This window comes from Poeciliopsis prolifica, unplaced genomic scaffold (assembly GCF_027474105.1).
Source record: "Poeciliopsis prolifica strain line A6 unplaced genomic scaffold, Auburn_PproV2 SCAFFOLD003, whole genome shotgun sequence".
Taxonomy (NCBI): domain Eukaryota; kingdom Metazoa; phylum Chordata; class Actinopteri; order Cyprinodontiformes; family Poeciliidae; genus Poeciliopsis; species Poeciliopsis prolifica.
In genome coordinates, this window is record NW_026562378.1 from 1197398 (window position 1) to 1437500 (window position 240103).

At 40.7% G+C, this 240103-nt stretch overlaps 7 protein-coding genes across 14 annotated transcripts; 2 read left to right on the forward strand and 5 right to left on the reverse strand.

Moving 5' to 3' along the window:
* Positions 1-7956: 7956 nt before the first annotated feature.
* Positions 7957-21929, reverse strand: cdc42 (cell division cycle 42). 3 transcript variants are annotated; one of them, XM_055023982.1, is made up of 6 exons: positions 21827-21929; positions 15877-16017; positions 15530-15602; positions 15188-15297; positions 13706-13903; positions 7957-9456 (listed from the first exon to the last, which is right to left on the reverse strand). In XM_055023982.1, exons 2-6 carry the CDS (start codon positions 15979-15981, stop codon positions 9367-9369), a joined length of 576 nt encoding a protein of 191 aa, XP_054879957.1. In that variant the 5' UTR covers positions 15982-16017; positions 21827-21929; the 3' UTR covers positions 7957-9366. The 3 variants fall into 3 exon arrangements, with proteins under 3 accessions (XP_054879957.1, XP_054879940.1, XP_054879948.1); XM_055023965.1 differs by having other exon boundaries at positions 21789-21877; XM_055023973.1 differs by lacking the exon at positions 7957-9456 and adding an exon at positions 9463-12587 and having other exon boundaries at positions 21789-21877.
* Positions 21930-22215: 286 nt separating this feature from the next.
* On the reverse strand, positions 22216-25444 carry snrpe (small nuclear ribonucleoprotein polypeptide E). The gene is made up of 5 exons (XM_055023996.1): positions 25268-25444; positions 23839-23865; positions 23688-23750; positions 23376-23454; positions 22216-22419 (listed from the first exon to the last, which is right to left on the reverse strand). The coding sequence occupies exons 1-5, from the start codon at positions 25319-25321 to the stop codon at positions 22364-22366; spliced, it is 279 nt and encodes a 92-aa protein (XP_054879971.1). The 5' UTR covers positions 25322-25444; the 3' UTR covers positions 22216-22363.
* A 50620-nt stretch (positions 25445-76064) lies between these two features.
* LOC129354415 (transcription factor SOX-13-like) lies at positions 76065-103640 on the forward strand. The gene is given in 16 exon segments (XM_055023889.1): positions 76065-76138; positions 77242-77339; positions 85664-85865; positions 85996-86098; positions 87798-87884; positions 89115-89287; positions 89744-89812; positions 89995-90109; positions 92440-92516; positions 93033-93189; positions 94786-94904; positions 97666-97759; positions 98297-98467; positions 99405-99621; positions 100537-100627; positions 100629-103640. Coding segments are annotated over 14 exon segments (1998 nt in total). The 5' UTR covers positions 76065-76138; positions 77242-77339; position 85664; the 3' UTR covers positions 100953-103640.
* A 526-nt stretch (positions 103641-104166) lies between these two features.
* etnk2 (ethanolamine kinase 2) lies at positions 104167-116029 on the reverse strand. Its single transcript, XM_055023922.1, has 9 exons — positions 115583-116029; positions 111242-111379; positions 111048-111169; positions 110826-110966; positions 108385-108527; positions 108012-108095; positions 107765-107925; positions 107606-107679; positions 104167-106804 (listed from the first exon to the last, which is right to left on the reverse strand). The coding sequence occupies exons 1-9, from the start codon at positions 116012-116014 to the stop codon at positions 106732-106734; spliced, it is 1368 nt and encodes a 455-aa protein (XP_054879897.1). The 5' UTR covers positions 116015-116029; the 3' UTR covers positions 104167-106731.
* Positions 116030-127297: 11268 nt separating this feature from the next.
* Positions 127298-132335, forward strand: si:ch211-112f3.4 (EF-hand and coiled-coil domain-containing protein 1). Its single transcript, XM_055023900.1, is given in 10 exon segments — positions 127298-128073; positions 128832-129258; positions 129333-129467; positions 130011-130069; positions 130157-130298; positions 130369-130522; positions 130948-131040; positions 131739-131808; positions 131890-131978; positions 131980-132335. Coding segments are annotated over 10 exon segments (1878 nt in total). The 5' UTR covers positions 127298-127463; the 3' UTR covers positions 132079-132335.
* A 1069-nt stretch (positions 132336-133404) lies between these two features.
* slc41a1 (solute carrier family 41 member 1) lies at positions 133405-164921 on the reverse strand. Of its 4 annotated transcripts, XM_055023916.1 has the most exons (12): positions 164666-164921; positions 160527-160568; positions 159449-159791; positions 153376-153483; positions 147505-147576; positions 145432-145576; positions 144527-144673; positions 142364-142511; positions 142193-142272; positions 141954-142088; positions 139600-139748; positions 133405-138479 (listed from the first exon to the last, which is right to left on the reverse strand). In XM_055023916.1, the coding sequence occupies exons 3-12, from the start codon at positions 159776-159778 to the stop codon at positions 138294-138296; spliced, it is 1500 nt and encodes a 499-aa protein (XP_054879891.1). In that variant the 5' UTR covers positions 159779-159791; positions 160527-160568; positions 164666-164921; the 3' UTR covers positions 133405-138293. The 4 variants fall into 4 exon arrangements, with proteins under 4 accessions (XP_054879891.1, XP_054879888.1, XP_054879880.1 ...); XM_055023913.1 differs by lacking the exon at positions 160527-160568; XM_055023905.1 differs by having other exon boundaries at positions 159449-160568.
* A 10162-nt stretch (positions 164922-175083) lies between these two features.
* Positions 175084-217889, reverse strand: klhdc8a (kelch domain containing 8A). Of its 3 annotated transcripts, XM_055023931.1 has the most exons (10): positions 217480-217889; positions 211770-211824; positions 201215-201404; positions 194168-194483; positions 193120-193330; positions 190993-191157; positions 190680-190898; positions 180966-181067; positions 180123-180271; positions 175084-177957 (listed from the first exon to the last, which is right to left on the reverse strand). In XM_055023931.1, exons 4-10 carry the CDS (start codon positions 194330-194332, stop codon positions 177904-177906), a joined length of 1065 nt encoding a protein of 354 aa, XP_054879906.1. In that variant the 5' UTR covers positions 194333-194483; positions 201215-201404; positions 211770-211824; positions 217480-217889; the 3' UTR covers positions 175084-177903. The 3 variants fall into 3 exon arrangements, with proteins under 3 accessions (XP_054879906.1, XP_054879921.1, XP_054879912.1); XM_055023946.1 differs by lacking the exon at positions 201215-201404; XM_055023937.1 differs by lacking the exons at positions 211770-211824; positions 217480-217889 and adding an exon at positions 205127-205530.
* Positions 217890-240103: the final 22214 nt, after the last annotated feature.

Consider the following 240103-nt stretch of genomic DNA (forward strand, 5'->3'; position numbering starts at 1 on the left):
CATTTCCCGTGTCTTCAGCTGTATTATTATGTGACCACAGTTTGCTTTGTGCAGCATTTTGAGTGTGTGTGTGTGTGTGTGTGCTGCATCACCCCGAGGTATTTCCCTGCACCCTGTGACACCTATAAACATTATTTATGTGCCGTATACAGTATCAGCACAGACAGTATATCAATAGGAGATGGATGTGTTTTCTGCGGCACTGGGACTGCAGCTGTCTGGGTCTGGGAAGAACCGAACTGGCCTCTTGGGTTTCAGAGACCACTTGACTGAGGCAGAGCGGGGGGCTTTGAGGGGAGAGCAGAACACTGGGCTAGATCACGGATTACAGTGAAATGCGGACCACATGGCACAAACTTTGTTCCTCTTTCTGTCCTATTAATATCATACTGCCCCCCAGCTCTCCCCACTCTGGCCTTCTTGTTCTTTCTCTTTCAATATCTTTGACTTACAGTGGTTCCAGTTGGATTCCCCCTCTGCAAAGAGTGCAACTCCAGCCATTTGTGGTTTTGGGATTGCTGGGATCTGTCCTTCATTAAACCACTGCCATGGCCTGGGTGCAGTGGGTGGCGGGGAGCTACGCTGATTGGGAATGTCTGCTGGCTTATGTGTCCATACGCTCCCTCTGTGAGATGTGCAGGCGTACAGTCAGTCAGGGAATTCTCATGCGGATTGTGGTTTGTGCCTGAGACAAGAGACTGGCAGTCAGGCTCTGCTGCTATGTGTCTATGTGTGAGTTAATAAAGTGCAAATAAAACAAATGGTTGTGGTTTTCAAAACTGCTCAAATGTTCCATCGTGTCATTGTTTTGGTGTGACGTATCAAGAGAGGCAGTACCTTCCCTCCCTTACCTGTTACTGTGCAGTGTGGTAGATAAAAAATGCTACAGTGACAGAAGGACCCACACATTGTACCCACAAGTCTGAACTGGAACATGGCATCTTGATAGGCAAGTGCAGTGCAAAGCTGACCCAACGTTTTGAGACCAACAAAAAGAAAATACATGGGCAGTGTTTACTAAAGTGTGAGAGAAAGACATTTCTTTTGCTTATGGGAATGACCCGTATGAGACATAGAATGGAAACATGTTCGACTGTATGGGCAAGCTGCCGCTGATCTCCTACTGTGACACTTTACTACTTAGTGGACACAAAGAGTCTGTACACCATCGAGGAGCTTCACGGCCTGAAATCCATGGACGTGTGGAATCAGTGCTTCAAAGGCTTTGTAAAGGACTTACAAACTCTTCATGTGAATAACAAAGTTCTGGTGACTGTCAGAGTAAGTACATGTGGTAACATACACCTCTAGCTATATGTCTATCTAAACTTGCAGATAAAAGACACATTAGCTAAGCTAATTGTGCTAGTTCAGCAGAAAGTACTCCATTAAATATCACTTGATATTTATCTTAATATTGCACAGAAGTGAGCAGAGTACTCAAAAATTATAATCTACTTAATTGTTTATAAGTCAAATAGGAATAAGGCACAAACTAGTTCTAAGCATGTGACTTGTTTATTGTTATCATAGCAAATGCTTACCAAGATGGCTGCCAGTTACAAAGTTCCCAGAAGTGTGACGTCACATGAGAAATATGTATTCCACTGAAATATTCTTTGTTACAGAACAGATGGAGCATCATTAGACAACAGTTAATGATGTGAAACATTTCTGCTGTTCCAGGTCCAAAATCATGCAGGACAGATGAATGGGTGAATCTCAGTTGCTTTCAGGTGTGTTTGTGCATTGTTGTGTATTTTGATGTTGTAAAAAATGTTTGTAAAGCTTAAAGTCAATACTAAAAGTTGATTTGATAAAATGTGTCTAAAAGTAAGATCAAAAGGTTAAAGGAGGAAGGCCTTCTAAGAAATGCTAAGATTTTTTCATTAATTTTGATGTGCTGTATTTGAATAAAAAGCTAACTAAAAATCAATTATATATTTTTTTTCAATACAAATACTGGGAAATTGAAATTAAAAATTGACTGATGCCCCCTGAATATGAGCAACTAAATTCTTTAGTTGAATTAAAATTATTTCAATTCAGCTAACGAAAAAATAAATCTGACAGGAATATCAATCATATTGAGCCTAACTGTACATAGTCAGTCCAGAATGTTCCGGGTCCCAGTGGGATGTATATGTGACCGGAGCCTCAATCCTCACAGTCTCTCTAATGCTGAGCTACCTTAAAATATCAAATATTATCAAACATGTTTTCATCATGCATTGCAGCACTGATTATTTTTCTGTACTTTTTCATCAGTGAGTAAAGTTATAATCTAACTGGACATTCATCTTGAAGCTGATTTAACTGCTTGATACTCCAGTTTGCAGACGTCCCAGAGCCGTCTCTGTGTCTGGGCCGGTGTGTGTAGTGAGTCTGTAGGGTTGGCCATGTGGGTTGCCTGGATATTAATGCCAGTCACCCAGAGAACCCAGGAGAAGGCCGGCTTTAGCTCAGAGCCTGGCCCTCCCAGCGCTCTCCCAAACTCCCAGATCTCTCCAGCATACTTCTCATATTAAAAGAAAACAAGTTACACAAATGAGACAGATGGTTCTTGTTTGTGATGACTGTTGCGATTCTTTCCCTTTTAGCCTCCCACACACACACACACACACACACACACACACACACACACACACACACACACACACACACACACACACACACACACACACACACACACACACACACACACACACACACACCACCTTCTACTCCCGCTCATCTCTTGTGTCTTCACTGTTTTTTGCTTCGTTGTGTAAGACGCAGCGCGGCCGTTCGATTCAGCCAGATGAACCCACAGTATGACGTCACATGAGCACACCACACTTTATTGAATCTCTGCGTTTTTTTTTTATCTTGACATCTAAAATGGTGGTTAAACCGAAACTCTGCACAAAGATAATAATTCATCCTCTCACACTGAAGCTTTCTTTTTTGTGATAAATCACATTCATAGGCCTACGACTTAAGCCTCAGTGCATTTAGTTCCCTTGCACATACAAAGTTTTTTAAGTTGTGTTTATGTTTAATAAAGTCTGTTGAGATTTTAAGTGATAAAGATGGAAGTGGTAGATAAATATGAAGCTGGCATTTCTGTTTAGCTGTTTACTCTGATACAGTTACATTAAATACAGTAATATTTATTTTCTTCAAAAGCATTGTCATTGGTAAGCATTGTCCAGCGATGCATAATTCAGTCTCATTAACTGAATTAATGAGACTGAATTAATTCAGTCTCGTACATAGCAAAGTCTCAGTGATAAAGTATTGAGACATTAATTAATGCGTGCAAATGACCTTTTGTCACTCTTCAGAAAGTGACTCACTCCGCCATGAAGGATGTCAAATGAATGGAAAGCTGGTCAGTGAACAGACAATTAGCCACTGTGGCTTTCATTCAGTCATTGTCACTGTAGTCATTAGGTGAACAAACGGACACGGATGCAAACCAAACTTGATGTCCCCTGAATATCAGACGGCGATGATAGCATGGTGAAGAACCAGCTGCTCACAAATTTGCAGCAAACACTTTTTACAAGGTATGAAGATTAATGTTCATCTACTTCATACAATGGGATAAAATATTGCATTATGGCAAAGGTACATGTTTAATCATTAGTAACGATGGAGGAAATGTCCTACCAGCATGTAGCCTATCACCTAAGAAAAAGCTGGTTAACATCAAACTTTGGAACGTTTTTAATTCTGCTTTGACGTAAGGAGAAACTCTGTTTATGACATAGTGGAAGAAATCATGCGGTACATATTCAGGCAAAGTCAACAATTTGATTAAATCAGAAGGAAGAAGATCTGGATCGCTTTTGTAAACACTGCTGAAGATGAGACCCAACCAGGTGAGCTGCTGCTGCAGACAAATTAGCTTGACTGGAATTAGTAAAAGTCGTGGTAATGCTGGCAAGAACAACTTTCAGGTTTGTTTGAATGGGAAGCACAGGATGAAAACTGCTCAATAATTGGACGCGTGGACAACAGACTGAACAGCTTCCTTCACTTTCTCCACTGCCACTGTTGTGGCCTTTTATGTTAATTCTTTTTTTCAAAAACAGTCGGAAGTGCGTGCAAATCGAATCACCTGTTACTACCCACGGTCTGAGTTGGAACTTTTTGGTTTTTGGAACATAAAAGGCCGTGATAGCCACTTAAAGCTACAGGCCAACTACAATATGAAAACAGCATAGAAAGTCGTCATCTCAGCTCACGACTTCTCCTTCCGTGTGCTGATTGGTCGAATTTCTCCTGGACAAATACGACTCAGTGAGAGAAATTCCAGACAGAGCAATGAAGGGAGATGAGAACTGAGCCAGGCTGCGTAGGAAGGTGACGGCCAGAAGAAGAATAGAGAAAAAACTGGATCCAACAGAGCTTCATTCTACATCTGGTAAAGTGCCTACAGAGGTTGCAAAAGTGAAATGAACCCAACTCCCGAGCACAGAACCACCATGACACCAGTGTTTTAGTGCTTGTTCACCTCTCAGCCGTTACCTTGTTAAACATTAAAAGCTTTTTGTTATGGTGATAACAACAACACAATCCACAGTAAAATAAAGGAGATCTAAAAGCTCCGGCAGCTTTTTTTAATGCTGCCAACTGCAGTGCGTCCCACAACTATTACATTACCACTAAAGGCTGTTCCCAACAACTGTATCTGTGCAGCTTTAGAGCATTTCTGATACATCTGAATTCCAAACACTCATTCGATGCCTTTCAGACAACAGTTTATACAAGCGTGGACAGATCAGATAAGAATGGATCGGGGAGAGGGAAGGAGGGAGGATTTAGGTGAAGAGAAAGTGACAACTCCTCTCACCCACACACTCAACCCCAGATGGTAGATCTTGCTGCTGATGGGGGCTTTGGCTGCCGTAGCTGCGGTTCTGCATGCTGGTATGGAGGAGAACGATGTGCTTCCCTCTCCACAGATGCATGTTTTCTGTGCAAGCATGCGTCTGTCAGCAACTGAGCTGCCAGAAACTTTCCCTTAACACCTGGACCAGGCTGAGGTTAGACCGTGTGTGTGTGTTACATGTATCAGTGAGGCAACAGCAACCTTCCGTGTCAAAATAAATGTTCCAGCGACCGACTTTAACCTGGTGGGATGGCCACCTGGCTGCCAGGTACTTTCTCCAATCACAGAGCCCGATTACTGACCTGAATACATCAGGAAGCTCTTTCTCGGCCTTGGATCCTACTGATCCAAAGATACTGAGGGTATCTTCTGTGCTAGACCAGTCAGGAGTAGCTCATAAATGTGAGATAGGGGAAAAATGTTTTATAAAATTAAAGCGTAGATTCTGTGTTAGACTGTCCATAGTGAAAACCGCTTTTCACCTGTTGTTCTCTGTTCCTGCTGATGTACAAGATCACTACGGGACTGTGACCTTCATGCTTCATTTTAGGGATTGTATGTTAAGGCTTCCACAGACTCTGTGCACAACTTTCCACCTGGGATGTTTTTTCACTCTGCAGGTGACCTCGATGCAGATTGAAAAGTAAAAATTTTACGTCTGGTGACAGTAAAGGTCACCGCACACTCAGCCGCACGTCCTGGCATACTCAATGCAAGTCGATTTTTATGACGCTGCATGCGTACTTGTTGTACAGTAAGCTGCTTGGCAGAAAACTGTGTTCAGGTAATCGGTACACCTCTCAACCATCCACCGATAGCACAGGGTCAGGGGTCAGAGAGGACGGCGCTTCACATAATGCCACTTTATTCCTAAACTATTAATGAAAGGTGAGGTTTAAAAAAAGAAAACAATGGTTAAACCTCCAATCCACTGACTTAACATCTTCTTTAAAACCACATTGTGTTCTGGGAGGAGGTAAAAAAAAAAAAAACATTGTGAAGCATCGTAGCTCGGCAAGTGGCGTCTCTCAGTTTTAGCCAGAAATACAGATTTATTTCCATGGTTACATAGACAAAAACACACAGAAGACCTCACATTGTAAACAGCTGAGCTGTCTGACCGGTGATTTACTGCCCAGCTCAGATAAAAAGTTAAAATCCTCAGCCTGCCTTTCATCACAAACTCAGTATCTGTGCAAATCATCATAAAATTGTCTCTTAAAAGAGGGTGTAGCACCCGAACCCTCAGCTACCTGCCAGCACAGTGTGTGTGTGTGAATTCAAACTGCGATCAAATGACTCTAAAGAACAGAAAGAAAACCAAAAAAACATTTACACTCATTCGTCAAACTCGATGAAGATCGACAGAGGCCAGGTGGCGTTGCTCTGCGGCCGAACGCAGAAGCATCTGTGTATGAGCACTAATATTTCAGCAAAGAGGAATGGCCTTCGTTCACGCTGTGCCATAATTAATGGCTGTCAGCGGCTCTTTAGTGGAAGGAGGCGCTGACAGACAGCACTCCAGAAACGCAGGGAATGCGTGAACGCCTCACAGGGGTGGATGAGGGAGCCGAGGGAGCCTCCCAGCTGGGCGAAACGGGTCACTGAGGCTGAGATGGGTCCAGGCCTCAGTGATATGGATCCAAGGACATCTATATAAAATGCAGGGGGGTGATCTTTATCTCTCAGCGTTACATCACAAACTGCTGTTTCTGTTCAAACAACCCATGAGGGCAAAAGACTGGAACGGTTGGACAAAAGGCCCGACGTTTTCTTTGTTTTAACGCCTCACCTGTCAGTAACAAATCCCTATGATCACATTGTATCATTATTAAACAATTCATTTGCATTTTAATGCATAATAAAATTAGAATTTGATTCGGTAGAAAAATAGAACTCAGTATTTAGTACAACTCTGTTTCTACCTTCAAGTGTCTGATGACGAGTTCAGATGTAATTAGAACAGATAATGATGGGAGGATAGAAGAGCTATGTGGCAGGAATGCATCACGTTTTTTGGCAACCATAATTAAGCTCTAGTCATAGGAGGATTTTGTTTAGTTTACAAATTTGTGTAATATATTTAGCATGAGGTGAGACGATGACTGAACTCTTGATAGACTGGATGTTTCAGAGGTCCATTGTCCTGCATGTTTTAGATGTTTCCCCACAGCTGAACAAGAGGATTGCATCCTCTCTGATGCAACCATTTGCATCAAGGAAGATGCAAATGATTGCATCAATTGAGGGGGGGAACAGCAGGGAAACTCTGAAAACATGCAGGACACACAACTAATAGTTGTCCTGTTAACATATTCTAACACTGCATGCAGCTTCTTTCCAGCCCCCGTAAAACATCCTTGACAACATTTGTAGTGAATTGGCAGGATAAAAATAAAGTTGGACAGACTAAGTCAGCCTTTTTTGATTTTGCTTTTAACATCATGTTGCACAAAGTATTTGATTCCTTTTTCTGTTTTTGTCACATTTACACAATTCAAATGACAAAAACAATAGCAATTACAAAATGCAATGTCAATTTGATTGAGGTGGTTAACTTGGTCAAGTTGGAGCTTTGAATGTCTGCATTATGGCCCAACCTGCCACTGTGTTGTTAGTGATTAGTACTGATTCTATGAAGCACTAAGAAACTGACTTCTCATACTAAATGTGTTACAAAACAAATTAAACCTTTATCTGTTAAAATCGGTTTCTCTTCTGTAGCAAAATGAAAACTTAGTGGGCACTGCCACCTTCTGGATGACATCAGCATGACAGGCTCATCAAAGCTGTAAGGAAGTCAGAAATAAAGGTATTGCTTACATCAATTATATATATATATATATATATATATATATATATATATATATATATATATATATATATAATTACACCTTTGACAAGGTTCAATCTCTGTAGAGCAGATTTAACATGATCGTAAATGTTCTAGAAATAACTTCTAGGACAGTAATGTGGTCCAGAAGCAAATAGTTCCTGACTCACGACAAATCTTTTTTTTTTAAAACTAATTTTCTTTCATGGATCCTCAACACAAAAGAAAGACAAGGGACCCATAGTAAAGGCAATTAAGGTATAAGTTTAATATTTCTGAAAAGAATGCATATACAAAGAACAAACTTTAGACAAAGCATTTGGTTCTGCACCAAAAACAACAACGGGTTATAATAATTATACTGACTTGGGCTGGAGATCAACCCAACTCTAATCCACCAGTAAAAAAGAAAAAAACAAAACAAAAGAAACCAGTCAGTCATTTAGGATCTTTTCCAAACAGTCACTCTGGCCAAGCTAAGCTCAGACGTTTTCTTGGTAAAACTGGGAGGTGAGAGTTCAGATGAGTTCCAACCCCTAAATGTGAAAGGAGTGAAAGTAACCTTTTTATATATTTATATATAATAATAATAATAACAATCATAAAAAAACAACACAAACAGAAATAACGAAGAAAAAAAGGTTTTGGTAAAAACACCTGGAGCCTACATCAACGTTGTGTGCCAGCTTACATTATAATTACATCTGTTAAACCTATCATATAGAACAGAGACCAAGGCTCAGCTACACACACCACCACCACACAGTTTGAATGGGCTAAAACACACACCTCATATATGAAGACTACAAGGAAGGCACCAAACTCTGACTCGGCAAAGAAATCTGGTGATCAGCTGTCTAAAACGCAACGCTCCGTTCATCAGGACGTCTGCTGCAGCACTTCAAAGTGTGTGGCGGTGATGATGTTCTAACGGCGTCCTGCCTTATCCTCCCTTGGTCCCTGGCGACGCATGAACAACACACCACTTGTTCTGCTAACACTGTTTAAAAGTTCTCTGCTTCTACAAAAAAAAAAAAGAAAAAAGAAAGAAAAGGCTGATTCCTGTAGAGCCGTTGGTGCTGGACGCCTTCGGCTCTTTGAGGGAAACGAGCCTCGTTCCAAAGGGACCAACAAATCAGCCCTGTGTGACTCCGGCCGATTCAGCGGCCACAGTTAAACATCCTCTAGTGGTTAGGCGTGTGTCCATTTGGAACGGGAGTTAAATATCCGGTGTTACTGAAGAGCAACGGGGTTTGGAGGAGGTTGGCAAATCAAATCAAAAGAAAAACAACACTACGTGTCTAGCGGTAGAGCTGAGAAAGAACAGAGGTGGTCAGATGATGACCACACTCACCGGTGGAGGTGGGGCAGTATGCTGACTCACATCTGACAGAATGAGTTCTGAGTGTGTGTGTGTGTGAGACTGGTTTCTGGCCAGTATAGCTTCATGTTGTGTGTGAAACTTGGAATTATTGCAGAGAATGGTTGGAAACCTGGTGGGCTGCTTTGGAGGACGACGATGCCAATCAGCCTCAGCAGAGCCAGGGAACACATGTAGGTATTTGGGGAGGATGTTGTACAGGTGTATGTGAGATGCATGTCTTTGTGTGCATGTGTGTGTGTGTGTGTGTGCTTTGAGAAAAGTAGGGACCTCTCATAAGAGCACACATTTGCGTTTCTTCTTAGGCTCTGGGGGCTCCAGTGCAGCCAATATCGCCTCATCAAACACATTCTTTAGGCCTTTCTGTGAACACAAACACACACAGGGGGTAAAGGAGCAGCACACACACACAGATGAAACTAAACAGAAAATATTAAACAGCAAAGCCGTGTCAAACTTCCTTTATAGTGCACGAGTCTTCACATACCTGCTGCTTATTTTACCACAAACGTTGAGATTTTAAGTGATAGACCAACATAAAGCAGAATGTTGATGTTGGCATGCAAAGAAAGTTCTGTCCAAATACTTGTTACTGTGTAGCAGGAATGCAAACACATAATAAAATGCAATGTTATTGCAATTAGTTAATTTATTGTTGAATGCGACATCGTCAATAATTAGTCACCGGTCAGTCAAGTGTCACTATTTAATAGTATTGCAATAAAGAAATGCCAGGACAATGATTTAAAAAGGACTCAGCACCACCAAGAGTGTTCAAAGAGTCCAGATGGGATCTGGTTCTCGTCAGAATGCTAGAAACACAATCAAAAAGTGTTTCAATGAAGTATGGGACACAACATTTTAGAATATATATACATATGGCTCAACTTGAATTTCAGGTATGCCTATGCATGGTTTGATTTTCTATTTTTAGCATTCAGATTTTTTTCTAATTAGAAATGATTTATGTCAGATGGACACATATTGCAGATTTGTGAATTAAATTGAATCAAAATCATCTTGTGACGTCAGATAAACATTTATGCCTTCTATGAAACACTGTGTGTGTGTGTGTGTGTGTGTGTGTGTGTGTGTGTGTGTGTGTGTGTGTGTGTGTGTGTGTGTGTGTGTGTGTGTGTGTGTGTGTGTGTGTGTGTGTGTGTGTGTGTGTGTGTGTGTGTGAAGGGAAAATAGGAGGCTGCTGCCATGTGGAAGTTGGTTGGCAGCGTTCAGGTGGATGAAGCTAAATATTCCAGAAGAAAAGCTGACAGAAGCATCAGCAGACTCCCTGTAAGACCACCCGAAACATTCAGCTGGAGCTGAAATGAAATGCTTGAGACCAAAGTCTATTTATTCATTAGAATAGCCCTGTCCAGGTCCAGTCAGAAATCATATTCAGAATCTGAGGAAACACTGGAAAACTTGAGTTGGCATCATTTTCAGTTGAGACAAATAAAGAGCTGTAGCTATAACCTGTACTCTGTCCCAGTTTGGTAAAATACAACTCACAACCATACTCTACTCTGATGGTCCATCACATAAAATCCTAATAAATGCATTTAAGTTTGTGGTTGTAATGGTATAAAAAGTTTTAAAGAATAATAATAATAATAAACAGGGGTTGCATATACTTTTGCAAGACACTAACTGAGCAAATGCAGGAAGTTTGGGGAAAAAGCAAAGAAAAATAATACAGACAGTTGCAAATCATTTGATCAACTCAGAAGTGTGGGAGAGGCGTGCTGATCTGACTGCTGCTAGGATCAGAGACAGTGAGACAAGCAAGTGGAGGAAACAGAATAACTCCTGAATCAGTGCAACAGGCTGAACAACTGAAAATACGACATTTAAAGAAAAAAAAGTGTTTTGTGTAGAAACAGTAGTGCTGAGCTTAGTGTGTGTTTGATCAGAAGCTCAGGCCTGTGAGGTTTGATCACCCAGAAAGAGCCAGAAAGAAGCTCCAGAGAACAAGTTCATTTATCCAAAATACTTTTCAATCTGCACACAACACTATCAGAAAACTAAGTGCTGAGTTTTCATGTTCTGTTCATGAAACCTTCATGTTCTTCATGTTCTGTTCATGAAACCTTCATGTTCTTCATGTTCTGTTCATGAAACCTTTAGGCTGAAACTGCAATATTGTGTTTTTGTGAAGCTTGGACATGTGGACATATTTTAGTTGATTATATTTCTCTTCCTGAACTACAAAAAAAGTGAAGGCAACATTCAAAACTTCTTTTTCCAGCCTTCCCATTTAATCAATAATATTAGGAAAAGATTTCCTAAACGATTCCAAGATTTCCAAATCCAGCTTGTTTCATAAGAGAGATTCAAAGTTTAGAAACGTTCCTGTTATCTGCTTAATGTCTGCATTCTCTCTGGAAGCCTGAGTGAACCACAGATAATTAAACTTCCTTACAGCAACACGCTTGCTTCGGTTTCATTATGAACATGTCACTGGCTATGTTTCCATCCAACTGTCAAGGAAATTTTGACCCAAGTTTTGAAATGCCGCAAAGAAAGAAAAAGATCATCTGAATTAGGTTTCTGTTTCTATTTATTTACGAATTTGGAGCGAACAAATCGAAACGTAAAGTTAAGTCACATGTTGACGTTCAAACAGGAAGTAGAAACTAGAATGGATCACACATCAGAAAAAATGCAGAGGTTTTCAGGAACGTGTTATCAGGTAAGTAGGACTTGTTCTGTTATGTCAGCTGGTTTTGGCGATGTAGAGAAAGAAACATTTCTAATGAGTCGAAGAGGAAACAGTTCATCGGTCAGGTGAGGTTTGCTACATCAGAACATTTCCTGTATATATCTCTTCATCTCCACTTCAGTGCATTAACTCTAATACTAACTTTTCAGAACAGCCAAAAACCACCTTAAGGGAGCAAGAAAACATTTTTTGCGGAATTGTGGAAGTTATTTAAAATTTTAACATTTAACCAATACTTTCAAATGCCTGAAAATGTTAAAACAGTATTGATGGAAATTTACTGATGGTGGAAAAAGTTAACGTAAGGTCTTCTTTTGCCAGCAACAACCTTCACACAAGAGTTTTGCTGTTGCTGTGACCTCTGAGTTCAGAACCGTCCCATCGCCAGCTGACTTCTCAGAACAACTCGGTTAGAAACAGAAAGCGTTGCTTCCTGTTCCATTCTGAGCCAACAAGTCGTCCTTCTGACCTTAATTAGAACCAACTGATGTAAAAGCTCAAGCTAACAAACAAGGAAAGGACCAACGTCAGCTCAACATGCCGACGAACAAACATTAACAACGCTGCACCATCTGAGAAAACATGATGAACAATGGAAGAGAGAGAAGGCGGGATGAGGAATGTAGAGAGGAGGTAACTAACGGCAACCAGAAGAGGAAGAGACGAGAGCCGTTGCCCAGAGAGATTAAAACACACAGCACTTCCTCTTTCTCTGAGTCTCAGGTGGCTCTAGGGCAGCTAGGATAGCTTCATCAAAAACATTCTTCAGTCCTCGCTACAATGACAGAAGAGGACAGAAAATAATTGTTAGTAACCAGGGCAACAGGATGGATGAGAGGATGAGAGGAACATGGCAGAGTGAGGAGGGAAGTGAATGAAAACAGTGGGAGGAAAGCTGTTGGGTCAGATGGAGAAGATGGAGGATCACATGCAGCTGGGTGAGGGCTGAGATTAGCAACAGGAAACAGGAAGTGACATTAGCAGCCATGTAAGCATTATGTCAAATAGAGGAGGAAGGAAGGAGTGGAGCACAGAGGTGGAGGCTACGCCTTGGCTTCATCAACACTATTGTTCTCTGGCCGTGTGAGGTCATGTGTGTTCCCTTCCTTCTGGAGTCCTGCAGTCCGGCCGGGACAGAGACAGCTCTCTGGACCTGCTGAATGTCCAATGAGGACACGCCTTATGATGTGTCCACTCTGCTGTACAGATCACTTCTAGAATAAACCAGTATTTCTGCCTCCCTGTTAGTGACATGTGATAACAAGAGAAACTAAGCAGTCAGAAAAGCAAAGATGTATTCAGAGGGGTCTTTATTTTTCTCACAACAAACAACCAAATTTAACTCTAGGTGTTTTAAAATTTGAAGCCATTTCTCCCACTAGGACTGGGCTTTGGCTGTATTTACCCAGAATGCCTTGTGCGGTAGTCCACTTCCAGCTTTTGGAGCAGTCTCCTACATGCTTAGCGTTCACATATGCATTCAAACCAGAGTTCGCGTTTTTTGTTCTGCATCAGATATCGATGCGGCCCTCAACAAATAATTTGGACTTTCTAAATTCAAGTTTTTTGACTTGCAGCCAAAATAGCAAACGTAATCTTTCCTCTTTCATCCATTTGTTCTCTGAGATTTTTTATTATTATTTTTAAATAGTTATGAGGCTGAAACTATACATTATTGATTTGTTGTCCAGCCCTACTTAATGAGGTCAGCATTTGACCTTTGTACCCTGGCATGCAGAACAAACCCATCCACTACAGCATGCAGCAGGCGGGGTGTGGGAGTGAACATGCTCCTCTTTCCTCCACTTTCTTTCTTCTTGCCTTTGATATTTCAGCTCAGCCAATCTAGCAGTGTGTGACGGTACATCAAGTGTGTTTCTGTGTAGAGGTTACCTGTGTGAGAGCTGAGCACTCCACATATTTAACTGCCTTGAGGTCTCTTGCCAGCTTCTCTGCCGTCTCTGGGGTGATGGGCTTCTGCTTGTTCTTGGCCAGCTTCTCTATAGTGGACGGGTCGTCCCTCAAGTCGATCTGCGTCCCGACTAGGAGGAAGGGCGTCTTTGGACAGTGGTGGGTAATTTCAGGAACCCACTGTGGAAACACACTCAGTGTTAACACAACAAGAAGCAAGGTTCTACAGCAAGACAATGATGACATATTGACACAAAGTGTTTATACTGTAGTTGTTGCTGAAAGGTGTCCAAAACATGATCTACTGTTTCTGACAAATGGTGGGATCAACTCCACCCATTCAACAATGGAAACCCCCTGTATTGCCCTCCGTCAGGGTGGGCAATACAGACTTTAAAGTCTTATCACGATACTTAGTAGTACAGTGATGATGTGTATGACTTATAACTAACTTAAAACTAACTATTCCAACAAAACAGACAGTTTTGGAGGAGTAAATAATAACTGGAATTTATGTGACAATGATTAATCAAAATTCTTAAAATAAGAAATTCAACACGTTAAATGTCCACACCTGCCATTGCATGTTGATTTATTTTCTTACTAATGAAGAAACTTTGTTGGAAAATAGGAACAAATAATAACACTCAAATTTCACCAATTATTCAATTTGTCTTTTATATTCCACTGGGTCTGGTTCTGATCCATGCTTGGGCCATTTGACTCTGATGACATATGACAGCAACCAAACTCAATTAATCACAAGCAGCCTCTAGCAAATATTAATTGGAGATATGTAACCAAAGTTTACATATCTGTGTACAGAAAATATAGATGGTAAATCTAAACTCTTGGTCGTCAAAGATGTCATGAAACATCCCGAAAATGCTTATGAATCATCTCATATTAAATATTAACCCATAGTAGATATTTTTTTGTCAACTCTACAAATGTGGGTGAACCGAATGCAGTGTCCTGGACACTGCACCATCTGAGAATACACTGATCTTTAAAAACCCTAATATGCCGATTCTGATTTTGGTCTATATCACTTTTTTCTGTCTGAAAAGTTGCTAAATATAGTAACAAAATTGCTGAGAATACACCTGAAAATGTATTCCAAACATTAAGTCTATATATATATATATATATATATATATATATATATATATATATATATATATATATATATATATATATATATATATATTATATATATATATATATATATAGTGGCTACAACAGATCCCAGGAACAACATCAGACATCTCAGTCCAGAAATGTGCAGTCCTTGGAACAGCCAAGATACTGCGCAGAACCCTCAAGCTCCCAGGCCTCTGGTAGAGGACCCGAGCTCAGAGGATAAGAACCACCCGCGGTGGGTGAGAAGGGAATTATTATATAAATTATATATATATATATATATATATATATATATATATATATTTAGATAGAAATAGTTACCTTTTCTTTGACATTTTCAAAGGAGGAAGGGGACACGACTGAAAAACAGACGAGGAAGACATCTGTCTGGGGATAACTCAAAGGACGTAACCTGTCGTAGTCTTCTTGACCTGCAACCAAAAAAAATAAACACATCCACTCACACTGGTAAAACTCATCAAACTAGACATTTACACAAGTCTGCTTGTGGATTTGTGGATGAGCTTTGAAAAAGCCCCTTTCCATTTTAAGCAGGTTTATTTATCTGGACTGCACGCTCAAATGTGATTCCCATTTGGTGGCTTCATATGTCATTTATTTCACATTAGAAAATGAAACACCGAGGCAAAACCAAAGTCATACCTGCTGTGTCAAACAATCCCAAAGTATAGGGTTCCCCACCGATCATTACAGTTACAGCATAATTGTCAAACACCTGGAACACACAAAATAAATCCTCGTTAGGCTCAATAAGACATTCAACTTGATATGGTTTGCTGATTCTATAAATAGAAGCTAAATATAAATATATACACCTGTTTGCACTTTTATATCACAATGAATGCAGATCTCAGTTAGAGATTTCTAAATCACACCTCAATAAAATACATTAATGTTTGGCACCAAAAAGATCAAGAAAACAACTTGGAAGAGGTCAGTAGTAACAAAGTGATTCCAGTGTTGCCTGGTGTGTCTGTTGGCATACATACCGTAGGTACATATTCGGAGGGAAACTTGTTTGTAGTGTAGGAGATGAGCAGGCAGGTTTTACCCACAGCACCGTCACCGACTACAACACACTTGATGGTCTGCATAGCTGTGGTTTACAGTCTATTCTACTCATTCAAGACCTGCAGAGAAAATCAGAAATCTTTAGATCAGACTGGATTAAAAAAAAAAAAAAGTTTTTGTTTTTTTGGAACTCAGAAATTTAACACAAAATCCAACAAAGTTGAAGTTTGTGTTCTAAAAGATACAAACTCCAACTCATATTGATCTCTCATGTATCACTTTGTATCTCCATTTGAATTGAATATAGATTTAAAATTAAAATTACTTCACCATCCAGTAATTCAATATCTTTTAATCCACTTAGAATTCTATTTAAAATTAAAGTACAGTGATTAACAAATTAACATTTAAATAAAAAGGAATAAAGCTTCAAACTAAGACCTTGTACACATATACACAATGTTTTTCCCAGGAACTTGGCCTAAAGAGTGGAGGGGTCGTTTTTAGAGGTGTACAGATTGATCAGCCAATTTCCTTCATTTTAGAAGATTGATAAATCGGTCGATGCTTACAAGTGAAACTGATCCTATCTACCAATCTTTTATACCACCATAAGGCTCTGAGAGAGGCCTACCTTTCACAATGGTCAGCTTACTGTTGCCAACTTTGCAACTTTTTTGCTATATTTAGTGCAGAAACAAGCAGGCCGAACTCCATCAGACTGGTGATCAGAAAACTGCAATCGGTGCACCCCAACTTTCTTTTACAAACACCAATAATAATAGTTACTCCTCCTGTTACTTGCATGAGAGCAAGCTGCTGCCATTAAAACAAAACTTTTAACCCTCCAGCAGTAATAAGCAACAGCTGCTGGCAAATGTTTTTTACTCTGTGCCTTTGGTGAAGTCGCACTAACCTCATTTGCGCTTTTACAAGGTTTTTTTGTACGGTTTCATAAAGTAATGGACTGACTGCTTCCCTGCTGTCCAATCATGACATTTGCCGTGTTCCTTCTGAGTGTTCCATTAAAATCGCAAGCGCTTAAAAAAAAACCGCAGATATAATGCCTCGCAACTGTCTTTCTTTGAAACGCCAAAAAGCAAAAAATAAATAAATTTCTTTCCCCACACGTCTTCTCCACAACATAATGCAGAACTGGATTGCTTCATAAGTGCAAAACATACAAACCATAAAATGAGCAGCTTTTACTTCTGAATTATCATTCAATAAATATCAGATAATGGAAACCGTTTTACTCCAGGTTCCATTATCCTGTTTTAACAGCTAGCAACAAAAACAGAAAGAAAAAAAAAATCCCTGCCCACATTTTGAGTCAGTTCAGATATGCTGAAACCTAAATGCAGGTCTGGCATCTGCTCCAATGTCTCAATGCAGCGACTGTGAAACAGCAAGATGGAAGCCAACTAAGCCTTATATAATCACTCGGTCAAAGGATCATTCGGTAGCGAACCACAGAATCTCTGTTTCTGCTTTACAAATTACAGCATGTCACCATTAAGCCGCAGCAGAGCTGAGCTCCACTGCAGCACTACGTGGGGGCAGGGAGCCACCCCAGAGCTTATCTGTCTCATGTTAGGACAACAAAAGTTTCAATACATATGTTTTCTAAGTTACATGCTGCAGGTTTAAGCAGATGTTCAATGTGAGAGTTCGCTGTCTGGTGGAGGTTGTACGTGAAACTGAACTGAACAGTATCGCATGGCAGCGGTCCAACAGCAAGAGCCCTATTATTTTAATTGTTTTTCGGGTTATTTGCACACTGGGCCTCTGCAGACTGCAAAGTACGAGATGCGGGTGATCGTTTTTTTGTGATCAGTAATGAGAGACAGTGTTCGCCGATCATGGTTGGTGGCTAATTGATCGGCATGCCTGTATGTGACAGAATAGCTTTCTACTTTATTTTTCTATTTTGATAATCTCACAGCAGCCCACACATGCTGTACTCACCAGCACATATTAATACATGAGCAACTTTTTAATGTGATGGAAAAAAGTCACATGGTAATGTGTATCCATTTATTCTTGGTACTGATAAACTAAGTTCAGCTATGAGGCTTTGCTTCAATAGATCCTCTGTGAATTCAAGCAAGAATATTAGCAGCTTATTCATAGATTTCTATTCATCTTAGGTGAGATCTTCTATTGACTAAGGCTCCATAGTGGGCTAATTGTCAGCCTTAATGCATGAAAACAGTGCATGCACATGGGGAACACTGAGTGGCATGCACTCAGTGTTCCCACTCAGTGATCCCCATACTCCATCTTTGGAGTATCCCTTCAGACTCCAAAGATGTTTATGTTGGCTTAATCAGTCAAAATATTGGTCTCTATTATATTTAATTTGTGAAAAAATGCTTTTTTTATTTTCCAGCTAGGGAAAGACATATTCACATCTAATTTTAATCAGACGAGCCTGCACCAGACAGTACTTTTTATGCTTGCTATGCTGATACAGTATTCTTACTGTAGGACAGGTTTTCCTCTATTCCTGTTGTGTAGTATTACACTAATACCAAGCAAAACCAACTAATTTATATCAAAGTAGACATTAGCCAGTTTTCTACAAGTAAAATTTAAATTCAGAATGTCTATGTGTGCACCATAAATTACAGCAAAACTAAATGTAGAAAATGCTTTGATTCAAAGAAAATGTAATCATGTTTTGCATATAAAAATACCTAAGACATTTCCATTAGTGAGTTTAATCACTGACCAGTGGTCATTGTGATCTGCTTTCCAATGACCAGGCACTACAAGTCACCTTAACACCAGAGGTGTGCCGATCGATTGGCCACAAATCATAAATGGTCAATTTCCGTGAAAAAGAGTATGATCAGTGATCGCCAATCACTGTCTCTTATTGCCGATCTCACAAACCAATCAAATATATCTGACTTCGCAGTCTGCCTGTGCACCTTATCTCCTCTTTCCTTCACACTGTGCAAGCATGCGGCAACAAATGTTAAACAATGTAGTGAAAAACTTTTAATGCTCAGCATCAATTTGTGTGTTGCGACAGAAAATTACCTTGTTGGTGAAGTATGTCCAAATGTATCAACATAACGAGTCTAATATGACATTTTAAAAACAAAGCACTTGACGTAGTTTAGCTACATCAAGGCTCAATGCAGGAAGAAAAATAAAAAGCAGCGCACAACTACCAACATTCACCCAGAAGAAAGTGATGGTCAGAAAGCAAAACAAATAACCAAAAAATTATTTAAAATTAAAAGAGCTACCGGTTACCGGTGTAAGACGCTGGTTCTGCTCTGACTCTTGGTCCACTGGTAGTAGATAATATAATACTTCACAGACGTAGCGCCGTTCAACCTACTGACAGTGAAACTCTTCCACCGAACGTCTGCTTAAAGCTGCAACATGTAACTTAAAACAACAACAAAAAAACTGGTTCAACATATTAAACATTTTGCCATGTCCTGACATGAGATAATTTATGAACAAACAAAAAATAACCAAGCTCCTCTGTCTCTTCCAGACAATCTGCAGAGCTACTCAGCTCAGTCAGAAACAACCAACCAGAACCAGCATTAATCAGCTAGCCAAGCTCTCAGAAAGTTTTGATTTAGTAACTAGGATTGTTTATTTTGATAGGCAGCTTTATTTGAGTCATGTATAATTTATGGTACAAAAAGCCTTAGTGTTAAATATTATTTTACTGTTTGTAGGTTTTTCATTTCTCTTTTTTACTGAATAGCTGTTGTATTGTGCCTGCAAATATTTTGCATGTTTATGTCTAATGCAAAAATTAGCAGCTAATTCATGTGATTTGCAATGATCACGTGGATTCGATTACGTGAAATCGGCCCTCATAGATGATCGGAATCAGCAGCAAAAAACCTGATCGGAGCATCCCTCCGATCAGGATTTTTTGACTCTAAATATGTCAACATTTTGCCTTTACTGAGTGACAGAAACCCAATTCTCTGGTTTTAGTGTCAAAGTGGTATTTCAAATGAAGTCAGAAAAAATACAGGAGCATAAAAACTTTTTAAAAGAAACCTGTTTTCTAAGGAGACTTTCTAGTCATTTATTCAGACTCTTGGTTAACCTGGCTAAGCAAAGCATGGAATCCATCGTGTTATGGAACATGACGGATTCATAAATGTTGGCAGCCTTAGAAAAAAATCTCAGAGTTAAGCTATGCTTTTACATTCTCCTTAGAAAACAATCAGACGGCCGTTGAAAAGCTAACCACACTGATCGCTCATATATTCTAAAGCCAGTTAAGAATGTGAACTCAAAATAATCTGTTTATATTTCAAACATAAAGAATGTCTATTTCACAACAGTGTAACGATGCCTGTGCTGATATATTTGATGGCTAATCACGTCTGGAAAGCTAGGGGAAAAAAACTATTTTGAATTCTATTTCATGTCTTATAATATAGATCATAAAGGGAGAATGTAACAGTTTACAAAGACAAACCTCAGAATCTGGCCTCAAAACTCTTATATAAAATACATTTTAAAACACAACAGACAATGTACAAGTGTCCCTCAGACACTTTTAAAGTATACCCCTAAAAAAAGTTGTATTTCATAAGACAGGTGAAATAGGATTTGACCCAAACAGTAGCAACTAAACTATCATCACAACTCAGTACTCAGCAAAAATGGGTTCTCAGTCATCTGATTTCTACGAATCTAAAACCACAACTCTAAAGAATAAATGTGCCTTTGGCATCAACAAAAACACCAGCAGCTCTAGGAAAGAAAACTATCATCTAGTCTCCATTTCCAAACAGAACCGTTATCTGACGTGTTCTCCGTGAGGCAAGTATTGAGGAAAAAATCTCAAAATCCGCCACACTCTAAATATGTCAAACTGTTCTAAAGCAGGCAAAGCCGATGGCAGTGGCTGACAGAGGGTGGCTGCAGTTGTAAACGCTTTTAGACTTAATCCTAGCATTGGTGTTAGTAGGCCAGTAGGCATTTTTAGGGCAGGCCTGTTAAACAGCGGGAAGGTTCATTCTGACATAGCAGTATTTCCCCAATACATGAAACTGAGAAAGAAAACCTGCCATAATATAAAAGCACGTCCGAGATTATAATAAAAATACGAAAAGCATCGTGTCGTAATTTGTACTTAAAAGGCAATCTGCTTTTTGTTCGATCAAAAAGCAGACTGCTGAACTAAAAATACGCAGTTTCATCGACTGCAATCGTAGCATTCAAAACGCCGCTTCACTTCTTATTCTAAATGCACCAGCATCAACTTCAAGAGGTTATATACGCCAACAACAGAATTTTAACATCTGGCCTGAAGTTCCAACGATGAAAGGACCTTAAGCTGGCAGCTACTAGCCTCAGCTGTTACACTCCGACCACATCCCGGCCTCTGTGGCCTATTTCCTGCCGGTTCTTTAAATCGCCATCTCGCGATGTATTTTCATATGAACAACAAGGAATGGTTGGTAACTTTCGGGTATCGAAATGTTAACCATTTTTCATGTTGGACCGTATCTTGTTTAAATATAAACATACGACTAAGGTTTGTTTTACCTCCGTAACCATCTCACCCATAGCTAACAACTAGAAAAGTATTGCTTTATTTTAAGCCAAGACACTAATACCTGTATAGCCTAAATGACAATATGTTATACAGTAAATAACTTGGAAGAACGAAAAGGATGACTTTACATTCCGGTCTAATAAAGTAGTCTGCCTACTTGCTTTGCTAGCTGACTGCTGTCCACCCGTTAGCTTGTAGGCTAACAAGTGCACCTAACTCTAGCGGATGCTGTTTCTGAATTGCAATAATTAGCAGCCATATTCCCGTTATAACAAACACCACATGCTACATAACGCCGGTTCACTAAAAAGACAACGAAAAATATTAAAAACATACCTTAATCACTATATGTGGGTATTTTTAATTTTTCGTACCGTATTCTCTATTTGGGTCTCAACACCGGGCGTTGGCAGCTCCACACTAAGGGCTTCCCAGTCAGTAAAGCAGGGACACGTCGAGTACGTACTGACTTTTTACGTCATTCCGTTCATTCATTTGAATAAGACAGCAAGAACAACATTTTCCCAACAAATGTTGCAGGGATGTGCCCGAAGAAGTGAGCGAATGTAAAATTAATGAAAAAATATATAAACACATATATAAAAAAATGTTTTTGTATATTTGTATTACGATTTGGTCATTAAACGATTAACCATTTGGCAAATAGCTTTAATTTCTGATACCATGACACAACTGCATTTAACTAAAAATCATTGCTCATTCAACTCAATGACCTATATGTGAGAAATCACAGATGTACAAATCTAGGAAAAAGAAAATTTTATTTTCAAAATGGGACCATGTGGTTGAAAGAAACAATTACAATATTCATGCCATACAAACAAAACAGAGACCATAAAAAAAGGAAAACATAATTCTAGAAAAGTCTAGAACTGTAGACACCTCCTCTTCTAGTTGGACACGCTCTGCAGCAGCGTAATGTTGTCTCCTTTCAACATGACCCTCCCTGGAAGACAAGGCAACAAATAAGGATTTAGAAAAGCCACATGGAGACAGATCAGATGCAAAATAGAAAACAAATAGTCTGTTTACTTTTTATGCACACTATGAAGAGCAGACATTGCCAAATGCTGCTATAGCCCAGATGTGCTAAGGAACACTAAAGCAAGTCTTCTGCCTGAGGCTTAGACTTTATAATAGTCTCTAGAGCTGCACATTTTAAATGTTAAATATATTTTTAGTAGTATTCTGAGTGACATATCTTCAAGACCATCACTGTTAATTGTCATTTACTGTTTTATATTATTAATTTCTGTTGCATGCTGTGCTGGGACAAACAAATCTCCCCACCCCATTCAGGGATCAATAAAATATTAACATGTGAATGAAAGTGGACGAGACAGCAGTTCAAAAGCAGGAAGAGGATTATAGAACAGGGCATTCTAGGTAAATACAACTGAAGCAAACATGAGTCTAATGCCAGCAGGAGAAATGGCTTGTGATCTTTATCTAAAACAAAAGCGAAATTCTACAACCGCCAAAATCCAACAGCACTCCATTTTGTTTTTACATTTTGTGAAGAAGGAAGTTATGCTCGGTGTCTTCTCTAGAAGTTTTTGTGTTGTTTCCTTCTGTGGTTCTTGGTAGATTTGGTTTTTTAAACAATTTGGTTGGCTCGACTGAGTGCTGTGTGGCAGAGAACCACAGCAGCTGAAAATGTAACAAATGCTGCCATTTTTGTCCCCAATCAAACCAAATCTTCCAGACTATCAGGTGTGAAAACACACCAAAGGGAAAAAGTTCAAGTGACAGGAATGTTTAGCAAAATGCTGTAGATCTATAATAGAGTTCCTCTTTCCCATTCTATGGCTACTCCTTATATTAATGTATGATATAAAAGCATTGAAAGGGACATCTATCACTACTAGGCTGATCCAGGTTTGGGTCTTTAAGTCATATTACCCAGTGGCTTTCTGTTCTTGGTCTTCATGTGGATTTCCTCAGCATCATCCAGAACCAGGTTCATGTACTCATCAAAGCCCTGAAATCAAACCAGGGACAAAGTTTAGCAGGGATTTAGCATTGCATAAAATCTATAATGTTACATCTGTTCTAAACAGTTATTATTAATTCTGTTTTTTAATAGGGTTCCAAGAATTGTGAAACTAACATCTAAACTTGCAGGTTTTTTTTTACTATGCTTGGTTATTATTGGTTAAAACTTATAAAAACATTTTACAAGTTGAATTTTGATAGAAATATTGAAGAACTTACAATAATGCATCCCTCTATCCGCATGTTGACCTGCTCATACAGCCACACCTGGATTCTGGAACGCTGGGAATGAGAGGGAAAACTGAATCAGGCTCTCTCAATCTCAAGTTTAATCTACTTGGGATTAAAAGAGATAGTGGGAACTACTTACATTCTGCAGGTATCTAAAAATGAGGTTCTGAAACATTAAGTCAAGGTAAGCAGACTGAAATTTATAGTATGTTTTTAGTCCAACTGAAAGAAAACTAGTTTTGTTGGTTCCAGTAGATAAAGCTATTGTCACACGGCTGCTTACAGCCTGCAACATGTTCCAGTTTCATCCATATTACACATGAGATGGCACGTTACTATGGATACAGCAGGCCATAAATCTAATTTATTATGGGCTGTCAGTTATTTACTTTAAACAGCCCCCTCACCCCCCCCCCCCAACCATTTAATTCACCTTTAATTTAATTTATTAGGGACAGTGGACATTAATTAACAATCAATACATCTGTACAGATTGTAAATGAGCCAGATTATAGCATAATTGCTCATTTTCATCTGTAGTCCCAAGACAGGAAGAACTTTAAAAGAACAGCTCAACTTTACATTTATTGCTTACTGCCACACATTCAAACAGAGACAAAAAATAGACATAGAGTTTTTTTCTGAAGTCTGGATGTTTGATGATTTTTATAATCGGAATTGGAGAAGCTTATTTAAGCTTGTTGGCTCCAATTGGAATACTCTTTTTCAACTAACATCAGGGGTGTCCAAACTTTTTGGGACAAAATTGTTCTGACAATTAAAAAATTAAATAAAAAGTCATTTTTTTTATTTTTTTGTTTTTACAGAATATGTGTTATTCACTGTAGATCTAAAACTTTAAAAGGATTTAGCAAATTTGCAGTTATAGAAGGCATCTAGTGTTTAGTTTTCTTTGGATTTATTTAACAGATTTACTTCCAGTAATAAGATCAGGAATGTGTCACTTTCTCCCTGATATTAAGTAAAGATTAAAAAATTCAAAACCAGTTCATTCAGGAGCAGCAAAATTGACTTTATAGTACAACTTTCTGGATTAATCTGGTTATACTTATTATAAAACCATGGCAATAAAAAGACTCATTTGATGTTCTACTTAACATTTTCCACTGTATGAAAATTGTACCAGTAATAATTGTAGCTTGATTACAAACAAATTAGCACCAGTACTAATTTGCATCATTTTTGAATTACATTCTCAAGTACTCCCGTTCAATGTAGAACGGGAATACTGTATTGTAAATCATCTGTTTTCTTATTGACTTTCCTGCTAAATTATGACTTTTATGAGATGCTTGAAAGCCATGCTAACTTTACCGCGGCAATGTCTTTCCCATTGTTGGGCTGTAAATTTGTCATTCAGTATCAGCTAGAAACAAACTTAGAAACGTTGTACCTGCCCGTAACACTCAATCCGAGAAGATTATTTTAAAAATGTACCAAAATACAAATTTACTAGCCAACAAGAACGTAGCTAAAAAGTAGCCTAGCAGCTAAGCCATCTTAGCACCTCATTGAACGGTGTACTGTCGGTATGTTCAAAAGGATACAATTGGCTGCACCATAACCTTCTGGACCTTCTGTCCTTGTCCTCTGTACGCCATTTCTCCAACAAAAAACCAACGAGATGAAAGCGTTAAAAAAAAAACAGCCCCTTTCTGGGTTCAGAGCGCCTTAACGTTCCACTCACGTTGCAAATCTGCTACAATGGCGCGTTTGCTTCCGCCTTCCGCGCCTGTATGAACGGATAGTGAAGTGAAACAGCGCCTCCAGAGGACGGAGGTCATAAATGTAGAAACTTTCTCATAATTTTTGGGAATATAGTGGCTTGAAATAACGTACAATAAACAAAAAACAAAGTCAATTACAATTTATCTTAGTCACCTGAAAGGTCTATTTTAGGCAAGACTTTTATGTTTCAAAAAAAAAAAAAAATATATATATATATATATATATATATATATATATATATATATTATATATATATTATATAATATATATATATATATATATATATATATATATATATTATATATATATATATATATATATATATACAGAATATATATATAACTTGTGAGTTAAAAATATTTAACTCACAAGTTAAATATTTCATCCCATTTATATTTGGAGTTATTTTTAACTCCAAATATAAATGGAGTTATATTTCATCACATTTATATTTGGAGTTATTTTGGTTCTTTATCTGTCTAGATGTCCTCTGCTTTGCTCCCCACTGCCTTTTAAGAAAACTTTAGGTGAAATATAAGTGAAGTTCCTTTTCAGAACATTAAAATATTTTCTATTTCTGAGTAATATGCAGTTACGATATACAATTTCGTCACAGCTTTTCACCTTTTTCACATTTTGCTGTTTCAGCCTTATTTGAAATTGTCTTAAATTAATTTCTTTCTGCAAAATTCCCCACACCATTTATAATAATATGGAAAAAGATTTTGAGTTTAATAGTATACTAAGAAGAAATTATTTAACTGTCTCGTGACATGCTAACAACTCAATCTTTCAGGCAGCTGAGAAGTTAATACACAATTAACTGAATGAAACTATGAGCTGTTGACTAGAACCACCTCATTTGAAACCTATAATGTATTTTTACAACTAATTTTAAATACTAAAAGAGGAGTTGTTCCTTCCATCCAATAATGTTTTTGTATGATTATTTCATATGTTTTGAAGTAACTGTCAAAACACTTTGAAAGCATCAGAAAGACCAGAGAGTCGTTCATAAACATTTTATTTTTATATAAAGTACTAGGAAAAAAATCCTCCTACTTCAATGCAAATTAATATGAAGTTCTCGTTTCTTCTTTAGTGAAAGTAATGACATACTTTTTCCACCAGAGGGCGGTATTCGAAAAGTAATCTATTTACCCCAGGCTCGCAATCACGAGCTGACTCCACAGAACTGTTGTTGAGTTGGATTGTTCCGTAATATCTTTGTTTGAACACAAATTAATACATGAATAGTTTTTTTTCCCCACTGCTTTACCTGCATAGATCGAGAGCGACTCTCTTATTGCTAAATTCAAGTCCTTTAAATCTTTAGGCTTTACAAACTCATGAGCTTTAATTATTGCTGGGCTTCTGGACCATTAGAATTACAGCTAAATTGTCAAATGTTAAACATTTCTATCACTACAATAATAAGCATTGCAATAACAGAAAACAAAGAAACTGTTGAAAAGAAAATTAAATGCCATAAATATTTCATTGGACCATACAACTATAACTTGTATATGCAGTACTTCTTCTGTGTGTGTGTGTATATATATATATATAAAAATAAAAAAAAATTCCCTTCTCACCCACCGCGGTGGTTCTTATCCTCTGAGCTCGGGTCCTCTACCAGAGGCCTGGGAGCTTGAGGGTTCTGCGCAGTATCTTGGCTGTGCCAAGGACTGCACATTTCTGGACTGAGATGTCTGATGTTGTTCCTGGGATCTGTTGTAGCCACTGCTCCAGTTTGGGGGTTACTGCCCCGAGGGCCCCGATGAACACAGGCACCACTGTGGTCTTCACCTTCCAGGCCCTCTCCAGTTCTTCCCTGAGGCCCTGGTATTTCTCCAGTTTCTCGTGCTCCTTTTTCCTGATGTTGCAATCACTTGGTATTGCTACATCTACCACAACGGCTTTCCTCTGATTTTTATCCACTACGACAATGTCTGGTTGGTTCGCCATTACCATTTTGTCTGTCTGGATCTGGAAGTCCCACAGGATCTTAGCTCTGGTGTTCTCTACCACCTTTGGGGGTGTTTCCCACTTTGATCTCGGGGTTTCCAGTCCATATTCTGCACAGATGTTTCTGTACACAATGCCTGCCACTTGGTTATGTCGCTCCATGTACGCTTTCCCTGCCAGTATCTTGCACCCTGCTGTGATGTGCTGGACTGTCTCAGGGGCCTCCTTGCACAACCTACACCTTGGGTCTTGTCTGGTGTGGTAGATCTGGGCCTCTATTGCTCTGGTGTTTAGGGCCTGTTCCTGGGCAGCCAGGATGAGGGCCTCTGTGCTGTCCTTGAGTCCAGCTTTTTCCAGCCATTGGTAGGATTTACTGATATCAGCCACTTGGGTTATTTGCTGGTGGTACATCCCATGTAGGGGCTTGTCCTCCCATGATGGTATCTCTGGCACCTCAACCTCCGTTCCCTGTTGTCTGAGACATTCACTGAGCACATTGTCTGTTGAGGCTTTGTCCCTGATGTATTTATGGATCTTAGTTGTTTCGTCCTGGACAGTGGTTCTCACACTCACTAGTCCTCTGCCTCCGTCCTTGCGGCTCGTGTACAGTCTCAGGGTGCTGGATTTGGATGGAACCCTCCATGCATGGTTAGTAGCTTTCTAGTCTTAATATCTGTGGCTTTTATCTCCTCCTTTGGCCAGCTAATTATTCCAGCAGGGTATCTGATTACTGGCAGGGCATAGCTGTTTATCGCACTGATTTTGTTCTTGCCATTGAGCTGGCTTCTCAGGACTTGCCTTATTCGTTGGAGGTATTTAGCTGTGGCTCCTTTCCTTGTGGCCTCATCGAGGTTGCCATTTGCTTGTGGTATACCTAGGTACTTGTAACTGTCCTCTATGTCTGCTATTGTTCCTTGTGGGAGTGAGACTCCTTCTGTGCGGATCACCTTCCCCCTCTTTGTGATCAGCCGACCACATTCTCTAGTCCGAATGACATCCCAATGTCAGTGCTGTAGATCCTGGTGGTGTGGATCAGTGAGTCGATGTCTCGCTCACTCTTGGCATACAGCTTGATGTCATCCATGTAGAGGAGGTGACTGATGTTGGCCCCATTTTTGAGTCGGTATCCGTAGCCAGTCTTGTTGATAATTTGGCTGAGGGGGTTCAGGCCTATGCAGAACAGTAGCGGGGACAGAGCATCTCCTTGGTATATGCCACATTTGATGGACACTTGTGCAAGTGGTTTGCAGTTGGCTTCAAGGGTGGTTTTCCACAGCTTCATCGAGTTTGCAATGAAGGCTCTCAGAATCCTGTTGATGTTATACATCTGTAGGCATTCAATGATCCAAGTATGCGGCATTGAGTCATAGGCTTTCTTGTAATCGATCCAAGCCATGCACAGGTTGGTGTGTCGGGTTTTGCAGTCTCGGGCAACTGTGCGGTCTATGAGGAGTTGGTGTTTGGCTCCTCTGGTATTTACACCGATACCCTTCTGTGCCGTGCTCATGTGTTTATCCATGTGTTTGCTTATCTTGGCCGCTATGATGCCTGACATGAGCTTCCAGGTTGTGGAGAGGCAGGTTATATATATATATATATATATATATATATATATATATATATATATATATATATATATATATATATATATATATATATATATATATATATATATATTTTTTTTTTTTTTTTTCAAATTTTTTTTTTTTTGCTTAAATCTGCAATATTGGCATTGTTATATATGTAGATACTTACAAATTCATTTGAACATTTTATATCCAAATAGACTACCATAATATATATGATTTTATTATGCTTTAATAATAAAAGTATTGTGTCCTCTACACTGTTACTTGAGCATGTTCACATTGTGTCACAATATACCCATAATTGCAATATTCATTCCATCATTATATGGAAAGAAACCGATGCATCATTTTCAAAAGACTATTCTAAATATAGACTTGAAAAGTTTGGCTTGTATTTTTATTCAGTCTGTCTATTGGTTTGTCTAAAAACCCACCGGCTTGGACTTGCCTTTGATTAACAATTATTGAAACGTTAATCAACAAATTTGTGTATTTGCTTGATGGTGGCATTTGACAAAATGTAGTGTTGGTCGCTTGTTTCAAAACCGGTCACTGCATTATGGCTTTATCATGTGCAGCACTTTGAACTGTCCTGTTGCTACACAAATAAACTTGACTTGACTCAGCTAAGAGGTATGCTACTTTCAGAATAAAAGAGAAGAAAAATGGAAAACTTATTGCCATTCTGGATCTCTAAGACATTCAGATGAATTGAAATAAAAATGAATAAATAAAAAAACACAGAGACTGGCCTCTAGATGAAGCTCTGACTGCCACATCCTGGACAACAGCAATTTATTCACCGAAATCGTAATTCGTTCTTTCACTGACAGAAATTGTTACATTTCTCATAATCGTATTTTAAAACTATGAGAAATAAATGTCTTCCATCTGTTGTACATCTTACATCTCACATTTTATGTTTTCCTTTGATAAGCTAAGTTGTTAAGTTTTTTGTCTCTAAACCAAGATTAAAGAGCCACCTGTTCAGAGCTGCTTTTGAACCACAATAAGTGGAACATATCTTGATGTGCACTGATCATTGAAATACATTGTATGTTATTAGTTTTCACAACTGTTGACTATATATATGGTGTGCTAATGATGGATTTTTTTCAAAATGTTTTCACGATGTAGAACACTTTGAACTGTGGTGTTCCTGAAATGAGCTATACAATAATAATAAAAAGATTAAACTTGATTGATTGAAAAACAAATACATTCAGTTCTAAGAAGTCACCACAACCAAACATCTACCAACCCCAAGAAGAAAGTCTTGTGTTGCCAGAACACATCATGACAACCAACCTGAGTGTCTCCATAGTTGGACAAGACGTTCCCTGTTATATTTAGAGACAGTTTTATATAAAACAGCACTGGCAATTTCTCTGTTGTGAACAATATCTCTGTAATATGATGAGCTGAGTCAGGGAGAGCAGCCTTGAGTGTGCAGTTAACAATAGTATTAATAACACACAGCCCAGGCTCGCCCCACACAGAAGGGAAAGTGTGATGGAAATTAGCAGCCGAGGAAAGACAAGAGCCCGCAAGTGGGGGGAAAGAAAAGATGCAAGGAGCCTCGATTGCGCAGGCAGAGGTGTCACCTTTCAGGGTAGGGAACGCCTCGGCCGCGTCTTAAAATGGCTGGGCCGCCACGGCGGGCCGCAGCTTCTCCCGTCAGGCATCGCTGTCAAGTGCCACATGCTTTGTGTCTGTACTGTGAACGCAGGAATGGATGGCCGACTCTCAATGCCACATACCAGCTGACATTCTCAAGGAAGGCTGAGGGAAGTGAGACTGTGCAGATACCGGCTGGCTAGAATAGAGAGTTCCCATAGTCGAAATAGCACTGACGGAGGCTAGTGTTGTGATGCACAATGTCTCAAGCTGCTGTTGTACGCACATGGAAGACCAGTCACTCAGTTTATCTAGTAATAAGCTGAGTAAATGTAAAATACAGTTCTCAAGTCATTTTGTTTATCAATTAGAAAAAGCCATCAAAACCAATATGGAACTACAGAGAAATGTAATGTCCAGGGATTACTGACACACCCAAACAATCATGAAATTCCTGGGACACACCGCAGAAGCACAAAAAGTCACCAAACATTCTTGTCTGGTTTCTTAGTACAACTGAAATGAGACAAAACTAACTTACAAGTAACTTTTCAGCAAGATATGGGAGCTTGTTTTAAGTCAACGATGCTGGAATATTTATAAAAATGTAATAGTTACATTGGCAGATTTTTTTCACTCACAAAGGTGCAAAACGTCTCGTTTTCTGTCTTTGTAGCTTGTTTTGAGATGGATGACTTTTAGCACTGCAGGCTGTCTGGCAACATGAAGTAGGCTAAAAGTACAAAACACAAGGATGCAGAGGTGATGCCGGGGTACACAGGCCTCAGTTCTCGACCTGGCCTGTTGACCACATGTCTTCGCCGTCTCTCACAATCGTAACTTCACTTTTCAGGAAAGGCCAGTAGAGCCAGAAAATCCTTTAAAAACACAACAACATATGTCCAAAATGAGTTCAGATGAGACATGAAATCACTGACTTCAATATGTGTGGAAAGGGTTACGGAGCCATTGTTAAACCTTTTGAAGTTCAGCAGATTACAGTGACAGTCATTATCTAAAATTTGAGAAAATATGGTAAAAAAAAAAAAAAAAAACCCTTGTCATATGTTTCATTTCGTCCAGAGTGTTGCTGGAGACATGGACGCTGACACGGTTTTAAACAAGTGGATCTGATTTTAACCAACAGCCGGCGTATGTATGAGATGTGACAAATCCATCTTCTCTCATTTCCACGCCTGTCCTACGTAAACCTCGGTCAGGACTAACCTTGGCTTTGGCTAGGACTTTGACTGGCTTTGAATGGTTCAGTCAACTTCTGCTGACTTCTGCTGAGAATCTGTGGGGAGGAAAGTGATGTCTACTGATGTTCTCCCTGTAATCTGATAGAGTTTAATCATTTTTGCAGTGCAGAATGGATGAAATGTCGGGTTGCTGCTGCTGGAACTCAAAGAGGTAAATCCAGAAGGTGTGTCAGGCTTTTCAGATTTCTATTTGTAAAAACATTCAAAAACTGTGAATCATTCTTCTGTCATGTCACAATGTTTTTCAATTTTGTGTATGATGCACACTCCCAAATAGAATACTCAAAGGTTTGTAATTGTAAAAGAGACCAAATGTGAATTAATTGGAGGGGTATAAATATAAATATATATATTTATATTTTTTTTTTTGCCAGGCACTTTGTAAAGCCTGAAAGTGAGGCATGCTATAAATAGGAACATCGCCCACACGCACATACCCAAACAGGATGCCATGCCACCTATTAATCCATCTTTTCTCATTTCCACGCCTGTCCTTCCTACCTTCTCTTTCCTCGTCTGGTTCGGCCAAAAGGAACTGCCCTGGTTAGATCGACCTCCTCTCTACATCACATCCTGTTCCTGTCGGTGGCAATTGTTCTGAGGAGAAAGGAAGGCAGACGGGATGAGGAAGGGGGGCAGGAGGGCTTATGGTTGGTGATGGTTCTTTGTTCCCCCTCCATTGCTCACCTGCCCCCCCCCAGCCCACCCCCCCACTCCACCTGAGAAGCTTGACCTCTGCAGCCTTGGCAGAGCGTTTCCTTTCCTATTCAGTGAGGAATATTCTCTGCAGACTTGGACCACGGGTCCAGCTAACATGACTGAAAAGAACTGAGATTTACAACACATTTGCAAGTTTTAATGATAATTTTTAAAAAATAACGTAGCATCTATTTACAACACAAAATGTAGCAAATGGAATTTTAAAGGAAATAATTCTTTAAACAATACATGACATGTATTTTCACTTCTCCTGTACTCATTGGGTTACAATTCAAATCAATGCTAACCATAAGAGAGTCACATATACACTGTAAAACATTTGTAGCTGATTTAACTTGAAAATGAAGCTTCACATCCTGCCATGAAAATGCAATTAAGTCAATTAGAAAATTATTTTGCTTTTAACTCAGAAATTAAAGTTCATAAGTGAGCTGCCCTCACCCAGTTGAACAAGAATTTATTTCTGTATTATTGTCACTCACGTATTTATGAAGTTAAAATAAATACTTATTTTAAGTTCATAGAATTTAAATTCTGGACTAAACTTGAATGAGAAAAGCAGATGAGAATGCATTTTATGAAACATAATCCTGATATCTGCTCAAACATTCATTTTGAACAGACTTTAAATAATATGAGAAGACATTTATTTCAAGTGTTATCAGCTGGTAGTTGCATTAAATAGAACATTAGAACATGTTGCTAACACACAAGAGGCAAGTCAGTGCACCGGTAGCACACTTCCAGCTCACTCCGGACACAGAAACATGCCACTAAGCATCCTGGGTAAAAACTCTCACTCCTACATCTTTCTTCTGTCAGTGTGTTTTAAGTGCTTATTCAACTCTTGGAGATACAAGACCTTGTAGGTTTGGATGTTTTATAAACTGCATTCTGTGTTTTCTTGTCTTTGAGTGATATTGAAACTGGTTTGGTGTTCTGAGACGCTGAAGTGTGACAAGCATGCAAAAAAGAAGAAATCAGGAAGAAAGCAAACTCTTTTTCACACCACTGTATGCAATAAGTCAATCTAAGATTCATTTTCTGAAATGAGTGATGAAGACTTTGAACTTTTTCACGTTTTGCTAATTTTTGGGACCCTGGCTGTTGCCTCCAACACCTTTCAAATTGGATTCCTCTGGTAGAATTTCAACTCAGCCAGAAGGGGAAGTTGAGAACAATTTTCTGCTCTGTTTTAGGATTGTAGTCTGCAATGTAAGCGGAGGAAGTGAGGAAAACTGTGCAGTTTGTGTTGACGAGGTTCCAAATGTTGAATTAACATCAACAGTTGGGCACCTCTCTCCTCGCAGCGGAGACGGTTGTTTACAGTGCAGGTAACTTCTGTTAGCTTCATAGAATAGAAGCTAACATATATCACTGTCAAATGGTAATGGGTAAAACTGAAAATCTCAACTGAGTCCTCCATGAAGCAACTGTTGCCCAACAGCTGAGAGTCCAGACCTCCTGGACGAAGCGAAGCGTAGAACACGGCTACCAAAACCGACAATTCCTCCACAAAACATCCCAATGATTTTCAGATTACTATCATCAACGGTAAACATGTAGCAAAACTGCTTTAAGATTACATTAAGAGAACACTCCTGATCTGAAAGGCACAGTTTCACCTGCACAAAATGCTGCAGATTTCCTATCATTAATATCTTTCTGAGTAACCAGGCAGCGATACTGAGTCAGAACCCACAGGTTGTTTCAACCTGCATGAGGAGGTTCTGCGTGCACAGTGTGATACTTGTGGTTTTTGTTTGTTTTTTCTTTCATTTTCCATGCTATCACACACAGACATCTCAACTACCTCCACCAAAAACATAATTACTGACATATTTATTCTCTTCATTCAGTGTGCACAATCAGTGAGTTTCTGTTCAGGGTGGAGAGAACAGGTATTGTGTAAGGTGCACAGTTTCAAACACGCCAAATGCAGCAAAGTCCGTTGTTTTCTTTCTTTCTTTCTATCTTTCTTTCTTTCTATCTATCTTTTTTCTTTCTTTCTTTCTTTCTTTCTTTCTTTCTTTTTTTCTTTCTTTGTTTCTTTCTTTCTTTCTTTCTTTCTTTCTTTCTTTCTTTCTTTTTACCTTTTGAGTCCAAAACTGACCAAGACACAAACTTTCTGGATGTCTGATAAAATGATGAATTCTTCTTTAATATACTTCAGCCATTTTCTACTGTAGAAAGAGAAAATCCAGGTTATGGTTTGAGGTAAATGTGTAAATACAAAGTCAAAAACCATCTGTTGTAACCTGGTAACTGATCTTTTCATATTCACAATTTGATTGAATTTTAATGTTTGTTTAATTTTTTTTTTATACAGTGAGGGAACTTGGTAAAAGTGTGATTGTTGCAGAACAAAAACAGAAAATCTGGAAGCAGAAAGTCAGTATCTCTTATTTACTAGTTTTTGTGTTTTTCCCGCCTGAAATGTTTCAGTAGTAACAGCAGATTATTTGAAATGGGAGCTTTTGCTGCGTGGTTGACCTAAATCACCTAACTTTGTATTAGAGGTGTGTGTGATACTGCATATTTTGGTATCAATTCGATACCAATACATATATAATAATTGTAATCATTTCAATACTAATATATTTTTAAAAAGTTGTGTATGTCATCAAATTTCTGACCTCTAGGTGCTTTTTTTGTTTGTTTTTCCTTTGAATTATTTTGTTGAAACTATGACAAAATTCTGAAAAACTTTATAAGTGTCTGCAAAATACTTTAGCGACATAACAACATTGATTTGTGTGCACTTTTCTTAAAGAAACAAAGTGCAAAAAATTATAATTTAAGAGTCGGTTAAGAAACAACGACCCAAAAAATAAGACTAAGTTTGAAGATTCCATCTTTCAGATTCTGGAGTTCAGACTGCAACAGCACCTTCAGTCTTGTGTATAAGGGACGGATTCTGTATTTAAACATTAAAAGCAACAGCACTGCTCTGTTTGTGTCAGGTATCGACGTCTGCCAGCAGATTATCAGACTGGTCCCACAGACACAGGAGAGCAAGAGAGAGACAGAGAGACAGAGAGAGAGAGAGAGAGAGAGAGAGAGAGGGAGGAAAGAAGTGTGTCTCCAACTTTTTCACACTTGCTCTGTTAAACAATTCATTCATCGGCCAGCCTCGGACCTGCTCGCGCAGCGCCTTATCTTGTTTGAACAGCACCGTCAAGATGCACAATGCATTTATTTTCCCTCCAATTAACACGGTGAATAATACGCGGCAACGATAAGCGACTTTTGTTTCAGATGGTGTTTATGAAACCGGGGAAATGTGGAGGCATTTTTCATTGTGAGCTTGTTTGGCTGCAACACAGGGGACCTGATGAGCATGACGGCCAAAGCTGCTCCAGAGGTAGCAGGGGTCAGCGAACAGAGCCAGTGTGAGGTTAGGAAGAGGTGGTGGTGGGGGATGTGTCAGACACTCACCAAAAGATAAGCCTCAGACCTTAATCATCTGCTGGAATCTTTCATGAATGCGTCATTTGGACACCTCTGCCAAACTTGTTTGGAAAAGTTAAAAGGAAGGCAGAATTTTAAAGCTTTCTACATACACTGGACCCATAGAATCAAAAGAAAAGCTGCCACAGTTTTACTCCACATAATCAAAACAGTTGAGAGTTCAATGAATAACTAGCAATATTAGCTTAGTGAGGCAGAAATAAGTCAGAAGTCAGAAATAAGAAATGTGTTTATGTAAGCAATAAACATGACATTTGTTTGTTGATGTTTGTCAATGTTCCATGTAATGCTAATCAAAGAGATTCTGTGTTTCGCCTGTTTTGCCGTTTGCTGGAAGTTTGTTCCAGGTTTGTGGTGCATTGAAGTTCTGACAGGCAGAACGTTGTTGGGAAGAAATCGACACTGAAGGAGGAACGTAATTTATTTTTAATTTCTTCTAAATTCTCCTGGTTGAGCCATAGTGTTCTTTTTTCTGTTTTTTTTTTATTTAATAGTTTATTCCAGTTTTTTTTATTTTCATAATTCATTAGTTATTTGATTCTATCACTTTGCTCACTTTTCCCATTTTGACTTTGCAGGTTGCTAGCTCAGCAGCTGAGCTGGCAACATGAAACTAACCTTCAGGTATGTTGCTTTTTGACTGTATTTTAATTGTAAGGTGAAACAACCATGCTAACAAGATCCCACTCTCTGGAAAGAAGTTGTTTTGCAGAACAGTAGCTGGTTGGCTAATGATTCCTGATCATCAGATTGTGCCCTGACTTGTTTGTTTGACTATAAGACATTATAACTTTATGAATAATTCTGGAGAGGAGGGTAGAGTAGTCAAAATATTATGCTCAAGTAAGAGCAGCCCTATTTGATATTTTCACTCAACTAAAAATAAAAAGTACCTCTCCACGAAACTATTTAATTGAGAGTAAAAACACAAATTGTAGAAAAGCGCTACTCAAGTTCAGATTAAGTGATCAGATCATCTGATTTAATATGATGGAATTAGACAGTTTTGTGCAAATTCTATTTTTAAAGACAAAATAATAATAATAATAATAATAATAATAATAATAATAATAATAAATTCAAGCAGAAGAAAACATTTTCCATGTCATTTTTTTCCTATATAAAATTTTTGATAACAATATTCACAGTATGTAATATGTTTTGAAATATGGTAAAGTACTACATATCTACTGTTGATACCCAAATGGCACAAACGGCTCAGCAGATAGAAAACAGAACAAATACAGCTTGATTATAAACAGGAAGTCTCACTTTGACATAAACTTGAGGTGTGTGTCTGTCACTGGTGCATTTTTGGCTTAAAGCATGTTTGTTTTTCATAAAGTAAAGTTCCACACAGTGGGTACAATAACCACAAATCTTACCGTATAAGAGGAGCAATATTTAGTACTAATATCACTCAGCTAAAAGGAAAAAGCACAGTGCAGTGAAGCTACTCCAAAAGGTATATTCTTTCCTAAAAGTTATTCAAGTAAATGAAACCATATTGATACAGAAAATAAATGTTGTGGATTTCTCTAACATTCTGAGATCTTACTGGATTTTGCTGACAGGAACAGTTCAAATCCATCTTAGTCTTATTCAGATGCATTTTGCCACACACGTGGGACAGAAATGTTTAATGTCTCATCATAGTTTAATCTTCATGATTAAACTATGACATTGATGGTACACCTGCAACAGGTGCAGGAGGACAGTGTAGTTGCATTGTGATTGGAGGAATAGTATAACAGTGAGTGGTAGCCATTTTTAGACATGTTAGGTAGCATTACCAACTTTAGCAGCACTTGAGAAAGATGGGGTGGGGGTCTGATTCTGGAGCCTGGGGGGCCATGTGCTGAAATTACCCATCAGTTGTCAGATTTTGGAAACAATTTGAACATTAGAGCGGCCACAGACTGTTAATAGGACGCCCTCACACTGGACAGCTGCAGGATGCAAGCAGATGGCTTCCACTGAACTCTGTCAGGTTAGCAGAATGCTAATGCTGTTCAGAGGTAACACGTAGTGCACTGGGAAATAGATGCATGAAGTGCATTCAGAAAATTCACAAATTTGCAACCCTTAGACATAAATATAATAAATGATGTGGTGTAAACTGAATTTACAGTATTAATAGTGCAGTTTGACGTTTAAATGTTGTGGGTGAAGAACCGAACATGGCAAACTGAAAGGTGGAAGAAAATTTTAGTCTCTGATGTTTGAAATTTGACAAAGAGAGGAAGCAGAAAGTCACTTTTCCTCTTCATTGTTTTTTTATTGCTCTTTTTCTCTTCTTTTAGCAATTTGAAGCACAACTTAAACCTGCTTACAATCCAGCAGCATCAATAATAAACGTTTTGCCCAGTCTACCTATTTTTGTTTTATTGTGAGTTAATATTTCCAGTTTGTTCAACGCGCTGAAGAGGAGAGCAACATAGTAGAGTTTATGATCGCTAACTTCAGTTGCCTTTAATGACTGTGTCTTTGATTAATGCACTGAAGAATACATATACTGCTGTTCTAATGGAATGATAAGCCACTTCTAAAAGTATTCATGTCTTCTTTTTGTCCATTTAATTACCATACATTAGCAAAAGCTTTCAGTTTTTTTATTAAAAGAAAATGTTTTCAACCAGATTGAGTTCAACATTTGTAAGTATGGATGGATGGATGGATGGATGGATGGATGGATGGATGGATGTGGATGGATGGTCCATTGCCGATAAATGTTTGAACTCATCCTGATGCACAATTCAGATTTATTTTACTAAAATTCAGTTTGCGTTGCGTTGTTGCTCATACTGACCGCGATCAGATTTCTATTTTAGCGGTTTACTAAAGCGACCTGCATGCGCAGAAGAGGAGCGTAGGCATCACATAGCAGCGCTCTGTTTACGAAAGTAATAAGGGAACGATGTTGAAATTATTTATCAATGGACGCCAGCAGTATTGTCACAAGATCATAACAAGATGAAGGAAGCTAAAAAAAATCTAAACAACTAAGATTAGCAGCAATTAGCAAACATTTGCTGAGTTCATTACAGGAGCTACTTCTCAGAGCAACGCTGGTAAAAAGCTGTTCAAGGGTTAACAGAGGAGCCATGTTGTGATGACCTCCTGACAGTAGCGTGTTAGCATGATGACGAGTTTCTTAAAGAGACAGAGGCCATTTTCAAGGTGGTAAATTAAAACGTACATTTTAATTTAAGTCATATTTATTTATTTTATAACAACTGAAGTTAGCATACTTGATTACCTGAAATGGCACAGTGTAGCTGGAAAACACGTGATGCTGCCCCTTTAATAGTTTTATTTTTGTGTAAGCCTGACCTGTCACTCTACAGATGTTTCAGCTGTGGCACAGTAAATGATATTCTATTCTATTCTGCTTGTGCAGTTTTCACCTCATGTTTACTGAGTTGGTGCCTGCTTTATTTAACTCCATTTTGTTATTTTGGCATCATTACAGGTCCATTCATTGCCTCAAAAGAAATCTTTGGAGAATTAAAATCTTCTTTTGGGGATTTTTTGCTTCGTTCTCTTGTCTCGTTTTGGTCGCCTGCAATCCACACGCTCAAATGTTAGAAACACACACAGCTTGTTGTTTGGGTCTCCTGAGAAAAAAAGGAAAAAAACACAAATATTGCCATGGCCACAATGAACACACATTCCAATTTTGTAATTTTTTTTTCACTGTTCATCAGAATTCTGCCCTCCGGTTCTGGTATTCCTCAGGGCGAAAAGCTTACAGAGCCGCAGAACCTTTGATGAGCGCCGGCTTATTAACTGGTAGTGAAGTAGTTTGGGAATAATTAGGATTGCCTGGGGAAAGTTTTTCAATGACTGTGACATTTGAGGTTTGACTTGTTCAGACACGACAACAGCTAAAAAAGTTCTAACACTTTTTTGAAGAGTGAGCCACCAGAATCTGCTACTGTTCATAACCCTGATGTTGCACATGATAAACTGCTGCAGTGGGTGTGCTTCTTCATGCCTTCCCAAAACCTCCTAAACTTAGAAGTTAACACATTCACCGCCATGGTGACTCTGGAGGAGCTGCAGAGAGCCACAGCTTTGGTAGGACTAATCTGACGATTCATGTTTACTGCATGTGGAGAAAGGTGCTGTGATAAGATCAGGTGCTCTACATGTGTGTGAGAACGCTGCAAAGTTGATCTCATTTCATCCATTTTATTTGATGGAGAGGAACATTATGTATTAATGAACATTTTGTAAATGTACCTGATGATGGCCCAGACTGACTTCCATTGTCTGTTCCTCTGCCAGATGGAACCGGCTCAATAACTTCAAATTATTAAAAGTGAAAAAAATATAAATAAATTTAAAAAATGAAAAACGTCCATGGAAATAAACCCCAACAACATCAAAAATAAAATGTGTCACGTAGCAGGTAGAGGATAAATGACATTTTAGGCTTTTAGCTCACAATTCTGCAATTTTTTCAGTGGGTCACCAAACAAATTGTCAAAAAGGCCAGTAAAAATTTAAGAGGAGCACAAAAAAAAAAGCTCAAAATAAAACAAACACACACAAAAAAAGCTAAACTAAATAATTATTTTACTTTATGAATTATGTACAGCTCTGGAAAAATTAAGAGACCACTTAAAATGATCAGTTTTAAGTGACAAAAATAGGGATATAAAAACCTGGCACACACACACTCACGCACACACACACCCACCCTATGTTACTCATAGTCACACTCTGAAGTAGTTTTACTGACTATGCTCACAAATTTGGGCGGATGCAGGCCATCCCTTCTGCTACTTTTTAAATGGATTAAAGGTTTGACCTCTAATAATTTACAGCTAACCCCGCCCACTCTTGACCCCTTAAATAAAGGAAATATAAGGCAATCTGATGAAAGTTAATATGTCTGAGTGCACTGACAGTCAACTCTCCTGAAGGCCCTGGTGATTCTGCTCAAAGAAACGCACACACACACACACACACACACACACACACACACACACACACACACACACACACACACACACCACACACACACACACACACACACACACACATACACACACACACACACACACACACACACCACACACACACACACACACATACACACACACACACACACATACACACACACACACACAGCTTGACTTTTAATATGTTTACACAATGGCATGTGGCCAAACAGTTCAGTACCTCCTGCACCATGCGGCTGCCCCTTTCAGAGTTTTGCACCAGAAAGTTGCAAAAATGATTCTATTGAGATTTGTATTTTTAAAAATGTTTTAACTTTATGGGTCAAAGTGTAGAGTCCACCTTATAACAGCTAACCCCTTGACTGATTGTCCCTTTCTAGTAATTTTACACACCATGAGCAACAAAATTTCACTTTTTAGACAAAAAAAAAACAACAACATCAATGTCAAAGAGAAAACTGATTTTCACAAAATAACCACAAAATAAAAATGCAAGATGTTGTACAAGATCTGTTAAAACATCAGGATATTTCTCGTTGAAGTGACGACGATCCACTTGGTGACGTTGTCGTCCAAGATGCCCCAAATGCTCTTACATCGTTTGTTCAGCAGCATTCTGGGTTCCAACAGAGTGACAAACAAGACACAACCTACATGTAAGCACTGCAAGTTGTTCAGCCGATGAAGGAGGCAGAAAGCATCGCCATAACAACCGCTGTCTGGAGGTCTAGGGTTACGCGGAGCTGCATCACAGTCACAACACACGCTATCAATAGCAACTGGGAAATGTTGCACTGCAGACCATGCATAGCTGAAGCACCGTCCTAAAGTCTGAAGAGATAAAACAAAATCTGGAGAAGAAAGTCGTCAGTTTGTTGCAAAATCCATAAAAATGCAAAATAAAATAAATAACCTTTTTCTGCAGCATAAATTAGATCTCTGAAGTTTGCCAAACTGTCTAAACTCTGCCAGGCTGTGCAGGGACTGGCTCCAAACAACCTTTTTCAAGTTCAGTCACAGTTTATCTGTGGCATTGAAGACTGGGCTTTGACTGGGCCACTCAAGACATCCACCTTGTCTTCAAATCATTTCTGTAGTTTCTGCAGGACGGTTCATGTTGTCGTCTTGTTAAATAATAAATGTTCTCTGAAGCTGTAACTCTCCTGCAGATGGAAATAATTGTCCTCTGGGATTCCTTGATATTTTGCTGCTTTCATTTTATTTTTCTACCTTTACAAGCCTTTCAGGGCACAATTTTACATCTATTGCTTTCGGCAGCAATGCTTTAGTGAATGAATGGGGTTGAAAGCAAGGCCTGTTTAGTAGAGGTGAGTTGCAGTTGAAGGAAAATGCGTAAAGCTCATATTCCTCCTCTACCACTGGACAGTAATTACACTGTTGTTGGGTTTAAGGTTCAGCATAGACATGGTAATGCTAACTAAAAAAAGGGTTGCAGTTTGGCAATGTCAGTGGATCAAGTGAACAAAGCCATTTGGTCCCCGTTGGCCATGCTTCCTAAAACGGAGCAATTAAAGTCAGAGCAAGACTAATGTTGAAAATATTTTATTGCTAGCAAAGATGTCACCCTGCTCAGCACTTCTCTCATGGGGGTCAGGTGTTTACAGTGCATGTTCCGTAAGCTGCATAGCGTAGCTTCCCTCATGAGTCGATCTGGTGCATCACCTGGACGTCATGTCCAGACAGCTGAACCTTGTTCCAAGGCCAAGGAAAGCTCACCTTTTAGTCCTCAGTGAAATCAGAATGTTGCCCCATCATTATCAATGGGACTCAATATGAATTTAGAGATGCTAATTCTATTATCAATTTCAGCAGGAGGAAATCCTGCATCATGGATCGAACTGGTCATAGATGCGCTCTGGACAGTGAGATGCATCGAGTTCAGTGAACAGGTCAGAAATATACTCAAATATATCTCGGCCGTCTTTAGTTCATCAGTATTGTTTTGTTTGTTTGGGTTTTTTTGCCTCCGCAATGTACTTTGTGCACAAAGTTGAAAATGTCTTTGCACCAAGTGGTGAAGTGTAGTCTGTCCAAATAACAGATGCCTTTCTGATTTTTCAGTCAGTTTTTAAAAAACGTTCAATATATAATTGAAGAAAATAGATATGCCCTGCTTATTAACAGTGGAAGAACTGATGGCGCTGTAGAAAACTTGGGACAACATGCAGTTTATCATAGATAAGAAATCCCGAAGTTAAAAGATGGAAACTATTCGTATTGAATGACCCCTGATCCAAAGTAAAGTACGATCTGCTGTCTGTGTGTTTATCGTGATTAAAAAAGAGACTGAATGGCTGAAACTGTCTGTCTGATCTCCTGCAGAAATTATCTGACCATAAATTGCCCAAGAAGAGATGGTGTGTGATTGAGGCGGCGAAGTGGTTTCCCTCCACTGCCTGGACAGAAGCCAAGGCGAGATAGTTCAGGGCAATTCAAAGTGCTATGCGTGATCAGAAGAACATGAAACAACAAACTAGATAAAACATGACATGGCAGTGGCAAAGTAAGGGAAAACCATGACACGTAGAAGGTTCTTGATGTTCTAGTTGTAATTATAAACAACTCTCAGCCAATGGGTTTTTAGCCTATTCAAAGAGATTCAGTATTTCACTACTTTTAGATTTTCCTGGAAGTTTATTCAAGATCAGAGGAGCATAAAAAGAGCTTCTCCATGTTTGGTTCTGATTGTAGAGATGCAGAGCAAACCAGAACCAGAACCAGAACCAGAAGACCTGAGACACCAAAACAACATACAAAAGGTCTTCAGCGCATTTTGATATTAAACCATCTAGTGATTTATAAACTAACAACAGTATTTTAAAGTCTATTCTCTGAGATACCAGTGGAGGGACTGTAGAACTGACCGTCCCACCGGATCTTCTCCACTGCTCATCAGAACTACTTTATAATTAGGATAAAGCAATTTACATACTATTTATTTCATTATGTTTCTCTTTATTTTTTGCTTAGAGCATGCTATCAGTGAATCACTGATAGCCAAGGCTATCAGTGATTCAGACTTTATCTCATTAAGTGGTTTGAGCACTGATAGCGTTAGCTCGCTGTTTTCCTTTCTCTGCTCTCACTACCCATAAAACATGTCTGAATGTTACAAACGTGGCTTTTGTCTCTGTTATCCTAGCTGCTAATGCTAGCGCTCCATAGTTTTGCCAATGCTAGGTGGTTGCCAGCGCCATTTCTCATTTGTATGAGTGGTACTGAAAGGAAACATGGCCGCTTCATAGAGCAGCAGCTGCAATTTCCTGTGTTAGCCGCCGATGTGACATCACTGCACTGTGTGTCCGTGCTCTATCTGGGCCGTAGAAGAAAAATACACGTTTTTCTAGTCTGTCACTCTATTCAGGAATTCAGTGTGATGGCTAGTTAAGATTAAAAATCACATATCCACAATGTTACTGATTTCTAACTTAGAAAGTGATTTAGCTAAAATGACATTTTTACCTAAATGTTATTTAGGTGTTAAAAACTGGTTGTAATTCTTTGTTGGCTCTCAGAGCTAATTTGGCCTCATTGTCATCTTTTCCACAAAACAAAACCTTGGTTCTTAGACACACACTGAGCTGTAATATCCCTGCATTATGATGTCAACAGTTATCTATGTTTTTATTTAGCATTTTATTAAATTATTATTATTTTTTAGTTTATCAGTTTTCTTTCCTTTTCACTTAGAATGTTACAGACCTGATGAGTTTTTTTGTTCTGAAGATATCAGTCATTGCTCTGGTGTTTGACAAAATAAGCAACATTTTCAATTCAAAAAACCTTTTAGCTGATATTAGCATTGGGGATGTGTGTGCTGCTGCTACATGTTTAGCATTGAGATGCTATTTTTGGCTTGAATAGCATCACTGATAGGCTAACTCCTTTTAGTACAAATTGAACACAACAATAGTCTTTTCCAGCGTCCAATCAGATTTGTTTTTGAATCAAAAACTGAAATGAAGTAGGCCTAGAGAAACGACTTTGTCATCCATCGCTGTTTTGCGGATGTTGCCTGTGAATCAGATTTAAGGGTGTACTAGAAATACACAAATACAAAGGTTCCAATTTTTTATTTTTGCATGTAAAAAGGAAGATGTGATTAATTGCGTCAAAATCGACGTAATTACCACATTGAATTCTCCGGCGTACAAAACATGCAGCACGAGGGCCTTGTTTCATTTTCCCAGAATCGAGAGCTGCATCGGGATCAAACCGGGCTCCCTCCTCTGTGATGCTCACAAGGGCTTTATTTCATCTCAGAGAGCTATTCTATCTCACTTCCTGTTTTTATCTCCTCATGAAACTGACACCTGCTCTTTCTCTCTCTCTCTCTCCATCTTTAACACACACAGAAACACACACAAAGGGCCACATTGGCAGCATATCCAAATGAAGTGCCTAATTGTAGCAAACAAAGGGTCTGCAGGGGAGTGAAAGGAGAAGCAGAACAAAAAAACAAATAAGTAATGAAATTATAACAATACGAGGAGAAGGGGTGATGGAGAGGGGGGGAGAAGAGAGGGGAAAGAAAGAGAATCGGGTTGCCACAATGGTGAGGAACAATCGTGCCGCGTCAATGGAAAAAGAGAGGTGGTGGTGGGGGGAGAGGGCTATCTGGACAATAGAGCCGGTGACAGGAGCACAATGGCTGCAGTGTTTTCAATTAGACATTATCTCATAGACAGAGTGGCAGGTCTCATTGTGCAAGGGGGCTATTTCAGGGCTGCCTTTGTGTGGGGTAGTGCCATACCCCCCCACTCCACCTACCACACCGCACACACCTCTCCTCCATCCCAAACTCCCTCGCTCCAGCAGAGGCCCCGTTATCTCCGGTTTGAGTGCGTCCATGGACAGAGAGCGGCTCTTTCATTCGGCCCGCCGTCGGAGGGCAAAGTTTGGCCGGCTTTGTAAAGAGACGGAGAGAATGATGAAACAAAAAGAACCGCCAGAGGCTGATGGGCAAACGCTCAATGATAAGAACATCTGACCCATCCTGGTTCAGCGGTGATGTTGGGGCCTTGCCAAGCAGAGCCAGCTCCAGAGTCAGCTCCGAAACTAACACCCCCCACACACACACATCGGCCCCCAGAGAGACGTTTCCGTAGAATGTCGTTGCACATCACTATCGGCTTCATCGGGTTATTGTGGTCTCCATATCTTTATAGGGTAGTGTTTGCGAAGAGCAGCTCTCTCGCCTTCGGCATGCTTCCGCAGCGTTGTTTTGCTGCCTTCAGCGGATGAGGGAGGGGGTCGGAAAAAAAAAGGGTGTTGCGGTGTGCCTCGCTTCTCAGAAATAATGCGAACTTCGCTTATCGGATGGTAAAGATCTGCAATGTGTTGACATATTAAGGAGTGAAAAAAAAAAGAGAGAAAACGGTTGTTTCGACAAGTCCCATTCAGCATCTCCCGTGCGGTCAGCCACAATTTGGCATATGTGTGTGCTTGTATTTTTTTTGCAAGTTTGTAAAAGCACACATAAGCAGATGTGTGCTATCACTGTGATATTAGTGTCAGCCAAGCAGAATAATCTTATGAGGTTTTTTCCACTGTTGCTGTTTATCTCAGTGTTGTCTGTCAGGGCCCCCACCGTCCTCTCTGCTGTTGGTGTTGGTGCTGGATGTCAGCGGGTCACACTGCTGCAGAAACACATAATCTTAAGTGAAATGCTTGAATCTTAATATGTTTCCCCAGTAAATAACCGAATTGCACCAAACGACGCCACGCAACACTCCCCCCCCCCCCCTTCGAGTGTTTTCTTTAGCAGATTTACCAAATCTACCAAGTCAGACTCAAAAGATGACTTTTATGGACTTTTAAAATGTTCTTTTTTGAAGAAGACTAAAAACTACCTTCTTACCCCTTCAGCACCAGCTCTTAAAAATAACATGTATCAATACAATAAGAACTTCTCATTCTATCAAATCTCACAAAAGAAAAATCAAAATTCTAAGGTTCTCAATATGTGGACAGGCGCTAGGGACTGACATCAAAATATGACATCAACAGGATGTCATATTCCTCAAGGTAATAACAAAATTTTTTTTCGTTTTTTCCCCTTACATATCGTCACCTTCCTTAAATAATGGACTACATCATTTTTGCCTAAAGTGATTTTGGCAAATAAAAAGATACATTTTTCTCGACAAAAGATGATTCATGCAAAATATTTAAATAAATAAATAAAATAGACTTTTAATTTTAGTAAAGTGACAATATATTTCAGAAACAAATCTGAAAGTAGAAAACCCAACACTAAACCAATTTTAAAAATCTCTGTTTTAATATACAAATAAATAGCTCAGAATATTGTGACTAGAATAATTTAAAGGACGAGTTGCTAAAGGACAAAAGAGCGAGGATCATTCCAACTCGGTTTTAAATCGACTAAACCAGTACGTATCCTTTAATAAGCATCGTGTTTTAGAAGAATGAATAATATTTTAAACACACTTCATAAATATCTCCATATAAATTCTCAAAAGAAGACACTTTCATTTGAAGAATGTAAAGTTTGTCATTCTTTTCTGCTCAACAATGTGTTTGTTTCTAATTTTAAGTTGATGATCGTAACCATATGCCTCATCAGCTGGGACTGTTCAGTCCACTCTTAAATGCACTAAAGGTGAAGTTAACGTTTGGATTTATGCTGCTGGGTTAAGACGGTAGTTTTGTTGGTTTTCCAGGTTTTAAAATTGCTTGTGTGTCATCCCAGGCGACTCCTGATCTAGATTAATACAGCCAGCGTCTCCCACTAGCTCTTCTTTAGATTTGTAGTGCTGAGCAACCAGCAAACTTTTTAAAAATGTCCTCTTGTGATAGTTTAACTGTTTATTATGGCCTAATATAGAGTGGCATCTGAACAGTTTGAGCTGTTTTAAACTCACCACTGAGAATCTCTTTACCTCCCCACAAACTCACTGCCATCTGACAACCGTATGTACTCCAGGTGAGAGAGCCAACACAGAACATCGACTCAAAACACCGTCATTCAGAACGGCATGCTAACTTTACTCATCAGCAGTAGAAGCTGTTATCATCCTAGCGGCGCTTTGTTGTCGATGTTTTCATGTCCACATTCTGAACAAGGTGATGTGTTGTAGCCTGGTTCACCGTTCAGTCCAACAGGTTCATCCGGAGAGCGGCTGAAGAGAAGAGCTGCTTCGGTATCTGCACATGCACAGGCTTTCAGTGTCAGTGCACTCTATCAGGTAGCTCCTGAATATCACCCCGGACTCAGTTTGAGTAGTTCACTATGTGTGTGCGCCTAATGGAGCGCAGAGTGTTGGCAGCTGGGCAGAGCAGTCAGCAGTTCTCAGATACAGAAGATATCTATCTAATGGCGCAGTGGAGATGGCAGCCCAGTGACCTGATTCCAATCTTTACCATTAGAGTATAACAACCTCAGAAGTGAGGGGCAAACTGGGACACAGGAAGACCATGTGGGCAGTTGACTGCAGTTGAGGTTGGGCTTGTTATGACATGCTCCATGTAGATTATGTTGGGTTACCAAGCCCACAGCAACCGTCACTGCGGACAGGGGTTTGTCCTGGTGAACTTATTTTTTAAAAGTCATTCGACTGAAAAGCATTTTGTTGCTTTTATAAACTTTATACCATTCTAAATAGGTCATTAATCACACTTCCTGTCCTATTTCATTTATTAAGTCAACATAATGGAAACTCAGTTTTCTTTGCTCCTGCAAGGTTGTAAAAAAGGGGACAATTATATTGCACTAATAAGATAGGTGTTATACTTCAAATAATACTAGATGTTGAGAAAATAACTTCATTTTTTCTGTCTTATTAAAATTCTACCTGAGGAAAAGACTGAACCTCTCGAGTCTTATCGGGGACATGGTGGAGAGGTTTTTTTTTTCATCCTGTGTAAGCTTTTATTTTCTCCACGTTTGCCACAAAACACAGTTTAAAAACACGCCTGGCCCCGACTGACTCTTAGATGTGAATACGTTGCCTCTGTGAAAACCTGGCTGGTGTTCCGGATGGACCAATCACCTCACACATTGACAGCTGGACGTCTTTTCCAACTCGCCTTCAACCTGAGGAGAAATAAGCATGGATGGTGGACTGTGGTTGGGTAATGGCTCCCATTGTGGAGGGACACTGGTGAGAATGCAAGCTGTTACTCTGATACCCTTCAATAAAGTCAACCCCAACCCGTTGCGTTCAGAAGTCAACTAATTAGTCAATAGCTTATAAATAATCTAAAGGAGGGCTAATAGTATGTTTTATTATTGTTATGCTTTTTGTGATGTGTTCTGAAATTCAGTTCCAATAAGCTGAACCGTAAGCTGGGAGGAAGTTGCACAGGAATCCTAAAGCATTCGGCTGATGCATGGCAGCACGCGGCATCTATGGTCTACATAACCGTAGACAAAGCTCATCTTCAAAGATATCTCCAGCTGTCTTTGAAGGTTGAAGGTGAAGTTATCATTATTATTTATCTCACTTGTAATGTTAAAATTGAACGATGGATGAAATACAAATTAAAAGTTGCAGTATTATGTATTTTCCATGCACATAGTGGCATTTTAGAGCATAATCAAGTAACTATGTTATCTTATGTGACAAAATGTTCAATATATTAAATATGACTGAAAAGAAATTTGACATTGTAAATTAATGCCTGATTTAATGGAGTAACATTATAACATAATGCAAAGCTCAAAAAAGTCCATTTCTCATCATGTTGATATGTCAGATTTGTTCCCACACATTTTAATCTGTATTTACTCTGTAAGAAACATTTTTTTAGAAATTGTATATAAAGGTTCTACAAATTATAATATGTTTCAAATGTATAATACATCAAACTTAAGTATATAGTCATGTTCTTCAAGGTAGAATATGATTTCTGATGACGCTCATAAATCAGATTAAAACTATGTTTTGAAAATTAACAAGTTGACAGCAGCGATTAAATGTGCATTACATTTTTGTATTTAAAAAAAATAATTTTATGGACCTAATGCAGTATTGTCATTTTAAAAGTCATGTTTTTATTCGCCATCATAATTAAGAGAAAAAAGTTTTCACACATCCATCTGTGTGTAATTAATCTATGTAATATGGTTCACTTTGTGGTAAAGTCATAAATAAATACAGTTATAATTTGTCAAATGCGTTGAATTGAAAATTCAACGCATTTGTGCTGAGTCAAATGATGATGTTTCTTTCTTTTCATTTGGAATGAGAAATAAAAATGCTTGAGCTTGTGATATTATCCAATGTCGCACATCAAAGTTACCCCCACTTCATAAATGATTCGGTCCAACATGCAATGGAATAATAAACCAGTTACAGCAGGAGTGCTTGTTGGAACCAGTTTGATACTGGAGGTTTGGAGGATTGTGCTGTAACAGTTTGGTGGGAGCACTTTTCAGCATCTCCATAAAATTATTGGCCGCGACTATCGCTTAGCTTTTATCTCCTAACAATGGATCTCTAATGGTACAGCTGTTGTTTCAGAAACATGAGCTGTGCCGCTGCCCGTGCAGAGAGAATGCAACATGATTTGAACAAAGCTTCGAAGTGTTTTGTTGTCGCTGGCAGGCTGAAGGTAGTCATTCAGTAAAACACGGCTTCTCTCCATTGTTCACCTTCTGTGGCAGAAACAATGAGACGGGCTTTGTAGGAAAAAAGGTGCCACAACTGTTTCAGTTTGGAAAACAGTAATTTCTACTTGGATTATTATTTTGTTCTCAAATCGCTGACAAAACCTCACAATGACATCTGAAAGAACCCGCTTCTACCAAAAAATAAATAAATAAGAGGAAGAAAAAAAAAAACTACACCGATACCAGCAAAAAGGAAAAAGTTACAAGTCCACAACATATCTACAAACTTTATCTTACGTTGAAGCGGAGCTTTGTCACAATGCACAACCTGTTGTTATCTGGCAGAAAAGAGAGTGGAGAGAGGAGAGGAAGACATGCAGAAGGGAAACCCAACCGAACCGTGTCGATTCGGTGCACCTCCTCTACAAAGATATATATCAATACTTTTAAATGACACCTAAAATAAAACAAGCTTTGTGGTGTGCTGGTGCCAATCTCCAGCAGTCACTGGGCAAAAGGCGGGCTGCATTGTAGATAAACCTCCACGCAAACCGGGTTGGTTTCCTGCTTTTTTCCTCCTCCAGAAGGATAAAGTCATACGACTCAAAGTGCAGCCCGTCATATTTTGTGAGAATGTCATGAAGGTAACAGTGCATAGGTTACATCTCTTTCTTTTTCATTTCAAAACAGAATAAGTTCCTGGTGTGCTGGAGAGGTGTGCAGATGACTCTGATCTTCCACCAGTTGAGTCTGATCTTCCACAAACCCTCGTCTCCACAGCAACACGTCAGCAGGTCGTTAAAAGGATCCTTTCCGCTGGAAAGTCTTCCTCTAACTGGTTAATGTGCGGTTCGGTTCTACCCCAGAGGTGAGCGGATCTGTTCCTCACTGCTGTGGGCAGGACGGCAGCTGTGGTCAACTCTCCGCTGATGTTTGCAGGAAAACTCAGTAATGGAGAACCTCAAGGTTTCATTTGTCTTCTTTGCTGCCCGTTTTTAAAATAACTGTCATTTTCCTCCAAAGCTTATCGCATGTGTTCCTGGAGCTGGTTGTGATCAAGCTCAGAATTATGCTCCTCCATACTGAGCAGCTCCACGGCTAACATTTAATTGTACTCCAGTTCGTTAGCCCAGAAGGTCCGGTTGCTTGTGATTGTGCAAACATATAGAAATATTGTTTGACATTTGCTGTGAGGGAATTACAGGCCAATCAACAAATGTGGTCAGCTGTCACTCAAATTGCTTCTGCGAAGTTCTTGGCTCACGACGGCTTGTACTAATCGAGAAATAGGTACGGGATTCTGACCGCACTGGTTATGCGCGCTCTAGCAGAAAAGCGCCTTAAGTTTCACAGTGAATCATTTAAAACTTTCAAAGTGAAACTAGAATCTACATAGCTTAAGCTGTGTACAGATCTTTGGTGTTAGACAACACCTGCACTCTGCTGCAGACACTCTCCCTTGATACCTGGCTCTCCTCACAACACTCATGACTGTGGACAACAGAAAACCCCCAAGAATTACAAATTCCGAATTAGGGTGCATTCCCACCAGCCCTGTTTAGTTCACTTTAATTGTACTCTAGTTCATTAGCCTAAAAGGTCCGGTTTGCTCAGATTGCTTGTGATTGCACAAACAAACTGATGCAGACCAGCAACTTAGGTCTCTGTTTGGTCAAAGTGAACTCTGGTGGGGTTTGAATGCATATGTGAATTCCAAAGGGTTTGAAGGGGACCACTCAAAAAGCAGGAAGCTGACTGTAGCGCAGGGTATTCTGGGCAAATACATCCAAAGCAGATGTGCAAGTCTAACGCTAGCGTAAGAAATGGTTTGTGGTCTTTTACCAAAGGCAAATCTGTCACCACTCCATTTGGTTTGCATGTCATGAATAATGAAGTTGTGTTCAATGTCTTCTTCTGAAGTTTTAGTGCTTCCTTTAGCGGTTGTTGGTGCAGCGCCCTCACAGGCGACAGGGGGTGAATGAGTTTTACAAATGGTTTGGATCCTTTGTTCACTGCTGAGAGCGAACGGCATCAGCCGAAAATGGAATAAATGTTTCAATTCTAGTCCCTAATCAAACAGAGTCTACCAGACTATTGGGTCTGAAAACACTCCTAAGGACTTCTCTTTGTTCAGAAGTTTAATAAAACACTTAAACTGCCTCTGAGTATTGGTCACTTGCTCGTCTAGCTCTGACTTCAGCGTTTGGGAAGGCCAGGCCAGCTGGATTACCAGCAAGGATCGACCTACAATCTGGCAAAGTCTTGGAGAATCGCTAGATTGTCATTGAACAGTTCCTGGTGGTTAGACACCCGATATCAGTCATCAGTCTTTAATAAAACCAGCAAAAATCATCAAAGACAAACATCATTCATATAAACACATTTATGTTAACCAAACATAAAAATACTTGTATTGTGGGAGGAAACCAAAGGAAACCACGGTGGGAAGCATGAAAAGATCCAGTCTTGTTTTTCCGAAATAATTTTTGTTGGTGTCAGTCGAACAGTTAACAAGGGCTCACAGCTTTTCATTTTATAGAAAGAACCCTGATGTTTACATGAGTAGTTGTGAATACAAGTATGTCCAAGAACAACTAAGAAGAAAGACTAAGAGGGAAAATCAGGACATTACTTTGAAAGAGGAAGAATAGCAAAGAATAGAGTGGTCTAAAGAGAAGGGATGGAAAAGAAAAGAGAACCAAGAGAAAGAAAAAAAACAGAAATTAAGAAAAGGGGTTTTGTAATCTTCATATAGCGGTGTTGTGCCGTCTCCATGGTGACAGGACAAAAGCCTGCGGTTGGCCATTGATGGCTAATTGTATTCTTCATAGCTCTTTTGTTAATTGTTGTCTGCCCAGCTCCCACTTCCTGCTGGGCCACGGCACAAAGCCACGAACGGGAGGATTAGAAATGGCACATCAGCTTCACTAACATAAAGTCAACCTCTCTCTCTCTCTTTTCTCTCTCTCTCCATCCCGTCCATTCTCTGTCCTTCTCTCTTTCTTCACACAGCCGCACCTCCTTTTATCTTCTCCTCGCTGTGTGCACTCCCCTAATCACATCAGTTCTTTCTTGGCTTGATGTCTTTACTTTTTTCAATCACATTTTGAGATGCAGGCAATCGAAAAGAATTACACCTTGAAGATTTTGTCACTGCCAGTGTTCCAAGTGTTCAAATAATTATCATTTTATGGGCCCTTGAACTTAGCTTAGCTTTTTTTATCCAAGGAATTTCAACTAAGCCCCACTCACATTAAACACTGCAAAACGAGAAACTTTGAAAACAAGCTTTGCTTGACTCAGGTAGACGTTTTTACTCTTAGACCATCATCATGAACATCAATGTCATGTTAATTTGCAGATTTGAATTATTTATAAAAAGGGCTATACACTGTATGCACAATTATAACACAGTTTTGAAGATTGAACTGAATTTTTTTCCATCTCACTTGTTTATTGTCATCTGTTAAAGAGAGAATAATAAACTCAGAGTGAAAAAAGGAAGTCATCCAGAAGCAAAATATGTTACTTCCTGTATAAGAAGTAACGTATTTTGTTGTTCATGTAACCATGTCATTTGATGTCACCAAATGACCATGTGAATATGTTAAGAGCTGGTTGGTGATGACATATATTTATACAGCTGTGAGTTTGTGTGTGGAATTTATTTCACCTTGAATCTTTTATGTCAAATTGTAAGATGCTGCAGCTTGGTAACCACCACATTTTGTTGCAGCGCAAAGCTTTTGATAACTTTTGCTCTCCAAAGCCTTGACACTGTACTAGCTCTGACTTCAGCGTTTGGGAAGGCCAGGCCAGCTGGATTACCAGCAAGGAATCTGCTGGAATCTGCAAATCAAAAGCTGTGAGGAGTTTGCTGGAATATAAAGTGTGTAAATGAGACAATATGACAGACTTCCTGTGGAGTTTGGACTGTGGTGCCAACTGACTTTTTTGTGGCTTGAGAGAAGCTACATGTGTCCTGGGCCTAATTTTTAAAATGACTTTCGAGGGCCTTCCTGCCTTTCTGTAGATTTTAGAACATACCTTGTGGAGACTATAGTTTCCTGTATTTGGGGGAATCGGTTGGTGTTCCAATGTCAGATCTCAGTGATGTACAGTTTGGCTTATCTTAGTTAAGAGGGTGCTGAAGCACTTTTTGTCAATGCCCCTTTTTGATTCCAAAAGGGCAAAGTTTGATGAGTTTTCAGGTTAAGAAAACCAAAAATCCATTTTTGGGTGAAGAAAAGGCAATGCAATTTTCAATTACAATAAGCCTTTGCAGTACTAATTATTGCAATATTTTCCAAGTGCTTAACATTTTCTTCATAGAAATCTGAAATGCATAGTTGATAATATTTGCATGCACCTAGAAACAATAAGGTTGCTCGTGACAAAATGTGAAAAGGTTTGCGGATTATGAGTACCTGGAAAACACTGTAAATGAAGGAAGGGAGCACGAAGCTGGAAAGAATCAACTTTCCGTTTTCTGAACCCATTTCGTCCTGTGCATGGTTTCTGAGGTACTGGAGTCTGTTCAAAGCTCTTAATGGGAGAGACAGTAGGGCACACCCCGGAGAACTCCATCAAAGTTAACACGGGCAAACAATCAGGCATACCTCAAGGCAATTTAGGATTTCCAGTTAATATAAAATGGGACTGTGGTAGGAAGCCAGAGTTCCCCACAGAAAACATGTAAAATCCACACAAAAGGGCTGTGGCGGCGGTTTGAACCCAGAACATGTTGTGAAGCACCAGTGGTAACCAATGCAATTTTTTCCCTAAGTACTCATATATTATGCCTCATTGAAGGTAACTAACAGAGCCCACCCAGGGCTGTTTATTGTTAAAACTAATTAGTAGCTTGCTTGTGCCTTTGAATTGATAAGTTGGTTTTATTTTGTTTGCATAAATGAAAGAGGTTCAGGTGATACTGGAGGAGGTGGAGAAAGGTTTATTTTCCTCTACAAGCTCAGACTGGTTTGAGGAGGGAAACTTAACTCAGCATGTTGGACTCGGTGACTCCGAAACGTCCCGTTCATGAAAACAGTTTGCAAAATTCTGAGACGACATCTTTAGAAATGATTGGAAAAATACAGAGAAAATCAGGAGTAACGATTGAAGAGCAACACTGGTGCACAACAGCAAGTCACTCCAGATGACGTAATTGAAAAGCAATTTAGGTATTTCAGGGCGTTAATTTGTTCCTATTGTTTTCCCATTGCTGTCATCAACTAAACCTTCAATATGCTGAATGAGATTAAAGATTGTGCCTGTTGTAGTTTTTACTGGAAAAGCCAGTGTAAGTAAATGAAGGGTATGACGTTCACTCACTGCATACTGTCCAGATCAAACACATTTTATTGTCTGATCTGGACATTCTGTACCGAACCCCAGTCAGTACAGAATGTACACATTCATACCAAAACTGTTAGTACCCCTCAGTTAATGACCGAAAGGTCCACAGTGGTTACTGAGATAACTTAAAACGTTCAAAAGTACAAATAAAATAAAACTTGTTGAAAATGATCCAAAGAAAATGTACTTCAATAGAATCATAAAAAAGACTAATAAAACAGACCTGGAAAAAAGTGATGGTACTGGTGACTTAATACTTTGTTGCACATCTTTTTTTCGGGGTTTTTTGGCTCTTATGGGCTTTATTTGAGAGTGAAAGCAGGTTGTGAGAGAAAGGGAAGACATGCAGCAAAGTTACAATTTGACAATGAGGTACCTTGACCTTGGAGTTCACCTTTAATTTCTCTGGAGGGTTGTTCTGAGTTCTTTGTTATCATTGCGAATATCCTTCTTTTCTGTTTGTCATGCAGTGTTCTCCTGCGACTGAGTTGTTGGTCATGTTGTGTATAATCACTAACCCTAACCCATCAATTGTGTCCAGGCCAGTTTTACTTGCTTCCTTTTTTTTTAGGATTTTGTTGAACCACATCTCAAAAACAGTGTTGGATTTTCACTGGATTTTCATTTTTACTTCAACGTTATTTGTGTTTTATTGTGCGACACAATAAAACAGACCTGTTTTTTCAGTTACCACAGTGGGCTTCCAGTCATTAAAAGTAAGGGTCTGTTTACAGCCCATGATTGTGATTATTTAGGAAGAAGATGAAACCCAAAACCAGCTAAAAACAAATTGTGACAATTTTTAAACTTTGAATTAACTTGTTCAACTTCATATCAGTTTAACAAGTAATGATTACTTTGTAGATAAAACAAAATCTCCTCAATAGATTGGAAAACAGGCAACATACGATAAAATCTATCAGAAATTAATATTTTGAGGTTTTAATGGAAATTGAAACAAAACTGTGATAAAATGTGGTTCCACTAAGCAGAACGAACGCTTGACCAGTTTTCCTTCCACCTTTCACTTTGTTCACTGTTTTGTGTTGGTTTTCTGCAATATTTTTAAAATGATTATTATTACTTTCTTGGCTTTGTGATTTTTTCTGAGTTAGTTTCAGGTTTTCGGGGAAGCGTTTATGCTTGCCCATGTTATGTTTGGTTACTCTTTCACTCACTCTGGGGGTTTTCCTAGTCCATTTATTTCAGTTATTCACTCGTTTGTCCCTTCTCCCTCACAGCTGCAGTGTGTTCCTCGTCTCTCTGCCCACCAGCCTCCTCTGGAAGCAGATCAGGTCCATGAATGGATCTGAAAACACAAACTTAGAACCTGTTAGAGGCAGCAGCAGACTGATGACTGAGCTGGAGGTTTATATTCCAACAGGAGGTTCCTGAACGTACAGCCAGAGCGATGTGGTTTAGATCAGGTGTATGCAAACGTTTTATCACATGGGCAAAAATAACCAAGTCAAAAGGACCAAAAAAATAAGGGAAAAACTAAAAATTAAAATACCAGTGTGATAAAATTGCTTTCGTGGCGTCTTCACGGTTTTGGAGCAAATGGTGAGAGGATGTGGGGGAGACATAAAAATATTCTATGGAGTACTCGATTTCAAAATTATTATTTTTCTATTCTCTCAACTCTTCCTCAAAAAAGGTTTTATTTTGATTTTTTTGTGTCAAATAAGTTTTCTGTACTTTGCACATAAATCATGTTGACATGTTAATGAATTATATTGCAGATGCTTGTGATTTTCTCTCAAATGATGTTTTGCAAAACACACATGCATGTTTTGTTTTTCCTCCTGTTTCTGTTTGTCTCCTTAAAAAGCAAAGTTTAAGTAGAGGCCTAAACTTTCTTCAAATTGTTTCTGGGGTTTTACCAATATGATTTATTATAAAAACTATAAGAACACCTAAATGTCTAAATGTTGATAAATCAAACTTAAATAAACCGTGTCAGTATTGGTATCGGCAACACTGGCCATGATTTTATGTAGTATTGGATTGTATTGTTACACACACAGACTTCCGATACTGCTGGAGGATTGGTGATCTCTTTGGAAACATTAGTGAAGGCATCTCCAACATGATAAATAAAAGTTTTTTTTAATATACTTTTGTCTGACTTTAATGCAGATATTCTGTTATTGACTGATCTTCAGCCGCGTTTGAAACTGACATGGAAAGTCGCCTGTGGCTCCTCCAAGAAACCCAGTGGTCCTGATCATCGATAGCGCCTATCGATCTGTGTGTAATTGGGACAAAAACGGGCAGATTATGGACCGCCTCTCCCCCCCGACACACTGTTTGTTCGATATGTGTGTGGGTGTGCGTGTTCGGGTCCACTGTCCGCCACCTGGAAATTCGTTCCTCTCCCTTTAAGTGGGAGGTGAGCTGTTTGGGAAAGGCTCGGAGCAGCGGATGGAAAGCCCGCTCCAAAACATTTACGCACCGGCGGTCAGCCACAGCGTCTGTCTGCGCTCAGTCACCAAACCCGTCCAGGCAGACTGCAACCGAGGAGGAGCGGCTCCGGATGACCGGGAGCAGAGGTCCGGACTGTCACCGAGCAGCCTGAGTCCCGCCGCGCCGCGCCGCACCGCGCCGCGCCACATCGTTCTTGGATGCGGTGAGCGGTTAGGACGGAAGTTTTCCCTCGGCTCTCTGGTGGAGAGCGCAGCGGCACTGGTGAGTGGACAGCTGGACTTCTCAGCTGGAACTTGAGGAAACTAATGAAACTCTGAGCTGGGAGTGTTTTTGTTGTTGTTTTCTTGTAAATCCCCTCTCGGTTCACTTAAAAAAACTTAAACTCAACAAACTTCAGTCTGTTCCTGGCGTTATGTGGGACAGTCATGTCCATCATGGTGAGATTGATGATGATGATGATGATGTCAGCTCTGTTTAGTCGATGCAAATAAGCGGAGAAGTGCTCTCTTTTCTGATTGGCTGAAATTGTCTCCTAAATATTTAGAAGTGCTGCAGTTCTTCACTGGTGGAGGCAGAAAGCCGCTGACTGGGCTGGACTGGTCATCTGTACTGTTTACGCACATTATGCATGGAAGCACTGTAAGGTCAGAGGTCAGGAGTGTCCTGCAAGAATGAGCTGCAGGTCTGAGCTAAGCGAGGTGTGAAATAGCAGACCAGTCTGAGGTCAGTTGTGAAGACGTGTATTGTTCTCAGTGAGCAGGAGGAGAAGGTATGTGAAGGCTGGTGGGCATAGTGCCACCCTGGGGGTCTCACTGAGCGCTGAAGATAGTTATATGCAGGGTGGGGGGAGAAGGGGGGTTAACTGCACACAAAGCAGTCCATCAGCTGGGAGTCCCTGACCTTTCTTCCTGTCACTCCTCTTTTCTTTCCTTTCATTCTTCCGGCTCCTTACTTTACTCCGATGCCTTTATTTAGTTTTTGTCCTGACAGCAAAGCGGCTTCTCACTGTCTGACTCCGGACTCACCCTGTTTGTTTTCCAACGGAGATCCAGGTGTCACATTGAGGCTGCTGCTGCTGTGGAACTTCAATTTAAGTCTTTTCTTTTTGAAAATAATAATAAAAAAACACACACAAAAAAAATCCAGAAATCATTAACTATGATTTCTGGATAAAAATTATCCATCCATCCATCCATCCATCCATCCATCCATCCATCCATCCATCCATAGTAACTTTGTCAGCACTTAAATGTAATCGTACTGAAAAAGAAAACAAATTAAAAGCACTCAGACATCTAGAAAAAGTTTAGTTTGTAAAAGAATTGATTTCTGTCACACAATGTTAGCACCCCTCCACCCCCCACTCCCCCCACACACACAGCTCCACCCCACACACAGTGGAGCAGACATAAAGCATCCCTCTGTCAACACTGGTGCAGACGGAGCATTATACACTTCAACATACACACAGAAGATAATCTCAAGGAGTGGTTCGGCATGTCACCCTTCACCTCCCCCCCTCTTCTCATGGAGCTTTGCCTTCCTAGGTGAATGGGTTCATGGAGGAGGGAAAGGTGACTCCTCAGTCTGTCAGTCATTTGCCTCATAAGCCACAGCCCAGTGAGACACTTGCCTTTCTTCAGGTGTTTTAACTTAAAACCGATGCACCTCACTGTGTCGGGTTCCAGGCTGGATTGTTCTCTGAATCCTACCTGCACATGAGGTAAGCATTGAAGTAAAGCAGATTGCAGGTTGTAGCCCCTCGCATTATGAATGACAGACTGACATATGAGTAAATCTGTACAGCTGACCAGTTGTCAGGTGCAGAGCTTTTAATTTGAAATAACCCATTTTGTTTGTATTAACATGATGGCGGCGGTCCCGGGTGTTTCTGTTCTCTCTGGGTACTCCAACCTCCTTCCAACATGACTGTTGGGGTCACTGGCAATAGCTGCCCTTAGCTATGAGTGTATGCAGGCATGGTTGTTTGTCCTGTGTGTGCGTGTGTGTTTGTGTGTTTGTGTGTGTGTTGAGCTGTCCAGGATGGACCCCGCCTCTGGAGAAGAGTCAGACATTAACTCACCTGTTGTTGCATATCGACTGGATGTCCAACTCCTGAAGCCATAGAACGCACAACATTGTATTTACGAGACAAGTTGAGACTTACAGTGTAACTAACCTCCATGTGAAACCATAAGAATCGTTTCACATGGAGATGAATCTTCGAAAAAGATTCCACTGAAATGGGCGGAGCCAAGAGACACAGAGAGCCACAGCTAAGTGTGGGGGTCTGCGGTCAGGATGAGGGAAGGGACAGTTGCAAACCTAATGACTCTGTTGCTACATCTCGCAACTTTCTCCTGTGTTGTTGGAGACTTTAATGGCCCAAGCATGTGCAGCACCCGTCTCTCTGCAGCTGCAGGCATTCGATCTGCATAGAGGAGACACTTTACACGCCGTGGCCATGTAGTAAATGAATCACACAAATGTGTCGATCAAAGATCACCACGCTTACTGACCTGGCTCTTCTTCTGTCTCTCTTTAGACAGACACTTTTACACCCGGAGGTCCGAGTGTGACGTACCACGCCGCTGTAACCAATCGGAAGATTAAACTGCAGTAGTCACCCTTCACCCATTGAGGGCGTCACTCAGACCATTCTAGTCGAAATGTTGCAGATTTAAAGAAATGGATGCAAAAATGCACAAAAACATAAACATAGAATCTTTAAGTGCAAATGTTCACCCAACAAAACATTGATTTGGTGGTTAGTTAGTCTTTAAGCAATACTTTTCAGAAACTAAGAATTCTCCTTGTTCAAAAACTTACTGACTTATGAAAAATAATCAAACATGAAGAGTATTCCCTGGCCCTATATAAACCGATTGGATATAAAGTAGCTGAACTAGAGCCTAGCTACTTTATATTCAGTTGTGTTTTTTGTTGTTGTTGTTTCACCAGTATGTAAAACCAGAACGCTAAATGCATGACATTTCAATATCAAACATGAAGTACCACACACGGTTGTTCACTACTTATAGCACAGCTTCTTATACTTGAAGTAGACCTTTGAGTTTATTGCATTAAGCAAGTGTGTATGTGGGAGTAACAACTTGTGTGTGTGTGTGTGTGTGTGTGTGTGTGTGTGTGTGTGTGTGTGTGTGTGTGTGTGTGTGTGTGTGTGTGTGTGTGTGTGTGTGTGTGTGTGTGTGTACCATCTCCTATACATTGAAAGTCTCCATAAGGGTAGCAGAGCAGACAAAGGTTTTTCCCCCCTCTTCTTCTGACCTCCTGTATCCTCTCTGCATTGTTCTCTGAATCCTATTGAACCAAGAGTCCACAGAGACTCAGCACAATAGAGAATAATAGTCTATAGATGTGTGTGTGTGTGTGTGTGTGTGTGTGTGTGTGTGTGTGTGTGTGTGTGTGTGTGTGTGTGTGTGTGTGTGTGTGTGTGTGTGTGTGTGTGTGTGTGTGTGTGTGTGTGTGTGTGTGTGTGCTTCTTCAGTCTATCCTTTAGCACTGTGTGAGGCCAAGCCAATCACGCAGAACAATGCGGCTTCAGGGAGGCCTTGTGATCTTTTTAAAAGAAGACCTTCTCACTGCATTGTCTCTGTCGGAAGCATCACTAGAACTGCTGATGTCAAAACACTCGGCTGGCCGACTTGACCAAACACAGGCTGGCCGTCGACTGTTTTATCCAAACGTCACATTTCTGTTGGCTGTGACCGGTGACTGTTAAACCACAAGCTAGAGCTGAATTCATTTATCAAATGTTAGGTCACGGTGTGCAGTGTTGCAAATGCTAATATTTGGATGTAATATTTAGTAATATAACTATGCTAAATGTGTAAATCAATCAAACTGCACATACAACATCAATGATGTATTTTGACAATTGAATGACTGCTACCCACCCTTGCTGCACTCACCCAATTTTTATTTTTTTATGGCTCAGATGTTAAAAGCATACATTGTTTAATTTTGGAACAAGAAAAATTGCATCAAATGAGGGGCCAGCAGACCTCGGTACACATATATTAATTTCTTTAGCGTCATAAATTAAAGGTCCAGTGGGTAACAATTACTAAAATCTAGAAGTTAATTGAGAGATTGCTACAATATAAACGACAACAGTATGGCCAGATTGTATCTTCTGGATTACTTTAAATACTTTTACCTATCACTGATAATCACTTTAAATTAGTAAAGAAATAACTATTTGAACTTTTTTTTCTTATTTTCATAAGTGTGTCTAGCTCTTTAAAGTATTGCATCAAAGGTGCAGTGCTTCTTTTTTTTTATTTGCATCCTCAAACATCTCAAAACAAAATGCCCAAAACAAAATGTTTCCTCCTTCCTCAACAATGGATGGATGCCCAGAGTAAAATAAATGGTTCATTTTGAGGTAAATATAAGAGAAATATAACAAATTTATCCTATGAAATAAACAGTTTTTGTTCGTAAGGATGCTCAGGTTTTGGTTGCCTAACAAGATCTTACCTTCTAATATGTCAGCATATTCATGAACTTAATGTTCTGCACCACCTTGTCTTTTGAACTAAACACATCATTGTATCTTAGCCATGTCTGTATTTCAGATGAATTTTACTCATAGGTTGCTGTTGAACCTTATCACCAGTTGGATAAAACATCTGCAGCTTCAACAAGAGTTCATTATGTTTTGATTATGTGGTGCTAGTGGCTTTTATTGACAGCAGTCAGACAGGAAATGGACTGAGAGTGGAGGGTCCCAAAACACGCAGCACAAAAATTCAAGGTCAGGAACTGACAGCTAAGCTCTTTTTATATGAGGCTCCTAGTTGGAAAATACTGACGTAAATTAAAGATGCTGAGTTTCCTTAACACTACAATCAATATAATTTGAATTGGTAAAAATAAATCCTACAAAATAAACTTTACTGTGCAAATTTTCCTAAGAGAGTTTTGGGTTTCACAACTACATCCAAATTTCTAAAGTTACATTTTATTTTCCCATTAGTTTCATGTTTTATATATACACTACGCAACGCGCCGGAGCTCAGGATGCTTTGACATAGAAGTACAATGTGCCTGAAAAATTATGCCGTTACGAGTTTGAGCTGTGACAACGTAAGAGATGATGGCATGTGAGCGCCGGTTGGTGTTCCACTCAGCACTGTTCTTGGCACCTTTTGTATTTTCAGGTGCTGCTGCCACATGGTTATTTATGTTATCTCAGCAAACCTTAGCTTTGAGAAAACGCCTTCAATTTTATTTTATGAGCTTTATGAGGAACTCGCACACAACCTTCCTGACTGTTTGCTCTTTATATGTCGATAATGTTTGCATTTTTTTATTATTGTCTGTCTGCCTCATCCACTATGACAAATGTTGCTGTCTTTCTTGGCCAGGTCAGCCTTGTGAAAGAGGTAATGAACTCAATCAGTCTTTTATCTGGTTAAACTAAAGGTTTAATGATTAAAAGAAAAACTTGCTGATGTGCTCAATGCTTGATTTGGACCATTTATTAGCTTTAGCTTCTGTTGTTGTTTTGAAGCTGATTTTGCCAAATCTGACCTGTTCCAAACTCATCTCTAGAAAACTAGTGTTCTAGTTTTCTAGCTTTCTAGAAAACTAGAACATTTTCTTACTCTTTCTGACGGAAGTGCTAGAAAACTGACTACACTAAGATGAACTTTGTGTTTGGGTAATTGCAGATCTCTATCAACTGGATAAAATGCACTTTTAAATCAAGGTTTGGTCTTTTTTATTATTATTATTATTCTTAGGCTTTGCAGACGTTGTGTGTCATCGGTTGGTGAAGTGTCCTGGTTAATTCTTCACTGCGTTGCTGATAAGAGCGCGATATTGCCGTCCGTTTCTTCTGCTCATATTGTTATCTTTTGCATTATCTAACAACCCGTTTTACCCACATTGAGCCTTCATTAGTCACAATGCTTCAGACACGACTGGTTCTCTGCAACACTAGCACAATAATCAATTCATATTTCCAAAGTGGAAAAAGTGTCTTTTCTTTTTTTTTTTTTTTTGAAGATGCATCTTCTCTGGAGAGTTATTGGTCACCTTGGAAACTTTAAGATTGTACCTTTGAGGCCAACAGGGTGTGAAAACGTTTATTTATCCTTAAAAATCATGGACTTCAAAGGTTTGCTGCCAGATCTTTACATCGCTCCTCTTTGTAGCCTAACTATTTAATGATGCTTTGAACCTGTTGCCTTGTGAAAGGAAGAAAAAAAAAAAACGAGAAATGTGCACACTTAGGAGGAAACACACACTCACACACGCACACACAGAAAGGTCACGCAGTGGGTTGTGCTGGTTGGATGATGAGGTGCAAGTCTTCTGCTCGTAATGGTCCACTTTCAGAGACGCGCTGAGACAAAAAGCAGCCGTGCACACGCACACACTCACAACTCTGAGCATTCACACCTTCAAGGTAAGAGCTTTCACTGAACAAGCTGGGGGATGTTTTTTTTTTTCCAACACGTTTGTCTTTCTGTTCCTTCTGAGCTTTTTGTGCGTTTGTTTCTGCTGCAGGTGCATAGTCGCATCTTGCAAACTGTTTATCAAGGCAATAATGCGTTTCTTTTTGTTTTTTTTTTTTGTTTTTTTTTTGTTTTCTCCTGAGGACGAGATTAGACGCGCAGTTTAAATAAACAGACTCATTGTGTACAGCACACATGCCATTCATTTACATTCTTCCAGCTGCAGTGTGAATGCGCAGTCACTCATCCATGTGAAGCACATAATAAGTGCGCAAATAATGCAGGAGTTCAGCCTGCGCTCCCGGGCCACTGCGGGTGATTTATCAACAGCTGTAAATCAGTTGTGCAACGGGAGGTTTTGTTGTTTGTTTTTTTGTTGTTGTTTTTTGAACGTAGCGCCACATTTCTCATGCTACTTTTCAGCACTTACTTTAAAAAAAAATCTTAAACTTTTCTGAACTTCTCTAATTTGCATCGTGTGTGAGTGAGTGTGTGCGCGCGCACCTTCCATCGCGCCCTGCCAGACGCAGGCTCCCACAGGACCAAGGTGTGTTTCTCTAAATGCGCAGGCGGCTGAGGGAGAAGCTTTTGTCGGGAAGTACGCGGTGAGTTTCAAGCACCGTGACTGCAAGTTTCTTTTGTCTCATTGTTCCCGTAACTCACATCACACAACGGCCTCGCATTGTTCACCTGACAGGACATGATTGAGCAGGTCCAAACGTCAGGATTTTTGTTTTGTTTTTTTACTTATTTGTTTTTCTTGTGTTTCTAGACTCTCATAGTAATGATAATAATTATCATTAATTAGTAATGAGTAAAGTTAGGTGTGTTAATTGTGGCTCCAGCCTGATTCGCTCATTTTGACCATCCGCTGCTGAGGCCGGAACAAAAAGCTCTTTTGACACGTTTCAACAGCTTTTACTACTTTCGGTGTTAACCAGCAGATTTGCATCACCATCACGGTCCTGGGCATGAACAGATGTTTTTTTTGTCCGCCGCATCGGAAGATAAAGGTATAATCGGCTCGTTGCCATCCTTTTTTCCCCCAGCCGATTTGTTTATTTTCGCGAACATCGAGAGAGTTCACAAACACCCTATTGATGGCTCAACTCGGGACGCACAAAATAAAAACAAACCAGTTTCCTGGGTCATTTACATGAGGCTCCGTTTCGCTCACACAGCGCTGTTCTGTTGTAGTCACTCCGTAATTGGATTTTTTTTTTTTATATTAGGCTACTCTATACCTGTTTGTTGTGCATGTTTGCATACTGTTATTTGCAAGTGTCCAAAGACCGTTTGTTTGCAGCACACCGGTCTGCTGACGGGATTTGCATTTTCTTTGAAAATCTGTGAAATCTAAAGAAACACTAAGCCATTATGTGTCTATATCTACTGTGTCGGTTTCTTGTCTAACGCTCGGACACTGTATGGAAACGGAAAAGCTGTCAGATACATATTTAAATACTTTTTTTTTTTATTTTCGTTGTACAATTTGTATTAATTAAAAATGTAAAATAATGTGATTTTTTTTTCTTGTAAAAAAAAAAAGAAAAAGTTTTTATACTTCTTTTCGTGTCTTTTCTCTCAGCCAGCAACTAAAACTTCTGACTACTAGGAAATGACGTGTCTACCTCCTGTTGCGTAGCTAACATTGGAGTCTTCAATGTTAGCTCTGAGCTAACATTGGAGTCTTCAATGTTAGCTCTGAGCTAACATTGGAGTCTTCAATGTTAGCTCTGAGCTAACATTGAAGTCTTCAATGTTAGCTCTGAGCTAACATTGGAGTCTTCAATGTTAGCTCTGAGCTAACATTGGAGTCTTCAATGTTAGCTCCTAGCTAACACTGAGTCTTCAATGTTAACTAGGAGCTAACTGTTTGCTGTCAGGTCCACGAGCCTTCGCTGTCGTTTCTTTCCTTTAAAACAGACATTTTTTTGTATTTAAAACGTTTGGTCGTCAAAAAAAAAAAAAAAAAAAAGCCTGGTTAGTTATTTTTACTATCACCGTTCATGACTGCTACTAAGACTTTTAAAGATGCTAGCATTTTTAAACGCTGGCCTAGATGCATTGAAATCCAGGCTAGCTTCTTGACGAATAAGCTAGCCAACATTAGCTTGGTGTAGTTTTTGCACTCAAACAGATAGAATATTCTGTTGAAAGTTGTTGCTAAATTTATCAGCTTTTAAAGAATAAGAAAAACAAATACTTAGTAAAAATAAAAGTCTTAAATATTTTTGCTGTAATATCTTAGCAACAGTAAGCTGGTTGTGACAACCAGTAGGCTGGTTGTTGCTGTCATGTTTTTCCATGACAAAAAATAGATTATGATATGCAATTTTGTTTGATCTTTCTATGTAATACTCATTACAGCATTGTATTTTTATCAAAGGGAATTAAAGCAACAAAGTGGCTCCTGCCTATTAATGGAACCGCACCCCCGGTTTAATTATCAGTTTGGACGAAACGTCATAAAACCTATGAATGTCTTAAGCTTTGCCACGCTCTCCATTTCCCAATCACTACACATTCCTCTTTGTATCTGTTATGTCTGTTACTCTTTCTACGTTTGTGTGAGAGCGTGTGTGTGTGTGCGTGTGTGTGTGTGTGCTGGTTTTATCGTTGACTGAGGAGAACACAATTGAAGGAGAAACCACCCAGATAAACATGGCGTTTGTCAGTTTTATCATTTTGAAAAGCATACACGCCTCCAAACTGGAAACAATTCAGAGTTTTTATTTCACGGTGTACAATGACAAAACTCTGTATTGTAAAGTCAGGTGATCCAAACTATCCAGTCATTATTATTTCATGTCGCAGATTGTTGTTATGCTCTAGAGCAGTGGTTCCCAAAGACTTTCTGGGCCCCCCATGGATTACAATAAAATCCCCTCCAAAAGAGAAAAAATAAATAAATCAACTGGACACACATCATTCAATCAGACATAAACCTATACACATATTTTGTTTTCAAACTCCACTGAAGTTTATTTCACACTTCAGGTTGCAACAAAACACACTACAAACCATCTTTACAGTGAAACACTTTTGTGTAACTGTTTTTTCACTCATCTATACCGCTCCCCCCCGCGATACCACAGGCCCCCCACGAGGCGCGCCCCACACTTTGGGAACCACTGGTCTAGAGAAACATTTTACTTTGTGTTCACACAAAGTAAAGACCTAAAAGTATTGAATACAGAACAAGGTCTACTAATATTTTATATTGCTTGAAATCTGTGAAGAAACAGCTAAAAAAAAGTTAACATAATAAAAAGGTTTCTGTTTTTTTTTTATTTAATTTTTTTTCTTTTAGAATTGAACGTTTTTATTGATTCTAACATTCAAATTTTCTGAGATGCTAAATTTTGGGTTTTTGTATCTGTAAGCCTTAATTATCATTATCAAAAATAAAGACTTAAAATATTTCCCTTTATGTATAAAAAATATATATATTTATATATAAATTTTTATTATGTTTAAATTTAATTTTCTAAAATGAGGGACAAAGGCTCATAGTCAGTTTTAATTAGAAACATTTAAACTGACTTGGTTAAGTCCTCAACAACTTTCGTTTACAACAGAGTGGTCTGGTATTGGTAAACAATTTTAATAGCTATAATAAATTGGCTATTTTCACAAAATGTTTATTTATGCTTAGGCAGTAACAATGTTTAATTTTATAGAATAAAAGTTTACTGTATTTATCCACTAAATGATTATAGATAAACAGCTTTAAGTTTTTGAATTGTATTAAATAAGAGGGGCTTACACATTGAACCTTGAGGTATCCCACATGTAATTTTTGTCAGCTTTGATAAAAAGCCTTCTATTGGCACAAAGAAGTCTCTGTTCTTTTGGTAAGATTCAAAGTCGAAGTTGCTAAAAGCTGTTCAATAATATTTAACAGAATAATACACATTAACTATATTTTAACTCTACATACTACTTGGTTTAGTAAATTAGTAGCTATTTAAATGGTAGGTTTCGGGATCTTGAAATTATGTGCTTAGTTTTATAGAATATATGGATCAACCCAAGTTATTAAGTTTAGTTCATAAAACCTCTTTAGGTTCAGAGGACGACTAATTTTCTGATTTTGGTACTAAAAACTAGTTGGTTACATTTACAGATTAAACAAACCAGCTCAGTTTGTTTGTTTATGATGGAAGAAACCTCAATTAGACCTCAATAAAACGAATCTGGTTTAATTTAACCATAGATATTCTGCTGGAGGGGTTATAAAAACAGCTAATAATTAAAACATAGTTACTTTGATACAACTTTCACATTTTACTTGCTTATAAGAAAAGGTCAATTTTGTCGTTAGATGGAGTCGTCGCTTGTCCAGGTACATAAACTGTAACTATCTATTTAAGAAGCTCAAAACATTCTTCTGATTCAGGACTGTGGCCAAAGTATTATTTGTGCTATTACAGATTTTTCTATTGCTCTTCTCTGGTATTTTTTCCTTCTGTTGTGACTCCTCTGCTCTCCTGGTAGCAGATGTTATCAGGTGTGCAGGCTTTGTGCGGGAGGCCAACCACCTTGTCATTAGTGTGTCCAGCTAGCCACTTTGAACATGATCTCCCACATGTTGGAGCTGGTTAGGATCTACGGTGCTAACTTATTGCTATCCTTATTGAAATACACACAGATTCACACACACATACACACGCCGTCCAGACCTCCTGTGGCTTGTCAATGTTGAGACGAGCAGGCCCTCATCAGAATCACCGGTTGTGCTGCTGCTCAAAGGAGTTTCCATAGTAACGTTTTGGAGCTTTGGGCCCTTGGTCTGTAAAGACCCTTGGCAAATATAGACTGCCCCTTCTACCCCAATCACCAACACGATCCTAACAAACTCCCAAACACACACACGAACACGCGGCGACAGCTGTAATGTGTGTGTGTGTGTGTGTGTACTCTAAGCAGCAGTAAATAGAGTGCGGATATAAAGTGTGCCGGGCTAACGGAGGGAGAGCATTGTGAGAGTCGGGCCTCCTTTGTCTGAGGTAGCCTGAAGGAGCAGGGGGTAGAAAGGAGTGGGTGAGTGCGTGTGTGTGTGAGGGGAATGGTGGGGAGAGATGCTTTGTAAAGGAAGAGGAGAAAAAAGTGGCCTTCATCCACATCCTTTCTTCCCTTTCTCTTGTTCTATCTCTTTATTGGGACTGTTTTGTCCCCCCGCCTTCCTCCCCTCTGATAAATGCCACAGTAGCCTTTCGCTAGCTGCCACAATAGACGACCTGTTTCAGAGAGCGCAAAGAGGGAGAGAGCCAGAGAAGGAGGGATGAGAGAGAAATACTGAAAGAGAAAGAAAGGAAGGCATGAAAAGGAAAAAAAAGACTGCTTTTTAACCTGCTCTTCTGAAAGGCAGCAGGATAAAGGGAGGGCTGTGACTAAAGCCAGAGTCTGCTTTCCTCTCCTTTCTCCTTCCTCAGAGTCTCTTTGTGAAGGATGCGCTTGTGTCATCTGCCTATTTATACGTCTTATTTAGAGAGCTTTCAGGAAAGACAGTGAACGGGACTCAGACCTGCTGCAGCCGAGGTTTCAAACACAGGAGGCTTGTCATTTGTTTGACGTACAAAGCTGATCATTGTCCGTGCATCGGAAACGCGTATCCTCCCGCAGACAGCGGATCTAAACCAAGCAGCAGTCTGCTTTGTTTCTGACTCTAAACTTCTGCACAACTCTGAAATAACCTTCAAAGCCCCATTTTCTTTATTTTTGGCCATTTTTCAACCAACTGTTGGTAATCTTGCAGTTTAGTCTACTTTAGTGTTCTAGTTCACGTCTGAGCGCTGGCAGCTCCTTGATTAAGCAACTCTTATTATGATGGTAACTTATAGCCGATGTTATTGCAACATCCTTTGCAGCAGCAAAAAAAGAAAATCAAACAAACAAAAAAACCACCTACAATAACAATTACCCACCTAACTAATGCCATTAGGAAAAATTGTTGTTAAAAAGACTAGAAAGCTTTTACCTTGTTTTTGAAACTACTTATGTTTTTTATTTTTTACATATAATTTTTTATAAGTTTTTGTTGCTGTTAGGTTTTCTTGTTAGCATGCTAACAAGAAAAGGATATTCATCAGATGTAAACGTATCCATAGACGTAAAATGCACAGGTGTCACTTCTACAGAATAGCTATAAAAATGCTGCAATAATGACACAATAATAACATGACTTAGTTTCATGCTATGCAACACGGACGCTTTGTCTGCACTGACGAAGTTGAGAAAAAGTTGAAGAGGAGTTACTTCAGCTATATTTTTTCTGATCACTTGGGGGCACTAACTGACTGTATAGAAATTATTAAACTTTTATCAGATTTGAATCATTTATTTGTCAATATAAGATATGACTCAGTGTTTCAGTTTTGTTATGCCGTTGCAGTCCCGCTTTGATTCTTTCTGTGTTGTAAAAAGGGACTTTTCTGGGGCTTTACTTTGTGCTTTAGTTTTAATGTAACTTAAATCAGCAGGTTTCCATTCAGCTAATTTCAATTTGCTCAATTTTATAGTCAGTGGAAGCACTGTTACTAGTTTGTCTTTTTAACCCTCTAAGATCTCTAGGAAGAAATGATTCTTGACTTGTTGCAGGTTTCGCCATGTGAGTTGAAGCTGAACCAGAGCAAAACCCAAATTGAACAAATCTTCCCTCTTTGTTCAACACCAACTTCAGTTTGACTGGGAGATAAAACAAGTTTTGGATGGGGTTATGCATGTACTGTTAAAGAAACACAATGCAGTTGCTCATCAGACCCATAAAAACTCAGCTGTACCATAAAAAGCAGACAGGCTCTCAGAAAAATGGGGAAAAAGAAAGTTGTGCGCTCTTAGGAAATCAAGGTGAGTTGCCACACTTCGTGACTCAGACCGTGCCAACACCCACAATCCCCTGTGAAGAAGCAAGTCCAAAAGTTTTGTTTTCTTTTTTTCAAACAGATAAGTAGCCTATTATAATGGAACAAAAAAGGCAACTATTTTCCTGTTTGATAAATGCTCAAATCTGAAGAAAAAAAATAACACAAAGCACAAAGCAAAGCCTGACTCAGTCTGTATTTGTATAGAATAGAAACTATTGGAATATAGAAAGGAACTCTGGAGTGAGTCAGATTTATAACATAGAGAAGTAATATTGTTGAATGGGTCACTGTGGGTATCCAAATTCTATGGAAATGTTGCATTGACAATAGCCTTCTCTAAGCTCCCACTGCGACTGATGACCAAATAATAGTAATACAATTAATAATACATACCCACTTTTGATTTCTTTGTTGGTTAGCAGAAGGATCACTGAATCATATGTAGTAGACCTACTGTGAAATATTATTCACACCGCTTGAACCTTTTCAGATTCCATCACGTTACAGACATGAACTGCAATGTGCTTTACTGGCATTTTGAAAAATCATAATGGTTCTCCTAATTTTATTTTTATCCAATAACAAGGTAGAACATGAATATGTATTTGGCCCCTGTACTTCACTCCAAATTTCTCCCATTTGGCACAGTACATGGGAGTTGGTCCACTTAAACACAACATCACAAAAATAATGGCCAAAGTGATTTTTTTTTTTTGCCTTAAGTGATTGTGTCCCCCAAAATCACCCACTTTTATTGCCAAAATATAAATATAATATAGGCGAAAAAATCTACAGTATAAAAAAAAAATTGTCCAATATATATAATATTGGACCAAGGTTTCGATGCTATTGGTATATTTCAGTGGGCTGTACTGGTGCAAAGTTATCAAATACATTTGTAACTCAGTACATTATTTTAAAAAAAGAAACATTTTAAGTCATTTTAGCTGTTTTTCTGTATCGGATCGGTATCGACCGATCCTAAACCTGAGCTATCTGTATCGATATTGGAAGGGAAAAAAGTGGATTGGTGCATCCCTAGTTTCTGCAGGAGTCCAGATTTTTTTCAAAATAACAAAATGCAGACATGTTTATGTCTTTTGTCTCAGACATTTTGCTAAGTAATGTCTTTCTCTACTGGAACTGATTCCACGGCTGTTGCATCTGTGTTTAGCACATGGACTGGGTCGGCGAGACGTGCTGAGATGAGCTGAGTGTGTGTGTGTGTGTGTGTGTGTGTTGTGTGTGTGTGTGTGTGTGTGTGTGTGTGTATGTGTGTGTGGGGGGGGGGGTGTGGGTGGGTGTGTGTGTGTGTGTGTGTGTGTGTGTGTGTGTGTGTGTGTGTGTGTATGCTGTGGGCGGGCCTCTTGAACTCCAAGAGGAAAAGGGGAGTAAAATGCAGTCTTTGTGATGTCTCTATCAGTCAATCGCAGCACCAGAGTTCCCAACACTGCTGTTTGTGATGAACTGAGGAGCGTCGACAGAACAGCAGCATCTTATCAGGACTCTCTGCTCTGTGTGTGTCCACTCCCCAGTGTGTGCGCACATTCAGCACAATTAGAGAAAAATCACCCCCTAAAAAATTGAGAAAGCCACATGTGCCACTGTTGATGAGCTTATTCTTTGGATTGCGCTCTACGGTTCAGTACCCTTGACATCAAAAGGCCAAGAGAACAGAGGAAGAGAGGGGAAAGAAAGACATAGAGAGGGAGGCAATTGTGTCTCCGGTCCTGAGAGCTCATTCTCTAATGAGACTCAGTCAGCACCGCAAGAAGGCTTTGTTGAAGAGCTGAGTGTGTGCGTGTGTGTACGTTTGCATGTGTTGCTGTGAGTGGTTGTGTGTGCTACAAATTAAATTTTTAGAAAGGAAAACAATGATCCCAGACATGAAACATGTATTCTCCAGAAGAATTTAAAAGTTTTCTACGGCCATCAAATTGTATTTAAATCTGCTTCTGAAATGTTCTTAAAATTAGTTGGATAATGGCACATAATGTAGTCCAAACCGATTAAGGGAGCAAATGAAATTCTAACAAATAACATGTTCTAAAGTTCAGCTTATTGCAGAACCACTGGGAAGAGGATTACATTGCATTCCATCTAGAAAAATGAGAACCAAACCTTGGTGCATGATCAAAACTGTAATACCAGTTGAAAGCGTTTGCTCTGTTAAAATAGAATTGGGTTAGAATTGATCCCTATCATCTTTATATGTTTCCTGTAGGGTTGCACAGTGGTGTAGTTGGTAGCTCTGTTGCCTTGCAGCAAGAAGGTCCTGGTCCTGGGGACTTTCTCCACAGAGTCTGCATGTTCTCCCGGTGCATGCTGGGTTCTCTCTGGGTACTCCGGCTTCTTCCCTCAGTATAAAAACATAACTGTCAGGTTAATTGGTCTCCCTAAATTCTCCCTAGGTGTGAGTGTGAATGGTTGTTTGTCCTGTCTGTCTCTGTGTTGCCCCGTGATGGTCTGGCAACCTGTCCAGAAATGTCTCCCTGGAGACAAGCACTGGCACCCCTCCTGACCCCACTAGGGACAAGGGTGTTCAGAAAATGGATGGCTGTTTCCAGTTCTACCATAGGGTATATCAGTTGGGTTTCTGAAAAAAAAGAAAAAACCCAGAAATGTTATTTTCATGAAAACACTTCTGTGATTGAGTCATGTGACCTGCTGGTGATAGATCCCACTTTCTTCCACAGTAAATCTCTCCATCAGTCAAGGTGCACTAGTATTTTTCTCTTATTCTCATTAAGTGACAATTAAGTGACAGACTCCCCGGACAGGCCCCCAGTCCCATCACAGGCCCCCAGTCCCATCACAGACCCCCAGGCCCATCACAGGCCCCCAGGCCCATCACAGGCATAGAAACAACCAAAGTGACTTCATTACCAAAAGCGTTTTATGAGAAACTAAAAATCCCGATTTGCATAAAAGAGGTACAAGCATAGTTACATCTTATCTAAAGTGTAAGAAGTTCTTCCAAAAAGTGGGTGGAGCTTTGATAGGGATTGTCCAGGAGAAAACTTCTTTTGTTATTTCTACAAATACATTGATTAAAACAAATCTATTACAATAACCCAAAACTCGACTGCAGAAGCTCACATGCACAGTTTTCCACGGAGGTTCAATCAACTCTGAGGAAAATGAATGATGGTCCAGGATTGACTATATTAGAAAACACTGACCAATAACACGCCGAGTCGCCCAGCAGTTTCAGCATAGCCTATATTTATTCATATAGAAAAGATAAAAAAATAATAATAATTGCGATCAATACTCCTGAGATTTCTGTTTTGAAATTGATCATTCATACTCACTTTGATAACAGAGTATTTGAATAATTGCCTCATTAAAATCTTGATTTGTTACTCCAGTAAATATCTGACAGCAAGAGGGACGCTCATGATGCTGTGGTTTGGTTTTGGTTAAGTTTGACGACTAAAGCCTAAAGAACAACTGGAGCCGAAACATTCAAGTGATTTTTAAAAAAATTAATTAATTTATTTATTTATTTATTTATTTATTATAACCTCAAAACAAAATGGAATCAGATAAATGAATATAGCCTAATTAAGTATCAAAATGGAAAATGAACTTGTGTGGGTACAAAAGAGGGACACTCCTCCTCTTTTTTTGACATTTCCTGGAAAATGTTTTTTTTAAACCATGAATATCCAGTTCTTAATTGGAATTTAAAGTCTCTTCTTTCCATTGATGTTGCAAAAACAAATAATAATAATAAAAAAAAGCCAAACAAAGAAGCAAACCAAAGCCCGGACAGCTGCAAACTGTGACAGTCATACAGTAATTTCTCAACTTTAAAATAGTGAAAAGCAGCAACAGTGATGCCTTATTCTCCCTCCTCTCTGCTATGTAAATGTTTTCTTTTCCAACGCTGAATCCACAATACCCTCCACATATTATTCTGGCTTGGCTCTCCGGTTTGCGGTCATGTGTCCAGGAAATCATAACGGAGGGGATAAAGCCGACTTTGTTAGAAATCGTCCTCCTCCGATGAATGCGCTTTATCACATGAAAATCACACCTGTTGGTTGGCCGCCTGATCTCTATCGCGCCCGGGAAGCCTCTACCTGCAACAGCGTGCTAATTATGCAAATGCGCAGGCCGTGCGGTGGGATCTGAAGAGCTTCTTTGTGCTGCTTCCCCTCTTGAGGGGAGAGTCTGGGGGGGCGCGGGGACCGGCGGGCGGGCGGGCTGCATGGGTCAGAGGTAACAGAAACACAGACCGACGCTACAGGAGCAGCAGACTCAGTCAGTCAGTATGACTTGTGTCAGCCGCTCTGTTCCAGGCAGGGAGAGATTTTGGATCCCCGCACATCCAGCGGGCCCGGGCAGGTCAGTACAAAGTGCATGGAGAAGGTTGTGGGTTTTTCTTTTTATTACAATTTAGTTGAAATTCACATTTTTCTTCAAACATGCCTCTCGACACATGCCTCTCGATTTGAATCAAAAAGTGAGCTCAGTCGTGTGTGCATCGATGCGGTTTAGTGTAAACGCTGCTCCGCTTTGCTGGAAGCTCTTTTCCACGATAAGCCGGAGCCAGGCCCTGTGGGCAGACCGCGCCGGCCCGGCCGCCGCCGCTGCTGCTGCAGCAGCTGCAGCAACAGCAGCAGCAGCGGCGGCTGGATTGCTTTATCATCCCTAAGCAAATACTGCTAACTGCGAAACATTTCCCCAAACATTTGTTTATACATCGCTTCACACTTGTCTTGACACGACCGCGGCAGGTCGGAACTCACCGTGGGCAACCCTGTCACGAAAAGCTGCTGACAATTGAACAATGCGTGAGAAATGGCGTGTTAATCAGGGAGATGTTGTTATGGCGCTGTGGAAATCTGGCACGAAGAAAGTTTTTTTTTTTTTTTGTCTCGATGTGTTTTAATGTTTGAATTAAATGGAGTTTCATGAGATTCTTGCATGAATCTTTTTTTTCTTTTTCATTGCAGCTGTCAGTCACAGTGATGACAATGCAATTGTCTTTATTTATATATTGGCAAGTAAACCTTTAGATGTCTAACACGTCTTTCATCTGTTCAGTAAGCCTCCTGGCACTCACGCACTCTGGCTTTTGTGTGCTCTGAACAATTTTGCCCCGGGCACTCATTGAAAGGAAACTGGGATGATATAAGCCCGAAAAGCTGCTCTTGTCAGGAGGGGAAAGGCGAAGAAGAAACAAAAACAATGACAGATAGAGTGAAGGAAGAAACAAAAGAAAAGGGAAAGAGAGAACAACAGAAGGGATTTGCATTGCCAACCCCCTGGGGACTAAATGTTAGGTTTTGCGAGTTACAACTTGTTGGGTAACTGAAGTTTTTGTGTGAAGTGATTCTTGTCGTGGGAAGTGCAACGTTTCAGTGTTGTAGGCGCTCAAAAGGGAGAGGAGTTGATTTTTATCTGAGAGCAGAGGTTTCCTCTGTCTGCTGTCATTCATGCGGTAGGAGGACTCGGCCGGCCGGCAGCGCCAAATCGTGAACGACTCGTGGTACAACACACCGAAACGCCGCTTGGAGACCGAGCCATGGACTTGTTGTGAAAGGTCAGTTCACCTTTAAGGTTTCTCCTTAAAGTTACCAAAAGTGAGCTGTCATCTGTAGAGATCAACAACAGAAAAAGAAACAAAGAACAACTTAAAACAGAACATTGTTCTGCCTGCATGTGTCACATGCTTATACTTAGAGGCAACTAAAGAAATCATTTCCGAACATGCAGGTCACTAACCTTTCACCTGTAAGCCCTGACTATAACTGCTTCTCTGGAAAAAAATGTTTTTGAGATGAATCTTTTGGTTTTTGGGCTTTTAAAACTTTCTTGTTGATTTGACCGCTTACGAGCAGAAAGAGAGGCTTTTCATAAGCCGCATGGTAAACAAATTTAACAAAGTAGTTTGTATGATTGAAAGGGAGACGGGAAGACTTGAAGGTAAACAACCGGTTATGACAAAAGTTTTTGTGCTTTTCACCGATTTTAAAAATTAAAGGTTATTTTAGCCAATCGTGACCCATACACATGAATTGACCATTTGGAAAAAATTTTCTTTGCCGACTTGGCAGAAACTGTCAGGTAACTCTGTGCAGCACCAGCTTAAGGCGGTGTGTGTTTTGGGGTGGTGTTGGTTTACAAAGGTCTGGACCACTCTGCTGTCCGCTTCAGTCCCAACACTCATGTGACTAAGGATTCATCTCTGGGGCCCGCGGAAATCTGCTGGCACGTATTTTTGCATCGTTTGTGTCAACAGTGAGAGCAGCTCTCCTATTAACAGGGTCGAGCCAAACACACCATAAAACCTGTTAAGTTACTAGCAGAGGCGTCTCACTCTGTTTGAACGCTCCAGTACAGCCGACATGGAAGTAGAATGAAGCAACACAACTCTATGTTTCTGAAGCGGTTAAGTTTGCGATGGCTAGGTTGTTGGCTAAACATTTTACAAGTACAGCATTAGAAAATGTAGAAGAAGAAGCTTCATGTGTGTTTGCTGTAACCTCCTGGACACTCTGAGGGCTGGTGTTGTTTTCTTGGAAAAAAGGTTGTAAGCAAAGTGTCCTTTACTAGCTGCCTGCTGGCTGGCAAAATTTTCTTTGTGAATCAATTTCTATGTTTTATTTATTTATTTGCTTTATTTAAAAAATCCTCTGGTTTTATAGAAGCTAAGAAACACAGGATGTTGCAGCTGATTTTTTTTCTCTCAAGATTAATCATTGTTGTCAAACCTTTTACTTATAAGGTAAAAATATACATTTCTACAAATGTTTGCAGAAAACATTTAGGTAGTACGGTACACTCTGTTCTATTAGGGATATTTCCAGCTGCTGCAGTTCTTTCACACAGCGATCTGTTCACCCACCTCACCTCTGGTGGCGCTGCACCAAGAACCACTGAAGGGCACGACACAGAAACGTCTGAAGAAGACACCGAGCCCAACTTTCTTCTTCACAAAATACAAACAAAAATGGAGTTGTGTCAGATTTTAGCGGCTGGAGGATTTTTCTTTTTTGTCTTTGGTCAAAGACCTCGAGCCGTTCCTGCCATTAGTGCTCGACATGCTCGTTTGTTTTGGTTGCATTTGGCCAGAATGCCCTGTGCTATAGTTCACTTCCTGTTCTTGGACTGGTCTCCAGTTCAGTCGGTGTTCATGAATGCAGCACTCACTTCAACTGAACAGAGACCTGAGCTTTTAGGTGGCTCAGAGTTTGCTGTTTTTCTTTTGGTCCTCATCAGAGTTTGATTGCGAATTCACACCTACCTAAACAAACCGGGCACTTTAGGCAAGCAAAGTGGAGTTTTTTTGCCAAAAGTGGGGGACTAATCTTCCTTTAGTAAACAACTAATAGTTTACCAAAATAGTGTCCCATAGTGAAAATGCAATGGTTTCACTGTATCAAAGTATTTGACACAAAGACCTTTACCTAAGTTGAATAACATGAATCATTTGAATTACAACAGCTGGTAGTTTTCACTCTATCCTTCCTTGTTTACTAACACTGCCATTTTTTCCCTTGAACAGTTAAGTTGACTTTTGTGAAAGTGTTGCAAAACACAGCAGCTGTCTTTCAGCCATCCAGCTGGCAGTGTGCAGCAACATGTCAAGGAGGATTAGGGCTGAAATATGTACGACTGACACTTTCTTTGCCAGCTCAGCAAAAGTAGTTTAAACTCCATAAAGAGCATGAAATAATGGATTAATAGGTGTGTGTTTTTTTTTTAAATGGACAATAGTTTTAACTAAACTGTTCATGTCTCTTCCTTTTCTTAGTCTTGTTTTGCAGGAGTAATCATAACTAGTGATGGGTATGCATGACTGAAAGGTCTGGTTTACTACTCCTTTTTTTTGATACTGCAGGTAAATGCTTTCCCCTCCACAACAAAGATCACCTGCTCTGGCTGGTTTATTTCCTGCTTTATGCACACACACCGTAGGCACTAATACAAGTTTCTGCTCACTCACTTTGTTCTACTTTGTAAAGCTCAGCATCTGCTTGGAGGTCGGCTTCATTGTGATTTCTCAGCAGCATGCGGCAACGCCGTGTAGAAGCCCAAACAGCCTCGTAGGTGGTCGCAAAAAAAGACGAAAAAAAAAACAGGCCTCAATCAGATAGCCTCGCAAGAAGGCAATGCTTTTCAAATAATGCAACACACACACACGCAAGGTCGGGTTCTGCATGGCTGCAGTCTGCCGCGGATAGGCTCGTGAGTGCGTTGTTCAACCAGAGGAGAGGGATTGAAGCGGCAACCTTGACTGGATTGCATTGTTCTCGCTAAGATGCCGACGGCATTGTCCAAGAGAGTACAAACAAAAACCTTTTGCGCTGGTGAAAAGTACACACACCTTTGACGCGCATTCCTCGCTGTCAACAGCGCTGTGGGTCGTTGAGATTCTGTGCATACCTTCGCAGCCGGTGACACACATTCACCCTGAGCGTGTGAACACCACCTGTGGCAGCCGTGCAGTCCGGCTCCCTCTGGAACGCCGAGGGGAGACCCAGGAATAACTCCTGAGCGTGGGACTGGACTCAGCGTGTCGCCGCCGTGCGCGCCCTCCCGCCCCTCCATTCCCCTTTCCCTCCCGCCGTCGCACAATCAACCCCTTGCCGACGGCGGCCGCTGCCGTGTTGGCCAAACAGTTTCCCACCTCTCCCTCTTCACCCTTCCCCTCTCCACCCCCCTGATTTTATTTCTTCATAAATATCCACAAACAAACACAACACCTGAAAATAGCTGTCAAACAAGATGAGGCTCATGCCGATTTTTATTTGAAAGCTGTTGATTTATTCCAGTTATGAGTGGAACGTGAATCGGCGCGTTTGAAATGCTTCCCTGACTACAGTTGGCTTTAAATGTGAATCTGAATTGCCTGTGTGTGTGTGTGTGTGTGTGTGTGTGTGTGTGTGTGTTTTGTTCTGCTTCACAAGAGTTTAACTTCCAATTCTGCCGGCTTGTGATCTAAAACAAACATACAGCAATAATTCAGGTCACTTTAAGAGCTAAAAGTAGTCAAGTAGCCAGGCCCACATGTTTACAGCTGTTTTATCCACTCTGGAGTTTCACCTGCAGTCAACTGAGTAAGTTACATTGTATATTAAGATTTTAGTACAAACACCCAAGTTCACTCAAATTAATGCAGTCTTGCATGCAAATTAGAAGTTGGAACAACTTTACCTTCACTCAGAACTTAGTACCATCTGCTTTGTTTCAATGCCAGCTGCTATTGGCCAACCAGCTAACAATGCAAGTTTTATAGTGGTTATCAAACATCAAGAGTTTTAAGAGCAGCAACCATGAAATTCAGGGCTGCTCGGTAAGCTCCGACTGCTGGAGTCCAGACTTCAGGAGGCGTTTCTATATTTATGCCTCAAAACTTAGAACACCAGACTTCAAACTGCAATGTCAACGTACTTCTACACTTCTACACTTCTCCACGTTGCAATGCACAGAAAAACAGCTACGGTGCATCAACTCTCTCGGAACAAAGATTTTTGAAAAGCTCATTTAAACTGTGGAGTTTTGAAAATGAAGTTTTGAGCAGGGAGTTTCTAACTGTTGGTTTGGTCCCTGTTTGTTTTTGGCGATGGGCTCGGCCATATTTAAACAGGTTTGGCGGCAGCACAAGTAAAACGACACAACCTCCTGAACCAACACACGCTATCAACAGAAGAATAAAACCCAACAGGGTTGGATGTTTAAAGTGTCTGATGAAGGCATACAGTCTTGTTTAAGTCATTCAGTTCTGTGACATCACATTGGACAATTTGCCACCATGGCTATGTGTGTAGCTCCACACAGATGTTTGCAGAAATTTATTATGAGTATGAAAGACAGATTAATTGACTGTGAAGAGTTGGACTTTTTTTCAGGGCTGAGTGATTATACAAAAAAATAAATAAATCTTGAGAGATCGTAAACTAAAACATTGTGCAAATTTCAACTTATTATGGAATTCTTTATTCAACATGCATCAAAGATGCAAACAGGCTCACGTATTCCTCTGTAGAGAAAAATGATGTTCACATTTTCATTCCGAAATGGAAAAGATTTGAAAGAGATTTTTTTTTTTATTAATTGTAAAATTTATATAATTAGTATAATTATTCTTAAAAGTTTAAAAGGCAGTTTTTTGTTCGCTGTTTTTGGACAGTTGGAACAAGCAAAAACAAACAAAAAAAAAACAAAATGTGTTCCAGAGCTGTGTATTCAAAGTTTCAGAGATCACTTCAGATCCTCTGATTTTACTCTTTATAGTTCTATGTTAGAGTGAAATGAACATTGTTCTTTTCTTCTGTAAACTACTGACAATATGTCTCCAAAATTCTAAGCAAAAATTTTGTGTTTATTAGCAGAAAATGAAAAATGGTCAAAACTAGGAAAAGGTGCAATGGTTTCAGATCTCAACTGAACAAATATATCAGGTGAAAGCAAGTTCATGTTTATTTAGACACAACAATACTAATGTTTGAAGTCAGGAAGAGTTCAGAAATCAATATTTGGTGGAATAATCAGGAGGTTTTCTGTGGGGTTCAGTGCAGGAGCTCTTCATTTTTTTTCTCCCCAGAGCTGCATATAGATTCATGTAACTTTTTCTCTACTTACAAAACAATAACGGAAGATAAATTGATCTTCAGTTTTTGTTTTTTTGTTGTTGTAAATATTGTTAAAATCTCCTCGTCTTGCTTTTGTGAACTCCGCATGGTGAATAGTCTTGTTTGGCGAGTTGGCTTTAAACCTCAACTTTTGATGCAATATAATAGTTAAATGAGGTCACCGTTACTACCTATTTGTATACGTCTCCTCACAGTCACACCCACACACTGAAGCATGGTGAGGTCTGGAGCCGTGGACCCTGGCAGACAGGTGCCTTTGTTCAGAAACAGGGTGTGCAGTCTGGGAGAGCTGGCCAAAGTGGAGGGGGTGTGGGGGGGGTCTGAGTCATTATTATGCTTTCCACAGAACGGTGGCGCTCCGCTTTTTTTTTTCTTTTTTCTTTTCGCCGTGTTCCCGAGTTGGTCGGCACATTCCGCTGGCATTGTTATCCGGCCCGTTTCCTGCGGCCGGCGGCTTTTGTCAGCCTCTCCCCCATTGTCCTGGCTTCCTTTGTTCCCCGACTCCAACAATAGCTTTTTTTTCTGCCTCTTTATATATATGTGCACTTTTTGCCCTTGTGTGTTCTGTTTGTTTTGTTCTGCTGTCTGCTGTGGTTTTCTTTTCCTCCGGTTGTAAAGCTTGGAAATAACACACACACACACACACACACACACACACACACACACACACACACACACACACACACACACACACACACACACACACACACACACACACACACAATCCCGAGTTGGTGTTTGTTCAGGTTTGTGTGGATTCAGACCTCTCTCAATCAACCTGTCCTGTCTCCCTCTGTTTTCCTGTCACAGACTCACGCAGTCGAGCCTTACACTGATTTTAACTTGACCGTAACCAGGTCACTGTAACCTGGATTAGGCTTGTGGAGGTTTTGCTCATTTTTTTCCACCCATCTCCATTCTAATTTTGGTCATTTTGAACCCAAAGTGCTACAAAAATATTTTTAAGAAGTGGATGTGTCTGACAGGGGACTTCTACAACTGTTTGTTTGTACGTGTATATATATATATATATATATATATATAAACAAATCTTGATCTATTTTAATTAAATAAAGTTTTTTCTTTTATTTGAACAGAAAATGTCAAAGACTTGGAGAATCAGCATTCAGTTTCTATGTTCCTTTAATCTTGAACAAACTTCCAGAAAACTGCGAAACAGCCAAAACACCGACCTCCTTCAAACCCAGGCTAAGATCTCACCTGTTACGAATTGCCTAAATAATATTAATAAGAACATTTATCAATATATTTGCTTGATGATGGCATTTGATGCTTGGTTCATAACTGGTCGTGTTATGTGTTTTGTCATTTGAGGCACTAAGTTTGTGCTGCCTTTTTGCTAAAATGTACTAAACAAATAAACTGTACTCATGGATCCAAAACTTATATTGTCTTATATGAACTTTATTTGTTACAGTAAACAACAACACATAACTGTGTACATATCACAAAAATATGCCAGTGGGGGCTACGGGTGGGAGGGGGGGTGAGATAACACAGTATGCCAAGACAATGGCAATCACAATAGTTTTGCATAAAGAAAACAATGGTATGAATTTTGACATATGTGCGACCCAAAACTTTAAAAAGGCCTTTAAAGGGTCTGGACCACTTCCTCAATCTTGAAGTGAAGATTTGACCTCGTTTTCCCAAAAAATCACTAAAGAAACCCATGTATATATAAAAAAAATGTCAATATAAAAATGCAAAAGAAACAAAAAACTAAATAAATCCGCCATTCATCTATGGAAAAAAAGGATGACATTTTCTGTCCCCCCCGCCATTGTTACAATAATGATTCAGTCCAATGTGTGGGCGGAGCAACAGCAGCGCAGCGGAAAAACCCCGGCTGAACTGGAGCTAGCTGTGGTTAATGCTGCACAAGCAAAAAACCCCTTCAGTAAGTAAATAATTAAAGCAAAACATATGTAGCTCAATAGGACGAAACACACTAACAATAAAAATCAGAATGCAGTTCGTTGTTTTATTACTTTGGCTGAGTCACGATAAAATACCACATTTTACCTCGGAAATCAAAACTAGCAAAAGTGGCTACATTGCTTTGATAGGCTAAAGCAGATGTGTTAATCATTTAACTCTCTACCGCTGAAGTTAATGAGAACGCAGTCTTTAAAACCAGACTGAATAACACTTGATATATTTGTATTTCAGTGAAAACCCTGTTGCCTTGAGCATTAAGTTCTGATGCTTCCCACATATTCATGATTTCTAATTGGAGGTTCTCAGCCATCCAGGATGAGGCAAAACCAAATAAATTAGAACTAAAGTTCTAATTTAAATAACACCTCATCTGTATACAATAAATCAATATTTGAGGAATTTTACAAAGTGGGCTTACTTAGTAAAACTTATTTTTATTTACATTTCTGTAAAGGTGTTTCAGAGATTAGATTAGTGACACTGAGCCAAAATCATCTAAACAATATTTGAACCTTGGTTTGTCTCAACAGTTTACTGAGAAAAACTGTTTTGATGTGCATTGCTACTTACTAGTCATTTTTGGTTGTGCAGCTTGAACATTTTAAATGTAATGTAATGCAACATTTTACATTACATTTCAGTGGGATTTTGCCGACTGTGCAAAATGTACCTTTGAAAATTAACTAAAAATTGCAAAGCATGTGAAAGAAAATGATAGAAAAGCCAATGTACTTGGCGCCATGACCTCTGACCTCACGTCTGACCTCGAGACATAGTCAGCTTCAACAACCTGACCACATCTTCAGCATTTTTCACTTATTTGGAGTCTTCCTTTGAAATCTGAGATGCATCAACAGTTTTGCCCTCAGACTCGTAATCCCACCATGTAAAGCTACTTTCAGTGCGAAGGTCATTCTCTGGACCGGCCAACGAAAAGTCAAAGCTGGTAACTAACTACGAGCGGACCTGGCTGCAGTCCGTGTCAACCTGAACCACCCTGTGAAAGAACTCCAGGCTCAAGTTGGAACATTTTGCAAGCCAAGGCTAGCACCACACAGGGTGGGACTGAAAAACCATCTAATCTTCTTGTGTTTGTGGCCAAGCCTCTAATTAGGACTGTGCCCACATCTTAAGTTTGCCAGCGCATGAAATGAGACAATTCTGAAACTTTCCCCTGTCTCCATGTAATTTCCATTTTGAGTCACGCTTAGTATCAACTACCTGTACAAAAACGGGCAAATTAGACTTGCAGCGTGCCACACCCAGAGGACAATTAGCATTATGCGTTTGTTTGTTCTTCCAACAGAATGGTTGAGCCCAGCCCTTCAGCTCTGCACCTCCTCTCCGGTGGGGATGTACGCATGGCAGACATCGGCGTCAAAGTGGAACAGGAGGAATGCGTCGGAGCCAAAACCAACTCGGAGCACCCCAGAACTCTGCACGACTGGTCAGCAAGTCAGCCTCTAGAGACGCGCCAGCTGACCCCACCGCTGTCGCGCTCCCCTTCAGTAAGGAGTCTTATTAGGAGGAATGGGGATGCTTTGAAAAATAATAAAGATTCATCCTACCCAATGGGGAATGTTGCTGAAACAGTCAGATTTGCTCAGTGTGATGATGACTTGCTCCGTGTTCTTATAGGAGGGCTCTCCAGGAAAGGAGCCGCCTCACAAGCAAAGCCCCATGGGAGTGAAGGAAGCCGGGATTCACGAGCGATCAGAGGGGCCAGCCAAAATTAAGGAAGGTCTGTCGTCATGATTGAGTCACATGTTGGTGGAAATACTTCATAGGTGTTCCAGTGTTCCAGACAGTGTTATTTCTTTTATCACAATGTAAAAGTCTAACATTACTTTTGAAATTTTAAGACATGATAACTAATAGCCACCCAAAGGTCTTATGGTATTTTTAAAGTCTTTTGCATGACTGGTCAGTAGGGCTGGACATTTATTGCATCGTTTATCACTTATCATCTTAAATTTCTAACCGTAATAAGATTATTTATTATTGTAGCCAGGATAAAATCTAACTAATGATGCTTTTAACCCCCCACAACTGTCCATATTGTCAGGAGGGTTATTTTATCCACTGTTTGTTCAATGTGAGTATCAATAAAAATCAATAGATATGAAAATACGATTAAATACAGTCAAGGTGTACACATCTGACTGGTGTTCATATCACCAACCCCTTCTGGTCATTAAACTCTTGGATGTTCAGGTCTCTAAGGTTTATGGCCTCCATATTGATATATTTTAAGAGTAACTGAATATAATCCTATTGCGTTTGTGTAAGAACTTAAATAAACAAACAGTTTTACGTTTGATTACTTAATTTGTTCCCTTAGGACCAACCCCAGATTGGATAATCAGTTCTTTCAGACAAATATCCTGACAGTTTTTGAATCAGCTAATGAGACGTATAGTTCAAAATCAAACTCTAGTCCGTTTATCTAGACCAGGGGTGTCAAACCCCAGTCCTCGAGGGCCGCTGTCCTGCAGTTTTTAGATGTGCCACAGGTACAAAACACAGCAATGAAATGGCTTAATTACCTCCTCCTTGTTCTCCAGAGTCTTGCTAATGACCTAATTATTCTATTCAGGTGTGGTGCACCTTCTTCCAAAATCAGGAAGCAGGTTATAGCGCAGGGAATTCTGGGTACTTTCAACCAAAACAAGCGCACAAGGCGAGTGCCTCGTGGAAGAAATGGTTTGTGATCTCTTACCTGCGACAGGAGGCAGTAGCTGCTAGCATCTCCACCTTTTTAAAAAAAAATTTGGAGAAGGAGGTTGCGCCCAGTGTCTTCTTCAGAAGTTTTTTTGTTGTTTCCTTCAGTGGTTCTTGTTGCAGAGCCCCCACAGGTGAGGACAATGCATATGCTGTGTAGAAAATGGACACACAACGTCCCCCTGAGGGCAACATTTCAGTATCTAAGACTTTTTGTTTTTATATTCACGCTCTCTAAGTTATCATATGTTCAAGATACATTCATAACATTTTAAGAGAAATACATTTTGTATTGTTGCTTAGCACAGTCATGTTGTTGCTGGGTTTCAGATGGACTTAAAGTGGACTGGAGGTGCTTTTTTTCTTCACTCTCTACCCTCAAGTTTTTCACAATTCTGAACTCTTTGGTTGATTTTTTTTTTCTTTCTTCTTCTTCTTTTTTCTCAAATTCTCTCCACTCTGACCTTGGGTTTATTCTCTCTCCAAATATTGATCCACTCAAACACTCCAAATTTCTCCCTGATGCACAAACAATCCCGCGGCCTTCGACATTCCGACCATCTTCTCCAATCAGAGCCATTAGGCCGGGCGGGCGGGGAGCCGCAGAAAGCAGTTAGCGCTACTGTTAGATGTGCTTTGATTTGACAGAGTAGGTTCTGGGTGTCGTGTAGTGCAGCGCGGAGCAGTTCAGCTGAGTGCCTGTTTGGTTCTGTTAACAGTAATGCCGACCATCGAGAAGCTGCTGAACGCCGACTGGAAGGAGAAACTTCTGGATAAAAGCTCAGTCGGTGCAGGACAACTAAAAGGTCAGCTCTGATTAAAAAAAAGTAAAAATATACAAACAAAAACCAACTTTACTCCATTCGCTGCGTGTATTGTTTGTATTTCATCACATTCAGTGTTGGTGGCTTTCAGATTAAATGGAACAACTGTGCTTTAATATTCCATTCGTCGTCTTACTGTGTTTGGTTAAAACTGATTGCGGTTGTTGTTGCATGGGCACAATAATAATAACGCATCATGCTATGATCGCTATTAATTAACTTTGAAATAATTGCTAGATTATTTTAAAATAATTGAGCAAATTTCTGTTTTTTATTTTATTTTTTATTAATTTACTTTTTTTGTGTACAATTTGTAAAGAAAAGGGTTTGTAATCTTTGAAAAAAATTTATTTTTTTGTGAATATGACCCATAACTTTGGGGTCATGACACTGACCCAAAGTTATGGCAACAGCTGCAGTGTTTGAATGGAATGAAGACGATGCTTGATCTTCCCTGCTACTATTAACGTCTCCATCCTGCTTTACTGTCGTTGTTAACAACAGACAGTTGGTAATTATGGATTTGAAGTTTTAAGTTGTATTTAGGAAATTAGCACAGTTAGCCCAGAGGTTTTGAAACCACCTGACCACAACTCCGCCTAACTGTGAAATGATCTGGTGTTTGAGTTTCCTCCAATCAGGTCTGGATCAAGGTCAGCCAATTTTATCACTACCTCATTACTTAGTGCACATCTGAAATACACCTGTGGCGAATACATCAATATTATGTACTACTAAAATTGTCACATCCGGGAATGTGATTTTTATTTTTAAAAACGTCAATACTTAATTAATCACTAACTGAAAATGAGTTGCAAGCATTAAATGATTTCCTGCAAAAACAGGAATCCACATTTTGTCAAATTTGAAATGTTGCTCATAAAAAACAAGTTCCTCTTTTATAACAAAAAAAAAACTTAAAAATGACCAAAAGAATTTTCCAATATATGTTCATTTTTAGATTCAGTTTTTCAGAGGTGTCGAACTCGTGTCTAAATCCGGCATTTATATTGTGTCAAAATATGTTGTGTTCAGTGTTATTTAACTTTGACACATTCTTATCAGACTGCTATTTATTCACATTTTAATAGTCTCTTAATATGAAGTTTCTTCAACAGATTCTGCCACCATCGGCCCTCTTTAGGATATTTGTGATGTGTGTATGGGATGAAATGAAAACCAGGTTGACACTCTTGCTCTGATGGCTTCCAGGCACCCCGGAGTCTCTGGCGGAGAAGGAGCTGCAGCTGCTGATGATGATCAACCAGCTGAGCGGCCTCAGGGAGCAGCTGCTGGGGGCCCACTCAGAGCAGAGGAACATGGCCGCCCTGCTGCTGGAGAAGCAACAGCAGCAGATGGAGCTGGCCCGGCAGCAGCAGGAGCAGGTATGGCTTCCTGCAGGAACATCATCAGTCGGATGATATGAGACGTTTCTGTGGTCCGGCATTTCAGAACCTCACCAGCTGCGTTTCCACCAACCATGGAACCAATTGGAGCTACAAAAAACAAATTTGCTTAGTGGAAAACGTGCATCCCAGCGCAAAAACATACATTTCAGCAAGTTAGGTGATTCTTTTTTTTTCTTCAGCTGAATTTTAATAAAAGGAAGTTTTTTGCGTCACATGATCAACAAATTTTAATAAATTTTTTTATTTAATAGAAACACCGCAAACGCGAAATTGTTTTTTCGACGCAGACAGAGGTTTGCACACATCTGTAATGGAAACGCAGCTGTTGAGCAAATGTGACAGATTGTAGCTGTGCTCTTGACTTTTTCCCTTGCACTGCGTGCGTCTATTGGTCGCTCACACAGCAGCTAATGAATGTGCCTTGTCTCTCAGATCGCCAAGCAGCAGCAGCAGCTGATCCAGCAGCAGCATAAGATCAACCTGCTCCAGCAGCAGATCCAGGTCAGCTCCTCTCCAGAGCTTTCGTGTGTCTCTATATATCATGGCGGGCGCAGCTAGCACCAGATGACCGTTACAAATGAGAAGTTCTAGCCGCAGGTCAGCACATTAGAGTGCTGGAGAAAATAACCTCAGAACATTTTGTGTAAGGTTCCTCTTTTTTTTTCTTCTTTTTTTTGTCCCAGCAGGTGAACATGCCCTACGTGATGATCCCGGCTTTCCACCCCAACACCCAGACCCTCCCCGTCTCCTCAGACCCCCCGATGACATTGCCTCTGCAGCCCATCCCCTGCAAGCCGAGTGAGTAGAAGTAAAAAACAAAGGGGCAGCACAAAAAAACCAAACGGTGAAACTGAGAAATGTCAGCATGGAGAGAAAAACAACAGATTAGAGGAACGTTAGAATATCTACTAAGTTCAGAAATGTGTAATTAGGAGGTGTTGTCAGGTGTGTGAAGAAAGGCGCTGACTTTCATTTTGGTGGTGCCTCTTTTACATTTTTTTTTTTAAATTTTGTACATTTGCATCAGCTGCACTCTGAACATCAATGGTGTATTGTTCATTTGGGATTTTCCCTAAAACTTTAGGTGAATTTAAACTGCACCTGTCAGAACATGGTCCAATATAAACTCACTTTTGAATTATGGACTAAGATGAAATAATGATTTGGAAGTGAACTAACTGAAGACTTTCCAGGCCTTCCTACACCTCATCTAATCTGGAAGTACATTTCTGCTTTCCACCGTGTCGACTCATCACCGGCGTTTTGTTCCACAACTCATTTGGCCAACATATAAAAGCTCTTAACAGACTCTTTGTTTTAACATCTGTAATGATGCATCTATTCCTGAAAACCCGAATCGATGATTTATTTTATGTTTTTTAGCCTAAACTAAAAGAGTGATGTGATGTCCACATAGGACAGATGGGCAGCATACACCACATCTTATCTAAGTTTGTCAGATGTATTAAAAACATCAAGCGAACATTAATTTAATGCAATCATTTTAATCATGTTTCAGTGATTGCTATAACAATGATTTCTTTTGATCTTTTTTAGTACTTTGAGGCTTCTTGGGATTTTTTTTCTTTGAATTTTCTAGGCAGTTTTATTATATTATTATTCCACTCTGGAAAAACTCATTTCCAAAAACATCCATATCATCACCCTGATTTACACATGTTAGTGTAGATGTTGGATAGCATCAAAAATTATGTGGAGCATTTCAATGAATCGGTCGTTCAATCAATCAAGTTTGTTTGTGAAGCACAAACGGGTCAGTTCAAAATGTTCCACATCATAAAAACATAAGTCATGAAAACATTGCAGAGTCAGCGATTGAGAAACATTTTTCTCTCACTGTAGCAACGTCAGCGCTGGTATCTCCATGGAGATGGCGTGTCCATAAAGTCATTTCCACTCTGTAAATTACTCTTTGAATGAGCATCGCTTTGTCCACACGCTATAGATTGAGTCCAGCTTAACTGGGTTGTCTCACTGCAATGTCTCTCAGCTGATGGAGGTGAGCTGTGTCGCTATGGTAACTGAACAGGAGCGAGTTGGGACTGTGATGAATGGATTTAAATGAACTGGGATGGACGTAGTTGCTCATTAAATTTGCTCGTTTTGTTTTGTTGGTTTCTCTCTCTCATAGGATTGAAGTTTAATAAAACGAACCAAATATAGTCCAGTCCAGTACAGCTGGAGTCCAAACCGAGCCGATCAGAACAGACTGGAACAGATCATATTTATTTTCAATCAGATTGTCACTCGCTGAATTTTCTAATTCTAAGCTACGCCTCAAATTTCTTGTTTCTTCTAACCAATCCTGAACCATGTTTTGCTTCAACTGGCATCAGTGATGCCACTGATATTGTGGGATACTGTTTCTTTAAGGGGTGCATTTGGTCTGTGATGATGTTCAGGTAGATGTTCATTTGTTTTTCCCCTTGTCAGACCGGACCACCCACCATGGCGGCATGGTCCAGTTCATGCAAAAGTATTCCCAGGATGGAACTTCTTACTTTGTTACATTACAGCCACAAACATCATTGACGTTATCACAATGTTGCATTAGTCAGAGTAGCTCTCCATTATTGTGAAAATGTTCCGACCCCCCCAGTGTATTAGTCGCTGTTTCCATTACAAAATATGCGCAAAACTTTGTCCATATCCCGCTACTGTTGATAAAAAATAATAATTTTGCAACTGTGGTGTTTCCATTAAATGACAAATGTAATTAAAATCACTTGTTCACGCAATGTCATTAAAAAAACCCTTTCAACGTCGTCATCCTCCTCCTACTTCCTGTCGCTTTTCTTTTGTCCTTTCTGAAGATGCTGACAGGAAGTGGTGACAACGAAATGACGACTCTCCCAATGCAATGAAAGTGCGTTCATCGCAGTTTTATAATTATACTAATTTAGATACTGCAGAAAAACCACCTCATTACAGCACAACAACTTTTATTGATTTTTCTTTGTTTTTCCAAAATTGCTGTGTTTCCATGAAGCAAATTTACTTTAGCTGTTCCAGTTTGTATGATCCCACTGTCAACGAAAACACGCTCTGGACATTTCCACGTTCAGATCCGTCTGCAGCCTGTAAACCTGTGCTCTGCCTCTTTCCAGCAGTGGACTACCCCATGCAGCTGCTCCCAAACAGCCACCACACGCCCATCAAGAGGAGCAGCAGCTCCTTCCGCCAGGTACAGCATCACACTCTTGTTTACATTACCTCCCATTTATCCGCCTGCTATTTCATTGCACCCATTAAGACGGTAGATGGGAACCTATTTGCTCTGCATTGGGTGTAGGTGCTGAATGTGTGTTTGTGGTTTAAAGCAATGTTAAGGAAAGTGATTCTCTCAGGATTGAGCAAACAATGGGTTTTTCTAGTATTTAGGAGGCTGAAAAGCTTTAGGAATACGCCACACCCTCTGTTCAAAGGTTCAGTGTGTGCGGTGTAGGTGCAGCGCAAGCTGTTTGCACGGAAGGTTCTCAAGAAGAGATGGACCAACACAGCTTGAGTAAACAAAAGGAATGAGAGGATGAGAATAAGGCAAAAAAAGACAAAAAAAATTGCTAAGGTGTGACGGATGTGCTCTAACATGTCAGGTGTGTGTGCTGTTCATACCCGGGATCCACGCACACCCTCATCCTTTGTCGCTCCGCCTGGCGTTGGCAGAGACCCCGCCCCCCCTGATGGTGTGCTCTCTCCACAGGAGGCGAGCCAGCCGCTGAACCTCACCTCCAAGCCCAAGGGGATGGAGCTGGGGAAGACGTCCAGCCCTCTGAGCCGGGAGCTGGGATCGGCGGGATCCATGCAGGGTGCCTACAGACCCAGAGAGGTGTCCCGCAGCCCGCCGCGGCCCGCCCTCAGTGAGTAACCCGCAGGCTGGGGGCCTCCCAAGGTCACCCACCAGGTTTCTGTGATGTAAAATAATATATGAAATCATAGGGAAAAATGATTCCTATGTTTTTCCAGTTTTAATGTGATGTGCATCCACTATGACAGAATAAGGAAAAAGCTGCAGTGATGTAAATCTCTACTGGTTGAATTGGAGTGCTTGGACTCACCCCAGCTGAAGAATGAAATCATTATTCAGGGTTTCTCCCAGAACGTCTGCTGAACCCGTCGTGTCTTTGAGATAAAAGCTTTAAAGTTGACTAGACATTTGTAAATATGACTCCCTAACTATGGCTTATTGGAAGATTTTTTCTTTTATATTTTATCCATGATTTGTCGCTTTATTCACTGAAGTTGTCAGCATGCACACCAGTAGAGACAGGAAGTGGTTACAGAGATCCAGTGACTAAAATTGTGTTCATATTCTGACCATGTTGTGATGCCATTGTGCTTCTCACCAAGGAGACTCTTTAACTTGTCTTTGCTCTTAGTCTTATTGGTGTTTTAAAAAACAAACAACGGTTCGCCTGCATTATATGAACACATGTACTGTATTATAAGCCTGGCAGACTGCCAGGCTTGTAGTACATTAGTGAATGAACTGATTATTACAGTGGACCCTCCGCCTAGTGACGGATCAGTGCTGACAGATTCACCGAGTTATGTTTTTTTCTGAAAATTATTTTCAGAGAAGTCCCGTCATCAACTTGTTTTTTTATTTTGTTTTTGTTTTTTTAATTTGTTGAGCTCATCTAAAAGATTTGAAAGGAAATGTAGCTTAGGAGTAGCAAATTACACTGCTACTTTAAACGCTATTGGCTGCTCTTTGCACAGCAGCCAATCCAGGAGCAGCATTTGTTTTCCTGGCCACTGATTGGCTGGAAAGAAGGAAGATGGTAAACGTTAGCTTCTGCTGCAGCACTAAGACAGTTTCTATTGAGCATATTGATGCATATTAATGTGTGAAGCTTTTATAGGAACTGCTGCTTTTCTTTCTTCAAAATAAGAGTCTAAACAAAGATGATCTGAATATTGTAAAGTCTTCTATGAACCTAATTGAAGACATTTAACACATCTGGCTTTGCGACACAAACAGGTTACTGGGATTTTGATGTACATAAGAATATAAATAAAGATGGCATGAATTGGGCCAATAGAAATGCAGCATTCCCGCAACATAAACCTTTGATCTCCAGTCCAGAAGGTTTCACAGCAATCCATGGGAACACTTTTGGAAAAGTATTGGAAATTTGTGAGACTAATGCTGTTAAGATGACTATAGGTATTAGCATTAGATGCCTTCTATACAGAACCCTACATCAGAAATGTTCCACTATCCCTTTAAAGACCATCCGCTTTGTTCTCATTGTCATCTCTGTTGGTGAATTTTGAAGTTAAGTAAATAAAAAGAAAGTTTGGTTCTTTGAATTATTGAATTCTTACAGTAATACATGTGTGTAGTTTAAAGTTGTGGCTACAATCCTTTTTATTTTTACCCTGTTTTTATTTCTTTCACCTTGTCGCTCCTTTTCAAGTGTTTCGTCCGTCTGCTCTGCCTTTGTCGTCAGGTTTCCTAGGAGACGGCGACGTGGTCACCCAGGCCATCCATGATGCCCAGCAGCTCTTGAGGAGTCACAGCAGCGGCGGGAGAGACAGAGACAGAGAGAGAGACGGTTCCGGAAAAATGGTGAGTTGTTGTGTCTACATGCTTGTTGAACAGACTGGCTCTTTGGTAGACGCATCTAGTTTTTATCTGGTTATGCTGAGTCATGAATATTCACCAAAGTTAGTACCGTGTATAACAGTAACTTTGTGATATTTACCAACCTGACTGGAAGCCCTAACAATTAAAAACATAACCTACATTAGGGTGCGATTACTGTGATCTCCTCAGTCTTCCTCTCAGACCCAAACGGCAGAGAGTTCATCCTGACCTGACCTGATGCTGACCTCCTGCCGGTCTCATCTTGGTTATGGAATAATCTGTGACCATAAAAGCTACATCAGCGCTACATCATACAGTCGGAGCGTAGCGTCACCGTCATGGTTAAGTGGATCAGGAGCAGCACGAAGTCAGATGAGAGCAAAAGGTCACAAGGGGATGAACCTTTTCCTGTAATCTCCTGGTTATTTTATTGCTTCAATATTTGTTTACTCAGTAGAGATATATAGAAAACATTTATTAGAATGCAGCTAGAACTACATCACTGTGAGATGTGTAACTGAAAGGAATTAGTTTGTCAAAACAAAACAGCTATATAGTGTTTTCTAATCATTGTGGCCAAAATTACAGAGATGACCTACAGCATGTTATAATCCATGAAAGTATAACACATTCTCATGGCCAAAAACAAACCTTTAGAGTAATGAGCTGTGGTGTTGCGTGACCTTTTACAGCGTTTTGCCGGCTGTAAAGCCTGATTGTTGTTTGGATCAATACTGTAGCTGTAGCATAGCTTCTTTCAGTGTGGCAATGATCCAATTCAGTCCAACTCCTGTTTGTAGAAAGTCCGGTTTGTTTGGGGAGGTGTGAATGCACAACTGAACTCTGAGGAGCAAAAAAAGTAAGCTCTGGTCCTCCTGAAAAACCTGGGCTCTGGTTTGGTTGAAGTGAACTCAGGTGTGCTACGAACGCCAAGCGAATTGGGAGTCCGCTCCAACAGCAGGAAGTGCACTAAAGCGCAGGGTATTCTGGGTAAAAACAACCAAAACAAAGTTGTGTCTAACGCTCTCAGGAGAGATGGTTTGTGTATTTTGCCTAAGACAATAGAAAAATAATATAACTGCTGAAATCTGATCCATTTAAAATCTGTTCTACCTGTGATTTTGTTTAAAAAATGATGTCATCTATGTCCACAAAGTCAGATTAACTCAAAAGCTGACACACATTTCTAGCTAGCTCACCTCTTGTCTTTTCATTAGAGTTTAGTTTGATCTGTTTTTTAATAGAATGATGTCATTTGAAAATGAAGAAAGTACAAAATGAGGCTAAATGACTGGGTGCTAACCTGCTAGCTTATTAAATATACCTAGCTAACTGCACGAAAGACAGTTATTAGCATAAATGTAACATTACTAAATGTCATTGCACCCTTGCAGAAGCTCTGTCTGCACTGATGAAGATTCAACTCTCCTTGCGTTGCTTAATGCTTGAAGTGGCTCCAACAGCAGGCCAGTGGGCCTTTGTTCTAGTTGAACCAATGGTGATCTGACCATTTGGTGACACTCATAGTCCTAGATAGTATTAGGATTTGCATTTCACCCTCTTATCTCCAGTACTCTCACTCTGTAGAGAGGATCACCGTATCTGATAGGAATATTTCATAGCTGCAGGACTTTGAGTTAAGCAAAACAAAACAAGCGCTCCATGTCTTCGTGTTCAGACACGTATAAAATCAGCCAATATAGGTGGCAAATAGGAACAATGTGGTGGCGCTGTTGACATATGGAAACAAATGGGGTATTAAATGAGACCGTGGACTCCAAATAGCCTCTAGCTGATTAAACTCCTTAAGGGAATGGGAAAGCAGTCCCAAGTCAGTCTCCATCTGACATGTAGGATGTAATTTAGAGGTCAGTGTGGTTTTGGATTACAGGGAGTCATGCTTCTCTGCAGCACTAAACTGATGGACAAATATCCCAGCTGTGGTGCAGCCACACACGCCGAGGCACGTTGTTACAGTTCAGCACACAGCGTTAGGGTAATCGTCCGTGCTTGTTTTTCACACTCATCTGCGTTTTAAGTTCAAGGAAATGGTTTCAAAATTGAATTGTGTCTTTTATGTTGTCGTTGAGGAACAGTCCAGTATTTTAGGAATTGGGCCTCGTGACGACGGCCTCCCATCCCAGCCTTCATTCTTTGAGGTGACTGAAGCTTCAGCTCTCAGCCTTGTCCTGAGCAACAGCTGTTGCTGCCTCACAATACCACAAAGGCCTCAGTGTGGCATTGACAGAGCCACCTGCCCTCCCTCTTTGTCCTCACTAATACTGTACTTAGCTCTCCTCCTCCTCTTCGTCCTCTCCTTTATTATCCTGCTCCATCTCTCCTGCGCTGCTGCGTTAGCACCCAAACTGTTGACTGACCTATTTTGGTATTCCACTCCTCTCCTCTGTTGACAGTTTGCAGCAGCAGAATAGGTGACAGATAAAACAGCAGTTTTGCAAAACAAAACACTTTTTTTTTTTCATTTTAATCTCGGCCTTTAACAATCAACACCAGCCATCCTGTGTGGACTTTCAGTTTTCCATCTTTGCACATGCAGCGCTACACTCTGAGCAGCCTCTGATTGGCCGGCGCCGTGACTCTTACCTTAAATAGAACTTTGCGCCACTCTTCAACACTGGCTGATTGTTTTACCACAGTCCAAATTCAAATGCTGATTTACCAGTGAGGTTACACCGTGGATGACTTCATCTGCTGCTTTTTGTTTTTTACTTTTTGTCTGCAGGAATATAAAGGTTCTCCTCGTGCAGAAAAAATAAGTCACTGTGAGCGCGGTGAAGAGAGGCACGGCGAGGAGCACCTCAGCAGTGACTCTGAGGGTAGGTGTTCCCACGATGCGGCTGCTGCTGCTCTTTACTCAGAATAAAGACTTTTCACCAGAACGCCACTTTAGCACTGGAATATTTCAACTGCTAACACTGTGTTTTAATTGAAGCGTGTCAGAGTAGGACAGCAGAGTTTCAAGATGTCGTCCCCTCTTAGTAACGAATGGAAGTAGAGTGCTACACACTGACTTCGCATAAACTTGATCAACATTTTTTTCCCCATCCATAATAAACTTGTAAGTTTGGGTGACGTGGCATCAAGCTTTCCATTTTAATCTGGTCCTCTCTAACAATTAACACCAGCCGTCCTCTGTGGACTTTTAGTTTTCCATCTTTGCACATGTTGCACCACATTTTGAACAGTGTCTGACACGGCCTCCAAATGTACAAAGATATAAAACTTGATTACAGTCCTGTGAATTGACCCACAGTTGAAATCAGAAGTGCAGTGGTTTGAAAAGTAAACACACTTGATAAGTAACTAATGGGGGGGAGACATTTCAAGCCTTACCCGTCTGTGTCTTGCTATAGGGGCATTGCCCGTCTCCGTTCCCGGCAGCTACTCTGAAACGCGGCCCGCATCCTCTACCGGCCACATAAAGAGACCCATGAACGCCTTCATGGTGTGGGCCAAGGACGAGCGCAGGAGGATCCTCCAGGCTTTCCCAGACATGCACAACTCCTCCATCAGCAAGATCCTAGGTGGGTCCTCCCAGTGGCTGGTGGCGGTGGGCTTCTGCATCTGACTCTGTTCTGTTGGTGTAAAAAATATCCAGAAAGTCAGGTTAATAAAATCTGCTGCAACTGTTGATTTTTGGAAAGATGATGTCAACATCCAGCAAGTCGGGTAATATAAAATCAAATCTGGTGCTAAGATCAGAAATAAAGCCTCATCGAGGCACCACACATTTCTAGCTAGCTCACCTCTTGTCTGTTAGTTGATGCTCTCATCTGTTCTTCTTTAGCAGGAAGTTACTGTTTAAATATGAAGAAAAATCCAAAATGAGGCTAACAAGGCTAGCTTTGACTCTTCTGTTAACACAGTAGCCTGCTTGCTAGCTTCTTAACTATCCCTCGCTAACTGCATGAAGGCTAGTCATTAGCATAATTGCTGTTGCAGTTTTTTCCATGTTGCACTTTTATTGTCTTTGCATTTAGTACATCTTACTAAATAACTGTTTTTGGTTTGACATACTGAAAAAGATGTTGGCTGAATGGCTGCAGTGGAAATTTGGTTCAGCGTCACTCAGAAACGGCTGCTAGTGTTTCCATTCCAGTTCAGCTCGGCTGTCAGGTTTTTCATGCATGCAGAGAAATTCTGTGCTTGGCAATAACAACTGAAAGAATTCTCGTTCTTCGACTTGAACTTGTTTCCCATAATGCTCTTCAGCCCCAGCGTTTGAAGCTGCTAATGTATTCATACGCTTTGAATATTTCCAGATAAATGGAAATGTTTTTTGTTTTTTTAATTTATTTAAAAAGTGTGTATCCTTTCCTCTTTTCTACTGACTTAAATAAAATGTCAAGTTGTATGAAAAAGAGGGGAAAAAAACTTAAAAGAAAAAGTTGATAAAGTTGTAGTTTGACCAAAACTAGACGTTTTTAAACGTCCTTGATGATGAAGTCCGTTTGTCTCCAGGCTCCAGGTGGAAGTCCATGTCCAACCAGGAGAAGCAGCCGTACTATGAGGAGCAGGCCAGGCTGAGCCGGCAGCACCTGGAGCGTTACCCCGACTACAAGTACAAGCCCCGACCCAAACGGACCTGCATCGTGGAGGGCCGAAGGCTGAGGGTGGGCGAGTACAAAGCCATGATGAAGAGCCGCAGGCAGGAGCAGAGGGCCACCTACACACACAGGTAGAGAAGCAACCGACACGCTTCACACTCGCTTTGAGAGAGAGTTTCAAAGCGAGTTTAGATCAAATGCTTTGATCTAAACCGGCTAACTTTCTTATCCAACTATTATTTAACAATATAATAGCTGGAAAACATACTGTATGTGACCCTCAGGAACTGTTATGAGTGCTGACTGTGCTTGTTTGTTTTTCATTTTCAAACTGTATAATTTTTTTAAATCACTCGGACAAAAAAGACGTTAAACATTTAAAACAAGGTAATCAAACTAGTGAAGTATCTTCATGCGTCTGTCCCAGCTTCTGACTCCAGTTAACGTCCCAACAGCATGATGCTGCCACCACTAGGCTCATTGCAATAAACAATAAATCAATCCAATAAAATACAATGAGCTCCAGGATTTCTAATTTTATGACTGGGTGATAAAATTCTTCCACCTGGTTCTTTGGTCTCAACTAGAACTTTTATCAAAGAGCAATTTTGTTTTAGAGACTTTATAATTGATTGATTTGTTATTTTTATTTTGTAAATTTAAAATGTCGTCCAGTTCCAATTTTCAATGTTTGTTAGAATTTAAAGTTTATTGGTCTTTGATGATGTGTTTTTGCATTGTTATTATGCTATTACCATTAGGTTATTTGAAAGTGGTCTCAAAACAATATTATTATCGCAATAAGTTCTGGGACGATTTATCGTCCAGCAAACAGAGATGGTGCGTTCAGGGTGACGTAAAGTTGTTGTTTTCCCCAGTTGAAACATTTTCTTTCAGCAGAGCTTTCCACTCCAGCTGTTTCATTCGAGTTTAGCACATAGATTAGTATTTTAATAGTGAATAAAATGATTAAGACTCATTGTTTATGTATCGTGTTGCGTCGTGTCTGATGCCACGCCCTGACGGTGACTCATCCTGCCTTCCAGCCAATCAGATCCGCAGCAGATCCAGTACTCCCAGAGCGACCAGTACCCAGCCGGCGGCTCCATCTCCGTCCCAGGCTTGCCGTTTCACCCGGCACTGCTGGAGCATTACCTGCCGCAGGCCCCGCCCCCTGCACACAGGTCTGAGGACCGGGCCACACCCACCCCACTGCCCAGGGACAGGGACAGGGAGAGAGAGAGAGAGCGACTGCCCTACAGCGAAGGAGAAGAAAGCGACGTGGGGGAGAGGAGTGAGGGGGAACTGGTGCTGCTCACAGACTGATCAGGTCGGGCCCGGTGGGTCTCTGGGGGGCCTCTCGGCCCGGAGCGAAGAGACGGAGAGGAAGATGAACAGAACTTCAGCTTCAGATGTCGCTCTTGGTTTTGAGGCAATCAGAATCCAAATCCTGGACGACTGAGACAATACACAATACACACACACACACACACACACACACACACACACACACACACACGTGTGTACTCTGCTTGTACATTAATATAAACTCCCCAGTTCCCTCACACAAGTCCTCATCAGTTCCCTTCCCAGATGAGTCATCACCTGCTTTTTTTCTTTTCTTTTTTTAAACTGTTGTTAGAATGTAGAAAGTTATCATTTAATCCCTTCTGCTTCTTGTTTTTCTTCCATGTTGCCTTTTATCAAACAATACGCCTCCCAGGGATTAGAATCGCTGCAGGAAGCTCCAAAGGAACTGTTCAACTTAGATTAGCTGCTTTTCACCTGTCAGGCAGCCGGGAGGCTGGACTGGGGCTGCACCGCCCCCTGGTGGTGGAAGCTGGTTGTTACAAAAGGCAGCAGAAAGGCAGCGCTGGACGGTTCACACCCAACCTGAAACCTCTGACCAAAGAAAAGCCTGATGACAGCAGGGTGCTTCACATCATCATGTCTGTTTTTAGAGTGGGCTGCTTTGTTGTGTTGTGTTTTTTGGGGGGTTTTTGTCTCCAGATGTTGATGCAGTTGTTGGCACATCTGGAAAACCTTCAAATAATCTATTAGCCTATCGTCCCAAAACTCCAACATTTAATTTGAGCACGTTTGTCTGTTGGTGTCCTGTCAAACACAACGAGAGAATTTTCTAACCCACATTGTAAGGCATCATAATGTCAACCAGGAGACGGAAGCGAAAAATCTGGTGGACAAATCAAAGTTTGGATTTTTATTTATTTATTTTTTTTTCTTTTTATCTGAAATTCTTCAAAATTGCAAAAGTAATTTGATCATCTGACTCATGAGTTTTGGCATTAATTTGTCCTTTTAACAGATTTTCTTAAGGAGGACACTTTATTTATGTTCCAGCTCTTCCTAGTATTTATAATAACAATCATTAAAAAAAATTAAAAACACATTTTATTATTCTTTGGCTCCTTGCCTCTGTTCAAAATGCATAAAATCTATTAAAAGACGCAGAAATAAAATCACTTGAACAGGAAGTGCAGAAGATATGAAAGCAGTTGTAAAGAAATGTGTTAAGTTCTGATTTGAACTGAGGAAGTGAATCAATCATGACCCCGTAATGACCCCAGTCACATCCTCTTCCTCCTCCTCTTCCTCCACATATCCTCTGTTCTCAATGTGTTTGCTTCAGTTCCCTCTCCGCCTCAGAGGGTTGACCCCTGACCTGTTGCATATATTTGTTTTTTGCTTTTTAAGTGTTCCTTGATTGTTGTGTTTAATCTGTGCATTTAAATCCATGTTTTTTGTTTTGTTTTGTTTCCTTCTTGGTGAAGCGATGCTGAAGTTCCTTCGTTTGCCATGTTCTCATTCAGATCATCCAGCAGCAAGAAAAACCATCCCGTGAATTGAACTGCCTGTCTGAAATCACTGTAACTGGGAACTGCAGAGGTGTAATATTCATGATTTGCTTTGTGATAGAAAATATTAGTTAGGACAACAGTGGAGCACTGAAAAAATGGATGCGGTTGGTTTCCTTGGAGAGCCAGATATTAAAAAAATGAGCGATTTCGAACGTAACCTTTATGTTGCGTATGAAAACGTAAATAAACCTGCGTCCATCTGACGGCGGACACATTATAATACATTAGCACTTTCCACTTCTTTAGAGACGCTGGTCATGATTAGTTCACTGGCACCACAGACAGTCAGTCCTCCTTCCTTATCTTGCTGTCATATTAAGTTGTGTTTTTATTATATATAAGGATTTTATCAAAACTTTTAGCTTCAGGATTGCATCAGTTTTAAGTCCTATAAGATTTCAATGGGAAAACACTGGAGTTTAACACAAAACCTCAAGAAGTTAGTTCAATTATGTTCCTTCCTTGAGATTTATAGTTTTTTGATAAGCAGTGATAATATCATTATTTATATCTATTTCAGTGTAAAGTAATGGATGTTTCTTCTTACTGAAAGCAGTGCTAATGTTTTAGCATTCTCCACATTCACTGAGTTGAACAGGCCTTTTGGCTTCAGCTCCCTCCACAAAGTTGTGAGATTTTCTGAGCTAACTTTGATTGATAGCATTAAACTTTAGCATCGGTCCAGTTAACAAACTGTCGGTTCCTGAAATGATTTACCTTTTATTACATTGAAATTATTGACTCAGTTTTCTCAATTCTGGTTCCAGCAGAGAAATGTTAACTTTTGAAAAGAAGTTTTACTTTTATTTGATTTATTTATTTTATTTTTTTAAAGATTAGGTAAAGAAAACCAGCTTATTGAGTTTCACTGGTTGCATTAAAATCAACACAGAAGAAAACCTGGTATTTAATGTTTTATTTTGTTTAAAAAAAAAAAAAAAGTTATGACTTTATAACTGTGGTGCCTTTGTTCTTCTCATATCCTGGCTCTGTGGTATTTAGATTATTTCAATAAAGAAGTTGTTTGCTGTTCAACAAGAAAGTGTCTGAGGCCTAAACTGGCCCTGAAGGTTCATCACAAACATGCTGGTTCTTTTGTGTACAGAGATCAGAAATGAGTTATTTTATTACATACTAGAATCACCTGTCATTACCCTGCTGATGTAAATATAGAAAAACTTTATTTTGTTTATAAGAGCTTGTGTAATTTAAAGGTGTACATTTCCATATGTTTTCAGAGTTTTTGAAAGACAATAAACTGGTCGTTTTAATCATGTTTGATGTTTTTAATAAGTTCAACTTCTTGCTAATTGCCTGGCTTTCTCAAACATGGATGAAATAATGAAGGCAACACTCCAGATGTGTTTTAGATGCAGGAATATTATGACATGATGTAAAAGCTCAATGATAGTGTAAAATTTTTAACGTTATTGTTTAAATTCAAATCCTGACCCTGGGACATTTTTGCAGGTACCAGTTTGATCTTAGACCAACAGAAACTGTTTATCAGGAACTGTCCAGTTAATTCTGCCTTGTTTGATTGTAGCAGAATCTACTGACCTGCAGCATGTCTGCATCCTCGTGTAGGCAATGTTTGTCAATTTTTTTTAACTTCCGTTATTGGTCCAATACTTGATGTTCACTTTCATCTTGTTGCCTTTTGTTTCGGGATGCAGAGGGGAAGAGGATTTGGCAACAAAAGGAAAGCGAACGAAAGGAAGCTGACCACAGGCCCACACACACACACACACACACACACACACACACACACACAATGAGGCATAACACACAGGAGAATCCTTTTAAAATCAATTTAGTCTTTAATTGAAATATTTCCTGACAGTCATTTAAATAATTCTTTTCACTCCTACAGGCTATGAACGATCACTGTACAGTAAACTTTTCACAAGATTTATTACAGTATTTACATCCTCCGTTAGCCACACATTTACAAATTCCCGTCTGCAAGCCAAACTGGCTCCTTCCACACACAGCCCCACGCGTCTGCTCAATGCTTTACAAAAAGGAAATTAAAATAAAAAATAAACTCAGCAGTGTCTTTTAAAATACATTAGTACATTCACTCGGAAATAATGCAACCTTAAATAAATTGCAGTTTAAAGCTAGACTGCCACTGATGTAATTAAAGAACACGATGAAAAGGTGGGAAATTTAACACCAGCTTAACTCCATAAATAAACTGCTTTCACAGGTTTGTGGGAAATTAATGTGCAGGAATGTTTTAATGCTAATTCTGCTCTGCAACCAGTTCATCTGGAAAAACTGATGACAAAAGAGAAACCTCAGTGGTCCAAACACAGAGCCTCGGCTCTGGGCAGAATCCGTCTGCAGCGTTTCCTCTGACCTCACCTGCCTGTTAGCAGGTGAGGTCGGCTCGAGGTCAGAGGTCAATTCGGAGCGTTTCTACAGTGCAAATGCGCCTTCCCCGCAGGCCGAGCTGTGTTTGTGCATGGAAGTGCTTGCTTCACTAATTCAGTCTGAAAATGTACGCGAGCTGCTCTGTGGCCTGGTGATCACAGCAGCTTCTAAGGAGGATTCGCCGTCAGAGGCGACAGGGTTTGGCTTTAGAGACGGACGGCTCCTCCACTTTCTCCCTGCAGCTCATCAGAGCGTCTGCTCAATTATTCAACCCTGCCGCTGCGCGACACCAGCAATGAAGGACAAAGGTCGCGCTCAGCGGCTCCCCCTGTGGGGGCTGTACTGAACTACACACAGACGTCATACAGTCACGTTGGAATGTGAAGAAGTGGCTCAAAATGACAAGACAGAACAGAGAGAAAGGCTGAGCCAGTTTTATGAAGTCAATGTTATTATGATTCTGTTTGTGGTCTGAAATGGAGTCTTCTGGTAGTTTCAAGTAAGAGAAAGTAAATTATGACAAGATGATCCTCATTTAGGCACCTTCTGCGTTTGTTTTTAGATAAACCAGCATGGAGTGTTTTGAGGATGAGTTGTACAGAGACGCATCCAATCCCACAGCCAGACAATTTGACTGAATATCCTTCCATCTTCAGGCTCTGAACACGTCAACCAACAGGAGAGACTTTTTTACACGTTCTTCACAGACTTTTTATTTTGGTTTTTGTATTCATTTTTATAGGGATGCACTGAGGAATTGGCTCAGATTTCCCACGTTTTTGCTTATGGGCATCTGCAAAGGTCTGGACATCAGCCTGTCCCACTTTGCTCTGCATGACCTGGTGACCTGAGTGACTGACCGGCTCACCGGGTCACGGCTGGACATGGACGGTTGTACCTGAAGCTGGACTTTGATGGTAGCAATAACCACAGTTGGCAACCTTTGATGCTCCAAATAGCAACTCTTCAGGCCAAGAACAATAAATAAATAAATAAATAAAAATTGATGTCTGCCAAAATCAGCTTGAAAGAGAAAGAACAGAAATCGCTGACTGGTCAAAAAGTGCAATCTGTGCCCCGACATGTTTCTATAGACATCGTTAAGATGCATTTCTATAAACAGGTTCTATGAATCATGTCGCTTAATAACACTCAGCCACTGTTGGTAACATCTGGAGAGACATTCAGCCACTTTTCAGAGAAAAGAAAGTGACACAGGACAAAACTGGAATATTGGTGACCAGCCAAAAAACTGCAATCAGTGCACCCTGAAATATTGATAGTTATGATTAACTTGCATTTCTAAAATCAGGTTTAAAGATTCATTTTGTCAGAACTGACAGTGACCTTGAACGACTCAGTGTCCAACGTGTTACAGTAAAATCCAGTATGGCTCCAGATGTAGGAAGCAGGAGGGAGTGAGAGGCTGAAGGAAGCAGAGGGCTGAAACATGAGGAGAGAGAGAGAGCAGACACAGAGGGGCTGGGGGTCAAAGGTCGGGATTTTCCAACATGTCTGGAAAGCTGAAATGGAAAGCCAACAGAGCGAGTCGCTGCAGCCATAAAAGCCAAGAAGCTGAAGAATAACTGAGAATGAAGAGACTAAACGTCCAGCTCCTCTTCCTCACCGAGTGATCCAGACAAACAGATTGACATGTGGGTCGAGCCGAGGCCCGGGAGCTGCTGGCACCAAACCTGAGGAGGAGGAGCAGGAGCAGGAGGAGGAATGATCCGGACAGGGGGAACGCTGCGATGCGAGCCTCAGTCTGGCTCAGAGGTCATCACCTCTGACCCCAACATGAAGAAATCAATCAATGGCATGGAGCTTCAGTCATTCTGCAGTCAAACTGGTGACGGATGCTGAGGTAAGTTTGCAGGAGAGTAATTGGGCTTGATTAAGACGAAAGCTGCCTGGCGCTGTGAGAGGCTCCGCCCACTAGCAGCAGGTTGACAGAACCGACCCGACCCAACTTTGGACCTCCTCTCACTCTGGGATCTGCAGCGCCATCACTGTGGGTTTGATGTGGAAGTACTGGTTGAAACGAAGAACAGCGTACCTGCCAAAGACAACAGGAAGTGACTGACAGCAGCAGAAATAAACAATCCCAGAAATGACTGCAATAAACAATAATATTGTTATTCTGAGATCATTTTTTTACTGGTCTAATCATAAAACATAATGCAGGAGACAAAAAAAACACCCTTAACTTCTAAAGAATATTTATCCATGGAACCAGAAAAAATGTAAATATCCAAAATAAAACATATTTATAATGGATTAGGAAGTCTCTAACAAAGTATATTTTAAAAAACAACATTCTCTGAGAGAAAACAGGAAAAAGTGTCAGGTAGTGCAAACATTCTATATGTCTTATCAAATGATCACACTTATTTGAATTTATCATGCGAAATATCTCACATACAAGAACAAGAGCAGGAACAGGAACAGGAACAGAAACAGGAACAGAAACAGGAACAGAAACAGGAACAGGAACAGGAACAGGAACAGAAACAGGAACAAGAGCAGGAACAGGAACAAGAACAGGAACAGGAACAAGAACAGGAACAGGAACAGGAACAGGAACAGAGCAGGAACAGGAACAGGAACAGGAACAGGAACAAGAACAAGAACAGGAACAGGAACAAGAACAAGAACAGGAACAGGAACAGGAACAAGAACAGGAACAGGAACAGGAACAGGAACAGGAACAAGAACAGGAACAGGAACAAGAACAAGAACAGGAACAGGAACAAGAACAAGAACAGGAACAGGAACAGGAACAAGAACAGGAACAGGAACAGGAACAGGAACAGGAACAAGAACAGGAACAGGAACAGGAACAGGAACAGGAACCTACCCGAGGAAGTCAAAGTCGATGGTGGAGTATTTGGCTTGGATGAGAGCCCAGAATCCCCAGAAGAAGTGGGAAGCCTTCAGGGAGAAACGTGAGACATCAGCAGCGGTTCCACAGCCGGGCTGTGTTGATCTGAACATGAACTAGGCCGTTCCTCCTCACCAGAGCAAACTTGTTGACCTGAACATAGAGCGTCTCCAGCTCCCGCTGGCTGACCTGGTCGGTGTTCTTAGTGAACAGCTTGTAGGCCTGCAGGTACTGCTTCAGCCAGTCCATCTGCATCTGAGGACTCGGGTAGAGACCGTAGTCCAGCTCAGCCATGCCTGATCACCACAGGAAGAGGATGTACCAGAGATATGACCCAAATAAAATCACCTCCTGCTTTCAAACCGTGAAGTTGATCACCAACCTGCAAATTCGTTGAAGTGGTTGCCGATGTCGAAGGCCTGGTAGTTGTAACTGGAGTATTCGTAGTCTATGAAGCGAACGTGACCTGAAACACAAGCAGTCATTACTTTATGGTCTTCAGTTTTGTGCTGCGCTGTTGTTTCAAGACATCATCCCTCAGAAGCTTTTAGAACCTGCAGAGAGGTCACCCTCAACACAAAGTACTGCTCTATGCTGACCATATCAGTTTTTAATTGTAACTCAGCTGTTTTCCAGTAGAGCTAGCCCAGATGTTCACTTTCTGTGCAATTTCCCTCAAAAAAAGTTCCATCTTCCATCTCAGGCTGGGCTTTCTCCATTCGACTCAGATTGTCAGGCCAGCGGAGGCCACCTACCCTCCTTGCTGTTGTGGATGATGTTCTTGCAGAGCAGGTCGTTGTGGCAGAGCACCACAGGGGAGCCCAGCGTGGACAGATGTTCCTTCATCCACACCATCTCCTGCTCCAGCACCGCCTTGCTCGGAACCTCCTGCTGGATTCTAGGCAGGGAGAGAGAGGAAGTAGGGAAAAGATCACTTCTTTTTTCCACCCCCTCAGTGCTGTTAGGTTGCTGTGACGACAACCACGAGTGTCAGAAAACCCAACGCCAAGGTAAACAGGAAGTGGCAGTTACGCTTGCTGTTATTAACCAAAATAAAGTGCGACTTCTTGTTTTGAAATCCATGAGCTGGAAACAACAACAGAGCAAAGCTCAGAGCGCCAGGCGGTGAGCTGGCGGTGGTGGGGGGAGAACTGCTGCTACTCCTTCAGACTAGCCAAACAGCTGGTAGAATTGTGCATCAGCTTATAGAAGCTTCTTTGTGAAACACTTGTAAAAATGCTGTTAAAGTGTCAGAGGAGCCATGTTGGTCCTGAAGGTGGAGCTTCACAAAGAGTAAGAGGATTTTAAAGAGACGGAGGACTAATTTCAAGCACTTAAATTACAAAGTCAAATTTCTATTAAGTCATATTTTTTATATATATATATATATATATATATATATATATATATATATATATATATATATATATATATATATATATATATATATATATATATAGTGATCTGGCTCCAGAACACCTCTTCAACCGAGCTGCAGGTTTAAGCCTCTGTGAGAGCCTCAGCTGACCAGGTCCAGGATGCTGAGCAGAGACCCCTACACTGAGTCTAATGGGCTTATGGAGTCTAATCCCGGCCGGGTCAGTCTGACGGGACGAGGTGAGGCTGGATTTCACACCCTCTGCTTCTCCTCACTGACTGGATTTCAGTTCATCCCACATTTTAAGGTGGATCTACAGTAATCTGACCACAGGATAGTGAGGAAAGCATCTGTGGGAAACTCAGTGGGAAGAAAGGAGGAAGTAAAGTGAGCTGCTCTGTGCATGGAGCTCAGCAAACATCTGTCTCCGTGAGACTGATGCAGTCAGCGGTTACATAAGACACAGCCTGGTTTTATACCTCTGTGTGCCACATGTGTTCAGCTAACTGGTGGAGAATACAGGCTGAGGTGATGACGCCCCTCGGACTCTCCTGAAATCTACCTGTGTGTAATCAGGCTGCGCTCACACAGCAGCCAGATTAACCAGAAAAGATTTTTTGTCTATACACAACTTTTTCAAGACAGTCTGAACTGTAAGGGTGAGTAAGCAGGTCAGTTATGCTGAAATTTATAATCATGAAATGATGACATTGAAGAACGTCCCATTACAAACCCAGCACTCCTGATCCGACTACTGTTGAAAGGAACAAGAAAAATAATTCCCACAACAAATAGTTTAGAGGGGGAGAAGCTGAGAACCATGCATCAGTTTCCTGTCCATTCATGGTCAAGCAGGACTCTGTCAGTGTGTTTCAGCAGAACACACCAAACGTTGCAGTCGTAATGTGAAAGTGTGGAAAAGTTCAACCAAGGTTGAATACTTTTAAAAGGCTCAGAATCAATAGAGTCTAATCTGTGAGTCAGCTGCTGATGACTGCTTTCCAACATGGATGAATGGATGACTTATAATCACACATTTAGATAAGCTATCAGTGAACTTATGTAAATGTTATTCAACCTGTTCGAGTAGAAACTGAACTGAAATTCAGGATGAATGATGAGGTGATGCAATGTTGTGACATGGACCTCAAAAAGCTGCTTTTTTCCCTCCAGTCTGAGTTCATGATCATATTAACTGGCATGTTAAATATTCACTAAGTAACTCTGGGATAACTGACTTCAACTTTCACTGCCAAAATTCCCGATATAAAAGTTTGTGTTTGGCTAAAACCATAGAAGAAATGAAGAAGGGAAGAGCTAGAGATGCTATTGTGTTTTTGGGTTCGATATTTTAGATATATTTACACTTCATTTTAACATCTCTGGCAGAAACTATAAGCGGCTGTGCTGGAACCTCAACCTACTAACAGATAATTCTCCTCTATGGACCAAATATTCTGGTCAATTTAAAATTCCACAAGGATTTCTGTCTTTTTGTTTGCAAAAAACATTTAGAATCAGGAGTTTATGTTGGGTTTGCAAGAATTACACAGATAAGAAAATAAAGGGGACTTACTGTGCAAAATAATTTAATGTTTTTGTTAATACGGCTACATCAAAGCCCAGTATTGTATTTGCTAGGCCATTATTTAAAGATGCAAACCAGACAACCTGCCTCTTTCTCTCCCCGGTGACAAGAGCGTAGCAGGAAACTGCAGCTGCTCCCACTTATTTTCCAGGCAAACCAGGCAGCTCTTCAGGCAGCATTTGCATGGTCATCAGAGTGAAAGTTCAACAACGTGGAAAGAGAGAGCTTACCTGATGTTTGAGGCCTGATCGGTGAACTCTGTGGCCACCAGGGAGAAGTACTGCCTCATCTTGATCCACAGGTTGGGCTTGGGGATGCAGCCGTTGTGAGCATGGATGGCGTGGATCCGAGCCATCTCCCTGGATATCAGCCTGAGAGCAGAGCAGAACCAATGAGTTGGCTCAAAATGAGTTCAGACCCAGAAAACCACTGGTCGATGATGCGGTCCTAACCGGATCAGGGTGGGGTCCCGGACGTCCTGCGGCCCCAGAGCGTCCCCCTGCATGAACTCGTAGCAGATTCCGTTCTGGAAGGTGCAGTAGAGGCGCGGGGCGCAGCCGTTAGCGTGCAGCACCTGGATCAGAGAACGGTTTAGACAGGAGAACCAAAACCCACGGGCCTGCAGGTCAACCCATCAACATGCTACCTGGAAGCTCTTGAGCTCGTTGTCTCTGTCCACGATCAGCTCCGTCTTGTTGCCGTACACTCGGACGAGGACCACGTCGTCGGGGCTGTCGTCCACGTAGCAACCAACCAGCTTGTTGGTGGTCCCATCGGTGAAGGACTTGAAGACAGAGACAGGAAGTTAGCATTCCCGCTATGAAGCATGTTTCCTGAAACATTCCCATCTCCAACCTGCTACACCTCATGAAAACCGACATGAGCCAGTTTCTCCCAGTACTAAAGGTGCACCAACTTCACTGTTTATTCCGGTTGTTGGAATTCTGGTCTTGGTCGTTATCAATATTTTTTCACCTGTATGTATGAACCGATCACCACTCAAGCAAAATTACGAAAGTTGAGGTCCATTCATCAATTTTAGTGATCGACTGATTTTTCAATTTTTGAAGATGTTTCTAAGTTTGACAGTCTTCTATTTATTTGGACTTTCAGGTCAAATCCCTGAACAGATTGTTGAAATAAAAGACAGTTCTTCTGTTATTTGTCATTTCTTTTAAGAAACAATGTGAGAAAAAAAGAAGAAAAATAAAATTCGGTCTAGGTTTTACTTTTCAGCCATATTGCCCACCTCCAATAGAGATGTTGGCATGTCTGAATCTAATTTGACTGACACAATGTCAAAACTCAATTATGTCAATTGACAACCTCATTTTGAGAAAGGTAAAAGGTGGAACTGGAACTTGGAAGCGTATAATTTCTAAACACAAAGCCGAGAAACTGAGCTGCAGAGTCTGGAAGGAAAGGGGAAAACATCTTGAACCAGAGTCACACAGAATATGGAGGCTGAGGAACCAAACATCTTCAGCTCTTTTTCTGAAAAGAGACAAAAAGAACTAAAGCTGGTTATTTCTGCCACGGTGAACCAGAGCAAGCAGGTGAAACCTGGAAAAGTTCTCTACAAAGGAGCTCAGACTGATGCCAGAACTTTGGCTCTTTGGAGGTTTGGTGTTTTTGCAAAAGACGAAGACCAGGATGAGTTAGAGCAACCGGACCCTCGATCAGCAGAAGCCTTGGTCAGAGGGAAGGTCAGCCTCTACGAAATGATGAAATCACCGTAACATCTCACACATGGGCAGCCATTACCATGGAAACGTCTGAGCGAGCGCGTTCTGTTCACCAAACAGAAACACCTGTGTAAATACGACGAGCTGCAGCAGAATGCAGCCGAGGAGCAGCAGCTCTGCACACGTTCTCCTTTATTTCCCAATGAAGTGAGAGATGTTTGGCTCATACACAAAGGAGGAGCAGCATGGTGTGTCAATAATGGATTTAGAATCACACCACCGCCTTCTGGATCATACCCACAACAAACTGTCAACCGTCCACCACACTCCAGCACCCCAGGGTTTCCTCTGGCAAGGGAAAATAAAAGCCGCCACACCTTCAGAATGACGTTTTGGGTTTATTTTCTGCCCGTCTGCCTGCTAAGCTGGCGACTGTGTGCTGTGCTGCTTTCAGGAGAGAGGAAGAACCAGAGACCAAAGTCCAAAATAGAGGGAATCCAGAGTTTTTGATCAAGGTAGGAGTTTAAACCCCACCGCGATAGCTCTGGTGGCGCAGCTCCACGTGAACTGCAGGAATAACTTGTAGTTATCCTTCAGACTAGCCAGAAGCAATTAGCAAAAACTTGGTGGAAGTGCAGATATGTTGAGCTCATTAGAGGAGTTGCTTCTCAGGGAAACGCTGGTTGTTAAAACGTGTTAACAGAGCAGCCATGTTGTGATGACTTCCTGAAGGTGGAGCTTTAGAAAGAGCTAGAGACAGAGACCTAATGTCTGATTGACAATACCAACATACAGACCGCCTGCATCCGTCTCTGCCCAGACGCTCACTCACACATATCTGACATTCCAAACGCGTCTCGCCACAAAGACGGGCGCACAGGCATCTCCGTTAACATTCACCAGCACACACACACACACACACACACACACACACACACACACACACACACACACACACACACACACACACACACACACACACACACACACACACACACACACACACACACACACAGGTCCTAGTACAGCTCTGATCCCATCCACCCAGCACACAGTGCAACGTCTAACACCAGGCTGATAAGCAAGGAAGAGAAGGCAATGCATGCAACACGGTGTTTACATCCTCAGCAGCAGGTGTGTGTCTGGTCGGTGTGTGTCTGGTCGGTGTGTGTCTGGTCGGTGTGTGTCTGGTCGGTGTGTGTCTGGTCGGTGTGTGTCTGGTCGGTGTGTGTCTGGTCGGTGTGTGTCTGGTCGGTGTGTGTCTGGTCGGTGTGTGTCTGGTCGGTGTGTGTCTGGTCGGTGTGTGTCTGGTCGGTGTGTGTGGTACCAGATTCAGGCAGGGATCAGCTACTATGATGCAAACATGATGAAGTATTTTTTAATATGAATTTGTCTTCCAACCAGAACTCAACCAGGATTTTCTGGTTATATCATCTAAATGCAATAGAAGTAAATCATCTTAAAGTACAAAAAGAATTTGGTCACAAATTTTATACAAATTGGAACTCAAACTTCTCACAGTAAGAAGTCAGGTATGCCTGGTTTGAATATGTTCTTTATTAGCCAGCAGATCTCAGGTTAGATTTTGCAGCTGAACCACCTGAAATGTCTTCACAACCAAATATCCAGCGGCGCAGAAGAAGGAAGATGCTCCAACTTCACATCAGACAAAAAATGAGCTGTTCAAAAAAAGAAAAACGAACAAAAAATGGCATCAGCCTGAAAAAACACACCAACCTGTGATCCTGATTTTAAAACAGATGGAAACTTCATAGTGCAAGACGTTGAGTTACCAAAATGACGAGAACCCCCCCCAGAAAGTTCTGACTATTTATTTCCTTTTTTTAAAACCTCACCGTGGTTGGAATATCACCATATTTGGTGTAAAACATGCTTTGACTTGGAGGAAGGTGAGTTTCCCCTGTCCCACTGCCAGACTCCAGTCTCCATCTGATCTCACCTCAACAGGTGTTTGTGTTGACTAGTCGTGCTGACAGATCACAATTATCGCCGTCTGATGCAGACTTTTTTTTTTTTTTTAAAAAATCAAGATTACAAATCAAGAGAAACTCAGCAAAAATTTTTATCAAGTTTGTGCATCCTCAGCTTGCAAATCCCACCTTTGGGAAGGACACAAACATTTAAGACATAGGGTCAAAGATCAATAGCTTTGACAGGAGCCTCAAATCACACAATACTTCTACGTTATCTAACATTTTCACTGAACTATGTCGTAACTGTGGCCTTGAGTTGCTTGAGTTGATGCTTCAGTTGGTCTTCCTCTGAACAAATAATGGAGCCTTTAACAGTAAACATTTTAACAAAGGGTGGCGAGAAATCCAAACGGGAAGGCACAGCAACATTTTACTTTAGAGAGTGAAGCAGTCGGGCCTGTTGCCGGTCAGAGATCCCTGACTGACACTAACAGGTCTCCATATATGATTGTTTTAATGTCATGGCAGTAGTTGTTGATTGACTGATCTTTGATAACTTTTAACATCACTTTTAACATCACTGTGCTTCACCTACCATTATGTTAGGTATATGAGTAGCCTCAAAGATATTAGAATGGGTGAAACTGTCTGTTTGCCAGGCTTCCAGAGACAAGCTGAATACAAATGCAAGCCACACCTTTCAGATTCTTCTTTGTCCAACTGTCTTTAAATTTTACAATTGTTAAATTGATTTCCATATGCTGTGGATTTTGTTTTTTGTTTCTTTTTTTAGGCTGTAGTGGTGGTTATTGTTCAATTAAAAGACATGAAATAGAGAGAAAAGTGAATGGGAAGACATGCGGCAAATGGTCCCAAGACCGGGAATCGAACCCAGAACCGAACCCAGACCCGAACCCAGAACCAAACCCAGACCCGAACCCAGAACCAAACCCAGACCCGAACCCAGAACCAAACCCAGAACCAAACCCAGAACCGAACCCAGAACCAAACCCAGAACCGAACCCAGAACCAAACCCAGAACCAAACCCAGAACCACCGCGTTGAGGAATACAGCCAGGTGCACGCGCACCAACTAATAACAGAGCTGCCTAATCACTGAGTTCATTCATTATAGCATTCTGACATATCTTTTTGCTAACATGACTATCCGAACATATTAGACATACAATCCACTATCATTAATAAATTAGTACAGCGTCTCGCCAGCAGTCAGCGCACTGTAAAAGAAATGCAAGCCGCCCAGGAGGTCGTGTTTCCCCGGCCCTGCCCCTGCCTCAGCCCGGCGATGCCACGGAGCTGTCAATCTTAGCCTAGCCTAGCACAGGCTAGCATGGCGGCTAATGTTACCTTGGTTCTGACGCTGTCAGGCTCCCACGCCGGTCTCAACTCTTTAATGAGCTTCATGGCCCCTTCTTTCACGCTGTGCTCGTCTACGAACACGGGAATTTTTCTGATAACCGGCGAACCGACAGGCACATGTATCTGCGTTTCCATCCTGCGGCAGCTTCTCTGAAACCGTAAACTCCCGAGTTCTTCACAGATGTCTGTCCAAAGCGAAGCATGCAAGAGCTGCGTGATTGTGACGAACCGGGGATGTGTTTTCAGACTTTGTTTGGCAAAATGATCCCGGTTCAAGCTGGAGCTTTGAGGTCGGACTGAAGGGACGGGGACCGTGTGGACAGACCGGTGGGCTGCGGATGCTCGTCGTCGCCGGTTTCCTAAAGAGCAATGAGCCAACAGCACCATTTCCTCCTGCGAGGCTCCGCCCACCGGAATCATCCGATTGTGCCACACGCACGATACTCAGACACGCCCATTATTCCCGAGTGCTACCGAGTTTAGCCGAACAAGATTCACCTCTAAACTTTAGTGGAGATCTGTTTTACTATCTAGTCCTGAAGAATTCGTTTATATTTAGACATAATAATAATAACCACTATACACCAGAACCTGCAAAGTAACCATAGAGACAATATTTCCCAAAGTTCTCCGATGTGTGGTTCTAATTGTAAAGGAGCATTTCCCAAAGGTTCCCTGAATGTTAGATGCAACTTTCGCATAAATTTTGGACATAACCAAAATTAAATAGATTTTTTGAATATTATATTGCTTCACAAATTATAAAATAGATCATGCAATCAATATTAGCAGTATCAACTAAATGTGTTTCAGTTAACTGGATTCTCCAACATCCCATGGTGAGGCAGGCTCTGGAAAAATTAATAGTTTACTCTTTAATATTTTAATACAACAATATGGGGATTTACTTCTGCGATACTAAAGCAGAAAAGTTGCTGAATCTGAGTTGCTCAGTTGTTGGTTTTGTCTCAGTTGTTGGTTTTGTCTCTGTTTTGAGCTCTCTTCCTTCATCTCATGTATTCATGTGGCTTTTATGTTAAATCCCTGCATGTGTTCCCCATCCTCACATCTGCACATGTGCAGGTGGAGGTGAAAAAATATCTCTGGATAATTTCAAAGATCTGTGGGCAACTTCATGCACTTGATTTGGGCTTTGACATAAATTGTTACTGTGGGCCTCTAGGCAGAGGAGAGGCTCTTGAAACCACATCCAGACAGCTGGGTTTACCACAGTGGAGTTGTTGAAACACATGAACTGAAACATGACCAGTGGAGATGAGGCTTAGTGTTCATATACTGTGTGGAATTTACCTTTGCTCTATTTTAACTACATTTCACGTATTGTGTGCAGAATTTAGTGGGAACAAGTTCCATTTTGGAGAAAGGCTGTAACAAATCAGCATTTGGAAATATTATTTTATCACTTTATTAGTTACAAAATAACAAAATGCTGTGAAGTCTTTCCAGATGTAAGTCCAATCAAATCATTAATCACTGTGGAGAAAATGAAGACGGCCCAGGCAGGGGAACAAAGGGAGTTGCAAATATTAACACTGTATTTAGTGACGTGTCACCGCTGGAGAAATTGAATCATATTGATGGTAGTTTGATGAAGATTCAATATCTGTCAAAAGGGAATAAGGACTAATATAAAATATTTAAAAATGTACTGCTTTTGTTTTAATAATATGAGGCAACACTGGTGCTGAATGTAAAAACAAACGGACAAGAGTATTTTTGAATTAGAGTAAAACTAACAGCGCTTCAAAGCAGAAACTTCATTCTTGCAGTACCATCACTTCACCAGACGATGGCAGCACAGTAGCAAAAGCGTGGCAGAAATTTGAAGGGCGCTGACACGTCAACCTAATCGCCATATTGTGAGGGTCAATTTATGGGGAAAGAAAGAAAGAAAGAAAGAAAGAAAGGAAGAAAGAAAGAAAGAAAGAAAGAAAGAAAGAAAGAAAGAAAGAAAGAAAGAAAGAAAGAAAGAAAGAAAAAGAAAGAAAGAAAGAAAGAAAGAAAGAAAGAAAGAAAGAAAGAAAGAAAGAAAGAAAGAAAGAAAGAAAGAAAGAAAGAAAGAAAGAAAAAGGAAGAAGGAAAGACAGAATACAGGGGAGGACAGCTCTACTCCAGTTTCCCCTTGGATAACAGTTCCTTTCCATTTTTCTAAAGCTGAGTTGTATGTAAAGCTTCTTTCAGGAGTCCTGTTCTTTTGGCTGTGATCCATGTTCCAACAGCCTGACCTTTGCACAGGTATAAGATCAATGGATAGAAGGTCAGTTTTTCATGTACCATCCAAAATTCAGAAAAACAGGTACAATTTATGGGTAAACCTCTAAAAATTTGTATTTTTTTTCCCACATACACAACAAGCTAAGTAAAGACAGTGTAAACCCTAATTGTACCTTTACAGTGTTTATTAAAAGTTGACAATTTTCTAATATTTGTCAGCACTTTCACAGCCAATCTGAACAACATGTCCAAGTAGTAGATTTTTGCAAGTAATAATAGATTATGAGATTGTGAGTCATTGCGAGTGAAAATTATAATACATAGTATGTCTCAAATCAGACATGGTATTATATTGAGTCATAGCTAGTGGGTTTTATCTGTGACTTCATTATGCTGTGGGCAAATACGTGTTTCAGCAGCATGAAGTCATGTTGTGTAAAATGCCTTGAGGCTTGATTTTACACGCCGGTCTCAGTGTGTGTGTAGACAAACGATCCTGGAGCTTATAGCCTGCAGCCTCCCTGCATGTTGTCGAGTTTGGGAGGGACCCTCGTAAAACGCAGGGCAAACAAAGCAATTGTGTTCAATTGTCTAAAATTCAGCAACGGTTAAGCAAAACACAACCTGCTACACTGTGAAAAGATCATCTGGACAATACATGTAAACATTCACATTATTAACATTATCTGCTTCATTTTAATAAGAAATCCTGCCTAACCTGTTTATGTTGATTCAAAGTGTGATGACAGCTGATTGAAGACAGCTGTTATTCTCTGTGATTGTGTGCAATGACCAGCACAGCATGCTAAGCTTACATGTTTATATGGGTGATATTATGAGTGAAAATTATTAGTAAAAGCTAATAACTACAAGAAGATATGTGGTCGAAAAGATTTCTCTTTTGGAGCAAGAATTTAAATTGTATTAAGCTTTGTCTGATTAGGAACGTAGCTAACTATGCTGTTAGTCCTGAATATGCGATTGCCAGAGATGTGCAGCTGAGGCTGCCAGAAAAACCCTTTACATTTAGAAAGTTCATTACTATTTCACAAACCATTCATACCTGCTGCACCATCAACCAGTTCACTCTGGGCTTCATTTTAACAACATGGTTGTGCAAATAAGCAGAAGAACAAATATGATCTTAATAATTACTTAGAATGTGACTTGAGTAGAAATTGGCTGGAATGTAGCACATTTATTTAGATGTGTCTTCCCTGTTAAAACTAACAGAATTTATATTAAAAGAGGGAACAAATTGATTGAACCAAATGAAACATATGCAAATTATTGCACATATGAAAACAGTGAATGAACTGATGCTGCAAAAGTTCAACTACTTAGTATAAATGTTTACAACTGACTAATAGCTACTAAAAGTGGAACAGGACAAGGTGTGATGTGCAGTGCAGTCACACCCAGGTAATATCCTCAGATCTATTACCTGTAGCTACATGCCTCGTCTGCAGCGATGCTTTAGCCAGGCTCAATGCAGCCTCTCTGGTATGTTACTGGCAAACTGAGCGTGAACCTGTCTCTCTGTGTTAGTGGTCTGTGTGTAGGCCTCATTCATGACAGCTCAAAGGTAAACCTGGCCTCCTTCCACAAGTCCGGAATGAGGAAATGTTTGCACTGTCACACACAAAATATAAATATTAAAAAAGTGAGCCATAAATCACATACTATTGAAGTCCTGAACGTGTTTCCTCTCAAGCCTCATCCCTCATGTCAAAGCCCATGTTGACACAGTCCTCATCCATCACGGATCCTGCAGTTGGGATAAACTGGGTGGTATTCTGAGCAGGGAAGTCTGTGGCTTTGTCCATCAGATGTTTACATTGGCTTAACAGATTTGAATATGAACGGCGATAAAAGGGGATCGATAGACGTTCAAATCCTTAACTCTGACATGTTGCACTGCAAAAACACAAAATCTTACAGAGTAAGTTTATATAGCTGACAGAGTTAACCTGTTCAAATTGATAGTGGAAGTGATAATGGGCTGGTTTAAAATATCTATAAGGTGGCAAAGCTTGGATCGTGTCCCTTTTGCAGAAATGCTGGTTCAAGTGGAGTATCAGACCGTCCACAGATGGGTTCTGGTTCCTGTGTAAGTTGGATCTTCACAGTGTGTTGATGCTGAAGGACTGAAGACATGGTGTGACAGAACGGGATCCTCACATGCACTGCAAACAGGCTTTCTGCCATCCGTTTGATGAGTCTGGGTGATATGAAATTTATTGTGTGGTTCGTCGGTAAAGCTACACTTCCACTGTAAGCATCAACATCTCAGCCGCCCGCCGTGTTCAGTCTATATCTGCTCACCTGTATAAATACTCCTTAAGCTCTCTTCCCGCCGTTTGCTTTCAACCAGCAGCTGCTGGAGGAGAGAGGCTGCTGGACTCCAGGCTGCTGGACTCCAGGCTGCTGGACTCCAGGCTGCTGGACTCCAGGCTGCTGGACTCCAGGCTGCTGGACTCCAGGCATCGCGCCAGTCATTTTAAGGATGCTGAAGCAGTATCCTGATGTTGACCTTTGTCCCTTAGCTTGACAGACTTAATTATAAAATTGAGTCTGTTGACCACTGCTACACAGTGGTCAACAGACAACCAAGACAGAAGCTACAAACCCTTAAGTCATTGCATTGTTGCATATTTTATGTGGATTCTGTGAAACTAAGGATGTGACAATACTTTCCTCTCATGAGACGAGACATGATTGTGGGTTTGTAAAACCAGGCAGGAAATTAGCTACATTTGGAGAAAATTGGAAATCCCTACTTTTCTGCTCACATGAATAGAATTACGGTTTCACAAATCAAATAATTTGTAATCAATGCGCCATGACTCAGTTTGGGTTTGAGGACGGTGGACTTTTAGTATTCACAAGTCAGGCACTGAAATTAAAAAACATTTTCACTGTGTGATGCACTGCTTCACAACGTATATTGTGGATAATTTGAAAGCACAGAACATAAAAGGATTAAAGGGCCCCTCTCCCAAAACCTGACATTACTAAGTTTACAGCAGCGACTGTGACTGTTACAGGGTCACTCCTGGATCTGCTGGACACAACGTCTCTGTCAGCATCACCACTTCAAAGAGGTTCCAGTGGTTTGTGGCTTTATTTGCCTTTTTTTTTCTTTCTTTTTTTTGTCAACCCCCCAGATGAGCATATGGCAACACAACACAAAGCATTAACCCAGCCTCCTGTCAATACCGAGTGTGTTCCACTTCCACTATGAAAGGTGAACAGCAGGACACTTGTGCATGCCTGCGTGAGCACACACACTAGCGAGCTCACGGATATTGCTGCAGACCCTCCGCCCCCAAATGCTTTGGTTTTCAGATGCAGTCCTTTCACCCCCAGCAGGCAGCAGCTGCAGGGTTGTTCCTCAGAGGGAGGCAGGACGACAGCCGGAGCAGACTTTCAGAAACGCACAGCTGATTACCCTTTAATCAGGGAGGCACAAGAACGCTCGGGGCTAAACATTTATTATGTCATCATGCTAAGCCTGCGTGCTTTTTGGGCCCATCTTCCACATAAAACCAAGAGAAAATGTGTGCTATGGTGCTATGGAAAAAAAAAAGATCCAGTCAGAACAGAGAAGCTGCTTGTGACAACATGTTGCTGTGCTTCATGATTTTGTTGGACTCGGCACAGAATCCTACAAGGTCTTTGTTTCTAGCTATAAAAACAATGAGGTTTCATTGCAACTTGCTGAGGGACATTTTCCCTGATAATACAGAGTGTTTTTATGTGTTTTAAACAGTATGCATAATTCTGACCCAACCAGAGGGAAGTCTTCATTCAAATCAAACTTCATGTTGTGTTTTTTTGATGCATCATCGTGTCACTGTGAAAAATGGAGTGTCTTGATGTATGTAAACTTCTGACCAGCTGCTGTGTCAGCGTTTCAGTTGTCAGACTCTGTTTGCTTCAAGTCCTACAACCAGTGGGTCCTGCTCACTGCTTCTGATGGCGGATTGGCTAACAGTTGCTAGCAGTTCAAGCTTATATCAATCTATCTTCCTTCAGTTTACATAATCGAGCACCAAACACTTTTCTCTTAGCAGCAGGCCCTGGTTGTTGACATTACACACAATTTTCCGGTTAGGTTCTTAGCGTTCAATTATGTTACGGCCAAACGTTGGTGACTGGGTACCAATCAACGCAGAAACGTCATTTCATCAGATGCTGATGTTACAATTGGCTGTAATAAACAGGAAGGGAAAGTAGCGTGGAGAAAATGGAGAAAAACTGAAGAGTTTTGTTCTGTGATGTTAACTAGTGTTGGCAATGTTTTCACACATGGTGGAACTGTAAACAGAGAAAAAGGCCGATGGGCCACAGGAGATAAATGTTGACCACATCAGAACTTGTTCCGTAAATTTGCCTCCTTCTCTTTAGTGTGTTTTTGGGAAAGCCAAGAACCGCCTCCAGCAAGAGTGGAGTCTTATTTGTGTAATACAGGAATTATTTGGAGTTTTGCAGATTCCATCATCTAGTCATCATCCATGGAAACGCTGTTAGTGGAACCACTCTGTCTGCCTTCTTGTGTGGTGAAACCTGACCTCTCAGGTGACCAGTGACAGTTTTACTCAGGATGATTTAAGTGCATCTCTACAAAAAATATTTGTGTTTGTCAGAAACGCAAGATTTGTGGCCTTTTAGTAGAGCTGACTCAAAAAGCACACTCAGCTTATCAAAGGCATAAAAAAAATGTAAAGAAAACCCAGGTGAGTCACTGGGAAGCTCTGCGGTTAGCATTCAGAATCAAGACAAAGACAAAACAGGGTCTGCAGTCTTTCATTGTGAGATCATGTGACTTCAGGTGACTCACCTGGACAGCAGCAGCAACTGAAATATGTAGCAGTTCACTCAGACGACCTCAACTCAATGCAGTCAATCTCCCCATCATTCGTACATTTACTGATGTACTTGTCATAAAGTGGTGGTGGTGGAGATGGTGGTGAGGCAGACGCTGGAGACCCAGGTAGGTGTATGGTGAGTAATTTAATGAAAATAAGTCCAACAAAACACAGAGTCAATAAACAATAGTCCGCGGCCAGGCAGCACGGCTGAGCAGAAGCCAGGGCTCACACCGGTAGCAACTGGTCTTAAGGGCGGCACAAAAAAACAACGACAATCTGACAAACAACGACAATATGACAAACGTAGGACAAGGACCCGACGAGGAACAAAGGACACAGGAGGGACTAAATACACTGAGGGTAATCAGGAGAACAAGACACACCTGGGAACAATCAAGGGGAAGACAGGACAACGAGGAGACTCAGGACACAGAAACTCAGAATTAAAACACAGAAAAACACAGAACCTGACAGTACCCCCCCCTTAAAGGGCGGCTACCAGACGCCCAAAAACAAAATCCAAAACCCAAAAACCAGGGTGGGCGGAGGGGCGACGGAAGGAGGGCCAGAGTCCAGAAAACAAAAAACTACCCACAAAAGGTGGGCGGAAACACAAGGAGGGGCCAAGAGTCCAAAACTAAACAGAAAGAGGGCAGAGACGTCGAGGAGGGTCCGGAGGGGGGTCCGGAGGGCGTCCTCGGCGCCCGCGGCAGACCCCACGGGGGAGGTCCGGAGGGCGTCCTCGGCGCCCGCGGCAGACCCCACGGGGGAGGTCCGGAGGGCGTCCTCGGCGCCCGCGGCAGACCCCACGGGGAAGGTCCGGAGGGCGTCCTCGGCGCCCGCGGCAGACCCCACGGGGGAGGTCCGGAGGGCATCCTCGGCGCCCGCGGCAGACCCCACTGGGGAGGTCCGGAGGGCGTCCATGGTGCCGAGGAACACTGGGAGGAGGACACTAGGGGACACTGGAGGAGCACTAGGGGACACTGGAGGAGCACTAGGGGACACTGGAGGAGCACTAGGGGACACTGGAGGAGCACTAGGGGACACTGGAGGAGCACTGGGACACTGGAGGAGCACTAGGAGTCTCGGGAGGAGCACTGGGAGTCTCGGGAGGAGCACTGGGAGTCTCGGGAGGAGCAGAGTCCACGGAGGCCGGAGCGGAATCCGGCGGAGCAGGAGCAGGAGCCGGAGCGGAATCCGGCGGAGCAGGAGCAGGAGCCGGAGCGGAATCCGGCGGAGCAGGAGCAGGAGCCGGAGCGGAATCCGGCGGAGCAGGAGCCGGAGCGGAATCCGGCGGAGCAGGAGCAGGAGCCGGAGCGGAATCCGGCGGAGCAGGAGCAGGAGCCGGAGCGGAATCCGGCGGAGCAGGAGCCGGAGCCGGAGCGGAATCCGGCGGAGCAGGAGCCGGAGCCGGAGCGGAATCCGGCGGAACAGGAGCCGGAGCCGGAGCGGAATCCGGCGGAGCAGGAGCCGGAGCGGAATCCGGCGGAGCAGGAGCAGGAGCGGAATCCGGCGGAGCAGGAGCGGAATCCGGCGGAGCAGGAGCAGGAGCGGAATCCGGCGGAGCAGGAGCCGGAGCCGGAGCGGAATCCGGCGGAGCAGGAGCCGGAGCGGAATCCGGCGGGGCAGGAGCAGGAGCCGGAGCGGAATCCGGCGGAGCAGGAGCCGGAGCGGAATCCGGCGGAGCAGGAGCAGGAGCCGGAGCGGAATCCGGCGGAGCAGGAGCCGGAGCCGGAGCGGAGTCCGGCGGAGCAGGAGCCGAAGCCGGAGCGGAATCCGGCGGAGCAGGAGCCGAAGCCGGAGCGGGGTCCGGCGGAGCAGGAGCCGAAGCCGGAGCGGGGTCCGGCGGAGCAGGAGCCGAAGCCGGAGCGGGGTCCGGCGGAGCAGGAGCGGCAGCCGGAGCGGGGTCCGGCGGAGCAGGAGCGGCAGCCGGAGCGGGGTCCGGCGGAGCAGGAGCGGCAGCCGGAGCGGGGTCCGGCGGAGCAGGAGCGGCAGCCGGAGCGGGGTCCGGCGGAGCAGGAGCGGCAGCCGGAGCGGGGTCCGGCGGAGCAGGAGCGGCAGCCGGAGCGGGGTCCGGCGGAGCAGGAGCGGCAGCCGGAGCGGGGTCCGGCGGAGCAGGAGCGGCAGCCGGAGCGGGGTCCGGCGGAGCGGCACGAGGGGCAGAGGCTGGAGCTGGGGCTGGGCTGGCGGAGCGGATGTCTGGCCTGGGAGGCAGAGGTTTAGCGTCCCAGGCTGCAAAGGCTGTCCGGCGTATCTCCTCTGCCTCCCGCTGCAGCTCCACCAGCGCGGGGTGCGGGAAACGAGGAACCCAATAGTCCAGTAGCAGGCCCAGGCGTATCGCGAACCCTGGCCGTCTCAGGGCGAACGTGGACGTGCTCCTTGACTCTTCATACTCGCGGATTGTTCGGAGTAGCTCCTCTAAACCCTCTGGGTCCATGATCTGATTCTGCGAGCCTCACCGTATTTCTGGTCGGGTCCTTCTGTCATGAAGTGGTGAAGTGGAGATGGTGGTGAGGCAGACGCTGGAGACCCAGGTAGGTGTATGGTGAGTAATTTAATGAAAATAAGTCCAACAAAACACAGAGTCAATAAACAATAGTCCGCGGCCAGGCAGCACGGCTGAGCAGAAGCCAGGGCTCACACCGGTAGCAACTGGTCTTAAGGGCGGCACAAAAAAACAACGACAATCTGACAAACAACGACAATATGACAAACGTAGGACAAGGACCCGACGAGGAACAAAGGACACAGGAGGGACTAAATACACTGAGGGTAATCAGGAGAACAAGACACACCTGGGAACAATCAAGGGGAAGACAGGACAACGAGGAGACTCAGGACACAGAAACTCTGAATTAAAACACAGAAAAACACAGAACCTGACAGTACTACTTTTCATCAGACATGGCCTTTCACTTTCATTTCATTTTTCAACACACGAAGACAACCTGGATAAATATACCAAATGCCATTTTCAAACTGTTTCTAAATGGAAATATCCTCCAAACCCAAGTGGCCCAATGTGAAGAAGTAACAACATCCTGGAAAGTTTAGTTCAGTTTCTGTGGCCACAGCCAGCCCTGCTGACCGGCTGACCTGTAGAATCACTTAAACAGAACCTAGCAGGCAGCATGGTGGACACAAAACAATATGGACTTAAAGTTTTATCACTGTATTTTGCTGTAATATTGTGATAACGATAAAAGTGATGATAAAACTTCTGTTGTGTTTTTAGGTAACTGTGTGACTGCAGCAATTATAGAGCTGAGAAACCTTCCTAAAAGTCCTGTCAACTAACTAACTACTGTCAAAGGGATCCGGGGTCAGAGTTCAGGTGGGTTTAGATCTTTTGGGAGGCAAAAAGAAGGCAAGAGACAAAAAAGTCCTTCCAGCTGCATAGAATAACCAGAGAGAGCAATCATCCAAACCAGAGCCATGCCGAGTGATGAAACTCTGGAACATGACATAACTTACAGCTGAGTCATGGTAAGTCGAGTTAAACGTGACTAAATCTTGTCAGCAGAAACTGTGGCTGATGTGACACAACATTTGACACAAGACATGCAGCCTGATTTGGATTCTATCAAGTCCAAAAAACAAAAAAACATATACAGTATGTAAACCTCTGAAGAAATAATCGAGGGCGTGTCAGTCCTCAATGTGGCCATCACAGGTTCAAGTCCTTCGCCACATGTCTTCTCCTCTCTCATGACCTTCTGACCTTTCCAGTGACTGACAAACAAAAGCCACGGGAGTGAAAAACTTTCCTAAAATTAAAAAAATTAAAATTAAAATTAAGGTAAAGTTATAAAAACGAAAGACACAACTGGTGTAATATCAGAACCTGATCTTCTCAGGAAAATCAGATTATGATTTTTATTTTCATTTTTATTTTCAACCCCCATTGAAAATAAAAAGCATATAACTTTATAGCTTTGACTTGCCTGAAATGGACCTTATACATTTTCATTCATTCATTCATTGTATTAAAATCATCACTTTATTGCTGATTTTAATGTCTGTCACTGGTTTTCACAGTTGTTTTAGAAATGTGATGATTTTGTGTTTTCTGAATTGCCTTGTTGCTGAAATCCATCCATTTTCCTCCACCCTGATGGCTCTGGGGTCGGGTCGGGGGAGAGGAGGGGTCACCCTGGACAGGTCGCCTGGTTGCTGAAATGTGCCGCACAAATAAAAAACAAAAATAAAAATAAAACAAAATAAAAATCAAAAACAAGCAGACCCTGTCAGCCCAGCATGCAGGATGTGAGTCAGAAGGTGCAAAGCCTCGGCTGGCTGTTGGATCAGAGGACAGGTGCCAACAAATGCCTTCAGATCCTACCCATCACCATGGAAACCAGAGGACTGACTCACTGCTCCATTGACTCTACTGTCTTGTTCTCTCTCAGGACTTTTAGTTGTTTTTTTCTCTCTCTCTGGATTATTTGATATTCGAGCCTCTTTGGTGACAGGGATCAAACAAGCAGCTCTGAAGGCTTTATTGGTCCTGCGGTTGGAGTGTGCACACAAAGGGTGGAGTCGGAGCTGCTTTTTTTTTTTTTTTTTTTTTTTTTCCACCCGCATGGATCAGATCTTAACTTGAAGAGTCGCAGGAGGAAAACGAAGCGGCAGCTTCCCGGCCCGCTCCGAGATGCGTTAGAGCCCGGGTCTGCGGGCCGCGGGGCCAAATCACTTTTAACATCGACCGAGCGGTTAGACAGTGAGTGAGTGAGTGAGTGAGTGAGTGAGTGAGTGCGGCCATGCGGCGCACCGCGCTGGCGCTTCCACGCGTCGAACCCTCCCCGCGGGCGGCGCGTAAAAGCGAGTGGCTCCGCAGCGCCCTGGCCCATCACCACCGCCCCGATCCGGCAGCCGAGAATGAAATCGTCGTCCTCGCCATCGGAATCGACCAGTACCTGCAGGAGGTCTTCCACCACCTGGCCCACCCCAGCCGGGACGACACGGTGTCCGGGGAGGACTTCGCCGCGCTTTGCGCCGTTTTGGGTCTTCCTGGAGCTCAAAGGACGCCGGAAGCGCAGGATGGAAGCGGCGGTGGCGGAGCGGAGCAGCAGCAGCTGCAGCAGCAGCGTGAGGAGTTCGCGGATGTTTGCTCAGGTTTACCCGAGCGGCTTTCGTTCAGAGACTTTCACTCGCGGCTCTGCGGGTGTTTCCGAGTGCGCGCTGCGCCCGGAGTCAGCGGGGGTCGCGCCTGGCGTCTGCCGGTGTCCGAGGACACGGAGCTGGTAGAGAGGCAGATCCGGGTCCGGTGGCCCCGGGTCCGGCGGAGGAAGTGTGTCAGTTTTGACCTGGGTCGAGATCAGACCGGAACCAGGAGCAGAACCGTGAAAAGCGGAGCCGAGGAGGAACAAGGTGGGCTCAGTGCAGCAGAGCTGAACAGATGGCCCCTCAGGGCTCCTGTCAAACATAATGACGTTTATTTAGATTTTATGTGGCCAGCACATGATCTGACTCATTTGTTTCACATAATCTAAGAAATAAAATAAAAATAAATATATAAATAGTAAATCGGAAATGTGTGGCAGGATTCATTTATGCTCCTGAGAGACTATATTTAGTGAATGTCTCTGCTCTGTTTACCCAGAATTATTATTATTTACATCTCAGCTCCCGCTCAGGCTGTTGGGAAGGAGAGCTGCTGTGATCTGAAATGTTCCAGTCCTCCAGTTGAATTTAGGTGTGGACTTTGACTGGGCCGTTCTAACGGTTCTGTACCGTAGGTCCTCCACATATTGGTATCACGATTCCAAGTAAATGCAGGACCGATACTGATACGATACTTTTAATTATTTAAGTTTGATATTATCAAACTTCTGACCTTCAGGTGTTTTGTGGGATTTTTTGAAAAGTATTTTGTTAATTTAATCCAAATATTTTAAGATAATACTTTAGAACTATTATTTTTGGCTGATTTGAAGATTGAAGATATTTTGCATTGATTAGTTGTCTTTTAAAGTAACTGGCTGCAAACAAACCTTCAAAAATGTCACTTTTTGCTACAAATTGCTTTTATTGGACACGTCATGGTGGTATCTCGATTTTGTTTGAAAGTGAAATTTCTTCCCGCTGACTTGTGGTGGACTTCACTCTTAACGTGGCGTCTTCTCCAGATCAGGTCGGCGCTCTCAGGGAGCTGGTTGAGGACCTGCGCTCCGCTCTGCAGGGGAGCGACGCTCGCTGTCTGGCCCTGGAGGTGGCTCTCAAACGTGAGAGGAGCCGGACCCCCACCGGCCCCTGCGGCCAAGGGGTCACCCTTTCAGTTCCCACACCCTGCGGCGCGCTCACTCAGGGGAAACCTGGACAAACCGACACACCAAGGAGCCAGCCTGACGGGACGAGGAAGGGACAGAGGAGGTGGGACATCAGAGACCCCCTGCTGAGAGAACTGAAACTGATTCGGTCGTCACGTGACGGGCAGTTAGAGGAGGCCATCAAATTCAATGAGCGTCTGGAGGAAGAGCTGCAGTGGGCATACCAGGAAGTTCGGAAGCTGCAGGGGTTGGAGTCGTCCCTGAGGAGGGAGAACAGCCAGATCAGGTGCTCTAGATATTCAGAAATATAAAAATAAAGCAAATTTATTGGAAATTTGTGACGATCTGTGATGCTGACAGGAGGCGGGCGGAGGAAGCGAGAGAGGCGCTCAACGTGGGGCTGCAGAAGGTCCGGCTGATCCAGGAACAGGCCCGTTTGGTGCCGCAGCTCCAGTCCAAGATCACCCAGCTGGAGACGGAGCTGCTGCGGTTCAGGTACAGCATCGGGCGAGGAGGAGAGTTCTGTGTGTGTTTCAAGATCCAGTTACACTTCATTTGCCTCTGTCCTTTCCTGACTTCTGAGTCGTCACTCCCTGAAAGCAGTCAGGTCACCACAGAGCCCAGCAGGGGGCGACAGGGCAGCCCAACGTAAAAACACAGTTTTTACATTAAAATATACAAAAATTCAGAGGTGAACTAGCAGGTATCATAGGCTAACAGTTCAATGCTTCAACTATAAACCTTGATAAATTTGTTTTTAATGTCACTGTTACTGGTGTAAAAAAAAAAAACATTTAAAGTAAATTTGATTCTTCGCCTGGTGTGGATGGGGGTGAGGGGAGAAAGTAAAGCCTGGTGGGCTGCCAGGCTTATAATATACTGACAGGAACCCTGCCAGGCGTGATAGTTTTGAAATCAGTGAACATTTCTCCAGCTGAAGTGATCGGAAGTCGGCGAGACTCTCTGAAAGACGGATGCGTGACGTCAAAAACTTTCTGCCGTTCCCCACTAAATGGTCCTTGTTGTTTCTGCCTCCAGCAGAATCGGCTGCACCTGCCTTTCTGAGAGCCAGTTGAGTCAACCTGAGGACCCGAGTGGTGAGACGACTGGAGCACTGCGGACAGCTGCGGACAGCTGCGGACACGTCACGCCTGAAGGTTTAACTCCAGCTCATTCTTCCCCAGACGCAGAGGGTCTGCAGCGGGCGGTGGAAGGGAGGGCCGCCTCTGACGAAGAGGAAGACGACGGGAGTCTGAAGGAGACGGGAAACTGTTGCTCCTCAAAGGAGAAGAGCGTCGCCTCACACAATCCCGGCTGCAGCGAAGGGTCTGTCGCCGTCCTGCTCTGTTGTTCATAACCGAATGTTTGTGTTGTTCTGACATCTGTGATCTTCCAGATGTCAGAACCAAACGGTCCATCATCCTCTCTCTCTGAGTCGCTTGGAGCTCCTGAAGCGCCCCGGCTCCACTGCAGACGGCACAGATTGCTGCAGCAGGACGGGGCCAAACCAAGGGGACAAAAACACATGCGGGCGTTTCGGAAAGGTAAAGGTGAGTGGTTATTACCTAAGGTCAGCTGAAAACCAGACCTCGGCAAAAGTATTGATCACAATAAACCTAAATATGGGTGGCCGTCCTTTTCTCCCCAGCACTTTGTTAGCTGTAGCATCTTAACCACTAAAAGATCCAAACATAATTGTATAAAGGTCTGTCATGGTATGTCAGATCTATTACTGATATTCTGAATTGTGATCACAACCTGATTAGAATCATTAAGCATAAGAATGACTACAAAACGGGACATTATTAGGGATAAATATTTGAAGTTCAAGATAATGTACAACTTTAACTCTGACCAACAATGAGCAGGACACAGAGCGCTGTGTGTGTGTGTGTGTGTGTGTGTGTGTGTGTGTGTGTGTGTGTGTGTGTGGGGGGGTGTGTGTGTGTGTGTGTGTGTATGTGTGTGTCTCCAGAGGCCTGAGGACGAGGCGGAGAAGACACGTCTGTCTTTGCTGGAGGACAAACTCACAGATTCACTCACCCTGCTGCTACAGCTGCGCAACACGGTGCTCACACATTCACACACAAACTCAGCATCAAACAGGGAGGGACTGAGATGCTCTACATACAGCTTCACAGCGCCATCTAGTGTCTGACCTGCCAGTTCACTTCCTGCTGCTTTCCATTGGGGTCGTTTCAGACATACAGTAAAGGCTCTTTTAAATGCCGTATTGTGCATTTGTACATAAGGAACAGCGTATAGAGGTGAGAGGGTGTCTAATGTTGAAACTTTGTGCATGTTAGAGCACTAAGCTCTCGCTACTCTGGCCCCTTTAAGCTCCTTCCATCTTGAATCCGATGGTCATCTCTAAGTCTTTTCCGGTGTGCCATGGCAGTTGTTTTTGGTCATCTTCGGTTTGTGTCTGTGTTTTCATCACATACTCGTCACATGCAACAGGCATCATTGTTCTCTGTCCTCGGGGAACATGACACACAGTGCCATATCAGGCCAGGACAATCCAATGTGACCGACGCCCCAGATTTGAGTGGTTCCGACATCATTCCGAGTGGACGGGATCGCTCAACACACCACACACACACAAGAGGATAATAAGATTATACATTTGTCTCTTCTCAACAAATGGAAGGGAAAGCCGGGAGCTCAGTGCATCACCCTTATCAGTTCATTCAGATTACTGATCTTCCTTTTCCGTCTGTTCTTTGATCCTCATCACTGAGTCAGGCTCTCTGGATTTTCCCGCAGAATGCGTCACGCAAAGTCCTGGAGAAAATGGTGGTGGACAGTCTTGGTGTCCGCAGCACAGCCGAAGCTGGTACAGTATGTCTGCTCTGCATTCAGCTCTTTTTCTGTCCTAATGTTGCTCATTTGCTAAACCTTTTGCTGACCTGTGAAGGTCAACCCCAGGCCCTGCAGGCCGCTGGCAGCCTCAGCATCCACTTGACCTCCAGCGACCTTCCCAAAGGAAAAGGGGAGGAGGACGAGGGAGGAGGACAAGGGAGGAGGGCAGAACAGAGAGAAACATCTGCATCCACCTGCAGGGAGTCAAACGAACAATATGAACTCTCTGCTCATCTCCAGTTAACAAGCTGACCTGCCTTTTCTGTTTTACTGCATGTGACACTGACATGTTTTACACTGTTAACCTGAAATATTCCTACTCAATCCAAACAACTTTTTTTTTTACATGTATTTAATTATATAAAAATATTTACATTGAGCACTTGTGTAGAAATAAAGAGTTCTAATTATGTACATGTATGCATTTTGGGTTTCTGAACTTCCTTGTAATCTACCTCAGTCCTTGGCTGCTCAGTCAATAAAGCAGATCTGCTGTTGTGATTGTGTCGATGTGCTTCTTGTGGAAACCAAGCGTTGCTAAGAAATGTTTTACATTTTCAAAACACTAGCTAAAAGTTGAAAAGTAAAATGAGCTGATGACATGGAGGCCTCCTAAAGCCAGTCAGCAGGGCTGCAGGATGAGAGCGAGTCTTGAAGCAGATGTCGCTCAGTAACGGGCGCCGAGTTTCCAACCAACCAGCAGACGGACTCTGCCGGGTGGTTGAGTCCAAAACAACTAGTTTTGATGTTTTGACCAGATCTGTCACCGGGATGAATGGGTCTCCTGAATGTCTCCAACAGATTTCTTGAGGTGTAAATGGGAAAAACAAAACAAACAAACAAACAAACAAAAAACAGAATAAATGGAAAGTTATTTATAAGTCAGACAGGAAACCTTGAATTCTTTTGGGATACTCTACTGGCAAAAGTTAAGGATACGTGACGTTTGGATCAAATTTAACCGATAAAAGGAAATTTTAGGTGGATTTATTTAGCTCATCAGCATTACAGTGACATCAACCAGCAGGCTTTAAAAACCCTGAGTGATTTGCAGGATGAACAAGAAAGTAAACAAGATTACTTTTTTGTTTTCTGAAAGTAATCAGAAAACAAGAAACAAGCCTTAAATACATAAACCAAAGCAACAAAAACAGTAAATGGTACCAAAGAACATTTAGATAGATACAAACCAGATGTGTTTGTTCCTATAAACGGTCGAATTGTTATATTCATAAGTTAACCCAGCAAAAATATAAGGGAGCAAATTTGCCATTTTGAACTACATTATCTTTGATCAGAAACTACATTTCAACAATGTTTTCCTAAAAGTCTCAACACAACTAGAATATAGAAATGAAACGACAAAACATGTGGTCTGTAAATCAATCACACATGACAGCATCGATAATCCCATCTGATGAGTTTGATCAAATTCCTGGCTTTCATCACAGAGCACAATGGAGCAAATGCAGAGCGTGCCGTCTGCTCCAACGAGAGTAATTATGATGTGGACACAGTGGTCAGCATCCGGATCACGGATCTGACAAAAGAACAACACAAACAAAGCAACTGTATGAAATAATAGTCATTTATTTATTTCCAGCAAATTACAATGTCCTGCAGAGAGAAAGCCTTCCTCCTGCCTCACAGAAGGGGGGCTTTTTAGAAGACAAACATGTAAAAGACGTCAGACATTACAAGACTGCATTTGTCTACATCAGTAGTCCCTAAAGGCAGCGCAGTGGACGGGTGGACATTACGGTTCAACAGCTGGATGCCGGCGGCCTGTCAGTGGGATTCCCTATTAGGGCTCAATAGTTTAAAGCACTTGGTTATACAAAGCAGAAGCTGGGTGGTGAGTGTTATTAGATTGCTGTTGGAACAATGTCTACTTTCTATCTGGAAGTTCTGGAAGCTCACTTCTAGTGTTTCCCAGATGTCTGCGGTGCCACATGAACAAAAAGCGACAGTCACACCTCTGCTGTCCGTGGCCGCAGTCATTTTCACATTCACACATTGCAATAATCACACTGTACATCATTTATTTATCCAATCTAATTAAACAAACTCTACTCTGTGGCTTATATAACTCCTGATTGGTTACTCTAAGAGTTGAGCTTTCATTGACGGATGAGTTCCTCATTTCAGGAGGGACATTTCTGTATATAATCTGTTCATGTGACGACTCCTATTAGGCACTGTGATAATCATTAAGCTCAGTGCTGTCATACTTATTTCAATGAGTACCAAAATGCTGGCCAATGGCCATTTGCAGATAGGAAATCTGACAACACTGATGACAATCGGACTCAGCCAAAAGAAAATGACAAAATAAACAACCTTACATATAGAATAAATATAGTATGTACAATTTGCTTTGTGTGCTTCTAAAAAATAAATAGATGTAGCATTTCTTGCCTTTTTATAGAAGTATACACAACTTTTTGTTGAAGAAGAGAAGGATGCTGGCACCGGTTTGAAAAAGAGTGTCAAGGATACAAACTGATAGAGACAGATGGAAGGATGAAAAGCCAAAGGCAAAGTGGCAGCTATGTCTGGGTGGGCAATTTGAATACGGAGAACAAGTTCTTTATGTAAGTTAAGCCTCACAGTGCCATCTGGTGGTGGATTTTCTAACTACAGTACATCGATGCATTCAGATGGCACAGAAAAGATTGTTCTTTGAGTGGATGCGCGATTTCATTTAAGAACACAAAACGATCATCTCTGAGAGATAAAAAAATGAGGACAAAAAAATGGAATATATATATACATATAAAAAGAAAACAAGCTCAAAACACCTGACATAAAAAAAAATCTTTAAGACCACAAAGCAAAGGATTTTTAACAATTGAAATAAATTTTTGCACATTCGCACTATGTGCTCTGCTTGTGCTTTTTGCTGGCCCCATTAAGAAAAACAACAATTAAAAGTAAAACATCGCATGACGCTTTCTCCTCCGCTATCATTTCTACTTGGAAGCCTGTCGAAATAGAGAACAACCGTAGGCCATTGAAGACAGGAAAGCTGATCTGATGACAGGCCTTTTGTGGAGGGCGGTAGGAAAAAGAATATATATATATATATATATATATATACGCTAAAGTGGAACAGAAAAACACTAGAGAAGATTCTTGTCCTTAAATAAACTTCATCCAAGAGTTTGGATTCATTCCATACCATACAGATGAATGTTAGCAGATCCTATTTATGTTTTACAAAAGAAAACAAATGAAAGACACAACAAAAACTGGCACTGTTCATAGAATAGGACAACAGCATCAACAAAATCAACTTTTATTTATTTAACTGTGCATTACTGAGTTAAATAAATAAAATGTTATTTCACTATGTGGTTTCTTGTTATAAGTTCTTTGTATAAATAATCAGTATCTTTATGTGTCAACGTTTATTATATTCTCTCAAAAATTGTTTATTTTTGACATGAGTTGTTGCTAATGCTAACAACTTAGCATTGTTGAAAAAAGTCTCCCATCTTGGTGTTCTGACTTACTACATTTTTTAATAAATGTAATAAGTCATTTATCAAAAAATGATTTATTACCTGACATTCGTGTTAGCATGTTGTGTAGTGTGAGATCACTTCAGTAGAAACAATATTGAAAGAGGAAAAAGTTTTCTAAAAAAATAAAACACCCAGCTGCGATCTCATTAACTTCTAGCTAGTAGTTGCTAAGAATATAATGAGTCCCATGAGTTACTTTAAAGATGCCTTACAGTCTTTTAACAGTCTGAAACCCATATTTTATATTGCTAAGAGCTTTATAGCAGCAGAAGGAATTATCAGTCTAAAGAGCAACATGAGCTAAGTTAGCTAGCTTGTTGCTGGACTCTTGCTCTTTGTTCCCATAGCACAGTAAAGCTATTTCAGGCAATTTCATTGGAGCGAACGGATTTAGCTCCGTGCCTTCAAAAAAGTAGACATTTTATCAGCTGGTGTTTTGAACACTGGTTTTGAACAAAAGTCACTGAAAAAATATGAAACGTTGCTCATTTTGTGAATGAAAAGCAGAGGGCAAAACCAACATTCAAACTAGCCAGAAGCTGGTATAACATTCTCATGGTACGATAACCTGAAATAAAAATATGCCAATTTCACTGTAGTTGAATTTCAGTTTAGACTGAAGTAATCTATTTGCTTTTATTTAAACATTTTATATGAAATGTACTTTTAAAGCTGGAGTTTTAAAGAGTTAGAAAGAGGTGTGTGTCGGGCTTGCTTAGTTCCCACATCTTCACTGCCTGTTACTTATCTGACTGTTGATTTCCAGCTCTGCATTTCTCCTTGGGCTACACAGCAGAAGAACTTTAAGCACAAGGCAACGATACGACAAGGACTCTTTGTGATTTTGAACTTTCTAAAACTTAGGCCTGCTTTGATACTGGTGACCAGCCCATGCCTGACAAAATTACTTAACGGTAAAAAAATAAATAAATAAAAGAACAAAAAAATAAAAAAATAAAAATACTAATTAGTATGCTGCCAAAAATGGCCTATGTTTCCACAGAGAATATAAATTCGGAATCTTTCATCTGCTGTCAGACTGATGAACCACTGTGTCAGCATGTCCTAGCAATTTTAGAAAGGCACGATTAAACACCCAGATCTACAGAAACCTTTTAACTGCCAAAGCTGGGAAATCAATTCAGGATCTTACAAAGAGAAAGTTTCTCGCTTTGATCAGAAAATTTCTTGTTTTAGGAAGATGTAAGCTATAATAAGAAAATTATTAAATTTGGTGAGAAGAAAAAATACGCTCCTCTGGCAAATTACAACTTGCTAAAAAGGCCTGAAGGGGCTCGCTGTGATTTTTCTTCTATATATAAAAGAGGTGTTGTTATGACCTTTATTACTTAAAAGAGAAGATATTTTGGCTTTAATGAGATATTAACCTTGCCATAATGAGTTTTGCATCTGGTCATAACAATAATTATTTCCCCATTTACAAAGGAGATATTCCCTCTGAATTTATGTCCAAGCTCTAGTAGGTAAATGCTTCCATCAAACTACCTTTGAACCTTTGAGCCCATCACTGAAATTAACTCTCAGGATTAACTGCTATGCATAGCGTCATATTGAGTTTTCTTTGTTTTATCGGATTTCCCTGGCCAAGAAAACAAACTTGGAACTTGGTCTCACAAAAAAGCATCTTCCCTGACCTTTAGCAGTCCACACTAAACTCTCAGGTGCTCAAACAAAAACATATCCATGTTTTATCTCAGAAAGGCTGAATTTTCTGAATACAGGCACCAAACACATGCTGTTCCAATATTAAACCTGCTAATGCCTGAACCGATTTATCATTTAAAAAAATATTAACTCTTTGTGTGTTTTCTGTCAAGCAGGTGTTAAGTTAAGTAGATATTTTTATTCTAAAGATATTTAGTATGCAAACAAGCCTAAACTAGGTATAATTGAGAATGAATCTGAAAGCTAAATGGCAGCAAAGTGCTTTCAAAGGGATCCTTGGTGCAAATGAAATATGCATCAACAGGCACATTAAGGCAAATTTTACAACAATAAATCTAAAAGGGGTTAAAGATAAACCAGAGCTCCTGGAGGACTCTAAGAATGTTGGACATGCGTGTTTGATATTATTAGGAAAAAGGAGAAAATATTTCTCACTGCACTGAATGAGCAAAAACTTAACAGACTCTTCTAGTCTATGAGGGACAGCAAACACTGGGAGCGCATCTTCAAACCAAGACCTGGAATCTGGGCTAAAAAAGAATTTAGGTCCAGTCCCCTGAAGTAAAACCAGAACCTCTTTTGTTGCTGTAATGAAGCATAAAAGACCAAATGCATTTAACCAAAGACATAAGATATGATTTTAGAGTTAATTCAACAGCACTTGGTGATTAAGCATTCGTTCTAGGCTTGTTTGGGTGTGTGGGGTTTTTTTGTGCTCTTGTGCTCTTTTTTTTTGCTACTTTTTTTTTTAAACAAAAGGGCTTTCGTCCCCATTGAAAATAATGAGGACTTGACATGGACATAGAACAGGTATCAAATCATACCAAATGCATCATTTGTTAAGAATAAGAATATTAATAAAAGTGGTAGGACTCAGGTGTTAGGTAAGATTAATTAGCGCTGGAGCCTGTGAGGCTGGATCTATCATTGGTCAGAGTTTTTTTTTTTTTTGCATGTTGGGGGTTGAGATGAAGAGGTCTGTGTTCCATGGTGACAGCAAGACTCAAGATTTACATGCTGCTGCTGCTGTGGCGACAGTAAAACAGCGTCCTGATATCCTGAGGGTGAGATTCTGCCAAGAACACGTCATCCAGAGCCCTTCGGGAGATCAGCCCTTTAATTGTAGATGTCCACCATCAGACTCACGCATACGGGTGATGTTCATCAAGTTTTGTTTTGTTTTGCATGCAAGCTTACAGTATGTGTAAGTTTTAGGGGATTTTTTGTGCGTTATGTTTGCATGTAATCAGTTGCCTAAATTGGAGTCTCTGTCCCCGATGAACCAACGCATGTGGAAGCAGAGGGCGAGGAAGCCGGTTCCCAGGAGGTCGCCCAGAGCAGTCAGGTATGGGATGGAGAAGTTGTCGGGGTCCATGCCTCGGCCCCACATCCAGTGAACCATCCAGTCAGCCAGGTACAGGAGGATTGCGACCTGCAGCAGAGACAATTTAAGCACCTTGTGCCTAGATTCAACAACGTGGCACGGTCTGCCAAGAACTAAAGCATTTTAGTGACACAATTACAAAACCTCTATTATTGGAAATCAACCACAAAGTATCAGGATTATTTTTCTACTTTCAGGTTTTACAACCAGTGAATTTAATCATCAATGAAACATCAGGTTAAAAATCTATATTTGCCTGCTGGACAAAATCTTTGAAAGCAGCAGTAATACTGTAGGGCCGACGTCGCCATAGTGTTAACACTCCGGGTAGATGACGTGTGCTCACTCTGTCCAGCAGAGACAGTAACTTGCTCAATAACTAATATTCAACTCCTACAATTTAAATGGATGTTGAAATAGAAGGAAATGAAGAAATTACAAGAAGAAATGAAGATGAGGAGGACAAAACAGAGGAAGAAGAAAGAATCTGACAAAAAAGCTGTTGTTGGTGCGTGTGCTACTTGGATATATGAATCCAGCAGTATGCTTCACAGAGCTCCATTTTCTAACTCAAGCTGCTTACAGTTAGCATCAGAATCATAATATTTTCTAAGCTGTATTAAAACACATAAACACGCTTCATTGTCACTGAAAACAGCCATTTATTATCCTCCAATCTGTTTTGTGTTAGCTCTTGCTAACTTTGGTAGCTCCTGGAAATGATGTTAGCTTTTTCAACAGCGTTAGCTGTAGCTACATAGTGAACAGTAAATTACAAGCCAATCACACCTAATGGTGACCTTTGTAGGTAGAAAAAAACCCCAAAAACCAATAAAGTTACACAGTTTTTCAAGTTTTTACGCATCACTAACAACAACAATGTCCAGATTAGCTGGAAAATCCCAACATATTTAGGCCAACTAGTTCAGTTCATCATGGATCTCTTTAAGGTTTGAAAGATAACAGCAAAGAACATATACAGTTTGACTTAAATAAAGCATGTAATTTTCCATTGCAAATCCAAATAGCTCACAGGACATTAAAAAGATTGTTTTTGTTCAGTCTTCATTTTGATACAGCTTCATAAACACCCTATTTTTGTTTATGAAGGACGGAAGGCCGTTATCTGTTTCACAGTGGGATATATTCCTGAGGGGTGTGTGTGTACCTGCAGGAGAGCAGCTACCAGGTAGAAGGAGATGAAGATGGGGGTCAGGGTGGTGTGACCCCCTCTCAGGGAGTTAATGGTGTAGAGGAAGATGACGTGACCCGGGGCAACCAGGAAGAAGAGAACACGGGCAGAGCGAGAGTTCACAGCTGGAGAAGAAAAGAGATAACATGACTGAGGATGGCTTCATGGTGTTTCTGCATCCAGTGAAATACAAACATAGTCCTGCACATATGTTCATCCTAAACCTCCTAAACTTCACCTTGGTGCTCCTTCTGTTAGCTGCATAAGTATGCAGTGAAGCTAGCTAAAAACCAGTTAGCAGAGTTTCAACCCTCCTGCAGTTCTAAGAGGGATTGAGTGTCAGATACGTCACTTGAACCTGGGAATCTCCATCCTTCTCCTTCCATGGATCATTGCCGCAGGCTTTGCTTTCCTATCTTTATTATTTAGTATAATTTGTTTAAAAAAAAACAATTAAATCTGCTATTTTGTGAACCATGCGCATATGGCCAGTATTTGTGGAGTTTAGGTTTGTGAAAGGTAAAGGTAAAAGTAATTTCATTTATATAGCACATTTTCAGCAACAAGGCAATACAAAGTGCTTTACAGGAATTAAAAGGAAATACAAAATAACAAACCAAAGGAAAGAGCAAAAGAAGAAAAAGCTAATAAAGTTGATTCAAAGTACTGAAAATAAACAAGATACATCCATTCAGGGTCGGTAGATAAGTAGAATTAAATATCATCTGGTCTAATTCCTTTACTGGTTTAGAACAATGGGAGTCTAAAAAGTAGCTTCTAAGGTAGTCAAGTTCTCTGAAACACAAAGTGTCCAGCATGAAGGCTAAAAAGTTCAGCTTTGGTCTCATCTGACCAGAGAGCTTTCTTCTGTGTGATGACACGCTGACAGGATAATCCAGCACCTAAATTTAATATTTTTTAGTAAATAATATAAAGAAAATGACCCTGAACACATTTTACAATGCTATATCAGACAGAAAAAGGCTAAAGGTACTTCACAGTTTTCACAATTACAGAAAAAATATAAATCATAGGTTAGCTGGTTCTTAATGATGATGCTGAAACCCATTATTTTAATGTTTTCTTGCAATCTTTGCTTCCTGCAACATCTACAATGACCTATTAACAGACATCCCTGGCCAACCTTTGCAACTAGAGTATTTAAAGTCATGTATTCTACATCATTTCGACTTTAGTTTTCTTTTTTGTTGATTTTTAGGTCACTAAAAATAGGTCACTGTATGACAACTCCCCCTAGTGGTGATATGAAAACTAAGGATGAAAACTAAGGATGAAGTGCTTCACTGAAAAAGTAAGTGGGAAATTATATTAAAGTATAATTTCTCCCTTGCTAAATGTCTGGCCTTCCACTTGTGATCTTCAGCCTTTAATCCAATGAGCATTGGGCAGGTTTACATCTAAATGGCTAAATTGAGGTTTTGGAGTGGCCTAGTAAAAGTCTGGACCTGGATCTGAATGAAATGCAGTGGGATGACCTTAATCAGGATGATCATGCTTGAAAATGCCTGACACCACAAAATCTCAGATGGCGGTAATGGCACAACTCGTCATTAGGTCTAGACAGAGTTTGGTAATAAACTAATTAGATTTACTCAATTTTATTTACTTCAGTAACTTTTTGGGGAAAAATGTAATTTTAGTGAGTATTTTTACTGTACTATACTTTTTACTGTAACCCAAGTTATTTAATAATGAAGTATCTCTACTTTTACTTGAGTAAAATTTCTGGGTTCTCTACCCACTGGAAGAAAAACAAACATGTTTTAACCAAAAATTCATCAGACAAACGGCTACAGGTTTTGTTGAAGTTTCAGAAGTTTTTTTTTATTAAAATAACTTGATTTTGAAAAGTGTTATTTTGTTTGATTTTGTTATGTTTATGTTACTTGTATGAATTACTGTCATTTTGGTCCATAAAATAGAGAAATTTACTTTACACTTCGGTCTGTCTCATGATGTAATTTACTGGTATTAAATGATTGATAATTTCATCAGTACTTGAGTAGACCTTTACTGGAGTCATTTCTTGAATGGCGACTTTTTATTTTTACTTGAGTAAAATTATGCTAAAGTTGTGCGACTCTTGCTGGAGTACAATATTTGGGGACTCTGCCCACCTCTAGGTTTAGAGGGCCAGGTTGGTATCCAGAAGAAATCTGATGGAGGATAAATACTTTTTCATGATGAATAAAATTAGCACTGCATATGATGAACCTGCTGCATAGTGCATGCATCTTGTTTGGTCATCAGGGATCCCTTTATGGTGAAAGGTGTGTACAGCAAACCACAGAGTGCTGCCTGGGACTTACTGGAGCCGAAAAAAGAAGAGCAGGGTGTGGGACACTTCCTGGGCGCCAGATTGGGGTCTCCCAGGGGCAGCCCGTTCATGTGGAGATAGGTGGAGATCCGACTGGCCTGAACTGCCACCAGATTGCCTCCTACACCTGCTCCACGTCAACACACACACACGTACACAGAGGAGTGAGCCATTTCACATATTAGTGAAGGCTTTAATGCATGTATTCTTTGTTTGTCTCCATTGTCTTACCGTTGATGACTGGAGTGAAAACAGCCATGCCAGAGAAGTTTGGGTCGCTAACTGTCTTGTCAAGGATCAGACCTCCAACACTGGAAGAAAATGGAAAAGAAAGATGAGTTTTTATGTACCTGTTGTTGTATCACCCAGTTTAGATCAATGGAATCAGACAGTAGTGCCTACCTGCTGATGGCCATTGCGATGATGACCGGTTCCCAGCCTGAATAGAGGACTTCTCTGGTAGCTGGGATCTTCCTGGCGATCAGGACCCACAGAGGACACATTGCAACAAACACCGCACACACCAGCGGGTTGGCGTAGTCATTGTACTCTGAATGGGAAGAGACACGTTGATCTTTAACACCAGGTAGCTGATACTATTGTTTTTACTATTTCTTTGTTGAGTTTACGAGCTAAATATTTAGCATAGAGGGAAATATTTAGTGTTGTAACAACTTTTTTAGTTTGCTAATGAAATATTTACCTTATTTAGATTGCTGACTAAATGTTTAGTTTGGAGCTAAATATTTGTTTATCTAACTAGATATTCGGTTTTATACAAAGTAAATACTTAGCTTTGTTTTTCCTTCACTGGCAAAAAAAAAAAAAGTTAGTTTGGAGCTAAAATATTTATTTCGCTAAAAAAATATTTACATGGAGGTAATTATTTATTTTTCCAACTAAATATTCAGTTTTACTAGCCAAATATTTAGCTTTTTTAGTTTGGAGCTAAATATTTAGCTTAAGTATTAAATGTTTAGATTCAAACTGTGACATTTATAACTGAATGAAAGCATGACTCTGAAAAATGAGCCTTCATTGTATTTTTCTTATGGTAGACTAAAGTAGCCAAATTATTGCTACTAATTATTGTCATCTTTCCAAATGGCACTCCATGAAAAACATCTCTTCCTCACAGTTCTGCACAAATTTACATAAGTCACCTAAAATCTCAAAAATACACTGAAGTTTGTGATATAAATACAAGTGCAAAAACCATTGCATCTTCTGTGATGCAGTGTTACTCGTCTGACACCGCAGGAGACTCCAAAATCTAAAAAAAAAAGACCCTCCAAAAACACAACATCCGAGTAGACAAGAGTCCCAGACACCAGCTGTGTTTGTGTGTCTGAGCAAAAAATATCCCAAAAATGCTCAGCATAGCAGCCCAGTGCAGTGTTTAAAGGGAGTGAAGTTGTTTTTTGGGACAGTCTCTTGACAGACACAAGACTTACGAGATTATAATACTCTCTGTGGGTTTGTCTGTAAGCCTGTTTGTGTGTCTGCGGTGTGAAAACTGAAGCTCTGCAGCTGGGTGTGTCACCAGCCAAGTCGCCGCCACAGTGCTGATGGCAAACTGTGGAGATTCTCACCCAAAAACACAACAAGATCAGGCGTGGGAGGGCTTTCATCCTTATTTACCTCACACAGGCAGGAGCAGAGCCACATTTTACACAAGCTGGACACACCGCTGCACTCTTTCGCTTCCTCACTGATGAGAACGCTGAAAGCTGTTTGGAAAGCTGTGCTTTAATGAGGATTTCTGTCTTTAAATGCTACCTGGCAGTTGGCTCTATCAGTGGTGGAAGGATTCATCTAAGCCGGAAATTGCAACAAACTAAATGACTGTGAGAAAGAATAAATCCCTGCTGTGATACAAAACTGTTACGTTAATAAAATTATTGTTTCATCATTGTGGATTGACAATCGTGGGTGTAAATTTCTGCTGCTCACATGGCTGACATGTTCTGCCGCTCTACAGACTAAACAAAGACTGAGTTATTTAACCGAAATAACAGGAAATACTCACAGAGGAGTCAAATCGGCTTTTTGAAAAATAAAAATTCTTAACCACCCGATAAACATGGTGGTGGTAATATCATGCAGGATTTTTGCATGTAGCTTCAGCTAGTTATTATGGCTGTAGTGATGGACTCAGACCTGAACACTCAGAGACACATAGAGACAGTTCAAAGTCAGCCTTCTATCACATAATGAGCATTCCCAGGATTAGAGGACTAATGTACCATTGAAATATAGAGAGAAATCAAGCTCAATGGGTGAAAATCCAGATGGAGTACCAAAGGGAAATGAGAACTAAGTGGAATTGTGTACAAGTATATAGTTAGGCTACAATAAAGTAAACCTTGACACACAATTCATATTATTGAAATTCTTTAAAACTGTAAAAATCTTTGCAGCTTGGGACAGGAATATCTTTAATCATTAAAAAGTCCAAGTTAATGAATCTCTCATCAGTGATGCTCTGACAGAGTTTCTGTCAGAGTGTTTATATGAACCAGGCAGACTTTAACTGTGACATTCTTTAGGTGTGTTGTGTGTTACCTAGCTTCTTATAGAGCCCTGTTGAGATGCCTGCCAGCAGGGACAAGGTAATCAGATCTCCAAGGCTCGCGGCGATGGGTGTGGCCACGTTGTCCGGGTTGATGCCGACTTTTCTCGACGCGACAATCACTCCAATCATGATGAGACCTGTGGAGTTTAGAGTTCGAACGAGTCAGAACCAGGAAGACATTGCTACCTAGCTCCCCAACCAACTAAAGGTTTGTGTCAAACAGACAATACAATTAACGTGAACAACCAACATACTCCAATAGATAATAAACATGCTATTATTATGATCCTTGGTGGCAACGGTCACAAAGAAATGCTAGCAACAACTGTCTTAGAGTTTTTTTTCTATTTAGCCACATTGTAGGGTTTTCAAACATGAATCTCTTATTTAAGGTCATGCCACAGCATCTTGTTTGGCTTGAAGTCCATCGCACTTTGAAGAGGTGTTTAAAAAACAGTCAATCCATCCAAAACCTCAGTTTGCCTCATTTTTCTAAAGTCATACTTTAATTCCTGCCAGAGAGCAGATGACCTGTTGAAGCATGAAGAATTCTGCTCTCTAGGAGAGAATTCTTGAGGAGAATATTTCAAGCTTGTGACCTTAAGTTTAAGCTTTGCTAAAGGATGAAGATCAGATCTACATCTGAATAGCTCAAAAAACAACAAGGGTTCAGTGTCAGAAAGATCTACAATTTCACAGGACAACCCTTCGAAGCATTTACCTTCGTCAGTGTTTTTAAGACACGCTCAAGGTTCCATCAGAAGCTTCCCTGAGGAACAATAACTGTCTAATTCCATTGGCGGGGACAGAAAGAGCGACAATAAATCTGACTGGTCTGACGACACAGCTTTCACACAGTGAACACAACAAGCAGGTTCCCGTGCGGCGAGCGTACCCAGGAGAAGCGATGCGATGAAGGCCGTGGCCATGCTGGAGGCACACAGCAGCACTGCGTGGCCCAGCTTGAACTGTCCCTCTGGGAGCCAGCCAAAGATTACAGCAGCTATGGAAGCCAGGAACCCGACAACTGTGGCCTGGACCTGCATGCAAACACACAGACACACACACACACACCCACACACCCACGCGTACACACACACACAAATTAAAGTGGCTCATGTAGATTTAATTTCAGCTAACATTTAAAGTGCAGATGCATGAGACTATCCTGTTTCACTGGAGAAGCTTTCAATCAATCAACGTGAACCCAGCAGAGTGTTGAACCCATACAGTACACTCACTGAACGTGTCGGTACCCAAAACTATGGAATTACCACAACAACTAGTGGGCTAAAAAAAATTATTATTTTTTTTTTCAAATCAGCAGCTGTAAGTGAACCCAAGCACCTGTTGGTCGCCCTGTGAGATTTCACCTTTTTGAAGCGTATTGAGGTTACACTCTAAGGGTTCCTGGAAACACGACGGACATTGAAATATTACATATCCATACATCATGTGGCAGCAGAGTGAAGAGCATTCCACAGAAATCAAAACTAGAGACACTGTTTATTCTGTTATTACAGGCCAGCCTACAGAAGCAGATTTGTGGGGTGTTACTGTGTTCTCTTTATCCTCGTCGTCTACCTCTTCTATTCTTTTCTCTTTCTGTCGCCTTTAACTTTTTGTCCCATCTTCATCCCTTTCTTTTTTCCCCCTTTCTTTTCCATCTCTATTCCACTTGAAATAAACCCAAAGCAATTTCTAAAACTCTCAAGTGAAGCTGCTCCAATCAGGAAAGTAAATATGCTGAACAGGAAAAAATAGGAACGAAAAATAGGTTAGCCTTCAATGAACTTATCATTAAGTCGAAATGAGTTATATAAGATTATTATCTTGCGATAACACAGCTTGCTTTATTTGATAATGCAACAATAATATATTTATTCAAGATAAAGTTTGTTTTCTGACTTTGATTGTACTGAGGATCACGATGGAGACATCTGGTTCTTACTCACACAGTGCTACATCACCAAATGTTCCTCTCTTGTTTTTTCCAAGTGCCACAATTGTCAACTGAACTTATCCTTAACTTTGACACATAAACATGCTTTGACCTTAAGCTCTGGTTGTACAGTTACAGGAGTTTCTCTGCAGGACAGTGAACCTCGGTCCCACTCTGAACGTGAAACCTCAAACAGCTTTTCTTCCTGTTTTTACTCGAGAAAAGATTCCCAGCGGAATGAAGATGCCGTCATCATATTTCACCATGGAGATGTTGCGATCATGATGAGATACAGTGTGAGGTACTTAGAAATATTTCCTCCACACATAACGGAGGAAATATTTGTGGATCCTGCATTTAGAACTAGAGAGTCAAATGGTCTTGAATAATTATGACACCTTGTTCCATGTTTGCTTTGTCCCTATACGTCTTGTAGCGAACTGCAAACTTAATCTTCTAAGCCTTTTTTTCTCAAGCATGAATTTTTTTCTTGCCACTCATACCTTCACAGAGCAGCTGTATTTAAGATATTGACAATATTTACTCGGTAGGAAAAGTCTAACAGCCAATGTTTGCAGAGGATTGTTTCAAATGTCACAGTAAAGGATGCTGACACGCCACAGTTTTTGAAAATTTTGTCTTAATTCTCCTTTCACTCTTAAATTTGGAACTACTTTCTGTTGTGTAAGAAAAACATCCAATAAAATGTTTTTCAACTTACAATTTTAGTATTGTAAATTGACAAAATCTTTAAAAAAACAATAAACTTAAAGTGATATGAGAACCTTTGGAAAGCAATGTAAGTTATATCATCTGAAAAAAACAAAAACAAACTTTGCATATACTACTGTCTATTATATGCAATTAGACATTATTCGGCCTATTTCCGTATAATGTCACTGGTTCTATTGGGAAGTCAACAACCTGTGGTGAGTCACCCTGAACAGTCAGGTGGATGTAAGTAAACCCACTGTTTAGAACATACGTCCTGTATCGTGAGGTTAAGCACATCGTTGGTACATTTACCTGGATGAGAGCCAAGTTCCCCATGATCATCTTCCACATGTCCTTGGCTGTGTCCATCTGACCAATATTAGCCTGAAAAGGAGAAAGACACAGAGCTTATTATCTTTCTTTGCGTGTGTGTGTTTGCGTGCGTGTGTTGATGGGTGGTTTACAGCTAACACAAGCTACTGATCCCATGAGAACAATAAAGTGTCAGTAGTCAGGACAAAGACTCTCTGATCTGATCCCCCATCCTGATGCCGTGTCCACTTATGTCATCTCTTTTTTCAAACAAACACACACACTGATGGTCTCAAGAGTCAAGTGGCCGTGGCCACAGAGGCCCACTGTGTGTTCGGAGAGCAATGATCCAAACGCCGTCCACAGTGAGAGGATACAAACAGACGGCCTGCTCTTCCATCCTGACCTCTTGCTTACAGATGTACAGGAAGGAGAAGGGGCTGGGGTATGATGAGGGGTTCTGGAACTATGAGAGATAGGTGTGAACACATCCACAACCTACACACACATTTCATTAACTGTTAGATTAAACACCAAACTGGGATTTTTATCTGGCAGAACATGACAAAGTAGAGAATCGGCTGATTCACGTTATATGTGGATCTGTCACAATAACAAATTTTGCTTGATAATAAATAGTCCCAGAAATTATCGCAATAAACGTTAACATTGTTGTTTTTATCATTTTCAACTAATATATAGATAATGACATAATAATTCAAGGTTGCCTTCTACAAGATGAATTAACTTTAATTTTATACAACACCCCACACTGCAACTGGAAGACATTTTAAATATCCAACACAAAACACAACTAAAACCATTAAATAAAAAGGAACTTAAAGACTAAACACAACTGAGACAATAGATAAAATGAATGACGATGTCTCTGTAAACAAAATTGTACTTCGAAAAGGACAAGAAACATTAATCATCAGAAAGTAGATTTTTTCATTCCATTCCAATTTTGAATTTTTCATCCAATTAATTGATTAATTGCTTAGTGTGACCGGCTAACGTACAAGTAATCTTATCGTTTCAATGACCAGAAACAGTATTAAAAATATTAATCAAGATTAGAATGCCTTTTCAACTACAAAGATTTTAAACTAATAATCAAAGATAAATGCATGTTTCCACTAGTATTTTGACAATTAATTTATCGCTAATTATGTAGCTATTATAACTAGGTGAGCTGTGCTATCATCTCCTTAGCAACAGCAAACATTCGGCTGCTGACTGTGTGTGTGAGTTCATCAGTTTAGTTGTTGCTTAGCTACAGACAGTGTATTCGCTTAGTATGTTTCAGCAGTTTCTCAGCTGGTATACCAGAAAAAACGAAAAGGGATACTAGCACACTGCAAAACATAAAATCTTACCAAGTCCAGTTTCTAGTGTCAATCAATCAATCAATCAATCAAATTTTATTTGTATAGCACATTTCAGCAAGGCATTTCAAAGTGCTTTACATCAGAAACACAAGAACACAAAGTCATGCAACATCAATATCCTCGTACACTTGAAACAACACAAAACTAACTTACTATTAACTTTTCAGCAAGATATAAGAGCTATTGACAGTTTTTCCCATTGGGAAGAATGTCTTGTTTTTTTTTCACATTTTGAGAAAGAAATGGGAATGCAGTGGAACTTTCTTGCAAGACCTCCTCTTGGCAAAGTTGGGTAAAAATGTAGCGAAGCTATGAGAATGCTCTTAAATGTCTGCAGTGCTTTTAACAGTATTCAGCCGCTTTCCAGAAACTCCACAAGGCATGGTTAAGTTAGAAAAACCTTAACTTCTTCTAACTTAACTTTATTTCAACTTTTGCCTTATAATAAGAAAGATAGAGAATATCTACAGTTTTTTCTGAGGGGCTGTTTAGGATAAAAACTATGTTTTCTCTCACACACACTACAACAGACTCATTCACATACACACACCCAAACAAAAGACTAAAGTTGTACATATACACTATTAAAATATACCCACATACATAGTGTTTCAATTAAACAGACATACTAGACTGAATGAGAGGTCAGAAATGTATATGTGTGTGAATTAATGCTAGACTGAATGAATGACAATACATGTATGTGAATGAAATACTTGCACTTGAGGAGTCATGGAAGAGGCAGAGTATGATTTGGAGATCACATCAGAGGTAATAAATAAAATGTTGTAGCATATATCACTGGGAGAGGAGGTGGTATGCAAAGAAAGTCACACTTTTTAAATTGGATTTATAGAAAATGACAATTGCGTTCTTCTTTTTCCTCATCAAAACCTGGCTCTGCTTATGTTAGTCAAATCCTCCCGAAAGAAACATTGCCTCACTGTTTACTATTGTAAATTGAAATATTTCAAAAGATGTGAATAGTTTTGCAAACCATTGCATATGATCGACTTTTCAACACTGCACTGCCCTATTCAACAACATAACAGACTCACAGACCCAAAAATTACAAGATTGTATGTCGTAGTGGAACACAACCAAGAACGTCATCTACGTGAGTCGGTGTTGGATAAAGACGTGGAGTGAGGTGCACAGTTGTCACTAACAGGCCACACAGACTGCCACAGGCACTGATAAGAAGCTCCAGGCTGGTCAGATAAAAGTGGAGGCTGTTTGGATGAGCGTGAACTACGTGAACTATGCCACAGTCCGCCCAAATTTATCGTCTCAAGATCACAGAAGAGGACTTGGCTGAGAGTTTAGCAAAGAGAGAAAATAAAAAGGTAAACAAGTTTTTGACCAGAAACAGTGTGGCTTTACATGGTGATGATGTGATTTCTTGAAGACTTTAGACATTGGGACATGGACAATCTTTCACTGAAGAATGGCTCGTTTCTGAAACACAAGCCAAATTTCAGGCCTTGCTTCATGAAAGTATTCACACCCAATAAACGTCTCTCATATTCTTTTGCGTTAGAAGCACAAACATTGTGACAAAACAACAAAAATCACAATATTCTTGTGTAGTAGAAGATTTTTTACAAGTAAATAGAATCTACCTGTGTGTGGTTTAAATCCTCAGAGGTTTGAGAGAAAACATTAGTCACTTTGAAGACCAAGGAACACACAATGCAGGACAGAATTATGGCTCTGAGACATTTAAAACGGGGTAAGTTTCAGAAAGATTATATTTCCCCTGATGAGATGCCGTGCTGGGCGGTTGCCCGAGGTATCAGAAACAGCCACTTCTTAATCTAATTAAGAAACTGAAGCAAAACTTAAAGGCTGCTGTTTACAGAGGCTCTCAATCCAATCTTATTGAGCTACTGTATTGAGAAAATATCAGCCAAAAATTTGTATCTGTGTATCTGCAAGGTTGGTTGAGACATAAGCACTCACTATGCTTTTAAGTTTTATTTGTAAAAATTTGAAATTCATATACCAGTGGCAGCCAGATGTTGATGGGAAAAATATCTAAACATAATCGATAAACATTATTTAAAAGACTATTGAATCAAAGTCTGTTTTCAATAATAATAATGTATATTAAATATAAACTGAATTATATATATACAATATTTTCACCAACTGACTCTGATGCTAAATAGTCAATCATGTGTGGTTGCTACGGAAAACAAACATTTGGCCAATCAGCATCACTGACTTTAGTTTCTGTGTGGTGCTGGGAGTTTCACCCCTGCCTTAGGAGATGCTGGAGTTTTTTTGGGTTGCTATGGTGATAAAGCTGATGAAGGCAACAAAGATAGTCGAGGGGAAGGTCAACTAAATTTATTTGTCTACATATCATGTACTATTTTTGTGTTGGTCTATGGAACACTTTGTGGCTGTAACAGGACAAAATGTGCAGAATGGCACTGCATAGCAAAGTCTGAACTTGTAAAGTCTTCCAGCTCTCTTAGATGTTTTCAGGCCTTCACTACATTACAGTTTTTTTCAAAATGTCTAACTCAAATAGGTGTCTGATTATTGTTGTGTTCACTTGCTAGCCTTGCTAGCAAATACTTGTAGTAAAAGTTTGTTTTACAAAGCATAATTAAGGAGAAGGAATACAAACCCAAAGTCACTCAGTATTTTTTCATTGCAAAATGTTTTTGGAAAACACATGCATCTTTTTTCTTTCCTTTCTGCTAATTTATAGCATAAAATACTATATGCAATATTTCAATTGTGGTGCTAATTTGACAGTTTATGGAAGTGAAAAGTCTTCCAAGGCACTGTATTTCCATTAAAATGATTAACATATCAAAAGAAAAAAAGATCAAAAGAGAATCAAATTAAAGGAACTAATAAAAGGAAATATGAACTCCAAGAGTCAGCCACTAATAGGGATTACATTATTTCCAGTAATAAGCACATTATGAAACTTGCAGTGGTCTTAATCTGCTCATAATGAGAGGTGACATGGAAAAAGTGTGGTCCTGCTGGGCCCCAGCCAGCAAAGAGGGCCCAGTGAGGCGTTAGCATAACCCACAGACTGGCTGAGTTTGGTGAAATATTCATGAAATCCTGCAGTAAGTGTTAACATGTTTGTAAAACACTAAGTAGGCCAGTATGCCTACTTAGTTCTGCACTTTTAAAATTTACCGGAACTTTCCCAGGTGTTACATCAGTCTGCATTTCCCCATCAATATGTGTTTCTGCTACTGCTCTGTACCGTCCAGGCAGCAAAAAATGTTCATACTCATTGCAAGCTTGCTACTGTCAAGGTTGAGTTCATCACATGAATCGATATTCATAAAAAAAAATTCAGATAAATGGTAGGATAATGTTGCTAAAGTGGCCTGGGTTTGTTGAGGCCAGGCCAAATGAGAAGAAATATGCTTTACAGTAGGAAACCATAACGTTAGTAAGCTTTATGAAATCCGAAGTCTTAGGGTGTTTTCATGCATGCAGGTCTGGTAGATTTAGTTCAGCTGCAGACCAAATTTGTAGCATTTGCTACATTTTCACTTGCTGCGGTTCGCATTCGCACAGCATTGTGTCAAACCAAGCAAGCCTTTTGAAAAACCTGTTCACTCTCTTGCCTGTGGTGGCACTGCCCCAAAAACGTCTGAAGAAAATGACACAAAAACCTCCGAAGAAGACACTGAGCACAACAACTTCCTTCCTCAGCAAATGCAATAAGAATGGGAGTGGCATCAGAGTCTAGCGGTTGTAGGATTTCCCTTTGGAAAAAGACCACAAGTCAGTGGTAAGAATGTGGGGATTGTGCACATGCATACAGTGCTACGCTAATACGCATCTATGCTACAGCTGCTATTAGTAAGCCATGCTAAAAGCTTATTTCACATTCAGAACAGGTTCAGTGATTTCCAAAGAAGAACCATTAACTTTAGCCTCTTCTATCCAGTTTTTTTTTCTGTAACCACTTCCCAGTCCTGTTTGGGCTAAATTGGGCACTGTCTCCAGATTCACCACTCCGCTGCATGACCGACATAGAGTCAGCCTTGGGTATTTCCTTGTGGGAGGAATCAGAGAAAACCCACTCACGCTCAGTGAAAATATAAAAACTCCACCCAACAATGGCCATGGCTGAGATCTGACCATAGAAACTTCCGGTCAAGTGAAGGCACTTAAAACAGCGGCATGTTGTTGTCTATCCCACAATACTTTCCCCCAACTTAGCTCAGTCTTCCATAGCAAGACGATGCCACACAAGGTCAGAGACCTTGAGGTAAAGAATGTAGTTAAGAAAATCTCCTTTCCAACAAAGAGGCCACTGACCAAGGAACAATCAACTTTAATGGTTCTAAAAATTAAAAAATGGGTTACTTCAGGAGAGGAATGTGTGGTTTCAGGTCAACAAATCCAAATAATTTGAGCAATGATAGGCCACAGGTTTTGTAGGTAAGCTTTAAGTAACATGTAGTGGAATAAAAGATGCTTAGGTTCTTACCGCTGTTGAAAGCCGGGAGGCCAGCGTCATCTCTAAGTTTCCTTTTAGCCCCAACAATGCAGGAACAAGGATGAAGACTTCCGACACCTTTGTGAACACTGTCCAGTGCTGCAAAGACCACAGATATGTACATTTGTTATGACCATTCTGGTTTTAAAAAAATCTATTCTTTAAAACAGATTCAGTTGATTCAGTTAAACAAAACATCTGGTGAAGCATATAGTGACTTGAAAATCTGACGTGAGACCTTCTTGTTTGCACAAAGTTTTTTTTGCAATGAGTCTAACAGCTTGATTATAATTTTATCTAACTGTTGAACCATATTTTTTTTTTTCAGCACCAACAGTCACCAACCTCAGCACAAAGAATGCAGGCAGAATGGCCTTTTTTTCTTCATATTATATGTTGTTGCCATATGTTTCCTAGGGAAGCGAATATATATGAAACCAGCCATGCACATCATGCCAAGAAAAACACGATTCTTCAGAGCAGGCCAACCATTTTCAGGTCTTCATAGGCAGAAAGGGGTTAGCATAGGAATCCTACTGGTCTGCCAATACGTAGCTCAATATGTAATGAAATGTACAATGATGTACTCTATTTTGACACCTTTCCATCAAAACTAGCATTGACTTCTTTGGCAGTTTGAGCTAAAGTCGCTCAGCTAATTGCGACTTTACTAAGCTTTCTTTTGAATCAGACAGTGCCAGCAGTATTCTTTCATTGACTGGATGTTGATGAAACAAGAGAGTCTTGGGTTTGAATCCCAGCCTTGGTACTTTTGGTCTCCAGTTATTCCAACTTCCTCTCACAATCCAAAACATGCCTGTCAGGTTCACTGGTCTATCTTTAGGTATGACTGTGTGCATGTACACATGTTTACCCTGTTTGTGTCTGTGTTGCTCTGTGATGAAGTAGTGACCAGTCCATGGTGGAGGAAATGGAGGTGGTGGACAGACTGTGAAGTTGTTGTCAAATCAGGATGTAAAACCTATGATGTTCTCAGTCTTGGTTTAACTTCTGTATAACTATCATCAATGCGGAGCTCGACGTCATTCACAGCAAATATTGCTGTGTCTTTGACATTAACAAAGACACAGCAGGACAAGTCATTTGGGAAATGATGGACCGGGTGAGCCTGACTAAAACTACCTGGATGTCAGGTGACATCTGGGGCTTATTATGTGACTCTTCTTATTTTCAAGCTCAAATGAGCAACTTCATGTTCAAAAACAAGCCCTAACGTGACAATTTAAATTTGCAAGCAATTTTAGAAAAAACAAGGCCAAAGCCACTTATAAAAATTGTACATGTTGACGGAAACTTAAAATAGCTCCTGTTTTTCCAACAACAAAATGCACATCTCTCCATTGTTTACATTTTTGTCGCTGCTGAAACTGTCATATAGAAATGGCGATCATGCCCCAAGAAGCACAGATGAAATAAAATTAAAACACAAAAGAAAATAGTAACACACAGTAATGCACAGTGATTTGGATAAGCAACTTTAATCTGATTACTGGATTTGAAATAGTAATGCGTTCGTAGTCCGATTAGAATAGATGTCGGTAATGTGTTACTGATATCACTCCACAGGCATTGTATAAACTTCCTTAAATACTCCAAACCTTAGAATGAATTCATATTTTTCTGTATACTTTCCTCAACCGGATCTTATAGATGAGAAAAAAAAGCTACAGACTCGGACAACTAAATATTAAAGACAGCTTAGACGTGTCAGATTGTGAGGATCATACATTTTGTCAAGCACGTGTCAGGAAATGTGACTCGATCTGCTGGCTAGCATTTTAATGAAACCTCGAGCTGATATTACTGGGCCTGACTCTCGATAACCTCCTGCCTGGCTGCAGGCCAGCCCGTCAGAGCTGGGTTGCCTGTAAGTCCCTGGGCCTGTCACAGTTGTGTTGTGCTGTTGCCTCTATTAAGGCTTCATGCAGTGATAGCAGGTTTGTGGTCTATTCTGTCCAGAAGGCTGATGTTGCTGACATCGATCTACAGGCAGTAAAAGTGCTTATCTTTGAGGCCAGTCCCATGGGCCTCCTGTACATTCTCTCAAGTTTACTCTGAGCTCAATCAATATTCTGTACGGCTAAAACAGAACAGAAGAGGAAAGGAAAGTCAGACGTTGAGAAGACTTCCTTCTCGGAAAGCTAAACGAAAGCGAAGTACAGCTGCTCTGCACTTCCTGGGGGTTGCGTCCAGCAGATGCACATGGCTGATACGTGATGTCGTCAATGTGTTTGCGTGTGCAGTAGGTGTGGCACCAGATCCTCTGCATGTTTCAAACCCTTTCGGAGCTGTCGCCGGGCCAAGCAGAGCTCCTTTCAACAGCCAGGCCCTGGCTTTGGCTCGCTGCCCCCTGCAGACCCAGCAGCCTAGAAGCACTTCTTTCACAGCCGCATGCTCTCAAGCGCTCTCTCAATCTACTTCTGTCTACCTCCCCTATCTCCCTCTTTGACTCACCCGGTGTGATATATGTTGTTGTCTTCCTAGAACATTGGCTCTAAGCCAATCTAGGTCCCCCTCCCTCAGTTCTAGGAACTCCACTGGACAGACCAGTACCTCTGTGTACAGACTTATAGGAGCTCTGGTATGCAACCCCCACGAGGGTCTGGTTACCCAGTTGAGTAACATGGCTCCACTTTATTTGTGATCCCTGCACTTGCTGTACTGAGAGAAGCCAGACCTGCAATGTGTGCAATTGATGTACAATGTGAAGGTGTCACCGCATCTCGGCGTCACAGAAAATAAACCATATGAATAGGCCATATGGTGTCTGTGTCATTTTCCTCTTCCCTGAATTCATGATGGAGTCAAAGCAAAACCTTATGGACAAATATACTTTGCTTTGCAAAATTGTGCCAAACACTAAACCTTCTCCACATTTTGTCATAATATGTCCTTTGAATGATCTGCAATGATATTGAATTTTATTTGGATTTGTTTGAACAAAGTAGCGCTCAATTATTAAGTGATACAAGAATGATTAGCGTTTAGTTTTCAAACATGTTTCACAATTCAAAGTCAAAAATAAAGAATACTCTTCTTCTGAAGTCTTTTGAGTCCATTACTCAGGGGTGAGCAACATAAACTTAAAGTTTTGTCACAATATTTTGCTGTACTACTGTGATAATGATACAAGTGACAATATTAAATTTTTAATAGGCAGCTGTATGATTGTGACTGTGTAAACACAAACAATGCTCTTGAAATGTTCAAATATTTTTCAAGTATTTTCCAATTTATTGGTGTTCTGTTTAGCTTGTAAGAAAACCTGAGGTGGAAAAATTTGAAAGCAATTATTGGAGTGGCAATATTTGTCTTGTAGAAGACCACCAAAGTGAGCTTTAAACTAAAGCTTCACATTTGAAATGTTTGCATCACGGATGTAGACATTTGATGTGATCTGTTCAATCTAACAAATGGAAAATAGGCAACACATCAATTTCCAAGGATTCATAAGAACTCTTAACAGAGTAAAAGATTAGCCTGAATTGGGGACATCAGACTAATCCTTCCAGTCTCAGTGACTCATATACTGAACAACAAGAAGTGGTCATAGATATCATCAGAATTTCATAGCCAAGAGCTCTGGTGACTAATAACACTAATAATCTGATCTACACAATCAGGATCAAGCATCATTTGAATAATCAGACAGAAAGAATGATGACACAACTGCATCGTCATCCTTTCAGTTTCTCTAAACAACCCTGAGGCCAGCTGTTGGTAAGATGGTTTTCTATGGAAGAATTAAACCCACATTCTGGTTTCCTGTTGACTGCCGAGTGAAAACCAGATAAGTGGATGTGGTTGGACCAAAATAATGGGAAGCAAAGGGCTGGCCAGCGTCCTACGCAAAGTAGGATTTTATGTTTGCTGGTGCTTTTATTTTTAGATTTTTGTTTTTGAGGCTTTACTGGTCTTGGGGTTTTTATGGCTACAAAACCAAACACCACATTTTACAGCCAAAGACAGACTAGACAGATGACCACGACAATATGTCAGATCTTTTGGTCAGCCTTGTTCTTTTTTTTTCTTCATTTTAGCACTCCAATAATTGTGACTGAAATTTATTAATTTAACCACCTATTATCCACTGGAAAGCTACCATTAGCTGACTTTTGCCCAACTGAACCAGTCAACTTTAGAAGTTTGTAGCCCAGACACAAAGAAACAGACAGTTTTAGGCCATGAAGCTGCCAGGCCACTGAACAAAACTATGCAGAAGTCTCCTCTTCTAAACCAGAGTGGGTTATTCTTTCGATGCCAACCTTCAGTGGGAATGAGGCCAGATGTACTCTGAATGGTCATAGCAACCAAGATCATATATAAAAGATGCCTGACACAAAAAACCCCGACATACTCATCTGTGTATCAAAGCTTAAATCTCTATACTTTGTTAATGAAAATGAATGAACTTGACATTTCTGTGGCTCTGGAGTGTTTAAGTTCACTAAAATTCCTAAGAAGTGCTGTCTGATCAGACCAGTGAGACAGAGACTTAGAGACAGACATTCACCCTCCACCAAGGGCAGGCAGGATTAGCTGTGTTAGCATTTCATAGTGTCTTGAGGAAGGAATTAGGTAGTGAGGTGATCTGCTGCTAGATGCTCAGGAGAACTCACTGGATGTTTTTTTCAGTTGTTTTCAGCTTCACTGGAAAACTCAGAACAAACACTAGTTGCAGGACTGCCTGCAGGCAAAAGTGTGACAAAGTAGTCAAAAACGACACAACATTCTTTGTGAGTTCTTTCTGAAATTCCAACAGCATGGTGCCTATGCTGAAGCAGCATGAAAACTTTTTTTTTTGCACTCGAATCTCCGCATTCCTGGTTAAGTGAGTATACCTCACCACACAATAATGGAGGCCCTGACACCCACACTGTACTTTGCTTTTCCCTCAGATTCTAGCTTTGTTGCACTGTGCTGCCATTTCAGGTGCTCAAAGAGAGTAAACTTTATTGCCCTCTCCCCCTCAATCCCCCACCCTCTTCTTTGTGCTAAGTCTCTGAGGGTCCACCATGTTGCCATCAGTATGCGTGTACACAATGTACTGGTCTCCTGGCAGGCTAATACCTACAGCTTTTCTGCATTACAAGCTAACTTTTTACAAAAAAAATGAACTGTCACATTGACTTTGACCTGTGTAGGAAAATTGAAACATATCAAACAGAAAGAGCCCAAGTAATTCTTGAATCACACATTTTCAAAATGGTTAAAAAAATATATGTTTTTTGAGAGATCTAGTTCTAACTGCCTACCACAATAAAAAGACCTTCCCAGCACATCTAACTGCAAACTAAAGATTGTGTTGGGTCATTAAAACACTTTGTTTACCAGCATGGTCAAGTCCTGGAGAGAAGACTACATGGGCCTAAAGCAGAAAAAGGTTATGTAAATACCCAAGCATCTCCTAAAGAGGCCAAGAGCAACCAGCAAGAGCAATGACTCATGCAAGCCTCAATAAGCCATGTGATTATAATGTTCCACTGACAATCCCTTCTCATTGTGTGTCTAGGTGTGTATTGTCTGCTTTAAAAAGACATTGGTTAAAAAAGATGTCCATCAACTGCACCTGGCTGTAAGCAAGGGTAGTTGCATCCAGTCTAACTTGATATAGTTAGAATGTACCATCTACTATAATTCAGTGATCAGATTAAACTCTTTTAAGCAATATACTTCCAAGCTTAAACATCCATCTGTTTTGTATGCCCTCTTATACTTATTGGGTTACAGGTCCTGTTTCTTATTTCCAATAGTAAGTGGATGAAAAACACAGTATATTGTGAGCTAGCCACTAGTAAAACACAGAGAAACACATTACAGATAACCACACACTCTCACACTTAAGGACCATTCAGTCCTGGCAGCTTAGAGTGGCCAATTAACCAAACATACATGATCTGGAGTGGTGGTAAAAAGCTACAGTATGTGGAAAGAGACTGCATGCAAGGAGAACATAATTTGGTCTTGTATCTAGTGCAAAAACAAATTCTAATTCACTTTAGGATGATAACTTTTTGGATTATTGTGTGGCAGTGTAACTTACTTGGACAATGTCTAGCAACATTCCTGCTGCCACCGTTCCGAAGCCAGCCAGCAGAAAGGGAAAAACCACTTGAAGACCGATGGAAACGGATGTCTCCTTGAGCGGCGCTGGTGGCTCAGGGCTCTGATTGATGCTGTTGTCGTCGCTCTCGTTACTCTGGCTTGCGTTCTCCAGGAGAGCATCCTCCTCTCGTTGACCTTTGGCATTGGCCCGGCAGTCTAAAGCCACCACGATCTCTGACCTCTCCTCGTTTTCCCCGGTCTCACCAATCCTTTCCGTGAAAGACGTAACCTCGGTGAGCTCGAACTCGCCTCCATTTTGTGGGCTCATCTCTTCTGGGCCTCTGGTGAGGATCAGCGGGTGGACAGAGCAGTTAGAACTGAGGAAGGTTGGGGTCAAGGGACCTCCCTCCTTCTTCATCTCAATGTCCCCCGAGGACATCTTGATGTCAGGGAGTTTATCTTGTTCTTTTGACCAAAGTACCATGCGGAGGCCTTAGACAGACAGTGCACTCAGCAAGAAAATGTAAGAATTCCTTAGGACAATATTTGGGGGAAAAGTCAGACTGGTACTTATTTCTTGATCTGGTTTTGCACCTGATCTGTCCAGTTGATTTATCCCATTAAATAGGCTAACAGGGACTATGGCTGGTTACTAAAGATTTAGAGAAAATCAATCTATTGATAAAGACGTCCAGAAAGGCACATGCAGCCGTGCTTCTGCAGAGCCCGTGTTCCTGTCGGTGCTTCGGAAGCAGAACCAGTATGTTCTCCATTCACTGCAAGGTGCTAGGGGTGGGCCGGCAAAAGAAAAGGCATCATGGTTCAAAACAAAAGAGAAAAGAAAACAGTAGACTCAGGGATTCACTGCTTAACCCCCCACCGGTCTATTGTAAACAGCCTTTTAAAGTCCAGTACAAGCTGAAGAAACACTGAAGAAGCCTGATTTCTGCAGACACTGATCAGTGTGGGATCCTGCTCAGAGCACCAGCCTGGAAATGTCTCCTTTTACGCCATGTGATAGCTGGAAGCCTTTCAAAGAGGATATTTTAAGATCTTCTGTATAAGAATCAAATTACCAGCTGTGGAAAAGCACCTCCCAAACCAGAGTTGCCAGTCACCTGTGGGAAAGAACATATCCATCAATTATTTAGTTTTCAAAGAAACATTGTTGGTATTTCAGATTTATTTTTTGAAGTCATGATTCAACTGACCAATCCTAATCCCTTACAATAATTATGCTGAGTTGCACAATGGAGTCCTATCAAATACTAACGTAATTTTAAGAATAGAAACAAAAGTGACAAGGTTGCAGCAAGTTTAAGCAATTGCTTTGATGGAAGCATTGTGTAGGACATGGAATTTCTGTTAGTTCAGGTTTTGATCTCTGGTATTGTTGCAATGAGACTAAACCAGTTTCATCCAGTACCAGATTTCAAAAATGCTGCTAAACATACATAAGCAGAGAGGATGCAGTTGACCATAATATCAACATCGTATTTGAAGACCATACCTTTTAATGAAACCTTACCTTCGAGGGTTGACAATAGCCAAGTATGTGTAAAGGGTTTAAACCTCCATGCTGGGTTAGAGTTGGGGCAGAGGTTGGTCATTTTAAATCAAATTCTGAGCCATGTATGTTGAGGCCGCCATTTTTAATTTTACAATGACCCAATCAAACTGCATTGAGCCTTTTCGACTAGATGAAACAGGAAGTGAAATGATCAAGTAATGCTGTACAGTATACTAATGCCAGGAGGTGGTGCTAGTGACTTTGATTCACTCTATGGAATGGTTACAGTATGTTCCTGTTAGCCTTTTATGTAGTTAGTTGAAACTACAGTAGCTAAGAGAAGCTACAGCGAGAAGCTAACAGCTTTTCAGTTTAAACTGAAAAAAAACGACCAACTATCAGCCCATCACAAATCTCAAACCCTAAATGTTTGGATCATAATGCTGATTCTAATTCTGATCAAATATTTATTGGATTTTATGCTGTTTTTCTTTGCATTTTATTAACACTCATTCTTAATTGGTTGGTTTTTCTGCTCTATTCTATTTTACTTTTGTTTTAAATTTTTGAATGCATAAACAGCTCTAACAACATAATTGTTTTGAGGAGAGAGATATTTTTCAGATTAAGATCAATGCAAACTAAAACCAAAAACTTGTCAAACCAAATTTAGAGTTTAATTTAATAATGTAGGTTGTGTGTTATTCTTTTCAATCTTTGTCAGCTAGATATAAGTCACTTTAACAATCTCTTAAAAATAAACTTTTGAAAGAGTGGAATTGTTTTAACCCAGCAGGTTTTAGAGTGTATAGCAGGGTTTTCCAAGGTGTGGGGCATGTCCCGCCTGCGAGGCACCACAGTTGTTTAGGGGAAGGTGGGCGCCACATGAGAACAAAAACATAAACCAAAGAAAGTAACTGCGAACATTTAGCTAACTTCACCAAGCCAATTGTACTGTATGCAATCAAGCCATTCATCCAGACAATGGCGTTGGTAGAAGCCTGCCCCAAAACTGGAACGTAGAACATGATATGTAGTTACCAACATTCAGGTTGTTTGGATGATTTTTGTTGAAAGTTGTTCATTTTAATGCTGGGATTTGTTTGAAGGTCTTGTTTTGTCAATTATTTCACTTTCATGTTCACTGAACAGAACTCCATTGTGGAGTTATTTTTGCATAAAATTGTGTTTAAAACAAATTATGATCCTGAAATTGGACTATTACTTATTTTTGGCGTACGATTTAAGGGTCCTTAAAAATTCGGCAGAACTACCAATGACCAATACTTTGTATCTATTATTTTAATTGTGTGTTTTCGTGGTAGCATGGTTAGTGAAGTGACTATGATGTCTGGGCTTATTTCCAGTCTATGCTAATAGCATTGAATGTATTTTAAATAAATTACTTCATGTTTGTTGCGCAATATGATTTGTAAACCACGCTAATTTGTAATTCATGTAAAGCATAATTAGAAATTTGATCAGGATGTACATGGCAATTTGAAACATGACTAGTAGCCTAACTGTTTTGATTTATCTGCTGATTGCTAATTGCACTTCTTGCTAACCTGATTTAGAGGTAAAGGTTTGGGGTTTTATTTCGCGTTTGCCGATTTGCCTCCCTCGAGGGGTATCTAGCTCTCCCACACTTTGAAACCCCCTGAAGTACAGGGAACTTCAAGGAGGACCATTTTGTAATCTTGTTTGAAAATGCAAACTTTTTACTATGAATTTTATCCAGGAGAAATTGCTTTAAAACTGTCTGGAATTTCAAAATAATGACAATTTTGTCATCCGTATTGTTTGAAGCGCATTTTAGTGCCCTTAAAAAAACAAAACATAAAAAAAACAGAATGGTAAATATAACTCTTTTCTTATACCAATACAGTTTAATATTGAATTTATCAATGAGTTTAATACATAAAGTTTGAGAAGTTTCCTTGAATTTGTCCTGTTCAGAACTAAACCGAACATTCACCTAGATCGCTTTATGTCTGCCAATCAATCAATCAATCAATCAATCAATCAATCAATCAATCAATCAATCAATCAATCAATCAATCAATCAATCACAGCTTATATCAGAAATGTCTGTCTGCGGACCTGCAGTGCTCTCTGACTTTGAACAGCCTTCTCCGGCTGCATGTTGCGACATTCGCGCACAGCCTGTTGGCTTTCCGCGCTGAAGCAATCCTCTGCTTAGTAGTCAGGACCAACGCTGCCCGAACCCAACATGGCAAAGGCGTAAATTAGTGCTCTCCTGGTCAAGGGCTGAATAGCCGAGCCCTCCTGTTCTGTTCTGACTGCTCGTTTTTACCGGGTTAGAGGGGCTTTTCTGTTGTGATGCCCGACTTCAGTGTCACCGCGGCTATCACCGGAAGGGTCCAAAACGCATGACATTTATCTCCACAAAACACTCAGTCATTTCTTTATAATGAAGGGACATGCAGATTTTATTTGTTTGCCAAACGGCATACACTGTTCGCCAAATGAAACTTTCTGTGCTCTACAGTCCGTTGAATGAAATGTGATCTCAAGAAAGAAATTTACCTCCAAACTATCAGAGATCCGGAGAGGAAGAAGCGGGGAAGAGAAGATCAGAGTGCGCACAAAGCCTCCGGGCGGCCGCCTGAACGCTGTCCTCCGCTATGCGCACGCCTTATGTACGGCACCGGCTCCGCACAGCTGTCTTAATGCTTGGTGGTGGCTAATAGTTAAACCATCCCTCCCTCCCTTCCTCCCTCGTGGCGGAGGTTGCGCCCCCGTCCCATTGCGCCCGTCCACTCAGTGCACTCCCCCCCCTCCACATCCCTCTCTAACCTCCCCACCTTCCAAGCGCCGCTCGCCCGCGGAAGCATGGATGCGCCTCCGTAACACTTCAGGAAGGGGGTGCCAAGAGGCCACAGCACGGGCCTCTGCAGTGCGTGACATGCCGGGGCTCCACCGGTCTGGTCTCGGGCTGCGCACATCAGGCTGCGCAGACCCAACGCCAGTGGAAAATCCGCGATGGCAGCCGACTAATTTACAACCAGCCGCTCAAACCCAAGTTTAATTTTAACAATAGACCTACATTCACTCAATGAATGGGCGCTCACGCAGATTCGGAACATTCCAACCAGACCTGGCTGCCTTTAGTCACTAATCCACAAACATGGGACATAAATTAGACCCAGGAGGGTTTAACCTGCCTGACACCGGCCTAAAAGTCGATTTTTTAAAAAACTTTTTGTTTGTTTTTTTGTGACACAGTGGTTTTGACAATAGTTTGAAAAGATCAAGTTAGAACGTCAATTGGTTAAATAAACAAAAAGCAATGTAAAAACAGTAGATACCAAAGAAACAAGTCCAGTTACAAGATTAGTCCATTTCCAACATGAAAAAAAACCCCAAAAACAAACAAAAAGTCATAATTTTGATGTACAAAGTCGTAATCATGAAATACAAAGTAATAATTTAGACTTTATAAGTGACAATTATGAGACTGAGTCATAATTATGAGATTCAGGATCACTTCGACCTTCAGAGTCATATATGAGATTCAATGTGACATTTAGTTATAATTATGATTTTTTTTTACGTGATAATTATGATAGGAAGTCATGAAATGATTAGTGGAAGATTCGGGGATGGTGGAACTCGTTTCCAGGCCTGTCCCCCTGTCCCGGGTGAGCATCAGTAATGTCTTTATGTCTTTGTGGGTCATACCTGACAATGCAGCGCCATTGTCTCACTTCGCCTGCTTCGACAAGCTCAGGTTGGTTTTGTGTCATCACGGAAAAGTCTGCAGGCCGACGTAATCAAATCGCAATGTAAAAACATTTCCTTTACATCATGATTTGAAGAACGTTTCGTTGTAAAGCGCCTTTAAAACGAAACTTTAGCTCGTTTTAAAGCTTCTTTAAAGCGAAACTCGCCTCCGTTTCGAAGTGGTCAGAATGCTGGTCGCGCGCGACGGTGCGTTGAGCAGCTGTTGGTATCATGGCAACGGCTAGCTAGCTAACCACCATAATCCGTGATCCGCTTAGATGACGTCAGAGTTTCACTCCAGCTGCTTGCTGGGCTTCTGTCGTCTCCTCGTTCCAATCTGAATCTAATTTAGCAAAATATTCGACCGTCATAGAACCAACAGATCACACGACCTTTATCAGAAAATGTGACCTCACATTTTCCCTAGTTTGCCATCTTATTTTCGGTCTAAGAATTGACAGGTGGCTACAAATGTGCTACACAAATAAAGTTGACTTGCCATCATCACCTTGCCTGTAGATAATGTCAGAGTTCAATGCAATTGTTACCTATAAATTTCTATCATCCTCTTTAGAGGAAACATAACACAAACCACCCCCATTAGTTACAAATAAAACACATTAATGTAGTTTCCTCCAGAAACCCTGTTTGGATAATGGGGCAGTCCAGCAAAGGCACTCTGTGTTCTGAGTGTTAAAAAAATGTAAAAAGTTACAAAAATTCAAAGATGCATGAGCAGGCCAATGGGCAGATCTACAGTTGGTACACACGCCCTTGTGCCCAGTCCAATGCGTGGCGTCAGCTGTGTATCGAGCTTGATCTGTCTTTACTGTCACTGTTATTAATGTATACAAACAACGCTTAGCCTGGTGGGGGAGCAAGTGAAGCCTGGTGGCCCGCCAGGCTTAAAATACACTGTAACACTTTAATGCTGTTGCGAAATGTGAAGCAGTTTATAATTTGTAAGTTTCCACATTCCAAAACCTTTATTTATGCTCTCAAAGGAGCACAAGCATGGTAGATTGGATGCCAGTCTTGTGTCGAACAGAACAAAAACATACAGAGAAGGAAATACAATAAATATGTTCAGAGCTAAATCTTTATGTAAACTATGAATGCAAAACAACAATGTGAAGCTGCTTCAGCTGTTCAATTAGAAAACAGCTAAGAAAGAACACTTTCCTTTGGATTACTCTCTTTATTTTGAAGCTAATTTTATTATTTTAAACTGTTTCAAAAACAACTCAAAGCTGTGTTGTTTCTGTAACTGCTATGTGGAGAAGTTATTTTTTTAATTGAGTTTGTAAGAGTGATTAAAACCCCTTAACCCTCACCTCGGAAAATACAATGGAAAAACGGGACACGGGCGTTCTGCTGTAAGGGCTAAATTTGGGGAGCGGAGAAGATTTTCTTTTCTCACAATTTGAGAGAGAAAAGAAAAATCAGCGTTGGGATGCACACATTTCAACAAGATATTTTTGCCCCTTCTCTGTTTCCAGTGAACCTAACACTGGTTTTAAAATTCTTGCATTTGGTCTTACAGTTACAGAGCTGGTGAATGGCTTTGCTCCGCCTTCGTACTGCTGCTACGTGTGAAGCAAATGCAGGGACTCCATTTGTATACTGAAGACCAAATGTAGCAAAGTAGCAATGTAGCAAAAATTTCAAAATGTTTTTCCATCTACCATTACAGATTCAAATCACACTCCTGATCAAATTTTTCAGACCAGTTAGAAGGCGGCAAGAACTCATCCTTTCAACACCCATTTAACTGAAATAGGCCTCATGAAGTTTGAGTTAGATTTCTTATGAATTGCTGCAGTCTAAATAAACCAAGATGAACTTATGACTTGTGGAAAAAGTTTGGGCATATTGGTTCAGACTATGTGTCCATCATGTCCAAGAAGAAAACCTGGACATTGATCTCCCCTCTAACAACCTTCAGCTCATTGTGGGGCTCTCTCTCAGGAGTTGCCCTGATTATATGCTTTAACCACCTTTACTGTGGAGGAGCAATGGCTTCGAGCTGCCCAGGTGCTCCTCACACTGTTATCAGCTTTGTATTTAGGACCATATTCCTTTTAGTCATGATTCATAAATATTGGGCTTTGCCATTTAGGACCAGCACTAATCCAGGGGTCCCCAATGTTGGTCCTCGACTAAAACGACATCCTGCACGTTTTAGTTCTCTCCCTGGTACCAACAACCCTTTCAGCATATCAGTGTTCTTCTTAGGCCTTCTAACGAGCAATCTTTTGATCCAGGTGCGTTAAATCAGGGAGTGAACTTAACCAGGCACTAATCCATCAACAGGACATCAAAATACGTAAACTTCAAGAGCTTGAAGCAAAGATTGTTCCTCAACCGAGAGAGAGCAACTTAACCTCCTTCTCATAGAGAAGTATGGCTTCAGACTCTCATTTCAACTCCTTCAGATATAAGAGTGCAAACTGTCCCTTTGTACATTAAAGTTTGTGGCTTGTAGGCAAATATGAGATCCTGATGTTTCCAGACCAGACACCCTTCCCTTCTGTACTCAACTTGAGATCTAGTCCACCAACAAGATCAGGGTCAGGTGACGCCCTTCACTGAAACCAAGCTCAACTTTAGACTGAACTTTAGACTGGTTTTTAAGAATTGTCCTCAGAAGTATCTCTTACACAGGATTTCCTAAAAATGTGTGAAGTAATTTGCCACAAAAGTTTGTTCTTCAAGCCAGTAAATGAGAATTTTCAGTTATTAGTTAATGGTATGTTTTAAAACCATCAATATATTTCCTTTCTAAGACCTTCACCTTCTCCTATTTACATCAGATTGATTCTGCTCGAGATCTTAGACACTAGCAATGTATATACAGTTGCATTCTTAAGCTCGAAAAGAAAACCACAAGCTTTGTTGTCTACAGTTTTGTGCCTACAGTCCAGGTGTGACAGACGAGTCTTGTTCTGTAGTTCTAAGTCCTGTTTGTTCACAAGACTTCTAAGAATGAACAAAATGTGGAACATATGATTTGGATGAAACGTCAGAGATATATTCTCTTCACATATTCCTTTTCAAAATCAACATTCCACATGAAAGACATAGTTTGGAATGTGCTGACACCAAACTGGTTTTAAATTACCACAGGTTGTGTTTACGACCAGCCGTTTTTACACCAAGGCAGCAAGACATCTGGCTTAAAATTCTTGTTACAGTACGCTGACTCAAATCTCTTGCCAATCCAGTTAATCATATTTCAACAAGAAACAAGGTAGCCGTTCCCTTCAGGCAGTACATTTCAAATTGAAATATGTTGTTTGACCCACTTGTGATAGACTGGCGACCTGGCCTAGGTGTACCCCGCCTCTTGCCCTTTGACCTCAGGAGACAGACACCAGCATCCCTCCTGTCCTCACTGGGGATAAGGGTGTAAGATAAAGAATGGATGGATGGATGTTTTACCCATTGCAAGAGATGAGGCAGGGAAAACTAAAAACAGGACATAATTTTGAAAGCCTAAGTTCTTCAAAAGAAATCAAATAGATGGAGATTTAAATATATATATATATATATATGACAGAATATATATATATGACAGAACATTTTGTCATGTCACAACCCACCCCCAAGCTTTGGATATCTCAGAGTGCTGTTCAATCAAGTGTGGCAAGTATTGACTGAAAACCATGTGTCCTTGTTCCTGTCCTTCAGAGTTTGGCACTATTTTGTGTTGGTGGGTCACATAGAGTCTTAAGAGTAGACAAGACAAGAAATGGTACCTCATCAGCTTGTTGGACTGCTGTTGCTGGTTTTGTTGTGTGTCTTATGTTGATCCTTGGAGATCTTCTGTAATTGCTTCATCCTCAGGGGACGGGTAGCTTTGTGTTTGCCTGTTGTGACACAGAAGCCTTCTTACTCAGCCTCAGCAGCGTGCAAATCCATCCATGTCAGCTGAATGTCGGAACCCTCAGCAGTGACATCAAGTAGCTTACTGTGGTTTAAGTGATTAAAAAAATGTTTTGTATGATCTGATAGGAGCAGACTGGTGTGTGTGTGTGCGTGTGGGGGTGTGCGTGTGTGTGTGTGTGTGTGTATGTGTGTGTGCGTGTGTGTGTGTGTGTGTGTGTGTGTGCGTGTGGGTGGGTGTGTGTGTGTGTGTGTGTGTGTGTGTGTGTGTGTGTGTGTGTGTGTGTGTGTGTGTGTGTGTGTATGTGTGTGTGTAGATGAACTCTGCCTCGTTATCAGATTCTCTGGGTGAGTCAGGAAGTCTTACCGTAAACTTGCTGCCATTTATTTTCCGGTTGAGGAAGCAGCTTCGATCAGATAGTTGCAAATTGAGGCCAAATGAGATCACAAGTGTATCACCGAGTTCTAGATTTTAGAGAATATCTTAATCATCGGTGTCATACTCACTGCATTTATTGTATGCGAATCGAAATAGAGACTTTGATCCTTCAGTAGTCAGAAGTCCTATTTTGATTACTAATGCATCAACATTAATTTCATCCCCTACTTGTTTCTTGCCCATATGTACTGAAAGCTGCATGTATGCAAGTGTTGTAAAAAATGTATGTTTTACATATAGTTTATTTGCCAGCTGTCATTAAATAGATGTAAGAGACAAGGAACCAGAAGACAGTGCGACACCTGGCAACGGGGTCAACTGCACCCAGCAACGGGGTCAACCACACCTCCTCACTAAGATGGGAATTTCTCAGCAGCTGAGTGAATCACTCTGAAGCTCCTTGGCAGGAATTGTTAGACTAACATGGCAGCGCTCTGAGATGAGTCTGGGAATCTCTGAATATGAGCTCAGGTTTATAATGCATGCTGATTTACATGCTAAATAATAATAATGATGTCTGTTTCAGATTATAACTAAGGTTTAGTTTTTCTGTGAGTCACTTTTAGAAATGACAATGTGAGTAAAGACTTGTCCTGAATAACTGAGGAATCCCGCCTGTTTCTGGCTCATAAAGTATTAATGTAAATGCTACAGTCCGGATGCAGGCTTACTAAGGACTAATAATGCACTTTAGGTAACACTTCTTCTCTGCTGCAGTGATTTCATCTGTGAAGTTTTATTTTTTTTATTTTGCTGTCATTTTGCAGTTTATTGTTTGGACAATAAATCTCACATACAGCTGTTATAGACATGGAGTCTTAACATGGCTGACTGCATCCAGGAAGCATTTGAAACCTTTATACCTCACTGTGCATTTTCCACATTAACACAGTGAAAGTACTTTACCCTGGCACAGCAGCAGAGGGATAACGTGGGGTCTGGGTCGGGGGCGCTTAACCACCTGAAATGGTTAAACCCATTTCACCGTTCAGGTGAGATGAACATTTTGAATGTACCTGAAGAAAATAAGAGGGATTTTTGTTATTTTAAGCATCTGACAGCCATGCATGCTAACTCCTGTTGCTGGTTTTGTACGATGCATTACTCTGACATGCCTCATCCCTGACTGACAGGAAACTACAGCAGAGTAAGAACAAATTCTCAGGTTTCTCTCCTTAAAGAACTTCAGAGTTGTGAGTATTACTCTCCAATTTTGCATCATCTGCTGTTCTTTCAGCTTTTAACTTCATGTTTTCTCTTAGTTTCTTCCTCTTCATTGAAGCTACATTTGCTCTGGCATTCTGTTTAGCTGTCAGGGGGAATCAGCTGACTTTATGGCCTCATTGTATGAAATGAATCTCTTTATGATAAATTCTACCCACCAACTACAGCTAAAAATGCAATTTTCAAAGTTTTGATCACTTTGATCAGAACATGTTTGCCTCTAAAAGTTTATACATATATATATATATCATTGCTTTCATGATTCAAATGTAACTTTTGTCTCAGCTAGAGCTTCTGAGGTGATTTGGAGAATACAGTAAATATAAATTAAATACTTCTGTTAGTGAAAGCAGTAGAAGGTGCAGAAGAAGTAGAACATATTTCCTTCTGTTTGTCTTCATGATGTCTGTTTTATCTTCATGGGTGAGCTGTGTAGGTTATCCTTTATCTACCTACACCTCCATCGGCCTGCTTACATCAGTACACATGGAAGTTCACAGCAGTTAATGGATACAGCTGGTAGCTTCTTCTTCTACCCACAACAGGCTCACGGTTTCTGACTGAGAGACCGTCGATAATATTCAGACAGATTCCCCCATGCCAAATGTTGATGTTTTCCAACCCTTAACTGTGACTTTTACTTCACTGTTGTAGGTTGAGCTCATTCATTACAACAGTTAATGTTCACAGGTCAAGGCAGACATTTTCCATTCATGCTCTGTTTCCAGGTCAGATTATTAATAAGTAGCTGGAATATGAACTTAGAAATATTTCAACTCCTGGCTTGCTGGACCTTGCTAAATTTGAGCATGCTATTATTATTATCATTATTATTATTATTATTATTATTATTATGCATTATTAAAAAAATAATTGCAATATTTTAAAACTTTTAAAACTTATACAGGAGTTTTATCTATCTATCTATCTATCTATCTATCTATCTATCTATCTATCTATCTATCTATCTATCTATCTATCTATCTATCTATCTATCTATCTATCTATCTATCTATCTATCTATCTATCTATCTATATCTATCTATCTATCTATCTATCTATCTATCTATCTATCTATCTATCTCTCTATCTATCTATCTATCTATCTATCTATCTATCTATCTATCTATATATATATATATATATATATATATATATATATATATATATATAAATTAAATTATTATATTTATATAATATATAAAAGTCGCTGGTCTGATGGGTTTCCAAGCTTTCAGACATTTTTCCTGACTTCTTCCTCAGACAAGTTGTGAAATGTCAAATATTGCCTTATAAAATCAAAACTGGAACTGGGGAAGTTTTTTTTTTTTTTTTTTTAGAAACATCTGTAATATATAAGAAAATGTTTTAATATAATAAAACATTATCTTGAGTTATTCTAAATCCTCAAATAATAAAATTCTGAAGATCGTTTTGAAGCTTGAATGTTTACTCCCGTCAGATGGAGGACGGGGATTGGATGATGCCTACTGTGCTCTGACTTGTCAGACGTGTTGGAGCGAAATCTCCAACCAACCACAACTACCAGCTGCCTTGCTCTGAGAGCAGAGGAGGAAACTTGGAGAGCTTGGGAGAAATTGCTGGGGACAGCCATTCATCCTGAGCTCAGGGAAGGTTTCCAAATCTGCCCCCCTTACATTCTTCTGGGCTCAAAAGAGCCTGAGGACATAAGTGGCCCAAAACTGGCACAGACCGCCTCAGTGTTGCCAAGGGCAGCCACTCTGTTGAGGCGTTCACGGGGCCTTTATTTTTTGTCTCCGTTACCTCACTTCCTGGTTTGGATCATTAACCTCCATAGGCTCCACATGTCCAACTCCATGCTCTGATTTGTATCTCTGTCTCTGTGTAAAAAATGTTCTTTAATAACATTGGCAGGTTCTTGAACAAACCTTGTGTGCATTTCCTATGTAGTCATAGAGAGAAAAAAGAAAGTAACTATATATATTCTCACAAGAATAGCTAAATACCTCAAAGAAGGTAGAAGGACTTTTTCCTTCGTCTTTAGCAGAAGTTGCTTTTTGACTATTTCAGTTTCAAACACTGTTCAGTAACATTGCTTCCATTCATACATGTTTGCAGACATGTTTCTCCATTAAGTTCACATCACAGCATTTCAGCTGGATCACATTTTATTTAAAAGCACCTTTCAAAACAAGCAGTACCATTTACAGTGAAAGCTCAAAACAAAAACTGAGCTGTTGGGAAGCGATTGCTTCAGAAGGAGTGGACTCTGTTGAGGTTTCAAACGTTATCCAGTCACTACGATGTTTCTGACAAATGTAATGCACAGATTTGATGCTAAGAAACTTACTGGAAATTGCCTGCGCTGTAAACAACCATCATCCACTGTGAAGAGAGAAGTACTGCGTCGAACGAAGTGGCTGTTGATGTTCAGTGATTGGAAGAGAGGCCGACGTGGACGGAACGGCTTCATTCACTTCCTCCTCTCTCATTGAGAAAAAAACAAGCAGACTACAACTCTAAAACAGAGCAGGAAACCTATCATCACAACTTCTTCTGTTTCCTTCTGGACCCTGTTGGGTCTTTTTGTTGTGTGAATTTAACTGTCAGTTTCATCACATTGGTTATGTCTGGTTAAAACCATTCCCTCTTGAAAATGACACTCTGTGTCTCAATGGGATTTAGCTGATTATAGTTATAGAAGGAGGGAGTATCAATCATTTATTTAAGTGGAAAAATTTAAATTCAATTTCTACTATTAATAGAACACCACATCTTGGAAAAGACAGAGACGTCAGCTGGTCTGGACACAACACACACTGCTGGTGTGTTTTCATTTGACACCTCATTGTTGAAAAAAAAAGGCCATATCAACTATTCAATGCTCAGAAAAACATTTTTAGTGATCTCACAATCAAACCAATTTTTTTAACGAAGTTTCTTTAATTTGATAAAAAAAAAAAAAAAAAAAGATAGCTGGAAAAAGCACTGAGAAGCAAGATCAAAAAGTTTCATTCATTCATTTTTGAAAATACTGTGAATGGATTATGGAGGAGGTTCAGTGTACATCGCATGTAATTATTTACAACGGTTATATGTTTCCAGTCACCCTGCACAAGCTGCTGCTTGTGACATAATTTGACAGATTAGTTATTTACCAAAGATTTCAAACCTGTGTCACACTGAAACAATTGACACAGATTGCACAATTTTGGTGGAGCTGTAAATCTTTGCTGACATTCTACCAAACTCACGTCCTGTCTGATCAATCAGCGACTGAGCAGCTCTGTCTGCACAAATGTTAACGTTCATGTGGATTTGTAGGAGAGGAAAGCAAACCCACAAATCCACTTAAACCAGGCGTCACTTACTTTTTACTCCCCACTCTTTGTTCCTACTGAAATATTTTGTCATAAGGCCCAAAATTCTTTGAAATAACAAAACAAAACAAAAAAAGCACAATTTTCGCTATTTGACAATTGCAATTTTATTTCTGATTTCAAGCTTTTTGACCTAGGAACATCAACCTTTTAAAAAAAAGTATGTTTTAGAGTGAAAGTAGCATATTTGTGGAACACTAAAGGAAATGGCATACATTGTGGGATGAGATTGAAAGGAAAATTTGGCAGCATAAAAAACAGAAACAGATCCCACCTGCATAAATTCCTGCATTTTTCCAGGTTGGGGGGGGGAAACCAGGAGGAGTCATTCAGCTAAAAGCTGATATTTACACACCAAATAGACACAAACATATTTTCTTCTCTCTGTCTAAGTTAAAGCAAACTCAACTTTTCTTGTTTTAACTTCACCAAAATAATTTCTATTTGATAAAAGCCAAAAAGCATAACAAGAAAATGTAGTTATTTGATTTATGTTTTTCTTTTTTTAACTTTCCCCATATTCAAAAGTTTGCATGCCCTTGGTCAGTAACAGGAACGACTGTCTTTTAAACTGAATGATTTGGGTCAAACTTTTTGGGTTGTAAATATCTGTTTCAAACTGTACATACCTAGCGTGTTTTTGCTGGTCAGGCATCAGAATGGCCACCCATTCAGCCTTGCATGCAGCGAACTGGACTGAGCTCCCCCACGTCAGTGACTATCAGGTTAGTCTTCCACGCATCACTTTTGATGCAGAATGTAACACAAAGTGGAGCTCCCGCAGATCCTCTGGAAAAAGTTACGCTCGAATCAGTGTGTGGCAAAAAACGTTTGTTTGCTGCATCACACGTCCCACACATCAACAAGTGACACAACAGAGAAAAGATCAGCGGTATTGATGACACCTGACAGACATCACTGTGTTTCATTTCATTAACTCAATTATATTTATGTGAGTAACGTTTTTTCACATGAGCAAAATTTCTGGATTCTCTACCCACTGAATGAAAAACAAATATCTTTTATCCAAAACTTCACCAGAATTGTGTAGTTGTTGTTAAAGTTTCATATTGAAAGAAACTGATTTGGAAAGGTTTTCTTTTGTCTGATTTTTTTTATTCTTTTTAAAATTATTGTCATTTCTGTCCTTAAAATACCAAAATTTCCACTTAACTTTATGTTTTGGTTTCTTCTGATTATGTTTTTTTATTTTTTTTATTTTAAATGACTGATAATTTGATCAGCTGAGTAACTTTTCACCAAATACTTTATTTATTACTCTTGAGTAATTCCTTGAACAGCTACTTTTTACTTTTACCAGGGTATAAATATGTTGAAGTAATATTCCTCTCAATTGAGTACAATTTTCGGGTATTCAGGTAAAAGTGGTCACACTGTGGAAGAGCCAGAGTGTTGGGGAGTCAACAAAGAGCGATGAGGACTCACGTGTCGCTGCGGCCATCTAGTGGAAGCTGAGAGCAACAAGAAGATTTATTTTACAAAGAGAGTCATGAAGTCAGCGTTACATGTGATTGGGTAACAGAAGAAAACATGGCTTAGTTTTTGTGTCAGCACAATAAACATACAAATAAAAAAAATAAAAATACATGCACATCTGAAAGTGTGCACCACAAAGTGGGTCCCGAACAAAGGGAAACACTCTGCAGTAAAATGTCCCTCTTGCAGTTTTTGCACACAGGATGTTGTAAACGGCGCTGAACAGGGATCGTATTGCTGTAGGCAGGAAGTTGACCCGGAAGTCAAACAGGATCCAAGTTGGTGCCTGGAAATGAGTCCAAAATCCAACATATGAAACTTTTCCCGTCTTTAGGGTTTCATCTGAAAGACCAACAGAGTGGTGCCGAGTTATGACTTTAAAGGAAAGTCATAACTTTCCTTTAAAGAGTGGCATGGATTTCAATATAGACACTATTACTGTGATGCCCCCAAAGAAAATTCAATGCAGCTGCAGTTGTCTTCTGAAGTCACTTCATTACGGTCCAGAATCCAGATATGTGTAATTCAATCTCAGTATGTATACAGCTGTTTAAAGAACACTTTAGAGTTGTTGTTTGTTTTTAGTAGCTGAGTTTCCATTTACCTTAAAATTGCACAAATTGGAGTTACAAAAATGCATTTACTTCAACATGGAAACATGGCGATTTAAAAAAAAACACATTTTTTGTTAAGAGCTTTTGTGCTTGGATGAAGTGGTTTTTCAAACGCATCAAAATCCGTTCATCTTGTAAAAATTGCAATGAAAATATGTTCTCTACTGGCAGAAAGGACAAAGAAGACGACAGAAAGAGGGAGGAGAGCAATGACACAGCATGGTTTTTTTTCCCTCATAAACAAGTTGAATTCAAGTGTGATTTCAACTGAGTTTCTTAATGTAAACACTGCAAATGTGAAATTTGTATTTTTCCAACATTAGCAGAATAGCAACAAAGTTTGGAAAAGTAGTTAGTGAATAACAAATCAATAGGTCAGATGGAAAAATACACTCAGTGGCCAACCATTAATTGTGGACTTTACAAATCTGGTCTTTGTGAAAGAAAGACAAAGAGGCCATAAAAAGTCCAAATTTACAGTTTACAGCCAGACGTGGCTTAATGGACAGAGCAAAACTGTGGAAGACGATGTTCTGATCAGATGACACTAAAGTGTAACAATCGGACCTCTAGTAACAATTATATGCACCGTGAAGAATGGATACATGAAAAATGCACACCACACTTTTCAGATTTATAAAGTAAATGATAACAAAAAGCATATGTCACTTTCATTCCACAAAATAATTATCCACTGATGCAAAAAGAACAGCATTTCACGCATGGTTAATTTCATATACATGATCATAACTCACAAACAGGAAGTGGTACACCACACAGGAGTCATGTCATAAGAAAACACTATCTTAAAGGAACTAAGACTGTAATACTACACTTAAAGGGGCAGTATTATGTGTTTTCCAGGAAACTAGTGCCATTTTAAAGCATAATCAAGTAACTATGTTGCTTGATTATGCTCTCTCTACAAATCATTAAAATAAATTTTACCTTTTAAATTAACACCTTGACATTGGGCCTCTGTCTCTTTAAAAGCTCCTGCTCTTTCTGAAGCTCTGTCTTCAGGAGGTCATCACAACATGGCTCCTCTGTTAACTCTTTAACAACATTTTTACCAGTGTTTCACTGAGAAGCAGCTCATATAATGAACTCAGCAGATGCACAGACCCACCAGGTGTTTGCTAATTGCTGCTGGCTAGTCTGAAGGAGCTGAATGAGGGAGATCGGAGGAAGGCTGCTCTGTGAGGTGGAAGCTTTGAAGCTTGGGAACTGCAGCTGGGGCAATACGGGATATATACCAGCTATGTACTGCCACCAGTTTGTTCAGACCGGGATGATATGAAATGTATTGTGCAGTGTAAGTGTAGCTTACTGTGTAAGCTACACTTACACTGTAAGCATCAACTTCTCAGCCGCGTGTCGTGTTCAGTCGTACTCCAGGCATCTTGCCAGTCATTTTCAGGATGCTTACTGGTCCCCTAAAACCATGAAAACCTGGGCATTATCACCAGTCAATAAAATCCCCACGTCCGAACTCTAAACTTGGCGTTATGATGGTAACTCTTAGCTTTCGTCAACAACTCATAGGCGGAAGTCAGAACTCCCACCGCGCAACGCACATAATGTTTCGGTTGGAACACGATGCCCTAAATAATAAAACATAAATGAACAAAGCTTCAAGGCAGGTCAATTTTCCTCAGGAAATTTTAATAATGGAGGAACTCCAATCATTGGAGGAATTGTTTCAGCCCTACATTATACTGCCCCTTTCACAGAACCTGGAAGTTACTTAAACAAAAAAACCCTGTATTATCTGTATGATTAAATCATCTACAAATATTGTCGTCACTTCATCTCACTAAGATAAAATGTTTTGTAAAATCCACCTTATCTATAGTTCCTAAATCACATAAAGTGAAAAGCAAAGACACGAGATGAAATACATATCAGCAGTAAAACAGATTTCCCATATTGGTTTGCCTACAAGTCCAGGCGTTGGGGGGAAGGAGGGAAACAAAACCTTCCAGAAGGATCCCACCCTGACAGGGATGAAACCTCCACGCAGACATGGAGTCAGGCGCCCCACCATGCGCTCCACGATGCGCTCACACGCGTTGCTCAGCTGCTTCCAGCAGGGGGCAGTGTTACCTGTTACATCGCATGCTGCTCTGAGTCTGATGGAGGAAAGAGGCGGTTCAATCCGTCGGCGGCTCCGCGCTACAGATACTCTTCTTCTTTGACGTAGAGGATCTCATGGGCTGGGCTGGGAACCTGACGGAGGCAGGAAAAAGACGGGCAGTCAGGGGCCGCGCATATTCCCCCCCGGGGCCCCGCGGTCGGTGCTTGGGCTCTAATGAGTGAACATCCTCCAGCTGGAGTTAAAGATGTGCTGCTGGCCACGTTTTATGGTGACACAAATATTTATCAGCTACTTTTTCAAAGTTTCCGAGGTATACCGAAAAACAAATATATACATGTTGCCCTAATATATATTTCAAACCAGAACTGAATAAATTCCAACATGTGTTCATAATAATTTCATGAAATCATTTTAAACTTTTGAGAATTTTAAGAATTTTTTTCTTCTTATTGCTCTGATGTAATAATCTAATTTTAAACAATTTCAAAAGCATTAAATCATCATTAAATTATGACTTTCATAATTATTTATTACAATTTATTTTGTTGATTTGAACAAAAATAAAGAATTGGAAACATGAATTTGCATGGAATGAACCTATATAGCCCAGTAGCTGATTTGAGTTAATAAATGAATAAATGAATGTTTCTATAATATTCTAATTTCTTAAAATGGGTCTGTAGGTAAAATGTTCTACTCCAGTTCTTCCAGTTTTGACTCCTCCCTGTTTTTGGCCCTTGTGAATGTATTCCTACTGAACAAACATTTTCACATTTCATCCCACTTTTACCTGCTAACACAACGTAACGTAATTGTAAAGATTTGCCCTGCAAATCACATGAAGTCATCAATAAGTTGAAACGGGCGTCAAACAGGCCAGGCAGACCCTGAATGTGGGTAGTTTGAATTTGATAAAATATGAAGAACTGTGCTTTTCTAACGTACTGCATGTTAAACCTAAGCATGTTCTTATTGCTGCTGCGACTCAGATCTTCTGGCATCAGGTTAAAGTGGCAAAATTAAAACCCACATGAAAAAAAAGTCAACAAAATGAAAGCAATAATCACAAAATATTCAATGAAAGATCATAAAAACAACCTGATTAATGTGTTTTAACTTCTTTATAATGAAGCAATCCTATCTAATTTTGAAAAACAATCTCAAGGGCAATAAAGAAAAGTTTATGAGGAGGATCTGATCAGCATGACAGAAAGAAAAAAAATCTAAAAATGATCAGCAAATATGACTTTGGTTCTGTAAAATCTATCTTAACTATCTGTGGTAATTCATAATGATATTTTTTGGGGGGAGGGGCATTAATTGCTGCTTGCCTGCTGTTTTCCATTTTGCTTATTTTCTCCTGCAAACTGAAGTTAAGTCTTCCTCCACAAGCATGAAACAGCAAAGTCTGTCCTCTTGGTGTCTTCAAAACTCAACTAACGCCATACATTTTCACCAAACCACAGCCTCAAGAGGACAAAATGCAGATAAAACAAATGATTTAATAAAAGCTCAGTAATAATGACATTAATAAGTGGAAATAGTGAAATGGTGAACAGCGCTGCACCACATCGGATGTCCAGAAATCCAGAAAAGCGGCACGCAGCAGACAGCGTCTCCTGTCAGGAGCGAAACGGTGGTTTCAGCCCATGAAGGCTTCTTTCTGCTTCAGCCTCACTCTGAGAAGCATTTGCATATTATGACAAAGATTTTATGCTTTGCTGGGAGAAAAGGTGAAGTTTTCTACCAATTCTGTTTGAATTTAATGTTAGATAATGATGAGAGCATTGATGTAATGTTTAGTAAGATGAATTAACAGTATATTTTACAGTTCAGTTGTAAAATAGTACATATTGTGTGTGCAATATGTTCAAGTACGCAAATGATGACAGTAATATCATATAAGACCTTTAAAATTCATGAATGATTTTGAAGTTTTCTTCACTTCATGTCTTTCTTTAAGTTATATTATTGAAAATATTGCCTCTGGTTAAAGTTTAGCAGTTCTTGCTTTAGGTTTGCGACATTTTCTCTTTTACTCATTAGCTGCAGTCATAACCCAGGTAAATCACCAAGCTTCTATTAAGGTTTTCAATTTGCGTTGCATTTGCTTTAATCCTCTCGGCTGTTGGCCTTCCTTCTTACTCGCTTTTCTAAAACGTCTTCCTACTCGAGATAAGGGAACTTCGACTGCTAAGACCTTCACAGAGCATTACTTCAAAAAAAAAAAAATCAGGACGATCCCTTTAACATACACACACGATGGAGTGTAACGTGTGTGGGGTTGTTTTTAAACCTGGTTGACTCCTCCCACCACCAGGAGGCGATCTCTGATGACAATGGAAGAGGCGGAACATCTGGGGAAGTTCATGGGAGCCAAACGTTCCCACTTCTTCTTCTGAGGGTTAAACGCCTCCACCGTGTCCAACGCTGAGGGTTCGTGACCTAAAGTGGCAAGTAGAGACAAATGCGTATTAATGCGTCCATATCTGCCAACAAAAACAACAAACTTATTCATAATTTTGTGTGTAAATCCATTACATTAACAGTGTTAAACAGGTTGTTATCACAGCTCTATATTCAAGGCTGAGGTTCACCTGAACAAATTGACTCTGATTACCAGCTTATTTTTGTTCCATTCAATTTAATAAAAAGAAAGGAGATTTTATTCATGCCAAAAATAAAGTTTCTTCGGTTATTGTAGATTTCACTGTTCCAGTACAGTAGTGTGAAAAAATGTCCACTTCCTTAATGACTTCCTGTTGTTTTGCATGTTTGTCACACTTTTGTGTTTTAGAACATCGAGCCAATTTCAGTATGAGTCAAAGACACAAGTCAACACAAACTGCAGTGTCATTAAGATGGAGGGGAAAAAACCCTGCACTGCAAAAAGGATAGAACCAGATTCAACTCCAACATAATTCCATCATAACTTTAAACTGAACTTGAAACATTCAAGGTATTCAATGCACATGTATTAATAATTAAGAAATTATTTCTGTATTTGTTTCCATTGTTAGCAAATTGACACATCTAAAGAATTAGTCACAAGTTATTGATTTCTGGTGACTCTCCATATAATTGTGGTGCTGTGATTTTGGGAATAGCTGAGCAGCAGAGCTTCTTGTTCCCGTCTTACCAAGTCCACCTGCAACCACCATCCTGCCGCGCAAGAAGGCGGCGGCAAAGTCTGCTCTCTTAGTTTTCAACGCCACCGTCTCCTCGGACTTCAGCCAGGCACCTGGAATGGAACAAGCAGAGAGAGAGAAAAAAGACAGCTGGGGTGAGCGAACGTGTGTGCCCGAGTTTGTGTGTGTGCGTGCGCGCGTGTGTATGAGCAAGGTCACACAAAGTAGCCGAGGTGAATTCCTGAGGCAGCGAGGTCCACCTTCAGCCAGACGGGACGCTGCTGAGTTTTCAGAGTGTGACCTGCACCAACAGGTCACCCTGGAGGCAGCTGCAGTTAGAAGAGGTGAGCACACTCTGTCCCCCCCCTCCACACACACATGCGCAAACATATACATACACACACACACACACACCTGTCAAGTACTAAAAAAGGTTAGAACAAACAGGCAAAGGAAGGAAACAGGTCAAGTCAAAGATGGCCATGTGGTGGTGAAGCTGATGCCTGTTGAGAGATTGCTGAACATGTCTGGACTGTGCTGGAGGAAAAGCGGTGCTGATTCAAACTAGAATGGTTCATGAATCATAAATCTGATGCAGGCAGCACTGAGCACTGGGTGACAAGGTGGGCAGCTTTTCCGTTTCCATAATCTGTGAGCTTTGATTTGGCAGAATTCCCTAAAACAGCAACAAAAGTTTCTCATTCTACTGGATTGAAGTGGAAGCTGTTTGCCCTAAACAAGACAACAAGAGAGAACCCTGATTGCTTCTGCAGTGGCTTGAGAAACAGTAGAGTTTCCCGGGAATGCTCGGCTCAGAATAAACCAGGTAGGATAAAAGGCAACTTTTACAACCCCGTTTAAAACATTCTGTAAATATATAAAGATTAGTTTTGTAGTCTAATGTATAACTTAGATGTGTAATTTGCACAGTTTATTGTTAATTTGTGTCGCCATGTGGCTCACATTTCATCGTTGGAGCCTTTGGATTTTGGATTTATTTAAATCGCTTGATTAGTCCATGTTGTGTTCGTATTTGGGTGGCATTGTAGTATTTTTATTTCTCATATAAGTGAATTTGTACACTTATATGAGAAATGCTGCGTCTCTTTGTGATGTCATGTGCAATCAGTGGATGCATTTTAATAAAAATCAGGAGACTTGATCTCCTTTGTAACCGCCGTAGCGGTTATAACGGTGCTGCCACTAAAGCCACACTAAGGGGAGTAAAGCACAGCTGCAGTCATAAGCATGAGGGAAATCTGAAATCTGTCGTACGCTGGAGCAGCTACTGAAGGCTAAAATCCCAACATGCCTGAAACCCCATTAAAAATATTGAACGGAGCCGCAGGTGTGGAAGATATTACACCTGATGTTTAATCTCCTTAAATCTACATCGTTTAACGAAGACAAAACATTTCATTTACGGCCACCTGAAAGGCTCCAGATGATTTTTTTTTTTTTTTGTAAAAAACAAACACACAAAAAAAAAACTAATTAAATGAGAACGTAGCCATCAAAATGAAGTTTTCTTCTTTCCCAACAGATCCAGCAAAAAGTTTTTCTTTCTGCTTTCAGACTTAAAGCTGCTGCCAAATCTTGTTTATCTGAAGGAAGGCCAGGCAGGAGAAAATTGTGACAAGGGAAGACAGATAACTTCATTAAGGATGTAAGGGAGTCAGTGAGAATTAAAATGATGGCGTGATCGAGCAGGAGTGAAAAAAAGAAGATTCTCCTCTTTGTCTGCTTATCTCACTCCTGCTCTTCAGTCCTTGTTTTTCTTCTAACCTCTCTCTGCGATGCATCCCTCTTTCCTTTTGATTAATTTCTGGTCTGCTGCTGAAACGAGCAGCGAGAGAGTAAACAGCAGAGGCAGACAAAGTGTGGAGAGAATGAAAAAAAAATTAAGGGGAGAGAGAAAGAGAGGGATAAGAGGCCAGATGGGGAGTCGTCCCTGAGGACTCTCCTCTCCTCTCCTCTCCTCTCCTCTCCTCTCCTCTCCTCGCCTCTCCTCTCCTCTCCTCTCCTCTCCTCTCCTCTCCTCTCCTCTCCTCTCCTCTCTCCCTCTCCTCTCCTCTCCTCTCCTCTCCTCTCCTCTCCTCTCCTCTCCTCTCCTCTCCTCTCCTCTCCTCTTCAGGGAAAAGCTGCTTCTCTTTGTGATGTCATGTGCAATCAGTGGACGCATTTTAATAAAATCAGCTCTTATCATCTGTAGCACTTAAAGATGCTTTCAGTGACTGCATCTAAGGTTCCACCTTCTACCTTCGTAATGAGAGCTGATTTGTTGATGTATAGTTTAGTACAACTTGATGCAGCAGGTAAAGTGAGTTTTGAACAGATGGACTTTTTTTCCACCACTCAAAACTTTCTTTGTTTCCTTGTTTTTCCTTTTTCTGATCCACTGTGTCAGCCGTACCACATGGAGAAGCTTGATCTACGACAGAATATCTGCATTCTGATGCCGTGAGATCACCGACATTTTACTGACACCACGAGTGACCCAAATACGCATACACACCAAAGAAAATGAACTGCACAAACGAATTTATGGGTAAAATAAAACAGTCAGAATGACACGGGAAAATAGTATTAAATTCTGGTCTGAGATTTGTACAAAAACCTGCTTTATTAATCCAAATAAAAACAAATGTCTGCTTTCTTAAGCCACTTTGCTATCTATTAATTTTACATACATCTATATACACACACTAGTCCATTATTGCTAAAAAAAAACATACATAAAACAATCCAGACTTCTCAGAAAATGCTATGTAGTTGCATTTTATTCAAGCTGCAGTATATAACTTTAATAAAAAAATATGTTTTCTCCATATTTGTTAAAGCTGGCACCATGTCGTGCCAGTTTGTCAACATTTATGCCAGTAAATTATCTGTGAAAACAATCACCACCTGAACTATTACTGGCTAAAGTAATGCAACGTTCCAACCAAAACAACCACTCAGAACCAGGAGGAGGGTGTTAGTGCTGTCAATCATCCCCAATGACTTCCTGCTAATTATAGGAAACATGTTTATCTGCTGTCATCGGTAGCTTTGCTAACCAGACTGAGTATTCACAACAGGCTGCTGCAGCTGCAGCAGCAGCTGCAGCAGAGGGATGAGCAGCCACATGAGATTGTGATTGACAGCACTAAAACTCTCCTGACTCTGATTAGTTGTTTCTAGAAGACAGAGGAAATAGATTTTTTAACAGATTATCTCTCACACCACACTGTCACAACATAATGACAGTTTTAACAAATATGTAAAAATATGTTTTTGTAAAAGTGACGTACTGCAGCTTTAATTTCATTGAGGAACAGGATGGGTCAGGAGGGAGGTGGGCTGGAGCTGCTGCTGACTGACTCACCTGTTGTTAAATGGTAAAAGACAAGTTAAGTATATAAGCATGTTGGTATTTTTTTCCTTGATTCATTAAATGTTAGTGAAATGGAGGCAAACAGTCTGTAGCTAAGCTAACTGTGCTGAATGGTTGACGATCTCAGACAGTCAACCCACCTATCGGAGAAAAACTGGGTTATAAATTGACACTTTTACCTTTTTCTCTCTGTTTCTCTGTTTTTTTGAAAACCTAACGTTATTATTTTCTCAGCTGCTCAGTAACTGTCACAGTCGTTCTTGTCTTCTACTGACTGCTGCTCAACATTGTGAAGCTTCAAGCAGGAAGGAAGCATTTCATGCAGATCCAGGGAGGGTAACATTTCATTTTTACTGCTAAAAACTACTTTAGAAAACACAATATAATTCATTTTGTAATTGACAAGGCCCCATTTGTTAAAATTTCTATGAACAAAAATAAAAAATATAAATTGTAGAGGGCCCCCTGTTGGTCTGGGGCCCTTGGAACTGTCATAACTTTCCCTCTTATACGCCCCTCCTGCTGCCACGTGTCTGAAAAACCATTTGATCCTATTCAGTCTCTGCGTAAATCTTTATTTCATAAGAATGGCCCAAATCTTCTAGAACTAAGCTCCATCAGTTTGCCAAGCAGGACCAAGAATCACACAAGGCTTCACATTAACATGTTGGGTCTTTGTGACGCAGGCCTAACAGCAGCATGCATCACAAGGATAGAGAGACGGAGATAAAGCACAGGAAAAGGGGGATGACGGCAGAGAGAAGGTAAGACAAAAGCATGAAGGAGACGAGGGATTCTCTGAAGACCGGGCTTTGTAGTCTGCCTGGTTTTAATTTCGTCCGCAGCTCTGCTCTGTAATTCTCCCTGGTGATTAAAACTAGAGAAGGATGGTGATTAGTTCTTGAGCTTTGATGGATTGCGCCTGTCACACGTGAAATCTCAAACACCTCTGACTGAGAGACGATGCTTTTGAACAGAATGTTTTCTACCTCCGTGGGTTTTTATGACTTGATGGGACAGAAAGACCGTTTTGATCTCTCATTTCTCGTCCAGTCCTTTGTTGTCCTTTTTAACCATTTCAGTGTTGATACAAATCCAATATTAAATATTGGAATGTGGTTTTTTTGCTCACTAACAACGAAGCTTTTTAGTTTCTCTGTTTTTTTTTGTTTGTTTTTTTTTCTTCAGCACATAAAGATGACAAAAAGAAACTTGTGAGCAGAAACAATTCTCGGCAACACTTTATCTAAAGGGCCATACATAAAACTGACACGAGACTGTCATAAACATGTCATAACACCTGTTACAAACATGAAGGAGTCTTTATGAATGTCTTCATGAAGCGTCATTCAGCAAATAATGACACTTTTAACACAAAGCTGCATTAAAAGTGTCAATTTGGCAGTATTCAGTAAATAATGAAATATTTAATGCAAAATCCAATTAAAACTTGCATTAAAAGTCAATTTAAAATGTCAACTTTGCATTCAAAGTGCCATTATTTACCAAAGGCCCCTTCATCACCAGAGTTATGAACTATCATGAAGACTCCTTTATGTTCATAACTGTTGTTATGTCATATTGCTGAGTTTCCTGTCAGTTTTATAAACTTCACATAAAGTGTCACCTGATTCTCTCTGTGCAAAGCAACCAATAGTCAATAGAAAACCACTCACCTCTATCTAGATATAACTGATTACATGTACATGTGAGGGTTATTTTATCTCTTTAATTTACTAATTTGTAGTGAGATCCACTTAAATTGTGTAAAAGGTGTCTTTTTTTATGCTTGTTTTTAAACGTATCTAACTGAAAAAATGATGTAAGCAGATTTGGGTGATTTTGCTGACAATAATCATTATGGTCTTATGTAGTTTGATCTACAAACTGTTTTTCTTCGAGCTGGGCAGTGTTCTTGACGCTGAACCGAATGACGTAATCTTTCCAATTTCTCCAGATCTGTCAGCGTCTGCCTCCTGCTGAAGGAGAACAAGTGATTGTTTCAGCGGTTGAGTTTTCTGCGCTCAAATCCACAAAGGTCATTCATTTTCATCTCTGCATTGTTTTGCTGTCACTGGCTGAATTTAAAACAGTAAGCTTGGGGAAATGAACATTCAAGTTGTCTCTGAAAAAGTTGCTGTAAAAAAAGAAAAAGCGACCAAAGTGTGGCAACATGTTTTACAGTTGTCGTTTTTTTTTTTTTTTTTTTTTTTTTCCAATCTAAGCTCATAAAGTAGACAAGCAGCAAAAGAGGAAAGTTGTAAAACATTTCCACTGCGATTTTGGTCTCAAGAAGCTAAAAGTGCAACAATTTCCTCTCCACAAATAGACTTTGGGTGTTTTTTTTTTTTTTATGTGTAACCCAGAATACAACATCCGCTAACAGGCGTGTGTCTTAATGCTGGAGAGATGGAACAGTAATACAATATCAATGTGTCACAGCAGATTGCATGGCAGTGTGTCTGTGTGGAGGAATATTGCTGCAGATGGATAATAAAGTAATCTGTTTCTGGATCTTGTAATTTGAAACGGTCCTCATCCCCCAGCAGCTCATCTCCCATCTCATCTCAGGCAGAATTAGATTGGAGAAAGCGACTGCGGCTGTGGGCTCGTCAGCAGGGATGCTGAGACGTTTGTGTGTGTTGGGAAGCATTTCCCCTTTCCGTTTTTCTCTCTCTCTCTCCAAACACACAAGTCAATCACCCCCCCTCCCCCCCATTATCATATATTAACGTTATCGCCGCCGTGTTCTGCTTTATTCGGCTTCCATTCGACCGATCCCTAAGTGTGACTGGATGCCCGGCTGTCTGGAATGACTTATTGATTTTCTCTTTCCCATTTCTTCTTCCATTCCCCCCCTCAATTTGTTCACCTGTGACACTGGGCCGCGTCGGCTGGATGGAGGCATGAGTCTGACGGAACCAGCCTGTTTGCATCGTAACCTCTCTCTCATTACCATCAGCAAGAACGTGTCAAGTTGAAGCAAAGTGGACAGATGTCTTTATCTTTGACAGCAGAGCTGAGTCGCAGAATGTTTGTGAGCCACTATGGTAAAATTATGAATGTGAAAGCATGCGAAAAGACGTTTCTAACCTTGTGTAAATATAAAGTTGAGCTTTGTCAGTGATTCTAGTTATCTTCTTTGTGTAAGCGCATTTTAATTGGTCATTAAATTGCACAAATGGGGATTTAAAAAAATAAAATGTGCTTAATTAAACATGCAATTTTGGAAAAACAAAGTTTTTTGACAAAGTTTTTGTGCTTCGTTGAGGCGGTATTTCAATTTCCTTCATCTGAAATGTATGTTGTTTTTCTTTTACAGAACTGCAACAGAAACACTTTTTTCACATGATGTCAGTTTGTTTGCGGTAGCAATGTGTTTATTCATCGGCCTCCTTGATATTTTGCAGCTGGCTCCACCAGAACTCTCACTGCTTCTCAAAGTTCATCAAAACTTGAGTTTTCATTTGAAAGTGTTGAACCCATAGCTCCATAACTTCAGTAAAATCACAGACTACAATTTCCCCAAAATGTTGCATAAATAGCTGCTCCCAAGGAGGCGGGGCTTGTCGCTCCAACGCCTGAATAAGACACAGATGTCTCCTCTGATTGGCTTATAGGTGACGAACACTAGCACTATGGCTGAATTATGAATAATGTCTTATCTAACTGTTTACATTCGTCGTTGCCATGATTTTTCCATCCATTCATTTTCTAACGCCCTTGTCCCTAGTGGGGTCAGAAGGTGCTGGTGTCTATCTCCAGCGGCGTCACCCTGGACAGGTCACTAGTCTGTCGCAGCCATCATTTTCCATTCATCTTAAAATTGTGCAAATTGACATTTCGAAAATAAATTCACATAATAAATACATACCTATTTTGGAAAAAAACAATTTTTTTGATGTAAATCTTTTGCACTAGGATGAAGGGGTATTTTTTTGTTCATATCAAAATTAGAGTATTTTGCAAAACTTCAACAGAAACACTTTTTTCACATCATACGAGTCACATGATCAACAACCAGATGTTGCTACTGGAATGGAAAAGAAGAGGTAGAGGACAGGAAGTGGTAGAAGGAAGAACAACTTATTGTGTTAACAAGCCTATTCAGATGGCTATGATAACTAGGATCAATATGATTGAACTGAAGTGACTCTTGGTAGAGTGCCTTGAGACCACATTTGTTGTGAATTGGCAGTTTATGAATCCACTGGACTGAATTAAATGAATGATATTTCAAACTTAAAAACTATCACTATCAGTATCAGTATTGGCTGTGATACCAAGTGAATGTTGATTCACTTGGTATCAGATCAATATTAAATATTCAGTATCGCACACCTTTAATTGCCAGCATGTCGGTGTCATGGTAACCTGCAGCACAACGTCCTGCCTGTCACGCAGCTACGGTTAGACTGATAGTCAAAGTAACTGCCTTCTGAAATATACCATCACAAGTGAAAACTGTAAGATTTCTTTTTAGCGTTTTTTATAACCATATATTCATTTTCTTACATGCAGAATGCCATTACAGAGAAAAATGCAAACATATTTAGCTTCATAGTGACGCCTCCCAGAGATGGCATCACGATCAATTCGCAAAAATCTTGCAAAGCAGAAAAGTCATGAGCTCCCCCATCACACAAACACACACACACACACACACATGCACACACTGCTGTTGTGTACAAACAGTGTGCACACACTCTCTTGCGTGTGCTCAGTCTGCTCCATGCTCACAGTATCGTCGTCATTAACGACGGTGGAAAAAGTCAACGTTGAAAAGCCGATGACACTTGACTGGGGGAGACGCTGACAGCGAACGGCATAAATGCAGCTCGTCGTTTGGATCGGAGGGAAGGGAATCTGTTGGAGTCGGTGGCACATTCTGCTAAATAATTGAACACGGCTGTGTGCCCAGAGCTTTACTCATTAATCAGATTTATGTGAGTCCTAATCAATGTCATCTCCTCTGGGGTTTTCTCCTTGCTCCTCGTGTTCGGTAAGTCGGAGTTAAAAACGTTACCGAGAGGAGAATGTCAAATCTATTTGTAAATACACTTTGACTGAGAGAGAAGTTCATTTTTTCTTTGACTGTATTTTTTAAGGACAGGAGATGTCAAAAAAAGGGGAAAAGAACAATCTTTCGCCACCTTAAATGCCTCCATTGCTGGATTAAAAAAGTGGAAGTGACTCCATCAACCATGGAGCTTTAACCTTTGACTGTTTAAGTTTTATATGACAACGATGCCTGAGCCCAGCTGAGGTCAGCTATTTTATAACACAATTTTGACAATCTGCGCACAGATGATTCCTAAAGATTCTGTAATTGGTAATTAAAAAAACACACAAGGCAAGAGTCATTTTTAGTTTTTCAGACATTGCCTAGAATAAACAGGGAGTGAGGGAGAAGGCTTCATATTGAGCTTTTAGAGAAAACGCAGAAGGAGGCAGGCTGCCACCCACAACTTCTTAGAAAGCAAACCGACTCCTGGAAGTGGAGCCCGGCTGATCGAACTCTGCTGCTCTACATGGTTCTCTTGGCTGGCCGCAAAAACACCAACAATGCTCAATACGATCCCACTTCTCCAGTCGATTCAAACTGAACATGCAGATAGAGTGACGAAGATGTGTTCAAAGCCTGCAGTTAGATTAATATTTATCTGAAGCTTAATACCAACAAATAACCTACAAACACATTTTCAGTTTTAAGAAATTATATATTTTGAAACAATTTTTTTTGTTTTTTATCATATCATAGATACTGTATTAACAACAAATATAAGAGTAAAAATATGCTAAAGTACATCCAGTTCCAAGTAGTCAAACCGGGACTTTTTATTAATATTAATTCTAGTCATCAAAATGATATATATATTGACAAAATTGAAATATTACTTTAACCCCTAAATCTTCCAAGATATAAGAGTAATTACTGCATGACCAGTAGGGCACATATGCAGTTCACCAGTTTACTGACCAACTGATTTATCTGAACCAGCTTCCTGCCTTCTGGGAGATCAGTGATCGACCGATACTAACGTGATCAACCACTGTCCTCTTCTGCTCTGCCCTGAGAGGTTTGACTGTTAACCCCTCCCACCAGCTCATGTCTGCATGTTTGCAGTAAACAACAGTTGCTCCACTGTTGCCATATTAGGGGCTTTCTTGCTATATTTAGCCACATTTCAAACAAACAAACAAACAAACAAAAACAAAAAAATCGGTATCGGCCAGCATCAGATTCGTCGATTTTAAAGGTCAGGCTTTTTTAAAGGTCGGTGATTGGCCGAAACACTGCAACGGGTGCAAACAAAAAACCCTGAAGACAACGCGTGTGTTTCTGTACCTTGATTGGTATCAAAAATATTGACGTTCTTGGTGAACTTGGAGGTTTGGTGTCCTCCGCCTTGCCGCAGGCCTCCCAGCAGGCACAGCCTCCCAGCAGAGTCCCAGACCACACCGCCGTAGGTGCGCTTACACGGCAAAACGGGCAGCGAGGTCCAGGAGCGTGCGTCTGTGTCGTACACCTCGAAAGCTTTCACCGGTCGCTTACACTGACGACCACCTTCAGGAAGACAATTGTGTGTTTTGTTTTGACTTTTATTATTCTGGAAAAGGTGCCAAAAGCAGAGTAGGAAGTCTATTTACTCTGGAGTTACCTGCAACATAAAGCTTGTTGCCCAGCAGGTGGCAGGTGGCGTCGTAGCGAGGAGTCGGCATGGGAGGAAGTAGCGCCCAGACGTCCTTTCTGAGGTCGTACTGCTGCAGGACGCTGCGAGGGAGCAGGTCAGCGGCCATGCCTCCGACAGCCAGAGCACGGCTATCTGCCTCAGACAGACGTTTTAGGAAACTTCTCTTTAGTTGATCACAACTGTTCATTATAATAAAAAAAAATAATGCAACAGCATTAATGTACAACAGATCCCCATTCAGTCTTGGCAGATTCACCGATTCGCAGATTTTTTTCCCTCTCAGATCCCTCAGGGAGAGGAGAGCAGCACCGCCGATACGTCTGTGTGTGAACGCCATCTGTCTGTTCCAGCAGACGCTGACAGGCGCGACACTAAACACACACTCGTTTGAGGCTGAAAACAGAGCTAAACCCACAGCGAGCGCAACACTTCAGGTAGAAACGGAAGTGCGACGCTGATGTTAAAGTAATCACACCTCTACATAATAAGTAAATCAGTTCCCTTTAAACACAAAAGGGATGAAAATAATTTAATTACTTTTTAGTTTGTTTTTTTAATCACACATCTCTGGTGTGACGCATCAATAACTTCCCACAGCCAATGAAATTGCTCCATAAAAACCTATTTGACTTCTGAATGCTGAGTTTAACCTTTCAGCCAAAATCCTGGATGATCAGTGTTTGAAAAGTTTTGATGCATGGAGACGCCGACATGGACGATTCAGGATTGATTTACAAATGTCAGAACTCGATTGGCCTAATAACCTGGGTTGATGTTATTTGGAGGAATGGAGAAAGGAAGAACTGTGACATTTTATGTTCAATCCATAACAAAGTCACATGGAAAAGGCCAGGAGACCACACACACACACACACACACACACACACACACACACCACACACACACACACACCCCCACACACACACACACACACACACACACACACACACACACACACACACACACACAACACACACACACACACACACACACACATCCAGGCAGTGTAAAAGGTCCATAGACTTATGCAGTTGAGTCAAAAATCATCAGAATTATCTTGCTGTGTGAACCAGGCATTAGTGACATCAAAGTTTTTCTCTAACCATGAAGATGAGAAGAAATGAAAAACGGTCAGTAACATTTTACTGGGCGCTCCTCCTGCTCCAACAAATGCATGGCCTGTTGTGTGGAAGCTCTGAGATGTTCAGTATTTTTCGGGCGTGGAATTAATAGAGAAGTGATGAGCAAACAAAACGAACCAATGAGAAGCAAGCATCAACATGCGCCTTTGAGGTTATATTTAACTCTGCTTAACAAATTACCTCGACTCCTGTTACGGCTTTATTACATGTTACGCCTACGCTTCCATTTCCTCCCCTTTTTTAAGCTCATCAAAGATTTACAAGCGTTTGTAAAAAATTGAGAGCGTCCCTCCCATCCAGGTCAGTCCACAGATGTTCCACGGGAAGCTGAATCTGGGTTGTTTGGCTCGACATGAATTGAAGATGGCAGTTTCACAGGAGCGAGCGACAGAGACTGGGAGGATCTGCTGGGATGAACGGGATAAACTGCAGGTGTGAAAAGCCTCAACACACTCATCCAAGAAGACTGAGAGCTTTAACTGCTGCCAGCGGGGCTTCAAAGCCCCCCCGCCCGCCCGCGCCTTCAATTCAGCTCCGGCTCTCCATCGTGTTTCATCCAGTTCTTCCCCTTTCATTTGTTGCTTTTTCTTATTATTTTTACATAAACCTGTTCATCTGCATTTTCTTTAGAAGAGGCTAAACTTTAGCATGGCAGTTATCACCTTGTCAAGAAGTTTATTTCTGATGAGCAACGAGCCTGTTGAACAAGTCTGAGATGATTGATGGTGATTTTTGTTTGGGCAATTTGATTTTAATCATATCAAATTGGACTTGATTAAAGCAGCTCCTTAATTAGACAAAATGAGAAAATTGTGGACATCTTTCCTTTTGTTATTGTTATTATCTGATTGAAGAGCTGAGCTCATTTCATCTCGGAAACTGTTTTATTTTCAGAGGATTCATGGCGAGTAAGAAGATCAATCCAGAGGAGTAACTGCGTAACCGTGGATACCTTTCACAGTGATGGACACGCCCATCAGGGCCTCCCGCAGAGCGCTCCTCTTCCTCCACCTGCCTTCCTCTGTGTTGTACATCTCCACCACCTTCAGAGGGCGCTGGTCTTCTCCCACTCCGCCCACCACCAGGATCTGCTTCCCCAGCACGGCCACGGCCGCGCCTGCGCGGGGGGTGGGCATCGGGGCCAAGCCTATCCAGCGGTCCCCCTGAACACACACGGCAAAAACATAAGTTAACGAGGTGAGAATTTCTCCCTAATTAATAAATAATAATGATAATAATAATAATAATAATAATAATAATAATAATAATAATAATAAAGTATCTGCATCTCCATCTGCATCAAACGTCTGTGCTGAACCAGAAAGATTTTCTGTGGAGGCTTGACTGAGCCACTTTGATTCCAAACATCAGTGTTTTCAACATAATTATTTTCTTTTTTTGTTTTCAAATGCTATATTCTTTAAAGCCTTACTATGTTAATAAATATAAGAGCATAGAGTAATATTGTCGCTGCTGCCACCACCTGTTTTGGAGGTGAACTACTTGTTCCACAGCTGTGGAAACAACCAATCCCTTTGCAGCACTGACCCCCCCACCTCCACCACCTGGATACGCACCTGCATTTCCTAACAGTAGCTAGGAAATGCAGGTGGGTTTATGGTAGCAGCAGTTTCTGAATTACATTATCACGTCAAAAGTGTAAAAAGTTTACTTTTTTAACAACATATCTGCCAGAAATTGTTCACATGTAGGAATGTCAGGCCTGTAGTTTTCACACAGAGGATTTTAGATTAACAGAATAAGAGTGCAGAAGTTTCTCAATGTACTGTACACGTTCTATTATAAACACATTTTTTTAAATATAAATAAAAACCTCATCAAGTTTAGCAAATAAATAAATAAATCACTCCTAATATGATTATCATACCGAAATATCTAAATAAGACTAATTTCTAGAGAACATAAAAAATAAAAAAGATTAAAAAGACTCAGTATGTCTAATTATGCAGCATCATCATCCAGGTGGTTCTGATTGGTACCTCAGGAGAGTACAGGTCCAGTTCGGGACACGGCCGGCCCGCAGCGTCGCAGCCCCCCAGCATATACATCTGCCCCCCCACCTCACACAGAGAGTGGTAGACGCGGCCGCAGGGCAGACGCGCCAGGCTCTGCCAGTGGAACTCGTTGGCACTGGGGAGCGCCATGACCCGGAACCAGAGGACGGGTCAGGAAACGATGGGGTGGAGGATGTAGGAGGGGGGAAAGCTGGACCTCAGGTTCTGTTGAAGGTTTCTGCTGAGGAGTCAGGGGATCTTCAGGCCGACTCGACGCTCTGCCATGTCACTCTGCTGGGCCCTGCAGAACCGAGCAGGAACAGGAAGAAGCCTGTTAGTATTCCCACACACAGTGAGACGCTCCGGCTCCTCGCGTTATGCAACGTGAGGGTTTCCCACGCCAACGCACCCGAGGTCCAACAGCAATGACTCAATAAAGATGAAGATCTGCCTAACTCTGTTTTCAGATATTATCTGCATCATCTGAGCTCCAACTTTATGCTGCATTCTCCTTCTAGTCCAATTGTTTCTAAAAAGCATAAGGATGCAGCACTGACCACACTGACCAGCACTGACCACACTTATTAAACATTTCTCTTCTTTTTATTATTTTTGCTTCATTTACTGGCGCAGTCATTTATATGTCAAACTGCTTTTCTTGCCCTGTAATTATTTTAATGACAGTTAAATCATTAATCAATTTATATATTTATCTCAATTGTAGAAAATATTTTTTTTGGGGGAAAAAAGCTTAAAAAAATATGAACAGTGGGAGTGAAGAGTGAAGTCCAGTTTCATTTAAGTACATTATTGGGTCATTTTCCACTGTGTGTTGCTCTGTGGGATAAAAATATGAGAAAATGTTAAAGGGTTTAAAGATTCTGAAAAAACTTTACAAGTCAGTATCTACAATTATTAAAGGACAACATTATATGTTTTCCAGGTACACAGTGCCATTTTGAAGCACAATTAAGTATCTATGCCATCTCCAGTTGTTATAAAAATGCTGTATTTATCAAATATGGCTTTAAAGGAATTTTACTTTGCATTTTAATGCATTGAAATTGGGTCTCTGTCTCTTTAAGAAACTCCTGCTCTTTCTGAAGCTCCACCTTCAGGAAGACGTCACATCATGGCTCCTCTATTAACCCTTTATAAGGCAATTTGACATAACACTGCCTCTTTAATTATCCAATGCAAATTAAAGTACTGTTTTAACTTCATTTTTTAAACAGAACTCTTTTATAAAGCCCTGGGAAAGCAGCACAGAAACTGACTCCTTTTTTTCTTTCTTTCTTTGGTTTCTTGCTCCTGCAGACGCTCAGCAGGTTGATCCAGTCAGCCAGAGAAACGCTGGCCTGTGTCATCCAGCGCTCACCCCAGAGGCCGAGGCCTGTCTCTCCACAGATGATTGGAGGAACCCGTCATCCGCCTGCGGTGTGGGCTGTCAGCTATCTGTCAGTGGAGGGAGTAGTTCTCTTTTTCACGCTCTGCTCACCATCCTCTGTTTCCCACTTTTGAATTTTGAATTTTACAATCAAATTGAAAATGTCTGCCTGTGTTTTTAGCTCTGCTTATCTTTCCCCCCACATACTGTTATATTGCTAATAAGAATTAGCAGTACTCATGATTTCATTTCTTCATGTGGCATCATTTATGTGTTATGAAGTACACACACATCCTCATGACCCCAATTAATACGATGGCAGTATAGTGATGAGTACAAAGAGGAAGCTAAGGGCAGACATTAGATTTAACATTTTTAAGTTTTGGAAACATTTCAAAACTTTCAAATGTATACACACAAATTGATTTTGATTTATTGTTGCATTACAATAAATACTTTTAGAGAATTTTAGCAGTTATAGGAGACAAAATACATATTATTATCCAGCTTGGTTGCCTAAAAAGTTTGGTTCATTTGGGGAGGTATGAATGCAAAATCAAAATCTGATGTGGACCGAAAAAAGCGAACTCTGGTGCAGTTCCAATGCATGATGTAAACGCCAAGAAGACATAGTCACGCTTGGACCACTTCCTTTTGGAGCAGGAAGCTGGAAGTGGACGAGAGTGCAGGACATTTCCAGGATAAATTAAATCAAAATAAACGCTCAAGTCCAGCACTGGCAGTAGAGCTGGCGACCAAAGACAAAAGAGAAATCCTACAATCGCTAAAATCTGACATTTTTGCTGTGAAGGATGTTGCGCTCAATGTCTTCTTTTTTGTGCAGTTTCCTTCACTTGGTACGGCGCCACCAAAGGTGAGGAGGGGAACAGGCTTTTCAAAGAGTGTGGTTGATTTCACACAGTGCAGTGTGAAAGAGAACCACAGCACCTGAAATATAACTAACATTGCAATTTTTGTCCCCAATCAAACCGAGTCTAACGGATTGTATGGCATGAAAACACCGTTAAAGAGAAGCAGGTAAGGTTGATTGGCAGAACTTCCCATCAGCAATGATGTTACTGCAGGACATTGTCTCTGCTGCAGAGACATGGAGCTGATAGCATGTCTTCACATGTTGTCATACAGCAACTTTCTTCAGTCAGATTCAGCTTGAAGATCTGACTCCTGATTTCAATTATTTAATAGACACAAATAAATGGTTTGAGTAAGAGTGACTTGAAGTTGTCATGTTAAACACTTAATGAATTAAGTTATGAAAACTTAGTAAATTGAGTTGGATGAACGTAAAAAAATGAGCTGATCAGACGTAGGATATGAAACTGGCATTGAACTCAATTGTTTCAAGATAAGTAAAGTTGCTTTAAGTAAATTAACTTAAGTTGGTTAGATTTGAACATTTTAAGTTAATTGAACACAAAAAAGTAAGTTGTCATCGCTTTGTTGCGCTTTGTTGTAGTTTCTAGTGCCAAAATGTTCGTACATTTGAAATACAATAAACTGACGTACAAGTCGCTTTTTTAGCAATATTGGTTAAAAATTCACTGGTTCCACTAGCAGATTATTCCACGTTTTTCCATGTTCTGCCAGTGGAACAAAAGCTTTTTGATAAAAATGAAGAAATTATTGATTTAAAACAATCTTCCATCTTGCTGCTTGTAAGTTAGTTATTATTTCAAGGGTTTTAGGATGAGCCCCAGAAAATAGAGCTTTTTCGCTTTTGCACTGTGATGTTTGAGTTACGACATCATTTCATTTCTCTTTGGGCTCAATAAAGTATGTCTGAATTTGGACTGAAGTAGGAAACCTCTGCATGCAGCTGCTTGCTGTGGATTTTGTGTTGGGTTTTCAGTTTGCAGCAGGAGGAGTGAAGCAGCATGCCACTGTGCTGGAAGAAGAAATTGAAAACCGTGAATCCTTTTCCAGCTCGGTAACACAGGAAAATCCAATTTCTCAGTGTTTGACCTCAGACCCAGTCACCGGCTGACTGACTGTCAGATCTCCAGGTATAATCTGTGAGTTTCCACTCACACTCTGTCCTCACTTCAGGAAAACTTTATTACTTTGAGGACATTTATTTAACCAGCTAATTTAGGCATCGTTCTTTTCACTCTGAATCATTTTGTCACGCGGTAAAAGTTAACACAACCTACCATAACACAGAACAGACAGCAGCAGCTGTGTTTTTAACTTTCACCAGCAATCTGTTTGTTTTCCTCCAACCTCAAGTCTTCATCTCCTCCTCATAAAAAGCAGCTGTGGCCTTGCAGACTGATCTGCCGTCTCTCCTGTTAAATTTTCTATCTTTGTTGCTGTGATGTCAGGTGCTTGTATTTTTTTTCTTTTTTATTAGATTTTTTTTCTCCCACCCTGTCATCCCTCAAGAGCTTTCTGCTTCCTGCACGTAACCCACTTCTGGTGCCTACATGCCTGTTTTTTTTTTCTTTCCAGGGAGGAACGGGGGTGGAGGTTTATCACTGATGAGGGAGAGGAAGCGTGGAGGATAAACCCACAATGCATCACGGGGTTTTATTGCCTCTGCCTTAAATTGTGGCCATGAAAACAACCTTCTGTGTCACGCAGGCGGCGAGCGACACTAACCGTGACCGCCGGAGTCGGGGCGGCTTTTCAGGACGCGGGAAGGACTTTGGACTCAAATTTAGACAGAAGAGTCTTTCAGCAGTTTGTCCTTTTGAGCTTCACATCCTCCCCTTCCCAATTCTCCCTCTTCCCCCTCCCCCTGTGACCTCCCCCATCACCTCCCCCCACTCTGTCTGCTTTATTATTGCGCTTCATCTACCTGTCACACCTTTGATCACCTCGCAGGCGCCGGAATGAAGAACAAAGAGGAAAGACAAAGAAGAGCGTCCTTCAAAATAAAATCTCCCTCGTTTTCTTTCTCTTTTTTTTTGTTTTTTTTAGCGAGCGAGGACAGGTTGCCATAGCAACAGTTGGGTTCCTCTCTCTTTCCTCACACAAGTCTTTTTTTTAACTTTGCACATGATTGCTTACAGCTCAGTTCACTGTTAAAAAGGCAGAAAGATGAAAACCAAAGGAGCGAGTCGCCCTCCGCCAGGCCGCCCTCCGCCAGGCCGCCCTCCGCCAGGCCGCCCTCCGTCAGGCCGCCCTCCGCCAGGCCGCCCTCCGCCAGGCCGCCCTCCGTCAGGCCGCCCTCCGCCCTCCGCCAGGATGCCCTCCGCCAGGATGCCCTCCGCCAGGTCGCCCTCCGCCCTCCGTCAGGCCGCCCTCCGCCAGGCCGCCCTCCGTCAGGCTGCCCTCCGCCAGGTCGCCCTCCGCCCTCCGACAGGCCGCCCTCCGCCAGGCCGCCCTCCGCCAGGCCGCTTGCTTAAGGAGCGGGAACCGGCTCGCAGGGTGCGTTAATCGGCAATCTGTAACCAATTTAGGTTGCCGTATCGTTATTTATTCTTTCTTTTAATTAACTGCTTGAGCAGCTTGAGATCAACAGTAAGCCCACCAGCATCCTCTGAAGTGATTCACAATCAGCATGCTTCCAAGTTGCAACTTTTAATTAGGCTGTGTTTCTGCCCTCCCTGCGCTCGCGCTCCAAATGGGGAAGACTCACTCTGGAAACCGGAGCACAGTGAAAAACGTCTTCTTCTTTCGAACCGTCTGTCCAGGTCTGAGTGGCTGCAGAACGACAGGCAGGATGAGCAGCAGAACCGACTGGAGGGATAACTCTAGTCTGAGGCTGTTTTCACAACTGATAGTCCATCAGAACCGTCTCGATCGGGGAGCAAAGTTACAATATTTGCTCCACTTTCAGCTGATGTGGTTCTATTTCACATTAGACTGTCAAGACCAAACTATTTGACATGTCTGTTCCCCTCCTCACCTGTGATGGCAATGAATGCACCAAGTGAGGGAATCAACACAACAACATCTGAAGAAGACGCCGCAGCTTCACAATCTGCAAGCAGGAATGCAGCAGTCAGATGTTGTAGGATTTCTATTTTGTCTTTGGTCAAAGGCTCCTGACATTTCTCCTGACACCGCGACACACACAGGCATGTTTTGGTTGTATTTACCCAGAATGCCTTGCGCTGTTGTCTGCGTCCTACTTTTGGGGCGGTCTCTGGTCAGTTTGCTTTCACATGCGCTGGAACCGAACCAGAGTTCACTTTAACCCAAACTGAGGATTGTGCTCAGACCAGATCGGGGCTGCAGTGGAGGCTCTATCACTGTATGAAAAACATCAAATAATATAAACAGTTATTGAGTATTTTACCCATTTGCCCAGAAGCAGCAGTTGAAAAGGCTCGGTAAGAGAGATAAATGTGTTGGAATAGCTGGACTGACGGAACCGGATCCTTTTGACTTCGTCCATTTTTAATCAAACTTGCAGGAAGTTGATCCAGCATCTCTGTTGTCAAATCAACCAGCCAGTCAAGGTGAACCGTGAGGATCCGTTGCACTGGGAGAGATTCAGGACTTGATCATCCAGTTTGGATTTTTGGCAGGGACATCAGGAATGCTTATGAATTAGTTCTGATCAGTCGGTGAATACAAATGGAAGCCGATGGACACAACGCCTGAAACGGACGGAGCAGCAATCAAACAGGCAACCCACAGATTGCCTACAACTGTTGCCACCGTCATCACCAGGTGTCCCTGCTGACAGTTTCAAATCCCGTACTTCAAAATGCGCATGTGTGTTTTTTTATTTTGTACATGCAAACGTCTGCTTTCAGCAGCAGGCTGTCCATGGCTTGGTTCTTGCAGAGGGAGGCTGAGTTTTGTCTGAGTCGCTGAGGGTAACCAGGACCAGCCATGTAAAGCCAAAACCCCGGAGACCTGCTGCTGTAAATGAGATTAAGAAATAGCTTTGCCTCGCATCGACTTTGTCTTCTGCCGCCTTTCACATGAAGGTTTTGCAGCTTCTGAGAAGCAGGTGTGTTCACTGAGTCAATGCATATTAACCTCTACAAAAATCCATTTTAATTAAAAAATGCAAGCTTCAGAAAAATAAATTCCTCACGGGAAAATTATGTGGCTCACATGTGTCCATTTCTGTCAGCTCCTGCTTCGGTGAGGAAGTTCTGCAGTCAAACTTAGAGAGCTTTTTTTTTTTTTTTTTTTTAATAGATTGAAGTCTGAACGTAAGGGACTTTACCCCCCACCCATCCCCCCCCTTTTGGGGCAAAACTTTAAACCCTGCTGCATGTTGAATAGTTCAAAACCCAAACAAATCTCCAGCAATCTACCTTTTAAGTCAGTCATGTCTGTCTGGACGTGGGATGAGCCTGGAAGAAATAAACAGCCACAGTAACTTTCTCTGACAGACTCTAAAACACGGTGACCTATTTTTCCTCCTGCAGAGGTCAGATAAAACACCTGGTGTGCTCTGTTCTGCTCCCTCTCTCACCGGGCTTTTTGTTTTTGTGATTTTGGGAACACACAGATCAGCAAGGGGTCGTTTATTGGCTTCTATTTAATTAGTCTGCAGTATTCAAATCGGGCATCTGTGCTGCAGTCTGTAGCTGACGTCACTGCGCAACTAAAGTTGCCAAAATCTGTCCGGAGCCTGGCTGTGTGTGGGTGTGTGTGCGTGTGTGTGTGTGTGTGCATGAACGGTGAGCTTTATCACACGGACAGCGTTTCGCACCAACCTGGTTTTAATAATGCCACATTAGTCCCACCGGCAGCTTCCCCTCCGTCGTTTGATATCGCCGACTCTGTTTTATACCGTTTCAGCTCCCCGTCGTAGGTCACACTCTATTAATAAAGGTTTCGTGGGATAAGACTGCGGACATGTAGAAAAATGGAGACACCTTTTCTTGTGCAGCGCTGCGGGCGATTCTGTAAAACACAGACAGGTAGTTTTTCATGTGAGAACTGAGAAAATGTATGGACAGAGAAAGAAGATCTCTGCTCACTACTGCAACTAAAATTAGAGACCATCTGGGCCAAACACTGGGCAAAACAAAGAGTTTCCAGATGAATTAAGTGATTTAGTGCTTCGTGTTATCTAAAAGTCGGGCATTTATTGCTTTTTAGATACTTGTTGTTCTGATACTTGAGTTTAAAGATGCAGTGTGACATTTTCCAGGCACATAGTGCCATGTTATAGAACAATCGAGTAACTATGTTAACTTTAGTTTTTAAAAAACTGCTGTATATATCAAATATGACTTAAAAGGAATTTGCCTACGTAATGTAATGCCTTGAAGTTGGGCTTCTACCTCTTTAAAAACTCCTGATTTTTCTGAAGCTGCGGCTTCAGGAAATCATCACAACATGGCTGCCCTGTTAACCTTTCAATACATTTTCACTGAGAAGCAGCTCCTATAATGAACTCAACTGATTCACAGTTCCACCAGATGTTTGCTAATTGCTGCTGGCTAGTCTGAAGGAGCTGAGTGGGGGAGTCGCAGGGCAGGGTTGCTCTGTGAGGGCGGGGGAGCTTTGTCTTGAAGGAGGCGCAAGGTCCACCCAGGTGTTTTGCACATCTGAATGGTTGCCACAGAGATTAAAAGATTTCTCCAACATACATGAAAGACTCCAGGAAGGTTTTTGATGAGGGAATAACTTTCTAGCATGACGTAAAGCTAAAAAAAAGAGTTGTTTTTACATACTACGGCCCTTTAAAGCAAAACTGTAGAATAATAATAATAAAAAAAACATATATTCTTTCAGTGTTACATATGTCACATCCAAATGTCAGGGACTGGGGAAAACCTCAACAGAGTGCACAGAGTTCACGCCTCCAGGAAGTGATTGTTTCTGAGGAGCTGCGGGTCCAGACTGTAGAACAAGACGCTGCTTTTAAAGTGAACTGTAGACAACCACTGGGAGTGATGCTCAAAATACAAACACAATGTATCAACATTTGTCTTAAATTTCATTTCTAGATTATCGTCACGGTAAAATTCTCCTTCCATAAAAACGTAATTTTTTAATTAAACCTGCAAACCAAGCAACAAAAAAATAAAAAATAAAGCGCCCTGCATATTGTAAATTTGAACAGATGGTGATTAAACATGAAACACAACCTAAAATCTCATTACTCTGAGCTGCCGACCACCTGACTTTAGGAAGGAAGCGGAAGAATTCGGTTTAAACTAAAACAACTGAATTTGAGGAGACAGCTCACAGCGGGGTGTGCGGCGGCAGCAGGGGAGCACTTCTTGATGGTCATTAATTAAAGCTTCCAGAGGAAAATGATTTTCAGACCGATCACTGGCGCAGACTCAGGAAGCGATCTTCTTTCCTTGAGATAATTACCATTCATCTTAACACCTTTCTCTTTGCTTCCTCTCACACACAAGGTGTCAAATATTCTGCAGGCGCTGCATCTTTTTCCTAATGTCCTGTCACAGCAGTGGAATATTTACATAAAGCCATGGACACCTAGTTCACACTTCAGCAAATTGGTTTCCCTAGCTGGATGAAACCTCAGCACCAAAGAAGCCACTGCTTAAAAACAGCTCAAAGTTTTTTTTTTGTTTTTTTTCTGCGAATATAATTTTACTTCAAGGATATATTTCCTGTTTCCTCTTTGGTATGGAGAGAAGCAGATCTGACATCCAAGTTTACTGTGGGTCAACGCGCAGAAACATTAAAGGAACAGTATTAGTGCCATTTTATAGCACAATCAAATAATTACATTACCTTTGGATATGAAAAATTGTTGCATATATCAAATGTGACTTGAAATAAATTTGACTTTGTAATTTAATGCCTTGAAATTGGACCTCTGTCTCTTTAAAAAGTTCTGCTCTTTCTGAAACTCCGCCTTCACGACATCACTCCTCTAACAATCCTTAAACAACATTTATTACCAATGTTGCTCTGAGAAGCAGCTGCTATCATGAGCTCAGCTGATGCAACAATCCACCAAACAGTCAGCTAATTGCTGCTGGCTAGTCTGAAGGAGCTGAGTGGAGAAGTTCAGAAGCTTTGACGTTTTCTGAGAAGTTGTGCCTGTGCATGAAAGGATCAAGAAAAAAACTAGAGATATGTTTTTAATAAAGGAAAAACATTATAACACAATAAAAAGCTAAAAAAAAAAGCTAAAATTGACTCTTTTTTGTAAAAAAAAAAAAACTCAATTTTTTTAACAATTGACCTCACCACACCTACAAAATAAAAATCACTTAAATTTTCGATGCATGTGAAAAAACTCAAAAAGCATAATTACTGGTATCTCAGGAACGGTTTTGTTTGAGAATAAAAACCCGGGCAGCAGACGCCGCTGCGCACTTTGCTGAAGCCCAACCTGCGTCTGAGCAGCAGTAGCTGGAGCAGCAGAGGCTGTTCCTCTCATTGTGAACATTCCTGCCTTTGCATATTTAGCGCGGCTGGCTGACAGACTAACAGCTCAGCTTGTTTCTAGCCCCGGCTCTGACATCCAGCCCGGAGATAAGACGAGGCTCCGGCTGATCTACGTTTCCTCACAGGACTGGGCCAAAGTGCTGCGCGAGAAGAGAGGAGAAGAAGAAAGCCAGTGGGCTGCAGAGAGCTGCCCCAGTAAAATCTCCTGCGGAGCTGAGCCGGTCTCCGGACCAACAATAGCCTGTGCCGCTCTGTCCACGAAGCCTGTTTCTCATCATGATGCACAAAACACATCATGTATGAAAAGAAGCAAACGCAGAGAAACTCTACGGAGAGACGGAACAATGCTGCCATGGCTACAGAACAGCTTCATCAGCTGCTGAGGTCAGAGCCGTCATGGAGGCTTCCCACTGAACTAATGTGATACTTATACAACACAAAAGAGAGCATCATTATGGAAATGGGGGGAAAATTACATGAGTGACTTTTTCTTTTTAAATTCAGATGTGAAAGGTTTTAACTGTAGTTATAGGATCTGGTTCTTCTACAAACTTTACAGATTTTTCTTTGGAAAATGGCTCCAGTTCAGATGGATGGAACAACCAATTTCTATGGACAAGTCTTGCCACAGATGTTCAATGATATTTAGGTCTGGACTTTGATTAGGCCATTCTAACAAAGAGACGTAAACAACTCTACTGCAGCGCTCGCTGCATATTTAGGGTTGTTGTCCTGCTGAGAGAAGAACGTCAGGTCCTGAAATTCACACAGCAGGTATTGGTCCTCATTGCCAATTTTTTGCTGAAATCCAATTATTATATATATTTTTTGCATAGTTTTTGGCATACTGTTGGGATCTCTGCACGTTGCAAAAAACACAACAAAAACAACGGCGGATAGCATTGTGCTGGCTCGTTCGGTTTAACACAACCTCTGATAGGAAATGATGTTACATGAGCACCGGGTTACTGTTTTCTAAAGAAGGTGGAAGCTAAGGGTCAAAAGTTCACACCTGTTTCACCTACATGCTAAAATCACAGCGCCATCCGGTGGCCTGGCATGACAAACCGCAGCTGAATCACGGTGTCTCGGCAGTGCCGTCTAATCGTGGAACTTTTCTCCAATCAACATCCAACCACACAGAAACAGCCTGATTGGGAGACTCTGTGGTTCTTTGTGCTCGACACTCTTCCACAAAGGTGAGATTTGTAACATTACAAATATTTATCTTGCCTTCAGATGCTCACCTTAGCTACGGGGTCTCTGCTGGGTCACAGCTTCTTGCCTGCACACGACAACACCAACGAGTTACACTGCAGACTGCGGCTGCAGTTGATGAAACATGGCCGCTCTGTGTCTCTTCGCCAGGACTTGCTGCTATTTGAGCTTTGGACGCCAAAATAGCAAATGCACCAGCACTGCTGTTCCTCTGTCTTTATTGGTGCTGATGAAGTGCATTAACAGCCTTAATCTGATAGCGTGGGCTCCAGGCCCTCTAATGAGACAGCTGAGACCAAATCATTTGTGGCTGATTGTTGGCCGAGGCTGTTGTGGAGCAGTTGGTGTTTCTCTTATCTGCCTTTAAAAGGCAAACAGCTCAAATTGCTCCTCTCTCTCTCCCTCCCTCCTTCCTTCGCCTGGATTCCCTTCTGTGTTGCTACATGTCTAGTATTTTGAGAGTGTGTGGCTCGGCGTCAGTGTGTTCAGCTGGCAGATGCTGTAAGAGCAAAAACACTGTCGCCGTAGCAACTCAAGTGTGTGTAGTCCCTGGAGAAAGGGAGATTGTTCCATGTAACATTTAATCCTAAAGAGTCTTTACAGCTCACCCTCCAGTGTGGCTGAATCCACACACTTCTGCAAAAAAAAAAACAAAAAAAAAACAACAAAACTAATAATAAGAGCAGGCCAAAAGTCTAAATCTTTCCGATGTTTGTTGGCAGTTGCGATAAAAGGTGGAGGTTCAATCAGTTATTAGACTCAAGGTGAGGCAAGGCAGTTTGTTGATACGATGCAATTCAAACAGCTTTATATGATTGAAATGCATCGCAGATACCGAACAGTGCGGCAGGGAAGTGTTGAGTTTTAAGCTTGTTTCTCCTCACATCTCAGTGAAATTCCACAGAGTGGTGGTCAGAAGGAAGCGGTATGATAAGGACATATTTCCAAAAGCCTTCATGTAAAACTGGAGAGTTCCCACTGACCCTTTTCCATTTTTATGTAGGTTTCTGTTAAAGCTGCAGGGACTGCAGACCGACCGCTTCGCTTTCAGTCTGAGGACAAAATGGTGCAACAGCTTCACCTCAACCAGTTTTATTATTCTGCAAGCTTAAAGTTCAGAGCCCAGCATCAAAGCATTTGAAAAAAAAAAAAATTCAACTTCCCATTTCTGAAGGCTTCTGTCAAACATTCACAAGAATAAGGGGTACGACTTTTGATCTCTAGTCTAAGCTTTATGGAAAAAGTACACTTTTATAAACAAAACTAAAGATACTTTTGTGGATTTTTATGCTCAATGTTAAGCACTCAAAAAATGAAGCAAAAAAACAAACAAAAAAATCAAATGTACAGTTGAAACCAGCAGTTTACATACAAAAAGTCACATTCTTTTTCTCTCACTGTTTAAAGTTAAATCCAACCAAACACCTTTAGTTTCAGCCCAGTTAGAATGAACATTGTGATTTTTGTTTGCTAAATGCCACAGTAGTGAGAGAAAGAACTTGTCAGAGATGAATTTCAGAACGATTTGCAGGTTTTGTTTGTCCAAAGCAACAATGGTTTGTGAATGGTTGTGCACATAATGTTGTAATTCAGAATAAAACAAATTTCAAGGCTGTGAAAATGTCCTTGGTGTTTTTATGACATCGTGGATCTCTCAGATCAACTTGAGAATGACTTTTGACCTTTGACTGTCATGTCATTTGGCATGCTGGTGCTGGGTTAGGAGGTTTTCGCTACATTGATAAAGCATTCAGTTTATTGCACCTTTTCATTTTTCCTCTAAACCCGTTGATTTTCTTTTTTGCAGTTGAACTACAAGGCATAAATATAAAATGTTTTGAAACAATCTATCATGGCTTCATTTTAAATTACAGAAACATTGTAATGGGGACGTGGGGACTCTCTGTGACAAATATGTTTACTGGAACTGATCTGGTCCAACAGTCCCTCCTCCAGGAGCTCTGAACATCAGGAGGGATATTCTGAAAGCCGAGTTGTTATGAGTTCCCAGTTTATGTTGAAGGCTGTGTGGACTTTGTCCCCAGAAGGACACTGGGGACATTGGACTGTCAATATGAGCCTGATGGAACATTTCACCGAGAAACATTCCACTGGCTTTGTGATTTCTCCACTTGTGAGCTGTGATCATCTGTCAAGTTGTCAAGCTGTTCATCGCTTGACAACTTGTGTGTGGTGATTAGTTATGGAAAAAATAATTACAAATAAAACCAATCAAACGGCAGAAGCCAGAAGCCTACAGATACATGCAGACAGCAAGGGAAACAGAAAGCAGACAATAAGACATCGCAAATGAAATCGACTTGTGTTTTCACACGGCTCATTGTTATTTGATATCAAAACGTGTTTAAAGATCTAAAACGGTTAAACTGAAGAAATATTTAAAGGGGCAACTCAAAAAAAATGCTTTTTTTGAGTTGCACATCATGTTTTTTAGCTTGTAATCAAAAACGCACCTGGAGTGTTGCTCTGATACTTTCAAGCATGTTTGAGAAATCTCACTCAGCTCCTTCAGACTAGCCAGAAGGAAATAGCAAACACCTGGTGGATCTGTGAATCTGCTGAGTTCATTACAGGAGCTGCTCCCCAGAGCAACGTTGGTAAAAATGCTTAACAGAGGAGCCATCTGCCTGAAGGCGACGTTTCAGAAAAACGCCCAATTTTAAGGTGTTAAAATAAAAAGTGTCTTTTAAGTCCTTTGGATAATATTTTTAAAACAACTGATGGTATCACAGTTACTTTATTGTACAATAAAACTGAACTATGTACCTGGAAAACACAAAACACTGTCCCTTTAAGCAAAAAAACAACAACAAAAAAGTTTCCTGCACACGTCTACCTGCACAAGGCCGAGAAGGAAACACACTCTTGTGCTCTGCAGCACGTTAGATTCAGCGAGAGCGCAGGACACTAATCACCCAACATGGCTGCTCTTTGCACGTCGTTGCACCGAGGAGATGAGACGGAAATAGATACAGGCCTAGAAAAAAAAAGAAAAAAAAAACGCTGGCGGAGCTGACAGGAGAATGCTTGATGTGGACTTAAATAGGACGTACATAATGCACCAGAGAACATCTCCTATTGCATAAGACCTGTGTGTATTCAATTAGCGCTACAGCCAACCGCTTCCCCTCAAGCTCTGCTGCTGTAAAACGCCGGGACGTTCCTGAGCGCTCCGACCGTTGTGCTAACACTCCCGACTTCCTTCCACTCACTGCGGTGCAGAAGTCACATCAGGCCAGGGCTGTGCCCACTGCAGGCCCCCTCGCCTCTGTGCCCCCCCACACACACACACCACCGCGGGGCCCCTGACGTGGCTCTCTCGTGAAGAAAAGGAGCGGAGGAAAGAAGCAATAAAAGATAAAGGAGAGGGAAGTAATGGTGAGGAGCAGCAGAAGAGTGCTAAGTTAATGGATGGAGGTTATTATATGGTGGGATAATGAGAGGGAGGGACAGCTCTATTAGGCTGGTGATAAAGACTGGGTAGCAAAGCTAAAGGGTTATATGGAGCACAGGCTCTATTACAGCGGGGAGCCGGGGACATCATAATCCCTGTGGCCTTATAAGTAATTACTATGTGATAGGGAGAGTGAGTAGTAAAACCTATCTACTGTCAGCAGAATTGGAATTATCTCCCTAATGGTTTCTTCTTCTTGTTGGCGTGTGTGTGTGTGACTGTGTGTGTTTACTGCGCCCCTACCCTTTAAAGATCTGAGTGGTTGACTTTGGGGGGGCTGGAGGGTGGAGAGTGTTTGTGGATATTGAGGGCATTTTTCATTCCTCCAAAGCACACACCTCCGCAACTGATGTGTGTTTACGGGACTCTATACGGGACTGCGTGTGTGTGTGTTTGTGTTTGTGTGTGTGTGAGAGTGAATTCCGAGCCAGCAGGAGGTCTGGACAGGAGTGTATGCTGGTCGTTTCAGGGCAGGCGTGCACAGAGGCCAGTCCGCTCACCTGAAAGCCTTCAGATTGTTAAGAAGAGGAAGATAAACGGAGATCTCTGAGTGTTTCTGGAGAGCGCCGCCGCTGCCGGGTCCCAGTCATTTAGCATGCAGTTTGTTGTGCACAAGAAAGCAATTTTTGCTCTCCAGACTGAGGAAGCTGACCTGAACCAATTAAAGTTTGTTTACTTTTCCATAATTTGTTATAGTTGAGCCTGTTGGACCCAATTTTGTACTTCCTCAGCAAGAATTCATAAGCAGTGAGGTGTTTAAGCAGCACATCGTCTGCTGCCTTCCATTTGGATTCTGGAACTAAAGCACTACATCACCGTCTGAACGCAAACTGCAACTATAGCAAACAACTTGTCCTCACTTCACCTGGGTTATGTTTTAGATGTACTGGAAGACATACCTTTGCTCTAACGCAGAAATAAGCTGGTTTGTTGTTTGTGTTCCTCTTTTTTGCTGTTGCACCAGTTTCACTCTCTGCTCATTAAACGAAGAGCAGCAGCAGTCGTTCTATGAGACATCGCTCCAGCTCAGTCATACTGGGTTGAAAGAGTCTGTCAGCAACAATCCTCAAGTTTTTCCACAGGCTCTCAGTCAGACTGAAGTCTGGAATTTGACTGGACTTGCTCCACAACGGGGATACGCTTTGATCCAACACATTCAGTTCGGTTCTACCGGCATCTTTCCATTAACTCTGAGTGGTATTCAAAAGAAATGCATCATCCCCCACAGCATGACGGCACCACTCCTATGCAGTTCACTGTGGGAGATGTTCAGGCTCAAGACTGTTGTCATGGCGTTTTGCTTTTGTTCTCATCTGACCAGAGAAATTTCTCCCTGAACAGTTTGTGGCAAACTGAGGCAGAGACTTTCATAAACAGACTTCATCCAGCTGAACTCTTTAATTATGCAACTTTGTGTCGGTCAGTGACAGAATACCAACACGATACCCTGAAGGTTACGGTTGGACTGTGAGTGAGTGAGTGAGTGAGTGAGAGAGTGAGTGAGTGAGTGAGTGAGTGAGTGAGTGAGTGAGTGAGTGAGTGAGTGAGTGAGTGAGTGAGTGAGTGAGTGAGTGGCACTGCAGACCTTTGAAAAGTAAAGACTGATAGATGTTTGATGTCAGAAAGGAAAGTGGGATTAGGATCACGCTTCACTGTAACCGGAGCAACAGTGTCAAGGGTGGCAGCAGGTTGTAATCAGAGGATCGGCAGTTTGATTCTCGGTTCGCTCTTGCCGCTTGTGTCCTTGTACTAAATGATACTTGACCCACCTGACCTGCTAGGGTTGGTCAGAAGGGCTGATGGCGAACGACGGCAGCCACTATCAGTCTGGGGAAAACTTTGAGATTTCAATTTGATGGGCTTTATAAATAAAATCGATTATTAGCAGCTCTCTTTTTGCTCTCTGTGGCAAAAAGTAGAACTTTTCTTCATTTGTATGGACCCTGTGAAGCTGGCTGAGCCACATCACATTGACAGACAGTCTGTTCGAGAAAGCACATCAGTGAATTCTACAATTAGATTGTTTTACTTTTATATTTTAAAGCATATTTCAGGTCTTAATAATTTTTCGGCCAAAGTTTTGAAGAACTCTTGAGGAGTCCTAAAAAACCACATGTGGCCCGGGAGCCGCTGGTTGGAGACCCTCGACAGAAAGCACAGGCACACGCATGGAGAGCAGACAAAATTCCTCCAAAAGACCCCAGACCAGTTTCCTCAATAAGAACCAACAACGGAGCCGATTCCCAACAAATGATCATCGACAGGCGCTGAATCTTTTCAAACCTTTACAAAATCCAAAGTCTAAAAATCAAACACAAAATTCAAATCAATGCATCTTTAGTTTGAATTATTGAAACTCAAAATAACTGTTCTATTTTTTTTAAATTGACTCTTCATAGGTGTTGTAAAGCAAGAAAAGTGATATTGTCTAAAAATATGGTTGTTTTTGAGAAATGGTCATGCTACTGAAAGATAAATAAAACGCGTCCAGTGTCTTATTAAACAGACAGTAAGTCAGCTTCAGTTTGTGTTTTTAGTGTTATGCTGTCTGACTGAACAGTAACACCCACATCAACCCCACAAGACAAACCAACGTCAGAATCATCTTGGCTAGTTAACTTGGAGTACATTAGCCTCTTTTCCAGCAGGCGAGAACCCAGCCTGAACTTCCTTGTGTTCTTGTATTTCTTGTTACCACAAATAAAATAAAATTGAAAAAAAAAAGATGTTCAAATCAATTTAAATAAAACAAGCAAAGAAATAAACCATCCGCCCTGGAGTTGTTAGCAGCCAAGAAATGTCTGCAGTGTCATTCTCTGTTTGCTGATGGGATGAAATGCTGCCACCAGCTGTCAAACAAACTGTTACTGTGGAACGCTGCTGCCAATCTGAGCAATTTAAATGACACCAGCATTGCCAAGGAGTGATGGTCCATCATCTGAACAACACACACAGACACAGCGTTGGGTTTCAACTTCGTTCAAAGACTGACAGGGAGAGGCATCCCCAGGAGCAAACGAGCAGGATAATGTTAGAATGAGGCTGGTATCGATTCAGTTCCCTCAACCGCCGCACACGACGCATAGTAATTGGCTCAAATTGTGTTCATGAGTGTGTGGACAAAGGTAATCAATAGAGGTTGAAACAAGAGGATGGGAAGGTGAAGCAGGGTAAAAATACAAACAAAAAAACACTACCTTCAGGTTCAATCCAGCACTGGTGGGCCCTGATCTTTTCTTTTCCTTTGTTTACCTAAAAAAAAGCAGAAAATTGCCCATTATAAAAATTGTACCACAGATGCTGAATCATGTTTTTTTTTTCTTTTTTATGTTTATTACTTACTAATAAAGAATTCCATGTGCATGGCAGAGTGATTGCATAGTGACAAATGCCTCTCTGTTGCGTTCTGTGGCGTTTCTTTTCCCCACAGCTTTAGCGCTCTGGGCGCCACGTCAAACCAACGTTCTGCTTTAGCGCCAACACAAATCTGATAAGTGCGAGAGCAACTCCATGTTTTCTCAACAGCACAAAATGACGGACACAAAAAAACTGTGGAACAACAGCCGGAACAGGAAGCATTGAATATTTTTTCACTGTAGTACGGGACTGTAGTCTTATGTTATTGATATGAAACACAAACCAGATGCTGGAAACAACCAACATCTGGGGTGTCCAGGTTTGTTTCCTTGGCAATGAGTTTGTCATCTACATCTTGCTAAAGAATCCAACTGGTCTCATCTTCAGAATTGTATCTTCTAATTTGAGAAGGATGAACGTACACCCGCTCACAGATAGTCTCTTACCACAATAAGCTACTTTGAAACTTTTGTATATTTTTGGGGGGTGTGCACTCTGTAATTCCTCTTCTAACCACAGTGTGTGCATTGACAGTTAAAAACGTCCATTTAGAAACCATTTGAGGAGATTTTATTCTCCCAGACTTACGGCAGCAAAATGTACAAGAGCTTTGCAGAATGCCTTTCCTTCAGCAGTGGAGTCTAAAGCAGAAGTTAGCCCTTCATGAGATCAGCTTCAGTTGGACAAGAAACATTATGATATTTTCATACCTTTTGACACAATTGAACACTACATTTAGCCAGAGTTCATTTTATGTTTTTGGTTTTGTTTACGTACACGAATCCAAATAACAACAAATATGTTAAGGACAACTGTATTGGTCTATTTGCTATAATATATTAGCATCAGTGGGCAACATTTAGTGCTCTTCTGTTTTAAATAAAAGCAAAAATTTCAGAATTTTCTCTTTTAAACATTTTGCAGTAATTCCAAACTTCTACACTTTTTGCATTTACAAAAATACAAAAACCTAGTATGAACCCTAACCCTAACCCTAACCCTAACCTGGCTGTTTGCCTTCAGATGTCAGTAGCTGCATCCATCAGCAGGCAGATGAGGAAACCCCAAAATCTGATCACAAAAAAGGAGGAATAAAAAGAGCAAGGTCACCCGTTTGGAAAAATACAGTTGGAAAAAATTTGCTTTATTTCCATTTAGATAACCTATTCAGCTAAAAGGACAACAGCATCTACCTGATCTCAGGAGATCAACTAGGGCTTCAGGTTCTGGCTGAAACAACCATCCACAGAGCTGTGAGTATGAACCAGAAGCCAGACTCTAAGATGGCTGAATGCTTTAGTTAAATCAGACTTTTTTTTCAACAAGTTAGAAGGAAGTTTGAACCTATTTGGCACTTACTACATGATAAAAATGGCAAATTGTTTCAAAATTAAAATATAGATGTGCAGAAAAGAATAAAAAATAAACATGAGACTTAGAATGAACAATTTAAATAAAACTGCCATCTCATTCTGTCTCTAGCTACTGTTTTAAGGAATGTGTTGAATCCATTACATCTCTACAGACCGTACACATTCTGGACATAAACTGTTTCTAGTTACAGAGCGCTGTTGGTTAAAAACCAGCCTTGACAGAGACAGTTCCTTCCCCCCGGCTGTGAACACAATGAATACCTTACAGACTGAGCAGTCAGTGGGTTTACACTGCCACAGCATGTCTTTCATCTTTATCTGTTCTTTGTATTACAGATTCTCGCAGACGCTTTGGGACTTTTCTCAGATCAGAATTGAATTTGTCAAAGCAGTCTGTTCAGTCTTCAGATCATTGTGTGACTTGAGCTGTTTCTCTTTTCTTTGTACAAGTTGCAAATGCTTCTGTACATTGATACGTGCGATCATGTACAATTCTGTCATATCGATCAAAATGTGTTATGCGGGTCTCTGTTGCATAGTTTCAGCATCCACAACATTTAAAGGGGCAGGTTTGTGTAAAATTGACTTTTTTGAGCTTTGCGTCATGTTATAAAATTATTTGCTCATCACTAATAAACGTGGAGTGTTGCCTTGACTCTTTCAGAAATTCTTTAATTTCCCATGGCAACAACTCAGCAGTGCAAAACGCCTGGTGGCACAGAGCGCCAGGCGCTGGGTTAGTAGTCAAGACAACAGACCAAATAAGTTCCTACAGACTAGCCAACTGCAATTAGCAAACACCTGTGCCTCTGTCAAGCTCATTGTAGTTGCTACTTCTCAGAGCAACGCTGGTAAAAAATGTTGTTAAAGGGTTAACAGAGGAGCCATGTTGTGATGACTTCCTGAAGGTGCAGTTTCAAAAAGAACAGGAGTTTTTAAAGAGACAGAGGTCCAATTTCAAAGCATTTGCAATGTCAAATTTCTTTTAAGTCACATTTGATCGATGTATATATATAAAAAACGATTTTATAAAAACTTATAATAGTTACTTGATTGTGAGAAATGTCAAAATGTCCCCCTTTAAGCATAAGTTGGTCACATGTGTCTTTACATGCAAAAGTTGTCTTAGTATTTGTAAATATTACCATTTTTCCTTTTCTTTTATGAATTTTTTTAGAGCATGACCTGACATACATTTTTGTGTCAAATGTGGCGCTTTTATTGCCACATGAACGATCATTTCAGCAACCTCCCCCACCAAACAGATTGCAGGGTTATCGGCCGGTTGTAAGCGAAACTCATATCATCCCCACTTTTCTTGATAAACACCAAATTGATAAATTTATTCAGTCTTAATGTAGAAATGAAACAACTTGCGTCTAACAGAACTCTGAAATTTGTGGAATAAAATGAAGCCACTTGGCGGGCGGGAAGGTTGGGCCAATCTCCCCGAGGGAGACGGGATGCAACAGAAATGTCATTCTTCTTCTGTCACGTCAACGAACTCGAACCGCGGCACGTGCGCTGAATATTGAGTAAAGTGACCTTTCTGATAAGGCTTGAACTGTCTTTATATTCAGAGTCATGACTGTCAGAAGGACTGCAACAATAGGTCCATCATCATCAATCTTGGTTTCATGCTTGGCCAGGGGCCTGGAAGAAGCCAGTGAGCTGTGGCAGACCACACAAACCGTCCAATCAGCTTCAAAATTAACCTCATAGATCAACTTTCCAATATAGGCGAAGTTTACGGAAGTGGAAGCAGGATTAGAAAGAGAATACACCTGTTCATTTATCAAGATGTACATTGATGTCTTTTGATGAATTAAATCTACTGTAACCTCAACGGAAGACGTCACAAACCAGAATGTTCAGTCGATATACGGAGCAAAACCAGAGCTAGAATCAGTTTGTGTTGAAAAGTCATCACTTCTTGTCCAGCAGAGCTTCTATCAGTGGATTCTACTCTTCTCTCTCATCTACAACAGATTCAGATTTGACTCTAGAAATAGCTTAGAATACAAAGAATTACATTTTTGACTCAGTGATGGCAGGATAATCCCAGGTCATCACACCTCCACCACCGTGCTTCATTTTCTTCCACTGATGGGCTTTGTAAGAGTTTCCTCAACCACCTTTTACCTTTTTATAAATATACTGTTATAAACTTTAACATTAAATAGGTCTGCAGACCTGCTGTCTCCTGGAGGAGAGAATCAATGGGTCTTCATCAGGCTGTTGCTTGATTTTGCCTCTGGTGAATCTTTGTGGATACTGTAAGCTAAGATTGGGACGTATTCACTCCCTCATCCAAATACAGGTGCTTCAATAACTTCATTTTGTTTTTATGCTTTAAATTAATGAGAAGTAGTCAACTCAAGCATCCAGATATCCGAATGGCTACAAACGCTTTTAGGAACTCCAACTTTTGTCCCCAAAACAGTTCATCTTGATACTTTCGCTGCACTTTCTTCTGCATGTTCTGTATGGTGCCACCATTGGTGAGTTCATTTCTTACTCATTAACTGGCAACAACAACTGACAGTCTGCCTTGGGATTGTGTTAACTCCCAGCTATATGCTTGTTTACCAGAGCTTGGCTGCTGCTTCCCTCTGAATCTTATGAAATTAGGGGGAGTGTGGAGTTTTTGAAATTTAAACCTTATTTTATTGCAAAAACTAAATAAAACTACAGAGTGAAATCTGTCGTGTGCTTTGGTAGAAATTAACACAAGACTTAAGCCATTTCAAAACCAGCACCTATTTTACGATATCCATAACATGAGAAGTGAGAAAGAGTGAACTCTTCTGTTCATCCGCTCACAAATGATCACATCACCATGAAAAATCCGTCTTAAATCCAAAAAGGTGTCTTGAAAATATAATTAAAAGCTTTAGACTTTCTTACTTGTTTTCTTGTCACATTAAGTCTTAGCATTTTATTGAGATTTTATGTGCTACAGTGAATGCCAGCATTACCTTGTTAGCTCATTTTCCCCCAAAAGATAAAATTGACTTACTGAAAATAATAGCCTAATGTTATTCAGTGTGTGCAAATAAAAATCTGAAAAGTGTGTATAGCTCAACTCAGTCACATTTAGCTGCAACTTTAAGGAGCAGCATTACCTGAAATCAACCTTTTTTTCCACTATGTATGATGTTATAAAGTTATTCCCTCGTGAAAGACACATCTGAAGTGCTGCTGTGATTCTTTCACGCATTACTGAGAAATGTTTTAATCTCCATGGCAACCATTCAGCTATGCAAAACGCCTGGGTGGACCTTGCACCGCCTCCAAGGCGAAGCTGCTCCTCGGAGCGGCAGTTTGGAGCAGCCCTCCACACACCTGCCCCACTCCACTCCTCGAGACTAGCCAGCAGCCAACTAGCAAACACCTGGTGTGACTGCAGATCTGTTGAGCTCATTACAGCAGCTGCTTCTCAGAGCAACGCTGGTGAAAACATCGTTATCGGGTTGATAGAGGAGCCGTGCCTTTCACATGGGATTTTCATGGGATTTTTTTTGACAGGGACGGTGTGATGACTTCCTGAAGGCGTAGTTTCAGGAAGAGCAGGAGCTTTTATTAAAGAGACAGGTGTCTGATTTTAAAGTGTTGAAATACAAAGTCACTTTTCTTTTCAGTCACATTTGACATATGCAACATTTTCATAACAACTGAAGATAACATAGTTACTTGATTGTGCTACAAAATAATTGTGTGTGGCTGGAAAGCGTGATGTGCCTCATGTGGTTCGCTGCCTCCTGTTTTCATATTCAACACGTTAAATCTTGCAGAAGTACTTAGTTTTCTGTTTTAATATTTTGTCTTCTTGGTGGCATTCTGTTCTGTTGTTTTGTGATTCTTTCTGTTACTTTTTAATGAATAAATTACTTTATAGTAGCTTTACCATTTAACCAAAGTGTGACAAAACTTTGAGTTACACAGGAACTAAATGCACTCTGTTAATTTTCTTTTTAAGTTGAAATAAGTTTAAAGTAAAACCATACTCAAGGTATTCTCTTGAAATACCTTATGGTTTCCCATTACATCAGTCTCAGCCACTAAGTTCAGAGCGCAGCTTCCACTCACCTTCTGCTGGCTGAAGAGCCAGGAACAACCGCGCCTCATCACCCAGAGCGAGAACATTTCCATTCACTTTCCCTCTGGAGTTACTTACTTTTTCCGTTTCCGTCGCCGTTTCCTCGGCAGAAGTCTCCGTTCCTCCCTCCTCTCTGCCTTTTTGGAAAGCGAGACGGAGAGAGGGAGAAGAGATGAGAGGAGAGGAGAGAAGAGGAGATAAGAGGAGAGGAAAGCAGAGTCGGATCCAGGCGGAGGAAGATGAGAGTCGAGCCGCGGAGAGCCGCCGCCGCGCCACGGAGCGCCTCACCGAGCCTCATATATCGCCATTATGTGGGTCAGGGATGAAGTATTCATCTCCGGCTCCCAGCGCACAAGTTCCTGTTCATTCCCCGCCTGCGATGGTACGACCCAGGGAGAGGGAGAGGGAGCGAGCCGGAGTGTTTGGATAACCTATATTTGGTGAAGAGGAGCCCAGTGGCACTATTTTAAGAATGCCAATTGAGAGAGAGATTATGCTGCTCGTTCAAAGGAGCTGAGATCGCAAGATTATAATGCTCTTTGAAGATTTTGATACATAATAAAGTTTTATTAGTTTATTATCATCATTATGTTAAATTTGGTTTGACGTAATACTATCATCTAAATGTGTTTTCATTAGATGTGAACATAATGAACAGAAATAAAATCCTGGAAACGTCAGTCTGTATGTAATTCATCGACTCACTTTGTTCCAGGGCAACACAGAGACACACCATGAACACACACCATGAACACACACTCACCTGAAGGCAATTTAAAGACAACAAAATAGAACGGAATAGAAATATACTTTATCATCCTACAGTGGAGACATTCAGGTGTTGACAGTAAGCAGGAACGTTTTCAACATTGTTAAGCAACTTCCTCATTTCTGCAAAAAAACAACAAGCAAAAAACCAAAGGTTTTTCATTCTTGTTTTTGCCTTTTCTGAAAAAGAGTCAAAGCACAGAACAGGAGATGGAAACACATTTACTCAATAAGTTCTGATGGAAGTGAACTCTCCCATCCTGACCTCCAGCTTGGAGGGGGCAGTGGTAGTTTGCAACCGCGACTTCCTGTTCATGACAGGCAAACCTAACATCACCATCGGATAAGAACACACTTTGCGTAGTCTGGTTGATTCACTTCAAACCAGTCGATGGAAACACACCTAAGTGACATTTTGCTTTTTGTTTTTTTTTTCTTCTTTTTCTTGCAACATGTCCAAAGGTAACTTAAAATTAGCATGACAACTGGGTGGAAACATAGCTGTGGTCTTGTGTGTTTATGACATCTCCCTGCTTTACTGCACAAGTTTCAGTTGACTGGAGTTCAGCTTCTGAATCAGCCGTCAATTGAAATCAGGTGGGCTGAAGCAAGAAACACCTAAAACATGCATCAGGGACCATGGACAAAAAACATATTCCAGGTAAAAGCTATATGATATCAGAAAATATGAAACAGTAGCATTACTAAAGCTACACATTCTTTCAAAATTCATAAAACGTTGGGAAGAGTTCATGGAGGTCAGTTGATGCAGATCTAGTTTGCTGTGGTAAACAGCTAAATGTTGACTCCTTTAATGATCAGAATCTCATTCAGTATTGTGTGACATTCAGGTGCTGCACAACCTCCGTCTGAAAATAGATTCATTCAGTGCTTGGACATTGCAGCAGGCTGAGGAACAAATCAATGGTCGCTTGTCTTCGTATCAGAAGTCTGATCGCACGTCGTTAGCACATCCCACTCATCCCGACTTACAACCGGAACACCAAAACTCTGAGCAGCTCTTCGTTTTGCAAGAACACACAGCCGCTTCCCCTGAAGACTCCAACCAACAGTGTGTGCAAGCAGCGCCCACAGGAGGGGTTTTGTTTGGACGACCACTCCTGGGAAAATCGGAAACTCAGACGAATCATCACAGCAGAGTGTTGTGATTTGGAAGTGGGCTCTCAACTCTTTCCAGGTGGACGTCTTTGTTTAGGACGTTCCTCCTCAGTATTAGGTCATTTCCACCTATGTAAGTCTAAAACAGCCGATACCCCCTGATACGGGGGTCATCACACATTCTGATGTTAGTCAGTGAAGTGAATTGGATTCATTGCTAACGTCCTAAATCCTCCAGAAGCAACTGGCACTTTGCATCTCCTCTCACGGCTTCCCCATTTTTTGTTCAATAAATCAAGAGTGTGGAATATTGTATATGCTTGAATTTAGGTTGTAGAAAACTTTTTTTAAAATTATTATTATTTTTTTTTTTATCACACTCCGTTTCATCAACTTCCAGAACTGACATGGAGTGTACTTCCATTTACATTCAATGCTGTCTGCTGGCATGAGATCCAAAGCATTTGACTCTGATCTAAAAATGGCAGAAGTCTGGGATTAAATTGTGTTCCTTTCTTTTCATTAATACTTGTAGTACAATCATCAATGGCTCAGGGTGACACGTCGTCAAAAGAACTACAGACTCCCAGTGCAGTGCGAGATCTCACAACCTCTGCATCAACCCAGGCACTCAAACAAAGCCTGATCCTCTTCATTGTACAATTATATAAGAGTCAGTGTGAAGTTATATAACCCCGATAAAACACTCTGCTTAAGTTCAGACACAAAGGGGAGGAGGGGAAGAACACTAAGAGAAAAGACAGAACCGAAATAGAATATACCGAAGATAAATCCGTTACCAGTTGACTAAATTAGGTCATGTTGCTCATGGGGGCATTACCTGAAGTCTGCTATGTGTTTTCTTTTGTTTGTTTTAATGCATAAAGTTAGAATCTAATGCCATGTGGAGTAAAAAAAAGAAAAACTTGTAAGCGCAGCCTCTCATGTGAAACAGCAGATTTTTTGCCTGTGTTACATGAGGTAACAAGCCATCGGCTCACATCTTCTGCATGTGAGCAGATCTGTCCTTCCTCCTCATTGGTGCAGGCATCCATTCTAAAATTGTTTGGCTTCTTTACTTTGTGGTTGAAACATTTTGAAAGCAAATCTTAAACCGCAAAATAGCTGAAACACTCAGTTCTTTTAAAAGGGCAGTACTATGTAAAATCTACTTTTTCTAATCTTTACATCATATTAGAATGTTATTCCTTCATCTAAAACAAAACTGGAGTGTTGCTTTAATTCTTTCATTGGATAAATCCTTTCATCCCCATGGAAACCTTTCAATTGTGCAAAGCACCTCAGTGGACTTAGCCCCGCCTCCTCAGAGCTGCAGTCTCCAGGCTTCCACCTCTCAGCCCTCGCCTTTGTCTCCCCCTCTCAGCTCCTTCAGACTAGTCAGCAGCAATTAGCAAACTCCTTGTGGAACTGTGCATCTGCTGAACTCATTATGCTTCTCAGTAAAATCAAGGCTGGTAACAACCTTGTTAAAGGGTTAACAGAGGAGCCATGTTGTGATGACTGCCTGCAGGCGGAGTTTCAGAAAGAGCAGGAGTTTCTTGAGGCTTAATTTCATGGCTTTAAATGAGGAAGTCAAATTTCTTTCAAGTCATATTTGATACATGTAGCATTTTTATAGCAGCTGTAAACATTGTTCCTTGAGGATGCGTTGAATGGCACCATGTGCCTAGAAAATACATAATACTGCCCGTTTAAATTAAGGCTGAAAGGAAAACTGACTAATATATTTGGTGCATATTGATAATTTTGATGATGGCATTTGACAAATTGTAATGTTTATTGCTTGTCACACGATGCCTTGCTGCTGAAATGTGCAACATGAATGAATTTTGAGGTAAACAGAACAGTGCAAGTTGTCGTGCCTGACTGGCTCTGGATCTGTGTAGTGGTCACCTAACAGGAGGTCGCTGGGCTTTGGCTCAAACCCCGGCTGAGGCCTTCTGTCTCCAGTTTCTGTCTCCAGTTTCTGGAGACAGAAACTGGAGACAGAAACTGGAGACAGTCCAAAAACAAAATAATGTTAGCTTCAGTTCAGATTGCGATTTGTCGTTTGTATGTGTGGCGATCTGTCCAAGGCGCAGCCCCGCCTCGTCTCCACCGCAGGACGGAGTTCAGTTTGGCTTATATCTCATGTTGGTTCGCACAGCAGGTGGATGATGGATGAACGCCCAGACGCTCTTTGATTCAGAGCAGAAGAGGAACAGATGACAGACACTCGCTGGTGAGAGTTTGTTTCTAACACAAACAGGTTTGAACTTAATGGAGGTAGTAAAACAGGCACTGTGAAACATCTCAAATCAGTCACACACACGCTTAAAACATAAACTATAACCTATATCGTTCACGAGACTTTAAACTGCTTCCTTTTTCCTCTGTTGCTTTTAGGTTAACGTTAGGCATGTGAAGTCAGAATTCATCTGTAAAACTTTTGATAAATGTTAGATAAGGTTGATGTGTGTCGTTGGACAACCAGTTGCTTATTGAACCTTTGTTCATCCCTATTAGTTTATCTGCTGGTGCTGACAGGAAGATGCTTTTCCAGATACTTTTGTTTTTCAAATGTACTTCAGGTGTTTCAGTCCAATAAATCCTTTTTAATAGACTGATTTTTCAAACCTCCAGAGCGCTTCTCCCACAAATCCTTCTGCATCTGGAGGTGCACAAGTCGACCTTCACCGTTCTTGTTTACTGTCACTTCCTAATTAGATAAACTCGAGAGACTGCTTCGCCTGCTTCCTGTGGCATAATCATGTGTTGCTAGGCAGCTGCTTAAAGGAGCCATTGCCTGCTGATTGCCGGGTCACGGTTCGACGAATCATAAAGCTCAGAAATCTGCAGCAACTGGACGAAGATAATTGAAGAGAAGAAAGTTTTCTGCTAACAAGCTTATTAGGTGCACAGACATTAAGTAACAGAAGAGAGAGAATTTGTAACAACAAATCACAGAGGTTTGCTGCAGAGGATGCTATAGTTTTGCTTTTAAGCTTAGAGTTTGAATTATTCAGTTTCAGTGTCCACCCTTCAGTCACTCTGAAGGCATTATCACTGAAATCACTTTGGAGAACGACTCTTCATCTTTCGAAAAGGTTTCAAACTGATTTTGCCAATTAGCTGAGATGAATTCACTGTTTGATCACCAGGATCAGTTGGAATGTTTGTGTGATTGAATTGTTTTTGTGTGAAGAGCCTTCAGACGACCTATGTGGTGAATTGGGGTTACTTGAAAAGGTCAAACTGAACTGAACTGGGTTACATCACTACATCTACCTGCAACAATAAAAGCATCACTTACATATTATCTGTGAAATATTCAAATGAATTCTCAGAGTAATCAGAAGTTTAAAGCCTGGTCATTGTCATTCTTCCTGCTCTGGTCAACCTTGACTTGAACAGGTCAACATTTAAACTTCAGATAAAGGTTTTAAAACAATGTTGGGTGTTCTATAATATTTATATTTTTCTTAATACATGACAATTCCAGCCTAAACATGGTTATTTTAGTCTTTGTTTAAATGTATTTTAATTTATAATGTCCTGCTGGGAATAAACCTATGAGTCAATGAATACACTTCAACTCATAAATAAATTATATGAAGACATCATTTGTATGGCACATTTCAGCAACAAGGCAGTTCAAAATGCGTTACATCATAAAAATGATACCAAAATACAAAGTTATCAACAGTATTGTCATGTTGTCATTACATATCGCAATGTTGATCAGCGTTTCATTCCTTGTGATTCAAAAGCAATTCTGATTTAGCCTTGATTTAAAGGATCTTCACAGGAGTTTGTGGAGACTCGCCAGATTTGTGGCGCATAGAAGCTGGATGCTCATAAGACAGAATGATTTCACCAGTCATATGATCAACACCCGGCTACTGCTACTGATGGAAATGATGAAGGAGACGACAGGAAGTGGTACGAAGATGGTGGTGCTGTGGGTTTTTCAATCATTCACCATGAGAACAAAGTTATTCACATGTGATTTTAATTGCTTTTCTTTATTCACAGAAACAACACAATTGCAAAATTGCAGAATATCATCAAATGGAAATGCAACTGCTTCCAAAGCTGCTGTGGAGTTTAACTAAACTGGTTAACTGGTTATAAATCGTGTCTCCATTGCTTGCGACTCATTTTCTGCTGGCCTCCCCTCACTGTCCTGACTACCAGATTGTAGCACGTCTCTAACACTCCTGATGGTGTCACCTCCCACCCTCTGGTGGCTGTTCTGGAGCTGCCAGCTCCTCGTAAATCCAATCATGTACAAACTTGCTGCTCCCCAGCATGTTCACCATGCTGCATCCAGATCAGAGCATTCCGTCTCCACACCAAGCGTTGCTAACTCTGTCCATCCCCCCGGTCTCCTTCCAAAGCCTTCAGTGCTGCTGTATGATGTCCAGATTCTCAGTTCCTCTAAGCCCCACTGAACAAAGATAAACCCACACACACTCCAGTAGATAAGTGAATAAAAGCTGCCCTGTCCTCCCTCTCCCCAACCCTGTTGTTTCTCAGAACCAGACACGAGGACACTGGCCCAGAAACCCAGCAGTGTGGATGGCAACCAATTTGCTGTCAGCGCTGCTGTCCACCCTCTGGGGATCTAGCCTGATTATAGCATCATCGTTTTCTTTCTTTCAGCTCTGGACCAACACAGTTCATCTCTTGTTGCACATCTATTCTCTGCAGCTCATCAGATATGCCTTTTCAACTGTTTTATTGTTGCAAGCCTCTTGCTTTTCCGTGAGCCCCTCTCCTCTCCTCCTGTCTCTGTGCTTTCTGTCTTTCTGAACCCTCAGAATGTCAAACCGAGCCGACTGTGGAGACTCGCCAGTGACAGCTGGCCATTCACATAATTGGGTTGTGGACATGTCACTCCCCAACACAGACGTTTCCACTGAAAAAGAAGATTGACCTGAGAAAGGAATCTGCTGGTCCTTCCATAATTCAAGTCTCACTCAAACTGTCTTTAGGCAGCAGTTTTTGGGGTTTTTTCACTGGGCAAACTTGCAGAAAATCAGACTTTGCAAATGTTTGAGGAGTTACCAGGAACTAGGTTTGGTGGGAGGGCAGCACATCACACAGTCCACATCAATGTAGCTACATAGCTACAGAAAAAGCTTTAGCTTGTAGCAAATACAAGAATGTCAGATTCTATGACTCTAATGATGAAGGAAAAGCTTTAGAAACGAAGAGAAAAAACAAAGACATCCTCGGTTTGACAGTCTCTCCTCCCTGAATCTGCGCATCCAGACCCGTCATCAGTCACAACGCAGCATTTTCTGCCTCCTAGTGGCAGCTTACAGACACCATGCCTTTAATGATGTAGCTTGCAAAATATCGATATCAATAATATTATCGATAATATCAATAATATCGTCGATGCAATGCATGTCAGCATTGTATTGTTCAGTCTCAGGTTCTCTTATGACATTTTATTTTATTTATGTGATGAAGTTTCTCAGCTCTACCTAAAAAAAACTGTATTTTTGATTTGCACTGAAATTATAATTTTATTGCACTCAGAGGAAAAAATACAAATTATGTTGTTTTTTTTTCTTGATGTTTTTAATATGTCATTAAAGTTTTTTTTTTTTTTGTCAAAGTCTTTCATTTACTCAAACTCACAAAGACAGCTGAACGTATCAAACTTAAATGAAAAAGCATCGATATCGTGTTTTTATTTGGAATTGGATCGATACCAAAGCATTGTATCGCCTTTGATTTCATTGGCTTTCAGTCAACACTCTGCAGAGCCACACTTTGCGGCATCAGAGTGTTTTTGCTGTTTCTGGACTAAAATCTTTGCCCGTTCTGGACGAGGAGGACGAGGGGGACGAGGGGGACGAGGGGCGTCTGTGAACATTAACTTTCAAGTCTTGCCAGAGCGTACCAGTAGTGTTGCCATAGTAACTCTGGGTTGTACCAGTCTGTTTGCTGCCTCTAATAAGGTTTCTTCCACAAAAATTGCTCATCCCTGGCATGATGCTGACTCTACCATGTCTCACCGTAAGCTGAGCGAGGCGTCCGCATGTAAGTCTGATGCTGTCAGCTGAAGATTGCTGGTTTGTTTTGTTGGAAATCCTCCAGCAGATCCTCCTGCTCGATTTGGTGGGACGATTAGAGACACCAGTGAGTGTCTGAAGGACAAGCCCTTCACCTCCAGAGTCAATATGATGCTGTAGATGTTGCTTCAACATCTTCAAGCTTCCCCTAATCATTTAAAGAGATAGTAAACATCTTATTTATTAACATTTGATTTTTAAGACATGGATAAATAAATCTATGACATATTCTTTTGTTATTCTGGCATTTATAATAATAAATAAATTTAACTGACCGAAAACAAGAAAAGATCTGATTTCACTTTAGACAGTGACAGGAAAACGTGTCTTTTTATCCAGTGTATATAAACTGCATGGAACTAGCATTTTTCATCAATAAGTACTTATTGAAAACAAGCTCCGATACTTTACTGAAAAGTTACTTGTAAATTAGTTTTGTCTTATTTGATGTGTATTAACATATTTGCACTAGGAAGCAGACCAAAACTACTTGCTGAAATGTTGTTTCAGCAAGTAAGTTGATATTTGCTACTAAGACAGAGATGGCACCATATTTCAGACATTTTTCACCATTCAATGAGAAATGGCCGCTGAATCTTTCTGACGCTGCTTCCTTAACTCTTTTGGTCACTTCTTGACATTCATTACCGCAATATAACTGCAAAAAAACCTTTGTGATGTACATTTAAAACAATACCTATATGTCTATTTTTTTTTTTTTTTTTTGGTGTTGAAATTGCTTCTTTAATGCAAAGACCCAGGAGCCTGAGGCGCATTTGGCTCCTTCTCCCTCACTGACTTCACCCACTTTGATCACAGAAGCGATGAGAGGAAATGCAGAGTCTAATCATCCAGCAGAGCTGTGTTTCTGAAGCCACTCTATGCACTCTGAGACTTTTGTATGGTAATTTGCTGTGGGACTGCAGTGTTGGTTCAAAGAAACCCTCAGAAGTTTTTTTTTAAAAAACATTTTTTTCTTTCTTTTTTGAGAACTACACATGGATCCACAGCAAGATAATAACATTACAATAGGAGCTTTTCTGGCTCAGACAGAGATGAAACAGTGAATAAACTGTTGGTTTTGACCTTTAGACTCGGAGCAGTTTTATTGCACGGCGTTGTGTCTTAATGCAGCAGCTTCACCAGAATCCGATGTTCCTCTGGAAAGTGTTCGATAGCTTCACGCTTCCTCCTGCTCCCCTGTTTTCGTTTGACACATTATCTTATCTTTTAATCTTTATCTCTGAATTTGTTTTTCTGCAATTTTTAGTTGTTTGAAATAATTTTAAAAAAAGACGTACGAAAAGACAGAAAAATGACAGAAATGCAGAGAAAGAAAGACAAATAGAAATTGAGAAATAAAGACAGACAAAGTCAGAAAGAAAAACAGAAATAGACTCAGAGAAAGAAAACAATAAAGACTGTCAGGAAGAAGAGAAGAAAAAATTATAAACAGGACATCAGAAAGAGAGGAAGAGAGAAATGAAAGATAGAAAGAGATAAAGTCAGAAAGAAATAAAAAGAAAGTCAGAACAAAAAACTTAGAAGACAAGCTGAAGGTTTTAGTTGTAGTTTTGCTGAACTATAATGGAGTATACGTCTACAGCATACATTATGCGGTCATTTCCATACCCTGAGGTGATTCCGTGATGTTTTTTCTTCATAACTTTGCTTTACTGTTTGTATATTTCCTCTGTGCAGGTGGGGAGCAGCGTTCTCTGGAAGCAGATGCTGCTGTAAATCCTCCGGATGCTGAGCGGAACCCATCATGGGATTTCACGCTTCCTCCTTCTTTTCTCTCTCTCTCTGACCTCCACCCCCCTCCCCATCCATCCCCTTCTCTTTTCATCACATGTCTCCTGACCTTCACACAACTAGGGCTCCCCGGAAAATTTCCATTTTAAAGTAAGCCGACGAGCTTCTGCTCCCCCATTGTTAGAGTAATCATTAAAGCGAGTAAACAGGAGGGAAAGGTGAGCAGAGTGCAGCACGTTCAATAAAGCTACTGCGCTTGATTGTACACACACACACACACCAGTGCACACAAGGCCAACCTGAACAAGATAAAGAGGAGCGGGGATCAGTGTTAAGTGGATATTTCTTGACATTAAACAAACTAATGGGCGTTTCTCCAAGTGGCTCTGCTCCTCCGGTCACATCAGTTCCCCTGCCAGGCCTCATCTCATCTCCACACGGCCAGGTTTGTCGCTCTGAGCCGCCGCACCATGACATGAGCTCACACACACACACACACACACACACACACACACACACACACACCACACACACACACACACACACACACACACACACACACCATATGTACAAGAAGGGATGGGGAGGGATACACTACTGCACAGGCACACAGTTATCTGCAGTTTCTCTCCATTAGGCGGTACAGCTGCTGCTGTCACCCATTTCAGCTACTTTACGTGATCGGTTAATGGCACTAATTTCCCAGCGAGAGAGAGAATGACAGAGAGAGAGAAGGAGGGAGGGAGAGAGGGGGGCTCCACCTGGCTTCACCGCCACTCCATCAGCCTCTGATTAAACAGGGAGCGTGGAAAGCTGCACTCTGCCGAGCTGCTGGGTGGAAAGCAGTTCCTCCTACCGGGACGGGGGGGAGGGAGGGTTTTGTTTTTAATGTTTGATGGGAGCATCTGCTGATGACAGCTGAGCTGTTTGGGAAAAGTTTTAAGATAGAAGGTTATGAACTGGGTGAACTGGTCAGAATGTCGAATGAACCAGTTTCCTAACATTCGGTTTTCCTGGCTGTGTTGTGCCTCGCTTGCTGCTGAGGTTTCTCACAACAATTTAGAGGATCTTTGGTACTTAAGTGGACCCTTTGTTGTTCCCATAGCAACCCCACCGAGCTGACAGATGAACATAGCGCCGTTCAGTGCAGTGAAGAAAAGCATTCGACCACCTTACTCACGTCTTCACTTGTCACATTTTTGATCAGGCCATAAACGTTTTAGAGTGTTTTCACACTGCTCCGGTTCACTTTCACACCGCACCCGGTCAATAAACCAAACCCTTTGGAAAACCTGTTCCTCCCCTCGCCTGTGGTGGCGCTGGTCCAAGAATCACTGGAGGAAACGACACAAAAACCTCTGAAGAAGACACTGAGCGCTACTTCCTTCTTCACGAAATGCAAACAGAAATGGAGTGGTGCCAGATTTTAATGTTTTTGTTTGTTTGTTTGTTTTTTGAGGATTATCATGGGCAAAAAACCACAAGCAACACATGGGTTTGTTTTGGTTGTATGTACCCAGAATGCCTTGCGCTGTAGTCTGCTTCCTGCTTTCTGTGCATTTGAACCACATCAAATGAACCGAGAGCTAACCGGCAGCTGGACCAGAAAGTAATTTACCCCCAAATAAAGAAAATTGTTCCATCAACTGCTGCAAACAATCCCAGGTACAGAAAGATCAAAACAGCTCCAGATGATCATACTATCACCACTATGCTTGACTTTTGATATCATCTTTAAAAAAAAAAGAAAAGAAAAATGGGGTCTTCTACAGCTTCCTCTCTACAGCTGTCACACTCCTGAACGCCTCCTGACACAAACTATAAGGACTGTACCCCGGACTGTTCCCCTCACACACATGATCTGTATATAATCTTTATATAATCTGTAAATCTAATCTGCCATTATTTATCCTGTATTATAAAACAACTAATATATACAATTCATTCTTCATATTCCGGTATTTTCCGTATAATCTGTGTAATTTGTATAATATGTACATAGCTCTCATATTTATATTTATATTTGTACAAAACATTCTATTTATAGCATGTCAATATTATTGTCTGTTCATATCTTGTACAACTGTTTATAAATATTTTTATCCTGTATAGCACTTCTGGATAGATGCAAACTACATTTCGCTGCTTTGTACATGTGACAGTGCAATGACAATAAAGTTGAATTCTATTCTATTCTATTGTTTAAAATCCGATCAAAACGGTTCAGACACTCTGTACAAAGTGTAGAACAAAGCACTGATTTTTATCAGGCTATTAAAATGTAGCCAATGAGTCATTTAACACATGAACCAAATACCTTTTCATACTGAGTCAGGTTGGTTATGATAGCTTTCTTTCCTTTAATAAATGAAATTGTAATTTAATAACAATATGTTTTGATAAAATGTATCTTTACTATTTGACAAGAGAGTAAAGAAGCTTTTACGCAAACATGTGACGACGCTACTCAGTTCACAGTAAGTCAGGCGTCACAGACAGACTTCTGGAGCTTGATCGTCTCTAGCAACGGGCCAGAGAGAAACACCAGAACCCTCCAATCTGAGAGAATCCCTCCGCTCTCTCCTGCTTTCCTTCGCCGCGCTCTCGACGGGCAGGCGGCGCTTCTCTGCTCGTTATTGCAACGAACAGAGATGCGGATGGAAGAGAAGGCTGCTCAGCACAAAGGAGGGAAAGAGCGGGAAAAATAACAGCCAGAAACCAGGCTCCATTTTACCCCCAAATGGAGGGGGTAAAACGGTTGAGCGTGTTTCAATGAGAAACCCGCTCAACCACATCCAACGCTACAGAATCATCAGGTGGAGAAGAAAAAATAAAGGAATAAAAAATCCAATCCGAAGTTTATATCAGATGCAGATTTGCCTGAAGGGATTAGGGAACAAAAAGAAAGCAGAGACCCTCCAAAGGCTTGCAGTGGTCTTGTAATGAGTAAGACATTGCATCAGAATTAGAAAGACAATGAAATCTCCTTTCTCTGGGCGTGCTGTAGAACAAAGGACAGAGTGAGCCATTACCAAGGCTGTCTTTTCTTCCATGTCCTTGGAATCCATAGTGTGGCAAGCGGTGGAACATTGTAATAAATTACAGACAGTGCTGAGAGAATTTGGACGATAAAATCCAAATATCAGTCTGACGGATCTGGCTGTCGGTGGAAACATCTGCAAACTGTCTGCACACATCGTGCGTCCCTATCGCTGTGCCAGTAACAAGAACAAGACTGAAATACTGCAAGAAAAATCTCAGGAGATTCCATGACCTCCTTAAACTCACAGAATGCATTCATATGAAAAACCTAAAACATCTCATTCAATAAAGTTCTTCAATGTTCAGTGGTTACATTAAAGTTGGCTTCATTTTTAGATTTCTGGAAAAGAAAGTGATTCAACTGTATGTAAATGACAAACTAAAAATGATTTACTCATTGAACAAAACACTGGCTACAGAGTTAGCAACATAGCTACATAGTTAGCAACATAGAATGAATATACAGCTCAGTCCATCTGAATATGACAAAAAGAGCATCAAACAATTTCAAACTCACAAAAGTGGAAGAATCTGTTGATTAAGAGGAGACCGCTCCACAAATCTGATCACCAGAGAATAAAACCTCCGAAAGGAAACCAAGTCATGCATGGAAGACAGTAAACACGAGGAAGACAAGCTCTGATTGGACGAGAACAGAATCAAATTGTTTGGCCTACCAGCCAATGCAACCACTTGGTGGTGGCAGCACCATGCTGTGGGAGTGTTTTTTTTTTTTTCTGAACAGCTAATCAGAGTTGGACGTTGTTTGAAACTAACTGCAGAGCTACATATTGGTCCAATCAAACTTTTCATGTTACCTTATTGATATGTACTGATTTTATGTCCCATTCCTATATGAAAACATGACATATTCATTTTATAACACGTTGTAGAATATTATAAAAACAGTTTTTTTTTTTTTTTTATCTTTCACGTCTCACTTATGCACACACTGGAGATCAGGTTGAACTCTGACACGAACTTTCAGAGACACATAAAGACAGTTACAAAGTTGGCCTATCAGCTGAAAGAACATTATGTTTGACAAAAGGTGATAAAACTAAGTACGAATACTTTGCAAAGTGATGCATGTTTTCTTTTTTCCCTTTTGAATAAGATCCGAGGGAGACAACTGTGGAGGCTTCGTTGTTTGTGAACACCAGTCACGTCTTGATTTAATCTCTTTTCACGAGAGCAGACAACTTTAGATTCTGACCTTCAGCTCTACTGATGGGGAACGATTTGCAGCGCGGCGCCTCATCCTGGGCTGGAAAGCTGCTGTGATGAAGTCGGCCATCAAGCCGCCTCATCTCCAGGGGAAACCCCCTCTGGCCTGATGTCTGGGTATCTACGGCAACGCTTCGGGGGGTTGACGCAGCACTAGGATAACACAGGCAGCCTGACTTCGATAAGAGTCACAGACACTCAGAGTGTGATCGTTATGCAAACACACACACACTCACACGCACACCCAGACACCTACATACGCTCCAAATTGGTAGTTTGATATAAGCAATATAGAGACTGACGACAGACTCAGGGTTTTTAGGATTGGTAATCTTTATTGTATCATTAAGAATTTGGATCAATCAATCTGCATCAGTGTCAAAGTGAAAATCTAAGCTCTGAAGGATCTGCAGTACCTCCGGCCGCCACACGGTGTCTCTGCTGCTCCAGTAACACCAGGCTGGACTTCGGCCCTGTTAATGAGGTTTTGTCCTCTCCGTTCCCACGGCGCCGGGGGAACAGGTGAATGGACTGGAGTCTAAATGAGATCCAGCTGCTCTCCCGTTGATTTATTCTCCTTTCCTCTGTGCAATATGGTGCAAAAGCATTTGGCAATATAATAGTTTAAATCCTCATAGGATTAAAAAAAAGTTTAAAAAAAATTACTTCTCATTCTGACATTTTCTCTTTACTTTATTTTTCTTAGGTGGGAGCTTTGCTCAGTACTGCGGCAGATTTTATATGTGTGAACAAATGACTAAAAGATACACATATGCGACAACATAGTTAAAGTGCTGCCATGTTCCACTGTTTATGTGAAAAATCTGATACAGTTAGCTAGTAGTACAGTGCTGTGAAAAAGTATTAGCATCCTTACAGATTTGTTTTGTTTAACACATGAATGATGATGATGATGACTTAAATGTGGCCCAGGGGTGCTTTGTGGCCCTTGGACTGAATTTGTGAGGCCCCGCCAACTGGAATTCATAGTAATAGAAATTTGGCCCGTCCACCAAAGATTGTGAGCAAAATTATTACTGAGATTATTTTAATACAATGGCAAAAGATTTAAAAACCAGACAATATATTAATCTTTTCACTACCAAAGTTTTCCAAAAAGTTTTACATAAGTCTATCAGGTCCATTGTAACCTTGGATGAACTGTCAAGACGCTCCCCGTAATGGGACACGTCCCACTCCTAAAAGGAAGCTGTGCTGTAACTCATACCCAGAATTAGTTGACCTGTACACAACCAATGTCGAGATGAATGACATCTTTGCCAGTGATAAAATGTCTTTAAACGTTCCCTTTCCTCCGACTGTAATTGCTCAACATTTGGAAGCGCGGCCAATGGGAAGCGAATGGTTCTGTTCGCTTCCTCCGCTGCCACTGGGAAACTACAACCCTGTGTAGGCAGAGTACAGTCCTAAAACAATGGACAAAATCAACGTTATTGTTTACAACCTTTCTTTCTGGCCACTGATTGGTCAGGAAGGAATGCATCCTGAGAAATCGAGCTCGGCTGGAGGAATCCCAGACGAAGCACTGAAGGGAGATGAGAATCAGGGTGAGCTGTGCAGGAGGCCGATGGCCAGGCTGGTGTCCTCTCCTGTTTCCAGAAAATAACAGGACTCCATTTAAAGTTCAGAGATTTGGTTTAACAGATTTATTTTTTAGAGGTATTAAAATGCAAATATCTTTTCTGATTATTTTCATTGCAAAAAGCAGAGGCAGCTGACTAGTGGCCACACAGTCCCCAGAAAACAAAATATGTCACTTACACCTATGCTTTTCAAGGTAATTATGGAAAATAATTTAGGTGCTTAGAAAAAACAAAATCCTCATTTTTATTAAAAGGACAGAAATATTTCAAATAAATCATCAGTCTGCTGCTCCCCATGACCCCCTGTTAAGATTGCTATTATAAAAGTTACCTAAAGTTATTTGCTTCATGTTGTGATGGGATTTATTTTTAACAACAGCCTAAATGATTCTTTATTTTTAAATTCAATTAAAAGCAAATACTGCAGCGAATCAAATACCCAGAACACCTCAGAGTTTAATGACTGCACTGTGGGCTCATCATACCAGTACGATCATAATTAATCTCTACTGCCTTCTGTATTTACAAGCCTTATTTTGCCCCAGAGTGATTTACTCTGGGGTATGTTGTTATGCAGCCCTTGATAAGCTACAGCAACGCTTAAGGTCCAAGATAAAACGTGCTCATTTGACCAACAGTTATTCAATAGTGTTCAAAATATATTGTTCTAATGTTAGCAGCTGAAACTTTGTCTTTGTTGTCTTCCTCGGATGCATTGTTAATATACTGACTGATTAAAGTTTGGCTGTTCTGTTTTATGTTTTTAGAACATGGATTGTCCCGTTGGAGACAGTTGGGGACAATTTCCTTTTTTTTTTTTCACATACATTTATTTGCATCCAAACTTTTACAAAACAAAATACCATTAGAATTATTATTTTTTAATACATCAACTTTATATCTCATTGGATTCCATCTTTAATGTGTGTTATTGATACGTCGGTGTTATCTGTTCTAAGTTGTGGCTTTAAGGTTCTTTTGTTTCCACTACCAATGTGCACAAAAACCTTTCTGATATTCAGCTAATGTTAAAAAATAAATAAGTTTGCAATTGTGACGTTCATGTTATTAAAAATCCTGGCGGTGACGGATATAAACACTCACATGAAATATTTGTATTTCAGCCATGATGCTAGCACTCATCAGAGGAGATGCATCTTTTTCAGGTATTAGCTGTTATCTTCCAAAATTCAAATTGAGCATGTTGTTAAAAATGTAGTCTGACATCACAAGGAACATACAATGCTATCTGTAGAAGAGTAATAAAAGCCAGCACGCTAACAGTGCTAAGATGCATGCTGTTGTTTCTCTTTCAATTAGCATAATGGAGTTCGGTCAAAGAGATCATTTATTTTGTGAATAAAGGAAAATGGCGTCAACCAGGTGGCCATTATTTAAGAATGAAGGCAGCAGATGTTGGACATGATGGTTTTATTATTACTGTCTGAAAATCGGAGTAAAATGGATTTTTCCAGATGTTGTTTCTGAGGAACAAAATACTTTAATTAAAAAACTAATACGCTTCAAAATGCAAACCACACAGAAGACATGGAAGAAAGAAGAAAACTACTATTCCAATGGATCGAAGAATGGTACGAAACAAGGAAAAAAATTAAGGCAGTGTTCAGATCCAGGAAAAAATAAAATCTACAATTAATCAAGCATGACAGCCAAAATTTTGCACTTTCTTTCCTCACAGACACAAACTGCATTCACCAGGTAAACATCTAGACAACATTCACTTTTATCACATTTAACTGGAACTGATCAAGTTCAAAACCAAACAATGAACTAAACCCAAACATCGACCCAGTCATCTCCTCTCTCCGGTTTTCCAAGTGAAGCGGATTAAACACACAAGTTACTTTTCAGCGCTGCTTTTGGGCGCGCTTCCATGGCAACACATGATCAGATGACCTCAAACAGAAAGAGAGAGCAACGAGGAAAACAACATCTTGAGTCTCAGTTAATAAACTCATCAGCCAGGATTGAATCAAAGATAATACATCTCCTTATGGAATGTGCAGAGAGTAAAGGAAGTCTGCGCCTGCTTGGATAGTGACCTCTAGTTTATTTGGTGTTGGGAGTTGCATGAATGAAGCTTGAAAAGCAGCAAACTGTAGTTTAATTGATCTTGTGCTCTTGCTTTGAGGAAGCCTGTTGGACCAAACTGCATCTTGATTTTCCTCTAAAACTCTGAAAAGTGGCTGTTAGAGTGACTAAAGAAAACATCACACAAGTCAATCTGATCAGAGTGGATGAAAAGCGAAACGTCAAAGCGATTTCAGGACTGGCAAAAGGGCTGGGCGATATGAACCTAAAGTTCTATCACGGTATCTTGTGGTACAGCAGTGATAACGACAAAATGACGATAGGAACTATTTATTGCTTCTATTTTTGGTAACTATGGATACAGCTGTGCGTCCCACTGGTCTAATGGTGCGTTTACACCAAACGCAGTTTGAGGATCAGGTGCATCTGGTTTACATCCAAACTCTATGTGGAGGCGCGTCGAGCGCCGTCCTGGCATGTTTTGAGTGTAGCGCAGCGCAAGTTGAACTGTACGGAGCGTTTGACACGTTGAGCACGTCAAAATAGACGTTGACTGTGTATTTGACGCACCTCACACTCAAAACGCGTTGGGTGTCAACGCACCAACAGTCTTACAAACACAAAGGATGCGCTTGAAAAAGTTCTGATTTATAAGACGCTTCTTCAGGACAAGAGTCACTTGAATTATCTCATTAAATTGCAAGTAGTAATGACATTTAATCAGATATATTAATATTTATTGATGCTTTCATTGAACAATCAGTGCAACTAACAATTCTGACAATGTGGACAGTTTTGGGGGTGTTAGACATTGTTGACTGGAATTGATCATAACAACAATAAATCATGATAAAAAAATAAATTAATTAATTTAAAAAAAAGAAAAATTTGGCAAATAAATGCCTACCCGATCAGCAAACATGGTTTTGCCTTTTTCCACGTGGACATCAGAAGTAAGTCACTCAGTTGCATCCATATTATTGCTTGTGTGTGTAGATGGTAGACATCGGCACCATGATGCATAACATCATTCATTTTTACACACAGTCACACATAATTTGGCAGTCAGAAATAATGAGAAACCAGCAGGGAAGTGTGAACAGATCAATTCCACCTACAGAAAGTCACACCAGTTACAAAGAACACCTTTGATTTACTCAAACAAATTCAGACTTTTATGTTTCGGGTCTCACAAACAACTTAATGAGTTTCTGAAAAAGTTGTTTTGTGCTATCAGATAAATGTTTTGGGTCTGAATCCCTTATAAGATAAATTTCCAAATGAGAGTCTTAGCTAGGAAAATGCATCCAAATGAGAGGTGGGAATCGATTAACATTTTTAATAAGAGTTAATTGTTGGGACTGTAATTAAGTACAATTGATCTAATTTTAATTGAAAACAATATACTGACAAAATAAGCAACATCTGCAATTCAAAAGCTCTTTTTGCTGATCAATAATTTGACAAATAGAAGAATAATTGTTTGTAGACTAAAACAACAGCAGATACTTCTTGTTTTAATCTATAATATGGGTTATTAAACCATCCGAATGGCGCAAAGTTCACTGACAGGTTAACGCCGGTTAGCACAACTTGTACACCATAGTCTTTTCCGGCGTCCAATCAGATCGGTTTCTGAAGCAGAAACTGACCACCACTGGGCCAAGAGAAGCGGCTCTGCTGTCACTCCATGTTGTTTGTGGATGTCGTTTGTGCGTCTGTTTTACCGACGTACCAGAAATGCATGAAGATAACAAGAGGCCTGTTAGACTATTTGCATATAAAAAAATATGCTTAATTGCAATAAAATTTTTAATGTGTTCAAATTTTGATTGAAACTTCAACAGAAGAGTTTCAGTCCTACTAATTTGCATCATTCTTTGTGGTGTTTTTTCAGATATATTTGACGAGGTCTACCCAGCAGTATTTGCCACTGTCATGGTCTGGTTTTTCCTTGTTCATGTGACGTGGTCCAGCATCACTCATGTGATTAAGTCAGAGCTACGAATAGTTCATTTGTCCAATGAAGAGTGTATTACTCAAAACATAACCTTGACGCCCCTGAATTTCCTCGTGAGTTGGATTGTCTCAATACATTTTTCAATGGAGTAAAATAAAAACTGCTGCCAGTATGAAACAGCAAGTTATTGAAGCAAAGTCAGGAAGATAGTTACTGACAGATGGATCTCCTGCTGCTTCTTGAACTTCTTTTGAACTTTGAAGTTTGATGTTTCCTCTCCGTTTTAGAGCTTCAGACATGGAGCCGAAATCGGCAGCTGCTGTGGAGCTGCTCGGCATCTTTTCTACCATGGACATGAATATTAATGTAACGGCAGTAAGTGATCCATGTTTTCTCCATATTTTTCACCTTTCAACCCAACTAGGGAGGGAAAAGTCTGGCAGGCACACACACACACACAAACATGCAAAGCTGCTATCATTAACTGTCAAGTTTCAGCTAAATGAACCTGACAGAGTAATCACAGTCAAATTGAACTTTTTCTCTTTTCCTCTCTTCCCTGTTTCATGTAAGTCAAATGTTCCTCGCCTGCTTTTTTCCATCCCTTTGCTTTGTCTTTTTATCCTCTCATCTTTTTTGGTTTCATTTGCATATTGTACTGTTTGAATGAGCTCCTTTCAAATGAAATGAGAGATGTTCCAGCTGTCTTTGATAGCGTTGCATTAGTGTTTGGTTTTGTTCAACTGAAATCTAACCTCCAAACCTGTTGTCGATTTTTGAAAAAAGGTTGGTAAATTAGATGCCAGAGATAAATACTTGGACTTTAATCAAGCACAAAAATGGTATTAATCAGAATGTATTATTTTTTTTCTTTTACAGGGGCACTGGGTTGTCGCACTTAGAATTTTCCCCAGTTGCCCAATAGCTAAGCTATTAAACATAACCACATACACAACCCTTTGGTGCGGAAAAGGTCAATGACATAGAGCGAAATCTAGTAAGTGTACTCCAAGGTATCAATACAACTCTAAACATGAGGGTTTTTAGTCAAGATTTAAAGGAAGTCGGTGTTTTAGCTGTTTTCAGGTTTTCTGGAAGTTTGATCCAGATTTGTGGTGCCTAGATGCTGAACGCTGCTTTTTCTCGTTTGTAAATAGATTGTCCTGTCTAACTCCTCTGAAATAAAGGCTGCCTGAGTCAAAAAAAAAAAAAAACTTTTAAATGAAAGATCCTTTATTAGTTTACTTATTTATTTGAAGTAAACTGAATGATTTGAGTACAACTGACTTAAATTTGTCAAGTTAAACTAAACTAAGTTAGTACAATTGAAATGATTTACTTGTTACCAATTGAAGCAATTCAGTTCTATTGAAAACATTAAATAACATGTTTAAACATATGTTTAAAATAATTAAAGTTCTAGCTGTATACAATGTGAGTGATGATGTAATTTTGGATATTTCAGTGTTTTAAGTTTGGAACAACTTAAATGTTTGAGTTGACTTTCTGTAGAATTTAGCCAAAGAAATTTGAATTACTTACTAAAAAACAATAAATGACTTGAGTAAGAGTGATTAAATTTGTAATGATAACATACTCAATGAATTAAGTTATAAAACTTAGTAAATTGAGTTGGTCAGATATGGGTCACAAAGCTGACGTTAAACTCAACTGTTTCAAGTACAGTCAAAGCAAAAAGTTCCTTTAAGTTCATTAAAGTTAGTTAAATTTGTAAATTTAAAGTTAATTGAACATAAAAAGTATGTTGTCATCACTAACCCAAACGCATTAAGTTAGATTAATTATTTAATGCAAATAAGTCCATTGCATGAACTGGAAACACTTTTTAGAGTGGAGGTCTGCATTACAGTAGGTGACAATGCAGGTGCATTGGACAAATCAGTGTGTGGATCTCAACTTTTTACAAATGAATCTGTATTACAATTTTTCATTGTTCTCCTTCGACTGCAAGATGATTGTCTGCTGTTTTTATGTTTTCATCTCGGAAAGCACTCTCACCTGCCTTGCTGCTGAAATGTGCTGCACAAATACACTCGCTATTTTAATCAGTTTCTCTGACTTGAGTTGTGTCACTGTGAAAGGCAGGCCCATTTTCTTCATGCCAAGAATTTACTGCAGCCATGATATCTCCTGTGTTTCCACCGTGTGCTAATGTTGACTTAGATCCTGAACATTTGCATTAGTTTCCTTTCAGTCAGCAAAAAAAAAAAAGAAAAAAAAAAGCTTCGTTAGCCTGTTCACATCAGTGGAGGTAAATGTCAAAAGGTACAAAGATATGTTAATAGGAGCATAGTCATATTCCGGGCAGCACAGTGGCGCAGCCTGATGGCTGATGCCTTGCAGTCGGAAGGTTCCGGGTTCCATTCCCGTTCGGAGCCTTACTGTATGGAGTTTGCATGTTACTCCCTGTGCTGCGTGGGTTTCCTCCAGGTACTCCGGTTTCCCCCACATGCTAAAACATGCCGGTATGGTAAGTGTCAATCAAACTCTCCTTTTTTTCATCAGAGTTATGATTGTACATTAATGTTCATTGACAAGTCATGAAATTCAGATGCTTTGACTCCCGCTTTGCTCTCCAAACGCTAAACTCCTCCCACAGAGCCTCCTTCTTAGTTTTTTCCAGAGTGATTGTTAAGGTCACTTTTTGACAAAAGCTTCCTGGTAGACTGGCCAAATTGTTGCTGAAATTGTTGATTTTGTCTACGCACCTCTCACAATTACCTTTATTGAAGGTTTTCTTTACACCTTTAACAATGCTCATAGTTTTTGCTATGTCTCTGTAGGACAAGTCCTTCCAAACGTGTAAAAGAAGACAATGCAAAGGGTATTATTACCTTGTTCCCTTACCTGGCTGATCCTAAGAGCAGATATGTAAGTTGAAACAGAAGTTCATCCTCTTGGCTATGGTTTGAGCTGAACTGAAAATGTTTCTCTTTTGCATGCCCTGTATCTGTGCTACTTGTTTTTAACTTTCCAATTTTGAAACCTTTGTAGAGTTCATTGTTCCAGTGTTGGGCTACTGCAGCTTGAAAAATAAACATTGTTAAACGCAGTTAAAACAATGT

Bases quoted from the DNA above. Each gene is read 5' to 3' on its own strand.
- cdc42 (XM_055023982.1), bottom strand. From the start codon at position 15,981: ATGCAGACCATCAAGTGTGTTGTAGTCGGTGACGGTGCTGTGGGTAAA. The intron at 13,904-15,187 runs GTAACTATTTCT...GTGTTTCCACAG, and splicing joins TTGAAAATGTCAAAGAAAAG to TGGGTTCCTGAAATTACCCA. The intron at 9,457-13,705 runs GTAACCTCTACA...TTGTGTTCACAG, and splicing joins AGTGCTCAGCTCTCACACAG to AAAGGCCTAAAGAATGTGTT.
- snrpe (XM_055023996.1), bottom strand. From the start codon at position 25,321: ATGGCGTACAGAGGACAAGGACAGAAGGTCCAGAAGGTTATGGTGCAG. The intron at 23,751-23,838 runs GTAAGTAGTTCC...TCTCATTCCCAG, and splicing joins TTTTTAGATACCTGCAGAAT to CGTTCCAGAATCCAGGTGTG. The intron at 23,455-23,687 runs GTAAGTTCTTCA...GTTTGATTTCAG, and splicing joins GGATAGAGGGATGCATTATT to GGCTTTGATGAGTACATGAA.
- etnk2 (XM_055023922.1), bottom strand. From the start codon at position 116,014: ATGATTCCGGTGGGCGGAGCCTCGCAGGAGGAAATGGTGCTGTTGGCT. The intron at 111,380-115,582 runs GTAACATTAGCC...TCTGTCTTCAAG, and splicing joins CTGACAGCGTCAGAACCAAG to TCCTTCACCGATGGGACCAC. The intron at 110,967-111,047 runs GTTAGGACCGCA...CTCTGCTCTCAG, and splicing joins CGGGACCCCACCCTGATCCG to GCTGATATCCAGGGAGATGG.
- slc41a1 (XM_055023905.1), bottom strand. From the start codon at position 159,934: ATGGTACTTTGGTCAAAAGAACAAGATAAACTCCCTGACATCAAGATG. The intron at 153,484-159,448 runs GTAAGTTACACT...TGGTCTTTGCAG, and splicing joins TGTTGCTAGACATTGTCCAA to CACTGGACAGTGTTCACAAA. The intron at 142,089-142,192 runs GTAAGACAATGG...GACGTGGAGCAG, and splicing joins TTTCACTCCAGTCATCAACG to GTGTAGGAGGCAATCTGGTG.
- klhdc8a (XM_055023946.1), bottom strand. From the start codon at position 194,332: ATGGCGCTCCCCAGTGCCAACGAGTTCCACTGGCAGAGCCTGGCGCGT. The intron at 193,331-194,167 runs GTACCAATCAGA...GTGTGTGTTCAG, and splicing joins TGGACCTGTACTCTCCTGAG to GGGGACCGCTGGATAGGCTT. The intron at 181,068-190,679 runs GTACAGAAACAC...GTTCCATTCCAG, and splicing joins TATTTTTGATACCAATCAAG to GTGCCTGGCTGAAGTCCGAG.